Source organism: Antechinus flavipes, chromosome X (genome assembly GCF_016432865.1).
Source record: "Antechinus flavipes isolate AdamAnt ecotype Samford, QLD, Australia chromosome X, AdamAnt_v2, whole genome shotgun sequence".
NCBI classification, from domain to species: domain Eukaryota; kingdom Metazoa; phylum Chordata; class Mammalia; order Dasyuromorphia; family Dasyuridae; genus Antechinus; species Antechinus flavipes.
The window spans coordinates 58,790,320-59,078,677 of record NC_067404.1 but is presented as its reverse complement, the minus strand read 5'-3'; the positions used below and the strand labels follow the sequence as shown (position 1 = coordinate 59,078,677).

The 288,358-nt window shown below is 38.6% G+C and overlaps 6 protein-coding genes and 1 long non-coding RNA gene across 11 annotated transcripts; 2 read left to right on the top strand and 5 right to left on the bottom strand.

The window, feature by feature from the left end:
- Positions 1-30,196: 30,196 nt before the first annotated feature.
- On the top strand, positions 30,197-45,897 carry TAF9B (TATA-box binding protein associated factor 9b). Of its 2 annotated transcripts, XM_051969085.1 has the most exons (8): positions 30,197-30,310; positions 36,569-36,650; positions 37,021-37,157; positions 37,250-37,384; positions 37,976-38,047; positions 41,212-41,293; positions 42,166-42,282; positions 43,126-45,897. In XM_051969085.1, the coding sequence occupies exons 1-8, from the start codon at positions 30,260-30,262 to the stop codon at positions 43,290-43,292; spliced, it is 843 nt and encodes a 280-aa protein (XP_051825045.1). In that variant the 5' UTR covers positions 30,197-30,259; the 3' UTR covers positions 43,293-45,897. The 2 variants fall into 2 exon arrangements, with proteins under 2 accessions (XP_051825045.1, XP_051825046.1); XM_051969086.1 differs by lacking the exon at positions 37,976-38,047 and having other exon boundaries at positions 30,198-30,310.
- Positions 45,898-47,964: 2,067 nt separating this feature from the next.
- On the bottom strand, positions 47,965-72,754 carry PGK1 (phosphoglycerate kinase 1). The gene is made up of 11 exons (XM_051969084.1): positions 72,534-72,754; positions 64,137-64,187; positions 61,538-61,693; positions 61,270-61,414; positions 54,931-55,034; positions 53,183-53,302; positions 51,063-51,177; positions 50,590-50,769; positions 50,000-50,177; positions 49,637-49,735; positions 47,965-48,530 (listed from the first exon to the last, which is right to left on the bottom strand). The coding sequence occupies exons 1-11, from the start codon at positions 72,596-72,598 to the stop codon at positions 48,490-48,492; spliced, it is 1,254 nt and encodes a 417-aa protein (XP_051825044.1). The 5' UTR covers positions 72,599-72,754; the 3' UTR covers positions 47,965-48,489.
- Positions 72,755-85,309: 12,555 nt separating this feature from the next.
- Positions 85,310-123,859, bottom strand: LOC127542428 (uncharacterized). Of its 2 annotated transcripts, XR_007948672.1 has the most exons (4): positions 123,109-123,859; positions 122,265-122,372; positions 89,206-89,314; positions 85,310-86,147 (listed from the first exon to the last, which is right to left on the bottom strand). It is a non-coding gene; the product is annotated as an uncharacterized LOC127542428 (long non-coding RNA). The 2 variants fall into 2 exon arrangements; XR_007948673.1 differs by lacking the exons at positions 85,310-86,147; positions 89,206-89,314 and adding an exon at positions 118,100-120,229 and having other exon boundaries at positions 123,109-123,854.
- LOC127542427 (toll-like receptor 13) lies at positions 99,118-102,452 on the bottom strand. Its single transcript, XM_051968002.1, has one exon. It carries the CDS (start codon positions 102,339-102,341, stop codon positions 99,492-99,494), a length of 2,850 nt encoding a protein of 949 aa, XP_051823962.1. The 5' UTR covers positions 102,342-102,452; the 3' UTR covers positions 99,118-99,491.
- An 803-nt stretch (positions 123,860-124,662) lies between the features above and the next one.
- ATP7A (ATPase copper transporting alpha) lies at positions 124,663-245,566 on the bottom strand. The gene is made up of 23 exons (XM_051969203.1): positions 245,468-245,566; positions 185,761-185,899; positions 170,695-171,187; positions 169,491-170,216; positions 164,995-165,174; positions 150,393-150,556; positions 149,516-149,677; positions 146,512-146,588; positions 146,128-146,353; positions 144,929-145,162; positions 143,542-143,633; positions 143,179-143,306; positions 140,819-140,973; positions 140,356-140,490; positions 138,410-138,604; positions 137,047-137,229; positions 135,860-136,073; positions 135,339-135,476; positions 134,339-134,481; positions 133,037-133,240; positions 130,738-130,855; positions 129,125-129,227; positions 124,663-128,022 (listed from the first exon to the last, which is right to left on the bottom strand). Exons 2-23 carry the CDS (start codon positions 185,878-185,880, stop codon positions 127,746-127,748), a joined length of 4,467 nt encoding a protein of 1,488 aa, XP_051825163.1. The 5' UTR covers positions 185,881-185,899; positions 245,468-245,566; the 3' UTR covers positions 124,663-127,745.
- A 5,965-nt stretch (positions 245,567-251,531) lies between these two features.
- Positions 251,532-257,638, bottom strand: LOC127542331 (cytochrome c oxidase subunit 7B, mitochondrial). 2 transcript variants are annotated; one of them, XM_051967813.1, is made up of 4 exons: positions 257,497-257,638; positions 255,443-255,535; positions 253,911-254,035; positions 251,532-253,488 (listed from the first exon to the last, which is right to left on the bottom strand). In XM_051967813.1, the coding sequence occupies exons 1-4, from the start codon at positions 257,534-257,536 to the stop codon at positions 253,411-253,413; spliced, it is 336 nt and encodes a 111-aa protein (XP_051823773.1). In that variant the 5' UTR covers positions 257,537-257,638; the 3' UTR covers positions 251,532-253,410. The 2 variants fall into 2 exon arrangements, with proteins under 2 accessions (XP_051823773.1, XP_051823774.1); XM_051967814.1 differs by lacking the exon at positions 255,443-255,535 and having other exon boundaries at positions 257,497-257,636.
- A 2,259-nt stretch (positions 257,639-259,897) lies between these two features.
- On the top strand, positions 259,898-284,486 carry MAGT1 (magnesium transporter 1). 2 transcript variants are annotated; one of them, XM_051969343.1, is made up of 10 exons: positions 259,922-260,196; positions 262,063-262,232; positions 263,704-263,821; positions 264,016-264,156; positions 264,632-264,772; positions 265,575-265,664; positions 270,922-270,985; positions 273,068-273,142; positions 277,833-277,923; positions 278,655-284,486. In XM_051969343.1, the coding sequence occupies exons 1-10, from the start codon at positions 260,086-260,088 to the stop codon at positions 278,668-278,670; spliced, it is 1,017 nt and encodes a 338-aa protein (XP_051825303.1). In that variant the 5' UTR covers positions 259,922-260,085; the 3' UTR covers positions 278,671-284,486. The 2 variants fall into 2 exon arrangements, with proteins under 2 accessions (XP_051825304.1, XP_051825303.1); XM_051969344.1 differs by lacking the exons at positions 273,068-273,142; positions 277,833-277,923; positions 278,655-284,486 and adding an exon at positions 273,870-274,113 and having other exon boundaries at positions 259,898-260,196.
- Positions 284,487-288,358: the final 3,872 nt, after the last annotated feature.

The following is a 288,358-nucleotide window of genomic DNA, read 5'->3' as shown; positions in this document are numbered from 1 at the left end:
TGAGAAAACTTTTGAAAAGTTAAACACCAAAGTAGGGGCAGAGATTCCAAACATGGCTACCATGTGAGGACCCTCTGTCCACTGGACCCTCTGTCCAGTGCCCTCCTTATCTCTAGCTTCGCCTATACTTTAACTTTGCTTATCCAATAATAAACCTCTTTTATCAAAAAAAAAAAAAAAAAAAAAACACCAAAGTAGGAATCATAAAAATAAATGGATTAACAAAATTAAATGCAAAAGAACTATTTAATTACTAAATAAAACTAAGAACTGGGTTTTAAAAATCAATGAAATAGATAAACCATTAGGTCATTTGATTTTTTAAAAGAATGAAACCAAATTACTAATATCAAAAATGAAAAGAGTTATTCTAGGAAGATGACAAAGCAAGTCAGAAAACTCTAACTTCTCCAGATTTCCTCCACAAACAAAATTGCACCTCAGGCTTTTTGGAGGGGGGGCCGGGAGGGGGGGAGAAAGATAAAGAAAATAAAGTAAAAAGTGCAGAGCACAGAACAAAAGAAAACCTACAAGGAAGCAAAAACAAGATGGATGGCTATGAATATATTACATATTATATAAATAAATAAAATTATATAAATAAAAATTATATAAATAAAAAAGATATAAAATAAATCTGCATAAATTGTCAGCATTTCTGTACACTACTAATAAAACCCAGCAGGAAGACATAAAGAGAAATTCCATTCATTTTATATAACTACAGAATGTTTAATATACTTGGGAGTCTATCTAGCTAAGACATATACAAAAACTATATTACATGTTAATTACATATTTATATTACATATTAATTACATATTAATTAATTACATATTAATATTACATATTATATAGGCTTTCCTTTAAATGGAAATTTAGTGTCTCATAATTTGAATCCTCTCATGTTCTGCTGTGCACATGGCAATTTTTTTCCTTTTTCTATTTTGTTTTTCTGTTTTGAAACAAAAATACTAAAAAATGAAAAGAGTGAATTCACAATAATTGAAGAAATAAAAGAAAAAGAAATTATATTAATTATGTACCAATAAAACTGATGAGCTAGATGGTGTGGATAAATATTCATAAAAATATGAAATTCCCAGACTAACATAACAAGAAATAGAAGACTTGTTATCCCAGTCCCAGAAAAACAAACTAAACAGATCATGAGATCAGGGATGGATCTAGGATGAATAAGGGGGAAAATGGATGGATTTACTGGTGAATTCTTTCAAATATTCAAAGAACAATTCCAATATCATCTAAATTATTTGAAAAAAAAATTAGAAAGGAAAGGAATCTGACCAAATTCTTTCTATGACATCTTGGTCTTGATATCTAAAGCAGCAAGAGTCAAAAAAGAGGAAGAAAATCACAAATTAACATCCCTAACGAAAATCAATATAAAAATATAAATATATATATATAATACAAAATATAAATATGATTTCAAATTAAATAACAATGAGACAACAGAATCATATCACAAATACTATATATTATAACCAGTTTGAATTTATGTGAGTAGTGAAGGATTGATTCTATATTAGGAAAACTATCAACATAATAGATCACATTAATGAAAAAACAACAAAAATCACATCAGAATATGCAGAAAAAGCTTTTGACAAGATACACTACCAATTTGAAATTTTTGAAACACAAAAATTAAAAATACTAGAAAATAGAGAAATAAGTGGACCTTTTCTCAAGGCAAAAAGGAGCATCTATCTAAACCCAACAGCCAGTCATATGTAATAGTGATAAACTAGAGGACTTTCCAAAAAGATTACAAATAAAGTCAGGATGTCTCTTATTTATTACTATTATTTGATAAAACAGAAATGCTAGCTATAGTTAAATAAGGAAAAAAACAAAGAGTGAATAAATTTAGTCAGAGAGGAAACAATATTATTGTATTGCTTTTTACAGATGATAACCCAGTCAACTAAAAAATTAAGTGAAAGAAGTAGTAATCTCATCAAAGTTTTAAGATATAAAATAAATCTGCATAAATTGTCAGCATTTCTGTACACTACTAATAAAACCCAGCAGGAAGACATAAAGAGAAATTCCATTCATTTTATATAACTACAGAATGTTTAATATACTTGGGAGTCTATCTAGCTAAGACATATACAGAAACTATATGAATATAACTATAAGACACTTTCTACAAATAAAGACAGACATAAATGAATATTAATTGCTCTTGGTTAGATCAAGCCAATATAATGAAGATAATGATATTATCTAAATTAATTTAGTTATTCAGTACTATATCAAGCCATAATATAGAGCTTAAAATGCTATTATTTTTATTATTAAATTAATCAAATTCTAATTAATTCAATTATTAGATTAAATATTATTAAATTAAAATTAGATTATTATTAAATTCACCTAGAGGAACAAAGGGCAATGGGGTAGTACAGAGGATAGGGTGCTAGGGCTGGAATCAGGAAGATGAATCTTCCTGAGTTCCAGTTTGGCCTCAGATACTTCCTAGCTGTGTGATCCTGGGACAAGTCACTTCACCCTGTTTGCTTCAGTTTCCTATCTGTAAAATGAGCTGGAGAAGGAAATGGCAAACTATTCCAGTATCTTTGCCAAGAAAACGTCACATGAGGTCACAAAGAGTTGGGCATTACTGAAAATTACTGATCAACAACAACAAACTCCTAACTGTACAATAATAAATCTATCCTAAATTTATCCCATATCCCAAAGAGCTCAGAGAGGAAAAGAACACACAGAGAGAGAGCTGCTTTTTTTGTGGTAGCAAAGAAGTAGGAACCAAGGTGGTAGCCGTCAATGGAGAATGGCCGAACATTTCACAGAATATGAACGTGATAGAATATTTTTGTGCTGCAGCCTGTTTGTACCTGCTCGGCAATCATTCAGTTTTCAGTGTGAGAATTTACACCTCAGAAATAGGCAGATTCTACAAAATAAATCTTGGTTTATTGCTTTGTGGAGTTTTAGATTTTAAAAAGTGATGGGACCAAGCAATACCACTACTAGATCTGTACTCCAAAGAAATCGGAGAAAAGAGAAAAGCCTTATATGTTTAAAAAAAAATAGTTCCAGGAGCTCTTTTTGTAGTGGCAAAAAATTGGAAATTGAGGGGCTGCCCATCAACTTGAGACTAGCTAAACTTGTAGTATATGATTATGACAGAATACTGTTGTGCTATAAGAAACAAGCAGGTGAGTTTCAGAAAAGCCTGGAAAGATGGGAAGGAGAGAAAAGAGATTTTTGTTCATCGAAGAAAGTTAAATTGAATTTTTTAAAAAGCTATATGGCATATAAATATACCACTGATGGAACTGTGAATTAGACTAAACATTCTGGAAAGCAACTTAAAATTATGCTGAGAAAAGTGATATTTGAATAAGAGAGATGTCATTTTAGAGATCCTCAACTACTTTACTTTATAACAACTTAGTGATTATTCCTTTTAACATCAAAATAAATTTTTTAATGTTTTTAATAAAGGAGAACACTTTTAGAAAGAAATGTTTATGTTAAAAAAAAACTTTTTTTAAAATGTTTGCATGATTTTTAAAAGGTCTACTAAATTTCATTTGTATGTTAATTCACTGTAATAAATAATTTGATATTGATAATGACTATATGTAAACCTACTGTTATTAGTGAGACTTTGGGACCCTGAATATTCTTTTTGGAGCTTCATTCTTAGATTCAGTGTGTCCTTGGACTATCCTTAAATGGGTACATTCAGAGAAACAGAGTTAATAGTCAGCAGCTCAATGGAAGCCACATCTGTGATCTAAGGCTAGTAAATATCTGTCCATGACATTAATAATGTAGAAAAGGCTAAGGTGGCCTCTATTTATGTCATTTCACTAGAGAAGAAATCTGGTCATCTGGCTCCATATGCTAGGCGACTTTTACTGATATAAGCTTGAGGACCCAGTTTTTTTTTAATGCATTCATTCATTTATTTTTAACATACATTGCTTTATGAATCATGTTGAGAGAGAAAAAATCAGAACAAAAGGGAAAAACTATAGGAGAGAGAAAAAAACAGACAAAAGTGAACTTAAGAATGTGTTGATTTACATTCAGTCTCCTTAGTTCTTTTTCTGGATGTGGATGGCACTTTCCATCCAAAGTCTTGGGATTACTTTGGATCACTGAACTAAGAGAACCAAGCTTTTCATAGTTGATCATCGCATTTCTATTATTGTGTATAATGTATTCCTGGTTCTGCTTGTTTTGCTCAGCATCCGTTAGTGTAAATCTTTCCAGGCCTTTCTATAATCAGTTTGTTCATTTTTTATAGAACAATAATATTCCATTACCTTCCTGTACCACAACTTGTTCAGTCATTCACCAATTAAAGGGCATCTACTCATTTTCCAATTCTTTGCTACCACAAAAAGAGCTGTTACAAGCATTTTTGCACGGGGGTCTTTTTCCCTCCTCTATGATTTCCTTGGGATACAGACCCAGTACTGGCATTGCTGGCTCAAAGAGTATGCAAAGTTTTATAGCCCTTTGCCCATAATTCCAAATTGCCCTCCAGAATGGTTGGATCATCTTACTGCTCCATCAACAACACAATAATGTTCCAGTTTTCCCACATCCCCTCCAACATTTATCATTATCTTTTCCTGGAGGACCAATTTTAATACTGCTGTAACCATGTCCCTGCTTATAGCTCTCATGGTCAATTTGTATTATCAGGGCAGACAAAAACTGCAGATTTGTCATTAAAATACCAAAACATTGTTAGTTATTAGAACTATTCTATTATTAGTTATTGGAACTATTAATTGTTAGAATGATTCCAAGGCAGCTAACTTACTGTAACAAGAAAGTGGGAGAGAGTTTGCTGTTTTGATCTGAATTTGTTATCACTCCACAGCCTAAGCAAGAGTTAAATTGGTGCTTAAACTTATCATATATGTATACATATAATATATATGTATATATATATATTTCAATTGCTGAAGCATCTCAATTTTTCAGAATTTTTCAGATAATTAGGCAAACAAATATGTGAAACAAAGACGTTAATCTATTAAATCGTGAGGTTAAAGCTAGGAAGTCTTTTGTTTTTGTCTTAAGGAACAAGATTTCAGTAGAATTATGTTGATGAAGAGTAGTAATTCGAGAGCTATCTTATTTTATACGTATTTCTGATTTGATCTGGAATTTGAATAGGTGTAGAATTGTATGCAGCTACTTAAAAATCATCTTAAAATGTTCCCATTATTTAAAGAGATTCTGGAAACAGTAGTTTATGTTAATAATTGAACATGTTTTGCTACAGACAACATTTAATACACAATTTAGAATTTTTATATTTGTACATTCTAAGTCTCTGGTTGTTAGTAAGCACCTGAAAGCAAAATCATTTGTGTAATGTTGAACTTCAAATCATTGACTGAGTACTGGCTACATCAAGATAATTTGTGAATTTTTGGTCATGAATCTCTTACTGTTGCTAGTGTAAGATTATAGTCGATACTTATTATTTAGGATAGATGATCCTTGAGAGCTGAAGCTCTGATTATTGAAACTTGCTATTTAAGACTCTATGGGACTGTTAACTGATGTTATGCTGAGTTTGACTCTAGATATGATCACCAAGAATTGCTATTGAGCCAATGATCCAAGATTCCAGGAACCACATGGAGTTTTATATCCATAAATGGTAGGTGGAGTTCTCATGGGAAAGACTGGGAGAATGTTCAGATAAAGCTGAGGTAAGGATTCTCCTGACTCAATTTCCCAACATGAATTTCTACATCCCATCTAGCTAACTTAATTCTGGCTCAATGCAATTGGTTATCTATATAACTTCTCCCTGTAGTTGACATCAAAATAAAGGAACAAAACTTTCCCTTATGCCCCTATTCTTTTGTAGCAAATTTCTATAATCGAGAAGCTTTCCAAGCACAACACAATCTATTAAGTAATAGATTGATACTGGAATATCTCTGAGTTATTATAATAGGATGCAAGTATAAACACCTTATGATTTTAACCTATATTTATAATCAAATTTTAGAGATTATATCCCCTAAAGAAGGGAATGATTAGACAAGTGGATGTGAAATTTTTCTAATTAAATAAAATAGTAAAATGTACTGAATTCTATCAAATGTTATAGCAGGTACAGAATTTAGAAAAGGATAGAAACAGCAAATGACATGAAACTTCTGGGACTATTCCTTCTACAACTAACTCAGGCCCTCTAACTTAGGCAGTTCCAACTTCCACACTTGCCCCCTCCCTTGCCACCCCAGGTTAGTGATACTCCTCTCTTAAGATGGGACTTGAGCTGAATGAGTAAGTTGTCTCAGTTACCTTGAGGATTTATAGATCTCCTTTCTCAGAACTAGTCTACTACAAGCCCTCTAAGTGGTCTGATCTGTACCTGACTTAATGTAATGTTCAATTATAGGAATTGTGCCAAAAAAAAGTCACTGTGTTAATTAAACCTAGCCCTGTGTGGCTGGATCATCTCTATGTGTTGTTTAGACACTGTTACCTTCGGACCCACGTATGCTGACCAAAAAGATTCGGACCCACGTATGCTGACTAGATTCAAAGATTGATGCAAGTTGTTTTCTCTAAAAGATCTACCAGATTCTTCTGACGACTCCCATACCTGCCCAACTTGTGGCTGTGGACTCCTGGATCATCTGAAGAAAGCCCCTCCTCCTCCCAAGCAGAACCCTCCAGGGACCTTAAGGTTCAACTAGTATGGACCCAAAAGTAGATGTCATCCAGGTGAGACAACTGTCCAAGAGTCTCCTTTTATGTGCCCAACCAGCAAAAGGATGTTGGCATCTGCTTCCTCCACTGACTGGACAGCAATACCAGTAGTGGACCTGAAGGGTGAAGTGGGTTGAGGGAACAAGCCACTTGGAGCACAGTGGTATGACGTCTTTAGCTCCCTCCTCTTTGGGGTAGGAGGCTCCATTCCGTCTCTCTTTTTTGCTGCTGGAAAGCTTTCTATTCTCCTTGTTATCTCTCTTGGAGTCCCTATAAAAGATGTGCTTATGATGAAGATTTTGGCCAAGTCTTTTTTAGGACTAAATATTCTATGAGATACTCTCTCCTTCTTCATGTCCTGAAGGAGAATAATCAAGGGAGACCAGCTGAACGTACGAGCGAATGGTGGGATGCTGGTGGGCCCCTGAGGCAGACACAGTGATGAGACTGTCAGAGAGGCCATGGGGGGATGGCTTCAAGGGCGGTGGAGATCATCACAGAGATAAGACCAGATGTTACTATATAATCCTAGCTTTGATATTTAACGGAGTAGAGCAGAAGACATCAATATTAATTGTCTCTACCCCTGTGCTGCACAAAGGAGAAAAGCATATTGAGTTCTTCTTTGGGATTGAACAACATGTAGAGAGACTGATATAGATAAGCCCTTGTGGCTCCTGAGAATGCAGGCCCAAGGACATATCACAGACTGTGCTAATCCACGTGATATGAACACAAGCTCATTCAGTTCCTATTATCAGGAATAATCAAACATGCCCCTTTTATCTCCTTAGCACAGAATGATATGAAGCTGAAACTCTTAGTAGTTCATCTAGGCTTTATCTTCTCAGTTGTTAAAAATTCTTGTCTCCAACCTCTGACACTTGTCTTGACTAGCTTATCTTTAGATAACCAAACTCTTTCCTGGTTCCTCCTCTAATTCCCTAGATCCTGTGCCCACCCCACTGCTCCATTTCCCTGAGGCCTTACAGTTCTGTTTCCCCAAAAGCAATTTGCTGGATCATCTGCCTCTAATTGGGCTTTCCAATCTAACTGATGGACACCCACCAACTGAACCAAATGGACACGGAGGGCAATACATCCAGTGAAGGAAACAATGATTACAGAGCAGGAAAAGTGGACCCAGCGACAGCTCCTCTCATCCCCCAAACTGCTACCAAGGTTCATAGGGCACAGATTCAGAGCACAAAATACAGAGAGCCAAGTGGGCACAGCTGCCAGCCTAGATGTAGACACACAAACCCCCAGTGATCCTGATGGTTAGCCCACAGTACAGGAGAACTAGGAGAACTAGGCTCAGTTATGACGTTTTAGAGAACGCTGAAGATGCAATTACACATGTCTTGAGGCAACAATAGACTGCTCATATGAAAAGTGCTTGTTCGTTGCTGTACATGTGAATCACTACATGCTCGAGAAAGCTTGTTTTTATTTTGCTGTTAAGTTCACTCAATTTTGTTTCGTATTATATTCAGGCTACAGTAATACCTGCTAATTGGTTTGTGTCTAAGCTGCTACTCAGAGTTAAGCTGTACCTTATCTCCAGGACTAGTGATATCGATATTGTTGCTACTGGCTGGCTTTGCTTGGTCGGTCAGCCATATTGTATGTGAAGAATACACACACACTTCCAAAATCTGTGTCCTAGATATCCTGTATGTGGTTAGATGTGTTGTCACTGCCGTGTCCTTGCTAGTATGGCTTTTTGTCTTTCAGATACTGGTTCCCTACCTGTCTTGGATATCATACTCTTGTTAGAGAGATTGGATAGAAAGATTGTTTTCCTCAACTGACAACTTTTCTTCTTATCAACTTCGCATTGATTTTATTTCTGCAAAATATTTCATTTTCATCATGAGCTTTCTTACTGAAAAGGGGGAAGTAAAAAAAAGTGAATAATTATCAGCCCAAGTGCCTATTTTCCTAGTTGGACAAAATCTTCATAAGAAGAAAGTATTTGACTTTAATATATTTAACATGTATTGGTCTACCTGCCATCTGGGGGAGGAGGGAAGGGGAAGGAAGGGAAAAATTGGAACAAAAGGTTCTACAATTGTCAATGCTGAAAAAGTACCCATGCATATATCTTGTAAATAAAAAGCTATAAAAAAAAAAAAAGAAATAAACTGATTATTCTTTCTGAGGCCTACTTTAAAACAGTTAACCTTATGCGAATGAATTACCAGTTAATCATCAGAGTAAACAAAAATCTATTAAAAATTGAAAAAAAAAGAAGAAAGTATTTGGGTATCAAATGCATTCTCTATGAAACTATGAGGAGGGAATAGGCAGCCTTTTGCAAATAAGATAAGAGTTCAAACTAAGGGAGATGGAGAAAAGCTTTCTGGAGAAGGGAGTATTTTAGCTGGAACTTGAAAGAAGCCAGGGAAGCTAACAGGTGGAGATGAGGAGGGAAAGTATTCCAGGTGTGGGGGACAGCCAAGAGGAATACCTAGAGTCAGAAAATAGTGTCTTTTGGGAGGAACAGCAAGGAGGCCAGTGATGAGATTCTAAAGAACATGATAGGGTGAAAGAGAGACCAGGTTGTAAAGCGCTTTAAATGACAAATGGAGAATTTTCTATTGGATTCTGGAGTTAATAGGGAACCACTAGAGAGTTCTGAGTAAGGAGGTGACAAGGCTAGACCCATGCTTTGGGAAGATCACTGACAGCTAAGTGGAAGATAGGCTGAAATGGGCAGAAAGACCAACCAACAGGCTATTACAATATTCCAAACGTGAGGTGATGAGGGCCTGTGCCAAGGTGATAATGTCAGAGAGAAGAGGGAGGGATGTTTTGAAACTAAAAAAAGATTTTAAGTCAGTTGTATGAGATTCATGATTTCTTGTGGAACCATGGGGACTTTCCATGTTCTGCTCAGTATATATAAATGGACTTTTTATCATCTAAGTTCAGATTCTAAAACATTTTAAAGAACACTGTTGGTGAAGCTACAAACTGGTCCAATTATTTTGGAAAATAGTTTGAAAAAATTTTTGGAAAATAGTTATGTAAAAAAAAATCACTAACCTCTGTTCACACCCTCTGCCCCAGCGATCCCACTGCTCAGTAAAGACCTCAAGCATATTAAAGAAAAAGTCTCTATTTTGAACTCTAATGCCACATCACCAACTGAGCATCTCCAACTGGACTACCATGGGCATCTAAAATTCACTACATCCAAACTAGAACTTATTATGTTTTCCCTAAAATCCATTTCTCTTCATAATTTCCCCATTGCCCATCCTTTCAGTCACTCAGGTTCACAACCTCAGAGTCACTCTCAGCTCTTTACTATCCCTCACACCCAATTAGTTTCCAAATCTTGTCAATTCTACCTATTCAGCATATTTCTAATTCATCACTTTTTTCTCTACTCACATGGCAAAGGCCACTATTTGGGTTTGAGACCTTATCGCTTCTCACCAATATTGTTAGAAGAGCCTCCTAAGAGAAGGCCCTCAAACCAGACAGAGCAATTTGATCTTCTTAAATCCCAAATCTGACCATGTCTTTCTCATGCTCAAGAAACTCCAGCGGCTCCCTCTGGCCTACATGATCAAATATGACCAAAGTCCTTCAAATCTGATGCCAGTTCAGCTTCCCAGTCTAATTACATGTTTCTCTTTACTTCAGCCAATCTGACCTGGATCTCTGAAGAAGCTCATCTTCCTCACCTCTACTTCAAGAAATCCTTGACTTCCTTCAATGTGTCACCTCCTATAGAAAATCTATACTGATCCCCACAGGAGCACATATTGACCCCACAAATTATTCAGTATCCATTTTGTACATGTTATAAATTATATTTAATTTTCTTTATACAAATTTCCCTTAATAGAAAGTAAGTTCCTTGAGGGCAGAAGCTGTTTCTCTTTTAACCTTGTATCCATGTCTAGCAGAATGCCTGGCACAAAGGAAGCATTTAATTAAGGTTTACTGACTGACTACCAGAACTTTTGTAGTAATAAAAACCTGTAAACAAAATAGGTGCCCATCAATGGGCAAATGGCATAAACAAACTTGGGTATAAGGATGTCTTAGAATATAACTGTGCATAAGAAAAGACAAATGGGAAGAAATGGAAAAACATAAGGACTGGTGGGATCAAGTAGCATCTCAATCCTCTCTTCTCTCACGTATATTCTCCATAGAGATACCAAAGTGATAGCTCTGAGGCACAAGTCTGACCAAGTTCAACAAACTCCAATGGTTCCCCCTTTACTTGTAGGATCGAACATAAACACCTTCTTAGTAATTTAACAACCTGACCCTAGGCTACGTTTCCAGGCTTCTTGTTCATTGATCCCCTTCATACCCTCTGAGATCTAGCCAAGAGGCTTTTTGGTAGTCCTTAAAACATGACTCTCCATCTTTTTTCTCTCTTTATAGGCTATCCCCATGCCCAGAATGCCGTCTGCTTACCTTTTTCTGTTAAAATCCTGGTTTTCCTTCAAAATTCTGCTCAAATGCCGATCCTTCCATGATGATTTTCTTGATCTCTCTCTCAAAACACTCATATTTATTGTTTATTTTGTTGTTGTTGAGTCATTTCAGTTATGTCTGACTCTTCGTGACCCCAATTGGGGCTCTCTTAGCAAAGATAGTAAAATGGTTTGCCATTTCCTTCTCCAGCTCATTTTACAGAGGAGGAAACTAAAACAAACATGGTGACTTGTCCAGGGTCACATAGCTAAAAAGTGTCTGAGGCCAGATTTGTATGTGGGAAAATGAATCTTCCTGACTCCAGACTGGGTACTATATCCACTGTGCCACCTAGCTTTGTGTACTTTGTAAATAATTATGACATCTCCCTTAATAGAATGTAAGTTTCCATCTTTGTCTTTGTATCCCTAAGACCTAAGATACAGCCTGGCACAAAGTAAGTACTTAACAAATGCTGACTGAGTAAAATAAAGCCAGGAAAACAATATAGTCAATTGATTGGCATTTGTTTAAATGCCTATTACATGCAAGGCCACAAGGAAAACAAAACTGACCTCATGCTGAAAGGGAGTGGTGGAAGTAGACAATTCTAGGTGAACTCTGAATGGAGCGCTAGATTCTAAGAGGTTAGAGGCAAAGAAGAGAAAGACGGAAAGTTCAGCATGAAGGAGACAACACCAAGAAAAGAAAGTAAATGATAACATAATGGAGGCTTGTTGCATGCCCAGAACACTTAAAACAGCCTACTGTGGGAGGCATTGGGAATGTAAAGGGACACGCACGCCATTTTGGCATACCACATGATTGGGGGCAGCCTCTATCCATTGACTGCTTCTCCAGGCCTGGATGCACTGAGCAACAAGGACAGTTTCTCTTGTCTTTTTCTTGGGGCATCCAGGAGTAATTCAGCACAGGTGACACAATGTGGTAAGGGGCGGGGGAAATGCCCGAGGGACACTGTTCCCTCTTCAGAGGCTCCTTGACCCAGAGAAACTGGCTTGGAGTTTTTGGTTTGCTTCATTTGCCCTTTTCAATTCTAGGCACAGGGGAGCCAGAAGTTTAAGCCAAGGACAGTTCAGGATTCCAAGAGTTGCTTTATAGGTGGCCCAGCAAGGAAACTGGGAGAAGCCAGGGTCTGGGGCTGTAAGGCCAGAGGAGAATCTGGACTTGAATTCAGTGATTTGGTGAGCTTGATGCTATATAGGAACTGAGTCAACAGTGAAAGTGATCCCTGGCCCCTCCACAAGTGCTACAGGGGGAAACTATGCCTGTGAAGTGTTAGGGGAAGGATTCCTGTTATATCTTTGAAGTAAATATTCCTTTTTAAAACCTGTTCAAAGGGAGTTAGGGCACTTAGACAAAGAAGATTGAGGGGAGAACAATCTGTGGGAACATGAGCCAGGAGCGGAAATGAGAGACCCTTGACCCTATTAGAATACCTGAGAATCATGCTGGAAGGGTGAAGGATAATACACCTGACTTTTCAAACATGGGAGCCACAGTAAATCTATATCACATGTGCCACATTATGCCTCACCCTCAACATACAAACATTTCCCCCACATTATAGATCGACACAGAAGGTCCTCAACAGTCAACTTATCTCCTGGGAGCAGGTCCCCAGAACATCTCACATGGATGATGCCATTTTAGCTGGGCTAGGCACGTAAAAGCCCAGGTACAAAAATATCACTAAAGGCGATTGAATTCAGATTAAACATAATGACCGACATTGATTCTATGATCCAAGATAAAACACATCTCCCTCCTCTTAAAAGATAAAGGGGGAGAGGGAAGGTTAGCATTGCCAGTTACCATAAACACTTAACAAATACAGTCATTGTGTCAGCTTATTATGAAATACAGTTCCTGACAGGACAGGAAGAAAATAAAGAAACATACAAGATATAGTTCTAGATATAATTTGACATGGGTCTAGAAATGCTACTCAAAGCAAGGAAAATAAAAGAAATTAAAGACATGAAAATAAGGCAAAGGAGAGACAAAATTATCTATTTGCCGACCATACGATGGCTTACTTAGAAAATCCTAGAGAATGAAAAAAGAAACTGAAATAATTAATGGCTTCAGTAAAGTAGCAGGAAACAAAATATACTCACAAAAATCAACAGCATCTCTATATGATAACAAAATCAGAGAGACAATATTTGAAATGTAAATCCCATTGAAAAATAACTAAAAATGCAGAAAACACTTAGTGATCAATCTAACAAAGAATACTATTCATCTGAATGGATTTGATTACCAAGTGCTCCTTAATGAAATAACTATTTAAATAGCTTGAAGAATATTCCATGCTCATGGCTGATCCATGCTACTATAATCAAAATGACAATACAAGCAAAGGTAATTTACTCTTTTACTGCTATAAAAATGAATAATACTTTATGGAACTCAATAGAATAATATGAAAATGCATTAGAACAAAAGATCTAGAATATAAAGGGAAATGATAGAGGTAGAAATGGAGGAAAATGGTATTTTGAGACCTTGAAACATATTATAAAATCAATAGCAGTCCTCAAAACTATTTGATATTGGTTGAAAAGTAAAGAGGTAGATAAATGGAACACAGCAGTAAGAGGAGAAACAGAAACAATACAACTAAGTAACTGAGTGTTTGATAAACCAGAAAACAAATAAATGACTTCAGAAAAAAAAATTCTCTCTTTATGGCTATATTAACATTGTTTTAGATACATGTTTAAATATGTGTAAATGCATATGTAAATATGTGTGTATGTATATAGATGTATGTGTGGAGGTGTGTGTATAGGTCTGAATGAATATATATGTGTGTGTATATGTGTAAATATATAGAAATATATGTATGTCTATGTATATATAAATATAACCATGCTTAACTTTAGCTTGCTTGGGGATGTGGGGAGGATGAAAAGGGGAAAAAAAGGATAAAGTAAAAAGTGTGTGGCAGAGAACAAAAGAATAACCTACAAGAAAGCAAAGAAAAAGATTGGCATTCATGAATCTATAATCTCTTCTATTGTTATATATCCTTCCTTAACATGAAAAGCAATCATTACCTATTTTGAATCTTCCCTGATGCTCTCCTGGCACATGACAGTGTTTTGTTTGGTTTGGTTTTTTACATTGTCCTTTTCTGACTTTTTGTATTTTGGGTTTTTCTTATTTTATATTTAGTTTAAAAAAAAACAAATTTAAAAATATAAGTTAGAAAAAAAAATTCCCTCTTGTGAAGTCTGGCAAACATTGGACTTAGACTTTATATTATATTCCACAATACATTTTTAATGGATTTGTAACTTTAATATTAAAGTTCATCTCATTTAAAAATTGGAAGAAAAACAGATCATCTGCTTTTCACGGTTATAGGTAAGTTTGGAATTATGCAAAAAAGTGATTAAAATGTCTATAACTTCTGACCCAGATATTGCACTACTAAGCATGTATCCCATGGAGATCATTAATAAGAAGATAATCCCCCTATATACCTATATCTGTGTGTGTGTGTGTGTGTGTGTGTGTGTGTGTGTGTGTATCACACTACTTTGGGGATAGCAAATAATTAGAAACAAAAATATCCACTGATTTCAGAATAGCCAAATTATGGTACATTCACATGATAGAATATTACTGTGCTGTAAGAAATGACAAATATAAGTGCATAGAAGTCAGTCAAATAAGTATTTGTGCATCTAGTGCCATGCACTGTGCTAAATATGGGGGAATACAAAGATAAAAAACAGTCCCTATTCTCAAGGAGCTCATGCAAATCATTACATTTATAATATATAAATATGCAACATTTATATATTATATATATAAATCTATATAAATAAATAAATGAATATAAATAAATATATAAATATAAAAATATAAAAAACATACAAAGACAATATAAGATAATTGGGGATAGTTCTCAGATCAAAGTACCAGCATGAAGGGGAACTGGGAAATTGGGAAATGTTTCTTGTAGAAGGTAGAATCAAGATCTAACGTGAGGAATCAAGAAAATAATATATGTGATAACTACAACAATGAATATGGTGAGGCGGGGGAGAGGTAGAGAAGCAACTAAAAAACAATTCAAAGTAAATGGTGCAAAATTACAAAAAGAGCAAGTATGACACCTAAAAGGGATTTGAGAACACATCTCCATCCCATTCTTGCAGAAGTAAGAAGTCTGTGATTATGGTATACTACACGCATTTTTAAATGTTTTCAATATATTTATCAATTTTGCTGATTTTATTTCTCTTTTTTTTCTTTTTTTGCACTTAAAAATTATTTGTTGTGGTATATGAATGTTATAGAATATTATTGTTCTGTAAGAAATGACCAGCAGGAGGATTTCAGAAAGGCCTGGAGAGACTTACATGAACAGATGCTCAGTGAAATGAGCAGGACCAGAAGATCATGAGATACTTCAACAACAATACTATATGATGATCAATTCATGGACGTGGCCCTCTTCAACAATGAGATGAACCAAATCAGTTCCAATAGAGCAGTAATGAACAGAACCAGCTACACCCAGCAAAAGAAATTCAATCCCTCTATTTTTGTCCACCTGCATTTTTGATTTCCTTCACAGCCTAATTGTACACTATTTCAAAGTCCAATTCTTTTTGTACAGCAAAATAACTGTATGGACATATATACATATATTGTATTTAACATATACTTTAACATATTTAACATGTATTGGTCTACCTGCCATCGGGGGGAGGGGATGAGAAGAAGGAGGGGAAAAATTGTAACAAAAGGTTTTGCATTTGTCAATGCTGAAAAATTACCCATGCATATATCTTGTAAATAAAAAGCTAAAGTAAAAATAAAATAAAACAATGCATAAAAAATTATTTGTTATATTGGACTACTTGCCATCTAGGGGAGGGGATGAGGGAAAGGGGATGGAAATTAGAACATAAAGATTTACAAAGATTAATGTCAAAGAATTATCCATGCATATATTTTGAAAAATAAAAAGCTTTAATAAAAATATTAGTTGCTATATTGGCTGTTTCTCTAAAGGGAAGAAGGAAGAATATGGGGGAATTCTTGGTGATGTTTTTAAAAAGCTATCAATAATTAATTTTATAATTATTATAATTATTTTTGTTTTCATTCAGTCTAAAAGTATGGCGGCCATTCATGGGCCTGATCTTACTATTGATCAGCTTAGAAGCTTTCAACTGCTCCATCTGCAACCTGAGCCAATTCATCCTTCCTTCATCCATTAGACAGCCTAATGACCCTGTGCTCTTGAGAGCTCATCATCCTGATGTCAGACTTAGTGTGAATATCTAATCCAATACTGCAGCTCACAACTCCCCTAACTCAAGGAATCCCATCACCTTTGGCTTCCTTAGTATGGAGATCACAAGTATGAGCCACTATAGCAAAAACTAAAATTTTCTCTAGACATGAATCATTTCTTCCAGGAGAACAACACTGATGGGCCTGAGACAGTGGAAGGTGCCTGCATTAGACAAAATAATAGCACTGACAGAGTTGGGGAGGGACAGCCTCAGTGGCAATGAATAACCTCCTTGGTGTTACCTGGAGTGAATATATAAAAAACTTTAACCAAGATGTTTGTAAGACTGAATCAGAAAAAGCCTCTGCTAAGATTGTCTCAAATACTGATCGGCACAAAGGAGAAAAGCTTGCTGAACTCCTCTTCAGGATGCAGCAGCACATGTAGATATGGATGCTGATGGGCACAGTGCATCCTGGGAATGCAGGAAAAATTAGAATGCAGTGGCTGAGTATGGACTTTGTTCTTGAGTCTCACACATCACAGATACGCAGCCACAGACACCATTCCCAACAATGTCTAAAGTATGACAGGTACTCTTTAACTTAGGGGGTTAATTTATTATGACAGGCTCAGTCTTGACTGACTCTGGATCATCTTCTCAAATGCTGGCCACAAAGGCTAAGGAAAGAGAAAGTGCAGAACTACAGGCACTGTCCCAGAGACAATCAAGTGGGAGAAATATGCAAAACTTTTCTCCACTGAGATGTAGGGGACAAAGGGAATGAAGGGTGTGAAAGCTTGCCACAAGAATACCTACAGTAATCGATGGAGTAAAAGACTCATTCTGTTATAATTGTAGATTTGAGAGAAATACACACTAATTGTACTAGTGACAGAAAAGCCAAATTGTTTATATTAAAATTATATTGTATTATATTAAAAATTATGCCTTCTCAATTTCAATAAGACTTGTTGTGAAAAGAGCCATTCATATCCAGAGAAGTATGGAGACTGTATCTGGATCAAAGCAGTATTTTCACTTTTTTTTTTTTTTTGGTGGTGGTAGTATTTGTTTGCTTGGGTTTTTTCCCTCGTATTTTTTCCCTATTTGATCCGAATTTTTTTTTTTTTTTGTGCAGCATGACAAATACAGAAATATGTTTAGAAAAATTGCACATGTTTAACTTATAGTAGGTTGCTTGCTGTCTGTGGTGAGGAGGGTGGAAGAGGGGAGGAAGGGAGAAGAATTCAGAACACAAGGTTTTGCAAAGGTGAATGTGGAAAACTATCTTTGGAGGCAGCTAGTTGGTGCAGTGGATAGAACGCCAGCCCTGAAATCATGAGGACTCGAGGAATCTGGTCTCAGACACCTAATACATCCTAGTTGTGTGACCCTGGGCAAGTCACTTAATCCCAACTGCCTTAGCAAAAAAAAAGAAAAAAAACTATCTTTGCATGTGTCTTGAAAAATAAAAAGCTATTATAAAAAATGATGTCTTCTTTTCCAGTTTCAGCAAACTAAATCATGGCTGGAGGAAGTCATGGTAGGTAGGCTCTGAGGTCAGTCACAGTGGCCTCTTCCTCAGTTCCACCTGGATTCATAGGTCTTTGTTAAAGAAGTAAAAACTGTAAAAATTAAGCATGTTGCATATAATCTATACAAATTGATTACTGTTTTGGGGGGAAAGGAAAGAACGAAATAATTTGGAATTCAAAATTTGATTTTAAAAAATGAATGTTAAAAATTGTCTGTATGTGTAATTGGAAAAAGTAGAAGACTATGAGAAAGGCAAAAAACAGGAATGGGTAGAAAACAGAAGAAAGACATTTTGGACAAGGAATATAACATGAATAAAGACATGGATCAGAATGGAAAAAAGAAAAAATAAGGAGCAATAATTTTTGTTTTTACATCCTGATACCTTTCCTGGGTTTGAGGGTATTTTCCCATTTGTCAAGAAGCATGCTACTACTGCTAAGCCACTGAAAGACCTCACTCATGATAGAAAAGACCAAGAACCAAAAAAGCAAAACTTAGGTCTTCAAATCTACAAGGCCTTTTGGAGACAAATGGACAAACAAATGTGCCAAAACCTTCAAGAACATAATCAACCATGTGATATTTGCCAGTATCAGCCTATATAGAAGATTTGGAAGCTATTCTGTGCCAAGAGACAAATGGCCACCAGAAACAATGAATCTTAGTACTCTGCTAAAGTTTGTTTCTTGATTTTGAAGTGAGCTACTGCTGAGAAATTTCAAAATAATAGACAGAGAGACAGAGAGACATGCACAGAGCCACACAGGGAATCACAGAGAGATATACAGAATCACAGAGGTGGGGAGGCATTAGTGGGAAGGAGGGAGGAAGAGAGGAAGTGAGGAAGAAATAGAAGGGAGGGACAGAGAGAGGTGGGGGGAATAACAGAGAGAGAGAAAGAGAGAATATGAACCAGCAAAACTCCAAGTATGGGTTAATTACTGGACTTCACTGATTTCTATTTCTATTTTGGCCAATATTAAGTTAGATGCTGATTGCCAGAGATGGATGGTAGAACTGATTAATTATGAATTGAGAATATCCTACAGGTCTGATAAAATCTGTGGATGTGCATACAGATACATTGTCTAGACTGCTACATTTAGGAGCAGAGGACTTGCAATGAAAACAAATGGCTGATGAAAGACTAAGAAAAGTGATGAAAGCAAAAAAGCAAGACAATAATTTAAACATCTTGGGTTCCAGATAGTAGAAGGTACCTTAGTCAAGACCTTAGTGAAAAGTTGAAACTGGATGATGAAATACTGGATCTGACAGAGACCAAGTCCTAAACAGGAATGGGTCTGGTGCCATTCAAAGCAGACTATCCAATAGTCATAAATGCCTTAACTCATGACTTTTGGCATATGGGTTTAAAAAGAACCCAAGAGTTGGTAAGAATTAAATTTTTACTGGCTCCAAATTACAAGTGTCAACAAGAAGCATGAAATTTCTGTCAGATGTGTACAAAGAGCATTATCAACTCATATTACACATTTGCAGAATATAAGTACTGCCAAGTCATTGGAAGTTGACTACATTGTCTTCCTCTGGCAGGAGATAGAAAAACTATAAATCACATTTTAGTGATGGCTGACCAATTTACTAGGTATGTATAAGTATGCCAAAAACCAGAAAGCATCTATGGTTGCCAAGTATTTGGGGGAAAGTATTTTTCTCTCTATAGATTTCCTGCCAGGATTTACTCTGATCAAGGTAAAGACCTTGAGAGCAAACTATGTAAGAAATGTTGGCCTTGGCATGTTTTTAAAAATTTCAAACTACTCCCTTACCATCTGCAAGAAAATCCATAGGCTAAATGTTTTAACATAAACAGCTGAACACATTGAGAATGTCAAGACCTGAAAAAAAAAAAAAAAACTCAGTACAGTCCACCTGTATCATGTCTCATCCATACATACAATCCCATCAGGAATGATGATAGTCTTTATAACATACTTGCTCATGTTTGAGAAGCCTACTTGTATGATACTTGTATTTTAGTATCTCAGGGGAAGGATATGAAGCTAACTTCTTGCACTCAGTATATCAATTGAGAGAGAAGCCAGCAAAGCTTCAAATCACAAGAACTATGACAGAAATAAAACATTATTGTGCTCAAGTGTGCTGTCAAGACCTTAGATAAGGAGACAGAAACCTCATGAGGGACTCACAAAGTAGCTGAACAATAGAAGGACTAACTCATACTCATCTGTTTACAGAGAATGGAGGGTACCCTCTTAAGATTATTCACTGCAACCACTTGTTACTAGTAGAATTCACTGTACTTTCTAATGAGTGGGTGGGAAGAAAGATGGCGCCTCAAAACAATGAATGCTGACCAAAATATAATGTCCACGAGTGGCACAGAAACTTTCTGATCCAAACACAGGCACTGACAGTGATTTTCCAGTGAAGATGACAACATATACTATTAAAGAACAGGAGCCCATCAGGAACCTAGAAGCAACTCCTTTCTCACCTAGAACTGCTACACAGACTCACACGGCATAGATTCAATCCGTGGGGCAGAAATATACTGGCAGCCAGTCTTCCTCTACTGGCAGCATATGTATGCACAAGTCTATAATGATCCATATGGTCAGCAGCCCATGCCAACTATTAGCTCAGATGTAGAAACAGAGATATGTCAGTGACAAAGACACTAGATCCCTTAGACTTGTCACTAGACCGATTTCACAGGGAACCCGAAGGAATAATTAATTGTACAATCTCTAACAAGGTTAGAGATTGCTCGTATGAAATATGCCTTGGATAGAATTACATGTTTACTATTGCAAATACTAATAATTGCATGTTTGAATATGCTTATTTCTTTTTTTGCTGTTATTTTCACTTGACTGTTTTGTGTTATGTTCATTCTTCTCCTTTGCTCTACTTCTGACTTTACTGGACTTCAAAATTATGCCTCAGCTACTCTCTCATCTTGTATCTTCTCTCAGCACCTGGAATCTCCTCAACCTGGAATATCCAACTACATATACAGCCTTTTCACCCTGGAATACACCTTCCTAGGTTGGCACTTTTCTCCCATTGCTGCATTTCTTCCAGGGGCCTCCATTTTGTCTTCACAAAGGCTTCACAAAGCATGAAGGAAAGATTTCAGCGTCTAGCTGGGGAGCACATGGGGCAGATATTTAGGTCAGTGTACCATGAATTGCTCGGTTTGAGGGGAGGCTGAGGCACTTTGAGATCTAGCCCCAAAGGAAACCACAATCAGAAGGGAGGGTGTCAGAGAGTAAGCAATAAGGGAAAATAAGGCAATAAAGAGTGAAATCACCAAAGATTTTAGGAAGAAAAAACTCACAGACCTTGCATATAAACAGATAAATCAACAAGAAAAGCACTAACAGAAGAATAAAGCCTCCAGATCTAGTAACCAATTTCAGGCATCTGTGAACAAATCCTGCAAGACAAAGGACAATGATCTGACACTTAACAAGACCTAGAATCCTGTGGAAGTTGAGAACACGTAACCATAACACACTTTTCCTGAATGTTTAAAAAAGAAATGAAAATTATGACATCAAAAATTTTTTCCTATACAGTAAAAATAATGAGTAGGATAGAAAAATGGAATCTGAGATGGCCAGTCTCACCAAAGAAACAAAAGAGAGACTTCAATATTGGGAATTCAAAAACATAGAACTGAAAAACAATCTAGAAGTAAAGCAAACCATTAAAAGAAAATATGCTTATTATACAATAAAAACATATTGATCCTAAAGATAGGACACATAGAGACAACCTAAGAAGCATAGATCTTCCAAAAACATGGGACAAAAAAAACCTTAATACCTTAATATAGGAAATAATAGAAGAGAACTGCCCAGAAATTCTTAACATAGAAAATTATTTTCTAAAGAATTCACAAATTACCTCCGAAAGAAAAAAAAAAAAAAACCTCCAAGGCTGACACCTCCAAGGCTAACAACTCCAAAGCACATAGTGACTAAATTTAATAATAATTAAGTTCCGAAACAACAAGTTCCGTACGTTATCAGGAGAAAGACCTTCAAATACAAAGGAAAGGACATTCAAAAAAGAACAAGATCATTCTGTACCCATTAGAAAATGCAGAAAGGAAAGGAATAATTTGTTCTGAAGAGCAACAGAGCTCAGGATGCAGCCCAGGGTGACCTATCATGCAAATCAGAGTTTAACTATAAAGGAGGTTGGGGGGGGGGGGGGGGAATAGATGTTCAATAATTATGAAGAATTTGAAACAATTTTAGCAAGAAAACCACAAGTGAAGAGATAATTTTTAAAATACTCCAAACAGAAATGGAGGGAGGAGTGAATAAATTCTACAGACTATGACAGCAAGAGTAATAGAATAACAAGAGAGACCAATAGAGGCTTCTTTGTAAAAGTATACAAGAAGATAAAGGTGAAGCTGAAATCTGGGGGAGATGACAGTGAAAAGACAGATGGGGGCACCATGAACAGGACCTGGTGACACCCTACCTACAAATGGGTTAATGTTTCTTTTGTGGGACTACATCACAGCATAGGAGAGTACAGAAAAATGGGGGGGGGGGTGGAGCAGAAGGATAGAGAAGCATATGTAATCCACCAGTCAAATCAAGGGCTAACAATGAGGGGACAATGATCTCTGTGATCTCAAAAAGAGAAGAGTCTAGAGGGAAATGGTTAAGGAAGGAGGGAAGACTGAAAAGGGAGGGGAAAGAAAGACTTTACTTTGGAAGTGGGAAAAAGTTACACTGATAAATTCATCTATGGGCAGAGACAGTCACTGAAGAGAAATAAGGACCTTATAGTGCATGAGGCCTAGGGGATTTGGAGCTTGAAAAGTCTACTTATTCTAAAGTGATAGGAGAGGAATTAGAACCCCGGGGGCAACTGGCATCTGAAGGAGTGATAGAGTAAAACTACAAAGATGAGATTTCCAGGTGAATGTGGGGGCGGGGGAGAAGGGTTAACAGAGAAAGGTATAGATCCATGATCCATCAGTAAGGATGTGATGAGGGAAGCAGCCCTACCCATGGGTCACTGGCCTCTCTGACACTTGCAATAATTGCACTGTTCTGGATGTGAAGCATAATGGAAAAGGCAGAGGTATGAATTGCCTGGAGGAGAGAACTTAGAATAGATACCATGTAAGTTTTGACTGCATGAGGAATACAGAGGAAAAAAGAGACCAGATGATAATAGGAGTCATGAATCAGAAAATAAGGGTCTACAGTAGTCAGAGAAAATAGATGGTGAAAAGAGTGAAAGTATTTCAAAAAAGGGGTACAAAATTATATCTTAATAACTAATGAATAAGGACTATTGAAAGGAAGGAGAGGAAGGAAAAAACCACTTAACTAAAAGAGGAACAGGGGAAGAATTATAAAATCAGATATAAAGTAGGAAAGAAAAAGGAACTAATAAACAAAAGCTTAAAGGAAAGGGGGTACCAAACAATGAGAGGGTAACAGGAGCAGAGGAGAGAGAGCCTAGAAACAGGGTCATCTTAAAATGAAAAGATTAAAGTAACTCAAGAAAAGTAATAACACTGTGTTTACAGCAGAAAAGGGGGGATTTTAAGTTGAAAAAATTTAGAAACAGATGGAAGAAAACATAACCCTAATTCTTATGACTTTAAATCGAATGGGTTAAGCAATCCAATAAAATGAAAAAAGAGTGACAGATTGGAGAAGAAAACAAAACCCTACAATCTGTTAGCTTGCAAGAAACACATTTTAAAAACAAAGAAATACATAAAATAAAACTGAGGGGTGGGAACAAATTCACTATGCAGCAAGTGAAGCCAAAAAAGCAAGAGTTGCCATTATACTATCAGACAAAGCAAAAACAAACATTCAAAAGATAAAAAGGGATAAACAAGGAAACTATATTATGCTGAAAGAAACCATAGACAGCAAACCAATATGTATTAAACTTATATGCTCCAAATGCCTTAGCATTCAAGTTCACAAAAGAAACATTATTTGAGCTTCAAGAAGACAGACAGTAATACAGCAGTACCAAGTGAGTGCAATATCCCTCTGTCAGTTTTATATTTTTAAAAAGTCTAACAGGTTAAACAAAAGGGAAAATATGGAACTGAATAAATTCTGAAGAAACAAAAAGACTTATGAAATCTTCTAAGTGGAACAGCAAATGAATTCATATATACATACATATTTTTTTTCTTAGTACCACATGGATCTTTTAGAAAAATTGACATGTACCAGGGTATAAAGATATTGCAAACAACGGTAAAAAGGCAGAAAGAGCTAATACTTTAGACCATATAGACTATACTCTAGACCAAGAGTATGGACCATAACATACACAGAAATATAAAAATTGGCTGAGGAACCACAAACAAAGCATACAAACACAAATTGAGATTTAGTGAAATCATAAACAATAAATAGGTCAAAGAACAAATCACAGAAACAATAACTATGTAAAAGAAAATGATAATGTTGAAACAGCACTCCAAAATTTCTGAGATGAAACTAAAACACTTCACAGGGGGGAATCTTATCTCTACAATGATACATTAACAAAATACAAAAAGAATTAATCAACTCAATATGTACTACTATGTTAAATTTAAAACATACTTTAACAATAAGTTATCTATCACAAAAATTCACATTTCATGTACAATCTTATTTTCTTTTTCCTGTTCCTTTTATATAGAAATGTTCATGTTTGTTAAATTTCTAATAAAAAAATAAAATTTAAAGGGAAAATTTATTCTTTAATGATTAACAGTCTGTACTTTCATAAGGATGTTCAGAATGTTCTTTGGAAAAAAACTATTTGGCACTGATTAAAAAAAAAAAAACTGAGAAAAGCAGATTAGTGGAAAAGATCACCAGATAATGAATAATCAGAAACAAATGAGCTTAGTGGTTCATTAGTCAATAACTCCAAAATGTAAATTCCTTGGGGAAGAACCCCTTGTTTAACAGGAACTGGTAAGAACACTAAAGCAGTTCAAATGAAATTTGTTTGAGACCACTCGCTTATAGCATAGAAACTACAAATGGATATACGACCTGAATATGAAAGGCCATACAATTAAAAAAAAAAAAAAGAAGAAGAAGAAGAAAATAGCATCAGGCACCTTTCACAGCTAGGAATAGGAGGAGAATTCTTGGGATTTTTTGTAATAATTTTTTTTTTTTGAAAATCAGAATATAAAAAGTATAACAAAAAAAGGATTACATATAAACTGCAAATTTCTATATAATAAATTCAATATGTAATTTTCAAGCTGTCCTGCTTGTCTGTGTCACCTCCTGAACTTCCTTCTGTTCTCCGGTGCAATTTTCCAAAATGCTTCAATATCCTCTTATCTCTTTCTTTTTCTTTTTTCCTGGCAACATTAACATTCACTACCACCTTCCACTAAATCCCTCTCTCCGATGAGAAAAATAAGCACACAACAACTAAAAAACAAAACCCAGGTGAGCACAATCCGGCAAAGCAAAAGCCCACATTGGGGTTATTCAAAACTCTGGTTGTTATTCTATGCCATGAGTCCATGACCTCAAGAAGAGGATATAGCCCAACATGCCTCACCACTGGCTCAATGGAATTCTAGTGAATCACTGCACTGACCGGATTTAATAAGTCTTTCAAAGGTTATGTGGTGGGGTTTTTTTTTTTTATTTATAATGATATTGTTACTATATAAACTGTCTTCCTAACTCTGTTCACTTGGCTCCACCTAAGTTCAGACAAGTCTACTCCCTGAATCCATGTCTTTTGTCATTACTTACAACTGAAATAATATTGCAGTCATTCATATACCATAATTTTTGCAGCCATTCTGGAGTGAGAATTTTTGGCCAAACAAGGGATGGAGACAGGGACAAAAGAAAAAGCAAATAATATTGATGACATGAAATTTTTAAAGAATTTTGTAGAAATGAAATTGACTAACAAGCGTGAGAGTGTAAACTAGCAGATTAGGGGGAAAAAACAATAACTTTACATCAAGAAGCTCTGATAAAGGCCTAGTTTCCAAGATACATAGTAAACTCAGGAATATGAGGCCAAAAATCATTCCCTAAAACTAAGCCCAGAATGCTTCAGTGACAAGGCAAAGTAGGGAGTACATAGCAGATCTGGGATTCTAATTCTAATTCCTCCAGCTTCAAATACAGTATTCTATCTATAATCATAATAACTTGCAATTCTCTAGCACTGTAATGGAAATAAAGCAATTTTCTTTACTACAAAAATCCAAACTCTTATGACATAGATGGTACAAATGTTATCCACATTTTCCATATGAGGGAATTAGGGCTACGTGACTTGTGGGCTACATATTTAGTGAATAGCTTTACCAGGATTTGAATTCAAATTTAGCAAGTTTTCCTCCAGAGTACTAAAAAATGTTTGTTTTTACAATATGCTGATCAATCCAAAAGGCACAAAAAAAAAGTCTATTACTTCTCTGTGACTCCAAAGAAGGGCATGGACAATCAGTTAATTGCTGAATCAATTGATTTTGACAACTGTTTGGCGCAAGAATGGGTGGGGGCTTAAATTCCTAGTCTAAGTAAATTAGTTATAATTCACAGCTGGGCTTTGATCTCCTTTTAATATGTCACCTTCCAGCATTCCCAGTTTTCTCTAGTTCAAATGAAGTATGATGTTTTATAGGTTGGCAATTGTGTCTTGAGCTCCCCAGAACAGCTCAGAATCAACTGTGATTTTTTTTTAGCAATGTGTCAGATATAGAAATAACAAGTCAACTAATCTCAGCAAGTAGCCAACTCATGGTTAACTATAGTGCAAATGGCCTCAGACTGGATTATGTTTAAACACTTACCTAAGTTGTTGTTTGACTCATTACTGAGGGTCCTACACCCTCTCAGGTTCTGTCTTCCTTCGTTCTCCCTTTTTGGAGAGTGGCAAGATCTTCCGGTGGTACCACTTGATCATCTGGGTTACAAAAGTCACACAGGACTGTTATTTGTTGATTTTTTTAAAAAATAAATAATATTATTCATATTTTTTCATTATAGGACTACTTGTTGCAAAAGTGCAAGCACATTTTGGGAAGTCTGAACTTGTAATTTCACTAAGGGAGGAAAAGTCCACCAAAACAAGTGGTGTACATTTTCCTTTTAGGGACCTGCCCAAAGCAAAAGGTTAAAAGGTTAAACAATTTATCCGGGTTCTCACAGTTAGCATCACAGGTACTACTCTGTTTTTAAGTACCTAACTAGTATATTTAATTGAATTGAATCATAGGATAAAGAGGGAATAGAGCTTTAGGGATTTTACTTCTAGAATTACACATCTGGAGCTAAGAAATCAGAGTCCATCAAGCCCAATACCTTCATTTTACAGAAGAAAGTATGGCCCACAGAAGAGAACCAAGTTCCCTAAAGTCACACAGTTTAATAAGTATCAGATGGCAAATCTAAATCCAGGGCCTCTCTCCTTCCCAACACAATAGTTTGTGTTGTTTCTTTCCACCACTCTCACCCCGACTGCTTGGTCACCTTAGAAATCTTTTGTTTTCTTTCTTATTTTTCTCCTCTTAAATCTGATTTTTCTTGTGCAGCATGATAAATGTGAAAATATGTATAGAAGAATTGCACATGTTTAACCTATATTGGATTACGTGCTGTCTAGGGGAGGGAGTGAGGGAGAAAAAATTTGAAACATAAGGTTTTGTAAGGGTGAATATTGAAAACTATGCATATGTTTTGAAAATAAAAAGCTTTAAATAAAAAAAGAGAAATCTTGCAGTACAAAACTGAGCAACCCTTTAAGTCATAGAAATGGTTTCAGGGTTCAATTAAGAAAACTAAGTTCAAGTTGGAGGTTGATATATTATTATTTATGTCCCCTGGTAAATAATATAGCAAGAGACTGCTTCTATTAAAACACTATTTCATGCTTCACCCCTAGTACCTCTTCCCTCTGCTCCCACTTCTGAAACCATGATTAAATCGACTCTGCCATTATTCCCAGATGGTGGCTAACAGTCTGCACCCCTATGACCCCACTCACCATTGCTATAAACTTCCACACTAAAGAACCTCTCCCTGGCACCATTGATTTCCCACATGCGGTGTTTTCCCCAATTAGAATATAAACACCTGGAGGGTGGGAACTGCCCTGGCTTTATATCTCCTACTCTTATGTGTTTGGCACATAGCAAGGCTTAATAAATGATTTTTCTTTTGTTCCTTGTTGGCACCCAACTATCGTGGAGGAAACGATGGTACTCAGGATGAGTAAATGACATCCACTTTGGCTAATCTTATTTTGCCTTCATTTCCCTAAGTTTGGGAAATGGGAGCAAAATCAAACTTCTTAGTCTTGCCATTGTCATCCCTACAATTCTTCACCAGCCACCAGCTTTTGCAAATGGAAGGTTGAGAAAAATCAAGGAAAAAGTAGCTAAAGAGGAAAACAAAACTATTCCCTCCAGCTTTTGTGACATCACCCTCTATTGGACATTGCCTCATCTGTGTTAAGGGTATGGGAGGGAATGGCAAATGCCAAATATAGAGGAGAGATGGTGTGGCAGAAAAGCACTTACTCTCTACCCATCATGTGTATCTAATTATTTCTATTTCCTCTATCTCATTAGAATGTGAAATCCTGGGAGACAGGGATTATTTTTGCCTTTCATGGTAACCTTAGTGCTTAGTCTAATGCCTGTTAACATAGAATGTGTTTAATAATGTGTCAGTGGACTGCAACTCATAGACTACTAACCATTTTGACAACTATCTACAAATGTGCTAAGAGATTTTTCCTTAAACAGACTTACAACTGGCAAGAGTAGGACAGTTGAAAGATTGTAAGTTTACTTACTTATATAGGGTGTCTCAAACGGCTTGGTGGACTTTTCAGGTTTTTTTGGGGGGGGAGGGTTCTGCACGAAGACTTTCGGGACACTTTGTATAAAGGCCCATCAGGTGTGTTCATGTTGTCACTATCACATCACTTTAACCCATATGTGATTAAGTAAACAAGTCATATTTACCAATATACCTGTTCTTTTAGAGTTCCTGAGTTGTTTTCTTATCTTCTTCCTCAGCTATGCTTAGCTATAGTGGGTTTCCCCAAAGTCCTAATATAAGGGCACTAAAACTTTTTGGACATTCTGTACTACGTCTCTTTTTCCATAAAGCTACAGATAAAATGGAAGATGGGGATGTAGATCAAACAAGATATAGAGATGTCATTCAAAAACACCTCCCATTCCCACGAGAAAATTACACAAGGAACGAGATTTGAAAGGATGAAGCCTTAATTCAGAATGGCCAAGCAGCTTTACACTAGAAAAGGTGTGGTGGATTTCGCATCAGCCCGCCTCCATTGGGAGTGCAGCTGGTTTAGATCTGAGCTGTGCCACAAGCTCGTTTTGTACAGACATTGCTCCTAAGGATGGCGTTTGTGGAAAGGTGCGCCATGATTTGGGAGCTCCGCAGTCAGTCTGGGTTATGACGCCTTGTCGCATACAAGGTAGCTAGATAGCTGGCTTCACCCCCCACCCCCAAGACACACCCCGCCCGCCCCCTCCACCCTGGGAGCGCGAGCCTGCCGCTGCTTAGGCTGCCCCTTCCCCCCAGCATCCTCCCTGGGCTGAGGGAGAAATGCGACCCCAACCCAAAGACCAGCCGAAGGCCCTGTGGTGCATTAAGAAACAGGCGTGGGGGGCCTGGGGCCGCTGGGCTCGAGGGCCCTAGGTACGCAACCATACTGCCTGACTTGGGGGTGGGGGGCGGGAGGGGGAGGGAGCGAGCTGGGCCCCCAATGACACGTTCACTTCCTCCGTCTCCTCCTCCTCCTCCTCTCCTCCTCCTCCATCACCATCTCCTCCTCCTCCTCCTCCTCCATCTCCATCTCCTCCTCCTCCTCCTCCTCCTCTTTCTCTTCCTCCTCCTCTTTCTCCTCTTCCTCCATCTCCTTCTCTACCTTCATCTCCTCTTCCTCTTCCTCCTCCTCGGTTGACCCCAGTCAGTTTCTGGGGTTCCTCTTTGCTTTCAAAGAAGCCCCGTTAAGCGAACAGAAGCGCCGCCGCCCCTGAGGTAGAACCCCCTCCCTTCCGACGGCCTTCACTGCGCCACCGCGCGGCAAGCACAAAACTGCGGTCCTTCCCTCCTTGGTCCCACCTCCGTCCCGCCCACGCCAGCAAGCCAGGGGCGGGGCCTATATAAAGAGAGAGCTCCCGTTGCCCGGCACCGGAAGTCTAGCTGTCGAGTACCATGGAGCCGGCTAAGATGGCATCTCCCAAGAGCGGGCCAAAGGATGCTCTGGTAGGTGCGAGCGAGGCGCGCAGCTGGTAGGCTCGGCGCCCGCGGGTAAAAGGGAAAAGAGGGCGAGGGGCCTCCGGCTGTCAGGCCCAGCTGTGGCCGTCGCCCCCGGCACTTCGGCTGGGTTTGTCTGCAGCCCCCCATCCCCCCACCTCACCCCCCCTCGCACTGCGGATAGTCCTCCAGCTGTCGGTGTAGCCCTCGGGCTCCTGAGCTTCTGTCGCAGAGGCCTCTCCGCGGCGCCCGCCCCACCCTTCCCCCCCCACTCTCCCGAGGGGCCCGATCTGGACTCCATGCAGTGCCCCCCCCCCATACCCTCCAGTCCCGCCGCCCCCGCACAGGCTCCTCTGGCCGTCCGATTCTCTTTGGCATTGCGGGCTTTTTGGGTTTTTTTTTTTTTTTTTTTTTTTTTGCCATTTGACGTCTTTTTCTTTGCATCACCGCCACTGCTCATCGCCGCACTACCCCCCCCCCCCCCCCCCGCCCAATTCCGCATAGAACCCACCGTAGCACCAAATAATTACAGTCCAGTAAAGCAAATCGACGCATTGGCCGGCCAGAAAATGGATGCCACCAATGCGGGAATTGGTTTTGCTTGACTATACGTGTTGGTTACTGGGGTGGTGGTTGGTATTTTTTTTCTCCTTGCTTTCTCTGAGAGGGGGCGGTGGGGGGGGGGGCGACGCGGGGGAGGAGGTGGTGGTGGGATGGAGAGAAGGCGCATTTTCGTTGATCGGAAACAATTTAAATGTCATGAAAATGAATAAAACATATTGAAACCTATAGAAAGGGGGGGAAAAAGAAAATGAATAATGTGTATCTCCTTTCAGTCAGTCTGTCAACAAGCATTGATTAATGGCTCGCTATGCGCTAAGCGCTGCGGATACAAAGAAATGCAAAAACAAATAAACAAAAACCCCAGCCTGACTCTTGGCTCTCCAAGAGCCCCCATTCTATTTAGGGGAGATGATATGGAAAAGATTTTGTACAGACAGACTGCATAGAGGCTAAAGTGGGAGGTAATGGCCAGAGGCTAGGCGCTAGCACAGAGAATGATCGAGAAAGGCCTCCTGCAGAAGGTGGGATTTTAGCTGAGACTTGAAAGACGCCATCATTGGTTCACTGTACTGATCGGTATTCAATCTTTCAAGGTTGTTTTCGTTTGCATTACTGAGGTCATCCTGTATATTGTTATCCTGGTTTTGCCTACTTTACCATCATTGTGCCTCTTTCCACAGCCCCTGCGACATTTTTTTTTTTTTTTACCATTTAGGTCTTTTAACATCTTTGCCAATCTAATGGGTGGGAAATGAAACCACAGTTGTTTGGATTTGGATTTCTCTTATTAGTAATTTGGAGTATTTCGTCATGGTGGTTGATAATTTGAATTTCTTTTTTTTAAATAAATTTTTATTGCTGTCTTTTTTATATAACCAAAATGTCTCCTAGCAACCTTCCTCTTTCCTCTTCCCTCTCTCCTCCTCCTACTTCCCCCCTCCCAGAGAGCCATCTCATATAACAAATAATATCTTTAAAGGGGAGGGGGGGGAAGAAAAAGAATAGAAAATTACATCAGCAAAAACGATCGATCCATAGGAAAAGTCTGGAAAATATATGCAATGTACCACACCCTTGGACCTCCCACCTCTGCAAAGCAGGGAGGGGGAGGTCTCTTCATGTTGTTGGAGGATAAAATGAGAGAATCTAGGTAACGCATTTTGTAAACCTCAAAGGATTTGTAGATTCTAGCCAATAATTATTATTATTGTATAATAAATATTAACTAGGATCTCTATAGCCCTCTAAGAACAAATCATTTATATTCATATTATGATTAGCACTATTATATTAATTACATTAGTGATTTATTAATAATACTATTGTTATATCTCTTCTTTAGTACCATATTTGTTCCTTATAATTTTGCAACGTTCATTTTTTTTATGATTCTTTAAATTTACATTGTAATGACTGTTTTTTTGGCTCTGCTTTACTGTGCCTTAGATCTGATAAATTTTTCTTTGTTTCTCTGTATTAATCAGATTCCACATTTCTTACAGCACAGTAAGACTCTATTACATTCATGTACCAAAATTCATTTAATCAAGTCACAATCATTGGTCATCTTTATTTTCAATTCTCTGCTACTTCAAAAGTGCTGCTATAAATATATTAATATACATGAGGACTTTTTTCTTATCAGTGGCCTCCTTGGGGTATAAATTTAGTAATGGAATCTCTGAGTCAGAGGGACAATATGGACCTTCCAGTCATTTTATTTCAGTAATTCCAAATTGCTTTTCAAAATGGCTGTACTGATTGACAGCTCCACAGTGCACCACTGTGCTTATTGAACCCTTCAACATTCAAGCTTCCCATCTTTTGTCACCTTTGCCAATGTGCTGAGTGTGAGGTGAAACCTCAAGATTATTTTGATTTACATATCTCCCATTAGTGATTTTGAATATTCTTCCTCCAAATATTTAAAATATGGAGATATTTTGTTGGCTCTGTAAATCAATCTCCAAACCTTTGATGCATTTTGTAATTTTCCATGGAATTTCTTTTTCTATTTGGAATTAATCAAGTAAAATAATTTTAAAAACCATTCCTTTGACCCAGAGATCCTATAACTACATTTATTACACCCTCCTCCCCCAGGAAGCCACTGGCCAAAAAAACGGTTCTCATATACATCAAAATCTTTACAGCAGCAGTTTTTGTTATAACAAAGAATGAAAACAAAGCAGATGCTCATTAATTGGATAGTGGCTAACAAACTGGTCTAAGAATATGATGGAATATTACTGTGCCATTAAAAATGATGAATATGAAAACAAAAAAGCAGGGAAATTTTTACATGAACTGATGTACAGCAAAGTAAGCAGAGCCAAAAAAACAATATACATAATGAATACAATAAACAGAAGTAACAATACAAGTAACAGATATTACAAAATTACACCCTCACCCCCTGGCCAAAATGGGAAGTCGAGGACTGTAGTATATTGTAAATATTTTAGACTTGTGATGTCTTTATCAGTTTTGCTGAGATAGGGAGGAGGGAGGGGTCTCTAAAATATTATTTGTTATACAGCATGGCTTTTAGGAAGGGGAAGGGATACTGGGGGAAATTTTGGTGATGTAAAAAAAGACCAATAAAAAAAAAAACTTATTTAAAAAAAAGAAAAAGGACTCTCAATTTGATAGGAGAAATTTGGGGAGTTGTGACTTTAAGTAAAAGGTGAATCAATGAAAGCCAGGATGCTTGCATATGGGCCACTGAACTCCAACTACTACAGGGAGAGAGCAGCAGGCGAAGGGCCAGAGAAGACAGCAGCAGCAGAGGAAGAGGAGCCTGAGAAGAAGTGAAGACAGCAGGGGTAGGGTAAAAAGCTGCTCAGTCTGGAGCTCAGACAGGTAGAGAAAGTAAACTGAGAGAAGGCTTCAGCTGAGTGATTACTGATTGGTCAGGGAGAACTGATTTCATTGGCCAAGAATACCAAAGAGGGTTTTTGCCCTTCAGTGCCATCTAGAGCTGGAGAAAAGTGCCCCTTTTCTTAAGGACTTGTTACTCTTTGCTGCCCCCTCTGGCTTGAGAAGGAAAAGCAGGGGGCTCGAGTTGTATCTGCAGGTGAGCTGGCTTAAAAGAATGCAATTGAACTAATTTGCTATAAACCCCATTCTGATTGTACAGTGTTGACATCCAATTGTCTGGTCTGTATATCTCAGAGATAGCCAGTTTGAGGATTCTGACGGTTCTCTTGCCTAAAAATTGCTAATATTAAGAGCTAACACTTATTGAAAATCCCTTTAAGGGTGGGTGGTTAATAAAGTTTATTATAAAGGATCTGAGTAGAGAAGATTCAGTTTTTGGTGTAAAAAAATATTCCTGCATGGACCAATGACATTGAAGCCCGAGGTCTATAGTTGAGCCCATTCTTCATCATAGCTATTAAGTATTGTTTTACGTGTGATATGGGTTTATATCTGTGTTGTGAATTTATTTTATTACTTATGTACTTAATAAAACAGTATGTATAATATTTCTCTTGTCTAATTCAGTGATTGTGTTTGAATTCTAAAGGAAAAAAACCTTTTTTTTTTTTATCCATAGCTGCAAAAAAAAAAAAATCTGCTTCTAATAATGATATGATCTTAAACATTAAGGTCTTGTATCCATGTAGAATTTATTGTGGAATATGGCACAAGATGTTCATCTAACCCTAATTTCTGCCAGACTGTTTTCTTAGGTTTCCAATCGGTTTTTATTAAATAGGAAATTCCTTCCTAAGTAATTTATGCTGTCTGCTTTATTGAATACTGGGTTATCGGGTTCTACTTATAAATTCTTTATTTTAAAACAAATGCAAAATGGTTTTGATAATTTCTTTATTATTTTGAGGTATGAATGTGCTCTTACTCCTTTATCCCAATCTCTTATTTCTCTTGATATTCTAATCTTTTATTCCTCCAAATAAATGTCATTATTCAATTGAGTTCTGTAAAGTAGTTCTTTGATAGTTTGATTGGTATAACATTAAAACTGCTAGTATTGTGATTTTTATTATGTCAGCACGGTCTAGCCATGAACATAGTGAATATGCCCTAGCTATTTATGTTGTTGCCATTTGGGTTTTTTTATCATTATATAGAAATCTGTTGACTTTTGTGAGTTCATTTTATAACCTGCAATAATGCAGCTCTTGCCCTAATTAGTATATTTGCTGATTCCCAAGGATTTTCTAAAAAAACCATCATATCATCAGCAAACATAGTTTTATCTCTGTTATATGATCTGCTTCTCTTCTAATTTTAATGGTATTGTCTTTAATATTAAGGTCACATCCATTTAGAATTGCTTGTGGGATATGGCATGATATTGATCTAAGCCTAGTTTCTGCTAGTGTGCTTTACAGTTTTCCCAACAGTTTCTAATCAGTTTTTTCCCAAGTAATTTGTTTTCCGACTAACACTAGATTGTTTGAGTTCCATGGTTTCTTTTCTCCCTTGTCTGGTCTGTTGCATTGATCTACCTCTCTATTTTTCAACCCATATTAAATGGTTTTGATGACTGCTTCTATATAATGTAATTTGAGATTTGGAAGTTCTACTCCCCCTTTTTCTCCCTACCTCTTGTCATTATCTTTCTTGTTATTCTAGATCGTTTATTTCTCCAGTTGAATTTTGTGTTTATTTCATTCACTTCTATAAAATAACATTTTGGTAGTTTGATTGGTATAGCATTAAAAGTATAAATTAACTTTGGTATTGTCATTCTTGTTATATTGGCATGACCCAGTCATGAGCATTGAATATTCCTCTAGCTATTTTTTTATTTCGTTAAGTGGTACCACTTTATAATTGAATCTTTCCAATTATTTAGGGTACTTTGGTAGATTGATTCCTAAGTATTTTATGCATTTTGTAGCTATTTTGAATGGGATTTTTCTTCCTATTATTGCCTTTTGGACTTTGTTATTATTATATAGAAATATTGTTGATTTTTTTGTGTGTGTGGATTTATTTTGAAGTCTGCAACTTTGCCGAAGCTATTGTTTCAATTGGTATCTCTGCTGATTCCCTAGGATTTTCTAAGTAAATCATGTCATCTTTACCTATCTTTATGCCTTAAATTTCTTTCTCCTGTCTTATTGCTATTGTTAGTATTTCTAGAACCATTATCATATAATAGTGGGGAGAGTGGGTGTCCTTGCTTTACTTCTTTATTTATTGAGAAAGCTTCTACTCGCATTTTTTTCTTTTGAAAACTGCCTGTTCATATCCTTTGCTCATTTATTTTGGAAGAATGCCAGCCTCATTCTCCATCCCCAAAATGACAGACTGCTATAGCCACGCCTCCAGAAGCAATCTTCCTGGGGGGAAAAATAATTCACACACAGGCTATGTAAATGTTCTTGAGCTCCTATATCACACCCACCTTTTTTGTTTTGTTTTTTTTTAATTACATATAGAAATTTGGTGAGGCTGTTAACCACCAAAGAAGCAAACTAGTGACTTCTGGAGTTTATACAGGGAAAGAGTGGGAATTCATTTGGAAGTGTTAAGAATGAGACACTAGGTATTCAGAAAAGGCAACATGTGTCTGAAATTTAGACACTAAATAAAAATAAAGGGAACAGTTTGCTCTCCAGGTGACAGTAGTTGTGACCTTGGACTGCTTTTAGCCAAACTTTAGAGTTCAGTTTTTAGGCTGTCTGTTTTGGTGAGGATAGCTTACTACTTTATTTAAACCCACAGGTGATGGCACAAATCCTGAAGGATATGGGAATTACAGATTATGAGCCAAAAGTAATCAATCAGATGCTGGAGTTTGCCTTCCGTGAGTGACCCACAAAACAAAATTTCTCTAATTCAGTCAATTTGATACTAATGTCTTCTATAATTCTAATAGAATTGTATTTTCTACATCAGCCACATAAACCTAATCTTAAAGTACATAAAATGGGCTGAACTCAGAGAGGGCAGTTATTATTTTTATTATGGTAAGTATTTAAATGGATAGTATAAGGCAAACTTTCTCTCTCTCTCTCTCCATATATATATACACATTATATATATATATATATATATATTTAAAAGCCATAACATCTCAAATTAATAATTTTTAAAATAAATATTTCTATAACATAACCCAAATAAGACTAAGCCTTTCTCATCTGTCTAAGAGGAAATTGTCTCCATTCTCAAAGGATATGTAACAACAATTTTGGATGATGCAAAAATTTATTCAAGCCATGCTAAGAAAGCCACTGTTGATGCAGATGATGTGCGATTGGCAATCCAGTGTCGATCTGATCAGTCTTTTACTTCCCCTCCCCCAAGAGATGTGAGTAACTTTTATTTAAGCATCTGTTTTATCTGGGGGGAAGAGGGGGAGAGAGAGAGAACACAGCACTAACTAGGGTTTATTTTTCTCAGTTTCTATTAGATATTGCAAGACAAAAAAATCAAACCCCTTTACCATTGATTAAGCCATATTCAGGACTTAGACTCCCACCCGACAGATACTGTTTAACAGCACCAAACTACAGACTTAAGCCTTTACCAAAAAAGGTGAGTGTTTTGTGATTCTTTTTTAAAAAGAAAATAAGTTTTTCCAGAAAATAGTACCATTTATCCCATAGTTTTTTAAACAAAAAACATTTACTAGCCATTAGCTAAAATCACTTATTAGTACTTAAAAACTATTTTAAAATTCTCTCTAGCCAGCTATTCTTTTGAAAAGAGGCAGTGTGGTATAAGGAGATGGGAAGCTGGCTTCAAAGTTAGGAAGAACTTTGTTCTTGGAGCCCTGGGTTCCAGTCACACCTCTGACCCTGGGCAAGGCACTTATTCTCTCAGGGTTCTAGTCAATTTTCTTAGAACTAAAAGTTGCAGAGAAGGCACCAACCAATGTTGGTAAAAGGGAATTTCCTCACCCAGGAATTCTCGAAAGTAATGACACTATCCCTTATCCCACTGAAGTAGATTGAGATGTTTAACATCAGGAGTTGGGACTACTTTATGCCAGTTATAAGAGCTGCTAGGCTATTTAAATCACGCTACTCATTCAGTCCTAGAAAAATGAGGGCCAGGGAGGGGAAGGAACTCAACCTGAGGTCACAAAGCTAGTGTGGGAGTTGATCCCACCTCTCTTGATTCCAGGAAGGGCCCCACTCATCACATCAAGATATCTTCCCTTCCTGCCTAAAATGCCATCACTGCAGATGTCTTTCAGTAAGTCAAGGAATTCACTGATGAAAATGTAAATACATTTCTGTAACATTCTGAAAAGAGAAGCCTGGCTGAAACTGTACTACAGTATCTAAGTGGAGATTCCAATAAATTCCACAAAAATACATTTGGTGCTTATCCATCATTCAGTAAACATTTAGTAAAGCTCCTACGATGTGCCAGTCACTGTGCTAAGGCTGGGGATACAAAAAGAGACAAAAGACAGCCCCTGCCCTCAAGAAGGTTACAATCTAATGGGAGAGCCAAAATGCAAACAAATATATACCACATGCATGTTAGACATGGAATAAAGACAGAAATCAAACATTCCTTGCCCTCAGGAAACTTACATTCAGCTTAAGTGATAAGACATAAGAAGGAAAATATCACATAATTTAAGAGAGGAATACTAACACCTGAGGGGATCATGAAAATCTTTCATTAGGAGGAGATGTCTACCCTGAGCCTTGAAGTAAGAGTCATCTGGGGAGAGGGAATGGTTTGAACATATTCAGAGAACATTGAAATATTGAATTCAGGGAAACACACTAGTAATTGCTTTTGGCTGGAACACACAGTGCACGAAGAGGGAGTGAAAGTTAGAAAACAGTTCAGAGATTGTAGAGGACCATAAATGCCATAGGAAACCACTGAAGGTTTTTGAAGTGGTCAGGGCTGTTTTTGATAGGATTGTTTTGCCAGCTATATCCAGAACGGATGGGAGATGCGAGAGAAAATGGAGATAGAGAGACCAATTAAGATATTATTGCAATAATCCAAGCAAGTGATGCAGTTTGAGTGGAAAGATGATGTAGAATCAACACGATTTAAATCAACTTTGGTATATGGAGGGAAAGGAAAGAGTAACCATGGCTATCTCTGCAGTTACAAAGCTGAGTGACTGGGAGGATGACAGAGCCTTCAAAATTAATATGGACATTTGAAGGAGTAGGTTTGTGGAGAAAGATGATGAGTTCCATTTTAGATGTATTGAGTTTGAGATACCAAGGATTATGCTAAGTCAACTCTATGGAGTTGACTTGAAGGTCTCTCTATCTAGCCCTTATTTGTCCTCTTCAGTGGACTCCTTCACCATCAAATATTTGCTGTCTATTGGACATAAACTGGATGGCCAAGAGAAATCTCAAACTCAGTGTGTCTAGAATACACTTCATTGTCTTTCTCCTAAACACCATCCTACCAGTGTCTCAGACCTGTCCTCGACACTTTGCTCTCCCCTCACCCTACAGACCCAGTCAGTTGCCAGATCTTGCCATTTCTATCTTCACATCTCTCGCATAGGGTCCTCTTCTCCACTCACACAGCTAGCTGTTTACTTCAGGCCTTCATCATTCCTCACCTAGATTATTAATTGGCCTCTTGCCTCAAGTTTCTGCACACCACTGCCAAAATAATTTTCCTTCAACACAGATCTGACCTTTTGAATCCCCTTTGATTTCCTGTTGCCTCTAGAGTTAGTAAAATAGAAACTCATCTAACTTTTAAAGCCCTACACAACCTGTTCCCAATTTACCTTTGTACCCTCATTGGACATACATACTCCTACCTATAATTCTGCAAGCTAGCTTTCTGTTCATCGCATGTGATGCTTCATATCTCATCTCCATGCCTTTGCATTGGCCATCCCACTTGCCTGGAATGCACTCTCTCCTTAACTTTGCCTCAAAATCTCTCTTTAGATACAGCTCAAGCATCATCTTCATGACGCCTTTCCCGATTCCCCTGCTAGTGTTTTCCCTCCCAATCTACTTCGTATTTAACTACTTTGTATATATTTGTACTTATTCCCTTTATATTTGTGCTGTATAGATTTATATATGTGCTTTTCTCCCCCATTGGAATGTATGTTCCCTATGAATGGGAATTAATTCTTTGTTCTAGTATCCCCAGCACCTACCACAGTGCCTGTCATGGAAGTTACTAGGCTTAACAAAGTTGATTAAGGATGACTGGACAAGCAGGTGTCAGTGTAGAACTGAAGTTCAAGAGAAAGCTTAATTCTAATTCTGGAGATAGATTTGGAGGTCATCTTCACAAGGATGAAAGAATCCTTAGGAACTGATGAGATCATCCAGAGAGAATAGTAGATAGAAAAGAAAGTCTACAGCAGAGCTTTGTAGGCTCCCCACAATTAGGGAGCAGAAAACGATTATGGAACCAGAGATTGAGAAGGAATGATCACACTGGTAGGAGGAACTTCAGAAAGGATTCCACAAGCTGTGAGTGAGTACTGAAGGGCAGGAGAGGTAAATAGTATGTCTCATGCTGGAAGAGGTCAAGTATGACAACTGAGAAAAGCATGTCATATTTAGCAGTTAAGAAATCACTGATAACTTTGAAGACAGCAATTTCAGTAGAATAGTCTTGCTGGAAAGCCACATTCAAGAGTTGGGAAGCCAGTAGGTACTAAGGAAGCAGAAGCAGCGAATATAGACTACTCAGAAACCAGGAGATAGATATATCTATATATATGTAGATATATCTCTATTTATGTGTGTGTGTGTGTGTGTGTGTGTGTGTAAAATCAGCTTAAGGCAAGGATAGTCTCAGAAGAATCTCTAAAGATAGGGGAGACCATGACATGTTTGTAGGCAAGGAGTCAAGCTGGGAAGACAGCAAAGATTCTGAGAGGGAGGAACTCATGTTGATTGCCACAGGTTTTGGTTTTGTGTGATTTATTTTTATTTTTTTCCCAATAAGTAGGACGCAAGGTCATCTGCTGAAAGAGGATGAACTGAGGACATTGTTGGTGATGGGGGCTTGAGAAAATTGGAACAGGCATAGAAAAAAAAAAAGAATTGCTCAACAGCAGTAAGGACTCAGTTGAGATTAGATCAGAGGAATTTGTAATGGATCAAGTGCTAGTTACCAAGTATAACTAGTCATTTAAAAATATTCCGGCATATCTGTGACAGCTTGAATTGAATGTTGGGGGGAGGGGGAGGATTAAAACAGGAACATTAAATAAAGGAAAAGAGAAAGGAACATAATTTTTAATGTAAATCTTTGTCATACCATGCTGGATTTGTGGATTACTTGCAAAGAAAACATTCTTCTTTGTAAATTTTGGGGTTTTAAAACCATCAGCGATCCAGATTTTAAGATGTCAAATCAGAATCAAGAATTGCGGCTTTCCTTCTTTCCAGGGGCCTGCTGCAGCTGGAAGGATAACTGTTCCCCGCCTGAGTGTTGGTGCTGTTAGCAGCAGACCCAGCACTCCTACTTTGGGTAAGAGAGGGGAACTCATAGCTTTTTCTTGATAGCTTTTACTGCAAAGCACTAAAGTTCCAATAAAGCACTTTGGAAGAATATTTTCAATGCTTGGATTTTATTCTTAGGGTGATTCAAGAGCACACACCCCCTTAGTAAAGACAGCAATATACGTCAGTGAATGATTTATGTGACTTTCATAAATCTGGAGGTGAACTCTGTTATTGATAGAGGACCTTAGTAGTCCTTTAATCTCTGAACCCCAAGGCATTCTTGGAGAATCCTAGTGAAACAGGCCCTCTACTTCCCAAGGCAAGCTAACCCCTACTTACACATGCTGTAATTGTTAGAACGTTCTTCCTGATATCAAACCTTAGGGTACCTCTTTACACCAATGTACTTCTTTACAACTTGCCCCATTGCTCCTAGTTCTACCCACTGGGGCAAAGCAGAACCAGACTAATCAAATCTTTTCAGCACATGAAGAGTGCCTGACTCTCTGCCAGATCCCCTGAGCTAGTAGAATTCTCATGCTCCCTTCTAGACATTCTCTTCTTTAAGTTCCACATCTCCAGCACCTTCCTTCAAGCTTTTCCTCCAAAGAGCATGATCACTAAGGCCTTTCCCTGGGCCTCTATAGCCCTCTTGGGAAGTTCTGCAGCTTGCCTGTGTCCTTCCTAAAACTCAGTACTGGTGACAATACTAACTCAGATCTGTTGATTTATATTCTTAACACCAGGGCTTCCTGTAAGTTTACCCTCTAAAAACAAGCTAAGAAACTTTAAAATATATGTTCTTTTGATGCTGCTAATGATCTCATCACATTAAGAGAAACTGCTATGGATACCAGCATTAAGGCACCTAATAGAATATGTTAATATTAATTACAGGTACCCCATCTGCACAGTCAGTTGCCGTTTCAACTAAAGTTGGGGCCCCTGTGTCAGTGCCAGGTCAGAGGTTCACTGTGCAGATACCACCCTCCCAGTCTGCTGCTGCCAAACCAGGTAATGAATCAGTTTGGGTCACTATACCTCAGTCATTCAAGCACTTTGGATTTGTCTAATACATCCTGTACCAATTCTGAAATTCTCACAAATCCCCCAGATGTAAAGAGCTTTGAGAAAATGGCTGTTCCTTTATTTTCCCTATATGTAATCCAAACACAAAACTGTTCAAACACGATTTTGCTAACCTCATAAAAAGATAGTAAAACACTTCACATAGTAAGATACTTTTTACTAAGTTGAATCATTGTGCTAGGAAGTACCTCACTATTCAGAAGAACCGTAGTGTATCCATATATGAACAAAATCATCACACACCCCCAATTGGTGTTTGGTATGTTAAGAGATTTCATATAAAAATATTAGATTTCAGTCCAATCCCAAGCAGGTCCCACAGCAACATTCTATTCCTCGTGGGTCCTCATTTACTATTTCACTCTATACATCATCTAGTCTAAACCTTGGCATTATTCCTTAAGCTTCTCCCAGCACCTCCTCTTTGTTGAGAATCTCACCTTAATACTTCACCAAAAACATTGAGGCTTCTTAGCAGAAGGTCCCTCACTCACCTCTCCAACCATCTCACAGAATTCCAGAATCTGCCCCATTCTCTTCTCCTTCATTAGAGTTTCTAATTAAGAGGTGGCCCTGCAAGCCCCATTCCCTCCCATTATCCTCTGCTCTCATTCTTTCTCAATTCCAGTCTCTCCTTAGCTGCAGACTTTCTCTGCTGCCCAAAACCAAACAACTAGTGAAAAGACAGGTGTTTTTATTTTACCTTGAAATCCTATTCTTCAAAGATTTAACAGTATTTTGTTTGGGGGTCATATTTTTATTTTGCAGCTGTTCCTGCAGCTCCTGCTGTTCAGAATGTTCTGATCAACCCTTCTCTGATTGGGCCAAAGAACATCCTCATCACCACTAACGTGGTATCACAGAACACCCCTGTCGAGTCACCAAATGCATTGAAAAGAAAACATGAAGACGACGACGATTATGACAATTTGTAAACGGCATCACCCGACAGCCTCAATGCATTTGTAAACGGCATCACTTGACAGCCTCGATGCATTTCTAAAGTATAAATAGTTTGAAACGTAACTGTAACCATGATAAATTCATAGAAAACAAATAAGTGTTTAAGTAAAAAGTAATGTAGTTGTAAAACTTTTTCTGCTGTTAAGATTGTTGAACTTTAGTAGGATCATAAATGTTTTTCATTAGAAGTTGCATGCAAACAATAAAATTATAATTCATCAATTTATTCATCATTTCATTATGTTGGGAAGATGAAAGGTCTATTAAATATTGAATCATTTATAAAACTATAGTATGTAGTCAGTCCTAAGCATAATTTCAGTCTTTTGAAATTGTAACCATGTGTCATTTTAGAAAAAAATTTTGTAGTGAATAACCTTAAACTGTGTTAAGGTGGATAAACAGTTGAGTTGCCCACATACAACCCCAACCTAGCAGTTTTTTCCCTGGATTCTTTAGCCTTTTTTTTTAAACCTCTGCTAACTTTTGCATTTTGGGAGCCCAAATTGAACATAGTGCTTAAGAGCCCAATATGAAGAAAGAAGAGTAAAAGGTTTGACTATGATCCAAAACAGATGCCATTAATAAACCTCAAATGTGGTATCACACTGCGGTTTTTTAATTGGGTCCTCAATGTCACTTTTTTACATATCTTTGATGACCCATTCCAAGTATCAGATTATTCTTGCAAGTAATTATTCTACAAGCCTGATATTCAATTGATCACCTTGAAATCTTGGACTTTTCTATCCCTGACTAGTCCATTGTATGAAGTTCATTCAAGTTCTGTCATTTTGCAAAATTTCACCAAACCTTACATAGATTTCAACAGTTTCTACAACTTGTACTGAGTTGGTTTTCTATGTTCCAAGTTGGGATGGTCGCCTAGCTCGGAGGACAAAGCACCTCCAATTTCAAGATGCTCTCAGACATACCAATACTTAAGTCAGAACTGACAAATGTGGGATACCTGTAATCCTTTCAGCCTCCTTCCCCCACACCTGGATCGGTTCTCTTCAAGGTGGATTTGCCCACCTGATCGTTCTACTCCAAACCACATTAGTGATACTATCATGTGGGATGAAATCAAATTCTTAAAAGTACAAGTACATTCTCTTGCCTCTTCATTATCTATAAGGCAAGTCAAAGGAAAAAAAAAATGCACCTAAATCCAAGTTCAATTTATGTCAACTTATCAAAAATGGATGTATTTTGGTTCTCTTCGAAGATATCTGAAAAATCTTTTCAGATTCAAAAAAATTGAAAATTATTTTCAATATGAAAGAATTGATTCAATAGTCTGAGATGCAATTTTTTTTTTTTTTGCTGAGGCAATTGGTTTAAGTGACTTGCCCAGAGTCACACAGCCAGGAAGTATTAAGTGTCTGAGGCCATACTGGAATTCAGGTCCTTCTGACTTCAGGCTGGTACTCTGTTATCCACTGTGCTACCTACCTGTCCCTAAGACCTCAATATTGAAATGAAATCCATTCCAACAATTTTTTAAAGAATTATTTTTTCAGGATGACTAGAAATAGTCATTCAAGTCAATCTTGGAGGACATAGTCAAATCTCCCAAACTTGTACCATGTAGCAGTTAATATTAGTACCCCTGACCTTTTGATTGTCAGCCTAAGGGCCTCATAAAAGGCCTACTAACGTTCTGAAGACTAGAGGGGACAAAGAATGATTAATCTACAGGAATAGCAGTAAACTATGTTAATATGAGGTGTCTGGAGAAGAAATGAGTATATGACAAAGATGAATGCCAGAGGAAGGGGAAGATGGCAGATAAACTGAAATATCAGGTGATAATGTACAAATAGATTCTTACCAGCCTTTGTTAGATAATATTCCATCCCAGGCAAGAAATCGGCATCCCCATATTTAAAGCCATGATTCAAAAGAACAAATCTCATTCTGTTAGCCCATGCTTCACTTCCCAATTCCATTTTTTTCTCTTCTGCATCCCTTGCCTTCAGTGGTAACAGTAAGGAAAATATCAACAACCTGCACTCATATAGTCCAAAATTTAGTGCCCAAGACTTCACAGTACTTTTAGGCCCCTTTTGGCAGCATCACGTCTATCCACATTAATCAACAAATGGATAATTCCATTTCACCAAGTCTTACACACACACACAGAAGACCATAGTTGCCTCTATTGTTATTAGATCAAATAGAAGGAAATGTATTTCTCTTCAAAGTTTTATCAACTAAATAGAGGGCATAATTCAAAAGACTAGATATTTTCAGTGATTACAAAATTAGCACCCGTGAAATAAATAGAAAAACACTGAAAATTTTTAAAATTGTGAAAAGACTACCCAAACTAATGAACCAAAATCACCAAACACCACTGTTTTGCTAGATGACCTCTTCCCCAGTAGTTTCTGTGGTTGTTTTATCTCATTTCTTCCTCCTCACAGTATCCAGTATCCTCCCTGAGCCCTTAAAAACTGCAACTCGTTTCCTAACTTTGTATGTAGCTGTCTTCCTTTTCTCCCCCCTCTGTTAAATGTTTCCTTGTTCTTTCATTTTCTGAGTTCCTAATAAAGGTCTATTGTTTCTCCTGAACCACTTCAGTTTCCCCTACTTGATTCTGTTTCCTTTGGTAACAATTCTATGTCCCTAACTTAAGAGTGTGGAATCTTTATCTCCTTCCAGGAAGATCAGTCTACACTTGGAACACTTGCTCGAGTATAGCAGAAACATTTAAACTCAATACAAAACTGCAAAATAATCCTTGCTCCCTGGGTTTTCGGCTTTATTTTTAACTCCTTGTGGATTTACCATATGCACTTACTTAAAATCTTTCCTACCAATTATTAAATTTGGTTTCATAATTTTGACAGCCACACTCAACACTGTCCTTAAGTCTCAACAACTCATCCTCTGCCACACCTTACACCTCCATTCCCATCTCGCACCAATAGTTTCACCAATTTGCCCCACCCAGCAATCCACTCATCACTGCTTCACTTACCTTTTCTTACCTCGACAACTGCTTGGCCTGATGTAATCTTCCTCTTTAGGTCCTTCATCCTTTCCCTTTGCTGTCAACCATATCACACAGAAGCCAGAAGCAGAATCTGGAGCTGAAACTTATTCTTCATTTTTTCATCAATTTCTCTTTTCCAGATTCAATCTCTGGCCTTCATTAGTCCAAATTCCTCCAAATCTATATAATTTCCTTCTCATTCAACCTGTCCTTTTCCTAAGAAGCTAGAAGTAGAAATGTTTCATCTTCTGCAAAATGAAGTTGAAGATTTCTAAGGTCCTTTCCAATTCTAAAATTCAGTGACTTCATTTTAGCTAGATAAGACAGAAAGGGATCCCACCCTCCTCAAGCTCCATCCCCTTGTTCTTAATTAGAAATACAACCCACAATTTAGAGTATGGGGGGGAGGGGGGAGGAGGGGAAGAATGGTTGGGAGCCAGTAAAACCAGGGTTCAAGGTCTGCCACTGACTTAGCAATTCTTTTTGAAAAGATGAATAATCTATATTGATGGAAATTTCTTTCCACAGAAGTTCCCTATCCCAATGAACCAAAGAGCTAGTGCTTGTCACACATACTTCCCTACCTTATGTATTAGCCATATCATTCCAACCAGTCTGTAAACTCTTTGAAGATATACACGGAAAACATGACCTGTATCCCTATGGTCTAAGACATCACTGTTATATACACATATATTTATATGTGTATGTGTATGTGTGAATATATATATATTCTCATATATGTGTGTATACACATACATACACACACACACACGCACGCACACACACACAAACACAGAAAGAGGGGAAAGAAAAGAGAAAACGACAAATTCCCCCACACACACCCAACAAGGTGCTCAGTGTGATTCCCCTTGACTCTTCTGTTGCAAATGAGCGGTTTCATGTCTGGATCTTCTTCCCCTCTGACATCCAGACTGTTCCCAGCTCTGCTGGTTGGGGGCAAAGGCAGCATGGAAAGAACACTGGATTAGTTATATTATCAACATTAATATTATATCAAATGAAATATTTGTAAAAAGCACAAGCATGGTTCCTGGCACATAAGATGCCATATAAATGCTTCATCTCTTCTCTTTGCCCTTCCCCTAGTTCTGACTGTGCCACTTGAATATATACGTTATATAACTTCTGAGTCTTTTCTCCATCTGTAAAAATTTATAAAATCAACACTGTAACTCAACATGGTTCTCTTCTAGACTGATCTCAAATGGGATTCTATTCATTTATAGCTTAGCCTCCAAGTTCCTTAGTAATACAGCATCAAAAACTCCAATTTTCCAAATTTATTTTGTTTTTATATTCTCTCCTTACGTTTAAATAGCCAAACATCTCCTGTCTGGCCTAACCATCCTTATCTTCCAGCCAGTCCTGTCCCATAACTTGCCAACTCAGACATTGTTCTGCATTCAGCAAAATTCATCCCTCTAACTTACCCATCAGCATCCATCCCTTTGGTGGCCCAGGCCTCAATCTGAGAAAATAAATGTGAAACCACTGGAAGCGCTTTGAAAATGTACCTGAATATACTGAACTGTTCTAGTAGAAAATGGCAAAGGCCAATGAGCCTTTCTCCAGATCCCGCATGACAGAAAAGAAAGAAGAAAGCAGTTTAATTGAGCTGGCACTTTTATGAAATGTTTATTTAACAGGTCAACCTTGCCTCCTGCCCCCAACCCCAAACTGGAGTTTCTTCTTGTTTCCATACTGTGTGTGGGTAATGACAAAAACAGCTGCTGACAAAGCTGAACAGAACAAACTATTTCAAGAGTATGGCTAACAATGGCTTTAGTTATTGTTTTTTTTTCTTTCTAAAGGCAAAATATAAATATATGTTATACATATATATGTATATGTATATATATAATATATATATATATATATATATATACACACACACACACTCTACAGATCACAGCAATGGTTTAGACACACTAAATAAGTTCAAGTGAGATCTGACAACAGGCAACACCCAGGAAACACAAAGTTGAGTTGAGCTGCTTCTGGGGCCCTCATTGCCCCATCTTCTGGCCACTGGTTGAATCTTGAGGGAGAAACTTGCCTAGTGCCAAGGAAAGGGACAGGAAGAACTGCAGTGTCATGTTGGAAGAGTGATGCACAGAAAGCAGCAGGCCGGAAAGTGGCACCCGTTAGACATTGCTCAGGGCAGCCACCCCAGGGAGGACTTTGCCTGGGAGGGAGAAAAAGCACACAGGAAGGTTACTCCAGGCCCACAATCCAACCTGCCCTCTTCAACTCTCCCTGGAATGTATGAACCTGGAACTGCCCTTTAAATCCATGCATTGTGACAGTGGCCAACTGTTTCCCCTCGAAGCTTCCCCACTATTAAGCTGGATTATGATACAGCAGCACTTTCCCTCCACAAAGACTTAGTTGTTTTTCAAAGTCTTTGGAAGCAAGTTCATACAAATCCCATTTTGGGGGGGGGGAGAGGTGTTGGGGGGTAGAAGAGAAGAAGGGAACGCTACACATAATATGCTGAAATGCAAAAAAGCCCTTGAAAGGGTTAGGGAAATTCCACCTTTAGTACAGTCCCAAAAGATTGTGCTTTTTCTTTGGCCACTACAGTTCACCTCTCAATAAAGTCTTGAAAAATCAATACTCCTTAGCCATCCTGACACAACAATGTGAACAAAATTCCTATCAAATTACCTAAAAGGAACATCCATTGCTCATCGTCCAAGTCTTATCAAGTCTCTGTTAGAGCATTCCCAACAGCTGAGGAAACCCTAACAGGGCCTCAGGTCAATGTAAAATGATCCCAGCTCTTTTCAGTTCTGGGACTAAGGGTTATAAGAAAGGTCATCTTACATAGGCCTCTATTTGCAGGAAGATCCACAGATAAATCCCTACAACAGATGTTTTGGGAGGTAAATAACATCTCAGTCCCTCTCAAGTACGGGATCTATTGTTAGCTAAATTGTCTATCAGCCTCATGAAAGGGTTCAGTTCAAGGACCCCTGAAGTAAGCAGACTAATACTAGGGAAAGAGAACATCGTGTCCAGCAAATATTAGGGAATTATGACTTTTTGCCAGGACAAACCAATCGGCATTAGGTAAAAAACTCCTGAGAGTCTAGCCCCAAATTACCATAGTAGGTATTCAAATATTAAAAGAAAGTTAGCACACTGAAGTACATCATCAGGTCCTGAACTTTCCACTAACCAGCTGGCAGCAACAAATTATCCCTAAGCTCTTTTCTGTTTCCTTTCTTTCTACCATCTTCCTTCCCACCCCAAGACGGCAAAAGCAAAGGAACACTCCACAAAACTCACCCTCCAGCAGCTCTAGACTGGCACCACCCCCAGTGCTCACATGGCTGACTTTGTCCTCAGTGTTCCATTTGGCACAACAAGTGGCAGTATCCCCACCACCTGCAAAGTGATGGGCAAAGGAGAAGAAGAAAAACAAAGCTGAAAATTCCTGAGGAGGCAATGTGTTCTTCATACTCAAAAGGAAACCACGGAATCTTTCCCTTGGACTTAGCTGCAGACACTCTTGGCTTTTGTGATTTATCCAGATATAGCTAAGTCCCTGGGGCGGTTCATCACGGCTCCCCTGGATGGCAGCTATGCCATTAGGCCTGTGGAGCTAGTACATCAGTTTACATGACTAGGATTTGGGTAGGTTCCCCTTACCTATGATAGTGATGCAACCCCTCTTGGTGGCCTCCACCACGTTGTTCATGAGCTCTTTGGTTCCTCGAGCAAAGGCTTCCCACTCAAATACTCCAACAGGTCCATTCCACACAATCTGTTTGGCCCGGGCCACGGCTTCCGCGTACTTCTTGCTGCTCTCGGGGCCACAGTCCAAACCCTAAGAGGGAGATATGAAAGTTGAGCCCTGAAGAAAATGCACTTGGACAGATAAGAGCAAAGGCCTTTCACTTGGTCCTAATGAGGCAAAAGATGGGCCCTCTAAAGAACCAGAAGGTGTATACCCCATGTACAAACCGAAACCAAACCAGAAAAACAACTGATTTATTTATTTTATCTCCTTCAGAAAGGCCAGGCAGTTTAATTTCATATATAATTTAATAACTTGCAACAGCACTGGGACCAAAATCAGGAATTGAAGGCCCCAGTTCTTTAGTTGGCTCAATGATGCCTTTCCCACAGAGTCTTCTCGCAAGGGCCGAAAGCTCCACTTCAGCACCAGCTCCTTCTCTCAAGACAGAAGAATGCTCAGTAAAGAATGGCTTATAGTGCTATCTACAAAGGGGTCTCACCATCCATCCAGCAGGGATGCCAGAAGCCACTGTGGCTTGGCCAGTCTTGGCATTCTCATCAAACTTGTCCGCTGTGACGAAGTCAACAGGCAAAGTGATCTTGACACCATTCTTCTCAGCCTTGGCCATCAGGTCTTTGACAATCTTAGCCCCCTCTTCATCAAAAAGAGAAGTTCCAATCTGGGGAGCAGGACAGACAGGAGCAATGAGGAGCTACTTGCTAAGGACATTTACACAGGAAGACTGTCCCATGAGACAAATGAAATCTGATACACAATGCATTCATATCCAAGAACAACACAGCAAGAAATGAGAGGAGCAAGCAGAGGCCATTCACCAAGATAAATGAAAGTTTGGGGGATGTGACAGAAGTTAATTCAGGGCTTACATTGAGAGTTTGGGTTTTTGTTCCTTTTTAGGCATTCATAAGCAGCCACAAGTGCAGTGATTATCCAATTCCATTTGTTTCATACCTCCATGTTGTTGAGCACCTTGAGGAAGGTGAAACCCATCCCACCACCAATGATCATCTCATTGACTTTGTCTAGCATATTGTTGATCAACTGGATTTTATCGGCAACTTTAGCTCTAGGAAGAAAAAAAAAAGCATCAACCAAATGAAGACAGTACCTCACAACTTAGCGAACTTAAATGTCAGAACATCACTAGGGAAAGGCATGCATGTGGACGAAGCAACAACTACCCAGGTATCCAAGCCCTGAACAATTGTGCACATGGTACCCCTCCCCTCAGATTCTTTAGTGTGTATGGAGACCTCCCCTGGCTTTGTGACCAGGGCCCCAGTTGGAAATTCTGGGGGTACTGGGCCAGGACTGACCTAACTGTTGTTTTTCTGCTCCAGTTTACAGGGAGGGGCTGAGGAGATTTTTTGTTTTATAAGCCCAACCAAAGAAAATTGGCACTCATCCTCTTCCTATCTTCTGGATGTATGTATGTGCCACAGCACAGGAAAACAGTGGAGGAGGAGGAGAGCGGAAAGTTAAGAGGAGAGGGGAAAGGAGATGGGCATTTACTATCCCTTTGAAACTTTTTCTTCTTTTTTTGGAAATACTTTGTTTACAAAAGTAAAGTGGCAGATGACATCTCCCCAAACAAGTCTCAGCTAAACAAAGAGATTCAAGTAATAGCCAGGGATTTCCTTATAGCTATGTACATACAGAACTCAGAGCTGTAAGTTACACCTCTTAAAAGGGTCCACAATTTAATTCAGTCAGAAGTCCCCCAAGAGGCTTGGGAAATGTTAGGGTCTTTAATTTCACCAGTAAAGCCCATACTTTATTTTGTTTGGTAGAGAATACACCACAAAATAATTCACCAGAGGAACAATTTTTTTCATTTTTATTTAAGAATGGGAAAAGGGGAGCAGCTGGATGGCACACTAGATAAAGCACTGGCAGTGCAATGAGAAGAACCCAAGTTCAAATTCAGCTTCAGACACTTGACATTTACTGGCTTTGTGATCATGGGCAATTTAAGCCTTGCCAAAAACAAAACAAAACAATACACACGCACCAAAAAAAAAAAAAAAAAATCAACCCCAAAATAAATAAAAAAGAATGGGGAAGGGAAACAATTTAGCAGGAGAGAAAGAAGCTGGATACAGATATGACTCAGACTGTGAGCTCCTTGAAAGCACTCTCCTTTGACTTTCTTTGTATCCCCAGTGCTTGGTACAGGGCATATAGTAGGCACTCAATAAATGCTTATTGATTAGCGACTTGAATCCAAACCAAAACAAACTCTGCTGTTGACTTTGTTTTTAGTTCTTTTGTTTCCAAGAACTTACCAGGCACCATTAGGTAATTTCCATCCCTTATACCTGAATGGAAAGGAAGGTGAAAACCTAGGTACTTTAAATGTCAATTTCAATTTGAGAAAGGCTTCCAGGTAAGACTTCCAGGATATCCTTTCACTACTTATTTTTTGAGGGGACAAGAATGAAAAAGATAATAATCCATCCCCACTAGAAATCTCCAGGACCCTGAAACTCTGGGTTTGGGGGGCTTGGATCCTGTTGAGTAAAGCTTCTAAGTTATCTGCAACTGGTCCACATTCCCAGGGGCAGTTTACACAGGGAAATGCTGAGTGTTTTCTGCCCTGTGGACTCTAACCATTGCCCAGAAAGGTCATGGACTCCCAGCCACGAGTCTTGGGGCTGGCACCCAAATGGCTTTCCTCACTGAACTTTGACCAGAAGCAACCTCTTCTAGTTGGCCATTTCCTATCTCTTTTAAAGTAAAGCAACAACTAAGTAGCAAGCAGAGAAAATGAACCATTTGTACATGTAAAAAAATAAATACATTTTCCAGCTTTTTCCATTGGGTGCAAGATATGAGACTTGTTTTTAATCCAAAAACTCAGAGGTCTTTTCTGCCTGCCCATCTGCCTTTTTTACAGGAGTGGTCAAAGGAAAAGCATGAGAAGTTCTGACAAAACAGAGTTTAAGATGGACATTTCTTCCCCTAAAAACATCTGTAAGGGAAAGGCTCCATTTGTCAAAGGTGAAGACAAAATAAAAGGACTGGCCCCTAACCTCTAAGTCTTCTTCAAGAACTTAGAAAGCAACTCTTACCCGCCCAAGATGGCCAGGAAGGGCCTCTCTGGGCTCTCCAAGGCCTTGGCAAAATAAGTCAGCTCCTTTTTCATGAGGAAACCACATGCCTTCTGGGGCAGGTTCACTCCCACCATGGAACTAGGAGAGAAAAAAAACAAAAAACGTCATTAACGTTTCAAACGATCCTAGGCCTATCAGGAATCTCTTCTGGGATGTCCAGAGAGTTGTAGCTTTCATTCCATAAATTAAAAGGGAAGCATGCTTGGAAACAAGCTGAGGCTCTGGAAGGCTCAGAGGAACTAGTGAGAGAATACAGGTTCACTTTAGTCATGTTTCATAATAAGAGCCTGACAGCATCAAGAAACCTACATACAAATGCCCAGGGACTCAACATTAAACCTAAACCTAAAAAATATGACATTAACTTAGGTAAGAGTAAGGATTTGGTACACAAGTGAGGACAGCTTCTTCTCCACCTAAAGAAAGTAAAATAAAAAGTTTTTATACAAATCTTGCTGGACATCACAAAGAACTCTAAGCATCAAAACCGTTTCCTAAGGTTTAACTCCCTAGGTCAACCAAAAGATACAGCAGGGGAATTTTATTAAAATTGCATGACACATGCACGCATGTCTCCTAGACCACCAGTCGATAACATTTTAAGTCACTTCAGAACTGTGCCTGGAACATAGCAGATACTTAATAGACACTCATTCCCTTCCTGCTCTTCTCTCTTTGATAGGCATTACTATGTGTTTTTGTTATCTGCAAATACCATTATCATATGGATCAAATGCTGGATAATCCAAGTACAAACTGTGAGAATCACCAGCCTTTCTGTGAGCCCAAGTTTCCTTATTTTTAAATGGAAGGCAAGGCTAGGTTTAGTAGGATGATCTCTAAGGTCCTTCCTGTCATTCTTATGCTCGAAACTCTTGACTAGCTTTTAATGGCTAAGTGTTAGAACTCTTCTATTTCATGTTCAGGCCTCTCTACTATGTGGTGTCATTCTGTCTGTCCAGTCCTACTTCCTATCACTCCCCTCCATGAACCCGACACTCCAGTCATCCTGGACAACTTGCTGCTCACAAATATAACTTTACTTTATGACAATCTCTATGCCTGTAATGCCTGTAATGTCTCCCCCCACTTTTTAAACTAAGTGCCTTCTCACTATCCTCTGAAGACCATCACCTCCAGAAAGTCTCCCCTGATCTCCCAATGATAATGACCTTCCCCGCTCTGAATTCAGTACTTTGTTTTGTATATAATATATAATAAAGAGGACAGGCTATCGTTAGTGCTTGTAGCTTTTCTCCCAATCAGACAAGTAGGGACTAGGTGTTATCTCCCTTACACCTGAGAACAACTCTGCAATGATCCCATTCTTTAAAATGTAACTGCTCACCTAGGTGATAGAAGACAAAGGACTGAGAAGAAAGGCCCACCATAGGTGAAAGAGTTCAGCTAAGTTACCCAACCCATGCTGACAAGAGAGCTGGGGTTGATTTTTCAATTTGTTTCCTATTAGGGGAATAAGCTTTGAACTCCGGCTATTTCACGTGGGGAGAACAACCTTTCTCCTCAGGACTAGGATTCTCTATCAGATAACACCATGAACATTAAGCTTTCATTGTCCCCTTTGATTCAGGAAGACCAAATCTGAACCAGAATGCTTCATCCCTATCTCCTTTCAACTTTTCTCTCCTTTCCCATCTTCAAGGTGCTGCCTTGTTGCCAACATTACAACGAAAGGAACTGAGTACCTGTGGGCACGGTGAGCAGTACCAAAAGCATCATTGACATAGACATCCCCCAACTTGGAGAGAGATGCTTGGAAGGCTTCTACTTTAGCTGGATCAGCTTTGATCTGAGGGAAAAAAAAAAACCATAAGGAATAGAAATACCTCAGAAAGCAACTGAAAAAACATTTCTAACCATTATTAAGCATTCCCTAATAAGAGAAAAGAATAGCACAGGTAATCTTAAACTTTAAAACTTAGGAAATGTGGATATACATGTATATTTTTTAAATTGCCAACAGGATCACATGTTCTCTTTCTTCTCCTCTCCCTAAAACTACAAGTCTCTACAAGGTAGTAGAGCAACAGACTTGGAAGAAACTTCACTTTGTCCAGATTGTTCCTCTCCCCATCTGTCACTCATTCCTCTGCACCCTGGGATGCCATGTTATCTCTGTGGGCTCCCATTTCCTGGCCTATCCAAGGAAGGGCCTGGACTTTTCTGTGCACGCTTATAACTTTTCTGAAAAGAGCTGACCCTTGACCCTTCCTAAAAGGTTGTATGGTATTAAATTCAGGAGGCTAAATGAAAACAGTCAAGAACCAAGACGGCCATAGAATAACAGACAAGCACCAATGTGGAAAGGGCAAAGAAGAGGAGGTGGAACCTAGAGTATTTGCACTGAAACCCAGCAGGTTTATTTTCAAAATGCAACTCAAGCACAGCTCTTCCCCAAAGAGCAAAGTAAAGAAGGAATCTGTTTAATAGCTCGTGTACTTGACTTTCCTTAAGTCACTCCAGACAATTGAAAGGTTGTTCAGTCTGCTGCCCCACAGTTCTAAAATGACACATCATCAGGGAGCAAAAGGCAGTCAGGAAAGTCAGGTCAAATCACACCAATGAGCATTTACTACGTGTTCAGCACTGTGCTAAGTACGAAAGACACAAAGAAGGGCAAAATAAACTGTCCCTGTCCTCAAGGAGCTTCAATTCGGAGAGGATTCTGGGCAGATGGCAGATTAAGACAAAAAACTTTGTTTTCTAAATTTCCTCCACAAAAAAGATGGAACATCACCTAAGAGCAATAGAAATAAACACGGGATAAAGCAGTTGTCTTAAGATAATCTGTGAAGAGCCCAAGAAAGGAGGCCAACAAACAAGCTCTGGACAAAGCCAAATTGAGAGGCAACCTCAGCTGTAGAAATTTTCATCTCTGCAGGTGTGGGGGTTTGACTGAAAAGAGAAAAAGAGTGAAAGACTTTCCAATGCTGATAGATGACAATCACAGTTATGCTGACCAAACAAGTCCCAGGCTGTAGCTGCAGGGAGAAGTAGCTAGCACATATTTAGTGAGTGCAGTAATGAAAGGCAGGGATCCTTTTGGCTGTAGCCACTTTTAGAACAGAGCCCCTGGTTTCAGTTCCAGGGAAAAGAAGCCAGATATAGTTTGTAGACACTGGAGGATCCATAGTAAGCAAAATAATTTGCAGTATAATATGGCTGGGGGGGCCTATCCATGGCTTAGGAGTGAAGAGGGAAGCCCATTGTTGAGCCCCAAAACAGATCTCAGAAAATACTAACAGTAAGAAGGACTTGAGGCTTAGCACATTGTTCCCCATACCTCAGGCCTACAACTTGATTATATCAATAGCTGCTATAAACAAAACAAAACAAATAAAAATAAAAATGAGTAAGCAAAGGAGGAAGAACTAACCTTAGAGGAAGTTAATAGAGCTTAAAAAAAAAAAAGCCACTCCTTTTTCAATAAGAAACATCAAGTGGTCCCAAGCAGAGAAAGATTTCTTGAAAGACCTTAAATCAAATAAGACACTGCAGAAAAAATTAAGGGAATAAAAGAGCAATCCAAGAAAATGAAAAGAAAGTCAACCAACTGGGATAGAGAATCAAAAACTTAAGAAAATAATTACTTGAAAATGAGAACTGGGCAAGGGGAAGCTAATGATGTTCTAAGATACCAACAAATCATAAAACAAAATCACAAGAATGAATTAAAAAAAGGAAGAGAAAGTAAAACATCTCATCAAATAAACAACTGATATGGAAAATCATATTGAAGAGAGATTTTAAAAAAAGCAGGGATGGTAGTCATTATCTCAAAGTTAAAATTAAAACAGATTTAATCAAAAGTGGGGAAAAAAAGAGAAACTATACTATGTGATAGCAATATTATTCAATGTTTTAGACCATTTAAAATAGGTACGTGGTATAAAACACCTGAGTATACCTAACAAAGCAGACTTCAACATAAAACACTTTTTATGCAAATAAACTCCTATCTAAATGATTAAAGTAACATGTATTGTTTATGAATAGTCAACATAATTTTTAAAAGTTATTTTACTGAGTTAGAAAAAAAATGATTAATTTCATTTGGAAGAACAAAAGATTAGGAACTTCAGTGGGAAAAGCTGTAAAGGAAGGAGATTCAGCAGTATCAAAACACAAACCATATTATAAGACAAGAATATTGCTGAAGTATAAAAAGGATTGCGATTATTTTAAATTAAAATCATATAAATAAAATCTGTGTAGCCAAGAACAGAAATGCAGAAAATTGGGAGAAAATTCAGTTTTTCACATAGGACTTTCATTTGGGTTGGACTATCACTGTGTTATAGGAAATGATGGTTTAGAAAAACATGGAAAGGATGTGGACTTAGGATGATGCTATCCAACTTCAGAGAAACAGGATAGGAAAAAATAAGCATAGTACGGTCTTACATATATGTATATAGATATATATGTTTAATGTAGGTATGTATCCACGCTAAATGTAGTCTTCTTTTAAGTAGAAGAGGGTAGAGAGAGGGAAAAAAGTGTACAGCAAACAACAACAACAAAAACCAACAAGGAAGCAAAGAGAAGCTAGGCAGTTTTGCAAACAACATGTAGTATTTATTATATAGGTTTTCTTGAAAAGGCAATTTATTGTTTAATACTGAATCCTCTTAATGGTCTGCTGTTTGCTGTGTACATAGCAATGTTCTGTTTTTCTTCCCTCATTTTATATTTAAGTTTAAAATAAAAAAAATTACAAAAAACAAAATGGAGCTTACATTCTAATGGAGGAAGCAAGAAGTGAACAACTAGATAGGAATAAGATAAAAAAATACAGAGTAGACAGAACATACAAGGTGAGAGAAAGCAATTAGCAGCTGGGGAATCGGGAGAAGGCAGAATTTGAACTGAGTCTTGAAAGAAATCTTGAAGGAAACACTAAGAGCCAGGTGAGGAAGGAAATCCTGTAAGATGAAACAGTCAAAGCAAAGGAACAGAGACAGCAGACGAAGGACCATGTTGGTGGAAATTGCAAGTAGGTCAGTGTGTGAGGAATAATAAGATTTAAAAAAACTGAAAACCTAAGAAAGGGACAGGTTATGAAGAACCTTAAAGGGTAAACAAGAGCTTCTATTTGATCCTAGAAGTAACACAGAGCCCCTGGTGCTTAGAAAGATAACCTTGGCAGTTGAAAGAGAGACTGGAGATCCAAGTAAGAGGTGATAAAGAAGGGCCCAAATTTGCAAATAAAGAGAAGGGAGCACGAATGAAGAGAGATTTTTTGAAAGCAGAAGTGCTTAGGTTATGAACAGCCAGAAGGTTTATGGTCAAACTCTTTTTTATAACTATGCTCTGTGACAGGCAGTTCCAAATACAAGCACTATCACCATTTTTCTAGGGCTTCTAGTCCAGAGACATGGGCTGTTTTCTCCTTTATGATATGACCTTAATTAAGTTCTCTCAAGAAAAATACATGAGCATCTCTGCCCACTTGGGACTGTTCAAATAAATGGAGCACCTTTTAGGAGAAAAGTGTTCCAATGAATTGGTGTCAAACTCAATTAGAAGTCTGATTACTGCAGCTCCAAATTGACTTAAAAATGACAAATTAACATCATCAATGTTGTGTTTCATTTTTATTTATTTTGTTAACCGCTTTCCAATTCTATTTTCATCTGGCTCTAGACATCCCCAAGTTTTTTCCAGCAGCCTCTGCTCTACGGAGAACATAAGACATTCTCCAAGCCTCCTTATTCTAAATGAATTTTGATTGATTTTTGGAATGGAAGTCTAAAGCAGAGGTGGAAAGCCCTGGTGTACCATGTAACTAGAAAGTTGGCTTGTTGATCCCCCCCCAAAATGTACTATCCCAAGTTCCACCTCAGGGCTGCAATTTAACTTCTGCCACTTTCAATCTGAGTGTCTTGGGTTTCAGTGAGGGAAGGGCCCAACATTGTAGGTCAGCATTCCAGCGCTACTGTAGCAAGATGATGCCAAAGATAGGAAAGAGCAGGACCAGGACTAATGGTGCTAAGAAAAGAAACTGCTTAAAAGCAGGCACTCCCTTGTTGACCTTAGGCAAATGTCAGCTGTGCAAAATGAGACCAAGACACTTAGCCTGGAATTTCTGCTTGTTCCAAGACCTTAAAAGCAGAAAATGCTAAGATCATCTCTGGCTCCTTCTTCTAGCCATCTGGTTAATAAGAAATGATCCCAAGGGAATCAGCTTTTACCACCAACTTCCTCACCAAAGTTGCACTTTCTGACCATGCTGATCAAATCTGTGTTAAAACAATCTAGGTAGTAGGATCCCAAAGATCCTACTATCCCAAAGAGATCATAAAAGAGAGAAAAGGACCCACATGTGCAAAAATGTTTGTAGCAGCAGAGAATGGAAATCAATCAGCTGGGGAATGGCTGAATAGGTTATGGTATATGAATGTAATGGAATGTTATTTTCATGTAAGAAATGATGAACAGGCTGATTTCAGAAAGGCCTGGAAAGACTTGCATGAATTGAGGCTCAACGAATTAAGCAGAATCAGGCAAACATTGCACATAATAATAGCCAAAGATTGCGTGATGATCATCTCTGAGATTTAGCTCTTCTCAGCAATACAGTGAGATCCAAGGTAATTCCAGTAGAATTGGGATGAAAAATGCCATCTGCATCCAAAGAAAGAACTACGGATTGTGATAGAAGCATAATGTTTTCAACTTTTTTTTGGCTTGTTTGTTGGTTTTTTTCTTGTGGTTTTTCCCTTTTGTGCTTATTTTTCTGTCACAATAAGACTAACATGGAAATATGTTCAAAATGACTGTACATGTATGACCTATACCAGATCGCTTGCTGTACTGAGGAGGGAAGAAAAAATTTGGAATTCAAAACCTTACAAAAATGAATGTTGAAAACTATCTTTACATGTAATTGAAAAAATAAATTGATCCAGTGGGCAAAGAATCAGAAGCCTAAACTACGGTTTTAGTAGCAACAAGTTAGTCAGATTCCTCTACTTTTCAAGAGACTCAATGTTCTCTTTTTGTAAACTGGAGGAAATAGCCACTTCTGCCAACTTCAGAGATTCTGAGAAGGAAAACCAGCACAAGTATGAAGGTACTTTGAGCTCTCCAAATACATATAGAAGAATTGTACATGTTTAACATATATGGGATTATTTGCTGTCTGGCGGGGAAAGAGGGTATGGAGAGAGAAAAATTTAAAACACAAGATTTTGCAAAGGTGAATGTTGAAAATTATCTTTGCATGTATTTTGAGAGAGAAGTGCTACAGAAACCATAGATAATCTGGCCAAGATCACACCATTCACCTGCTTCCTCTACACCCAGGTACACCTATACCAGACTTGGAGAAGTCATAATAACTACTTACCTCAATAGTTTTCTAATAGGAATATTCCTAATTATACTAGATTCAGTTTTTCCAACTGCCAAGCAAGTCCTCCAAATTCCTTCTCTTTTCCAAGGACAATACAAAGTACCTTCTCATTATACCCCAGCTTTTTGTTTTAGTCTTGCCAAAAGAATTCTCAAACTCTGCACTGCGTAAGTGTTGTTCAGTCTAGTCACTTAGGTGGTATGACCCTGTACTTCCTTTCCCTTTGTATTCCCCACATCAGAGTAAGCATTAGAGCATTCAGCATGCCCAAATTCCCACTATCCTTCCAGAGTGATTCCTCCATTTAAATCATAAGCTGGCAGAAAACAACAAGCACAAAAAAATGATAATGCTCCGGGATTAAGCTTAGGCTACTGTGTGTTACAAGGCACTTTCTAATGGGAACACCTTGAGGCAGCTAGGTGGCACAGTGGATAGAGCACCAGTTCTGAAGTCAGGAGGATCTGAATTCATATCTGATCTCAGACATGTACTTAGCCCCAGATTGCATCCCAAAAACAAAAAAAGGGAGCACTTTTACTAACAATAGTGGGACCTGAATGATTTGTATGTATTTAAAGCCACATGAACCTCCATTTTATGCATATCCATCTCTTCACTTTCCACTATTGGATGCTATATTCAATGTCCAAATCTAAGGACTTACCTTGTTCCCAGAAGCATCTTTGCCTTTTCCTTCTTCTTCAACATGGAAGCGAAGATTCTCCAGCAAAATGATAGAACCGTTAGGTGGATTAGCACAGGCTTTCTCCACTTCTGGACCCACACAATCCTTCAGGAACAGAACATCTCTGGGAATTAAGAGAGAGAGATGCAGAGATATGAGTGGACTAAAAAGCTAGCAAACTGGTGAGAAACATGCCTGCTAAAATAGAGCATCCAAGATAGGAGCCCACCTAAACTCAAACACTTACTTGCCCAGCAAGGATTTAAGCTCTGCAGCCACAGGTTCCAAAGAGAATTTGTCAGGCATGGGGACACCATCAGGTCGGCCTAAGTGGCTCATCAGAACAACGGACGTGGCTCCATTATCCAAACAGTAAAGGATGGTAGGAAGAGCAGCCTTGATTCTGTACACCAAAAAGGAAAGATCATTCTTACAAGCTAGTAGAAAACTTTGCTTCATAAGATACAAAGGCCTTTACCCTTCTCAAGTCCTTCCATACTTCCTAAAGGTAGCTCCATGCTACCTCCTAAAATCCCATCTAGGATAAGTTACATTTCATCCTGATCTTATGATTACCAGCAAATTGTCAAAATACCTAAAATGGAGCGATAAAATGGTGGGGAAGGACATCTTCTCTTAAAACAGTTTAATTGTAAAACTAAGTGCAAATCAGAAATATCAAGGAAATAAAAATAAGGCCACTTTATGTCATAGAGTATATTTAAAACCTGGTTTATTTATACAATAATCAAAATGATCCACAGAATTTGCTTTTTAGACATCTGTTACAGATTGAGCTTAAAGAAAATAATGGCTTTAGAAAAAACTGTTTCCTGGATTTTGTCCCCCATAGAATCAAAAGTGGATCCTTCCAAAGCAAGCATTAATGAAGGAGCTGAGGAAAAAAAAAGAGAGACGAAAATTCATTGGAATCCAGGATCAGAAGAACATGGAATTTGAAAGATCTTTGGATACAATACACTGGTGTCCTCAGGCAGAATTCTATGCCAGAGAAAAAGTAAACCATGAACACAAATTAGATTTGAAGATGAAAAGAGAAAGCTGAATGAGAGTTTAAGAAACTACAGATATTAAGCCTGGAAAAAGTTAGAAAAGAGAAGTAACAGCAATAGGGGAGAGCTGCAGAGGCAAATTTCAGTTCAATAAAAGGGAAAAATTCTGGAACAGAACAGTTCCAAAATAGAGTACAGCACTTCCCTCATTAGGAAATGAGTGCCCTACTAGTGGAGTTGTCATAAAGGCATGGAGGTCCACTTATAGAAGATTTCTGCTCAGGTACAGATGGCTTCGCCTTGAACCCATGGAAAGGTCACGATTCTATAAATACAACTGTCAGATTAAAGCTGGTCTTATCAGGGTCACCTGCTAACCTAACTCTAAAATATCAGTCTTCATTTTTTTCTGATTTTCATTTTTATAAATTTCATGGACTACTGAAAATGGAAGGACTGCTCCAACAAAAATAGGTTTTTTTAGCCTTTCACATTGTAGCTTATTCCTAAATTTGGTATTTCCAGAGACTTCTTTCAAATATTCCAGAAGATGGAAAAATCCAAAGCAGGCAAAAAGAAGAGTGACAGAATGGGAAGACATCTCATCACCATGTTATAGCCATGCCTGGACCAAAAGCCTCAAGACTCTATTTCACAGCATCAGAAAGCATCTTTCCAGCAAAAAGTCATCAAAATGTAATAGCATTTATTTTTTTGATCTGAGACTTGGAGCCAAGAGCAAAAATTATTCTTGCTTTGGAACAAAATTTGACCAATTTCTTTAAAATGATGAGATTCTCATAAATAGGTGATTTTTTTCCCCTTGGATCATCCAGGGGAAAAAAGCCTGATTTAAGTGCATTGACTGATTCAGGTACAATGTGTATTGGACTATATAACAATCTTCCTACTGTACTTCTTAGATACTATTTTAGGACAATGAAGGCCAGAAAGCAAGATATCTAAGTATTCATCATTCTAAATTGTAAAACAAATTTCCGAATGGGGAGGTAGAAGAGGGAGGAGGCACCAGCATAAAAACAAGGAGGGAAAGTGTCTTTCCCCCCACCCTGAACCTGTTTTTTAGTTTTTCCCTCTTATTCTATCATAGCTACAGATTATGATACTATAAAGTGAACGGGGAGCAATCAGATGGAAAAGATGAGTTTCTAGTCTAAACAGCTCTCCTAAAGACTTTACAATGCTACTTTTTGGAAATCCCCTGATTCTTTACAATAAGTATTCTGAATCTAGGGTCTGGGGATAGATGGGAGTGGAAGCATGAACCTGGATTGGGCAAAAAAATGCTGGTTTTCAGTCATTTCAGTAGTATTCACCTTTTCATGACCCATTTCAGGTTTCTTAACAAAGATACTGGAATGGTTTGCTATTTTCTTCTCCAGTTCATTTTGCAGGTGAGGAACCAGATGAGGCAAACCAGGTGAAGTGAGTTGGCCAGGATCACATAATTAGGAAGTGTCGGAGGTCAGACTGGAACTCGGGAAGATGAGCCTTCCTAATTCTAAGCCTATAGCTCTACCCACTGGGCTACTAACCCCCTTGTTTCTTTTGTAATTCTATGCATTGAAAATCATTACTCATTCATTTATTAAACATTTATTAAGTACCAACAGAGTGCCAGGCACTGTGCTAAGCACTAAGGCAGGAGCTGTATTACAGTCTAATAATTTTCATTATTCTAAGAACTAAGTACACAGACTCACCAGACTGCCAAAGGGGTCCATGACACCAAAAGGGTGAAGAAGCCCTGCTTTACACATCCCCAACTAGGCCCAAGGGACTTCTCTCTGAAAAGAGACTTAGGGATCTTACCTCTGGTTGTTGGTTATCTCCTTGTTCTTCATGGGAACATTAAAATCTACCCTGCAAAGATTAAAAAGTCAAAGTCAGGCACCATGAATTAACTATATGTTGTTCAGGCCACTTTAGGAAGCCACTTCTATCATTCCAAAGTATGCCTGAACCATCTTAATTCCTGAGATACCAGACTTCCAGGATAAGAAAATTAAATGACGTCCCTAAGTGATCAATCATGATCAAATCAATGCATGGTTAGTCTTATTCTGAAGGCAATCAGATATATAATCAATTCATAGGAGTGATCTAGGGACGATCCAGTCATTTTGCTGCTCTCTCCAATTCCATATAGGTATGATCAGAAAGGTCAAGAATTCAGCAGGGAAATTAAGTTCCCAGTCAGGGAGAAGCCCTGGGATCCAGAAACAAAGGTGAAATAAGAGATTCCAGTACAATGTTCACAAATTATCCCTCTCCAGTCATATCAAAACTAAGACTTCAGGTTGGCCCTTCACCCCAAGGTGAAGATGCCATCAAGTTTACTTTACAGATAAGTGATTTATTCACTTTATGCTAACCCCCCAAAATACACTACCTTCCTGGTGGATGTCCCCCCTTCCCACTAGAGCAGGGCTTGTCTGCCAATTTTAAAGAAATATGAATTCTTTTCATTAACAATAACGACTGATTCTTGTTGTAAAGCTGAATTGAGATGATCTACAGTTTTCTCTGTACTCCTAGGAATCTCAGCTTATTTCACAGGTTAATAGAGCTAGAGCTGGAACTTTTAGAGGTCTACATTTTACAGATGAAGAAACAGACAGATCAAATGAGTTGCCCAAGTCAATTTGAAGAGAGTTGGGTCAAGACCTCTACTATCACTACAGTGGCTTCTCACATTCTCATTTGCCTGAAAACAGCAATATGGGATGGTAACGTTTCTCTAAAAGCCATCTACTGCAACTGGCCTTGAACATGGATCTTCCTCAATTTAAGGCTGGTCCTCTACTATATCATACTGCCTTTTGTGCCTTTAATATGGATTTTATTTACTCCTTTAATGATTTTTGAATACAAAGCTTATGTTAAACTTAGCATTCTTAAAAGCCTAAAAGTATTATTCTAGAATGTTATCCTATTATCCTAGACATGTGAGCCTAGATCAATGTGTGGAAATCTGCACTAATAGTTTCTTGCCACTACAGTAACTTTTACACGTTAATTTTGGGCAAACCATTTCCTCCAGAGAGATAATTACTTTTTGTGGTTTGCATTTGTGAATTTCGGTAGGGATGTGTGTACTTTGCAATGAATCTATGCAGCAAATTGCCTTTACAGAAAAAGATTTCTGAGAGCCATCCTGCTGACACTGAAATTTAGCAAGCTCTTCCTGAAGTTGTACAAAAAGCTTCAGAATCCTTTAACATGGATTTTTTCGTGAATAACATCTCCCATTGCTTGATGGAGACAGTCATTTTTTCAAGAGCATTAACAAAAGTTTTCAGTGATAGTGGGGCATGTTTCTTTAGAAAATGTTTTCTGTTCATTTTTTAATCCGTTCAATGTTTAAGTAGCCCATATGGCAGGTATCAAAATTTTTACAAGGGATGATGTTATTAAAACAGTCACTGATGGTAGTAATGTAACTAAGAGGTTTAGAAACTCTTGTTTTTCTACTTTGTTGCAGGACTGAAAATCTGAACTGAAATCCATATTGCTTCTTTGTAGCAGTTCTGAAGAAACAAAATATAGTCCTTATAACCATACTCTCTGTAGCTTATTTTACCTAGTTTCCACAAAAAGTTAATAAAAATTCAAAACACTTGCTAACCATCTAGATATCTTATAAGATGCTTATCTATTCCCTTTCCCCCTCCCAAAAAAAGCATTTCTTTGGGGAAAAAAAGGCATACACAATAATCATTTGATTTTGCTTGGGTCCTCTCTCCACTGATCCAGACTGTAACACTTTTCCAACTAAGCAGAAAATCCTTGAGAATTCCCAAAACCAAAAAATTCACCTCTGAAGCTAGGCTGGTTATCAGGTGCCAAGCCTTTCCCACCTTAGAGATAGAACTACCAGAACGTAGCATCCACTATCATAATGATAGCTTCTATTTCCAAATATGGCTTTAGAGGTTATGGGGCACCTCGCATAGGTGATCTATCTCCATTGATTCTAAGCCTCCCACAAGGGGAATGTTCTTATTATTTGCATTTTATAGAAGAAACTGAGGCTGAGAGATGTTCAATGGTCACCCAAGGAGTCTGAGGTGGAGATCTGATACAGGCCTCTGGCCTCAGTCCATTTGAGAATTGAGAAATACCTGTTAAAAATCCAAAACCAAGCTTAGGTAAGTCAACTCTAACTAAAAATTGGTTTTGCTTAACTCTCTTTGCTAATGGGGGAAAGGAAAGGTGTGGATATTAGAAAATATTTGGCATCACATTAAGAATTTTTCACAACTATTTGCATTTTTGTTTTTCTTCCCGGGTTATTTTTACCTTCTGAATCCAACTTTCCCTGTGCAACAAGAGAACTGTTCGGTTCTGCAAACATATATTGTATCTAGGATATACTGCAACATATCTAACATATATAGGACTGCTTGCCATCTAGGGGAGGGGGTGGAGGGAAGGAGGGGAAAAATCGGAACAGAAGCGAGTGCAAGGGATAATGTTGTAAAAAAAAAAAAAATTACCCTGGCATGGATTCTGTCAATATAAAGTTATTATAAAATAAAATATATCTAAAAAAAAGAATTTTTCACAAAATCAAGGGAAGAAGGTAGTGGGGGAAAAGAACATAACATCTTTTCTTGAAGGCCTGAGCTCCATTCCACAAGACTAAGAAAAACTCAACAGGAGGATCTAGAGAAATGTTGGATTCTTGTGCTAAACTACACAACAGCAAGAAATTCCAGAATAGTTCAAAGGGAAATAAAATTCAAGAAATTGGGAAGAAATTGCGGTCAGAAAATAATGCTTAATAAAAAAATGCTTAAAAGTAAAATCAACAGAGTAGGAAAAGTCAAGTGCTTTGACTAGGGAAACTTTTTTTAAGACTGTATATTGCTGAGGAAAGAGATCTGTATTGTAGCAGGTGGTTCCAGGCAATCTGATCAGACCCCAAGCATCTCCTTTTAAATATCACAGACATGGCACTTTGCCAGCTCCAGTTCACATTTCAAATAGGATGAAGAGTAGTCTATTTTAATGATTCATTTTCCCTCAAAGTATGCAGAAGACACATGGTGAAAAAGTTAAGGGTAGGGCATTCCCTCTGAAAGAGAGCTAATGATTCACTCTTCTCCAAATAAAGAACTCCATAGAGAAAAGGAAAGAGAAGTTTCTTTCTGAAACACTAGGGGGCCACAGTGTCAGGAAAGAAATTCATTTATTAGATCCCAAACACTCTTCCGGCTCCTAAAATAGGTGGCCTTCCTCTTTCCTCACCAACTCCTTTAATGCTACCTTTCCTGTTTCATTTAATTCACTTGATTCCCGCATCTCAAACCAGACCAAGTGAATACAGAAAGTCTTATTCCATTTCCTTTCAGCCCAAAAAACTGAAATCTCAACCCTTCTCTAACACTGGCCTCATGTATTGCCGAGAAGAGAGGATGGTTTCACTTCTCTAACCTTTGATCTCTTCCCCTGTAAAATGGTGGTACTTTCTCTACTGCCTACATTATGGGGCATCTCTCCAAAAAAAACTGATTTTAAAACTATAAAGCACTATATTAATTCGAGGCAACCCTATCTAATTGGATCATAAGGCTAGCAGAGATTCAAGGGGTAAACATTTTAGAAAGGAAAGCAGTATGAGAAAAAAATACCTGTTTTATCGGACAAGCTAGAAAATACTACATATATATCCTTTGACCAAATACTAGGCATTTCTCCAGTATTCAGAAATAGCTTTTTTGGGAGTGGCAAAATAAAAGAAAAACTGGAAACAAAATGGGTGACCACTGGTTGAGGAACGGCTAAATTATGGCATTTAAATATAGTGGAGTGTCTTACTGTACCCTCAAAAATGACGAATTTTTATTAATTCAGAAAAACCTGGGAAGATATAGAAATTGATAGAATAAGATAAGCTGGCTCAGGACTATTCACAACTATAACAAAATAACATCAAACAATTAGTAATTCTAAATGATATTAATGACTAATCCTGGCCTTGAAAGCATGAGGAAACACATTCCTCTCCTTCCAATAGAAGTGGGGGACTACAAGTGCTAAATGTGGCATGTGCTATCAAATTGCTGCTACTAATTGATTTAGCTTATCAGGCTTTTTTCCTTTTTTTTTTTGGGGGGGGGGGGAGATGTTCATCACGTAAAGGGGCTATAACCAGTAATGGTTGTAATATAAAAAAACAAAATATAGAAATAAAACTCATTTAAAAAAATAATTAAGATTGCTCCAAACCAGGGGTGTGCATACAAACAAAACATACTTTTAAGTTTAACCTGAATTATTAACATTTTCTCCATCACTTTCTTCACTCTAATAGGTCAACAATAAAGCAAACCCTGATTTTGTAGGGTTTGCCATTAACAACTGATATCTTCCTGAGCTGGATCAAGCTGGCTCCAACAAAGCCTTGATCCAAACAATATCCTGTTGCTATTAGTTATCAAGCCAGTTCTGCTGTCATCCTCCCCCTTGCTGACACCCCTGTAAATGTACAAACACGGTCCTCATAACTGGTCAGGGGTCAGAGTTCACCTGTTATAACCAAAATCAATGGACCTAGGGAATGGATTTTTTAGGACAGTCTTTCCCAACCAATAGGATGGGATTAATCAGCATCTCTTTAAAGGATCTACAATGTGTCCAGTTTTCCTGTTGTTTACTATGCACTGGGATGAATTAGAGGAAGAAGAGTACATTGTACTCAAAAGGTAGGCAGATTCATGAAATCTGCCACAAGTCTGCCAGAAACTCAAAACGGAGAATGTAGACTGTTTCCTGATGGTTACCAACTCCTGGATTAAGGTTTCCCTTACATCCAGATAGACCTGAGGTTTATAAAATCTGAGTTCTCTGGTAATATGGTTTATAGGCAAAGCCCTGGAAGGCAGAAGATTCTATTCTTAACTACTTACAAGTCATACTCTTCCATTTCTATAAAATGAAGTTTCTTTAAATGATTTCTAAATTTCCCTTCGGTTCCAATTGCCTAATTGTCTGATTCACATTTCTCCTACCCCACCCAAGCAATAAATTCTCTCACTGGCACAAGCAGCAGAGTCAGAAAACTAACAAATGTACTGCCAAATAAGAAAAGGATGAAAATCCTTTTTTTCTCCTTTCTATTCTCAGCTTCCGCTTTGGCTTCCATTTTCATCTAGAACACATCCTACAGAGAGTCTGTCAGGTTACGGCATGCCAGAGGAAAAAAAGCAAAGAGAATGAGGAGAGGTGTTTACAAGCTGGTAAAGAGTCGTGAGAGGAAATGACATTGCATAAAAGTGGCAGCAGAAAATATACTCATCGGGTTGGGAAGATTGAAGGGCACTGTAGTGACTTGGCCAGTAATTGGCTGTACTTTATTAACCAAATTTTCAACACAAGTGGTCATGCTATATATCTCAAATATTATTTAGATTTAAGTCAGGGTCCCAGAAAAGTTCTATTCATAGTTCTATTTGGTGGAGAGGAAAAGCAGGTGATCAGGAGATCGGGACTCTGGGCTGCTGCCAACAACTACCACAAGCGCAAAAAAGCAGAAGGGAATTGTGCTGGCAGCAAGCACATGGCTGACTGGGCCTACTGAAAAAGTGGGCCCAATCCCACAATCCCAAGTGTGATTCATTGTTCAAAAGACCTACACAAATTGGCAGAAAAAGAAACTTCCAGAGCTCCTAAGCAGCCATGTAAATACAATGTTCTTGATCACAACCTTTGTCATACAGAAGCAAGGTCCGGCTACTTCAATCTGTTTAAGGACTCCAGCAGTCAGGAGACCAGGGCCGTAAAGAATACTCTCTACTACCAACTAAATGGGTGACCTTGGAGAGGTCATTTTCTATTGGGATCTGGTTAATTCCCCTGAAGCCCTGGGCTATAAATTAGGAGAAACTTTGAGCCTTAGGGAAGAAGATGCTAATCATCTCAAGCCCAGGGGGGAAAGATAAGCATGTTTCACTCTCTTCAACTCCAATCTGGTTAGTTCCAGAAATCAAAAGTTCCATTTTCATATACTGATGGGTTAAAGAGCAAATGTCTGGTGCTGCAGATAGAGGCAAGCTACCATCGAGGAACCTCCAGGCCCCATCCTACCTGACCCAGCTGAATGCATGAACCAAGAGAAAGTATAGAGGCGACCTTGAGAATCCTTGAGCCTAGAGATGAGGGGAGTCAGGGAGAAAGAAAATAAGAAAAGTCTCCAAGATGATTACATATAACCCTCTACAGGCAGAAGTCTCTAATACACTACACACGCAATGAAATTCTCCATTATCTAGGAGGGGCCCTTATAAAAAAGCTCCTGACAGATTGATTGCATGTCTCTAAATCAAGAGAAATTTGGACATCAGAAAATGTTTCTCAGAGGTATAGGCTGCTAGATCATTCTGATGATAAATGGCAACATAGGAGAGATCATATGTGGTCCAACTTAGCCAGGCTAAATTAGAAAAAAGGAATTAAGCAAAATGACCTCCTCGGGTCTCAGCCAGGATTAAAATCTATGCCAGTTAGTTCTCTTTATTTACAAATAAATGTTCTGTAATGCTGAAGGACTTTTCCACTGCCTGATATGTCTGTTAATATCCAGAAGGTCAGAAGATCTGCCCAAACTGGGAGAGAACGTGGACCATCAAAAATCACAGTGACCTGTCAAACAAGCATTTCCCTCAAAGAGAAAAATGGTGTGTTGCATTGGAATATAGATCTCTGGCTCTCAACCTGGGTACTCCTTTTAAACCATGAGAAATCAAACTCTTCCACAATTCAATGTCTGGCTGCAGTTTCCTCTTTATCAGCCCATATTGGGGGTAAGATGGGGTGTGTGTTAAGTCACTAGACTCCACCCTCCCATTATACAAAGAAGGAAACTGAGGCTCAGAGAGATGGCTACCCAAGAACACAGAGGTGGTAAGCGGCAGAGGCAGGTTCTCGAACTCTAAGAGAAGCTCTCTTCTAAGCCATCATTCTGATTGTTTTTTTCCACATCTCCCAAAATTTTAAATGGGAGGGGAAGGGAAGAGGGGGAGTTAGAAGATTTGAATTCCAAGTCCTGCTTCCAAGACCCGGAGATAAAAACAAAACAAAAGAAAAGAAAAAAAAAGAAAAGAAAAGAAACTCCAAATCACCAGCTCACTCTTTTGGGCTCCAGTTTTGTTTTGTTTTGTTTTTTTCCAGAATACCAATCTTCCTAGCACACAAGAACGTTTTGAGAATTAATATATGCAAAACACTTTGTGAGCGGTTCCAGGAGAGAAGGGATGCTTGGCAAGAGAGTAAATGGGGCAAAGGAATCTCAATAGAAACAATTCTGAAAAGAGTACAGCATCTGAGGTCAGAGAATCTACCACTTTCGAGCTCTGGGACATTGAGTAAGCTCCCTTCCCGTCTTAGAGCCGGAAGTTTGTTCATCAACTGAAGGGGTTAGCGTGGATGACCTTTAAGATCTACCCTGACTTTAACACCATTAAGCTAAGATGCTGCATCCAGATTCCTATGGACTAAGCAGAGGAGCAGAGTGGACTCGGGAGTTCGAGGATAAAAAACACTTCCCTCAAAATGCCTCTGCATCGGCTTAGAACCCAAGCCAGCAAAGCAGGAGGCTGGTTACACAAGCTTAGCGGAACATCACCGGATAGCACCCGCCCCCCACCCCCCACCCCCCACCCCCACTGCCATCCGTCTTAATTCGCAGGGCTTTGAGGCACTCCTTTCTTCAAGCATCCCCAATTGCGGTACAGCAGCTGAAAAACAAAAGGTGCCTCCTTTTCTCCAGGGGGTGTGGGAAGAGGAAGGGGGGTGAGGGTAGGAGGAGAGGGGGAAGAGGGGCAGGAAGCTGGAGGAAGAGATTCTTTATGTAACATTTGGAGCCACAAGGGCCCCCGCCTGGGGGAGGGGGCAGGGGCTTGAATGGGGTGACCTTCGGAGGACTCTCCCAGGAGCAGGGATCCCACATGGTCCGCAGGGTAAGAGATCCCGACCCCCCATGAGACTGCACGGGGAGGGGGGGGGGGGAGTCGGGGGAGAAGGAGAGGCAAGGAGAACTTAAGCCTCGGGCACCAGGTGAACTTAAGCTTCGGGCACTAGGGATGCTTACACCCTGCCTTGCCCGCGGACTCACTTTAAAAGTAGGGACCCCCGAGGGACCCCGGAAGGGCGTAGAGGAGCCAGAAGAGGAAGCTCCCCAGAGGAGGAGCCGCTGAGAATTATTACCTCATGATGACCCTTTTCCCCTTCAGGTCCACCTTGTCCAAGGTCAGTTTGCTGGAAAGAGACATACTGGCGGCGAGGAGATGGCGGGGTGGCTGCGGCTGTGGCTGCGGCTGTGGCTGTGCTGCGGCGGCGGGCTGCTGCGGCTGGAGCTCGGGCTGCCTGAGTTAGGGACTGCTCTGCTCACCGGGGTCAGCGCCTACTGCCAAGAGCCCAGCGCCGCGCACCTCGAGGAGCACCTCGAGAGCCCGCCTCCCTTCCCGCCGCCCCGCCCAGCCTGCAGAGGCTCCTCAAGCCCCCATTGGTCAGGGCCCGAGGCAAAGGGCCCCGTCATTGGTCCGGCCCGCCCTTCGCCAGGCTGGTGGGGTGAGTGGGAAGGGGGTGACGTACGAGGCAAGGCTGTCACGTCCCGCACGCAGCCCACTCCGAGGGAAAGAGGCCGGGCGGAATAGGGCGGGGCCGAGGAAGAAAGAAAGTGAAAAGCTGCTTTCTGGGGTGCTGGAACTGGCCCTGCGGAAGTAAGGCGACGGGCCTCTGGCTGCCGCCGGAACTGGCTTCTGGGATACCAACCTGCCCAGGAAAAGGTGCGATTTTCAGTCAGTCACCAAATATTGACTAAGCGCTTAATAACGCGCTAGTCACTATGTGTGCAAAGTTCAAAACAAAAAGACCTCTGCCCTCTAAAAGTTGAATCAAAACGGGATGATGGCTATCTGGCCAGAGCCGTGGAATAGACAAAGGGCACAGACACTGGCCTTGGTCTCTACAAACTTACTGGGGATGTTAGACTACCCGAGCTTAAAGCGGGTGAGCTAGGAAATGCGAACTAAGAAGGGAAAATCAAATTTCACTGTTGGCTCGGGGGCTGACTTGGGTTTTTGTCCGTGCCTGGAAGTCCAAGCATAGAAAACCTCCACCTCGGATGCAAATACAGATGACTAGATTTGGTGGATTAAAAACAGGTCAACTCATGGGTAGACTTGTGTTTTGCGAAATTTCATTTTGACAACTAAGTGGAGAATAGACTGGAGTGGGGAGAGACTTAAGCCAGAAAGAACACCCAGAAGGCTCTTAAGATTCTCTCGGAATCAGGTAATAAGGTCCTGGACCAGGGTGGTGGCTATAAAAGGGAAATTTTTAAAAGCTGTTATTATAATCCTCCTCCCCCCAAAAAAATCAACCACCAAATCAATCATGGGTCTAACAGTTATCCTCACCTAGGCAACAGATAATTGTGAGGAAAAAGGGATCTCTCAGGGCATATGGGAGGAAATACAGTTCCTCCACCTCCCTTCTCTGAGACAACTTTAGTCTGAAATCTTCACTAGCAGAACTTAAGGCAGAAGAATGAAGACCTCAGTCATGTCTTCTCACCATTATTTGCTTCTCTCATTCCTAACCCTTTCAGAGATTTTATGAAACGCATCATTCCACCTCACTTCAGCTAGCTAAGTTTTCTGCCAGGTACCTACCTAGTCCACCACTCTAGGCTAGCTTCCTACTCAGGGATTCAGCTGCCCAATTCTCACCATTAACCCAGGTCCCCTAAGAAACTAAATTTATAAGACGCGATATGAAATAGAGACAGATAAAAAAGAACAAAATATACAATGGTTACTAGATATAAATAAAAACAATACTAAAAGGCAACAAAATTCAGGTCGAACACAATGGGTAAAGCTGGTATCAGGCTATGAAAACACACATTCTGTAAATAATGGATAAACGGAAAAAAGAGGGGTTTGTAATAACAGTGAAAATCAGTATTAAGTGGTATTGTGTAATAGGCTGGGGGGGGGTCCTTGTCTGGTTTGGGGGAAAGCATTTGTGGTCTCAAAAAACCTAGAAAAGTACAGGACTTCAATGCTTTGCCCAGGCTCCAGACAGATCCTCCGTGAACCTGGATGTGTGTGTGTGTGTGTGTGTGTGGTGCTGGTCTTGAATAAAATTTAGCTTCCTATTACTACTTAGCCTATACCCTAGGGAGATATATGTATTTTGTACATATATGATATATACAAAAATCTTTATAGTCGTTCCTTTTCTGGTGGCAAAGATCTGGAAACTAAAAGATGCCCATCAATTGGAAGAATGGCAACGAATACAATGAATATGATTTTGCTGCAAGAAATAATAAAGGTGTTTGGTTCCTGGTCATGTGGCCAACAAACAGGAGGACATTTTCTCTAATCTTCACAACCTCTTAAATCTCTCCAAAAAAGGAATTATGTGCAACTTCAGTTGTCTCCATGGTCTAAAACACCAAGAACCCAAACCCAAATGCAGTGAAAATCAATGAACACAATAATAACCCCCAGCTCCCTCAATCAGCGGATAGGGATACCAGGTCATCAGGAAGGAGCCAGGCCTCAGGAGCAAAACTGGCCTTAGCTGGATGCTAGGTTCTTACTTTCAGGCTTAATGCAATTCCACACTGTCCCACACCTGGCATATCCCAATTCTTTCTGTTCTTTAGTTCTCTGATTGAAATGTATTTTGACTATACTGCTGTTGCAGTCCAAGTAAGCTTCTGGTTTTCTGACATACTGGGACAAGGAGGAATGGTGGTATAGAATTAAGTTCTGTTGCAAGGCTGCGGGTCAGCTTGTGTAGTCCTGCTGGTACATCATTGTGGGAGGTCGAGGAGGATTGAAGGAGATGAGAGCAAGAGGTTTATATAAATAACAGCCAGGCATCCAAAATCATTGGGATGGGGAGAGGACAATGGGATGAGAGCACACTACCCACTGAAGAATGAGATTACAAAGACTATCAGTATGTTAACATAACTATCAGTAACTGGAAACCACTGAAGGAAGTTCATAATTAGATTGTTCAGGGGGCACTGTCACTCAGTAACATCTCCTTTTGTAGAGGTAAAGCTTCCAGACTCTCCCTCCACCACCCTCATTGAGCAACCTTTCCTCCTTTGAGGTTCACTCCATCTATATTTATCATCCAATAGAGTCTGGTAGCTGTCATCTACAAATCCCCAGCACTCTTTCTTTCTTCCCTCAATGAATTCAGTGCCTTGCTCATAGCATTTCCCTCCTCCCCAAGTCCTGCCCTCCTACTAGGGACTTCAACATACTCTCTCAAACACCTCGACTTCCCAGTTCTTCAATTTACTCATTTTCCATGACTTCCAAACTTTTCCATCCATACTCAAATCTTCCATGACTTGCCTACCCCCAATCTTCTCAACTGAGAATTTTGATTCTTATTTTACTGGGAAAAAAGGGAGGCTTTTCATAAGAGAGCTCCCTCCTCAATCTCACATTCCTCAAATGCCCCTTACCACCATCTCTTCTTTCACTTTTGTCTCAAAGAAAGACATGGCCCTTCTCCTTGCCATGTCTAGTCTCTTTATAAATACAAGTGATCCCATTCCATCCCTTTTTTCTCTAGCAGATTGTCCCCCTATATCATCCTTTTTCACTAGTCTTCAGTCTCTCCCTCTACATAGGCATTTCTCCTCCATATAAACAAATCCACTTCCACTATCTTCAAAAAATCCTCATTTGCTGTATTCATCCCTGCTAGGTATATCCCATATCTTCCCTCCCTATTTTGGCCAATCTCCTCGAGAAGGTCATCTACAGTTGGTGTCTCAACTTGTCTTTATCTCACTCTCTTAACTCTCTTCAATTTGGCTTCCAACCTTATCATTGGACTGAAACTGCTCTCTCCAAAGTTATTAATGATCTCTTAATTGCCAAATCTAATGGACTTTCCTCAGTCCTCATTCTTCTTGACTTCTGGTGACACAGTTGACCACGTTCTTCTCATTGATACTCTTGCTCTAGGTTTTCATGACACTTCTCTCTTCTGCTTTTCCTCCACCTTGACTGACCACTCCTTTGCAGCCTCCATTCATCCAGGCTATTCATCCAGGTCACATCCACTAATGGTGGGTGTTCTTCGGGGATCTATACTGGGCTCTCTTCTCTTTTCTCTCTACGCCATCTCCTTTGGTGATCTCAGCTCCTAGGACTTCAACTATCATCACTATGCAGAAGATTCTCAGATCTATTTGTCTAGTTCCAACCTCTCGCCCAACCCCCAGCATTGCATCCCCAGCAGTGCCTACTGGACATCTGAACCTGAATATAACCTAGACAGCTTCAAATCAACATATATAAAACTGGGCTACTATTTTCCTCTCTGACAACCTTTAGCTGTTTCTAATTCCTCCATTACTATTGAAGGCATCAATAGCCTTCTGGTCATCCAGGCTCAAAACCTTGGAGTCATTCTCATCTCCTCAATCTCACTCCCATATCCAATGATTTAACAGTCAGTGAATCAATCAGCAAGCACTTATTAAGTGCTTATTATGTGCCAGACACTGTGCTAAGTGCTGGGAATACAAAAACAACAACAAAAAATCCCTACTCTCAAGGAGCTCACAATCTAATAGGAGAGAGAACACGTAAACAACTATGTATGCACAAGATAGATACAGGCTAAATTGAAGTAACAGCAGAGGGAAGACACTGGCATTAAAGGGGATCCTGCAGAACTTCCTGTAAAAAGTAGGATTTCAGTTGGGACTTGAAGGAACCCAGGGAAGCCAGATAACAAAGATGAGGAGAGAGAGTATTCCAAGAATGAGGGACAGTCAGTGAAAATAGGCAGGATTAGTGTAATGCTGGAGAAACTGAGGCAGGAGAGAGATTAGAGAGTTTTTAATATTTTATTAATGGGAGAGTAAGATTGACTGGACAGGATTCTCATCTCAAATTATCCAGTCAGACAGAGATAAAGATATACTGGGACCAAGGAATTCATGTTGGTCCTGGGGCTGGAGGAGACTGTCATCTCAAAGAATCCAGCGTCCAGCATCCACCCAGCAGCCACCATTCTCCAGCAAATAAATGGAGGAACCCCAACTTCTTAAATACCTTTTCTCTGAACAAAGGAAGGGATGAGAAGCGCGGGAAAGTCCCTGTCCAGCTGGAAAAGGCTATAAACCAAAAAAAAAAAAAAAAAAAAAAAAAAAACCCTAGAGACAGGATGTCTGAATACCCAGAGATAAAGATGTCAGTGAAGTATCTTGGAATATTTTAGAGGGATATAATAAATTCTTGAGGACAGAAGATAATCAGGAGGTCTACTCTCTTGTTTATCTTGCTTGGGCTAACAATTTATAACCTTAGCGTAATTGGTCCTCAGTAATGGACCAGAGGGGGCGGTTTACAACTTAGGGGATTGACAAAGAATAGTTAAAGAAACTGAGACAAGGGAAACTAGTGCAGGGAAACTGAGTCAGGACAAAGAGAACTGTGGCATAACATTAGGAAATGAAGTGTCATGCAAAGAATAGTAAAAAGGCCAGTGGCCCTGGATTGTAGAGAACATGCAAAGGAGTGAGATATAAGGAGACAGGAAAAGTAGGGGACAAAGAGCTAGATTTTAAAGGATTTTGAACATCAAGAAAGTATGTATGAAAAATGTGAAAAAAAAAAAAAAGAAAAGAAAAATGTGGCAAAGGTAGAATTAACGAGACCTGGAATAGATTGGATATGAGTGAAGAGTTGAGCATAACAACTAGGTTTCCAGTCTGGGAGATTGGAAGAATGGGTGGTAATACCCCCAGCAGTAAAGTGAAGTTCAGAAGAGGGATGGACTGGAAGGGAGAGATCTTTGACTCCATTCTCACTCTTGCCTATTCCACTGCCAAATCTTGTTGATTCTACCTTCACAACAGTTCACTTCCAGCTCACTGGCCAGTCTGCTCCACCTCCTGAGTGGATTCCTAAAGGATGGACTCCACTCTGAGGCCTGATTGCCTATTAGTGAGTTTCTGCCTTGATCATCACATCTTGAGGAGCCACAAAACTGCTCTCTCTCAAGTATGCAATGATCATTTACTTTCCAAATCCAATGACCTTTTCTCAATCCTTATCCCCCCGGATCATCCTGAAGCCTCAGACATCGTCAATCACCCTCTTCTCCTTAATACTCTCTTCTCTCTCTGTTTTTATACTTCTCTCCTGGCCTTCCAGCTTCTTCTCATATATGTTCAACCTCCACCCCAACTTTCTTGGCCTTTGTAAGTACCCTAACCCCTCCTTCCCAGCTCTCCTTTATGTTTTGTCTTCCCCTGTTAGAAGAGAAGCTCTTCAAGAAGTTGGACTGCTTTATTTTCTTGTCTTTATACCTCCAGCACTTAGCACAGTGCTTGGCAATTTGTAAACATTTAATAAATGCTCTTTCTTTTGTCTCCGTCCCCTTCTCTCCACTTGAACAGCCATCAGTCTAGCTCAGGACTTTGTCACCTCTAGCCCAGATCTTCCTATTGAGCTCCCCAACTCAGGTCTCCTCCCACTCCAGTTCATCCTTCACACAGCTGTCAGTCATTTTTCCTAAAGTGTAGATCTGACCATTAAACCTCATTACTCAATAAACTTCAGTGACTCCCTATTCCCTCTAGACCAAATGTAGACTCTTGCATTTGGCACTGAAAGCTTTACATAGCCTCCCCTCCAAGCACCCTACAATCCAGCTTATAGCTCCTCACCTGGCACTGAACCTCTTCTCTCCATGCTTTGTACTAACCAGCCTGAAATGCTGTCCCCCCACCTATGCCTCTTAGAATCCATAGCTTCTTTCAGTAACTCAAATGCCATCATTTGCAATAGACTTTTCTTTGTCCCTCTAGCTGTCAGAGCCTCGCCCTCTGGGACTAGCTTCCATCTATGTATGTTTGTGTCTTATATGTGGGTGGAGTAGGGAAGGGAAATAAGTACTTATTAAGTACCTACTTTGTGCCAGGCACTGTACTAAGCCCTTTACAGATAGCATTTCATTTGTGCCTATTTGATTATATGTTACCTCCCATTAGAATGTAAATTCCTTTAAGAGAGAAGGGCTGGACTAGATGATGATCTCTCAGGTCCATTTTAGTTCGAAATCTCTGATTTTCTGATCCTTGGAGTCTTCAGAGACACATGTGAGTTTGGTTTTGTTAGTGCAAATATTCTGGTTAATTTGAATTCCACGAATGTACAGCGGCTGGGCAGACAAATAAGGCAGGCAGGAATGCTCTGGAAATTGGAGGAAAGTAGGTCAGGAATTAACAATTCACCAGAGATAATCAACAAGGCAGATAGTTATACTGTGGTCAAAGACTAAACAGTAGCAAACTAACAGCCACATTCATGAATTTTGTATTTAGGTTCTCAGTCCCCAAATAGATTATTTTCTTTGATTTTTATTATGAGTTAATAAATATGAATTTGTATTTCAGAGATTTGTTTGAATTGAACAAATCTTCCATCTCTAAAGCCAATCCTGGCCTTACTAACTCACCTTTATTCAGAGTTTCATCACCTCTTAGATTATTATAGCAGGCGCATTTACCTTTCCCGGTACATCCCTCCAACGTGTACATCCCTGGAAAGCATACTGCCAAAGAAAATGAACTTATCCACAGCATTCTAAATTCTTCCATTTGCTGTAACTGATGGTTCTACCTAAGGATAGTGTGATGCTGGCTGATGGACTAGTACCTGTGTTTTCTTAGTGTTACTTTTTAGGCCAAAAGTAGCATGAGGAGCAGTGAATAGAGCTATACTTTGTTACATCTCAGCTTCAAAGGCTACATTTAGTACACAATCATCTGCAGACAAACAAAAAAACATGCATCAGTACTCCCTTCACTTTTATCTTGGCTTGTAGCCTTTTCAAGTCGAAGAATTTACTATCAGTGCAGTAGTTGACCTTGATGCCATGTTTGTCCTTATTGAAAGCATTTGGCATTATGGCTTCAAATGTTATGCTGTGACTTATGGAAATGTTTTGCATAACTTCATGATGTGGCTTCTCAATTGGAAGTGGGATGGGGAGGAAGGAAAGGAGAGAATCTGAAATTCAAAGTTTTAAAAACAAATGTTTAAAAAAATTGTTTTACATGTAACTGGGGAAAATAAAATATTTTTTTAAAAAACCACATCATGCTAAAAAGCACGGGAGCAAGAATAGACTTGTTTCACTCCATTGGTGACGAGGAAAGCAAGAGAACCTTATCCGTTCTCCAGAACCCGGGCAAGTATGCCATCATAAAATTGACATACAATACAGGGCAACCAAATTTTGACATAATTTTCCATAAACTCTTACAAGTGACAGTATCAAAGGCCTTGGTCAGGTCAGACTTACATTGTGTCTACACCTCTGTTGTACTCCTGGCATTTCTCCTGGAGTTGTCAGGCAGCAAACACCACATCGACTATTAAATTGGCCCTTTCTGAAGCCACACTGGCTTTCAGGTAGATGACCATCTTTCATCAACCTCCCAAGTAGCACTCTGGCAAGAACCTTGCCAGAAATGACTAAGAGAGACCCTTCCTGTGATTGCCTTAGGACAATCTATTCCCTTTACCTTTATAGAAGTGAACAATGGACAATGGACAATTGAATTCCTGGGGAATAACCTCCTCTTGCCATATAATCTAGAAAATTTCAGTCAGCTTTTCGATGAGCAAAGGACACTCTGCCTTCCATCCCCTTGCAATTTTAGCTGAAGTAGAATCAGCACTAGATGCTTCTTCACACAAAAGGAACCTAATGACATTCAAAACCGCTTCTTCAGTTGGAAATTCAGCTAGGGAGGCATTGACTTCAAACGGGTAAACAGCCAATGGCTTCAGCATGTAATTCCGGAGAAACTGAGGCAAGATAGAGATTAAAGAGTTTTTTAATAATTTATTAAATGGGAGAGATATACTGGGATCAAATGGAGCCATGGTTTGGTCCCAGGGCTGAATGAGAGTGATCCTGTTTGAGTGGTCTAGATTCCTGGTGCTCTAGAGGTTAGTGGCTATAAGAGAGTGATTAAGAATCCCCTTTAAATTGGCCGCAGGTTTTAGGAGAGAAAGAATTCATTCCTTCCCAAAATATTAGTTGCAAAATGAAAGTTTATTGTTGGATAGAACTCAGTTTACCCAGAGACTGACTTCTACAGTGGCAGATCTATGGAAAACGGCGTTTTGCACTGAGAATGCTGTTTTCAGTGGACAGAAGGTCCTGGCAGTAAAGGGAGCTACCAAGGTGCAGATGGACTGCAAAAGACCTTCATTGATGGAAGTTTATTATATTGAGTGTCTTAGTCGGGGGTTGAGACAGCCTGATCAGATCAGAACCAGTTGGGGCTGGGGCAGCCCAAGTTGGCTCAGACCCAGTGAGGGCTGGGACAGTCCGGATATCCTGTTGGAGTTCAAAGGGATGCTTTTTGACCAGGATTTGTAATTGAATCAAAGGCCCTGGCATCTAGGAAAGACAACTTGTCTGGGGAGGATATGCCTCAGCCAGGAGGGGCTGGGAATCTGAAAGAAATCACAGATCAATAGGAAATACAGTTTCTTAAAGGGACCACATCAAGACTACTGTCTCCAAGAATCCAGCATCCAGCCAGCATCCAGCTGCCAATTCGCGTTCTCAATGACATATTTATACACAGTAGCTAAACAAAGGCAGGGGGGTGGAGTCCAAACTCTGGTAGGTGGGAATCTCCAGGCAGGAACCATCAACTGGGCTCTGACAGGGGGGTAGGACCATAAATTCTAACAAACTAGGAGTTAAGAAAGTGCCGGACTCCAGACACAATGTCTGGAGTTCCCCTTTTTGAGTTTACATGTTGAGAATTTATAACCTTAGAGCAAATAGTCCTGAGTTATATCAGTCTTCACGAAACCGGAGTGTGTGGGAGGGAGGGGGGAGAAGGGGAGAGAGGAGGTGTTTGCAAGTAAAGAGATTGAGACAGAACAATTAAGGAAACCAAGGCAGGACCAATTAGGGAAACTGAGGCAGAACAATTTAAGGAAACTCAGGACAATTAGGGAAACCGAGTCAGGACAATAAAAGAGAACTGTGGCATAATAAGCATAGATTGATAACACAGTATTGAGAACAGAATGGAAGTGTTTAGCCCATCTCTCTGGAACTATGTTTTTATCACTAATCAATGTGGCTCCATCAGCACTTAGTAGTTGAGATGCATCATAGGTCTTTGCCCCATAAATAATTGCCTTCAGGGCATCATAAAAGTGCTATGGATTGTTACTATTGGCATAAAACTGAATTTCATCTGCCTTCTTACTGAGCCAAGAATCCTGAATCTCTCTAAGCTCCACTTGTACTTTACTTTTGATGGATTTAAAGGCTGCCTTCTTAGAGATGAACTATCTTGCTGATACACCTTGTGGAGTTTTCATTTTTCATTTAGGAAAATCTGAATTTTCCTATCATTTTCATGAAACCAGTCTTGATGTTTGTGAGTGTTCTGATCTACATGAGTAACTGCATTGTTATATACCACATCTCTGAAAGCTGCCCACTCCTTTTCTGCTCCACTGTTGCCAACTGTGTGTTGGCTCAACTTCCCCTCCAAGTTAGCTGTAAACTGTCCCCCTCAGAGAAGTGCTCTAATCTATTAACATTAATTCTTCCAGTTGTCTTTTTGCCTTGGGGCCACCACTTTTGTTGAATGCAATTATTTAGCTGGGAGAGGATAAGTCAAATAGTCCAGCACTCTGGGCCACACATTGCTTCCATCACTCTCACATCCTTGTCTCTTCTCCTTACAATCCCATAGTCTATTAAATGCCAACGTTTGCTTTGAAGGTGCATCCACAAAGTTCTATTTATGTTACTGGAAGACAGTGTTGATGATGGGAAGGTCAAGAGATGCACAGATCTTCAGTAGTGAGTGACCACTGCTATTGCCGTTTCCAACTCCATTCCTCCCAAGGCCTTTCCGCCATGTTGAGTAGTCTGTGTCTACTCTAGCATTAAAGTCACCCAGAATTATAAGCTTGCCCTCTTTTGGTACTTTGACAAGGGTTTCCAGATCTTCATAACACTTTTCTTTGATCTCATCAGGGTTTCATCATGGTGGAATCATCGGCACCAATGTAGATGGCATGGCATTTTCCTATGATCACATTGTCGTGAGCCTGTCATTCACTCCTTTTGGTAGGCAAAGAAGGCTGCCGATTAGTTCAGTTCTGATCGCAAAACCTACACCAGCTTCACAACACTCCTTTTCACTTCAGCCCCTTCAGGAAAATGTATATTTAACTTTAGTAAGCTGGCCTTCATTTGTCAGCCTGTTTTATTCAGGGCTGCTATTTGGATGAGATACCTGCTGAGTTCTCTCACAAGAGTTGTTCATTTTCCAGATCTCCTGGAATTTGTGTTGTTTATGAAGTATACACACATTCCATGTGCTGAGAGTGAGTGGAATCATCTTTGCAGAAGTTTTTGTACATTTTTGTGTGTTTCAACTATAGGGTGGGATCCCCAGCACCATGGTAAGCAGGCCAGGGTTAGGTGAGCAGCAATTTTTAGGACACTTTTTCTAGCTCCATCCTCACACCAGGAGGTGAGCAGTACAATCGTTACAAGGCTGCTCAGACACCATGGGGACTACCGAATCCCACTCATGCTTCCATTGAAAACATGACCCTATGGCTTGGGCTGCCTGTCTACAAGATTGTGACTACAGCTACCAGTGTATGTGCACCTTCTGCTTTGTCACCTGCCTGTCACCACAGGACTTTGAGATAAATAGAAATGGCAAAATGGTATGGGCAATGTCTTTTGATTGGTGCATAAATAGGATTGAAATGAGGCAGAATTTCACGAAGTTGTCAGCCTCATTCTCTCTTCCAAAGTCATCATTGTCCAGTAGCAGGACAGAGTCAAGACAACTGGTGATGGCTCAAGATGCAGTGAATTATCTTGGTAGATTTGATGTCTAAGTTCTAAGTGCACCACCACTTCACATGGCCTTTATGGCCACTGGAACAAATTGTTCTCATCTACCCATTCTGCTAGGGGAAGTCTTCCGAGGCTTGAGGTAGCCACCCTAACTCACCAACAAGGTTGAGACCTCTTACTTAGTCTCAAACCTAGTTTAGCCTGTCTGCCAAAAATGGTTTATGAAGGTGTGGCCACTGTGCACACTACAGCTTCTTGGACCCACAGGTGAGTGAGGTAGATCAGATGGATACCAAAGTGAATGAGATAAGGTGAGATCTTTCAAGACAGTTGTGAAAATCGAGTAAGGCTTCATCTGTTTCAAAGTTTGAGTAGGCCTCCCTGCTATTCTCCTAAGGGCATACTTAAAGTCTCCTCCCTGCTATCCCCCTAAGGGCATACTTAAGTCCCCTTCTTGTTATCCTATTTCAGCCAAATATGGGCAACTATGTACTTATTGGTCAAGTTCAATTTGTTGGATAGTTCCCTCGTTTAGAAAGTAAGATCCTCAGCCAATAAAGATGAGGGTCAGTGGTGGGAGGGGGAATTGGCGTTAGGGATTAAAAGCCTTGACCCTGCCCCCTATGGTGCTTCCTCCCTTCATCTGCTGGATGGGTGGGACACCCTATTCTCTCAAGACTGTATAATAAACTTTGCTTTGCTTCTAGAGATCTATCCAGTTTTTTTTTTGTTTTGTTTTTTTTTATTAATGGTTTCTGACCCGCACAAAAGGTATAGGGTGTGTTCAGTGAAGATCAGTACCTCTGATGTGAGGGTTGCCGAGCCCTTCACAAGGCAGAACACACGCATAGGAGACATGTGTAACTGTTGAGGTCTAGATTTGGGGTACCTAAATGAGATTAGGGTTTAGTTAAGGTCTAGTGGCAGGTTTGGGGTACAGGGAGTCAAGCAAAACTCCCCTGCAACCCCCTTGGATTCAGCGCAAGGATACAGCGGTAAATGGGGTCTAGTAGCAGCGCGAGTTCCCAATAAAAGCATTTATTGGCCCGGAGAGCTAGATTGATAAAAGAGGTTTATTATTAGCTTTGGAAGTAAGGAGATAGGTGAAGATAGAGTTAAGGAGGGCACTGGACAAAGGGTCCAGTGGACAGAGGGTCCTCACATGGCTACCATGTTTGGAATCTCTGCCAAGAGGGGCTCCCAGCGTGGCCTTTTTATAATAGGAGACTTAGCTCGAGGGGCTTTGGGGTGTAGCCCCAAAGTTGGCTCAGATCTGGGTGGGGCTGGGAACAAGTCAGATCTTCTATTGGAATTCAAAGGGACCAGGATTTGTGAATTAAAGGACAATTTACATTATTAACTAGGAGAGGGTAGGAATCTAGAAAGGAATCTTTCCCGGCATCATTCCCCCCTCAAGCAGTTGGAACTTAAATTCATTTAAGGAAAAAGACATGGGGCAAAGTCTCTTATTGAGACAGAGTTGAAGATTTTCTCCTTCCAGGATTTTCCAAGTTCGGGGGTCCCCTCTTTATTCACCCCTCAAGCAGTCACCTCCAAAGGCATGTGGGAAAAGGGGCGCCGATCTCCTCTTAACTGCTTTGAGCTGGCAAGGGTCGTAGAGATTTGGGGTTTCATGCCAGGAGGTGAGGCATGAGGTGTGGGGTTTGAGGATGGCAGCAGGGCATGTGGTCCCAGAGGGGTGTGTGTCCCGGTCAGTCGTTCCCTGTCAGTTGTCCCATGTTCTCCAGGCTGAAGGGCAGTTGAGAGTCCAAAGGTTGAAGCCCAGATCTAGGGAGCAGGTTAAAACCAGGGTGTCATCTAGGGTAGAGATGGCGACAGCAGGATCCATCAGGTCCCTTCTTTGGGCTGCCTGTAAGAATGCTGATGGCCCATCTAACAAGGAGAAGTAGGAGAAAATGCTGGGAGCAAAAGATTATTTGTCTATAGTAAAAAGTGTTAAGTAGCCTCTTTAGCCCTTTGACTCAGCTTTTTCCAGAGAAGCTAATTTCTCCTGGTGTTGGTTCAGGGTGTGGACTAAGAAGTCAGGGGAAACTGGAGGCCTATATATCTAATCAAGATAAGAATGCAATTTAAGCTCTTAGAAATCTTTTAAACTGTGCTGCCTTTCTTTAAAGAGTTGGTTCCTCAATAAGCAAAGATCCTAAAGCCTTCCCCCCACTTTCCCCACTCTTATGGGGGAGAGGTGGAAGGGGTCAGAGGGAGTGCAAAGTATCTCAGCACTGACAACCCAACTTACAGGCCCCTGAGGTGTTGGGACTGTCCTGGGATAAAAAGAGAAATAGGGCCAGACCCCAATTCCCTACCGGGGAGCAGGACGCTGGGAGGCAATTCAGCCCCTGTGGTGTGACGCAGTTTCTCCATTGATCCTCCTGCTTGAACTCAGGACAGAAACTAGGGTCTCCTTGGACAGTTTCCAGGGCACCTATAGGACTAAGTCTGGGAGAGATTTGTATTAAACGGTGCTTCCACTCCAAATGTTTTTTTCAGGAGGCAGAAGTTGCCCTGAGAAGAAAAGAGCTCAGTGTCTCAGGTTAGCGTTAAAGGGAAACCAACAGCTATTAGCAGCAGAGTGGAAGAAACATTGAGGTTTGGACCTGAAAAAGTTGAGATGGTGGGTGGGTCCTAGGTTTCACTAGGCTGAGTCTTTCAGCTTTTAAAGAAACAATCATGCTGGGTGTGTTTTGGCTCCCCGCTTTTGCCTGAGGGCATGTGTTAATTAGTCCCAGGATTAGAAAGAAAAAAGCACTTTAAAGGATGGACTGGTCCAGAGTTCAGGTGTTGAGATTGAGGCATTTTTCTCAAGCCCAGTGTTTGTCTCTGCATTAAGAGACAGCTTAAAATCTCTATAGGGATGGGGAAGAAAGCTAATTCATGGCAAAACCCGGAAAACTTTCCCATTCTATAACGTAACCTTCCTAGACGTCTCTAGAAGGTGTCACAAAGGGCCTCCCAGAGGACCGTTTGCCAAAAGAAAAAACAGGATTTCGTCCTCACAGCGTCCTATGAGAGACAAATTCCCCTCCCCCCCAAGACTCCTGGAGTCTCCCAGCAAGCTCAAATTAGCCCGGCCATTTGAGCCGCCCCCCATTATAGAAGCACGATGTGGTGGGTTTGCCTCAGTGAAAACCTCCTAAGAGGGCCACCAACATTGAGGACAAGGTAGCAAAGGAGAGATGTGGTAGGACTGGATGTGTTCTCCTTTCAATAGCTCCTCTCTTAACTCTAGACAGTATGCATATTCTATTAGCCCTGGGCTCCTTGAGCAGCAAGTCAGGGGCCTAGCCCTGCCTTCCATCAACACACAGTGTAAAGGGCTCTAGGCCTAAGCCTAATCAGGGCCATGAGATTCCCAGCTTTCTCAAAATACAAGGTGGGAGTGGCCCCAAGTACTTGGGCGAAGGAAACCTTTAGATAAAGAAACTCTAGCCCCAGGAAGTAAAAAAGGTTAAAAGATTTAATAGCAGCAACCAAAGTCTGGCCACAAATTAAAATATCTATTTAAGTCAGTTTTACTTCAGGTAACTGTCCTTAAGTTTTAACCATTCCACCTTATGACACCTGAATTCAAAACGCCAGCAAGTATTAGCTGCAGTCCCAAAGGATTTTATCTTCTACAGCAATTATCATTAATCAAGGGCTTCAGATGAATCTAGTTCTCAAGAATCACAGTAAAGGGTTTACAGCTTATACAGCTATCTTTCTCATCTAAGTAGATAGTTTTAAATTTAACATGACACAGATCTTTAAGTCAAAGAAAAAAAATTTTTTTTCATTTTAAACTTCAAGGTTCGCAAGTAACTGAACCAAACTTCATATAACTTATAATTGCCCAACAGAGATGACAAATTTTAAGGCATAACTCAGTTACAAATTACTCAATACCTCTAGAAAACACACATGTAAGTAGGAAGGTAAACTACCAGCATTTTGTTTTAATAACCTATATTTTATATTCCCATCTTAGTCCCTCAATAACTTCTCAAAGGAATGAGGGAGGGAAAACAGGGAACAAGTCTAGAGAACTTGAGAAAAGCACACAGGAAAGAGACTTCTTTCCTAAAGGTATTCACCGAATTCTTAAATGGCTTCAGTTTCTCCCATTAACTCATTTCTTGCTGCAGTCAAGGAATGAGGGGAGAAAAGAAAAAAAAAAAGCCATCTTTTAAAGAATTTAATTTGCCTTGACCTAAAATTTTATTCCCCAGCCATCATTCCAAATGTCTTTCTTGAAGCTGCAACCTGGCCAGGGTTGGAGCCCAAGAAAAAAGCCCTTTGTTGGCAGGGACATAGAACGCCAATCCAGAAAAGAATAGAACCGAGTGTGCTAAGAGCAAAAGGTTTTAGGACTAAGAAAATTAGGAGCAAAAGAGTTCCCACCTGTAGGGTTAGGTAGCAAAGTGAGTGTGAGAGAGAGACAGACCTAGCCTGGTTTACCTAGGTTATCTCTTCACAAGCAGCTAAGAAAAGGTTTTAAGTAGTGCCCTGAGGCTAAGAAAAAAATCTCGTCTTTGTAGACAGCCTTGTGAGCATGCAAAAGCATAATTCTGAGGCTTCCACACAGTTAATGCAGGATGACCAAATCAGGGAAACCAAGTCCCGTTTAAAATGTATGGGACGAGCACACTTCCTAAAGGCTGGAAGCTGCGGCTTTAAGAGCCAGGTAAAGGTCTGGGAGGGGAGCGGCCCACTTGTCCAAATTACTAGCAAAGTTCTGTTTTAAAAGTTGGTGAAAACCTTTCTGGAGATTTAAGATTGAGTCCCCAATCTCCCCACTGTACAGGGAGGACAGGATAGGAGCATTTAAATGGCAGGTTACCAAGCCACATGGGAAAGTTCTGAAACAGGTCTCGAGTTCTACACTCCCCACTCCATGGAAGAAGGGGGAGGAAAGGCCAGAACGAGGGTGGGGGAGGAAGAGATGCCATCTTACCCAGCTCAGTGTGTCTTGAATGGCGAGGGCTCCTCTGGCGGATTCCATGCTGGAACTTGAAGGTGGGGCAGCTCATCTAAGCCCCCAAATCTTGCTGGGAGAGCAAAACCTGAAGGGGAGACCGCTTACCTCTGTCCAGGGAGTAGCAGCCATGGGCAGAGACATTCTCTAAGCTCACCCCAATTCAGTGACGTTTCTCCTCGTGGCTACAGCCTGACCATTAGGAACTCCACTGCATTTAACAGTGGAGTGGGAGAAGGGCTCAAACACAGCTCCTCTTAAGTTTCTCCGACTATCTCCCCAGAACAGATCAAAGAGAGCGCTGACCTGGGACCCCCAGAACAGCCACGTGTCTCCTTGGTCTGGGGGGGAGTGTTAAAGAGACACTGCGTCTCTTGTCTCAACAGTTCCTGCAGGAGAGCAAGACTATCTGGTGATGAAAAAAGATTAGAAATACATTGAGATGCAAAGGAAGAGCCTTTATCTCTCCAAAGGATTTGGACAGAGGAAGTTTCCTCCAGGAAAGATTTAGAGGCAGCGGAGTGTCTACATTGTGGACAGGTAAAAACTTTTATTTTTCCAAATCCTTGCAGCCTCCCTCGTATCTCTTAGAGACAGAGAGCCGACAAAAGAAGGCCTTTTGTCAATCCGCAGCAATTCCTAAAGAATTGTGCCAGAGCTTAGAGCTCCCAACAACGACCCAAGCCCGACCCGAGGGCTTTGGGTGTCCACTGCAAGATAAGGAAAGAAAAAAGTCTTTTACCTTGTCCAAAGTTCCGGATTGCCTGGTCCTGCTATCTAAAAAACAGAAGCCTTTTCACCTGATATGCAAGTAGGGTGAGATGGAACACAGATATATTCTCCCCGTTACCTTTAGAGATAGTGAGACAAAAGAAAGAATGCAGATTCTTCCCGGAAGAATACTGCCTAAACAGCTCAAAGCCCAGATTGGTTCTGAGTGCCCCGAAAACGTTGGGGTTCAGTTTGATCGCCAAATTATCTAGCTTCCGGTGTTCGTTTAGTCAGGGAACCAAATATTGAGGTCTAGATTTGGGGTACCTAAATGAGATTAGGGTTTAGTTAAGGTCTAGTGGCAGGTTTGGGGTACAGGGAGTCAAGCAAAGCTTCCCTGCAACCCCCTTGGATTCGGCGCAAGGATACGGCAGTAAATGGGGTCTAGTAGCGGCACGAGTTCCCAATAAAAGCATTTATTGGCCCGGAGAGCTAGATTGATAAAAGAGGTTTGTTATTAGCTTTGGAAGTAAGGAGATAGGTGAAGAAAGAGATAAGGAGGGCACTGGACAGAGGGTCCAGTGGACAGAGGGTCCTCACATGGCTACCATGTTTGGAATCTCTGCCAAGAGGGGTTCCCAGCGTGGCCTTTTTATAATAGGAGACTTAGCTCGAGGGGCTTTGGGGTGTAGCCCCAAAGTTGGCTCAGATCCGGGTGGGGCTGGGAACAGGTCAGATCTTCTATTGGAATTCAAAGGGACCAGGATTTGTGAGTTAAAGGACAATTTACATTATTAACTAGGAGAGGGTGGGAATCTAGAAAGGAATCTTTCCCGCATCATAACCTGTTTATATAGTAATAGTAACTCACTAGTTACATAGTAATAGTAAGTCATAGGTAAGAGTAACTCATGTTTCTAAGACTACTACTAAGCCCTAATTCAAGTCCTAGCCATAACCCTTCTCTGTTTCTCTTGCCACCTCTTGCTTTCTGCAATTGTCTCTGTTGTGCCACCACTTCCTGGTTTTCTGCCCATCTGCTCTCTCCTGGCTCTCTGCTCCACTGCAACTGTTATGAGACCCATTCCTCACAGGGGAAGGTTTTCTTCTTTAGTTCATAGCCAAAGGGGCTACTTGAGGTTTTTTCAGAGCCAGGACCACAAACCAGACTATCAAAAGACTTGGAATTAGGATAGGTCTCTCTTTTTAATTCCTTTCCTTCTGCCTCAGCTGCCACTCCTTGAACTCAGTCTGCCCTTTGACTTGGGGAAAGTACACTTTCTTCAGCTGTCATCATGCCCCCATGGAATAGTCTGGGTCCATGCAAATCACGTTTGGAACTCACTGAGCAAGATTGAAAGGGTGCTTATGTAGCAGTAAATACCCAGTTAAGACTGCAAACACAAATTTATAGCAAGCACAGTCAGTACAGTTGTGTGACTTCCTCCAACAATGTACACAAGAGGAGAGAGGGCAGGAAGGCAAGAGTAATCCAGGCTGAAAAGGAATGCATGGACAGCAACAGAATAACAGAGCAATGAGTTCCAAAATTTCTTGCTGTTGTTCAGTTGTTTCGGTCACGTCCAACTCTTTGTGACCTTGTTTGGGGTTTTCTTGGCAAAGATACTGAAGTGGTGTGCCATTGTAATGCCGGAGAAACTGAGGCAGGAGAGAGATTAGAGAGGTTTTAATATTTTATTAATGGGAGAGTAAGATTGACTGGACAGGACTCTTGTCTCAGATTATCCAGTCAGACAGAGATAAGTATACTGGGACCAAGGAATCCATATTGGTCCCAGGGCTGGAGGACCCAAAGAATCCAGCGTCCAGCATACAGCTGCCAGACGCCATTCTCCAGCAATGAATGGAGGAACCCCAGCTTCTTAAATACCTTTTTGGAGACAAAGAAGAGAAAGGGAGGGAAAGTTTTTTTTATCAGGGAGGGGAAGCCATAAAACCTAAAAATTCCAGAGACAAAGAAGATATCATGGGTTGGTCTTGGAATATTCTAAAGGAATATTGTAAATCCATAAAAGAATCAGGAGATCTACTCTTTTATCTTGCTAATTTATAACCCGAGAGCGAATAATCCTTAGTTTTACTGGGTCAGAGACAGTAAAGGAAACTGAGTTAAGGAAACTGAGACAGGGAAACTGAGTCAGGAAGGTTAAAGAAAACTGTGGCATAACACCATTTCCTTCACCGGTCCATTTTATAGATGAAGAAACTGAGGCAAACAATGTTAAATAATTTGCCCGGGGTCATACAACTGTTAAATGTCTCAGGTCACATTTGAACTGACTTCAGGACTGGCACTCTCTCTACTGTCAGAAAAATGAATCTCAACTATATCAGAAGCATTTCTGGCCATAAGCTTCCTGTGTAAGGGCACTCCACGAATGTACCATGACCATGCACGTTCCCTGTTTGTTTCCTTTCATGTGCACTCCCTGGGCATGTCCCATCCTACCATTCATGGTGTGTGTAATAACCAGGCAGTAAACATTATTAAGCAGCTAGGTCTCGGGAACTGAACTAAGTGCTAAGGATACAAAGAAAGGCAGGGCAGTCCTGGCTCTCAAGGAGCTCACAGTCTAACAGGAGAGACAATACATATACATACACTTAGGCTAAATTAGAGATAATCAACAAAGGGAAGTGTATAGCATTGAGAAGGATCAGAAAAAAAGCTTCCCTTACAATGGAGGATTTTGCCTGGACCCTGAAGGAAGCAAGAGAAGGCAGAAGTAGAAATGAGGCAGGATAGCGGCCCAGGAATGAAGAACAACTATTAAAAATGCCCAGAATCTGGAGATAAGGTGTCTTGTCTGAGGAACAATAGAGGCCAGTTTTAAAAGATCACAGAATAGGTGGAGATGAGGAAGGTGTAAGAAGACTGGAAAGGTTAGAGGATATAAGATACGAAGGGTTTTGAATACCAAACAGAGGATTTTGAATTTGATCCTGGAAGGGAGAGACAGCTTCTGGAGTTTTTAGAATGGGCAAGTGGGAAGGTGGAGGCGGTTGTAATAGTCAGACTTAGCGATTTAGGAAGATAAATTTGACCCACGAGAAGGATGGTTGAGGCAGGCAGACCTGCTATTGCAGCAGTCCAGGGATGAGGTGATGAGGATCTGCACTAAAATGGTGGCAGTGTCACAGGAGACAAGGGAATATCTTTGAGAGATGTTATGTTACAAAGGTAAAAATCAATAGGCCTTAGCAGCAGTTTGGATAAGGGAATGAGAGACAGTGAGGAGTTGAAGATGAAACCTAGGTTGGGAGCCTACGTGACTAGGTGGTACCCTTGACAATAGGAATAGGACAGTTAGGAAGAGGAAAGAATTTGGGGGGAAATATATTGAATTCAGTTTTAAATGTGTCATTTAAGATGTCTGGTTAATGAGAAAACATTTTTACAGTCAAAGGTTCTGATAAAGGCCTCATTTCCAAAATATCTAGAGAATTTGTTGAGGTCTAGCTTTGGGGTACCTAAATGAAATTAGGGTTAAGGTCTAGTGGCAGGTTTGGGGTACAGATTCGCAAGGGGGTCTACTAGCGGCGCGAGTTCCCAATAAAAGCATTTATTGGCCCGGAGAGCTAGATTGATAAAAGAGGTTTATTATTGGATAAGCAAAGTTAAAGTATAGGCAAAGGTAGAGATAAGGAGGGCACTGGACAGAGGGTCCAGTGGACAGAGGGTCCTCACATGGTAGCCATGTTTGGAATCTCTGCAAAGAGGAGTTCCCAGGGGGGCCTTTTTATAATAGGAGACTTAGCTCGAGGGGCTTTCGGGTGTAGCCCCAAAGTTGGCTCATATCCGGGTGGGGCTGGGAACAGGTCAGATCTTCTACTGGAATTCAAAGGGACCAGGATTTGTGAGTTAAAGGGCAAATTACATTTTAACTAGGAGAGGGTGGGAATCTAGAAAGGAATCTTTCCCGCATCAAATTGACTCTAATTTCTAAGAAATCAAGCCATTCTCCAATTGATAAATGGTCAAAGGATATGAACAGACAATTTTCAGATGAGAAATTTAAACTAGCCATATGAAAAGGTGCTCCAAATCATTATTTATCAGAGAAATACAAATGAAGACAACTCTGAGATACCACTATACACCTGTCAGATTGGCTAGGATGACAGGGAAAGATAATGAGGAATGTTGGAGGGGATGTGGGAAAACTGGGACACTGATACATTGTTGGTAGAATTGTGAATATATCCAGCCATTCTGGAGAGCGACTTGGAACTATGCTCAAAAAGTTATCAAACTGTGCATACCCTTTGATCCAGCAGTGTTACTACTGGGCTTATATCCCCAAGAGATACTAAAGAAGGGAAAGGGACCTGGATGTGCCAAAATGTTTGTGGCAGCCCTGTTTGTAGTGGCCAGAAACTGGAAACTGAGTGGTTGCCCCTCAATTGGAGAATGGCTGAATCAATTGTGGTATATGAATAGTATGGAATATTATTGTTCTGTAAGAAATGACCAGCAGGTCATCAGCAGGATGATTTAAGAAAGCCCTGGAGAACCTTATATGAACTGATGTTGAGGGAAATGAGCAGGACCAGAAGATCATTATTTACTTCAACAACAAGACTATATGATGATCCATTCTGATGGACGTGGCCCTCTTCAACAATGAGATGAACCAAATCAGTTCCAATAGAACAGTAATGAACTGAACCAGCTACATCCAGGGAAAGAACTCTAGGAGATGACTAGGAACCACTACATAGAATTCCCAATCCCTCTATTTTTGTCCGCCTGCATTTTTTATTTTCTTCACAGGTTAATTGTACATTACTTCAAAGTCCAACTCTTTTTATACAGCAAAATAATTGTATGGACATGTATACATATATTGTATTTAACATATACTTTAACATATTTAACATATATGGATCAACCTGCCATCTGGGGGAAGGGGTGGAGGGAAGGAGGGAAAAAGTTGGAACAAAAGGATTTGCAAGGGTCAATGCTGAAGAATTACCCGTGCACATATCTTGTAAAAAAAAAAAAAAAGCTATTAAAAAAAGTTAACCAAGAGGTTAATGTGTAATTTTCCCAGTGTCACACAGCTGCTAAGTGTCATAGCTGGGACCTGAACCCATGTCTTCCTGAATCTGAGATACTATGTGTATTATTGCATACTACCCTTCATATGAAGGATTCAATAACAGTACAGATAGAAATATTTAAATTTTCTTTTAAAACAACTAATAGTAATATTATTAGCACTAATAAATATGGTCCTAATAACTGATTTTAAAAAATGCTTCTTAAATAAATACAAGCTATTACAAGTATGCCTTATAGCGTACTACTCCTCTTCAAAGTTTTCAGATGAGATCAAAAATATGAAAGCATGTGAAACATGTTTAGAAGAACTGCACACATTTAACCTATATTAAATTACTTGCTATCTAGGGGAAGAAGGAAGGGAGAAAAATAGGAACACAAGGTTTTGCAAGAGTGAATGTTGAAAACTACCTTTGCATGCATTTGGAAAAATAAAAAAGCTATTACAAAATGAAAAAATATGAGACAGCATTTTGAAAACTAGGACTCACACAAATACAGTGCATCACCCCTATTTTAAAAGAGGATCACAGGGAGAATCCAAAACAATGAATTTCCAATATGACTCTGATCAGGCATAGTGGCATCTAAGCAAGCTTAATCAAGGATAGCCTTCGGGTACCTTTAAAACTCTACTCATATAGGATAATTTGGCTTGTCTCTAGAGAAAACCAGTTCTTTCTCAGGACAACATAGTAGGAAACAGCATTTGACTTAAGCTCGTAATACTTGGATTTGAATTCTGGCCCTAATGCTTATGTTTTGACTTTTGGCATATCATTTCACTGCTCTTAGTTTGTTTCTTCACATATAAGAAAAATTGGCTAGAAATGTCATCTATCTGTATAATAATGTACGCAATATTATTTGGTTCACCTGTCAAAGAATCACAAAACTCTGTGATAGGAGGGGTAAAAAGAATGTGTAGTTGCAAAGTAATAAATATCCACCAGATGGAGACATTGCTATTCCTCAGCAACAGAGGACTTGGCAGTTGTGACAAGAACCAACCAATGATCTTGAGAAAAGGGATCTTGGGAAATCTGTCGAGTCTAACATCCCGAGCAAGTAACTCCACCAGGTTGCTATCCTTTTCTTAAAACATGTGTAGGGAAAGGGATCTCAGAAGATTCTTCAACACAGCAGTCAGTGATCATTCTTATTGGCCTTCCTCTCCACGTGAAAAAATGCCTTCTGTTACAATTTTAAATCTTAACTTTCTTCTTGTTTGATCCTCAAAGCTTTCTAAGGCTATGCAAATGGAATATAAGTTCTGACAATTGTCCCATCTTGGAGCAGCTTTAAATACGGGCCCTGATGAATGGTCATTTACAGGCTAAGGATGGCCTGTGGAACTGAGAATGTGTCTCCACATTAGGGATGCTTGGAAAATCACTATGTAATCATTCCTAGTGGCTTGCTTTATCCTTAGAAGCCATGATTACCTAAATTAAAAAACAAAACAAAACAGAACCAAAACGTAACATGATGGACAACTTTAGAATTGCAATACATTTGTCTTATGAAAATAAAAGAAATAATCACCATTATGCATACAAACTAAACTATAAATTCAATTCAGTTTCATAAGCATTTATTGTGCACTTACTATATGACAAGTACTGGGGCCAAAAATACAGCAAATGAAGCAATCCCTGCCCTTAAGTTTAGATTTGACATGTGTGTTCCTTCATACATATGCCCCTCCCTTCCATGCATTTTCCCTAGGAATGTCTGATCTTCTCACTTGTGGTGAATAAATGGAAAAAATGTGTCCCAGGTTTATAGGTGAAATGATCTGTTCCCTTGCTCCTATGCCCTGTGGGGGCACACCATCATTATTTTGTAGTACTATTACCACAATCCATATATATATATATTTTGCTGAGGCAATTGGGGTTAAGTGACTTGCCCAGTGTTACATAGCTAGGAAGTGTTAAATATCTGAGGTCCTATTTGAACTCAGGTCCTCCTGACTTCAGGGCTGGTGCTCTTTCCACTGTGCCACCTAGCTGCCCCAATCCATATTTCTTCATAGAAGTGCAGCATTCATCCAAGGAGTAGGCTGCTTGATCAGCTGGATTGACCATAGAAAACTGTACTATTTCCCAAATGGAACTGGAAATTTTGAGTGTGGGTCAAAGAGTTTATTGACCTGGCTGGTATTCCCACAAGTGAATACTAGCTTTGTCTACCTGATTTCATCAAACACATATGTAGATTTTACATGTGTAGCCCCCTTCAGTAGGATTATTGCCATAGAGAAATAAAGTATTCTCTTACTCAATGAGTTCTCTTTATGCATGTAGCTTCTGCCCACGAAAAAAAGTATTTGTTCAACTGACATTGATAAAGAACCTGTTATGTACAGCGTTCAGTGTTAAATACTGAAAACAATACAGAAATTAGATAAGAAAAAGTTCGTGTCCTCAAAGAGCTTACAGCCTAGAAGGGGAATAAGACACAGACAATTCTAAAATAGGTAGTTTTCACTTTATGTAAATGGACCATTTCCCAGACTTCTAGGTAAAGCAATTTTTCTGTAAGGTGAATTTGCTCCTACTCACCCATTTTGCTTAGCCTATATAACAAAGATATACACAAAATAATACCTTTATGCAAATCATCAAGATGCACTAAAATATAGCCACATTTAATACTGTCCCGTGATTATAAACAGAATTATGAAAAGTAAAGTTAATGATAAAGCATGTACAGTAAAGTTAACATAGGTGTGTGGTATGGGGCTCCTTTCCTGCCCATTGCACCTAGCCTTTATCACTGATGGCTGGCTGCACAACTTTTTAATGAAGCTATTGACAGTGCCTCTCTCTCCCCCTCCCCGCATATCTGATGTCAGCAAACAATATTATCTTCGAGTAGTGTTACAAATTTAATTTTTTTTTAATTATTTGGATTTATCTTTTCAATATTTGGAAAAAAATTCACTCAGATGACAAAATGCTTTTGCCAACTGTTTTGTCATGAACCTTTATGGTTTGACCTCAGGTTCTGAAGCTTCCCTTTCTTATTCTGCAATCTTTGTAGCTAACAACTCAATCAGATCCTCATTCCACAGTTCTCCACATCATTCTCATCCACTTCTAGCTCCAATTTCAATGCCAATTTTACAATCTTGTTATTCACTTCTTTGAATATTTCCACTTTGTCAGATCCATGAATTTCAAGTATACTTATGCCTTTCAGAATCATTTTGGGGGGAAGGGTGGGCAAGGGAGTGAGGCAATTAGGATTAAGTGACTTGCCCAGGGTCACACAGTTAGTTTAAATGTCAAGTGCCTGAGGCCAGATTTGATCTTTCAGAATTCATTATATAGCCAAATTTGTGAATTTATGTAAAGTGAGAATTGCCTGTATATATTACAGGATAAGCACAGAGAGACAAGGTGGTACAGGGGGGCAGAGGGCCAGGCATGGAGTCAGGAAAACTTTGGTTCAAGTCCTGTCTCTGATACTTACTGTGTGACTTCGGGCACATCATTTAAGTTTTCTGTCCTCAAGCACCTCTTTAATATGATAAATGACAAAGGAGTTGTTAATCTTCACCTAGTAGAGGAGAGAGGAAGTGTCCACATTGGAAAGCCTCTAGACCAGTGATGTCATAGAGCTTGAATGGATCAAAAGTATGTATTCATCCGTGTGTATACAATAGCACTGTGGGGGGAAAAGTACTACATGAGGCCTGGTGGGGGAATTTAGAAGATTAAGAGAAGTGGCACAAAAGAATCATGAAGGCTGCTTGAAGGAAATGGAAGCTGAGTTACTGCATAAAATGACAGAATTTAGAAGGCACCTTAAAGGTCTACTCCATTCCATTATTCTATAATCAAAGGAAACTAAGATCTGGAGTAGCTTCTTTTAGAATTCTTTTTCACTACTATCACAAGGAAGAACAGAAAGCAGCAGGCTTTCTTTGGGGTCTAAACACCTCATCCACAATCATAGAAACATCAGACTCAGAATGACTTCCTCTCCATAGGTAGATCAATTATGCCACTCCAGAACATCGCCCCCTCCCCCCAACACACACACACATACACACATACACACACACACACACACACACACACACACCTCCATACAATGTACCTTTCTTAGACACATATACATAAACTTATCCTATGAGAACTATATCCATCACCTTCTTTAATGATGATGATAGTATTTATAGAACAGGTTTGCAAATGCTTTACATATGTTATCTCATTTGGTCCTCAAAAATGAGGTAGCTGCTATTATTATCTCCATTTGTAGATACTGAAACTGAAGTTTAAAGATATTAAGTGACTTTCTCAGGGTCACACTGCTAGTAGGTATCATTTAAAGTCAGGTCTGCCTGATTCCAAGTTTAGCACTCTCTCTACTACGCCAGCCGCCTAGTAGCCAAAGGATCAGTAGCTTTAGGAGGTCTCATGCTGGTATTGAACAGTGTCACGGCCCAAGAGTTTCAGTCTTCCAGTGGTTTAGTCAAAATCAGCTGTGCATTTTCCTCCCTAATGTTTCTGTTGCCTAGTGCATTTCTAATGCGGGCCCAGAACAGAGGCCTCTCCTGAGGATTCTCAGGCCAGGTAATAAATGTTTGCCTTTTCACGAGTTTCCGGAGTCGATGGTAGCTGGATAGTCGGTAGTTGGGGATCTCCTCCAGGAAAATCAAGATGATCACATCCTGGTAGTCATAGAACATCCTGAGACTAGCCAGTTGCACTTCCAGCCTGCACCACTCACTTCGGAGATAGTCGTTGCTGACAATACAGAGAGTCTTTCGACTGGTGTTAATGGCATTCTGAATATTCTCAAAGATGTCCATTCCTGGTTCAAAGTCCCGATGGTGCAGGCAGAGCTTAAAAGTAGGCTGGCCACCCATTTCGAGGGCAGGTGCAAGCTGCTTATAAACCCATTGCTCATCAGCGGCATTGAAGGAGACAAAGGCGTCATAGATGAACTCCCTTTCTGTCCGATGCCACTTGGCCAGGTACAAGGATTTAAACATATAGATCCCATATCGCATGGATGAGATCATGTTGGTACCGAACCAAGAGAAGATCATAGTTGCAAGCACCAGGCTGAAAGAGCAGAAGAAGTAAATTTTACCTGTGTCAAAATTGCATATGGCAGTATCAAAACCCACTAGCAGGCTCTGTGTATTTGGCTGTTGACAACGAAAGCTCCCCAGGTAGGGGATGTGGACACTAGGAGTACTGATGGACCAGTTCCTGAACCACTCATTATCACAGGTGCACTCAAGCTTATTCCCATAGACATCAAAGTATGTCAGAGACTTCAGGTTCTGCAATAGATTTTGATGAATAATTTTCAGGTTATTGAACCTCAAGGAAAAGACTTGAAGGTGTTCCAAACCAAAAAACATTTCAGGAACTAATGAATCCAAGTTGTTATTCTCTAGTCGCAATATTTTCAGTTGTTTGAGCTTTTGGAATAAGGAGGTATTTAAATAGAGACCCCGATCTCCAGCTTTTGTCCCCGAGATATCCAACCTGGTGAGATTAAGCAGTTGGTCCAACTGGAGGTGATCTAGAAATACCTTGGAGTTCTTTCCCAGTAGTAGTTCCTGCAAACTACCCAGTCCTTGGAAGAAGTTGATTGGGACAACCTGAATCCCATTTATTTGTCCTTCTAGGTTGAGGTATTTGAGGGATGGGAGATCCTTAAAGGGAGGATACTGGAGGCTCCTGGTAGTTTCATAAGTTATCTTATTAAAACTAAGGTCTAAAATCTCTAGTCCTTCCAGTCCCAGAAACACACCAGGTTGAAAATCAGACAGGATGTTGTATGCCAGATCAAGTTTGTGTAGTTTGGTGAGGCCAGAAAAGACCTTTTTCTCTATAGTGGTCAGGCGATTCTGGGAGAGGGTCAGAACCTGAAGCTTCTTCAGAAATAAAAAAGTGTTCCCTTTCAGAGTTCGAATATTGTTCTCCCGAAGATTTAGGTTCTCAAGACTCAAAAACTGACTAAAAGAGTATTTATCAATTGCCACTATCCAGCACCCAGCCAAGTCAAGCTCTTTCAGTGTATGTAAACTATAGAAGGACAGGTTGTTGAGCTTCGTGATTGGGTTTCTGGAAAGAGAGAGAGACTGCAAACGTTCGAGAGGAGCAAATGCAAAATCTGGAAAGGTTTCGAGCCTATTTCTACTGAGGTCTAAAGCTGTCAAATTCTGGAGGGAAGTCCAAGTCTTGTTGCTGATCAGGGAAAGCATGCAGCTGTTCAGATTCAGCCATTCAAGGCTGGGCATGCCATTGAACTCACCATCACAGAGACGGACCAAATCTTTATTGTTGCTCAGGTCAAGGGACAAAAGCATAGTACAGTTGGCGAGGCGTTTGATGTCCTCTGAGTTAATTCCATTTTTCTTAAAAAATAATGTCTTTATCTCGGGCAAGTTTTGGAGGAGGTGACATACTGTGTTCAAGCTGGGTGGTGGATTAATATCACTGAGGTCCAGCTCCATCAGATTCTGCAGATGTTGGGCCTGAAGCTTTCCCACGTTCATCTGTGTCCCACTCAAATTCAAACTCGTCACCTGGGGTAGAGACTCCAGATGCACATTTTGGATAGCATTCTGGGAGACATCCAAGGTGGTTAGATTAGGAAGTGACAGAGTAGAAAAATCCAAGTCTACCAGATTGTTCTTCATCAAGATCAGCTTAGTGAGGGAAACCAGGGTTATTGGACTACAATTCAGAAAAGCAATAATGTTGTTTGTGAGATCAAGAATTTCTAGGCGTGGGAGATGCTGGACAGCTTCCAGGATGTTGGAAAAATTAGTTATTGCGTTACGAGACAAGCTCAAGTACTGTAAATTGACAAGTGGGACAAAAGCATTTTCATGGATCCAGGTAATTTGATTGTGGCTCAGGAGCAAAGTTTTCAGACTGGATAGGCCCTCAAAAGAAGAGTTAATATTCTTAAGTTTATTTTCTACCAGGTTCAAAAGGGTCAAATTTTTAAGCCCCTGGAAGGCTCCTGGACCAATGTCCCAGATAAAGTTCCACTCCAGTCTAAGATCTATAAGATTAGACAGATTAGCAAAGCTTCCAGAAGGCACAGTTTTGATTTGGTTGTGTGTAAGGTTGAGATGAGTGATATATCTAGGGAGATCATGAATGCCTTCCTTCAAGCTGGTGATGTTCTTCCGGACACAGATCACATGGTGAAAGTCAAACTCATACTGGGTGCAGTGACGGAATCCATACATCTCGACCAGTGATGGCAAAGAAAACTCAGCAAATATGAACCAAAGCCATTTCAATGTCACACCTTTGGTTTCAGGGTTCATCTTGTTGACCGTAGACCCAAGAGGCTCAGTAAGAAAAGGTCCCTTCACATGTATGATGCTTCAGACTTCATCCCAGCTTTGGTTTCTCTGCAAAAAGAAGAGAAGTACTGGAGAGCATTTTCTCCTCCTAATAAACAGTTGGAAGTCACTTGTGGGGAAGTAGAAGCCTTTGTACTTCAATCCTTCTTTCTATTCCAAACCTATTTCTAATGAAACCTCTGTGGATTACTGCCTCAGTGATCATTTTGGGGTTTTTCCCCTAGAATCAAGATTGGTCTTACATATAGGCAAAGTAGGCAGTTAGTTGTCTATTTATGACTCCGGGACAGCTAACCTGCTCTATATCCATTTTTCCCATTGTCTAGGTTAATGTCTAAAATATTTGATCAGAAATTAATTTTGTATGAGGCTTTCATTTTGCCTGCAGCAAAGAAGAGGGAAAGAACACTGGGCTGGGGAGCAAGAGATTTGATGGTTCTGGTCTTGGCTCTGCTACTAATTAGCTTGGTAAAGTTGGATATGTCACTCTCTGACAATCACGTTAAGAGCTAAGGCCCCATCTAGATAAAGGATTCCATGTATTTCTGTTAAATGTCAATGTGATAGTTTCAAAGATGCCTTTTTGCTTTAAATCTAAAATCTGATAAACTCTGTGAGGTAATGAGCCTCAAGAGAAATTGAGAACTCAGTGTGATCAGTTCACTCATAGAATAAATAGTTCTCAGAGCTAGAAAGGACCTCAGAAGTCATCTAAAGCCACCTATACCTGACCAACCTTTCCTTCCATAATCTCTTCAATAAGTAGTAATTCGGCCTTTATATGAACCCCTCTGGGGCAGAGAAACCCACTACCTCCCAACCTACTCCTTTCTACTATGGAAGCATATTAAAAAAACTTTTTTAAAAAATCAATCAAAAGTACTAATAAAGGATCTTTTCTCCAATATAAAACCTTTTCCAGAATTTTCTCTTTAGGAAAAGAGATAGAACAAATGCTAAGGCCTTTCTCAGAGAAACAGATTAAGGATGAGTTTAAGGACACTAAAATCATGTCGACATAAGATCATCACACATACCCCTTCACACATAGTAAGTGAACCGACTTCTATGACTAATTCACCCAAGGGCAATATCTTATCTGATTTTGCATACATAAGTTAAAATACTGATCACTGGGAAGAAACCCTTTCAACCCTTGAGGTAAGTGGTCCAGGAAGGAATTAGATAGTAACTGTTGTGGAATGTTAACCCCAAACTGTATTTCAACACCATGATCACTTCCTTGTTCAAGATGCCTATAAATGTTTTAGCAAATCATCCTGGGGATAGAGACTCATGTCCAAGGGCATGGGGAAGACTATGTCCATTTAGATGTCTATCTTAGGGTTAAAAATCCTTAGGTATTGGATTTATGACAAATTACATTTTTCCTCGACATATCTGTGCCTACAGTATTAATCTTTTTTTTCAACAATTAACTAGTGCCATTTACTCAGATCCTGATCCTAAAACAAGCCAGCATTGGGCCCAGAACCACTTCTCGTTGAAAGACTTCCATAGCCAACTCAATGGGAAGTGTTTTTCAGAGCAGTCAGCCCTGACTCCTGATAAAAGATCGAGTGTGTCAAATATACAGTGAGAGGTATTTGTGCATGACTGTTCATATCTCTGTTTCCACCTTTGATGTTATATGTGACAAGCTTTCTTTTTATCTTCTCCGTAGCATGAGGCAGCAGGTCTGGACAGCAGATCTCCCAGGACTTAGTGGCCTGAGCTTATGAGCAGATAGGAATGCCATGAACCTGACACGAGTGAACTCTGTAATGACTCTGAAACTGTTCCCTTTTGTTCTTGGAGTCTCAGGCCCTTCTGGGAAGGCATATCTCCCCAGACAAGTTAAGTAGTGTCATCCGACTAGGCCATTTCTAGGGCAAGCCGGATCTCTATTCAAACTCAGGCTGAGGAAGCCTTCAAAGCAATTTCATTTGGGAGATCCTAGTCTGATCAGCTCAGGCTGCCACAGCACCCCCACCAAGAGCTGCTCATAAAATAGGTTTTCTTTTACTCATTTCTTTGCAGAAGATTCAAAGCGGCTTGCTCTGCCTCTTTGGCATAGTGGCCAGGACCCTGCCCACTGAGAAGACATTCCCTTCTCAGTGCCAGCCTCCATTTCCCTAATAGGACTCTGCCACTGAGGAAGTTAGTCTCTTAGCAAAACTTGCTTCCTATCCAACAGTAAACTTCCATTTTTTGTTATTAATATTTCAGGTTTGTGAAGTCTTTCATGAAGGACCTGCGGCAACCAAAAGGAAATTTCCACAATTCTCTGTACTGCCACTAACCTCATCAAACTGAGTGCCTTTCTTTCCAGGGGCTTCTAACTGTCTAAAAGTGAAAGTTTGGTGTTTTATTCATTTTACATGGCAGCTTGTTTGGTGTTTCAAGATATAGAAGCCTAAGGAGTGATTGCTTTTAAAATCAGCAGATCCTTCACGATAAAGAGTTACGTGCCACAAGGCTTACCCTTAGGAGTGTTTGACCTCAAAAGATCCTTTTGGTCATTTTGTATTGGAATCTTTACAAACTGCTAACTGGCCAGAACTTGAAACAGATATACATGGTATACATAAATCCATCATTACACATAATGGGAGGCATTACACATCCAACAATTTTGAAGTGATCAAAACTGATCAACGGTCTCGTCTGACCGTGTGGCTAATACAAAGATCAGCAGATGCTGAGGGATGCAGTCTGTGCCCAGGAAAAAAAGACCAGGTTTCCTATTAAAGGAGAGGAAACACCTATTGGTCTCAAGCTCCTTTTGGTCTGTGAACTGGGAGGACAGATCCTCCACTGTGCAGGACAGGTCAGTACTGTTATGTCCAACTTGGAAAAAGTTAGAGGAAGCTGATACAAAAGAATGTCTCTGTCTAGGAAAAGCTGGCATTTCTATCTCCCCCATTAGAGAAATGAAACATATAAAAGCATAGACAAGATGAATTACATAAGGTTTTCAAAAAGGATCCTTGAATCTAAGTGAAGAATATACTCAACACATTTCGGGTGTTATGATGAATATTGCTAGCAACACGTATGTCTGTATCTATTCTTTGTGTTTGTATTGATATATGTTTGGCAAAAAGGTGCTTAGGCCTTAAAAAAGTTTTAAAAGTTTTGTTTTCAGTGATTTCAAAAGCAGGCAAAGGAAAAATAACCATTTTCTGACAAATGCCTGAAGTTTCTTCAGCTAAGCCTTATCTAGTTAGTGCTTAAGAACCATCTTAGAGGTGTTATCTTTTTTTTAACAGTATTTTTCCAATTACATGTGAAAATGGTTTTCAATATTCATTTTTTATAAAATGTGGAATTCCAAATTTTCTCTCTCCCCCTCCTTCTAATTCCCCTTCCCAATATGGCAAGCAATCCAATATGGGTTATCCATCACGTAAACATATTTCTACATTGGTCATGTTATGAAAAAAGAAATAGAACAAAAGGAAAAAGTCATGAAAAACAAAAAACCAAAAAAGTGAAACTAATACGTTTCTTATCTGCATTCAGTCTCCATAGCTCTTTCTCTGGATATGAATAGCATTTTCCATCATGAGTCTTTTGGAATTGTCTTGGATCATCATATTGCTGAGAAGAGCTAAGTCAATCATAGTTGATCATCGCACAAAGTCACTGTTGCTGTGTACAACGTTCTCCTGGTTCTGCTCATTTCACTCAGCATCAGCTCATGTAAGTCTTTCCAGGTTTTTCTGAAATTTGCCTACTCATCATCTCTTATAGCACAATAGTATTCCATTACATTTATATTAAGTACTATTATGTTAAGTCTTCTCTCCAACTTGGAAAGAAGGAAGCTTATTAAAGTCAGACTTTTCTCAGAAAAAGGCCATGTAAAATGTTTTGACGGGGAAAAAATGAAAAATTTCATTTTAAGAATTTAGTTTACCTATCCATTATGAGCTTCTGAATATGATGGAATTTAATTATTTAGCAAATTAGAAGCAAAGTCATCTAAAAGGAATTAAAACAGGTCATACATTTGCAAGTTATTATGAAAGAAAGAAATCAACTGGAAGTTATTTTATGTTGTGAGGGAAAGGAAAGAAATAAAGCATTTATATAGCACCTCCTGTATGCCAGGAATTATGCTAAGCACGTTTTTTAAAATTACAATTATCTTACAGAGTCATTTGACTCCATAAAGTAGGTGTTATTATTATCCTCATTTTATAGTTGAAGAAATTGAGGCAGACAGAGATTAAGTGACTTGCCCAAGGTTACACAATTAGGAAGTATCTAAGGTTAGATTTGAACTCAGATCTTCCCAATACCAGGACCAGAATTCTACCCACCATGCCACCTAGCCGCCCTAAAATTAAAAAATCTAGGATGAAGGGGATTTTCAAAAATAGAGCAGGGGGGTTCCAGAGGACACTGGAATAGGTGAGAGAGGAACTGGGAGAAAGGCTCTTCCCTTCAGCAAATGGCAACTAATTTGGAGGGAGATGGGAAGAGAAGGTAGGAGTTTGCTAGCTTTCATAGCATGGGGGAAAAAAAGTGATTGAGATTCTCATTCTTTAGAGTCCCATGATGATATAACAGGGGGTCACTTGCTAACCTTCTCCAAGCCACGTTGCTCTGTTCCTTCCTTTCCTTATCACCTGTAATTTTTTTTTGGGGGGGGGTTGTGTTTCCTTCCCTTCCTTCTTTTCACCTTTAATTTTTTGGGGTTTTTTGTGTTTCCTTCCCTTACATAATATGGGCTCCGCTACTGGGCTTATATCCCAAAGAGATACTAAAGAAGGGAAAGGGACCTATATGTGCAAAAATGTTTGTGGCAGCCCTGTTTGTAGTGGCCAGAAACTGGAAAATGAATGGATGCCCATCAATTGGAGAATGGTTGGGTATATTGTGGTATATGAATGTTATAGAATATTATTGTTCTGTAAGAAATGACCAGCAGGATGAATACAGAGAGGACTGGAGAGACTTACAGGAACTGATGCTGAGGCAAAAGAGCAGAACCAGGAGATCATTATACACTTCAACAACGATACTGTTTGAGGATGTATTCTGATGGAAGTGGATTTCTTTGACAAAGAGAAGATCTAATTCAGTTCCAATTGATCAAGGATGGACAGAAGCAGCTACACCCAAAGAAAGGACACTGGGAAATGAGTGTAAACTGTTTGCATTTTGGTTTTTCTTCCCGGGTTATTTTTACCTTCTGATCCAATTCTTCCTGTGCAACAAGAGAACTGTTCGGTTCTGCAAACATATATTGTATCTAGGATATACCGTAACCTATTTAACATGTATAGGACTGCTTGCCATCTGGGGGAGGGGGTGGAGAGAGGGAGGGGAAAAGTCGGAACAGAAGTGAGTGCAAGGGATAATGTTGTAAAAAATTATCCATGCATATGTACTGTCAATAAAAAGTTATAATTTAAAAAAATACTATAAGCTCCTTGTAGGCAGTGGGTAACAGCAAGAGTTCTATAAAGGGGTCTAGATCAGTAATAGATGGTATTTGGATGTCCCAGGTTGGACTGAACTCATATTTGAAACCAGACTGTTCCAGCAGAACATTCCTAAGGGCAAAAATCAGACCTACCCACATGATGCCATGTACATAGAACAAGTATTTGGCTCCCCATCTTTGGTACCCTGAGGCTTGGGACTGCTAATGGATTTGTTCAGAATCATAAATGGAGATGGCTTCCTTTCAATGAAGGCCTCTAGTTTATCTAATTCCAAGAAGCTTAAGAATTCTCATGGATGGATTCACTTCAACCCAATCAGTTATTTTCCATCTTAGCCACTGATTACATTTTTGTAGTTTCTCCTGTGTCTCCATATGCTACTAGTCAATACTGTTTGCTCTTATTTCTTGAATTTGAGCCCAGGGCCTTTCTCCTTCTTCAATGGACAAAGATGAATTGGATTGACCCACCTGAATCAGCCTGGTTTGTTGGGGACCAATGTATCAAAATTCTTTGAATGCTGTGAGCCTAAACCTAAAGAACCTCCTTTATTTGTGAGTTAGTGTCCAGGTTGTTTCTACCTCAGAAACCAAAAAGACCATATACTTATAGATCAGGGTTGTAAGGTCATCTATTCTAACTCCCTCATTTTACAGAGGAGCAAACTGGGGACCAAAAGGGAAGTGACTTGCCTAGAGTCATTCAGGTGTAATGGGTTACTGGCCAATAGGAATCTAGTCCTTTGGGAGGGAACAAAAATCTACTCTATCTGGTGCCAAACCATATGAATGTTTGGGGATCCTAATTGAGTGAGCATGTATAATAGATGGCCCTATCCTCTACTTCAGAGCATGCACAGGTATCCTATGAGAGTTTATCATTTACTTGCTGTGTGACCAAGAAAAGTATACTATTTTTTGCTTTCTATATTTTTTCACATTTTTTTCCCCTTTGGGTCTGTGTCTTCTTTCACAACATGTCTAATATGGTAATATGTCTTGCATGATTGAACATGTATAATCTTTTTTTCTTTTTAATTTTTTATTATGGCTTTTTATTTACAAGATATATGCATGGGTAATTTTTCAGCAATGACCTTTGCAAAACCTTTTGTTCCAACTTTTCCCCTCCTATCTCCCAACACCTCTCTTAGATGGCAGGTAGTCCAATACATGTTGAATAGAACATGTATAATCTTTTATCAAATTGCTTATTGCCTCAGGGAAGATGAGAGAGAGAAAATCTGAACTCAAAATTTTTAAATGAATGTTTAAAATTGTCTTTATATGTAATTGGGGAAAAATAAAATATTATTTAAAAAAGAAAAGGAGAAGCCTTTTTATTTTACGAAGTTTTTCCCCTCACTAGGGTGAAAGAAAAGGGTTTTAAAAAAAATTCCTTTAAAATCTCTCTATGTACTTCAGTAAAAAGTGAAAAAGAAAAGCCGAATTTTATGTTTTTCTAAGACCTAAAAAGAACAGGGAAGAAGACTTTGCTAAAGTGTATTTAGAGCATGAGAAATCTTTACTGACTTTAAAAGTGCATATTAAAGGGCAGAACCAAATTGTCAAATTATGTTAAAACAAATTGATGTTGCCACCAAATTAAGCCTACCGTTTGTAGGTTGTAAGTAAAATTGTGAATACATTATTACAACTAGTAAATAGAATTGATCTTAGGCTGACAGCAGGATCACAGTCACAGGACTGTCACAAGTTGTAAACTTCATAGAAGAGACGTTTAAGCCCTTGACTTCTTTTTTTTTTTTTTTTTAATTAAAAAATTTTTTAAGACCTTGACTTCTAAATCTCCTAAAGAAACTTAGAAGAAACTCAGGCCTGATTTAAAGTTGTGTCAGATTTTGTCATATGTTCTCTCTCTCTCTCTCTGTTTTGTGAATGATAGAACTAAATTCAGGATTAGTGGGTTCCTCCCTTCAAATGGGAAAGTACCTCATACAATTAGAAAAACCTTTATGAAATCTAAAAAAGAGCACTGATCAAAAGGCTTTATCCCTGATACATGGGAAATCTGTGTTATCTTATCTGTGCTTTGTGCTAATCCCTGCTGACAGGTGCTTGAAAGCATTTGTTTGGTTCTGTTTTTTCCTGTGAATAATTCAAACAAAGGAGAAAGACTGTAAAAGGTAAAATGTTAAAAATAAAAATCTTCAGAAAGGACAAGACTTTTTTTTTTTCCTCTATATTTCCAATACTGGTCACATTGGAAGTTGTATAGATGACAGAAGATGACAGATTTAAAAAAATAATAAAATAAAATAGAGACTAAATTTATTGATCTCTACTGGAAATTTTAAAATTATGATTTGAAAGTTTTTATGAAGTATTTTGATATGCTTTTGAGGTACCAGCAAACTTTGTAGTTTAATGAAAACAAAAATTGACAAATCAGTCACTCCATAAAAGGAACTTTAAAATGAGTTTGATTTTACGGCTGTAGTTTGAAATGTTAAAATAAAAAAATAAAAACCCTTGGGAAAACAGTATAATTAGAATAAATTAGAAGTTAGAATCAAACTTTTGTGAGTTTAATTCCACAACTCAGAATTTTAAAAAAGAAACATTTGCCAAGCCCAAGAAATTTCAGTCTCTGAGTCTGAAGTTTCTGGGTGTCATTCTGTGAAAGTAATTTTAACTTTAGTCTAGGTTAAAGGCATATTTAAAAACTACCTAAAGTTGAGATTTATTGTAGGAAGGAAGTAAAAGCTTTTTTATTAGAAGGCAGAACAGCAAGGAACATTTTAGACCACCTTCAGATTCCAAAAGAATAGCAGTAAATTGAGCTGAAATTTATTTATCCTTTTGTTGCTTACTATTTTTAAACAACCAACCTGAAGACTCCAAGCAAGTCCTCTTATCTACCCCTACATTGGGACTTCCAGACAAAAGTGCTCCCAAAAAGAGAAAAGCTTGTTTTGAAATCAGAAGCAACTGAAGGTAAGTGAAATTTAATGCTATCATGTAGATTAAATCAACTGTTCAGGTAAATTAGAAACACAGTAAAACATGTATTGACATCAGCGGAAGTTAAAATTGTATTTTGACAACACTATTATAAGTGAGGCTTTAATAAGTTGGGGTATGAATTACTGAAAATAGGAATTATTTCATGGTGCGTCTTGCTTCATTGTTAAACATAAAGCATAAGCACATTGATAATATTGGCTCCTGAAATTTGAAATCTTAATGACCTTCATGAAAGTTTATATCTTTAAATTATTACTATTAGTAATTATATAGCTATATTTCTATTAGGTGAATCCAAAGTTAAATTAGTATGATGATGATTTCTGTTCATTTAAAATCACTGGAGAATTAAATAATCTAATAAACTACAGTATTGGAAAATATCAAAAACTTTGTAAAAAGAAGAGACAAGTAGGAATAAAGATTATTTGCAATCAACAGCACCAAAATGAAAACTGTTTTTACACAATGCTATTAAACTATATATATGAAGAAAGGAAGGCAACTTAAATGTGGAGAAAACTATAATATTTCATTTAAAGTATATAATAAAGTATAATAATAATAACTTACTATAGTGAGAGGAGTAGCTTTAAGATACTTTTAAGATACCAATATTCGTGCCATTCCTGTGCCATCGTTGAGCCCTGGCCATGAAACAGGTGGATGAATATTTTTCCAGCATACAAAAGGTTAATTCTGAGAAGCAGCTGACTTCCCTTCCAAGGTCATTAATGAAGAACTAAGAGGGAATTAAACTTTCTACTTGTGTTCAACAATTTGTATTTGGGTTTAATTGACTGGCACTTATTAAAGACAAACAAAAAGAACTATAGGCCTTAAAGAAATCTGAAGGAACCATGCATTTGTAAGTCCTAAGGGGGAAAAAAGGCAACACTATTGAAATTAATTGGTTTTGTGTAATAAAAACTTGTTCTGAAGTATAAAGAAAAATTCAGTGGAGTAAAGATTACGTCTGTATGACTGGGAAATAAAGACTAGAGGAAATAAGCAAGCAGGAAAAAAAATAAGAAGAGTACTGGATAAGGCAACAATAAAGGTCTAGTTTTGAAGAATTTTTATAAAATGAAAGAAAATTTGACAGTTTAAACAAGCAGGGATGATAGGAGACTGGGTAAAGAGTTTAAGGAAAGTTAAGAGTCTACGCTGACAGTGCAAATGAAGGGCTTGAAAAGCAGATTAGGGGAATTGTTTTGAGAAATGCCTTAAGGTACAATGAAAGGGTTAAGCTAGAAAAATAAAAAAGAATTGATTTAGCTCTCTGGGTGATTGAAAGAAATAAGCAAACAGTTATATAAGGACTGGGGGCATCACCATCAATTTTGTGAATATAAGCCAACTAAAAATGATGGATCCTTGTGAAAAATGAGGCTTAGTTACTGCCACTAGTAATTATAAATAAAAAACTGATTGGGTTGAAAATTTTGTGTTGAAGCTACACTGTAATTGTATATTAGAAAATTTAATCAATCTTTGTATGTACAAGAGGATAAAAAGGATAATAGCACATTTCTCCCAGGGTTATTGGAGGAATTAAATGATTCTAAAGGGCTTAGCATAATGATTATCGTATAAATGTTGACTATTGCTATTGGATTTTGGATTAAGTGACTTGTCAAAGATAATAACATGGATGGTTTTTCTAAGAAAGCTTTATCTAAACTAATAAGATATTCTACTTTTCTTCCACTTTTCTTGTATTGTGGAATTTGGAAGAATGTTACATATGATTAAAAATGTGAGTTCTCTTTTATTAGGAACATATGCTTTTAAACATATACTGCTATGTAAAGTTTTTCTAAAAACAATTGTCAAGTTCTGTTAGATCACTTTCCTATTGAATTATTAAAGTAAATGTTATAACTCTTTGAAAAAATTGTAATAATGAAGTGTCCTTCACTTTACATTCTTATGATTTGATAAGAGGATTGAGGCACTCTCCAACTAGAGTTATGATCTCAATTTCTAACTGCTTGTGTAAAGTTATTTTGAATCGAACTAAACTGATGTCATTTGGCTAAAGTTGAGCATCTTATGAACTGAACTGCTAAATTAAGGTAGCAAGGTTGCTTTTTAAAAAACTAGCAAATATTCAGTGGGCTATATTTTCCTCAAAATTATTCTCCTAAAGGGAAAGCTTTTAGTCTTACTATTTACAACTGCTTTCTTATTTACTTACTTTCTTATTTACTGCTGTAAGTTAACCAGTAATTCAAGTATTAATTGAGAAATCAGAAACTAAGCATTCTAAAGTACTAAGGAAACAGGCCTCTCGAATTCTTTACAGTAATCTTTAAGAACTAGAAAAATCCCTGGCATGTGGTAAACACTACATAAATGAACTAGCGTCACCTCTTTAATTAACTGTAATTCCTCCATACTGGATAACCCCATAACTCTAGATGACATACGCACAGGTGGTAAATTTTGCCTCCAACAAACTATACTGAATATATGGAAACTGTTAATGAATGCCGTACGAATTTGAACCAATACGGTTCACGATTAATTATATCCTGCCCTAAAATATGACTAATGAAGTTTTGCTATTTGAGGCAGAATCTTAGGGAACTTTAATTCGATATACTTCTAAATTTTGATTTCAAGCTTAAGTATCTGAGTTCTCATAAGGCCACTAGCCCATCATTTAGGAAAAATGTCAGGAGTTCAATAAGAGTGGTATCTATGAACTCTAAGCAACCTTAGGAAAACTAAAAATAAGGACCCTTTTGACTCAATTTCCCGTTCAAGATATTTTCCAACTTGGTTTAATTCTGAGGCTGGCTGTGCGTACAGTTGGCTGTGTATGATTAATACCTGAAATCAAACAAGAACGAATAAACAGCATTAACTCTGCTATGTCCCTCTTTTTCTCCTCACAACAAATTCCATTCATAAGGACAAGTGTACAAGGATGTCTCATTTTTTTCGTTGTAATAAACATAAGAGAAATTCCCTATTGGTGACTTTTGACTGAATAATATATGCCAGTATAGTACTATTACAGTGAGGAATCAGCTTAAATTATCATTTGAATTACAAATAATAGAGACCATGAGACCATACAATTTATAGGATATTTAGTTTTTAGGAGATCATACTATACTTTCATTCTGTTAATATGATAATAATATCCTCACAAAGGGGGAATTAGCAAAAGATGTGACTTAGTGAGGGATGTGGCACAATTTTCAAAATTAGATTTAGAATTTTACATGTGAAATTGCATTGATGACTATGAAAAAATTTTCTATTTGTAGCATTGATATGATAATTTTAAGAGACACACTCTTTGTCAATTCAGGTCTTCATGATGTAACAAATTCTCTGAAGTCTCAGATGAGCTGTGTTCTTAATTTGAAGTTCTTCTTAAAACTCTATTTCATACTGAGTTTGTCTTAAACCTTTCTTTATGCCCTTAGAACCTGAGAAACAGATCTGGAAGGAATAGACACTTCCTAAGAACATAGCTTGTTCCAGAAAGATTTGTTAATGAAAATGGGGCAAATTGCTCTGACTCTGAAGTCACTCTCAGACCTCTTAGGGAGACTTGTTGTTAAGAGCAAAGACAACTTGAAGGAGTCTGATTCTCTGCTCAAGTGAACTATAAGGAAATTATTTCCTTAAAGATCAAAGAGACAAGTGAAAAGAAATTTATTTCAAATCAGTTAGTCTGATTACTTTGATTTTCATTTGATTTCTTTAGGAAAAGCTAGCCCTAATAGCTAAGCCAACTAACAAAGATACTCTCTTGGGTCTAGGTTACCTAGATTTAGTGACTAGATAGATGGATAGGACATTATCATTTAGTAGCAGATAACTGAAAGGAATTTTTGTAGGAATTTCTTTTGTAGAAATTCTTTATAGGAATAAAATAATCATAGAATTATGACTCATTTTAAAGGTTAAGTTTTCTTCCTGGAAGCTGAAGAAAGGGGGGGGGGGTTCACTCCTAGCTTACTGATTCTAAGTTCCCTTTTTTCCTTGAACTGTTAAGTATAATTTAAATAATATCTTTTTTCTAAAGTTAAGATTCCCTTTCTGGCAGCTGGAAGATGGAGATTGATTGCTAGTTTAATTAACTACAACTCCCTCTTTCCAGTTTTAGGGAACAAGGTAACAAAAAATGAAGCTCCTCTTTCCCAGACTTAAGTTCTCTTTTTCCTGACAGCTTTAGGGCAGAGATTCCTTGGGCATTTCACTTTGATGAACAAGTTAATAAGACACAGGCTCTAATCCAAAAGAATGTCAGATTTATAAGTGCTTTACCCCTAACAACTCTGCCTTCTTCCCCACCCACGTGCACACTCAAAAGGTTGTCAACAGTATTAATTAGGTTCGGAAAGTAGGGGAGGAATAAAATAGTCAGATGATCTGTCTTGTCCAACTGAATTACGTTCAAAAGAAGTTTCCTAAGATTGCTGTAATTTTTAATTGCTCTTTTCTGTTATAAATATAAATTCTGTAAACCACTCCTTGGTTAGTAATAACTGAGGGATTAGTCAACCTAAAGGTAATCTGTTGACCTCTGTTGCTGTTAAATCATTATTTGGAAGCTCTGTACCTAAGAATTATTTTTTAGGTCAGATAATTAATTTTAACATTCGGAAGAGTAAGTTCACAGTCTTGCTACATAAGTATGTAGCAGAAGACAGATTCAAACCTAGATTCTCAGACTCCAAATTCAACTTTTTTCCCCAAGAGTTCCTGTTAAAAAGAAAGCAGGACTTCAATATGAAAATGCAAAAAGAATCTGAAGAATCAGAGGGAAAATTCTGCCATGTCAGGAGATTGACAGAAGAATATCACAGAGAAATAAAAGGAAGGAGGACCAGGGAACACTAGGATCTAAGAAATTTAGATGAGGGGAACAAGAAAGCAGCTAAACACTTGGAGGAAGAAGTAATTGTTCTCCAAGGAACCCACAGAGCAAAAGCATTGTACAGTACATGGCATTCTACACCCATAGCCCCTCATCTCTCTACCAAGAGAAGTGAAATACATTGCTTCCTAGCTGTGCTCTGGGCTTCACTGGGAAATTAATATTATACTATTATATTAATAACTGATTATTAATTTTTGCTCTCCCTTTTTTTCTTACTTCTGTTAAGGCTTAACTCCCAAAAAGTTCAGTCAGTCTCTGAAGGGCATGGCTGAGTGATGAAGTTACTCCTAACCTCCGAGTCACACGCTCTTTAAGTTGGGTATCCAACTGAGAAACAATTTCTGTTTAAGAGTATAAACTGAATTCCGTTTGGGAGAGCCTTTGCCTGGGGGAGAAACCCCTGTCCTTGATCCCCTGAAGTAGAGTTTCGGGTAACCCAGTTCATGAAGGAGAAAACTAGCCGGAGAGGTCAAGATGGAAATGGCTTTCCCCTGCCCAGGTTGCCGGAGGCTGCGGCATCTCATGATCAAGCTACTTTCTCAGCAGGAGGAGTTGAAGACTTTTAGTCCATCTCCTCATCAAAGTTGAGTTTCACTTGTCAGGGGAGTTCCCTTTCAGAAGATACACATCTAATTTAAGGCATTTCAGAATCTCTCTCCTCATTTTTGGTTACCAAAAGAAACCACTGACTATTAATTTATGATTACAGGCTAGCCTAATTAACAGATTATTAATTTCCTGGAAACCCTGTCTCTTGAAGGTTTTAATTTGTCACAATTGGTTTACCCAGATCTTAACATTTAATAAAGTTTCTCGTGTTATTTTCGTGGGGAAAAAATGGAGAGAGAGAGAGAGAGAGAGAGAGAGAGAGAGAGAGAGAGAGAGAGAGATGAGCTAGACAACAATACAATTAGCTGTGTTTGGAGAGAGTTGAATTGAATGACCCCAGGGATGTGAGCTTAACCAGTGCTATCTGACATTCATCATGGACTTAAATAAAGGTTAGATGGTATACTTATTCGATTTGGAGATGAGGCAAAGCCTGAAGTAATAGCAAAACCAGAATCAGGGTGCAAATAACTCTTGACAGACTAGGATAGTGGGCTAAATCTAGTAAGATGAAATTTAATAAAAGAAAAAGTGGAAAGTCAGACTCTGAAAAATCAGTCTCACTAAATATAATATGGGGGAGACTTAGCTAGATAGATAGCAATTAATCTGAAAAAGAATGGAGGGTTTTAGCTGCCTGAATTCTTCATATGAATTTATAGTATGTCATGCTGGCTAAGAAAGCTAATATAATCTTAGGTGGAATTGAGGGGCACAGTTTCCTAAATGAGGAGTGTAAGAATCTTGTCAGACCAAATCCCACAGGATCGTGGATTTACAAGTGGAAGGACTTTATCTAGTCCAGCTTCCTTATTTTAGGTAAGTGCTTAATTTTTTTGGTGGGGTTGTGGTGGGTATGGACCTATTTGCTAGTCTGATAAAGCTATGGACCCCTTCTCAGAATAAGGCTTTGTTTTTGTTTTTTATAAATTCATAATTGAAGTAAATATTCAGTTTTAGTTTGAAGTTTGTGATAATAAACATGGAATTTGTTCCCATTCAGGTTCACAGATTCCCTGAAATCCTCTCATGGACTCCCAGTTTAAGAATTAATCTTGTAGATGCTACATTTATTGCCTAACCTTGGAACCCAGTCTCCTTGCTGCTATATCCCCTTTAAATTCACTTCTTAGGATCCCTGACCATGTTCAAGGCTTAAGCTCATGTGCTATGTTCTTTTCCCAGCTTTTTCTGGTCTCCTTGGTTGTTAGTGCTTTCTTCCTCCTCAAATACTCAGAAATACTTAACTGTTTCTATGTTGCAGCAATCCAACAGAACTTAAGCTGCTTGAGGGCAGGAACTGTAATCATTTTGTCTTTTTAGCCCCAGACCTAGCACAAAGACTTACTTATCGGAGGCTTAGAAAAGCAAGGAATGAGATGTATTTACTGAACAAACTCAAAGAGTTTCTAATGTACTTGATGCTTATAACATCATCTACTGCTGCCCTGCTTGTTATATTCAAAGATACGGCATAAGCTTCAAGACTGCAAAGGCTTTGATTCAGTTATCTAACATCCAACAGCAGGTCTAGCCAAGAAAAGATAAATAGGAAGAGGAGAAGGACCTCACAGGGTCCCTCTTGTGAGGCTCAAATGAGATCCCTTATGGAAAACGGTTTGCAACCCAGTGTCACTTGTTATTAGTAGTGATATTTTAAAAGCTAACGCAAAAAACCCTTAAGAAGGATAATTACTTGGAATTAGGAAGCATTTGAAAGTTGGTATTTTATAAATATTATTTCATTTATTCCTCACTACAACCCTGAGTCATAGATGCTATTACTATTTCCATTCTGTAGATGGGGGAACTGAAGCAAACTAAGATTAAGTGGCTTACCCAGAATCATACAATTAGTAAGTATCTGAAGTAGAGCTTGAACTCAGTCTTCCTGACTCTATGCCCAGAATTCCCACTGCTGTACCATTTAGCTGCCCTTTAAATTTACGGAATCAATATAGTGACTAAGGTCAGTAAATGTAGATATCAGCACATTTGCTTGCAAAGAAACAGCTATCACAGTGGTAATTAAAATAATCTAGAAACTCAAATTTGGGCTAGCGGTGTGTGTCAGGCTGAATTTCCGGGCATGTTTGTGAAGAACTGGGATTTGAAATCTCTCTAGATACTGACAGGTATGTGTGTGCATGCATGTGTGTGCACACACACACCTACATGCATGAACAAGCGTGGGATTGGACTAAATGAAGGGAAGTAAAATTTACTTTTCCTTACAAGAAGGAAGTATGTTGATAAGTTGAAGAATGGCCACAGGAAGGTAACTAGGGTTGTGAAGGACCTCTAGTTTATGTCACAAGCTTCTTTCCAGTCCCAGCTAAAATCCTACCTTCTATAGGATGTCTTTCCTTATCCCCTTTAATTCTAGTGCCATGTCTGTTGATTTTTACCTATTTATTTTGTCTATGTCTTGATTGTACATGACTGTTTGTTATCTCCCCCATTAGATCGTGAGCTCCTTGAGAACATGGATTGTCTTTTGCCTTTCTTTGTATCCTCAACACTTAAAATATTGTCTGGAATGTAGTATGTGCTTAATAAATGTTTACTGACTGGCTGACTAATTAGAAGTAGACTGAGTTGAGTTTCAAAGATATTGGGTTCCCCAATACTGGGGAGGTCTTCAAGCAAAGTTTAGATGACCATTTATTGGTCAAGAGGTTGAGGGGATTCTTCTTCAGGTATTGGCTAGACTACATAACCTTTGAAGCATTCTGGGATTCGGGGAGATCCTCTTGGCCTTGGCTTGGGGAGTCAATCTTATATCACATTTAATAGTAAAAACAAACAAACAAACAAATAAATAAAAATATGCATTTCTGTAAGGCCAAGAAGGAGAACTGAAAGCAGTAGCGCCAGAACATTTACTGTTATGAAGCAACGAGGAAGTTGTCTTTTAAGTCTACAAGAGACAGGACAAAAATAACCAGTTTAGGCAAGATGTAGTTCCACGAGATTAGTTCTACTATGGAATCCTAGTCACTAAGGAACTACTCAGAGGTATTGGGACATAGTTCTCCCCACTAACATACTGCTGCTGGGCCCAACAGCTGAAGAAGGAACAGATGTTTCCTCTAAGGAGTGTTTCCAAAGGTCATGGGATCTGGCAGAAGGGAGCTAAAACTCCAAACAGACTGTCCCTTCCTTCACCTGAATACTTGGTGGGCCTTCTTGTCCTATGGTTTCATCCAACCTGGGTTTATAGAGACTTGAGGGAGGAATGAGCATTGTCATCAAATGCTTGAAGGATTGTCTTAGAAGAAAAGGATTTCATTTGCTCTACTTGGTCTCAGAACCCAGAACTAAAAATAATAAGGGGAAGTTGCAGAGAAGTAGATTTCTGCTCCATGGAAAGGGGTACAAGTGGGAATGGAAAGATAAAGTTAAAAATAAGTAGACTGCAGCATATTACTAATGATGATTTGCATCCATAAAGTAACATGAAAACATCAGGGGCCCATATGGCCAGAAAAGGAGTTGGAATAGTCATATAATAAGAACAGGGCTAACAAATGGCAAATCGGAGAAGTCAAAAAAGGAGAAAACTAGCCGGAAAGGTCAGGCTGGAAATGGCTTTCCCCTGCCTGGGTTGCTGGAAGCTGCTACATCTCATGATCAAGCCACTTTCTCAGCAGGAGCTGAAGACTTTTTGTCCATCTCCTCATTAAATGTCCCCCAATCAAAGTTGAGTTTCAGTTGTCAGGGGAGTTCCCTTTCAGAAGATACACATCTAATTTAAGGCTGCAGTTCTTCTCCAGAGGATTTATGGGAAGATAGATGAAAACAGCACGGAAGAAGGTCAGGTGTGCTTGGGACCTTCAATGGGAGAGGGAGTACCCACATCAGTGGCATCATGGGGTCACCAAAATACTGAAAGGTAAAGGAAAAAAATTCCTCATGAGTGAAATTGTCCTAATGTGGCACCGGCTGCTTTGGGAACTAGTTCCCCATAGTATCGTCAAGAGAAGGGCATGTGACCTCCAGCCATGTCACAGAGGGAATTCTGCTTAGGTTCAAGTTGGACTAGTCCCTCTCAGGTCCCTTCCAGTTCTGAGCTTTAGTTATCTACCAGCTGGCCCCCTGGAGACTCCTTAATTCCTGCTCTAATCTACCAAATGAAGTCTTGGCAGCCTGACGTTGGTGCGTGTTTATAGGACAATATAGCTGGTAGGGGTTTCAAAGCATCCTCCGGTCCAGGCCTTTACCTCCAAGCAGAGGAACATCTAATCATATGAGAGAAAAAAAAATCTCTACATGGAAGGCCAGTCCACAGTCCTCTTGAGGAGCCTGTCTGAATATTTGGAGACCCTGATCATCTTATTCTCTTGATCTTCCATCCTGCAGATGTGTTAAATTGGATCTTGTTGTGGTTCCCCCGAGCACCCCCTCTCCTTCTAATCAGTAGAATGAGTTTATAAGAGCAGCAAGATGACAAAGGGGAGGAACAAAATTTATAAAGTGTGTCCATAGCTACCCAAAACATCACATCCTGATGCTGGGTGCTGAGTCAGGGGAAGCCCTCTAGACTTTGCAGTCACATGTAAAACTCAGACAAGTTCCAGAAGACCAGCAGAACCCCGAGTGTTCCTGATAACTTTGAGATGATATGAATCTGTTCTCCTAAAATGAGCCCCCCGACCCAGTCATCTTCCATCTCCATCTGGGTCTATGCCACCAAGTACCCCGCCTCTACTCCATGGCTAGGAGTGATTCTCAATGCCTCCTCCTGCCCCACCTCTTCCTCATACCGCCTGACTTCATCTCCTACTCTATCTCCAAACCTACACTGTTTCTGTTCCCCCTTTCACTGCTTGTCCTGTGTACTGTCTGTGCCTGTTTGCCCTACGCTTTCTGTATCCTATTAAAGTGTGATTATAGCCTCACTTTCCACTGCCAGCATTGTCTTTTCTTGAGAGTGCCCAAAGAACTGGGTGTCTGCCCCATTTCATATATTAGATCAAGTCAAGGTGTCATAGTGCTTGGGCTTGGACGTTTACCTGCTTTGTGACCTTGAGGCTAACTCACTTAACTTTTGTCCATTTCAGTTTCTTCATCTGTAAAATGGGGATAATAACATTATCTTCCTCTCAGGGTTGATATGAGAAGCAAATGAGGTGTATATATATAAAGCACTTAGTACAGTGTCTAGCACACAGCAGCTGCTTATTAAATGCTTGTTTCTTCCTTTCCTGCAATTTATGACATTTGATCCTCTGTGGGAGTGCAGAAAAACTGGCTTACACCCTCACATGATTCTCCACATGCCAAGATCTGAGGATTAGGGAAAAAGTGACCAGATGAAAGGCCAAAACTGAAGACTTTGAAGGACAGTAGAAATGAGCTAGAAAAAAGCATTCTAAGAAGAGAGGTACCAAGTAATTCTAAACAGAAGATAAACTATAGGGAAGGTCAGGAGCCATAGGTATATAACCAAAGCACAGAGCATGGTCATAAATAAAGAGAATTCATTGTTACCAAAAGGTAAGAATACATTAAGCATCTTGATCATGTGGCTTGTTAGTACGGGTACTGAAGCAAGTACCCAGATACCCAGATAAGGCAACAGGGTTGCAAAACTGATATTATATAGCAATTGCAATAATAGTTTCCTGAAGTTTGCCTTGAGCACATGAGATACTGTTTATTCAGCAAGGGTTGGGGCATGAGGAATGAGCATAAGGGTATAAGGCAGGGGCAGGCCACCCACCGTAGGACAGCATTGTGGCCGCAGATTTTCCCTAGTGAGTTACAGGAAGAAAAATCTTTTGGACTGTCTAGCCTCTAGGAAATGGCACTTAAAATGATCCCATAGAGATTGGTGAGAGAATTGGGCACAAGGGGATGTGGTTTGTGCCTTTACCACGCAAGGCTGTGAGGCATTCAAAGATCAGGACCAACTACTTACCTGTAAGGCATTTGGGGGCCATATTCTTGATGCTCTTCTTTCTGGGGTGGATAATCCCTTGAAGATGAGGGAGCTCTTCCTTGAGAAGCTCAGTCAGCTCTTTGGACTCTGAGTGAACATGAGTTGAGACAAAAAGAACCAAAAGAAAAGTGGTCCTTCTCCTTTATTACTCCCAGCTTGCCTTTTGTGAGAAGTGAGGAAATTCTCCTCAGTCACAGTGCAAAACACCAGGGATTTATGATAAATTATTTTTGACCTTCTAACTTGAAATCCTGAAACATGAATGGTTCGACCCAGAGTACCCCCAAAACATTCACCAGGATTGTCAAGCCTATCTCTCTCGTCTCCACCAAGAATTTGCCTCGTCAATCCTCCCCACCAATCATCTTCAATTTCGATATCCACTGGCTCCTTCTCTATTGCCTACATAAATATATCCAGATCTCCCCAATCTTGAAAACAAAACAAAACAAAAAACCCAACTCTTTCACTTGATCCTATTATTCCCTCAAGTTATCATCCTATATCTCACCTCGCTTTCACTGCCAAATTCTTACAAAAACCTTTTCAGGGGAGTTGCTTCTATTTCCCTAATCCTACTCACTTCTCAACCTCTTATAATCTGACTTTTGACTCCAATGCTAAATTGAAATTGTTCAAAAGTGGCCAATAATCACTTAATTACTAAATCCAGGGGCTTTTTTTTTTGTCCTTATCTTTACAGTTGTCTTGGATATTGTTTTGATCACTTCTTCCCTCTAACAGACTCTCTTTTCCTTGGTTTTTGTGACACTTCTCTGTTCTAGTTTTTCTTTTGCCCATTTGATTACTCTGTCCTACTCACCTTTGCTGAACTGATGCAGGATCCAGGTCTTGTTTCCTATCCATGGATTTACCAAAGTTCTGTCCTAGTTCCTCTACTCTCTCTCTCTCTGAGTCTTCTCTGTCTTCATGAATTCAATTACCATCATTACGCAGAGAACTCCAAATTTCCATATCGAGCTCTTTTCTCTCCCCAGAGTTCTAGTTACTATCTTCTACCCCCTGTTGGGTATTTCCATCTGTATGTTTCACAAGCAACTATAACTCAAGAGAACTAAAAACAGAACTACCTAAAAAGATCTCATGATCTTCTCCTTGAAACCCAGCCCTATTCCAAATTTCCTTATTTTTTTAAAGGCACCACCACCCTTCTTGTCACTCATATTTTTGATCTTGAAGTCCAACGTCAAATCTTCACTCTCCCTCACATTCCATATCCAATTAAGTGCCGGGTCTTGTCAGCCCTACCACCCCAATAACTATTACTGTTGAGTGTACCGTCTCCTTCCCAGTGCCCCACGTTCACAATCTACGTGCCAACCTCAAGTGCTCACTCTCACTCCCAACACCCAGTCTGTTGATTTTTAACTTTGTGAAGTGTGTCTCTCACACGCACCCCCTTCTCTTCTCTGACAATGGCAACCACCATGGCGCAGGCTCTCATCACCCCAGGCTTACACTACTGCAACAGCCTATTTTTGAAGTTGTACTTCTAGTATGTAGCACAGTTCCCGGTAAAATATACACTTGAAGGATCTTTGGTTTTCTCAAAATGGAGAACTTTTAGTGTGGGAACTCCTTCCACCCAGGTAGCTTGCAACTCTTTTACATTTGAGTAGATAGGTTCTAGGGGTTGCCTGTTACATTGCTAAGTTACTTAACTTGGCCAGGGTCACACAGCTAATCCAAGTCAGAGGAAGGACAGGAATACAGTCCTTCTTTTTCTGAGTCCAGCACCCCTTTCCACAATGCTATACTTCCATGGGCACTGGAAATACTTAATGTTCGCATATGAGAATTCAAGAACCCAAACAGTATTAAAGGTTCATCAGCTTATTCACTGAGTTGAAATCCCACAGGACACTCAAAAGTAACTGGACTTAGTACCAGTAATGGGGTATGTGGACATCCAGCTAGGACAACATGGCCTAATGGAAATTTGATTTGAAGCTGAATGAACAAGATTAGATTTGTAACATGAAGTTACTAGTCATGTAAGCTGTGAAAGACACTTTTCTCTGAATCACTATTTTCTCATGTATAAAATGTTGATAATAATAAGACTTGTATTCTCTATATCAAAGGATTACTGTGAAAGAAAAAAAACTTAAAGATAATACTAGATGTTGTGCAATTTATCTTTAAAAGAAGACCACAGAAATCTGAAAGACCATCTTACAGAGCAACATCTGCCTTTACAGCTGTCAAGAGCAATATTTCACTAATGCCTATAAATGTAACTCCAACCCTAGAGTGATCCCTAGCTTTTAGGAAATAGGGCCCTCCCAATGTTATGTGTACTCACAGCTACAGGTGATGGTGGAAACATTTCACAAAAGAGGCATTGAAAAATATCTCGGGACAACACTGTAATTACAAAGTTGAAGGCACATCCTTGGCAGAAATATGTTCAATTACATGCATATGAAAAAAAATAGAGCAAATGAGCTACACAACAATATGAGAGAGAGGCATTGCACAACACTGTCCAATGAAGGATTGAAGAGTAAACAAATCACGAATATTTTTCACCTATAGAGAATGACAAAATACAGGAAAATAAATATTAAGAAAAATAATCAATCTAATACAAGCTATTAAACGACAAGTAATTAAAATTGATTTCCCATAACAACTTTAAACCCTTTGATTGCAAGCTGTTTCATCACAAAAAGTGTACAGAAAAGTTTATACATGTATACTACTAGAAACGTTTCATCTAGTGCTATTTCAACCATTCTGTACATGTGAACTGAAGAACTTTATGAAATAAAATCATTTATTCACAAACCAGCATGTCTAATTTTCTAAGAGGTTTACACTAAGTCACAATATACATCGTCTGGGATGGGAGGTGAGGAAGACAGTCTTGTTTTCACAACAGATAGCCACACTTCCTTGGTCTGTTCTACAACACGAAACACATTAGGTAGATTGTAGGCCTCTAATTCCAAAGGCCTCCCAAGTCATTTCAGACAAGAAGCACATCATATTCCAGTCTACAAAAGGGCACTTGTTATCCTCAGACTCTAAATGCACAGTCTGGTGAATGGATGCAGGAAATAGAACAAATAAAGAATTTCAAATATCAGAAACAAATAGAAATGCATTTGAATTTTGAATATATATTTGTTCTTACAACTCTTGCTATAAACTGTAAGCAATATTTTTGTTTCCCTCCACAACCCAATCTGAAGCCAATGGACCCCTGACTTGCAGAAGAGACCTATGGAAGAGAACCAAAATGTGGCTGCAGATGTAAAGCAAGACAGTCCTGAACAAAAAGTTTTCTGTTCCCATAATAAAGTCATAATTTTGAAATTATGACAATTGTTCTTTCCCAGGACAGCAAATGTAGCCACCAACCCAGAGTGCAGCCATTGGTGCCAAAAGAATTTCATAAACAAAGATAGCTTTGGAAATAATAATTGGCTATGACCAAATCTCTTCAGGAAAGAGATCGCTTCCTTTGAAAAATTTTGATTCTGGAGTGTGTAAGAAACAATATTTTATATATGCCACCTTTTCTGCTTCTCCCTAGAAGCAATCTCTGGAAATAAAGGATGTCAAAAAAACCTACTGAAATTAGGGAAAGAAACTTTACAACAAAACCTGGATGTATGGAAGACAGCATCAGGAGGAGGCTACAATAAGAGTTGAGACACACAAACTCCTTCATCTTTCCCTAAAATGAATTTGACTTTTTAGACTAACAGAACCTTCATAGAAAGTTTCAGCTGTGTCTGTCTTTTGATCAGAAGATACAAATTAGACTTCCTCTGAATCCAGAAAGATACCATTAAATGACATTTGAGAGATCTTGTTTTGTGTGGGGAAGGGGAGAGGGAGTGAGAAAGAGCAAATGGTATTTCCCCTTTAGGCTGTTCCACTAGGTTGCCTGAGCAATATGATCTCCCTCAAGATATTTAAATAATGAGATCAGAAAACCAAGCATTTCTAACGGGTAGTCTCCACAAAGACGGGATCCTGCAAATAACAGACACATAAGTAGTTATACCAGTGGAAACCTTGGGACCCACTTCCTCTTTCCCAACCATGTAACAGAGGAACTACTAAGTCCACATGGCAGAGGAAAGAAACCTTTAAATCTACTAGTTGCATTAAACAATTGAGTAGAAACATCTCAAACTAGAGGGGAAGAGTATACAGTTTGTTAATATGTATAACTCTAGGTAAAGACTAATTTCTACATTTTAATTCATAGAAAAAATGATTTTTTAAAACAAAACCAATTTTACGCTATTGGCATTCATTTAAAATAACTTGGAAAGGTTACCTAAAGTACTAAAAGATATTTAATAATCTATCAAATGATAAATACTAATATATACTAGGAACTAGAGTACTTTTCCCTAAAAACCTCAAGGTATAGGAATGATATATATATATATTTATATACATATATATGTTTTTAAATAAGGTAATGTTAATCTGTGGGAAAATTCAGTGAAGACGAGGCTAAAACAGATGCTGGTAATAGTGATTTTATTGAGAGTGGCTCCTTGGAACTGATCTCAGTATGATCCATGAATCACATTTGTACAGGGTTAAGTTAAAATTGAAGTTAGAACTAACTGATATCTTTGGAAAAATCGAAGTGTGGGAGTGTGGTGAGACAAAAAAACTTTCAACATCTTTTTGGTTCCTTCACCCCAAAGGGCCAGGAAGCGAGAGCAAGAGTGAACTAGTTAAAAAAAAAAAAAAAAAAAGAAAAGAAAAGGGCTGTCAGTTCTATTAACCCAACCCGAGCACACTTGACCCAATCCAACCTAGTCCAGTTCACTTGAGAAAGAAAAAAGCTCTATCTCACCAAGAGCTAGGTGCTAACAGCTCAGAAGGTAAAGATTCTTGGAGAAAAGTTGCAATAAGGCACAACTAGTGTCACATGAATGGCTTCAAGTGCTTTTCTTCCTCTCTCCTGCCTGATTTCCCAAGCTTTGTATTTAGCTGTGAGTCACTATTTTTGCCATTGCAGGGAGACAAGTTATACGACCAACAAAGCAACTTTCAGCCACATCCCTTCAGTGCCCATTTCCTGAAAGATGTATTCTTCCTAAGCTGTTAACAGGGACTGGGTTGTGTTGTTTTTTATTGGGGGGGGGGGAAGGGAAGGGGGTCTCATCAAATTTCCAAACCATCTGACCAGTGAGTTAACAGCAATACTTGGAGGCTTATGTGAGTCTCCATTGCTGCTCTACTTTCTCAGGTTAAAAAAAAATATACTGAACATCATTGAAACCAGATACAAATAGCTTGAAAGTTGATATGCTAAAAAAAAAAAATACTTCTCTCACAAGACAAACATCCCCTTCCCCAAATGTCTTAGAACACAAGACCAACTCCAAATTCTAGCAACACGAATTTTGACAAAACAGATTACATCCATGAGGTCTGGCCAGAAGCAGTGACTGGGCTTTTTCACAATGAGGTGTCATCATCATCCCGGAAATCTCCAACCAGCAGTGAGTGCTTGTCTGGTTCACTCAGAACAATGCTGTTCAGGGAACGCTTATCTGAGAGTAAGGAGTTAATTGATGCTCTGCTGTAATTGATTAACTGGTCCAGCAAACCTAGCTTGGGAGAGTCTCTGGAGATGTCATCAAGGCCGATGTGAACGCTCACTTCTGAAGGACTCTTCCGGCCTACCTGGTAGTGAGGTCGCAGTTCATACTTCTCATAAGTAGGTTTCTTATAACTAGAAACACAGAAAGGCACAACTTAGTTGAAAATACTGGAATAAATAAAGGTAGAGGGAAGAAATGTCACAGCAATATATAGTTGAGCCACATACAGATTTATACAGTAATAAAAAGTGTATGCTGTGGGTAAGTCACAGGTATCTTCTGATGGTTCATTTTTTATGTTAGAGGAACAGTTCAGAACTTGTTTCTATGGCTTCCATTAAAATGGCAGGGAAAGGAAGGACAAAGCTGTTGCCATATTGCCAGTCACTGACAGAGTCTACCTCCTGAGTACCTGGGGTTGAATATCTGTTACATCTGGCACATGTGGTTAGAAGATTCAGTATCTGCTGCCTTCCAGAGAAAGTGTGGTTGGGCCAGCCTGTTCCAAGTGCCAGCTCTATTAAACTAGCATTCTCACCTTACTTTAAAAAGAAGCTTTTATTGTTTGCACGAGGCACTTCTCTTCTGGATCCTCAGCATCTGGACCCACAATTTGCAAATTTCACGCTACCAAGGTAGATGCTCTGCTCAACTGATGTGGCACTAAAAGTCCCAGCTCTTTTTTCCCCACGTTCCTTATTTTCGGCAAAGTAGATATGATAGAAAGATATTGTGAACGAGACAAAAAAGAAACTGAGATACACTCTTAGAGGAACGTCTCTTAGAAGTCACTGCAAGGGAGGAAGCTTAGAAAATTCAGGTTTCAAAGCTGATGATAGGAAGCTTGCCACCATTACAATGGAAAATTCTATTTCCTGTGAATTTTAGTTGTGAGAAGGAAAAGACTGCCCCCTGCCTCAGTGCCAGTGATTGCTATATATTAGCTACCTGCAAGGACAATTATGGGCTCCCTTTTAATACCAACAATAAGAACTTATGGTTTCAGTTTCAAAACCTAATAAGACAGCCTAGTAATTATGGTTTTAAGGCAGAAGCTCATGCACTTGTTAATAACTGTATTTCAATATAACTTATTTCCTTTGTAATCTTCTATATTATATTATATTTGTTTGAAAATATTACTCTGAGAAGCGGCCCATAGGCTTCATCCGACTTCCAATGACACACAAAATGGTTTAGGGAAAACACGTTTGGTCACACTGCCACACTTACAGTTTGAGAAGCAATGAAGAAAGCACCACCGAAACTGATGAGGCAGCCATGGCAGCTGATCCCATCCAGGGTTGCAAAACCAAACCAATGGGCAGGAAGACACCTAGAAAGAAAACATGGCCTTGAGTCAGGGCTTTTTTCTTTCTTAGAGCTGCTAAGATGTTTCCAACAAGCAAAGTGACTTGTCTCCCTCTACACAGGACAGTTAAGGGTTGTCCCTCAGCTCTCTATATGGGACTACATTAACCTCATCTTCTTCTAGCTGCCTCTAATATACCTCTCTTGTTCCCCAAGAGTATAAGCAGAGACATTTGTCATATGTTTGCCCCCGCAGAACCTAATATAATGCTCTACTTATGGTAGATCATACAGCAAAGAATTGTTGTTGGAAACAGTACAATTTAAAGGAAACACTATGAAGGATAACTTAATGGTTTCCAAGGTATTCAGCCAAATGAGCAGCCAAATGAGTTAAATTCTCCTAAACTGTAGCATCAAGGAAGAGGAGAAATGATATATGCAGTCACCTCCTAATACCTGATTACTATTAGGATTTAGGATCATAGCTTGGTCTTCTACTGGAGGGAGGAGGATATTCTCTGGCATTCCATCACTAATTTGGAATTCCATTCTGTTGAGTGTTTGACTGGAACTAGTAGAACTCCTTAGGCTAAAGTTCAAAGCTTCCTAGGAGATCCCACCTTGGGATGTCTCCAACTTCACATCTTGTTACTACAACAGTCCTCCTGTGCTTAGCTAATCTGCCACAAATTTGCTAGTTTTGACATCCATAACCTTCTTCATGCTATTCCCCTAACTAGATATTTTTGCTTCCTATAGTCCAAGTCCCTTCAATTGGTTAACAAATTTATTGAGTTTCAACTATGTGCTCAACATGTCAAGTGAAGGAGGGAGGTGGTATAATAGAAATGTGAAGGCAGTTTCTGATCTCAGTAAATATTTATTAAGCACCTACCATGTACCGGACACTGAACTAAGCTTTCAAAGAGCTTACAATCTAGTGAGAAAATGAGAAACAAATTCCTCCTCTCTCTCAATCCTTGAATCAAAGCTCACCTTCTCCAGGAAGTTTTTTTTCCTAATTAATCCCATTTAGAGATTACATCCCTAAAACATTCTAGGTATTGTACCTGTTGTGTGAACTGGTCTGTAAGTGATTGCATGTACTTGTTTATTTTTACTTTGTCTTTCAAAATAGAGAACGTGAAGTCACAGACGATATATATGGTCTACCTGCTTCCTCAGACTGTAATAAAAGACCCTACACACAGTAGTAAATAAATGCTTATTAATAAGTTCTATTTCACTGCTCTTGGGTTTTCTTATTTTTGCATCTTACAGCTATCTGGTTATCTTTTTGAAGCAATTTGTCTAAAGGGAAGGAGCCCCACATGTTCTTCGTTCCTAAAATGGTAAAGCAGATCAATTTTTTTTTGCTGGAAATGATTGGTTTTGTCGAATAATTTACCACATCAGAAAGTCAGCCAATAAGCATATCCTGAAAATCATTCTAGAAATCTAAACTCTATTCCCTGAAGAAAACTGGAATGACTTCTGAGGAATAAAAACAGTGGTTGTTGAACGTTTCGTACCAGCAGCTATTGGGATTCCAAGCAGATTATAAATCAGAGCGAAGACAAAATTTATTCGAATTCTTTTGACGGTCTTCCTTGATAAGTCAATACTTGCTACCACATCCAGAAGATCATTCTGAAAATAAAAGCATTTGGTACATGAAGAAGAGCATCAAGCTTTACTTATAACTGTCAAGTTTGGTTTCCACACAAATGGAAAACGATGACTCCTTCATGATAAGATCATTTATTACAAATTTGACAGTCAGCTTTAGAAATGCAAACTAGGTTTTTAGAAAATTGTCTGAAATTTCAGAAAACTTTCCCAAAACTTCCTTGGGTTTATGCCTTGTTATATAGGTCCAATCCCATTACAGCAAGTTTCAGATAATTTTGTTTTGGAATAGTAGATTTTTTTTTTAGAAGTAAATGTTTGCAATTTGTAGGATATGAGGATGAAACAAAATAAAACATTTCACCAAAAATGGGCAAAAGGAGGTTAAAGACAGAAAATTTACCACAAGGTTTTTATGGCAGCAAACCCCCCCCCCAAAAAAATAAAGTAGTTACTTATCAAATGGAGAGTGACTGAACAAATTATAGTATATGAGTATAATATAATATTTTGCTATAAGACACAATGAAGAGCTCAGAGCAATGTAATAAGACTTGGATGAACTGTTCCAGCTCCAAGTATGCGGAATCAGAAGAATAATATATATAGTGATTACCATAATAGACAAGACAACATTAAAAGATAGTTGAACTCTGATGAATTGTAGTAAATAATCTTAGTCTTGGGAAATGTATGATTCAACATACAAGTTCCTCCTCCAAGCAGAAAGTTGGGAGACTACAGATGAGAAATGAGGTATATACATCGTCAGGTGGCCAGCCAATAAACAATTATTTAAGTGAATACTACGTGCCAGGCACTATGCTAGGTACTGGGGATGCTAAAAAAAAAAAACAAAAAAAAACATAGGGCAGTACTTGCTGTCATGGAGCTCCCAGTCTAATGGAGGAATATCATGCAAACAAGTACTGTCAGAATCTATATACACAAGGAAAAAATCTATACACACATATGATAAATTGGAGATAATCAACAAAGGAAGGAGATGAGATGAGGGTTAAGTGGGACCAGTAAAGTGTTCTCACAGAAGGTGGGATTAGAGTTGGGACTTGAAGGAAGCCAGGGAAGCCAGGAGGCAAAGCTGAGGAAGGGGAGTATTTCAGGGGTGTGGAAAATCCCAGAGTTGGAGATGGAACGGCAGGAAGGCAAGTCTCACTGGATTGCAGTATATGGAAGGGAGCAAAGTTGTAAGAAGGCTGGAAATGTAGGAGAAAGCCACGTAGTGAACAGCTTGGAATGTCAAAAAGAGAATCTTAAATCTGACACTGGAGGTGACAGAGCCACTGCAGTTTATTGAATATGAATGTGATATGGTCAGATCTGAACTTGGGAAAAATTAATTTGACAATGGAGTAGAAGACACTGTCACATCTGGTTGCTGTGTCTACCAGTTTTGCTTAAATATTTTTCCTGGTTTCAAAAGAGGGTTTGATAGGGTGGGGTAACAACTATGGTATGAATAAAAAGGCATGAACAAAACTTTAAAAAGATATATTTAAAAGAGAGATGGGCAAGTAACAAGAAATCTCCCTTGTCCATTGTATTTCCCCGACATATCTATCACCCAATATTCTCTACTGAAATTTATGTTGACAATGAACAGGAACAAATGTTGGACTATAGATGTGCTATAACTGCCAAACATGGAAGCTTCCTGAACTTCTGGTATGTTTGTAGGAAGGAGCAAGGTATTTTACCTTCTATCTAATTCATTTTTTTTCATTAAATTAGAGAAATGTAGGAGAATAATTAGTAAGCTCGTCCCAAAACCCTGACCCTTAAATGCTCATGCTCACCATTCCAATGCTAGGCAGCACAAAAGTACAATGATGATATAATAATACCAATAACATTCGTGTAGTGCTTTAAGGTTTGCAAAGCACTTTACAATATGCTATTTCATTTAACAAAATTATTAGGAAGATAGTACTATTTTTATCCCAGTTTTAAAGGTAAGGAAACTGAGACTCAGGGAGGTCCTGTGACTTGATTAGAGTTGCCTAGCTACCTCAGCATCTGTGATGGGATCCAAATTTGGGCTCTCCTGACCCCAAGCCCAGCATGGGATCAAGTACATGAGCTGTCTCAACAGGAAAGTAGCTGGATTTCTCAACATCTTTGTTGAGGCAGCTACTAATTTGATGAGTTGGCTTTCCACAAAGGACCAGCCCCATAACTTACCCTTATTAGAACCACATCAGCAGCTTCAATGGCTACATCTGTTCCGGTGCCAATAGCAATTCCAACATTTGCCATAGCAAGTGCTGGGGAGTCATTGATCCCATCTCCCACCATTGCGACACGCTTCCCTTCCTCTTGCAGCTGCTTCACCTTAGCAACCTTATGGGAAGGAAGGACTTCAGCAAAAACTTTTTTAATGCCCACCTAGAGAAAGAAAGAAAAACCAATTCAATTCAAGATCTGCTTCTTTAATTCAATCAATTTAATGCAATGTCTAGTTCAGGATTCAAGGGTAACTCAAGATAGAGAGGACCAATTAAATGGTTTAGACAATAAATGCCCTCGGAGGTTTAGAAAAAGGAGTGATCCATGTGAGTCACAGTGTTTGTGGGTATGTTCACAGAGGAAGAGGAGCTTTAAAAAGGCACTGCAGAGGGAGGAGAGAATAATCTAGAGAGGTGAAAAACACAGAAAGAGGAGAAGCCAGTCTTGAGAAGAGGGTAAGAGTCCTAGAAAAACCCTAGAGATAGAAATGATTCTAGTACTTTATGGAAGATAGTTAGGATAAGACAGACTTATTTCATCATCACAAAATCCTTGACAAATCAGCACTATTTTTAGCCTCAATTTTTTTTTTTTTTTTTGTGGTTCAGGCACTTTTTAGTTGTGTTCAACTCTCCACATGGGGGTTTCTGGTAAAAGATGGTAGAGTGGTTTATTTCTCCTTCAGCTCATTTTACAGATGAAGAACTGAGGCAAACAGGATTAAGTGACTTGTCCAGAATCACACAGTTAGTAATTGTCTGAGGCCAGATTTGAACTCAGGAAGAAGAGTCTTCCTAACTCCAGGTCTTACAATCTGTTCACTACACCACCTAGCTACCCCATTTTATTTTATTTTATTTATTTCATTTTTTTCCTCCCACCACAAACACTTAAACCTCAAAGAACTCCATCATGGTCTAAACATTGGGGGTTCCACGGGTTATGGTTCCAATCTTATCAAACACCACTACCGTGACCTGCAAAAGTCATGACATTTCTTGATACTCCTTAACATTAATTTCCATTGATTTATGTTGTTCTAAGAGCTGTTCCACAACTGCTAAGATATTAGCCTATTCTGCAGGTTTCTCTCCCTTTGGCTAGGGAGGACACCAGAAGCAGCTCGTGCTGCTTGGTAGCTATGGGACCAATAGCTAGTAGGGGATAAAAAAGAGAGAGATACAGCTGAAGATCCATCTTCTTGTTTGGGGTCCCCTTCCCCTTTCCCTCCCTGAAACAAAATCACATGCAACTCACCTGGGAGGCAATAGACCTAGCAGTTTTACTGTTGTCTCCAGTCATCAAAACGACTTCTAAGCCCATCGATTTCAGCGTGTGGACAGCCAGCTCTGCTTCAGGTTTCACTGTGTCAGCAATGGCTAGCAGCCCACACAACACACCTAATACAGTGACCGAGGACAAAATACACTTGGCTTACTTAAAGCATAACCAACACAAAGCAATGTTCTGCCTACCGTCCACAAACCCACAGAAACCAATGAATTCTAACCAAATGATGCCCCTCTTGATCAGGGCATAATAAGTCAAATGATTCTGGGTCACATATTGAAGTCTAGAATGCAAAGCTAACAACCAACCTCCATTTTTGCTTATGAAAATGTTGCTAAGAATGAAGGCGGGGCTTAGTGAAGAGGGTGGGGAACAGGGAATGAGGAAGGACACAAAGATGGGTAATAAAAGGGCATCTCCTTTCCCTCAAACAGGCATTTGCTAATAGACCTAAACATATCAGTTAATTTAAAGATCCACATAAAGGACATTTCACATTAGACTGTGCAGATGAGCTGCTTAGGGGTCCATTTAAAAAGAGAAGGTGAAGTGGTATAACACAGCTCCATCCCAGATCTAACATGATTATAATAAAATATTGCCTTCCATCTCACTATGAATGGCCAGAATAAATCTAAATATACCAATATCTCGTTTCTATTCTATTAGATATTACCACTAAATGTAGGACACAGAAGTACAGAACTGTCCAGGCAAAAGCAAATGAAAGAGAATTTAATTATGTGAAATGTATTACCTTTTACCAGAACACCTGAATTATCACTAAATTGAAGCATGGCTTTTTTCTTTGCATTCAAAAGTTAGCTGGGACACACTTAATGATGAATACTTTTCCAAAGAAGAGTTCAGAAATATACACAGAGCAACTTAAGTAACCTTTAAATTATTCCTGGTAGTTCTGCATCAGAACACTAAGTTTCAGAGCAAAGCCGTAGAAAACTTTTACCATCAATGGCTACTAGGACAGCTGTCCGGCCTTTCCTCTCATGCTCAATCATTGCACTATCCACGTCATTATTAATTACAAGACCATTTCTGTTCATCCATTCACGGTTCCCAATGAGAACTGTGTACTTCGAAGTACCTGAAGGAAGAAAGCGAATTTTTAAAAATCTAATCTTCTGCTATTATTGCATGGCATTCTGATTATTTTTTGTTTTGTTTTAAGAAAAAGCATATATGGAGCAAAACAATGAATGCTCAATTTTTGGATCATAAGTATTATAAATATAATTTATATGCAAATGAGTCAAAATACTTAAGAGAATTGTTGGTGAGTCTATGCAATATATCAGATAATTTAGGTCTAGCATATGGCTAAGACAAACTTAATTGTATGACAGTACATTGGCAATTTGGGAAAATAAACTACAGTTAATTTGATTTGTGTTTCTAATCTTAAAAAGTTGCATAGTTTGCTTCCTGCCCTCACATGGTCTACAACTGGTACTAAAATCTATAACTTACTGAGTGAATGGGCGTCAATAATCAAGGAAGAATGACCTGGCTGTCCATCATTTGCATCAAGTTCCATCAAGGATGAATTTTTAAGATTATTTTCCTCGACTTGCCAGTCACTTTTATGGAGCAGGGCTTCAATGTTGGTTACTTTACAGCTAATGCCACAGCCTGGGACAACTTGGAAATCGGTGCAGGTACCCAAGGTTTCAGTGTCCAGTTCCTAACCAAAAAAATATAAAAACCGGAAGGATGTTTCCCCTTTGTAATGTCACAAGATCCTCATTTAGCCAGAACCAATATAAATACTTTGGTTTAACTTGTATTTAATTATAAAATATCAGAAACAAATTGCAAAGGATTCAAGAAAGCTCACTGATGTTAATTGCCACTGATGGGACATACAATTTTTTTCCAAGAACACAAGAACTAGGAGTTAAATCTCTCCTCCCATGTCATATGAGGAGTCAATGGAAAAAAATGACAGTGGACTTTGGGATTTTTTCTTCTCAATCTCATTAATAATTAATAATCCTTAATTATTTCGGGTTCCATTTTCAATGAAGGTCAGAGGAGAAGAAACAATAATGCCTCATTTATTTCTCTCCCCTGGTAAGTTCCTCAACAGTAGGGATTTTTCCATTTTTTCTCTTTGTCTCTCCACTACCTAATACACAGTACCCAGCACACAGGAGGTGCTTAATAAATGTTTCTTGATTGATTAAAAACAAATGGAAACAAATCAGAGCACTCTCTATAATATGGCGCTGTGGTCATTAATGACTCCAAGATTTCTTTCATTCATTCATTCAAATATTTCAGTGTTTACTATGTGCATGGGGTTACACTTGGTAGATACATAAGATGGAGTCTTTCCCTCAGAGAGCTCACAGGCTCCTAGGCTCTCAGGATCTCTGTCTCGACTGCGTATTTTGGTTATAAAGAATCTGGCTGGTCACAGTTGAATAGTAAGGGGAAATAAAATGAAAAGAAAACAAATCAAGAAATGTGCACACAAAGAGCAGAAATAAGCCTTAAGTATGACTAGCTACCTCATCTGTTTCTGTCAGCTCATACAAATAATACACATTCAGAATCAACCGCTTCCAAGGTCATTCTATTTCACATATTGGGCTTCCTTTGCAAAGCCACTATATAAAGATCACTATATTAGAAAAACAAGGAAAGTCTCGTACCTGTCTGCAGTATTTGGTCACTGCTGCTCCCAGTGGGTGCTCACTGTTACTTTCAGCAGTTCCCACAATAGCCAGGATCTTACTGCGTGATATTTTGCTACTTTCCACTAAAATTTTCAGCTGGTTCACTACTGGGGTTCCATGGGTTATGGTTCCAGTCTTATCAAACACCACTACCTTTACCTGTAAAAGTCAGATAACATTTCTTACCATCATCAATTTTGTAATGTTGAGAAGGAGAGTTCCTTTTTTGCAAAAACACTGTCTTCTTATGTATTTTTTAAAATGGCCTCCCTTCTATTACTTTTGGGAGAATGGGAAGGTGGGAGGAACTGAGAAAGGAGGAAGAGAGACAGAGATACAGTAAGTCAACTCTACTCCTCCCCCATTATACTGTACATACCAGACTGTATAATTATGCTAATGATTGTACATGTCTGTTAAACTAGAACTAACTTGGCTCCTACAAACCCCAGGGTGTCCACGTGTAGAATTCAGGAACTTCATGAACTTGGGCAAGAAAAAAAGGGATGTCGCTGATTTAACATAACTGAGTTCCTTTGTAACTCTGCACATCTGACTTTATGTATTTAAAAATATGGCTGAGAAGGGACCCAGAGGCTTCTCAAGAAAGCCCAAGGATCTAGGTCATAACAAAGGTAAAAAAAACAAAACAAAACCCTGCTCTAGACCTTGCTATGAAGGGCAGACTGGCATTGAGTAAACAAAATCTTGGTAAATAGAGATGGGGAACCAGGAACCAGCTTCACAGGCAGCCAAGAAGCTCCATGGAAGCTCAAATTAGAAGCTAGAAAAGCAATGGTGCTCAGGCAGCCCAGGGTAGAGGGGGAACAGAAGGCAACCACAACTAGAAAGAAAGCACTCCAATAGCAAAGAGTATGACCGAGTGGCTTGACCACTGTTCCAATTTTGTCCTAAGCAGGGCAAGATCTCCCAAATGTGCTTCGAGCGTCCACCTGTACAGGGTTTATATACAGGTAGAGTTTATTCCCTCAGAATATCCTCACACTGTAGTTTCTCTATAATCAAAAACACAAGTCTGAGATTGTGTGATAGATGGCTTAACTTTAAGGAGAGGAACAACAGGAGATAACAGTCCTTCACACTTAGAAACCACTTCCATGTTATCCGTGCACTATTCCTAAAAGAGCCCCTTGAGGCAAGATGAGCCAATATGATGATCCTCATCTGCTTGTAAGAGGAAATGGAGGCTCACAGAAGGGAGAAGCCCAGGAAAGAAGCTCAAACCAAGCCCCATGTGGCAGTGAGCCTCCTGTGCAGATGATAGTATCATATTCTGGCCCATGCACAAGCCAGCTGGACATGCCTGCTTCTCACTTACCTTGTGGGCCATTTCAAGGGGTTCTCCACCTTTGATCAAGATGCCATTCTGAGCTCCTACCCCAGTGCCCACCATAACAGCAGTGGGAGTGGCTAAGCCCAGAGAACAGGGGCAGGCTATACACAGCACAGTGATAGAGGCTTGGAAAGCAAATCGAATTATCACTTCAGTTCGGGAGATGCTCTTGTTGTAGCCCTGGCAAAGAAAGAAGACCTTTTTTATTATTTCATTGTATAATACTGAATACGACAATGGGAAGGAACACTGCTTGGACACTAGAATTCCACCTATAATTTGGTTTCTACGCTTGACTACAAATACAGACTTTTTTCATTATAAGAGAAAAATCCAGAAAGAAACATTTTTTTTCCATTTTTGATTATAAATAAATCAAATTCAACTATTAGCTTGGCCATGCTCCTATATGTAGAACTGCATTCTTACTATTGCTAAAGATGGAAAATTCCATGCTAAGAGCCAAAGAGAGTTTAATTCAATGTAATTTCATCTGCAACAGAGACAAACAATATTTTTGAGATTTCCATGGGAACCTACAAATGAACTATATCCTATAAGACAACATGCCATAGTCAAATGAACAATGGATTTGAAATTAAAAGGAGAGAGCAGTGTCATGGAAAGCATGGTAGATTTGAATCAGAGGACCCAAGTTCAAATCCTCATTCTGCCACTTAAGCAACAGTGAGACCTTCGGCAAATCACTTCATTTCTGGTGGTCTTGATTGAGAGCAGAGACCACATCTTTGCCTTTTTGTGTGTGTTCCAGCACTTAATACAATGCCTGGCACACAGGAAAAGCTTAGGAAGTACTTGTTGACTGATTCACAGGTCAGACAAAACTACCTTTAATTTCCCTTTCAGCTCCAAATTTCTAATTTCAAGAAATCCCTCCAGACCTAGCAATGGGAGTTGAGTTTCTCTCAGTACTCAGTGATCTCCAGGATGTGGCTAAACAACTGACCTTTGGGGAAAATCCTGCAGAGACACTAACCTTCCCTAAAATGCGACGGAAATTCCCTGATAAGAAAGAGCCTTCAAAATATGCCCCCCCAAATTTTCCAAATATGTACCTGACCAGCTTGAGCCATTTAAAGAAATCTCTCTTCTTTCCAGATTCCACAAAATCTCAGTAGCTTAAGACAAATATATAGCTAGCTCTTTCGATGTAGTCTGTTCAGGGATATGGCAGGATGCACCGAGGCCAATTCTCTCTAAACAGACGTCATAAAGTAAGAGTCTCTTGTTCCTTTATAGCCAGAGGGCTTTCAATAAACACTTGCTGACACTGACTTACTTGTAAGTTACAAGCTATAGAATCACAGAATTTGAGAAATGTAAGGGACCCAACAAACCATCTCCTCAAACTTTTCTTTTACACGGGAGGGGAACTCAAGCACCTAAAGGAAAAGGGATTTTTCCAAGGTCACTTCACGTTAGGAGTACAGCCAGATGCCGAAGTCAATGAGTTTTCTGGTTCACAGGCTACATACGTCCTTTCTTCTACACTGCATTGAAGAAACAGTCATAGAACTAGATATTTTGGCAAGAATGAAGAGCCCTTAAGATTTCATCTAGGAGCTTGTCAAAGAAAAACATTAGAAAGGAAATAAAGATAAAATATTCAAAAATAAATCAATTATGTACATTTTAAAAGTATAATATAGCTTTTGGAGAAGTTAGAAATAAAAATTCCTAGACTAAGATGCCAAAAGAACATTACGTACATAGATGAATGCCTGACATGGCCTCCCTATCCTGGAACTCCTGACTTTCCCCCTCTCCTCATACACATCCAAGACATTCACAAAATATCAGTTTCTGTTAAAGCAATGTCCAACTTAAATTACTTAGAAAAATATAGATAAAAAATGTTAAATTTTCTCCCAATTAAAAAATAAAAAAGAAAGTTCTTACAGAACACTCACAGGAAAATAGGTTTCCACGACTTCAAAATTAATAAATCCAATTACGATCCAGACCAAGAGGGTAACAACAGAGATGATAACAATGAAAGGAACAAAATAGCCACTAAGTTTGTCTGCAAACTGCTGAATGGGAGCCTGAAAAAATGAAAAGATGATTTGATTCTGAGTTTTTTCCTCTTTCCTCTTTTTCTTTTTTACTTTGAAGATAGCACATGATTGGCATTGTGGAGAAACATCTTTTCTTGAGCCCCAAATTAACAATGAAACAAATTAGCAGTAACCAAATGGTCTCTCCCTGCCTCCCTAGGGCCTATTATGATGCTCGGCCCATTTACTACCTTGACTTTTAGCCAGAACACCTACAAAGGCATTTAAAAGTTATTACTCAGACTAGACCAAACCCATACCATGTTTTTAAAGAATTTCTCAAGTAATACTAGCCTCACCATCCCAGCCCAATCACCTTGGATGTCTGCGCTTCCTCCACAAGCTTGACAATTTGAGAGAGGGTTGTGTCTGCTCCAACGTGGGTTGCTCTGATGAGTAGGGACCCATTCTGGTTAATGGAGCCAGCAATCACTGAACTGCCTGGCTTCTTGGTTACAGGCATGGCTTCCCCTGGATAAGGAGGTAAGAACAGTTCTGAAGGAGCAACCAGAAGCGACAGCCTGACAATTCTTACTTAGACGTCATTTCTGTGGTCAGGGTTTGTGACTTCATTGGTATAGAGAGCTTTTAGGGAAGAAACTGTTAGTGCAGGTATTAATACAACTTAGTCTGAGAAAACTGCCTGGGACAGTTAAAGGATCTGCTCAGGGTCACACAGCCAGTAAGTGTTGGGGACTTAAATCCAGAGCTTCCTTATTCTTAAGTCAGTTCTCTATCCACCAACTTTGTTAAGCACTGGAAATACTAATATCTATTTTAAAAAATGACAATTCTTGTCTTCAAAGAATTTCCAAACTAAAGGTGCTAAAAAAAAAAAAAAGTGGTGGAGACAGGTGCAGGTCCAGGAAGGAACTGGGGGAAATTCTAAGAAGTTCCAAAGTAGTAGAATAAGGTTAGAAAAGGAAGTTATTCTAAGCTGGGTTTCCTCTTTATCGGAGATGTGGGAGTTCATGGGTCCACCCTCCAATCAGAGGAACAGAAGGTAAGGATGGTAAATGTTTATTGACTATTGACAGTTTCCCTTGTATACTAATTTAAAAACTACAATCAATTAGTAGACACCTTCCAAATCAATTGTAAATTAAAGAATGAAATACAAGAATCCTAAGAACAAGGGGTAGAAGGGAGCTTCATATATAACTCAGACCTCCTGAATTTGGGTCAAGTTATATAGAATCCCCAAAGCTATTCCACGTATATGCTAATAGAGCCTTGAATGGAGGCATCCTTGCTTCCTGAACCTTGAATATCCTCTTTCTTCCCCTCTGCATTCATTCAATGTTTTCTGATCAAAAGAATGCTATTTCTCTAGGAAGTCTGCCCTGTCTTCTCCTTTTACCCCATTGTCAACAAAAATTTCCCTCCAACCTTGAGTGGCACTTTGTTCTTCACTCAGTATAAAATGAGAGATTATGGTGATACATGTTCATTCATTTTCCCACTACTGGCTATAAGATAATGGCAGCAATCTTATCTTATTTAAATTTCAGACTTTGTCTAGCATCAATGAACTGTACGTAGTAGGTACTTAATAAACTCTGGATGCATAATAGAATGAAACGATCTTTTTTTTATTTTTTTATTAAAACTTTTTATTTACAAGATATATGCATGAGTAACTTTTCAGCACTGACAATTGCAAAACCTTTTGTTCCAATGTTTCCCCTCCTTCCCCCCACCCCTTCTCCCAGATGGCAGGGAGACCAATACATGTTAAATATGATAAAGTCTATGTTAAATATATGTATACATGTCCATACAGTTATTTTGCTGCACAAAAAGAATCGGACTTTGAAATAGTGTACAATTAGCCTGTGAAGGAAATCAAAAATGCAGATGGACAAAAATGGAGGGATTGGGAATTCTATGTCGTGGTTCACACTCATTTCCCTGAGTAGAATGAACTGATCTTAAAGGGATTCTCTGGCCTGGGGATAACCCAGGGCCAGGCCAGGCTAGAACTATTGAGATTGCTGCTTATTAGAAAGAAATCCCATACTACTTTAGTCCCCTACCACCCCTGGAGCACTGCTTAAAACTGCTAAAACACTAGGGATGGGTGACAAGGCGAAATGTACTTGCCCAATAAAATACATCAGAGTCCATTAGGTTCTCTATCAGACTGAGTCTTCACACAGTCTTCTTTGGCCACCTGCTTCAAGATTCACAAGAGCACAGAACCAAAGGGAAATACCAGGGGAGAGAAAAATCCAAGCAAACAAAGGATATTTTTATAACAAACAAGCTTGGTGAAATTAGCTCTGTGAACTATTGTCCTAGCCCCATGCTTCTCAGTGATCATAATGTACTCAATACCCAAAAGCTTCTGGAAAAAGCACACTCAACCAGCTCCCTACCAAACTATCTTCTCTTTTGTAGTTATTCCAGAAAGATTTGTAACTGTGACATGTCTCCTGCAGTAGAACATAAGTCTCTGTAGAGGAGTTTTTTAATTCCTTGTCTTTGGTGAGAACACTTAAGAGTCGGGGCTTGGAATCAGGAAGACCCAATTGGGGTCTGTGTGACTCTAGGCATGTTATATGACCTCTGTGCCTAGCTTATAATATAATTATATAATAATAAAAGCTTATTTAGTCTACCCAAATGGTTGATTTAAAAGAGCCAATAGTTTCCCAAGCCCCTGAAAGGCCTTACCTGTGATGAGGGACTCATCTACCATCGAATGACCTTCAATAACTCGCCCGTCCACTGGGAATTTGCCCCCTGGAACCACTCGAACAATGTCGCCTCGTTGCACAAGTTCCACATCCACTTGTTCTTCACTGGAAAGGAATCAACATGGAAAATTCTCATGATACCATCCTCCTCCCCCTGCATCTCTCGTTTTATATAGGCTGTGTTACACACAGTTTGTTATAACATGGTCAGAGATGGAGCTGCGAAAGACAATTTCATAAGACTCTCTTTTGCAGAAACTTCAAATCTGTTAAAGGAATTTTATAACATTATACATATGAAGACAAAATTGAGAATTCCAGAGAAAGAATTATCAAATACCTTAAGAGGATGTTGTCTGAATCTAGAGTTACAATAGTTGCTTCTGTAGCTTGTAGTGAAATTAGCTTTGCAAGAGCCTCAGATGTTTTCCCCTTAAAAAAAGAAAAATATCATATAGTAACAATGCTAAAAGAATAAAAGTAACATAGCATTAGAGATGGCAAGAGAGTTGCAGCAGCAAGTTAGTTTGGGAAACATAACGATCAAATCATAAATTTTTCATGACAATTTGGATGGTCACCCAGAACATGTTTTTGTCCCATCATTTTTTTTCTGCTTAAAAGAGGAAGCTATAAAGAACAAATTTTAGGGGCAGCTAGATGGTACAGTGAATAGAGCACTGATCCTGAAGATAGGAAGACCTGAATTCAAATTTAGCCTCAGACACTTAACACTTACTAGCTGTGTGATCCTACCCTACGCAAGTCATTTAACTTTATTTTTAATGCATTTAATTTAATAATTAATAATAATTGCTTTATAAATCATTTGGGGAGAGAAAAAAATCAGAACCAAAGGGAAAAACCAGGGGAGAGGAAAAAAAAAACAGGAAAAAAAGAAGTGAAGATTACATGTGTCGATTTACATTCCATCTCCACAGTTCTTTTTCTGGATGAAGATGGCATGTTCTGTCCAAAATCTATTGGGATTCCTTTGGATCATCCCTGAACTACTGAGAAGAACCAAGTCTTTCATAGTTTATCAATTCACATTGTTGCTGTTATTATATACAATGTATTCCTGGTTCTGTTTGTTTCAATCAGCATCAGTTCGTGTAATCTTTCCAGGCCTTCCTAAAATCAGCTTGTTCATCATTTTTATAGAACAATAATATTCCATTATCTTCATATACCACAGCTTATTCAGCCATGGCCCAATTGATGGGCACCTACTAACTTTCCATTCTCTGTTACCACAAAAGTTGCTACAAACATTTTTTGCACTTGTGGATCCTTTCCCCTCTTGTATGATTTCTTTGGCATACAGACTCAGTAATGATACTGCTGGATCAAAGGGTAGGCACAATTTGATAGCCTTCTAGGCATAGTTTCAGATTGCTTTTCAGAATGGTCTCATGATTTCACAAGTCCATCAACAATGCATTAGTGTCCCAGTTTTCCCACAACCTCTTCAACATTTATCATTATCTTTTCCTGTCATCTTAGCCAATCTGAGAGGTGTGAAGTAGTACCTCAGACTCCAAGGCAAATTTACTTAACCCCAACTGCCTCACCAAAAAGCAAAACAAAACCCCAAAAAGAATTTCTAGCCTTTACTCAATCCTCCAATGGGTGTTTAAAATAAACTTCATTAAAAATCCTCATCATCGTCTGATGCTGCTGCTGAACTCCTGAACAACTCTGCTCACTTGTTTTTTTTTTTTTACCTTTGCTATGTGTTCCAGCCAACGTCCCAGAGCAATGAACACAAACAGCATAGGTGGGGTGTCAAAGAAAGTAATGGGATTCACTTTTGCTTTTTCGGCCATTGCAACCAGGAGGATCACCAAAGAGTAAGCAAATGCAATGGTGGTCGCCAGTACGATGAGCACATCCATGTTAGCGGTCTTATGTTTCAGGGCTTTATACGCCTGGATGTAGAAGTGCCAGCCTCCAAAAAACTGCAACAGCAAAGAACCACAGATATTTTTCTCAGTGTGTCACAAATAAGCACACAAAGGAACTTTAAGTTTGGAGTTTCTTCCTTTGACTGGGATTAGTAAACCAAGGGTTGGTAAACTCGACCTGTTTTGGTCCAACTGAAAACTAAGAATTTTTTTTTATTTTCAAAATCAAATTTTGTTATAAAGATGTAAAAACCATTCTTAACTCACTGGCTGTCTAAAAACAAGAAGAAGGAGTAATGATGGGTGGATTTGGCTCTCAGGTCAGAGTTTGCCAACCTTGGCCTTAGAAGCTAAAGAAAAGACTCTGATTAGGAACAGTAATGATATACCTTAAAAGGCCCTTCAAAAACAAGGTTGCATACAAGGATAAACTTTCTATGTATAAAACTTACTTCCCCTTTTTCTAGGGCTTCAACCAGAGGTACTTCACAAGAGCTAGGCTTTAGTAGCTGTTTTCTTTTTTCCCCGTATGGTAGACTTAAGCAGATGTAACTGAGAAATGTATCTGTAATTCTGATAAAGTGAGAGACCCAGACATTTTTCAAAAAAAGCAGGTATAACTGCCCTTTTTAGTTCAAATTTCAAGATGACTTTGTCTAATAGTCTAACAGTAGTGCCTCAGGAAACAATGACCTCCAAAATCTATTGCTTAAATGTTTAGATTGAAGTACCGTGGAGAAATAGAACATATAACATATAATATGTACTGACAGATTTAAATATCAAAGGTAATAATTCCTAATGCCTTGTTTCCTACCTTGAAAACAAACACAATTTTGTTTAGCTTTTAAAAAAAGAATTATCCAATTTAGATTTAGCTGTTCAATATAATCATTTTTGTCCTGTATAAAGATTGGATTTGGGGTTAATTTCCTGCTTGCATTTGAAAATTAGCTTCCATATCAAAAGTTTTAACTGTTTCCATGGTACATAAAAATAATCTACCAAATTTCACTTGCCTGAACAGGTATACATAACAAAAAGGACAGCAAATTCATGACAGATAGTCCCGGCAGGAGCTGGTGCTCCAGAAACATTGAAGAGTGATAGCTTTCCATTTCTTCCTCACTTATGTTGTGATGCTGGTGAATACTAGCAAGATGGTGGTCCATAACCATCATATAAATCATCAGCCCCATCACAGGAATACAGAAAAACAGACTCACGAGGAAGGCTCGTTTCCACCTTGAAATTAAAAAAAAAAAAAAAGGAACATCTTTTTTGTAGGTAACCAACAATTACAGAAAATATTGGCATCTGACATTCAATCTTGGCTGCCAACATTTAATGAGAAGTTCAAAATTGTAATGAATGAGATACTTGGTATGAAATGAGACACTCACTGCTGAATTTCTCGTTTATGGTCAAGGTGGCTTGCTGAGCGATCCTTCTTGACTAAAGATGCTTCAAAACCTAAGTTCTAAGGAAAGACAAGAGAAGATTATTTTAAAATAAAGCCACTAGGGAGATTTTTAGCCAAGCTTTCATGTAAAATACATTTATATTTCTCAAAGGGATGAGAATTTCCCTTTTAGAAAATTAACTGGTGTTTAATAATCATTTAACAAAATTAGGGCATTGTACCTCTTCTTATCTGTCAGTTCTCCGCCCAGTTGGTTTATGCAACTGAAGGATAGTCATTCATTTATTAATGGTGTTCCATATAGCAAAAGATAGTTAAATCTCCTCTTTTCTTGGCATATAAATATCTGTTATGCATAGTTATTGACACCTATCTTCAGTATAAAGAAGGAACACCAAGTCATTTATGGTTTGGGTTTGGTAAACTAAAGTATAGGATAATTATTTCACTATTATAAATGTCTCAGGAAAAGATCATTTATAAAAATTATTCTGTTATAATGAAAAAAAAAAAAAGAAAAAAGGAACCAAACAACCAAGTCTCAACAGTTGATAGCAACAATCATGATGACAGAAACATCACTTCTTTCTCTGGGTATGGATAGCATTTTCCACCATAAATCTTTCAAAGTAGTCTTAGATCACTGTATTCCCTAGAATAGCCAAGTCATTCACAGATGATCATCTCACAACATTGATATTATTTTGTACACAATACATTTCATGTTGCATGATCTTGGAGGACTTTCCAAATTTTTCCAAAAGCATCCTACTCATCATCTCTTATAGAACAATAGTTTTTCAGCATAATCACATACCACATTTTATTCAGCCATTCCCCAATTGATGAGGATCCTCTCAATTTCCAATTTTTACCCTGAGAAAAGAGCTGCTTTAAATAGTTTTGTACATATAGACCCTTTTCCGTTTTTAAAAAAAAATCTCTTTGGGATACATGCCTAGTAGTGATATTGTTAGGTCAAAGAGTATACATGATCTTATAGCTCTGGGCACAGTTTCAAAGTGCTCTACAGAACAGTTGAATCAGTTCACAATTCCACCAACAATGCATTAATTTCTCATTTTTCTCACATTCCCTCCAACATCTGTCATTTTCTTTTTCTGGCCCATTAGTCAGTCTAATAGGTATGAGGTAGTATCTCAGAATTGTTTTAATTTTCATTTCTTCAATCAATAGGAGTTAGAGAGTGTTTTTTCATATGGCTATAAATAGTTTGATTGGTTCCTCTGAAAACTGTTTTGATTATCAATTGGGGTGTAGCACTTAATTTTTAAAATTTTGACTCAGTTCTACATACAGTGGAGAAATGAGGCCTTCATCAGAGAAAGAGTTTTGCCATCCATTACCTGTTCTGATCCAATACCTGGATTGGATACTATTTATATGAATTGTAAACTTGGTTAAAAAATGATTTAAAAAAGCAAATATTTGCCATCATAAAAACTGAAGAATAAATAAGAGTCTTTGACAATGATGTTCAGAGAGTCTTATCAAGTAAAGGAGGAGAGAAGCCTCCTTTGTGGAGTAGCATGGCACCAGTATTGGCAGGGCTCTTCTTTCTTCTTGTGAACAGGGGGCAGCAAGTAGAAATGGGAAGCTTGGCTCCCTCCAATCACACTCCCCTGTAACCATGTTCTGCAAATGTTCAAGTTAAATTCTATGAGGTGAAAAGTCCTAAATCCAGATCGAGTCCTAGTATGACAAGTGTCAATGAAGTTGTCTCTATGGCTGATCTAGAGCCCAAGACAGGAAATGGGTGGGAGAAAGGAGGAAGGGTTGGAAGAAGGAATAGAGAACTATAGGAATGCTAGCTATCAACTGAGAAATATCTGGACAAACTGTGACATGAATGTAATTTCACTATATAATCATAAAAGTCCATAAAAAACAATAAATATGAGGCAATCAGAAAAACCTGACTAGAAGTTCCTTTTACAAACTAAAACAGAATGAATTATAAAGATGTGACTCCAATGGTGTTAATCAAAACAACAGTAAAAAGCAGCTGAACTTTGGTTAATTGCAATGACCAAGTGTAGTCCTAAACAAAAAGATGATGAAACACACTTCCTTCCTCTCAGTAGAGAGGTGGAGGAGTATGGGAGCATAATGTCACAAGTACTGTCAGACTGGCCCATTGATCTGGTGTTTTTGCTTCACTGTTTTTCTTTATTACAAGGGAGAGTTAAGTGACTTCGTTCAGTATGTTGAGAAATCACGACAGTGTAAAAGCCTAAAAACACATCTAAAACCTAAAAAAGAAAGAAAAAAAGAAGCTACTATTAGTGGGGGTGTGGCGATATTTTTGTTACAGGAAAGCGCTCATTTGAATGGTTTTGTTTAAATGAGCTTTTCTGTGTACTGTGAATACTTCTCATTTAGAGACAAACAAAGTAGATTGCTGAAGAATAGAGGAATGATATGGATGGGCACTTGGTCTTTCAGTTCCCTTTTCCAATGCACAAATAACTGTTAGACAGTCATATACTTTCACAAAAAGCTAAAACAAAAACCTCAACCGGTGATGATCATGATTGCCTCATGCCAAATTTTCTTTTATTACCAATTTTTTTAGTCTTCCACAGCCACTTCAAGTCGAACCAGGATGGTAGAGATATCTGCATTTTTACCTGATAATGGCTCTATTTTGACAAGGAGGATCAGCAGGAGGTAGGGAAGCCAGACAGAGGAGGGGGAATCAATTACTCAAAGTCCTTCTGACTAAATCAGAAGAAATATATGAAGTGTCACATAAAGAACCCTAGCCTCCTGTTCTCTGTTGCCTTACCAGAAAAGAATGATTCTAGGGAATTTTCAAGAAACTGTTTAATTTAGTTATAATTGTTCCAGATTACAATTCAATACTAGAGAGAAGTAAGCAATCTTGAGCTGAGTAAATCACTCTGTTAGAAAGCTTAGATTGATAATGAAATAATGGAGAAAAGGAAAATCTTGGCACTTACTTGTATCGTACTGATAACATCTCTAGGGCCAATAATCTCTGGATCATATTTGATATGTGCTTTGTTGGTGGCCAAGGCCACGGAGCAGTAGAAGATTCCTCTTGTTTTCATAAGGGTAGATTCTATTTTATGCACACAGGAGGCACATGTCATTCCTCTCACCTATTAAATACAAACATTTGTCTCTTTCAGAAATAACCTGCTACTGTATATTGCATGATGCTAGTTAAAGTCACAGCTGTACATAAGACAAAATTTTATACAACCAGCAGGTGGCGATCTATTTTCATTTATATGTATGTGTACATGTCTGTGATTGTGCATGTGTGTAATTCTCTGTAATTTAGGCTCCCTTCAACACTGTTGAGATATGATTACTGAAACATGTACTGTGTAGTAACACTGGAGTAGGCTGCTAGTCATCTAGATCACTTTTTTTGGTGGGGAGTGGAGGGTTACATGAAATGATCTGAACCAGTATCTTTGTTTTAGTATACCTTTTACAAAATAGCTTGCAATATGGTGAGAAAATGTGGAACTACATTTTTTCTCTTAAATAAAGAAATGAAAAAAAATTTATATTCATACAAAAAAGGACCCATGTAGAGTTCACCAATATATGAGAATCTCTTCTCTTTTCTTTAAAGACAGAGATTTTATAACCTAGCTATTCTTATTTCTAAGAACTGTGCTGTGACATCTCTCCATGCCCAATTCAAATCCTTCAGTTTAAGCTAATTTCTTATTTTGATTCGTCCTAGAAATATAACCCTTAACCTATATCACTCACAGATTGTCATCTCCTTTGCCCATCTTTGTGGATCTACTCTGAATCATCCCCAAGTACTCCATGGAAGGCTTTTAAGGTCTTACTTACAATAAGTTCCAGGACCCCATCCCCTTCATCAGCATTTTCCATCACCACAGCTCCAAATCCAAGTTCCCTGATAGATTCTGCTATCATTTGGGGCTGTATAATAGTAGCATTGTATCTTACTTCTGCCTTGCCAGCCATCAGGGCCACGAGCACAGAATATATCCCTGGAAACATTAATAAAAGAAATAATTCAGACAATGGAATATCTCTAGGAAAAGAAGAATTTTATAACTGCCTTTTAATCAGTTTTTAATTGAAACTAAGGCCAATGGTAAGGGGGGAAAAGCCCAAAATTAAACTAGAGTATTTAACCTTTAGGCACAGAACAAAGACTAACTAAGGACTGGTGTAAAAAAGAACCTATATGTATTCGGAAATCAAAGGTGGAAAGAAGAAATCAGCACTGGATTTCACTTTCTTCAAGAAAAATGCTCCATTAGACATGGTCTCAAAATGACAGCTCTGCATATGTTGCCTTACCTCCCCAATGTGACTAAGCCTCACAAAGTCAGAGTCTAGGCTTTATCTAAACTTTCCATCTCATCCAGTGACTAGCATGGTTTGGTCTGTATACAGTAAGTGCTTAGTCATATGTGTTCAATTGGATTTATTGAATGTAAGTATTAAAGGTGACTCTAGCAAAATAGCCAAGAAAGGAACAATATAAATATTGTAGTATTATCAAATAAAACTATTTTTCTTCTACTATTCTGCAGTCTGCCAATATGTCAGAATAGACCTTTTTAAAAATTTTTTCTCAATTACATGTAAAATAAGTTTTTAGAATTCATCCAAATTCTCTCTTCCTCCCCTCCCCACCTCAAGAAGGCAAGCAATTTCTTATAGGTTAAGCATGTGCAATCATGCAAAACATATTTCCATATTAGCCATGTAGGCAAAAGAAAACAAAGACAAAAAAAAAAAAACAAGAAAAATAAGTTTTTAAAAGTATGGTACAATTGGCATTCAGATTCCAATCAGTTCTTTCTCTGGAAGTGGACAGCATTTTCCATCATGAATCCTTTGGGATTGTCTTGGATCATTGTATTGCTGAGAATAGCAAAGTCATTCGCAGCTAATCATCATTCAATATTGTTGTTACTGGATACGATGTTCTCATGGTGCTGCTCACTTCACTCTGCATCAGTTCACATAAATCTTAGTATGTTAGATTATCTAAAAGGTATCCCATACTTCAAATTCCTGGATACACACATTGGTAATGAAAGAATTCATTAGCAAAACAACTACCATACACTTAGATATGAGCCTTCTACCATTGTTGTCTCATCTCTCTAATCAATCAACAAGCTTTTATCAAATACTTGCTATGTGTCAGTCCTGGGGACACAAAGATAAAAACCAAACAAGAATCTCTATCCCCAGGAAGTTTATCATCTATTGGAAGGAACAACAGGTTTACAAATGAGTAAAAATAGGCCTTTGTTTGTTCATTCGTTGTGTTTGTACTCCCAATGCTGACATCTGTCAATTACAATCAATATTATAGAATTTATTGCATCATAAACAATTTTGAAAGGGACAGTTTTAGAGAAATCTAGGCAGACTTGTATGAAATAATCCAGAGCGAAGGGAGTAGAACCAAGAAAACAATTTGTACAATGATGACGCTTTAAAGGAAAACAACTAAGACTTTAAGAACTCTGATCAATGTGTGACCAATCATGATCCTAGATGATAAAATACACTATATCTTCCTGACAGAGAGATGAGTAACTCAAGAGGTGAAATAACCCATAGTTTTGGACATACCTAATGTGGGAATTTGTTTTGCTTGACTATGTATACTTGTAGATCACTTTGGCCAGAGTGCAGATGCAGAGTTCATGAAGATGATTAATGCATAATTAGCCTGGAAAGATAGGCTAGAGTCAGACTGTGAAGAGTTTTAAAAGCCAAATAGAAGAGTTTATATTTTATCCTAAATTCAAGAGGGAACCACTGAAGTTTCTGAAGCAGGGCATTGACATGGCAACTTGTGGAGGATCAATTATAGAAAGAAAGAAAGAGCCCAATTAATCCATTGTAACAATCCAAATGAGAAGTGTTGAAGGCCTTCACTAGGGTGGCTGTGGTTTGAGTGGTGATAGCAAGAATGGGATGGATATGAGAGATTTTGAGGAAGTAGAAGTAACAAGACTTGACATCTGATTAGATGTGGCAAGGGCACAGAAGTGAAAAGTCAAAAACAATTTTAGGATTGTAAACTTTGTAATTGGAAGAAGAGGGACATCCTTGACAAAAACTGGGAAATTAGGAGATGAGAATTAAAGGTTTACAATTAAAAAAATGAGTTTTGTTTTAGAAATATTAAGTGCTATATCATTGGATCTTAGATTTAGAGCTAGAAATGACCTTTAAGATCATCTAGGCCAAACCCTTTCTTTTACAGAAGAGGAAACGAAGCCTGGAGGAGTGAAGTAACTTGCTCAATCTGGTTTCCCAGCCCACAGTACTAAGAAGTGAAAGTAAGGAATGAAAGACAAAACTTTAAAAAGCAGACAGGAACTCCCAAAAGTCAGTAGACTGGTACCTTTCAGGGATAGAGCAGAAAATCTCATACTCTTCGTTAACCCAAGGCTATCATTGTTTCAAAGTTCAATTCAGCTACAGATGTCAAAGACAAAAAGAAAGGTCCAATAATATACAAGTATTCAAAAAAAGTCCAAAGAACTTCTTTTTGCAAAGAACTGGAAATAAAAGTAGGTAGTGACTGGGAAATGGCTAAACAAATTGCAATATAAGAATGTGATAGACTAGATACTTAAAGGGACATCCATGTGGAGATGTCAAGCAGACAACTGGATATGTAATCCTAGAATTCAAGAGAGATATATGAGTTTTATTTATAGATCTGGGAACCATTTGCAAGGAGATAATAGTTGAATAGACAGGAGCTGGTGATATCACAGGATGGGAGGAGAGAGACAGAGGCACACACAGAGACAGAGAGACAGAGGCACACACAGAGACAGAGAGACAGACACACATAGACAGAAACAGAGAGAGACAGAGACAGAGAAAGAGAGCGACAGAAACAGAGAGAGAATGTGAACACAGAAAGAGGAAAGAAAAGAAGAGAGTCTAGGACATATCCCTGGGGTACTTCTACAAGGAAGTAAGACATAAATGAAAATTCTACAATGAGACCAAGAAGCATAGGTTAAAAATGTAGGAGTAGAATTTGAAAGAAGTACAGAAAGCTTCGATTGATAAAGAGAAGTTGAAAAGAAGGAAAAGGAGAGATATGATCAATGGGTCAAGCTGCCAGAGATTATGGGAGGTCCTAGGACCCAAAACTGGCCTTGGCAAGGAGAAATGCCACTCCATTCTGGAGCAAAGGAAGAGAGGATGAAGGACAATACTAAAAGGATATGGAGTGTAAAGGAGGGAAGAAGAGGGAGAGCACAATGGATGGCCTTAATTTCTTGAGTGAAATAGGAAGCAAGATCCTATGTTGAAGAATGGGGAGTTAATGTAGTATATATATTAAGAGAAAGTTTGAAACATCTTCTATGGGGAGTTAGGTTTAGGAGAATGAGACAAAAAACCCCAACCTTTATATGAAGTCAATAAGTATTTATTAGTATCTACTATATGCTTGGCACTTCAAAATGAAAAAAGTTAGATTATAGACAAATCCAATTAAAACTGATCTTAATAGGTCAACAGAATGGAATAGACAATTCAAAATTAGAACCAAAAACTTTCAGACGAGTATTTTATAAATCCAATATAATAAAATAACGGGGAAACTGAATTTATTTGGGAGAAAGAAGAGTGACATGAAATTCTGTAGCAACAAGGTTCAGAACAGGATGAAATGAAGTTTAAAGGAATGGAAGGAACTTTTAAAAGAAAGGAGTGATGATGGCAGAAAGAGGGCCTGAAAGTAGCAGTATGGAGCAAAGATCATGTCAATTCTTCCTCTGCTCCAGTATGTCAGAGGATGAGAGAGAAGGAGCAGCCAGCTTTAAAGAGGGTGCCAAGAAATGTGGCATTTTTAGGAGAAAACTAGGTACTAGTGAGGACCAGAAGATGGGAGGAATTTGAGAGGAAGAAATCTAAAACAAAGAATTGCTCAAAAGAGGAATCCATCAGACAAAGTGGAAAGGGAGGTTTGAGAACAGGGATTGGGATTTTGGAGAGCAATTTGGAACTATGCTCAAAAAGTTATCAAACTGTGCCTACCCTTTGATCCAGCAGTGTTACTTCTGGGCTTATACCCCAAAGAGATACTAAAGAAGGGAAAGGGACCTGTATGTGTCAAAATGTTTGTGGCAGCCCTCTTTGTAGTGGCTAGAAGCTGGAAAATGAATGGATGCCCATCCATTGGAGAATGGTTGAGTAAATTGTGGTATATGAACGTTATGGAATATTATTGTTCTGTAAGAAATGATCCAGCAGGATGAATACAGAGAGGCTTGGAGAGACTTACAGGAACTGATGCTAAGTGAAATGAGCAGAACCAGGAGATCATTATATACTTCAACAACGATACTGTACGAGGATGTATTCTGATGGAAGTGAATTTCTTCGACAAAGAGAAGATCTAACTCAGTTTCAATTGATCAAGGATGGACAGAAGCAGTTACACCCAAAGAAAGAACACTGGGAAATGAATGTAAACTGTTTGCATTTTTGTTTTTCTTCCCAGATTATTTTTACTTTCTGAATCCAATTCTTCCTGTGCAACAAGAGAACTGTTCGGTTCTGCAAACATATATTGTATCTAGGATATACTGTGACACATTTAACATGTCTAGGACTGCTTGCCATCTGGGGGAGGGGGTGGAGGGAGGGAGGGGAAAAGTCAGAACAGAAGTGAGTGCAAGGGATAATGTTGTAAAAAATTACCCAGGCATGGGTTCTGTCAATAAAAAGTTGTAATTATGAAAAAATAAAATAAAATACTGAAACTATTAATTGGGAAAAAAAGAGAACAGGGACTGGGGAGGGTACAGGTAGTGGATGCCATCCCCCTTTGCCTTTATTATTGGTACTCTCTCCACCTCCAACCCACTGATACCAATGATTTTTTCAGGCCTTCGGACCAAGCACTGGGGTGACAGCAGTCCATACCATGTGAATATGTCAGGGGTGTGATTTGGCCACAGATTGCAAGGATAGCAACCCTGTGAAGGATCTGCCTACCAATCTGTGGGGACATAAATATGTTTCACCTCCTGAAGCACCCCTTTCTCAAATGTTAGTGCCTGGGTTAAAATCCCAGTCTTTCTATTAGTCTGACTCTGATAATATTACTATTGTGGTTACAAAAATAAGAGGACAATTCTTATTTATTCAATCAATAAAGAAAAATATCAGAGGCAAAATACATGGATATGATTACATTAAAAGTTTCTTTATGACAGAAAGCAATACAAACAGAATAAAAGAAACAATTGACTAGGGAAAAGTTCTTACCATAAATAGTTCTGGTAAAAATCAGGCATCAAAATTTCATGTAGAATTGACCTAAATTAATATAATAAAATCCATTCTCAAAGGATATGAATAGACATTTCTTCAAAAAAGCACAAATGATCAATAACCATTTGAAAAGTTGTCCAAACTCTCTAATAATTAGGGAAAAAAGTTAAAAAAAAAAAAGCTCTAAAGTTCCCACCTTTCACCCACTACTTTGGTAGAGAGAATATCAAAAATGAACAAATTTAATTGATGGCAGAGCTATGGTACATTAGTAAGAAGCACATTATTACACTGTTGGTAGAGCTGTGGATTGGGGCAGGCTTTTACACATTTGGCATTATTCAGTAAGCCACAGAATTGTTCCTATCATTTGGGAAGACATATCAGGTGTTTTGGAAGGAAGAAAGCAACACCGAGTAAGAGCCACACTAGCTGCAGGTAATGTAAAACAAAACAAAAATCACAAAACCCATCAACAGAATTTATAAGAATGCACAGAAATAGAGAGGAGTGCATGTGCAGAGAAGCCATTTTAGTGACACTAAAAAGGGCAGCCAGCAACAATGCACACTTGTGGTTTCACATTGGGTTGTTGTTTTTTAAATGTCTGTATCCATTTGGTTTTGTCCCAATCCATGATTTCCCTGGTCTAGGAGACTCCCGCTGTGGAAGCTTCTTTCACCAAGTCAAATCAGCAACTCATCCGTAATTCCCAGTTTTGGAGTATTGGTGGAATTTAGAAGAGGAAAGGTTGAGATGTTATGTGACTTGATCATGGTCTTGCTTGTGTATTTGAATTCAAATTAGAAAAGAAGCTCCTATCCATCCCACATTGCTAAAATTGATTTTAATGAGGCTACTGTTCTATCTAGGTACTCAATTCAAGACAAGTTTATGAGAGAGTTTATATATTTCTTTACTTAACACAGTGAAACCTTACTACTTCGGAATACTCTGGGGGAAGTCAGGCTGTGAAAAGTCTGAATTATGAGTCCCGATCTATGTTTTCCTCAATAAATGGAACTCCAAGTGTAGAAATTCTCTCCAGTGGAAACCACTGCAGACGGGTAACTCAAGTGTAATTTCTAATCTTACTGTGGGAGTTGCTTGGGGTCACACAGTCGATAAGCTACTGAAGGAAGGATGCAAACCCACATTTTCCCAATTCCACTGCCAGTCCTCCATCCATTAATATCATTTTGCCTCTCTTTGAATCATTAGTTATTTTAAAACAGTACAGCATACTGTTTCTCTAAATCTGGCTGGCACAAAACCTGGGTGTGGCTGGCTGATAAAAGTCAACTGACTGGCTTCCATCTGCTATACGCCTAGTCTCCCAAGGGAAGAGACAAGAGATTGAGGTAGAATTTGAAGTTGGTTCTAACAGAAATTTGAAAGCTGTAAATTTACTGTGAGAACTTCCCAGCCACACCCTGGCACACCTCATTCTGTGGACCTTAGCCCTAAGGACTTAGGGTGAGCACTGGGGCAGCTCCAGAACCATTGGAGATTTCCTCAATCTCCTCTTAAATCATCCAACATTCATAGTAAATATATCTTTAACTTGTTATTTTGTGTAATTCTCTTTTATATATACACACATCTATACCTATGTATCTTTTAAAGAGTTCTCATTTTAAGAGTGTGATCTATATTTTGGTGACATACATTAATTTGGAAAGTTCTATTTGATCACTTTTTGGTATTCACACTATGACTCCAGCTATGGTAAAAAAAAATATATATATATATAACCTAATACAGATGCTTTACTTTTGCCTCTTAGTCCCCCTGGCTTCTTTCAAGGCTCAGCTCAAAGCATACCCTCTAAAGGAGACCTTTTCTAGTCCTTACCAGCTGGGAAAACTCTCTTCTTTCCAATGACCTTCCATTTTGTGGCTATATCAACACACCTTATATGTGCCTAGTTTTTTAAAAATATCTCCCCCATCCATAAAGATAGGGACTATGGCTTGGTTTGGTTTTTTGCCTTTCTTTGTATCCCCAGCACTTAGGACAGTTCCAGGAACATAGTAAGGATTTTTTTTTTTTTAGATATTGTTGTTCATTTATTTTATTTTTTTTCTTTTTCTTAATTTTATTTAATAATAACTTTATATTGACAGAATCCATGCCAGGGTAATTTTTTACAACATTATCCCTTGCACATAGTAAGGATTTAATAAAAGCTCTTTAATTGATTGATTTTAATCAGAGACAGAGCAAAATAATATTTGGCCCAGCACTTGCTCACAGTGGAATTACTAGAGACTGAAATAATGAAGTTTCACTAAATTAATGAAGTGTATATACACAGAAACACTTGATTGAGTAGTACTGACAATTGTTGCATTAGAAATTATGATCATCTCTGATTTTTCTTGTGCAACAAGATAACTGTATAAATATGCATACATATATTGGATCTAACATATATTTCAACATATCGGACTACCTGCCATCTGGGGAAGGGGATGGGGGCAAGTAGGGGAAAATTTGAAACCAAAGGTTTTGCAAGGGTCAATGTTGGAAAAATTACCCATGCATATGTTTGTTTTTTTAAAAATAATAACTTTATATTGACAGAATCCATGCCAAGATAATTTTTTTTACATTATCCCTTGCACTCGCTTCTGTTCCGGTTTTTCCCCTTCCTCCCTCCACCTCCTCCCCTAGACGGCAAGCAGTCCTATATATGTTAGATATGTTGCAGTATATCCTAGATACAATATATGTTTGCAGAACCGAACAGTTCTCTTGTTGCACAGGGAGAATTGGATTCAGAAGGTAAAATTACCCTGGAAGAAAAACAAAAATGCAAATAGTTTACATTCATTTCCCAGTGTTCTTTCTTTGCATGTAGCTGCTTCTGTCCATCATTTATCAATTGAAACTGAGTTAGGTCTCTTTGTCAAAGAAATCCACTTCCATCAGAATACATCCTCATACAATATCGTTGTTGAAGTGTATAATGATCTGGTTCTGCTCATTTCACTTAGCATCAGTTCTTATAAGTCTCTCCAAGCCTCGGTCATTCCTTACAGAACAATAATATTCCATAACATTCATATACCACAATTTACCCAGCCATTCTCCAATTGATGGGCATCCATTCAATTTCCAGTTTCTAGCCACTATAAACAGGGCTGCCACAAACATTTTGGCACATACAGGTCCCTTTCCCTTCTTTAGTATTTCTTTGGGATATAAGCCCAATAGAAACACTGCTGGATCAAAGGGTATGCACAGTTTGATAAGTTTTTGGGCATAATTCCAGATTGCTCTCCAGAATGGTTGGATTCGTTCACAACTCCAGCAACAGTGCATCAGTTTTCCCGCATCCCCTCCAACATTCATCATTATTTTTTCCTGTCATCTTAGCCAATCTGACAGGTGTGTAGTGGTATCTCAGAGTTGTCTTAATTTGCATTTCTCTGATCAATAATGATTTGGAACACTCTTTCATATGAGTGGTAATAGTTTCAATTTCATCATCTGAAAATTATCTGTTCATATCCTTCGACCATTTATCAATTGGAGAATGGCTTGATTTCTTAAAAATTAGTCAATTCTCTATATATTTTGGAAATGAGGCCTTTATCAGAACCTTTAACTGTGAAGATGTTTTCCCAGTTTGTTGCTTCCCTTCTAATCTTGTTTGCATTAGTTTTGTTTGTACAAAGGCTTTTTAATTTGATATAATCAAAATTTTCTATTTTGTGATCAGTAATGGTCTCTAGTTCATCTTTGGTCACAAATTTCTTTCTCCTCCACAAGTCTGAGAGATAAACTATCCTATGTTCCTCTAATTTATTTATAATCTCGTTCTTTATGCCTAGGTCATGGACCCATTTTGATCTTATCTTGGTATATGGTGTTAAGTGTAGGTCCATGCCTAATTTCTGCCATACTAATTTCCAGTTATCCCAGCAGTTTTTATCAAATGATGAATTCTTATCCCAAAAGTTAGGATCTTTGGGTTTGTCAAACACTAGATTGCTATAGTGGACTATTCTGTCTTGTGAACCTAACCTTTTCCACTGATCAACTAATCTATTTCTTAGCCAATACCAAATGGTTTTGGTGACTGCTGCTTTATAATATAATTTTAGATCAGGTACAGCTAGGCCACCTTCATTTGATTTTTTTTTTCAATAATTCCCTTGAGATTCTCAACTTTTTATTGTTCCATATGAATTTTGTTGTTATTTTTTCTAGGTCATTAAAATATTTTCTTGGAAGTCTGATTGGTATAGCACTAAATAAATAGATTAGTTTAGGGAGTATTGTCATCTTTATTATATTCGCTTGGCCTATCCAAAAGCACTTAATATTTTTCCAATTATTTAAGTCTGACTTTATTTGTGTGGAAAGTTTTTTGTAATTTTGCTCATATAATTCCTGACTTTCCTTTGGTAGATAGATTCCCAAATATTTTATGCTATCGACAGTTATTGTGAATGGAATTTCTCTTTGTATCTTTTGCTGTTGGATTTTGTTGGTGATGTATAAAAATGCTGAGGATTTATGGGGATTTATTTTGTATCCTGCTACTTTGCTAAAATTATGAATTATTTCTAATAGCTTTTTAGTAGAATCTCTGGGGTTCTCTAGATATACCATCATATCATCTGCAAAGAGTGATAGTTTGGTTTCCTCATTGCCTACTCTAATTTCTTTAATCTCTTTCTCGACTCTTATTGCAGAGGGTACTGTTTCTAATACGATATTGAATAATAATGGTGATAGTGGGCAACCTTGCTTCACTCCAGATCTTACTGGGAAAGGTTCCAGTTTTTCCCCATTGCATATGATGCTTGCTGACGGTTTTAAATAGATGCTCCTGACTATTTTAAGGAAAAGTCCATTATTCTTATCCTTTCAAGTGTTTTTATTAGGAATGGATGTTGGATTTTATCAAATGCTTTTTCTGCATCTATTGAGATGATCATATGGTTTTTGTTGATTTGGTTATTGATATAGTCAATTATGCTAATAGTTTTCCTAATATTGAACCAGCCCTGCATTCCTGGTATAAATCTTACTTGGTCATAGTGTATTATCCTGGGGATGATTTTCTGTAATCTTTTTGCTAATATTTTATTTAAGATTTTAGCATCAATATTCATTAGGGAGATTGGTCTATAATTTTCTTTCTCTGTTTTCAACCTACCTGGTTTAGGTATCAGTACCATGTCTGTGTCATAAAAGGAGTCTGGTAGGACTCCTTCAATCCTTATTTTTTCAAATAGTTTATTTAGCATTGGAGTTAATTGTTCTTTAAATGTTTGGTAGAATTCACATGTAAATCCATCTGGTCCTGGGGATTTTTTCTTAGGGAATTGGTTGGTAGTTTGTTCCATTTCTTTTTCTGAGATGGGACTGTTTAGGATATTTACTTTTTCCTCTGTTAGTTTGGGCAAGCTGTATTTTTGGAGGTATTCTTCTATTTCATTTAAGTTGTCAAATTTATTGGCATAAAGTTGGGCAAAGTAACTCCTAATTATTGCTCTAATTTCCTCTTCGTTAGTGGCGAGTTCTCCCTTTTCATTTTTAAGACTAACAATTTGATTTTCCTCTTTCCTTTTTTTAATCAGATTTACTAAGGGTTTGTCTATTTTGTTGGTTTTTTCATAGAACCAACTCTTAGTTTTATTAATTAATTCAATAGTTTTTTACTTTTGATTTTATTGATCTCTCCTTTTATTTTTAGAATTTCAAGTTTAGTGTTTGACTGGGGGTTTTTAATTTGTTCCTTTTCTAGCATTTTTAGTTTATGCATATGTTTTGTAAATAAAAAGCTTTAATTAAAAAAAAGAAATTATGATCATCAATACAATAAGGACCTCTCTCCTCACATAAGATGGTGTTAATGGTTCTGGTCAGCAGGACACAAATAATGAAGTTTTTTCCCTCAGGAGTGGGCATGAATTTCTAGTCACCTAGCCACACTTACTTGCTTCTTGTAACTAATACTATGTTCTTGTAAGAAAACTGGCATTAATAGTAGTATAGTAGAAAGAACAGACTTATAACCTTGGTCTCATCAGCAGGGGATTTTTCAATCAATTACATTATTTTTATCCTATGTGATCATTTCTGACAAATATAAAAACTCATTTTACAGGCTAAAAAATCTGAATTAGGCTGAAATATCTCAAAAGTCACATTCTCTATCATTCTCTCTAGTTGGGGGCCACATGGAGGCCTATGGAAAAGATTTGGGCATTTTAATGGTGTGAAAACTAGGGGAGTCAATAAGTCAACAGAGTTAAAAAGTTAGTGTTCCCCTAGGCTGCAGTAACAGCAACATCTAAAACACACTGCCTCACAACTAGACTTCTGCAATAAGCCTTCTGGCAATCTGCTCATCTCTCTCTCCCCACTCCCCTCCATATTCAATAAACTCCAGTGGTTCCCTATCAACTCCAGTGGTTCCCTATCACCTCCAGGATCAAATGCCAATTACTCTGGCCTTTAAGGCACTTTATAACTTTTCATAAGGTTTTTCCAGTCTTCTTGTGCCTTATTCCTATGCTTACACTCTTGGACCCAGTAAGCCCAGCTTCGTGACTGTTCCATGAACAAGATGCTCCATTTCTTGACTCTTGGCATTGTCTCAGGCCATCTTCCCTACCAGGGATGCTTTCCTGCCTCATCTCCACCTGCTGGCTTTCCTGGTTTCCTTTTAAGTCTTAGCTAAAATCCCATTTTCTAAACCTAATTTCTCTTAATTCTAGCGCCTTCTCTCTCTTAATTTCCTATCTATTCTATATATAGCTTGTGCATACATAGTTCTTGGATTGCTATCCATTAGATTGTTAACTCCTTGAGGTCATGGGATGTCTTTTGCTTCTTTTTGCATCCCTACTGTTTAACATGGTGCCTGGCACACAGTAGGTACTTAATAAATTTTTATTGCCTGACTGACAGATCCTGAGAAGAAGTAGAATGCCTCAGGATCTCTGTGTGCAGTTCTGGGAACTTTTTAGGAAAGTTTTTTTAGGAAACATTTTACATTTCAGGAAAGACAGTGTCAAGCTAAAATGTGTCCAGAAGATGGCGATAAGAAGCCAAAAGGGACAAAACAAGTTTACAGGAGGATCAGTTGAAAGTATTAGTGATGGTTAACCTGGACAAGGAAAGATTTTGAGGGGACATGAAAGCTGTATGAGAGGCTGAACTATGGGAGGGAAATGAGACTTGGTCTATTTGACCCCCAGTGGGCAGAATCAAGAGCAGTGGGTAGGGGCTATGCAAACACACAAGATTTAGGCCATATGGAATAGAAAAACATCAGAACAATTATCAGAGCTATCCAAAAATAAAAAGGGCTGGCCTGGAAGTGTTGAGCTAGATGGCTCCTGAGGTTTCTTTGAATACCTTTCTTCTATAACCCCCTCCCCCCCAAATTCACAGAATGTTCCAGTTTGCATATCTCTAACAAATATATCCTACAACAACATGAGCTCTAGTTAGAGGTTTGTTTGTATCCCATCCCCTACGAGACTTGATGTTCCATGTTTCATTTAAATTTCGTTTCTTTTCCTGGTAGTTAGCACTAAACAGGAAGCACTTTAGTAAATTATTGCTGTGGAGCAAATGTTGAATAAGAAATGTCTGGTGTCAATTTTCTAAGACCTTGCAACCTGAAACCATGGTTTTATTATATATCACCTTAAAATACTTTTACTGAAAATAGAGGTGAGGGGCAGCTAGATGGCGTAGTAGATAGATCACCCACCCTGGAGTCAGGAGGACTTGAGTTCAAATATGACCTCAAATACTTAACACTTAATGGCTCTAAGACCCCGGGCAAGTCACTTAATCCCAATAGCCTCGGCAGGGAAAGAAGAAAGATAATTTTAAAAGACTTGTGATGGAAAAATGCCATCCACATCCAGAGGAAGAACTTCAAAGACTGAATGCAGATTGAAGTATACTATTTTCATTTTGTAAATTTTTTTTTCTTTCTCACGGTTTTTCCCTTTTGTTTTGATTCTTCTAACACAATATGACTAATATGGAAATATGTTTAAAATGATTGTACATGTATAACCTATATCAAATTTCTTGTTCTCTGGGAGGAGGAAGAAAGAAAAATTTGGAACTCAAAATCATATAAAAATGAAATTTGAAAACTATCTTTATATGTAATTGGAAAAAATACTATTAAGAAAATAGAGGTGAAAGTGCTAGAGAGATGTAGTGAGATTTTATAGAAACGTAAGATAACTAAAAGATAAAGTTAAAACTATAGGGCCTCTTTGGAAAATGCCATCTGCATCCAGAGAGAGAACTATGGAGACTGAAGGTGCATTGAAGCTTACTATTTTCACTTTTGGTCTGTTTGTTTCTTTCTTTCTCTCTCATGGCCTTTTCCCTTTTAGTCTGATTTTTCTTGCACAACATGACAAATATGGAAATACGTTTAAAAGGATTATACATGAATAGCCTATATCAAATTGCTTGCTGTCTTGAGGAGTTGAGAGGGAAAAGAAGGAGGGAGAAAAATTTGGAACACAAAATCTTACAAAATAGATGTTGAAAACTATCTTTACATGCATTTGGAAGATAAAATACTATTGGAAACTTAAAAAAACCTACAGATCCGCATTTTATTTTTTAAAGCACTTTTACATTGGAAAATTAATAAGTATTTACTGAATACCAACATGATCAGGTCTTACATCATTTTCTAGAAGTCTTAACCACTATTAAAGAAGAACAGGGAATTAAAGCACCTGGGATGAGGACTGGACCTGGAATTCATAAGGCATTCTCAGATGAAGAAATCTCTTAGCCAGTGCAAGTCATAGCTTCTCTGGACCTTTTGTCTTGGAGTTACCTGAAGCACCAAGAAGGCTGAGGGACCTGCCTGTAACTACATAAAACTGTTCAAGTGAAAGAGATGGGACATTTTCTCTATGTAAACAAAGAGAGCAACTAAAAAATGTTGGTGGTCAAGAGACTAATTTAAGGTCTTTCAGTGGCCTAGAATAAGTTCTAGAAATATTTATGCTTAAAAAGATTTTTAAAAGAGCGATACACAAGGGCAGTCTCAGGCATCCAGACACCTAATACCATGAAAATGACAAAGGGTCTCAAAGTTATTAGAAAATACAGTAAACTTTCCTAAATTTCTCACCTTCTTCTCGGCGTAGGTTTCTTTCGATGTTTGCTACACACGAGGCACAAGTCATGCCAGTGACCTGGATGTAACATTTGGCTGGAGTCTTTGATTCCTCTTTATCATGGACCGGAGGTTTTGGCTCTTCTTTACTATAAGTTGGAATCATTGTTTTGCTGCATGTTTCATTATCTGAATCTGAAAGCAACATTTCCGATAAAGACTGTTATAAACAACAAAAGTTCTACTCCTTAGGGTAGAGGGAAGAGGGTTTGCTTATTTGCAGTATTACACCAAATGGTTTACAGCCTATACTAGTGGTCCCAATTTATGGGCTGTTGATCACTGGAAAACCATGGCGCTATTGCAAGGGCTCCATTTCATTAATAACCTACCTTCTACGAATGGAACACTTTACGTGTACATAGTTTTCTAAACAAACATAAATGCTACTGTGATTAATACACCACAAATCCATTTAAAGAGATCCTCAATAAATTCTAACTTTTGTCATTATATATTTTCTAAATCAATAGAAAGTATAAGTTTTACACGAGGGATGAACAGATTGCTGTATGTTAGAAAAAGAGTGTCATAATACAAAAGCTTGGAAACCACACCTACAAAAGATGTTTCCCAGTTAACTGACTATTAGTTATAATATTACTATTAAATAATATTACTATTATTTAGTACCCCCAAGTACTAAATAAGCCAATAAGGCAACCATGAAAATCATTAAATGACTGCTGGGCAAGTCACTTAATTCTAATTGCCTGGAGAGGTGGGGGGAAGGAGGTGAAAGATAATTTTAAAAGACTGGTAATGGAAAAATGCCATCCACATCCATTGGTCTTTCCACAGCTCTGATTCTCCATTTCCTTACTACCCAGCCCTGTCCAAGCAGAATCTTAATTGAATCAAAAGAGCACAGATCTGGTTCTAGTAAGCTGTTCCAAGCACTGCCATTCTCCTATGAGTAGCTGGTAAATAAATTAAGTAGGGATAGACAGATAAGAGGAATTTTTCAAAATTACTTTTAATGGTCAAATTAATATGTATAATACCCCTACAGAAGTAAACGTGATTGTTTTTAGTAAAATGGGTATTAGTCTCATTGATTCTTCTCCACTTATCTGATACTTTTCAGAAGGAGAAATTTGGGTAAAAATCCCTTCTCATTAATAAATGTTTACTGACTAATAGATCCTAAGAAGTAGGAGTTCTGCTCTACTCTGCCCCAATTAGAACATGTTTATCCTCCTCAAATAAGTAACTGATATCACAGTCACAATGGAAAAACACTCTCCATTCACTTAAGGCAAAGCTTCTTAAATTGTGGGTTGTGATACAATATGGGGTTGCAAAATTATGACTTATAATCAGTATATGCTTGATTAGTATCCTTATTTTATATACCTATTTACCCAAGGTCACATAAAAATCTCTCAGGCAAAAAGGGTCACGAGTGGAAAAAGTTTAAGAAGTCCTGCCTCATGGGCTTTTAAAGCAGACAAAAATGAGATCAAATTTACAGAAGGAAACTGAAAAAGATTGTATCAGTAACTAAGGTAAAAAGAAGGTAGAGAAAAAGGTGGCAATTAGTTCATAAATGCTTTTAGATTCTCTTGATAACTTAGTTTTATGAATTCCCTAGGTGGCAAGGATCTGCAGGCTCTTAGACTGGGTTCAAATCCCACCTCTGTTACTTCTTCTAACCTGCACGATCTTGGACTTGCAACATTGAGTTGGGGTGAAGGAAGGTCAAATAAGATGAAGGGATTTCTTACTCTTTACCCGACTCTAACCGATAAGATCATGTTTGTCAGAAACAGCAATTTCCCCTCATTAGCTCTAATAGGCAAAAATAAATATACCTCCTGAAGGTTAAAGATAGTAGGGAAACTAGTATCAACTCTATTTAACTGTGAAAAATTAGATAATGACTTTGGGAGGATGGCATAATAAAGTGTGTACTCCTCTAATGAAACACAGGAAATATTCATTAAGCCACAGCAGGTATCAGAGCCTAGGACATTTAGGAAGAATTCTCCACAGATCAGCATAATGAATGTCCTGCTGCAAGGTAAAATGCAGGGAATTTCCGCTTCAATCTTTTACTCCTTGGGAAGTGAGGGAAGCCTCCACTCTTCCTTGGAGCCTCAGGAAATCCCCATCTAAGGTTACTCCCCTGGCTCCTGGCCTTCCTTTGAAAACTAACCACCACCTGTGAGGTGAGGATTGACCATAGTCTTCCACCTGCAGTGAGGTGATATATGTAAAGAAAACCAAGGGGCTAAATAGCATCGACCACTAATGGCCCTATGTAGTCTTTTTTTCCCCTCATGAACAACTGGTTGGGGGCCTGCCTGGCCTTGACATTCAAGTGACTCCATCTTGTTCATATTTTGACAAAAGTTCAATCATTCCCCCAAGTGTAGGGACTGAAATTCTCCCAGTGTCTTAGCTACTTTCCTGGTCATGGGAAAACAACCTCAAGTGTTGGCTCTATCCTAAGTATTTAGTGCCCAGGAAGACTATCAAGCAATACTAGAGTTGCCAGGGAAAAAATTCCAAGAGGTATTTCATTTTCAAAGGCAATGGTTTACTTTATAACTTAATCTTGCCCTAAGGCTTCCTCATTCCTTCAGAATTACCAATAATTACTGAGAAATCCAGCTGATGCAAAAAAAAAAATCAATTAATAATGGCAATCATTTAAAGTTTTCAGATTAATTGGGTTATTTCAAGTCTTGTAGACAACTTAATCCTTAACCTATTTATTCTTCTACAATTTTGACATAATTTAAATGTAAAGTCAGGTATGATTTCCAAATGCAGGTCTATAACAAGTGATATTTGGCAAATGACTACTCAGGCAGAACAAGAGAAACCTCCACCTAACCAAAGGTGGTCCTAGGGGCATTAAAAAGAATGTCAGAATAAAGGAGTCAAATAAACCAATTTTTTTTCAAGAGCTTTACATTAACATTCCATTCAACAAGCATTTATTAATCTCCTACTAAGTGTGAGACTCTAAGGAAGGCCATGGTTACAAGGAGTCTCACTGTACAGGGGGTTAGGCAAGTACAATGACAGAAAGTCAAAAACATAAGGGTGAGAATGCTAACAAGTGAGAGTTCTGGACCCATAAGGCTGAGAACTTGGATGGGGAAAATCTACAGCTTTCCTTTCACTGAGCTCTAACTGAAATTTGGCATTTCTTTCAATTATTTGAAACCATGACTCGTAGAGAATTAATACATTAATACATCAGCAGAATTTTAAAATGGCATGACAATAATGGCAAATGAAACAGAATCTGGTTCTATCTGAAAGCCCTGGTCCTTCTTCTAGGATCATCATCTTACCGAATGTCGGAAGCAACATCAGTAACTAGGTACTGCTTGCTGGATTGAATTGAATTCTTGGATGGAAGGAAACTTGAAACCTTTTCTAGCCTAATCTCTTCAATCACACATATAAGGAAAAGAAGGCCGAGGGAAGCAATTTGTCCAAAGACAACAGAGTTAATTAAAGGCAGGTAGCAGTAGAACTTGTGTTTCCTGGCTGTTTCCATTATACCACACTTCCCTTTCATTATTTTCCTCTGTAACTGCTGTGAAATCCCTTTAATCTATTAAGATTTCCAGAATTACAGGTATTAAACCTTCTACTCTCTCCATATGATTTTACTAATACAGAGGAATAAATAGGTATCAGAAATTAAGTCTTTTGAAATACGCTATATTAAAATGAATGTAATCAACATCCATGTCTCCAACAGTCACTAAGAGTTGGTTCCATGTTACTACAGAAAAGTTCATTTGCCATCGTCTCAGTTGATATGAGAGTGAAATAGGAAGATATCTGCATGGCAATGTTTGTCTTCATTAAGACAGTGGAAATTAATGAAATGGTGTAGAAATAACTTTGTGCTGACTTTGGAGTAGCTGCCCAATTTTTTCCACACATATTTCAATCAAAGAAGTGTAGCGGAATATTTTCCATTTCACTCTCAGGCCAGGTTCAAATCAAGTTCAAAACAACAGTAGTTTGGCCAAGTTCACCTGTTGCTGGGTAAATACTGGGTAAAAACTGCAGTTCGAAGATGCCAACTAGTTCGGTTCTAGTTAGGAAAGAACAAATAGCTGAGCCCAGTTTAAAAATAAAATTTAATCTTACTATAAGAATCTGATGAAAATGAATACAACAGATCACAGGATGATAGAGAATCAGAACCAGAAAGGACTTTAGAAGCCCAGTCCAATCCCCTTAATTAACAGGGGAGGAAACTGAGGCCCTGAGAGGTTAAATGCCCCCTCTTGGTCACACAACTGGTAAGTAAGCTGATAAGCAGGATTTAAACCTGGGCTCTTCCTGCCTCCAAGTGTGGAATTCTGTTTACTGTAATGCTCTACAATGCATTTCTATTTGATAAATAACCAAGAGAATTGCCAAAATGGAAATGAAACAGCATTATAGCATCGAAGGGAATTGAGGGAATTAATTACCTGTTAAGGTTGCATCAAATCCCATGTCTTCTATCGCTTCCCTTAGGATTTCTGGAGAGGTCAGTAAAGGGTCATATTCAATCATTCCAGTGCTACTGGCAAGTGAGACGCGTATGCATTTTACACCTGGTTTTTTCGATATGACACCTTCTATTGATTGCACACAAGAATTACAAGTCATACCGTCAATATTTATAACAGTTTCTTGAGTCAAAGGCTGGCTAGTGGCACTGCCCCATGGCTTCTGGAGAAAAGCGACTGTTGGAGAGTTCTGGTTGCTGTTACACTCACTTGCAAGCCTCACTTTATACTTCCCTGGTGAGATGGCTTCTATAGCTTTTCTCAGGGCATCTGGAGTGATTAATTTGGCACTATACTTCACCACAGCAGATTTGTTCTCTAAAGAAACTGTCACGCTCTTTACAGCTGGGAGTGTAGCTAAGTGGCTCTCGATATTGGACACGCAGGATTGACAATGCATGCCATCTATGACGAAAGTAGAAGTTGAGCCCTTCGTAGATTTGGAACATTTTTGCTGCGATTCCTCATTGGATTTGACTGATGTGTTCTTCAGGCGTTCTACATCGATGGTTCCCAGCTTGAGGTATTTGGGCTGTTTTTTCATGAATGCTGGAAAACCCAAAGCCTCAATTTGCTTTTTTATTTCTTCTGCTGTAATAAGGTGAGGCTGATACACAACAGATGCTTCTTGATTATCCAAGGAGACTGAGAAACCAAAAAAAAAAATGCATAATTTAGTTGTTGTTAGTCCTCACCTAATAAAACAGGGCATAGGATACCCCGGTAATGCTGTAATACATATTTTTCCTCCCTCATTCTTCTCTTCCTTTCATAAAATATTCTTTTTCTTTCTAGAAAAACATGGGTACTTTTATTTTTTTACTGTGGCAATAAAGTAAAGCAGAGTGGCTACTATAAGAAGCTCCATTAGAGGATGGCTGCTTTAGGAATCCTCAACTCCTTACATCTCTAGGCCCCCAAATCTCCTCCTCCAAATCAGGGTCTGAGAATCATCTCTCCTCTAATTAAAGACATTAACTTAACTGATATTCAGACTGGAATACACTTTTTACCACTCAAAGAATGGAGCTTTGGAAGAAAGAGAAAATCAAAAGCCCAAAGGGAAAAGCACTCCTTTCCTTCAGCTTGAAAAGAAAAAAAAGAAGAAATCAAAGAGCATTACCCTTAATTCGCTGAACACCTTGCAATTTACTAATTTTTCCTTCAATGGTGCTTGTGCATGAATGGCACGTCATGCCCTCCACCTTCATCTTCAGCATGACTCCGTTTGCTTGAACCACACTGTTGTCTTCACCAGAGGCTGGCTTCTTTTCTGGTGCTCCAGTATCTAAGCTGATACCCGGAACCAGCTGGATTATCTGATTGGCATTCACCACAGAAGGGATCATTGTCACAGTTGCTGAGCTTTGCTGAGGAGAAATTTGAATGTCTGTTACACCCTTGGCCTTAAGCAATGTGCTCTGGATTTGATCCCATGATGGGGCCAGTGAAGAAGTAGTAACAGTCAGAGACAGAGTGTCCGTTAAGATAGGCTGAGGGGTGGGATTGGGGAGAGAAGCCTCAAATCCCATATCATCGATCGCTTCCCGCAGTGAGCCTGGATTCTGTAGTTTGGAGTCATAGATAATGGTTGCCGTTTTTTTTGCCAGTGAAACCTATGGGAAAAAAATTGGGAGAGCCAGGGTTAGTTAAGTGATATGACAAATATTTTTAAGCTGCCAGATCATCCTGCCACAAACAAGATCCACAAAACGTGCTCAACACCTTCCCTCTCAGAGAAGTTTCTCCATCACTTTTGACTTTGCATGTTCTCCCTGAAAAAAAAGCAGCATATATTGATAAAACAGATATGGTTGAAGGTAGGCAATCATAACTACAGGACTGGAAAAGCACGTGAAACCTGTACATGGACAAACACACTTAGAATTTCCCAATGGGATACAAACTGCTTTTTCTTAACATGTCTTCACACAAATTACCACAATACTTCAAGTTTGCCCAACAATTCAACATGCTAAATCCCTAGGGAAAAGGATTAACTAAAGGAAATAATTAGGTATGGAGCTTAATCTTCAAATCAGAAATGGGTCAATTAAGATAACTTTAATGGCAGGGCTAGGTATAAGCAAGTCTTGCCAAAGTCAACATATTGCAGGTCTGTGTCTGAGGGAAAAAAACAAACAAACCCAAAAAAACCTCTGCTGTGCCTGTAGAAGTCAAGGCTACATTCACTCATTCCCAATGATCTGGGGGCATACATTCTTGTTCCCCTTCAGTGTCTATTTTTGCTGTCTCCCTGAGGGTCAATGTGTTGTCACACCAAGATTACTGCCATGGCAACTCCTTTTCCCCACATCACAGAGATGTCTGACAAAGGGGAAAGCACCCTAAACTGAGTTTCAAAAGACTTGAATTGTCTCTAGTGCCAGTTCTTGTCAATTCCTAGATGACCTCAGGTGAGGTGCAGAACGTCCCTAAAGCTCAACTTTCTTGTATATAAAATGAGAGTAGCACCTGCCCTGTCCCTCTCCCAGGGTTATGGGAAAACCTGGGATAATGTGAAAGAGCATGGCCAATGGGAGAGCATTAGAAGAGTGACATCACAGGCTCAGGGCATGTAAAATACATACATACTCATATATACACACTCCTCTTCAAACAGCTAAAAATTACATTCACTGAAATGGGAGATATTTACAATTTCCCTACAATGGTTACTAAGTGAATCTTCCTTCTGCTGTCAATGTAACTTATATGTATTTTTTAATCTAGTTTATGCCGCACAAAACGTAACCTTTGACCTTGGCATAGTAGGACCTCAACAATCTCCCCAAACTAACTTTTCTGGATTCTTTCACGCTATCCCCCTTCGGATATTTCTTCATGTTCCTGCAAAATTGGATTACTCTTAAATCCTCATTCCTAGAATGCTCCCTCCCATCTCCACATCTCCTTCCTTCAAGGTTCAACACTAACCCTCCTCCCCAGATTTTTTTTTTTTTGAGAATTTTACCTAAACCAGGCCTTGTTAGACTTTTTCCACTAGTGACCCCCTTTCACCCAAGAAATTTTAATGTGGCTTCAGGCATATGAGTATATAAAATAAGTATACAAATCAAACATTTACTGATAAGAATGATAATTTTGCGATTCCTACATTCAGTGGGAATCCCATATGCAGTTGCAACCCAAAGTTTAAGAAGCTTTGACCTAGACTTCTCCTTTCTAAGGACAGTCAACTCTGCCATAATGCTTGTTTCAAAAATGTGAATCTATTCCAATAGATTGAGTATATAGCACAGCATGAATTTTGACTTGGCTTATGCTCAATTCCTTAGGTGAAAAATAGAAAGAATGCCAAAAAACTGTACCACTTCACAAATTGCCATCCTTCTAACACCTACTTCCAATAAGTAAACTTAAGTTCTTTGTCAAGATATATCATGTATCTTCGGGAGCAATAGGAGCTGTTAGCTGGTCCTTCTCTATAGTTTCTGTCCTTGAGATCTATAGTTGCAGTCTTCCCTGTCAACAGGAGACATGTTAGAATTAAGGTACAGGCTGAGCAGATCGTGGACAGTTGGAAGCTATAGACTCTGCCACTATGGGTTGTAAGATATTTGTACTTTCAACCATTTGACATGTAGAAAACTGTGCTATCATTTTTATTAGGTTCCTATCTGGCTTTTAATGTGTCAGTAGAGAAATTTTTGAAAAAAACAAAAACAAAAAAGAAGTTTTTAAGAACTGTTTCCCAATCACATTTTCCCCATAAGTAACCTGTGGTTTTCATTTTGTGACTTTGCAGAGATTGGTGCTTTAGGGGAATGAATATGTCTCTTTAGAAGGAAATTAACTATATCACATTATATGTATATCAAAAATAAAATCTTCTGTTTGGCATTCAAAGTCCTTCATAACCTAGTTCCTCTCCTGTCTTGCCAGTCATCTTACTCTTGATGTCTGTTCCTATTGACATAGAAACACATAGACACACTCACACTCTTTCTTTCTCTCTCTCTCTCTCTCTCTCTCTCTCGCCTCCTTGCCATTCACAAACCAGGTACTCCATTTCTCACCTCTGGCAATTTTCAATGGCTGGACCTAATGTCTAAAATATTCTCCCTCCTCATCTCAGCCTCCTTCAAGTACCAGCTACAATCCCACCTTCTAAAGAAAGCCTTTCCCAAATCTCCTTAATTCTAGTGCCTTCCCATACTATTTTTACCTTTTTTTGTTTTACTTTTCTTTCTAGTACGTTTTCCTTTTTGTTCTTTTTTTTTTTTTTTTTACAACATGACTAATGTGGCAATATGTTTAAAATGATTGTATATGTCTAACCTATATTGCACTCCTTGCTGTCTTGGGGAGGGAGAAGATAAGGGACAGAGAGAAAAAATGGAATTCAAAATCTCACAAAAATGAATATTGAAAACTATCTTTACATGTAATTAGGAAAAAAATACTACTGAGAAAAAAAATCTAGCGCCTGCCCCATATTGAATATCTCCAACTTAACCCAGGTCCCTAGCCTATTTGTATGTGGTTGTTTGCATACTGTCCCCCCATCAGAGTGAGAGCTGTTACCTTTTGTTGCATCCCCAGTGCTCAGCACATTGCATGGCACATAGCAGGCACCTAACAATGCTTACTTATGGAGTGATTATCCCTTCGATAGATGCCCTCTCCTTAGAAGGCAAGATGCTGCACTGGAAAGAACAGTGGATATGAATAAAGAAGCCCAAATTCAAATTCTGATGCTGTTACTTCACACCCACGTGTCCTTTTGTAGTTAATTTGATCTCTTTAATATAGCTGATTGTCCCTTACAAAAAACAGTGGGGAATTTTTTTGTTTGTTTAAAAAACAACAACTAAAAAAACCAAACCATTAAAAAGTCACTTCCTTAATTTTAAATACAAAAAGTATTTGGTGATGAATTTACCATATTCCTTATTGCTTTACTCTACTTGTAAATAAGTAAATAAGGAAACTATAGCATGCTAATTAAGAAATTCTCCTGTCGTTTTTTTCATGCTTAAGAAAAATACTTCCTTATTTTTTTAACTGTTGAATGTTTTAAACTTCGCCAGCTACATATATTTCCAGGACCAGAGACTTTAGCCGTGAGGACCTCTTCGAACCTATACAGATCACAACCTAAACTCAGAACTTAAGAAAAAGTTGTGAGAATCTTTGTGGGAGAAAAATGCACCACACCATAGTCTGAGCTTCTCGGGCCTCGGACAAGATGGAACTTAGAGAAGAAACATTGGAGCTGGAATGGAGTCTTTCTAGCTGGGCAAAATGTGTCAGAATGTGTATAATATTAGACTGGCGTGTCCTCTGAAAATCTAGGATTGCCTTCATACCACCCCACAATGAGGCCACAATCAGAAAAGGATTTTAGCGAACATAAGTCATCTTGTCCAATTGGCTTTTGGCCCTGCTTTGTTACACTAAGGCCTAAGATGGAACCCAATATGCCTAATGCATCACTGTCCCCAATGAAGAAATGTCCATTTAATCATGACTTTCATGTTACAAAAACTGCCCTTTACGGTTTCAGCTGTTTAAGCAGCTTAGACTTGTTCCTCTGTCCCAAGGTCCTGGGGAGATGACAAATGTTAATGCTAGGCCCAGAATGGAACAGGAAAGTGAGGGCGAGCTCAATAGCTTTTGTGAAATTGTCCAGGGTGTATACATTATGCCTATATATGCACATGCATACATGTATCCACAGTACAAACATGGACTATGTATCAACATGTCAAGGAATCTCCACTCGGGTATTCCACGGATCTGTGTTTGATCTTGGGCTACTGTTTAACTTACCTATCAATAACTTAGATAACGGCATAGATGGGATGTTTACCAAATTGGAAAACACTGAGCTGGAAGGCAGAGCTAACACAGTGGGTGACAGAGTGAAAATCCCAAAAGTTCTTGAGGGACAAATGTAAAATCTTACAGTTGAATACAAAAATCTACCTCAAGTACCACGGGGGTGGGAAGGGTTAGACAACACTTGTTCTGAAAAAGTTTTAGTGGACTGCAAGCCCAATGTGAATCAGCAATGGGATGTGGCGGGGTGGGGAGCCTAGAATGGTCAGACCTTAGCAGTTGAGTGGAGGATCAAGTTGGGAGAGACTAGATCAAAGACAGGGAGGCCAGTTCAAAAGTACAAAAGGATGAGGACCTGAAATAGGGTTATGGCCATAGAAGAAGAGAACAGGAATATGTATGAGTGAGGGTTGTTTTAAAGATAGTAATGGCGAGATTTGTTAACAGATTGGCTCTGCAGAGTGAGATCATGAAGTGAGGCGGGATAGAGGGGGAAGAAAATGCAGCCCAGGACAGAGCCCCTGGGCAGTACTCATGTTTGGTAATTGACACAGAAAAGAATCAGGAGAGAGCACAGCACAAAAAATCCCAAAGATGAGAGAGTATCCAAGATAATGTGACCAGAAGCAGCAAGTCCTGCCAAAGGATTAAGAAGGATGAGGAAGGACAGAGAAGGCCATCAAGTCTGGCGGTGAAGAGATCACTGGAAACACTGCAGAAAGCAGTTTCACTTGAATTTGAAACTTGAAAGCCAGATTGCAGAGGGTTTAAAAGAAAGTGAGGGGAGAATGAAAAGAACTACAGATGCCTTCTCAAGGACTTTAGCCAGGAAGGGGAGGCGAGATAGAGGATAAAAGCTAATGGGGAGAGAAAGGAAAAACAAATGAGGATTATTTTTTAAGAATGAAGGAGACCTGAAAGTGTTGTGGGAAGCAGTCATGAGAAGATGAAGATGATGATAATGATGAAAACTAACATGTATATGACAGTAAGGGAATAAGTAGTTGGGAATGGGAAATACAGCATGTATACCAGCTGCTGGGAGTTCAGAATAACTGGAATGGAGAGAGTATAAAAGTATAGAAGTATGAGAACCATAGAGGAGTAATTCTAGGAAAGCTCAGTAGTTGAACATATGTCTATAAGGGAGAAATGCGATTAGTGTTTGGGATCCTTCCTTCAAATGCAACCTCATGATAAGTGGTAAATGAGGTTGTGCCCTGGAAGTGACGTTCCAGGAAGCCCTGCTGATAGCAGGAACAGGAAGAGATGTGGGAGCTGGAATAGGAGGAGATGGGGGGAAAAAACCATTGTATTCCATCCCATCTGTTCAAATCGGGCCCATTTATTCCCTCTGTAAACCATGAAAGTTCTAAAGCATTAAGTTGTCTTATTCCATGGTGGGGAGGATAGCTGATTTCCTGTCAAGAGTTCGTCCACAATCCTGTCAAGAGCTTTGTGAAAGGGTTAAAGATTTCTCCCAAATCTGATTGTTACATAATAAGTGATGGCACAGTCGATTTGGAGTCAGGAAAACAAATTAAAATCCATCCTGAGACATTTACTGGAGGGGGGGGGGGGTGTGACAATGGGCAAAATCACCCATGGCAGTTTCCTCATTTGAGAAATGGGGATAATGATAGTACCTACCTTACAGGGTTGATGTGAGAACCAAATGAGACAATGCATAGAAGGTACTTTTTAAACCTTAAAGCATTGCATAAATGCTAGCTATTATTATTAATAAACCACATGTTGAATTCTCAAAAATTATAATCTCTAAAGTCCTTTCTAGTAATAAATACTATGATCCTATCAGCTGACTGTAATTAGACTTCAAATTTTCTAAAAAGGGATCAAAATATTTGTGACAGTATTACTATATTGACGTCCTGAAGGTAATCTCATTTATTATGCTGCCTCAAGGACAGGAACCATGATCTGAATAGTACCCAACATCCTATGTCCACAATATATAGTGTAACATCTTGGTCCAGATTTACAACTTCACTTAAAACAGGCAACGCCCAGTAAATGCTAATTCTAATTAGCATATCAATTGCATGGTTTCCTTTATGTCAAAATAGCCCAAAAGTGGACCTAGAGAGATCTGGCAAAAGCCAGAAGGAAGAAAAAGCAGGACAAGCAAGGCAGGAAGTGATTAGAAGTGTTATTTTTCCTTTTCATTATTGACTATCAAGTTGCCAAACTTAGAAAGTGTGCCACTGTGAATCTCTCACTGTTTTAGAATACACACACATGTATATTTGTATGCATGTCATGTGTACATATACCCATATCATACACATCTGCATTGTGTGTGTATGTATGTATGTGTGTACACATATATGATTTGCTATTGAGCAGAAAGTGTTTTCAGGTTACATAGATAATTCCATTTCTTGGCAAAGTAACCTAAACTCAAATGGCACTGATCTGACCTTAAATGGTCCTTTGTACAGCGGTGGTAAATCCTGGGAAGATCTTGAAGAAAACAGTACCACCATCTATGATTGAGTTCAGTTGGCTTTTTTAGATAACCATATAGGAATATACAGGTAAATATCAAAGAAGAATTCAGTCCTATAATTATAAGTATAAATGCTGTCAGAAAAAAAAGATATCTACCAGAAGTAGCTCCCTAGGTAAGATGGCCCTGTTTTCTATAGAATATATATTTCTCAGTAAATGAGACATAAGTTTATTTGGAGAAAACTCCAAGTGTATGGATTTCCAGATAGTAAAATAATTTTACTATAATTATCAAAGATTCTACTGACAGGAGTAAAGCTGTATAGCTACAGAATTAGTGAGATTCAGCTTCCACTCTGGCACATAGTACCAGTTGCTTTTGATCAAAGAAAGCAGGTGTCACACTTAGCACTCACTGAAAAAAAATAAGTACTACAGAATACAATCTATTTTTTGCCAGTCTTTTTCTCAAGCCAACAAATTTTAAAATAGCACTTCTTTTCTTGATGGATGGTTCTGATTAGTCCAAGAATTATAAATATTACAAAGTAAAAACGATTATTCAGAAAATCAATTCAAAATATAAAATGTGCCTAAAAAATAAATAAATGAAATAGGCACCTGTCGATTCTGGTTTTTCCAATTTGGCTTTCTCCGCAAAACAAATCAGAGATGACTACATCTGTGGGGACCAAAAGTGGACGTCTGCTACACTAGAATCCATACCACAGCAGATGGTGAATATAAAGAAACATTAGTTTTAGAAGAATTTGAGAAAGATGAATTAAGAGAGGAAAACTAAGTAAGGGTCCGTGAAATTTACTCAGATGTCAAAAAAGTAAAAAACATTTGGAAACTATCACTGTACTTTTCTTTTTCCCTAAAAACTTCTGGAGCTGTAATCATAAGCACAGAACTGTGACTGGTTGGAGTTTGTGCTTTTCCTCACACAAATTAAGTAAAATCAATGAAAAACTTATTTCCAACCCCAAAGGACATGAGATTGAAAGATGGAACTTTATCAGCAGACTTTTATTTGGAGGAAGGAAAGGAAAGTACATCAACTGTGAACTGCCTACATTTCAATACCACTCCCACATACTTAGTTCTTGGACCCTTTTTTTAATCCCAAGATTCTAGTGCTTTCTCAAACTGAAACACAATGACTGAAGTAACCAGATCTTTTCTACCAACGGGTAAGTAAAATCAGACTATTTGCTCAAGTTCTTGTGAAAAATCACAAGCCAAACGAATGACAAATCCTTCAAGTGTGGATAATTGTGTATTCAACTGCAGAGCCACCTTCGTTGAGACTGTTACTGTGAGAAACAAAATGGCAAGCTAAGTAAAAACCCAAGCAAGAACTTCTTAGAACTGAAAGTATATGACCTGGAAAACACACCAAGGTTACTAAATTCCCAATGAATCCTGTGCATATCTTAAGTAAATGAATGTCAGATGTTAAAAGGGAGTCTTTCAGACTCCTGATCATAAGAGATCATTAGTTTGATCTTCTGTTGACCATAATGCTCTGTAGAAAACAGGAGTATCTCTCCTGTGTGGTTGGGAGGTAGGGGAAAGGATGTTGCATATAGATTTCAAACATAATACACATTAGAATATATTAGGTAGACTAAAGTACAAAGTGCTGCTGGGAAATCCAGTGATGGAGGAGGCACCTTTAATATGGGCGATCAGTTTGAAAATTGCTATGAACCGATTAAATTCATCACCAGCATTCAGACAAAATAGGTTTTACTTTCTTTTCTCTTCCCAAGATAAATGAACTAAAAAAGCCAAATTACAAACAAACAAAAAACACACACCTTTAAGAAAAGCCCACCAACTATAAAGTTCTTCTAATGGTTTTCAAGCCTTCACTTAGGTACTAATAATAAGAACAATAATACTCAGATGTGGCTATCAAACATGTGTCTTTTCCTGGAGCTATTAGGGATATGTTTAGAGAATGACTCATTAATCCCTGGCTGTGAAAAGGCACCTTCAAAGTCACACCAACTCGTAGTAAACATAGATAATAGCACACTTCCATGAGAAGCACATTATACCAGGTCCCCAAACTTTTTTGTGGGAAAGATCTATTTTTAATTTTCCTGATGCTTGAGATTTTTGGGTGAGGAGGCAAGAACCTAGAGAGGCACTGAGGCAGCCAGAGAGACTCTCCCTAAATAGACCAAGGGAGGGGTGCTATTTGATATATTGCCTCCCTGATGGGAGTCTTGGCTAGGACAGTGGGTGTGGGCAAGACTAAGCAAGAGGTGACAACAGTCATGGAAGAATAGGATTCTTTAAATGACTCTACAGCAACATACACGCAAGCTTCAAGCTTGACTGATAGATCCTGCTCTCTCAGCTAGGAACTTGAGAATTCCAGACTATATCATGGGAAGACAGAATCAGGCCCCTTCTCCCAAGTGTCATGTTCTAATTCAACTGATTGACAAATGAAGAATAAGGATGTATGATTTTACCACACATTATCATTCTAAGGCCCAAACCAACCATGAGAAAAGTTAATAGGGGAGGTTATAACACACGGAACTGGCTATTCATTAAGAGTTTGTTATCATTCAATATTAATTGAATGCCCATTAAGGATACTGTAGTATGCAAGCTTGGGGGAGGGAAACATAGTTCAAAGATGACTCAAGCCATTTAGAGCTAGGATGGGCGAGTGCAAAGTGAACCAGAGGATCCAGATTGGAGACCAGCTTTGAGACCTACCCTGTGCTCCTTATTACCTATGTGGCTAAGGACAAATCATTTTTCCTTTCTTGGTCTCAGTTTCCTCATCTGTAAAATGAAGGGACTGGAACAGATTACTGGGATCCAGAGATAGCATGATACAGTGGGAAAGAGTGCTAGCTTTAGAATCAGAGGTCCCAAGTTCAAATTCTGTCTGGCATTTACTAATCAGTATGCCAATGGTCAGGTCACTCAACAATCTCTGGGCTGGGATTCCTCTTAGAGTGCTAGTTGTACTAAATGTCCTTTTATAGCCCTTTCAGCTTTAAGTCGATGATTCCGAATCCTATAAGCTCTGGGGTCCCTTTGAGTTCTGAACCCAAGAAGATAACCTTCTATGAAGACACATCTTGCCATGTAACAGGAAAATCAAACTAGATATATAGGCATAAATACATATGGCATAAATGGGGATTTAAAAATAAGATGTAGACAAGGGTTTCTCAAATATGGAATCTGCAGAGTATTTCAAGGATGTTGTGGCAACCAGAGACACAAAGCTACAAACAGCTATTTGGTAATATGAGACATATTTAAAACAAAACGTGGAGGGCTTTGATGAAGCAGGAGAGGCGCTATTGGGGGAAAAGTCAGGCCTGACAAGTTTGAGAACCACTGACTTACAAAGACACACACAAATTCAAATATCTTTAATCAACACTGAAGATGAATAACATGTGACTGGTACAGTGGAAAGAACTCTGAACTCGGAATCCCAGGGACTGAGTGTTGAATCCCATTTCTTCCATTTACCGCTTGTGTGATCTTGGGCAAATCACTTAATATCAAAGGGTCTCAGTATCCACATCTATACAAAGAGTGGGGCTCTACGAGAGGGCCACTCCAGCCCTATGACATGATGAAACAGTGGATGTTTTTGAAAAATGTAGGGAACACTCAAAAGATATGAAGACAATTTTCAGATTAAAAAAAATTAAAGCCATTTCTAATCAGATGAAAAAGTGCTCTAAATCTCTATTGATTAGAGACATGCAAATTAAGACAACTCTAAAGTACCACTTCGCACTTTTCAGATGGACTAAGATGACAGAAAAAAATGATAATAAATATTGGTGGGGATGCAGGAGAACTGGGACACTGATGCATTGTTGGTGGAGCTGTGAACTGATCTAATCATTCTGGGGAACAATATGAAACTCCGCCCAAAGGACTATCAAATCGTGCATACCCTTTGACCAAGCAGTATCTCTGCTGGGTCTGTATCCCAAAGGATCATAAAGGAGGGAAAGGGATCCACATGTGCAAAACTGCATTACCCAGGAACTGGAAACTGAGTAGATGCCCATCAGTTGGGGAATGGTTGAATAAGTTAGGGTATATGAATGTAATGGAATTACTGTTCTATAAGAAAGGATGAGCAGGCTGATTTCAGAAAAGCCTGGAAAGACTTACATGAACTGATACCAGGTCAAGTAAACAGAAGCAAGAGAACATTGTATACAGTAACAGCAAGATTATATTGATGGCTAACTGTAATGGACTTGGCTCTTTTCAACAATGAGGCAATTCTAATAGACTTGTGATGGAAGGAGCATCCACATCCAGAGAGAGAACTAAGGAGACTGAACGTGGATCAAAGCATAGTATTTTCACCTTTTTGTGGTATTGTTGATTGTTTGCTTGGTTTTTTCTCCTTTCTTATATTTTTTTCCCTTTTGATATAATTATTCTTGTATAACATGATGAATATGGAAATATATTTAAAAGAATTTCACATGTTTAACCTGTTCAAACATAGAATAGATTGCTTGCTATCTTGGAGAGGGGGAAAGAGGTGAGAGAGGGAAAAAAAAATTGGAGCACAAGGTTTTGCAAAAGTGAATGTTGAAAGCTAATTTTGCACATATTTGAAAAAATAAAATACTATTAATTAAAAAAACGATGTAAGGGACACTGCTTTGGAGGTCTTTGGCTTCTCTTAACTTCTGACCTCAGAGACCTTGTCAGGTACTTCAGGGGAAATAAATTCAAACAATCTATTTTAAATGTCTGCTAGGTGTCTGGTACTGTGTTGGAGGCTCAGGATACCAAGGCAGTAAAAACAAAGCAGGCCCCATCCTCAAGGAGCTTATTTTCTTCTGGTGGGAAAGAAAACATCAGAGAAGGAGGATTAGGGATTTAGAGATGGAAAGGACCTCGGAGGTCATTTTATCCAAGTCCTTAATTTTATAAATAAGGAAATGAAAACTCAGAGATGTTCAGTGACTGCCAAGGCTCACTCAGGAATTAAAATTATTGAGATCGAAGATTTAAACTCAGGTCTTTGGAATCCAAATACACAGATCTCTGTTGACTGTGTAGTATTCTGATATCTTCCCATAATAAAATAAATAGGAAATAATTTGATGAGGAAGTGAACATTAACAACTGGAAGACTCAAAAAAGCGAATAACAGACTATGGTGAAAAGGATAAGTGAAATAAGAAGTAGGTAAGACAAAGAAAAGGAAAGAGGGAAAAGATGAAGAAGAAAGGGGAAATGAGAGAGAGGAGAAGAAGACTGAAAAGGCAGCTAGTTACAAAAGCTGGAAAGAAAATGTTAAAGAGAAGTAGCTTGGTGGCACAGTGGATAGAGCACCAGCTCTGGAGTCAGGAGAACCTGAGTTCAAATCTGACCTCAGACACTTAACATTTCTTGGCTGTGTGATCCTGGGCAAGTCATTAACCCCAATTGCCTACGTATAAAAAAAAAGAAAGAAAAGAAAATGTTAAAGAATCAGAGAGGGTCTAGCCCAATTCCTTCTTTTTACAAAAGAAGAAACAGACCTAAGAGATGAAGGGTCTTATCCACAGTCAGAACAGAATTATTATGTTTTTTTTTAATTGTTAAGACAAAGAAAGAATGGGTCAGTATACTACAGGAAATAAAAATCCAACTCACAGGAAGAAGAAAAAGTAGGTAGAAATTACTTATCTCAATTTCCTCCACTATCCATTTTTGGGAGTTTTGTTGTTGTTGTTGTTGTTACTGAAAATGTACAGCAAAAAATTTACTGCAACTTATGCTAAGGGATGAAAATAATAGCTAGCAATTATATAGCACTTTAAGGTTAGCAAAGCATTTTGCAGAGATTATCATCAACACTGGGAGGTACCTCTATTTGACAGATTAGGAAACTGAGGCTGAGAAATGCTAAGTGATTTGCCTAAGGTCACACATATCCTACGTGTCTGAGGCAGGAGTCTTCCTGCCTGACTCCAAGTCCAGCCCTCTTAGCCACTGTCTATGTAATAATAATAGTTCACAGTTAAATACTTCAGGTTTTACAAATCACTTGCATAAAGATGAAAACAAATAATAGCAGATAATCGATTTCCTTCTCTTAAATAAGAGGAATAAACAAAATGACCTCTAAAGTCCCCTTTCATCTATGGCTATGGTGGCTATGATCTCATCAGGCAGTTTTGCAAAATCCATGGCCCTAACAAATTAAGAAAGGAATGTAGCCACAAGGAGACATGTAGTCTAGGAAGTCCCCTGAACCCAATAAGAAAGTTCTTTCACTTCTCTAATTAGTAATGCTGTATAACCTCTCTGAAAGAAGTAGAATTATCAACCCTATTTTACAGATGAGGAAACAGAAATTAGGTTGAAGAAGTTTGCCTAAGATCATGCAGCAAACTGGCAACACATCAGAAACACACCTCTACTGTCTCTGTCCACTGAAGCACAGCAATGAGACTCTCTTTCACAATAACAGACTACACGCTAAAGGATGAGTTGGGGAGAAAACAGCGCCTGTGCTGGCACTCGACAGCCATATAAAAATGAAGACACACTGGCTCCCAACTAGCAGGAGTGTTCTCTGTGCTTGTAAACATACCCCAGTGTGCCACACATACAAAAGGAACCCTAAATGACCACAAGACACCAAAATGAAGTTATCAGAAAGCCACAATAGCAATCCTCCTTGATCAGAAGGTCCATCTAGCATGCTCTCGATCAATAGTGGACACCACATTAATGGTTTTTCCTCCACTGAGAATCAGTCTATGCTTAACATATAAAATAGTATCAGGAATTTTTACACTGATGCTAAGTGAAATGAGCAGAACCAGGAGATCATTGTATACTTCAACAACGATACTGTATGAGGATGTATTCTGATGGAAGTGGATCTCTTTGATAAAGAGAGCTAATTCAGTTTCAATTGATCAAGGATGGACAGAAGCAGCTACACACAAAGAAAGAACACTGGGAAATGAATGTAAACTGCTTGCATTTTTGTTTTTCTTCCCGGATTATTTTTACTTTCTGAATCCAATTCTTCCTGTGCAACAAGAGAACTGTTCGGTTCTGCACACATATACTGTATCTAGGATACACTATAACCTATTTAACATGTAAAGGACTGCTTGCCATCTGGGGGAGGGAGTGGAGGGAAGGAGGGGAAAAATCGGAACAGAAGTGAGTGCAAGGGAGAATGTAAAAAATTACCCTGGCATGGGTTCTGTCAATAAAAAGTTATTTAAAAAAATAAAAAATTAAAAAAAAAGGAATTTCCCCAGATTTTTCCTTGTTCCATTTTTTTCAGCCTGGGATATTTAAGACAACAAAACTTCAAAGCACACACACATGACCCTTCCCTCTTTTCTCTGCTACAGACAAATGATTGTGGATTCTACTTAAAAAAACATAATCCATAATTTATTACTTCAAATATTGGATTTTTTCACAGTTATACTGGCAATGTTAAGAGAAAAAAATCAATTTTGTTGTAGTTTACTGTTCAGATGGAAGGAATGAGAGGCCAGCCAGGTTGGCTGGATATTGAGTAAAGAAAAGCCTCTATCCGTGGGTGCAAATATCTATGAGCCACGTGACCCATGCAGAACAATTACTGGATAGGAATGAAAGTGTCACCATCTTTCATAATCGATGATCTTAATGACACAATGTTTTCCATTTTCAGATACCTTAAATTTGATCACTTTGATTTCTTTTATTGAAGGAGAAATCAAGGTCCAGAGATGACCTACTTAACAGCACATTTAGAACTATGACATTATTTGCTCCCAAGTCTTGAACTCTCAAGTCTATTTCTGTTCCAGGTCTAAAAGTCATTTCATACCAGGTTTCCAATCATCATAATTTGTTCTCACTGAAATCTGGGGCAGTTACTTACTTGAATATGGTGTACACCATTCTTTTTTCCAATCTGTTGCTCAATGGTCTGGACACAGGAATTACATGTCATACCTTCCACTGCAATGGTGATAGAATTCACACCCATAACTGGATCCATTCTGCTTTTCTTCACATTCCTGGGTTAAAAAAAATAGTAAAAGATCACCTTAGCAGTGGAAATGAGCACTTTTCTTTCTCTATGGAACTGTGCTGGTAGTAAAGTAAATAAAAATCACTTTTTTAAAATCTGCCTATAACTTTCCTTCCTCTTGGGAGGAGGTGGTAAAAAGCTATTTCCAAGACAAGACATCACCATACCTGAATAAATACAGCACTAAAAGAAAACCTAGGATATTTCCAAGGAGACAGAGTTATTCCTGCTTATTCTTTCCTTCTTACTGTAATTTCTCATAGCTAATACTATTGCACCAAGTTGTTTTCGTGCTTCAAGTAATTTTCTTTCAACACAAAATCACCTAAATACAGTAACAATTCAATTGAACAAACTTTATCGAGTATTTATGTAGACTAGGCAAAGACAAAATTTCAGGTCATGTACCTATTAGCTTATAATGTTAAAAGACAAGGGCAAAGGAGATAATATATCAGTAGGAGTAGAAAGGAAAGAAGTTACAAAGAAGCATATTTCTATAGAGTTTGTTTACATACCATTGTGCAATTGGTATGATCAGTCACATTGGAAGCAAGCCTAAGAAATGAGTCAGGAAAAATAATGGGCTTTTCCCAATGCATATCTGTAGGCAACTTTGAGAGGAACCTTACATTACTCATGTTTGGGTCCCATGATTTTGTGTAACTTTGAAGGTGCTAATTAAAGCAAATTTTTCTAGTTTATAAGAGAAGTTACATTAGGAAGAACAGGTTAGGTAGATACAGGGAAATTATGCAAGTACTTGGCAAGGACTTCAAGTTATATAGAGAATAATTAGCTTTGCAGAAGAGGGAGGGGAGAATTTTGAGCTAAAAAGGGAGGAAAGGGTAAATGGTGACTCGGGGTAGGGGAGGAGAGGGAAAGCAGGAAATAAAAGAAATGCTACTAAGATATTATCACACCCAGCATGAGACAGCAATAAAAGGAAAAGCCAGAATCCAATCACAAAAGTTCAGTGTTCCCTCTTAGAATCTACTTGATTTGAATTAGAATCTGTATTCACGTGACCATAAGTAACACTTAAAAAATGGAGACTGTCCCAATAAGAGCTAGCATGGACCATTTCAAGTGGGATGAAATCTCCAAGGATGAATTCTGCCTATTTCTGAAGTGATGCTAATTTGATTGATCTTCTACCACCTCATATGATAGATAGGATGTTTAAATATTTCAGAATCCTATTCTCTCAGACGGCACAAGGTAAAAACGATTACAACGATGACTCTCCTTAGACAATCAGATAATCAACTTAAAAGCAAGCAGGCTTTATATACAAGTAAACCCTGACCACTGACATACCTAAAGGCACACTCACCAGACTGCTTTAGGCTCAGCATCTTTGTATTTATGGAGCACCCTTGTTTAAGGCCTCCCCTTACACTACCTTTGAATCTACTCCCTGGTTTTGGAAACAGGACCAGCTTCCATGTTAAAATAGATATGTTACTAGAAAGGCTAGAAGTCCTTTGCTTTCAGACAATGAGTCCAAATGCACATCACAGGAAACTAGAGCAGCCTGCTTAAAAACCTGGATGACTCATTAAGATACTAGGGCTAAAATGATAGTTCTGATTCAATTCACTTCATCAAGCACTTAAACCTAGCAAAGCCTTACACTAGCAATGGGAAAACAAAGACAAAAAATAAACACCCCCCTATCCTTGAGTTTACCAAGTCGAAGAAGATACAACATATACTTTCATTGTTCTGTTGTTTTTCAATCGTGTCCGACTCTTCCTGACCCCATTTTGGGTCCTCTTGGCAAAGATACTGAAATGGTTTGCCATTTCCTTCTCTAGCCCATTTTACATATTTGGAAACTGAGAGTTAAGTGACTTGCCCAGGGCTACACAGCTAGTAACTGTCAAATATAAGGCCACCTTTGAATTCAAGTCTTCCTGACTCTAGGCCCAGTGTCTTGTCACTTTACCACCTAGCTGCTCACAACATATACACAATGAGTAAATCAAAACAATCTGAACTGTAATTTCAAGAGGAAGATAATTTCAAGTGTTAACCAGGGAGAGGATAATCTTAGGCAATCAACTCTAAAATGCTACCTATTATACTCAGAAACTCATTGTTTGTATTGTTTTGATCTCTGTAATCTATTTTCAAGATCATATTCTCTCTCATCTTTGCAGGGGTAAGTTTTGCAATGGCCTTTGGCCAAAAGCAATTTTGTTCTCCACTTGCCCTGCTACATTTTCTACATGGCAATCCAAGACCATAACGTACAAACCACAAGACCCATACAACATCCCTGCCCTGCTTCCCTACACCTTTTTCTATTAGAGCCATGGAAGTCGTGAAAACTCTTCCTAACCTTATTCCTTGTCCTCACCCAATATCTAATGACTTTATCCCTCTCTGTTTTCTCGCTCCATCACCTCTAATTTGACTTCATTTTTCTTTCTTCACAGTCCTGATTCTATAGTTGACCAAATCCATACTCTCTGTCCAACAGCTGCTCGTGTCCTTCCAATCTTCGGAGAGCAGTACTTCTCTATTCTGTAAAGGAAGAAGTCACACAACTGGGCTGACTGGATTGACTACAAATTCCTGTTATGTAATGTCAACTGGGCCCTCACTGACGAGAAGCAATTCTTCCTTGACTGAATCTAGAATACACTCCCTGCCTTTCCCTGTCTCCTTGAGCTCCCTATTCCTTCTTCCTCTTCTCCCAGCAGAAAAATCTTGCCTCCTACTAATATAAAGGCCATACATCACAAGCTCTTTTACCTCTCTGATTCCACATCTCAAAATCCATCTTTTCCCATCCTCCCATTCCCTCTCTGTCTCTGTCTCTCTCATTCTCTCTCTCTCTCTCTCTCTCTCTCTCTCTCTCTCTCTCTCTCGCTCTCTCTCTCTCGCACACATGCTTACAACCATGTGCAGGCATCCCTCATTTGTTCAAAATCTACTCCACTCTGATATCTTTTCAAGCTAAACCCCTCTATTTCTCCTCCTTTTCAGTGACAAGGATATAGTGAATAGTTATCTAATTGTTCTGTCTCTATTTCCTTACCACCTACTCACTTTTTAAATCCTTATAATCAGGCCTCTGATCCCCCCACTCAACAAATGAGGACCTTGGGCAAAATGATCACCAAGGTATATTACAATGCTAAAATTCTATGATTTTGCAAATGTTTGGTTTTTCAACATTTCTAAATCTCAATTTTGGTGCTGCCAATTATCAGTCATGGAATTATAAGACAGTACTAAATTTCAGAATGCAAAAGGAGACAGGATAAATTAGAATATGGTGTGGAAGGATGATGTTTGAGTACCTTAAAGCATCTTAAAAGCTAATGTAAGTGAAATACAGTACTGTTTTTCACTTACCAATATAAAGGGAGGCAGTGGGACAGAGGAAAGAGCACCAACTAGGGAGTCAGATCTGGCTCCAGTTCTAGCTCCTGACCTTACTACTTGTGTAGCGCTGGACAAGAGACACCTGCTCTGGACTAGAGAAGCTTCTTGACAAGCTAGAGCATTAAACTGAATCTATTAAGAAATCCTATAAGTTGTATCCCTTGAGTACCAAAAATCAGCTTGACAAGTATAAATGGGAGGGACACAGCTAGAGGGCAGGTCCTCTGCAAAAGCAGTCGGGACTTTAGGAAGCGATGAGTAGCCCAAAAGAGGGATGCGATAGGAGGGGGCCAAGCATGAAAAGTTGCCTGGTTTCCAGGAGTAGAGAAGGGATTAGCTCACTGTACTTGGTACACATCATACCTCATCTGAAGTGCTGTGTTCAGTTCTGGGTGCCATGTTTTAAATAAACTGAAAAGTTAGAGAGTGTTAAGAGAAGAGCAATTAGCACAGTGAAGTCTTGAGCCCATGACATATGAAGATCAAGCAACTAGGTGTGTTCAACTTGGAGAAAGGATGGAGGAGGAACTTGAGAGGTGCCTTAGAGCATCTGAAGGGCTGTCGGATGATACATAGATCAGATTTGTTCCTGTCTGGCCCCAGGGGGTAGAGCAGGTGGAAACTGACAAGTAAACTTAGGTCTGATAAAAGTAAAAACATCTTAAGCAAGTGCCCTGTCCAAAAGGTGACAATCCTACCTTGAGAGGTGGTAATTTTTCTTTCTTTGGTGGTCTTCACGCAGAGACTGAACGACCATTTCTCAGATATGTTAGAATGAGGGTTTCTTTGAGGCAGCTGGGTAGGATAAAGTACTGGGCTGAAGTCAGGAAGACCTGCATTCAAATGCAACCTCAGACACTTACTAGCTGTGTGACTTTGGGTTAGTCATCTAACTTCCTGTTTACCTCAATTTTCTCATCTGTAAAGTGGAAGTCCTAATAGCACCCATCTCCCAGGGTTGTTGTATCAGAACTATTATATGCTCCTAGCACATAGTAAGCACCAAATAAATGTTAGCTATTGGGTATGGATTGTATTAGATGACTGAGGACCCTTCCAAATTTCCAGCTCGGTGATTCTAAGGTCTCTTCTAGCTCTAAATCTATGATTAAAATTGCTCCCCAGAGTCACCAAGCATTGGCTGCTAAACCCAATAGCCTTTTGTCAGGCCTTGTCTTTCTTGGCCTTTGTGCATCTTCTGATACCACTGACAACTGCCTCCCTGCTGGATTCTCTTTCCTTGACCTTCCTAGCACTGCTCTCTCCTGATTCTCTCCCTGCCTTCTTTTCTTTAGATTGTACACTTCTTGAGGGCAGGGACTGTCTGTGGCCCTTTTTTTGTATTCCCAGTGCTTAGCACAGGGCCTGCTGTATTGTAAGCACTTAATAAATGTAAACTATTGAATGACCTTCCTAAGGCAGGCCTAGGCAAGATGCCACAGCACCTAATTAAGGCAGTGTAAGAACACTGGGAACCTGAAGAAAGGTAAGCTGGGAAATAGAAAAGTAGTACAGAAAGGGAGATGGAAAGAGATCAAAGAAATGGACTGTATCAAACTTCTGTGCCAGGACTATGCAAAGAAAAGAGGGAAGAAACTCATCTTCCTCCTGCTCTGCACAATGGTTCAGCTATCATATAGGCTATATTAGCTTTGTAGACTGGCCTAGCAACTTAAATACCATTTATTAAAGTAATTTTTGTCAGAAAAATGTGCCTGGATCTCAAACTTAAGAAAAAACTTTGGAGATAATTAAGTGCTTTGTTAGGGATGCTTTCTGTTGAGTATACTCCAAATCAAAGCAGGGGGATAGAAACCCCTGTTCAAAACAGGGAAAATATCCAGTAGAAAATGGAACAATTCACATGATGAAAAGCTAAGAGGCCCTTACAAGTCCAAATCATGACTATATCAACTTGTTTTCCTGTTACATATGGCCTGATGCATATGTTCCAAGATACCACTGGCTATCAATTGGACCTTCCTCCTTGCCTGCGTACATGGACATCTGCATCTCACAGGCTTTTACTTCTACGCTATTTGCTCTACTGAAACGCTCTTCCCCATGCAAACATAGGCTTTCTGGGAGGCTTTTGGTTCAGTCTAATCACATGTGGCTCTAGGTGCCCGGGCAGCTCTACCCACCCCACCATTCTTATCAATACTTGTATATAATGTAACATGTAGTTGTCCTATTTATTTCTTAAAATTTAAAATGCCTCAATGGTAGGAGCAACATTAATACAGCTGCTACTACTAATGATAATCAATAGCATTTATATACAAATACATGTTAAGGTTTACAAAGTGCTTTACCTATGGCAGAAATTAGGCAAGGACCCACACTTAACACCACATACCAAGATAAGATCAAAATGGGTCCATGACCTAGGCATAAAGAACGAGATTATAAATAAATTAGAGGAACATAGGATAGTTTATCTCTCAGACTTGTGGAGGAGAAAGAAATTTGTGACCAAAGATGAACTAGAGACCATTACCGATCACAAAATAGAAAATTTTGATTATATCAAATTAAAAAGCCTTTGTACAAACAGAACGAATGCAAACAAGATTAGTAGGGAAGTAACAAACTGGGAAAACATCTTTACAATTAAAGGTTCTGATAAAGGCCTCATTTCCAAAATATATAGAGAACTGACTCAAATTTATAAAAAATCAAGCCATTCTCCAATTGATAAATGGTCAAAGGATATGAATAGACAATTTTCAGATGAAGAAATTGAAACTATTACCATTCACATGAAAGAGTGTTCCAAATCACTATTGATCAGAGAAATGCAAATTAAGACAACTCTGAGATATCACTACACTCCTGTCAGATTGGCTAAGATGACAGGAAAAAACAATGATGAATGTTGGAGGGGATGCGGGAAAACGGGGACATTGATGCATTGTTGGTGGAGTTGTGAACGAATCCAGCCATTCTGGAGAGCGATCTGGAATTATGCCCAAAAAGTTATCAAACTGTGCATACCCTTTGATCCAGCAGTGTTTCTATTGGGCTTATACCCCAAAGAGATACTAAAAAAGGGAAGGGGACCTGTATGTGCCAAAATGTTTGTAGCAGCCCTGTTTGTAGTGGCTAGAAACTGGAAAATGAATGGATGCCCATCAATTGGAGAATGGCTGGGTAAATTGTGGTATATGAATGTTATGGAATATTATTGCTCTGTAAGGAATGACCAGCAGGATGAATACAGAGAGGCTTGGAGAGACCTACATGGACTGATGCTAAGTAAGATGAGCAGAACCAGGAGATCATTATACACTTCGACAACGATATTGTATGAGGATGTATTCTGATGGAAGTGGATTTCTCTGACAAAGAGACTTAACTGAGTTTCATTGGAGAAATGATGGACAGAAACAGCTACACCCAAAGAAGGAATACTGGGAAATGAATGTGAACTATTTGCATTTTTGATTTTCTTCCCGAGTTATTTTTACCTTCTGAATCCAATTCTCCCTGTGCAACAAGAGAACTGTTTGGTTCTGCAAATATGTATTGTATCTAGGATATACTGCAACATGTTTAGCATATATAGGACTGCTTGCCATCCTGGGGGGGGGGGGAGGAGGGAGGGAGGGGAAAAAACGAAACATAAGTGATTGCAAGGGATAATGTCGTGTAGAAATTATCCTGGCATGGATTCTGTCAATGCGAAGTTATTATTAAATAAAATAAAATTTATTATTAAAAAAAAAAAAAAGTGCTTTACCTATGTGGTCTCTTTTCAGAACACAATCAAGAATGTTCTCTGTAGCACCCTGTAGCACCTAGCACAGATGTTTCATGTGAAGTAAGCACTTAAATGGTTCTGATGATAATGAAGATCATGATATTGATATTATAGGATATAATTAAATGTATCAAGAATCCTATTAGGAAGAGCTTTATAGAAAAAACAGTGGCATAACAGGTTGTTATGGTGAAAAGAAAGGAGAACCTCAAAACAAGAAAATCCTATCGATAATGGAAACCAATGGTTAGAACTCAAGTAGTAGAAAAACAATCAAAGATCTTAGATTTAGAGTCACTTTAATAGATCATAAAATCAAACTTATATATTACCAACATGTCAACTAAGTATTACCACCAAAACAAAGAGCTGAGATTTAAGACAAGTCTAAGAAAACTAACAATGTTTTCTTAAAGTTTCTGCCCTATCTTGCTTCTCCTTGCAATCAAAGTAGCAAGATTTGGATTTCTGAACAGCTGCATTTGAATGACTTTTATGACCCACGTGTTCTCCCTTTTCTGCCGAAACCTCAGCCGGCAAAGTTGTGGACTACATGTTGAACACAGGTAGATCTCCATCCCTGGAACTCCAGCAGAGTTGAAGGCTAGTATAGGTTCCTGCAGGCATGCTTGTTGGCAAAAATGGGGTGGGAGTGTTCCAGGGAGCTCCTCAATGGCTCTGCCATGAGAAAGGCTCCCCCGGGACTCAAGAGTTTGAGAGGAAGAAAGACAGCTGGTAGGAAATAAGGCACATACAAATAACAGAAAGAGGAATTTTTGTTTAACTAGACCTGACGAACTCTCTGTTCCAGTAAAAAACACCTGCAACTTCTAGTCTAAGAGCTGACTACAGCACTGAGAGGTTAAGTGGCTTCTCCAGAGTCGCACAGCCAGAATGGGTCAGAGGCCAGTTCTCTGATCATTGTGCAACTTTCTCAAAAGAAAAAAAAGATATATAAATAGCATAAAATAATGAAGTTCTACAACTATTAGTAGTTATAAAGAAATTTAAGACAAAATAGGAAAGGCACAAGGTTCAATGGTAGTTCTGAGGAGAGAGAAAGATTACTTTCTGCTGGGAGACAGGGAGGAAGAAAGGATCAGAAAAGGCTTGCTAAATGTGGCACTTGAGCTGGGTAGAAATTCAGTGGAACTGGGCTGGGGGAAGATCATTCTAAGTAAAAGGAACAGCATGAACAAAGGCACAAATAAGGCTAAAAAATATGTAATCACGTCCCCGTGGCCATAGGCACTGAATCTTTCAGACTGTACAACATTGGACAATTGATGCGGGGGAGAACAGGGAAAGGAAAGGAATAAGCATTTATTAAGTACCTATTGTGTATCAGGTACTGTGCAAAGTGCTTTGCAGTTGTTATCTCACTTGATCCTCACAACCACCCTGAAAAGTATGTGCTGCTATTATCTCCATTTTACAGTTGAGGAAACTGATGCAGTCATAGGTTAAGTGACTTGTCCAGAGTCACACAGGTGGTAAGTGTCTGAGGCCAGCTTTGAATTAGGGCCTTCCTGTGCAGGTCTAGTCCTTTATCCACTGTACTACCAGCTGCCTGTGGTTCTAATCCCAACCCCGATTCTAGCATGAGAATAAGGTGGTATGTTTTTCTCCTCTGGCCTCTAGAACAAATACTGCTCACTATTTGTCTTCTGTGTCCAATTGTGGATGCCCTCCCCATTCATGTTTTTTTATTCATTGTGTATAACATATTCCTGGTTCTGCTCTCGTTACCTTGCATCAGTCCCTACAGTCTTTCCATGCCTTTCTGAATTCCTCATATTTGTCATTTCTCACAAGACAATAATATTCCATTACATTCATATACCACACTTTAGTTCCCCTTCTAAGAGTATCTGATAAAGTTCTCAGCTAGTATTGGAAATGCTAACTTCAGAAAGTGAACCATTTCTTGCTGCCATTCAAAGAAGATCAAAAATGATACTTAAGACATTTCCTTGAAATAAATATAAATATAAAGTAAACTAAAATAAAATAAAGTTTTAACCAGTGTTGAAAAGGTCTTTTATTTTCTACTCAAAACTAAGAATGATTTATTTTAAAAAAACTATAACAAAAGAAAAGACAGGGTGATGAACAAAAACCAGAAGAAAGGCCTCACAATGCAGAGCAATGAATGCTAGATTTAGAATGAAAAGACCTGAGCTTTGAATGCCAGCTCTAACAAGTCACACTCTCTATAAGGCCTTAGTTTTTCTCATCTCCAAAATCAGGGGAACAACCTAGCTCTCAATCTGTGCTCCTGTGAGAATCTGTCAAAAAACAGCCAGCTCTGGAAAGAGTGAGGTAAATAAGACCTAAATTCAAGTGAAACATGTGAATAGCTACATTCATCCAACTCACCAGTACCAGCTGTACAATAGTGCCCCTGTCTTGTTAAACAAACTTGGTGGTTTGCAGCTATGCAAACACTCAACTGGCTAACTTCAGTGTATCTGGCTACTATTCCCCATTTACTATGATTCATGGGAAAAAAAGGAGGACAAAAACTTGTCAAGTGTACAAGGCTTATTCCCAGGCACTTGTACCTACCCTTCTATTCTCATCCATTGAAAATCAGCATCAATACGCTGAATGGAAATAGAGGGGCGAAAGACTCCCTCTGATCTCATTCTCTCTATAGATGTCCTTTCTCCAAGCCTTTAACTAAGATGAACCTTTAAAGATGCAATTCTATTATTCACCCTGCCTGCTCTCAGAATCCTGTGTGGTCCCATCCCTTTTAGTGAAATCACAATCCCTGGACAGAGAAGTGGGAGGCCAGGTGAACCAGCTGTAGCAGCTGAGTGGCTTTAGAAAACTTGTATTTTGACTCAAACATTCTTAAAGCATTAAAAAAAGTGTTTACTATATATTAGCAAGGTCAAAAAAAAGAACATTCAAAATGGAAAAAAGCCACGTAGTTTATTGGCTTCCGCATCTACTGTAGGACCCTGAATAATACATTTTGCCCCCCTCTAAACACAGATAGATAGATAGATTGGTCGATCAGCCTCTTATCTATCTATCTATCAGTCATCTCTCCCTATCTAGTCTTTTTATATTATATATTACACACATATATTTTGCTGAGACAATTGAAGTTCAGTAATTTGCCCAGGGTCACACAGCTAGGAAGTGTTAAGTGTCTGAGGCCAGATATGAACTCAGGTCCTCCTGATTTCATGGCTGGTGCTCTATCCATTGCCCCTACTAGCTGCCTTTCTCCCTATCTTTTCTAAGTTAAATATTAGACAGCATGCAGAATTTACCCCCCCAAGGCCCTGAGAGGGTTAACAGGGGCAGTGTCAATGAATTGACTGGTAAACATTGATGAAGAACCTGTCAGGTGATGTGGTTGGCACAAAATTAAACAATTCCTCTTCTCAAGGAGCTAACATTCCAACAGGAAGACAATAGGTACATATATAAATATAATAGAGGGATGGGGAAAGACTTCATGGAGAAGGTGGGGCCTGAGCTGAGTCTTAAAGGAAGCTAGGGATTGCAAGAAGTGGCAATGAGAAGGAAGAACATGTCAGGCATGGTGGAGTGGGAAGTCAGTACAAAGACTCAAAGACATCTAGGAGATGAGAAAGCTGTGTGTTCATTACAACAAGGAGGCTGGTGGGTGGAAGGGAGTAATGTGTATAAACACTGGAAAGATAGAAAGACAAGCTATAAAGGTTTAATACCAAACACAGGTGTTTATATGTGATCCTATAAGTAATGAAATCGAACTGAGAGCTCACGAAGGCCTGAACTGGAATGATGTGTGTCTGAGTAGAGATAAGGGCATATGTTGAAGTGATATGATAGGGATAGAAAAAGCAAGATATAACAAATGATTGGATGGGTGGGTAGGGTACAGGAGAATGAAGAGTTGAGGACAGCACCAGGTTTTCAAGCCTAGATGACAGGAAAAATGGTGGTGTACTCAACCATAACATGGACATTTGGAATAGAAATATGTGTGGCGGAAAGGCAAAGGATTTCATTAGGAACATGTTAAGTTTAAGATGCGTATGAGACATCTAGTTTGAAATGTTCCCTAGGCAGTTCGTGATATGGATTATGGCATTCGAATTTAATTGCTGGACTTAGGCTAGCTATTATACAGTAGATCTGACTGTTATCTGCATAGAGATGACACTTGAACCCATGGAAGTCAATGAGATTGCCAAAGGAGAAGGTAGAGAGAGAAAAAAGAAAAGAGCCTCAGGGGTCATACCCATACAGCTGAAGATGTAGATGATGAGCCAGATGAGAAGGTAGAATTCGAACTAGAGCAGTGCCACAAAAACCCAGAGAAGAGAGCTCATCTAGGAAGGTGCCTGACAGTGTCAATGCTGCAGAAAGGGCAAGACAGATGAGGATGGAAAAAAGGCCATCAGATTTGTCAATTAAGAAAAGTACTTTGGAGAGAGCAGATTCACATTATAACTTCAAAGTTTAAAAAATTTGGTGCAGAATGTCACATGGTGTTTCACATCAGCCAAAAAGCACAGAGGGGTACCAAGAAGAATCAAATGTTGTTAGTGAGTCGTTCCACTCACATCCGACTCTTTGTTACCTCGTGTGGGGTTTTGCCATTTCCTTCTCCAACTCATTTTACAGATGAGAAAACTGAGGCAAGCAGGGTTAAGTGACTTGCCTAGGGTTACACAGATATTAAATGGATGGGGCTGGATTTGAATTCGGTTCTTCCTGACTCCACATCTGGCATCCTATCTACTGTGCCACTTAGCTGCCCAAAGAATCAACACCAACATCCTAAACTTCAGAGCAGCAGATTCATGAACAACCAATATGCCTAGTAAATGCTACAGCTCAACATGAGTGGGGGAAGTGAAGAGGTGGGGAGAGCAGGACTATCCCAGAAAAAAACAAACAAGTGGACTCTTGTTGAGAGCTCTGGACAAGCTGCTTTTAAGACTGACTAAAAGAGAAGGAACGTTTCTGGTACTCCATGTACAAGGAAGCTAAGAGGAAGGAGAGAATAGCAGTTTTCATTATGTTTCACCTAGGATAAGGATTAAAAGGATTGTTGCAGGCTATCCTGGGAACTTCATCATTGTGTATAGCATGTATAACACGGTTTCTAGAGGAACATGCTTTTTGAATCTCAAACAGTTCTCATCCTATTTAGAACTTGAACTGCTTCATCAAAACCATCTAGTACTGGCTGAGAAATAGAATAGGGGAATTGGTGGAATAGGTGAAGTATAGAAGACATAATAGTCAATGACTATAGTAATCTACTGTTTGATAAAGTCAAAGGCTCTAGCTTCTAGGATAAGAACTCACTATTTGACAAAAACTGCTGGGAAAACTGGAAAATAGCATAGCAGAAAGTAGGCACAGAAAAATATCTCACACCCTATACCAAGATAAGGTCGAATGGGTTCGTAATTTAGACAAAAAGAGTGATACTATAAACAAATTAGAAGAGCAAAGAATAGTTTACCTATCTGATCTTTAGAAAAGAGATGAATTTATGACTAAACAATAGAAAAACTGTGCAATGCAAAATGGATCATTTTGATTACATTAAATTTAAAAGTTTTTCAAGATTAGAAGGGAAGCAACAAACTGGGAAAACATTTTCACAGTTAAAGGTTCTGATAAAGGCCTCATTTCCAAAATATATAGAGAACTGACTCAAATTTATAAGAAATCAAGCCATTCTCCAATTGATAAATGGTCAAAGGATATGAACAGACAATTTTCAGAGGATGAGATTGAAACTATTACCACTCATATGAAAGAGTGTTCCAAATCATTATTGATCAGAGAAATGCAAATTAAGACAACTCTGAGATACCACTACACACCTGTCAGATTGGCTAAGATGACAGGAAAAAATAATGATGAATGTTGGAGGGGATGCGGGAAAACTGGGACACTAATGCATTGTTGGTGGAGTTGTGAACGAATCCAACCATTCTGGAGAGCAATCTGGAATTATGCCCAAAAAATTATCAAAATGTGCATATCCTTTGATCCAGCAGTGTTTCTATTGGGCTTATATCCCAAAGAAATACTAAAGAAGGGAAAGGGACCTGTATGTGCCAAAATGTTTGTAGCAGCCCTGTTTGTAGTGGCTAGAAACTGGAAAAAGAATGGATGCCCATCAATTGGAGAATGGCTGGGTAAATTGTGGTATATGAATGTTATGGAATATTATTGTTCTGTAAGAAATGACCAGCAGGATGAATACAGAGAGGCTTGGAGAGACCTTCATGAACTGATGCTAAGTGAAATGAGCAGAACCAGGAGATCATTATACACTTCGACAACGATATTGTATGAGGACATATTTTGATGGAAGTGGATTTCTTTGACAAAGAGACCTGAGTTTCAATTGATAAATGACGGACAAAAGCAGCTACACCCAAAGAAAGAACACTGGGAAACGAATGTGAACTATCTGCATTTTTGTTTTTCTTCCCGGATTATTTATACCTTCTGAATCCAATTCTCCCTACGCAACAAGAGAACTGTTCGGTTCTGCAAACATATATTGTATCTAGGATATACTGCAACATATCCAACATATAAAGGACTGCTTGCCATCTAGGGGAGGGGGTGGAGGGAGGGAGGGGAAAAAAATCGGAACAGAAATGAGTGTCAATATAATGTAATTATTAAATAAAAAATTTAAAAAAAAAAAATTTAAAAGTTTTTGTACAAATTAAGCTAATGCAGCCAAGATTAAAAGAGAAGCAGAAAGATGGGAAACAATTTTTTAGCCACTATTTTAGATAAAGGTCTCATTTCTAAGCTGTACAGAGAATTGAGTCAAATTTATAAGGATACAAGTCATTCCCCTATTGACAAATGGTCAAAAGATATGAATAGGCAATTTTCAGATGAAGAAATTAAAGCCATCTGTAGTCATATGAAAAAAATGCTCTAAATCACTATTGATCAGAGAAACGCAAAGCAAAGCAATTCAAAGGTACCACCTCACACCTATTAGGTTGACTAAGATGACAAAAATAAAATTATAAATGTTGAAAGAGATGTGGGAAAACTAGGACACTAATAATAAACTTGGTAGAATTGTGTTGAACTGATTCAACCATTCTGGAGAGCAATTTGGAACTATGCCCAAAGAGCTATAAAATTGTGCACATTCTTTAATCCAGTAAAGCAACTACTGGGTGTGTATCCCAAAGAGATCATAAAAAAGGAGGAAAGGACCCACATGTACAAAAATATTCATAGCAGCTCTCTTTGTTGTGTCAAAGAATTAGAAATTATGGGGATGCCCATCAATTGGGAAGCTAAATCATTATTGATTAGAGAAATGCAAATTAAAACAACTCTGAGTTACCACCTCACACCTATCAGATTAGCTAAGATGACAAGAAAAAATTGTCATAAATATTGTAGGAGATGTTGGAAAACTGGGACACTGATGCATTGATAGTGAAGTTGTGAACTGATCCAGCTATTCTAAAGAGCAATTTGGAACACTATGCCCAAAATGCTATAAAACCGTGTATACCCCTTGACTCAGATGTGCCACTACTGGGTCTGTATGTTGAGGAAATCATAAAGGAAAAAAAAGGACATGGGTGCAAAAATGTTTGTAGCAGCTCTTTTTATGGTAGCAAAAAACTAGAAAATGAATAAATGCTCATCAACTGGAGAATGGCTGAACAAGTTGTGGTATATGAAAGTAATGGAATATTATCATTCTATAAAAAATGAAAAAGATGATTTTAGAAAGGCCTGGAAAGATTTACATGAACTGATGCTGAGCAAAACAAACAGAACCAGAAACACATTGTACACAGTAACAACAAAATTGTGCAATGATCAACTATGAAAGACTTGATTCTTCTCAGTAGTTCAGTGACACAAGGCAATCCCAGTAGATTTTGGATAGAAAATGCCATCTGTATCCAGAAAAAGAACTATGGAGATGGAATGTAAATCAATACATGCTATCTTCATTTCTTTTTTCCTGTTTTTTTTCTCTCCCCTGGTTTTTCCCTTTGGTTCTGATTTTTCTCTCCCAACATGATTCATAAAGCAATGTGTGTTGAAAATAAATAAAAAAATAAAACTTAAAAAGAGAGAGAGAGAGAGAGATCATAAAAGAGGGGGGGGGGGAGAATCACATATGGAAAAATGTTTGTAGCAGCTCTTCTTATAGTGGCAAGGAACTGGAAATTGAGTGGATGGATGCCCATCAATTGAGGGAATGGCTGAATAAGTTATGGTACATGAATGTAATGGAATATTATTGTTCTCTAAGAAATAATGAGCAGGCTCATTTCAGAAAAGCCTGGAGAGACTTACATGAACTGATGCTAAGAGAAGTGAGTAGAACTAGAACATCATATACAGCAACAAAAGATTATGTGATGATCAACTGCCATGGACTTAACTGTGTTCAACAATGAGGTGATTCAAAGCAATTATCATAGTCTTGTGATGGAAAGTGTCATCTGCATCCAGAGAGAGGACTATGAGGACTGAATGTAGATCATAACATAGTATTTTCACCTTTTTTAGTGGCAGTTGTGTTTGTTTATTTGCTTTTTTCTCTCCTCATGTTTTTCTCCCCTTTTGATCTGATTTTTCTTGAGCAATGTGATGAATATGGAAATATGTTTAGAGAAATTGCATGTGTTTAACCTACATTGCATTGCTTGTTGTTTAGGGGAGGGAGGTAGGGAAGGAGAAAATTTTGAAACAAAAGGTTTTAGAAGGGTGAATGTTGAAAACTCTCCTTACATGTATATAGAAAAATAAAAAGCTATTATAAAAAAAGAAAATACATAGAAAAAAAGAAAAATGTTTGTAGCAGCTCTTTTTTAAGTGACAAGGAACTGGAAATTGAGTGGATATTCACCAATTGGGAAATGGCTGAATAAATTATGATATATGAATGTAATAGATTATTATTGTTCCATGTGAAATGATGAGCAGGCTAACTTTATTTTTTAAATAACTTTTTATTGACAGAACCCATGACAGGGTAATTTTTTACAGCATTATCCCTTGCACTCACTTCTGTTCCGATTTTTCCCTTCCCTTCCTCCACCCCCTCCCCCAGATGGCAAGCAGTCCTTTACATGTTAAGTAGGTTACAGTATATCCTAGATACAATATATGTGTGCAGAACCAAACAGTTCTCTTGTTGCACAGGGAGAATTGGATTCAGAAGGTAAAGATGCAAACAGTTTATATTCATTTCCCAGTGTCCTTTCTTTGGGTGTAGCTACTTCTGTCCATCCTTGATCAATTGAAAGTGAATTAGCTCTCTTTATCGAAGAGATTCACTTCCATCAGAATACATCCTCAAACAATATTGTTATTGAGGTATATAATGATCTCCTGGTTCAAGCAGGCTAACTTTAGAAAAACCTGGGAAGACTTACATGAATGGATGCTGAGTGAAGTGAACAGAACCAGGAGAACCTCGTACACAGTAACAGCAAGATTATGTGATCAACTACGATAGATTTAGCTCTTGTCAGTAATACAGTGATTTAAGATAATTCCAAAAGACTTGTGATAAAAACGCCATCCCCATCCAGAGAAAGAACTATGGCGACTGAATGTAGATCAAAGCATATTATTTTTATGGTTTTTTTTTGGGGGGGGTTGCTTTTTCTTTCTCATGGTTTTTCCTTTTTTTCCTGATTCTTCTTTCACAATATGACTAATATGAAAATATGTTTAATATGACTGTATACCTGTAGCCTATGCCAGATTTCTTGCTGTCATGGGGGAAGGAAGGAAGGAAGGAAGGAAGGAAGAAAAATTTGGAACTCAAAATCTTACAAAAATGAATGTTAAAAACTATCTTTATATGTAAAAATATGTGAAAAATAAAATATTATTAAGCTGGGGAGAGAGGGAAGAAGTTAGGCTGCTTATAAAATGCTTCACTTTCCTCTATAGAGATAAATTCATATTGCAGTTTTGGTACTCAAATAGAAATAAGCTCTCAAAGTTATTAAATGAAAATGGAACATGTCTTTGAAAGACAAAGAACAATTATCAATATTAACCACTGTAATTGAAAATGAAAGTCGAATAAGCAACCTCAATTTTCATTTCCTGTAAGTGAATATGAGCAAATAAGGCATTTATAAAATAAATGATAAAATTCAAACTCTACAGAGAACAATACCAAATGAGTTTGATCAAATTTTCCACTAGTCTAGCCACTAAAAGGATAGAGAAGATAATTACTTAGAATCAGTATTCTTTATATAACTGCTCCTTATTGTCTCCAGTAAGCCCATGGGCTCAGATTGTGATCTTTCCCCATTGCTGATTTCATATGCGTAAGGGGCAAAAAAGGACAAAATGATGCTAAGTTAATAAAGTCTTTTTGGCAGCTGGGACAGAACAGGTGGAGAACATGGACATTGGCCCCAACTCTTGGCAACAGCCCTGGGAATGAATGTCTTTTGAGCTTAACCAAGAAGCAGATGGGGTGGGGAGAATAATTAATCTCAACAGCTGCTTGTCCCAACCCTTGACCTTCTAGCTAGTTCCTCCATTACTGAGGAATATAGCTATATACTATATAACCAGAAGAAATGAAGATTAATGTTGAAATGAAGCTGCCACTTCTCCCTTTTACACAATGTAACATTATGCTCCAATCTGTGGAGATGAAAACTCTATTCTCCTGTCATCTCTTCCCTTTTCTCCCTATACTCTCTCTCATCCAGCTCAATCTTACCCCTTTTCATCCCTTTATGCTCTCCTCCCATTACCCTTAAACTCATGTTCTATAATTAACCAACTCCTCAATATCCAAGATCCCTTCCTTTTTTACTTTTCCATCTTCAGCACACAGAACTTCTATGGCTTCCTCTAGATCACCATTTCTGGCAATCCTCTCTAGTGCATGTTCTTCTGCCTCTAATCTCAATTTCAACTAGATCAGAGAAGTCGGGAATCTCTTGCTTCTTCCTGCCACAATCGATTGGCAGTTTTTCCTCCACCAATCTCCACTGCTGGGTCTTAGTCAATGCTCACCTCATAGTCTTCCTTCCAACTGCAAACTTTACTCTTACACATTCTCATTCATTCTCTCTCTCTCTCTCTCTCTCTCTCTCTCTCTCTCTCTCTCTCTCTCTCTCTCTCTCTCTCTCTCTCTCTCTCTCTCTCTCTCTCCCTTCCTCCCTCCCTCCCCTTTCAATATACCTAGTAATGTCCCTTCAAATAATTCTAGCTACCCAGGTCATTAGCCTCCTCAACTCCAGAGGCTACTTTTTAAAATACCATTTCAGTCACTCATGAGAAGGCTCAGACCTTCAATCCCATCATCATCTATAACTCCATGATCTGAATTCTGAATTCCCATTGCTGAACAAAATCTCCTGTCCTTTTATCTCTCTCTCTGCTTCATTCTTAAATATTTTCTTTGTTGTCATCACAACCTTCAAGTGCTCCATTCCTCCCTGTTCTCCTAGTCCCTCATCCCCAACTTGTATTTGCTCTCCTACCTTCACAGTCTTGATCTGTTATCCAATTAGATTCCATACATATAATATAGACATATACACACATAAATTCATATACACACTGTCAACAGGTAATCATAGCTTCATGAAACTTATGTGAAAACTAGGGTAATTTCAAGAGAAATGAACACCCATGTAGACCCCAAAGAGTTACAATCCATACAGAAGTTGGTATATTTATGACAGTAGGACTAAGGGATGAAGGGGTACCAGAAATCTCCACCTAAAGGGGCATGGCATGAATGGGGAAAAATGTAGTAAAGATGAGAAAAGGTTAAAACCCCTCTCTAAGGGGAGGAGTAAGGTGAAAGCAAAAGCCACATTCTTTTCCCAGGGGAACTGCTAAACCCTGAAGCTAGGATGGCCTGCTTATCTACAATGTCTACAAGACTTTGTTATCTACTGTCTACAAGACAGTTTCTCAGTCTGATGCAGAATGACTTTTGCTTGTCTTGAGTCCCAAGGACACACAGGGAGTCCAGTAAGAGATATAAATAACAAATTATGTCAGCTCAGGGGTGACTTCGTTTTTGACACATTCAATGTCTCCAGCATACTCCAAGTCCAGACTCAAAAAGACAAGTTAAGGGGACCCCTTAACAGTCCTCAATCTCAAAATCAATCTTTCTCTCTCTCTCTCTCTCTCTCTCTCTCTCTCTCTCTCTCTCTCTCTCTCTCTCTCTCTCTCACACACACACACACACAACACACACACACACCTCTATCCTTGACTTCTTCAAATCCTTTTTGCTTCTGCCATCACTACACTTATTAGATGAAGTAAATTTCAAATCAGTTTTTAAAAACCATGCCTTATATGTCTATTGCACAGAAGGCAGCGTGATAGGTGCCAGGATTAAAGAAAAACAACACAGCCCCTGCTGCAAAGGAGCTTACCTCTACTGGGATGATATGATACATACATGGACAAAGAAGGAAATAAGCATTTACAAGGCAATACACAATCATTTCAAAAGAGAAGCCCACTAACAAGTGAAATGAATAGGAAAGAGGGTCACATGGAAGCAGCAATTGAGCAAGGTGTCCAATGATAGACTAGGGCTGAACCTAGAGTCAGGAAAACCTGAGTTTAAATTTAGTCTCAGATACTTACTAACTGCATGACTCTGGGCAAGTCACTTCACTTTTTGGTCTCAGTTTCCTCATCTGTAAAATGTAGATAATAATAGCATTTACCTTGCAGGGTTATTGTGAGGATCAAATGAGATTACATATGTAAAGTAATTGGGACAGTGCCTGACACACAGTAGGTGCAATATAAATGCTTCTTGTTACACCATCCTATGTTTTGGATATGGCAGTTAAATTATACTTTGAAGGAATCTAAGGATTCTACCAGGTGGAAATGAGGAGGACACAGTGCATTCCAAATATAGGAGAGCTACTCAGCAAAGACAGAGGGAGGAAACTGAATGGTGTTTATGAGAATAATTAACAGGCCTTTTTGAATGGAACAGAAAATGCAGGAAAGGGAACAATATGTTAACTTGGAAAGATGTATAGGATTCATGTTGTGAAGGACTTTAAATGCTAAGTTTAGTATCTTTACCTCGAATTGATCTATTGATAATAGTCAAAGAGTCCAATTAAATATTAAAAGTGAGACTTTACTGTGAGGAAGATTAAGGAGCAAATATTAGAGGGTATTTTAGTTTTAATGTACACTAAGACTTTTGGGCTACCCAATAACCAGTGCGGTATAATAACAAGTACACAGAATCTGGATTTGGGTGCACAGGTATCGGATTCAAATCCAACCTCCAACACCCTTATTTAACACAAAGGGGCAAGTCATTCTTCCTCTCTGGACCTCAGTTTCCTCATCTGTCAAATGAAGGATTTATACTAGTTGATCTCTTAAGGAACTGCTATAAACCTCACTTTGGATAATTTGCACTTAAAATTTAATCAATATTTGTCGACTGTACAGTTACTCAACATGATACTAAAATGTAAAAAGATTTCTCTGAGTTAAAAAATAGGCAGCTTTAGAGAGGAAAAAGTAATTTTAATTTAATTTTAATTTTGCAAGTTAGGGTTTGTTTTGATTGGAAGTATTTGTGATAAATAGCGTGCTGAGAGTCATTTGTAAGCAGAACAAAATCTGATGCTAAAATTTCATCACTATTCTTTCCATCAGAAGAGAAGCAATGCTGAGCAGTGGAATGAGTGCTGTCTAAAGCTAGTCAAAGGATCTCACTTAAAAGTTCTGGCTGGATATGAACCATTCATGCTGGGTTTCCATATGTAACACATGTTCCCTCATGTCTGATGGATGATGTGTACACACAGCACATTAACACTTCAGTTTAGTGCCCCATAAAATGGATCTTCCCATAATTCACGTCCATATTTCAAGTGTTTATAACTTCATCGATATAGGTTCTCCCACGGACATGATTCTATTATGATTTACTAGATGACTTTTCAGAATTATTGTACCTGGGAAAAAATAAGTCATATACTAGGACCAACCTTTACTTTTTTATGTTGTATATAGTTTTTATCTCATTTTCTTTGTATACTTTGTATCCCCCAACAAAACGTAAGCACCTTAAGGGGAAGAACTTTTTATGTCCTTTTATCCTCAAATCCAATAAAGTGTAAAGTATCTTTACCATGTAAAAAAAAAGTTCTGACCGGGCCATAGCACCTGTCTGGAGCCCAATTTTCATCTGTAAAATGATTGAGAAGCCTGCAAGGCCTCTGAAACCCCTGCCAGCTCCAGAACTGTAACCCTGAAGTCTTCTGGTACTCGGCACAACATCTGAAAGAATTGTGGCTACCACAAAAGAGCAACGAGGGGAGAAAGTCTCAATTCCCTTTTTCTCAAAAAATAAAACCCTCCAGTTGTTTATCTTCAACTCTGACCAAAACCTGAAGCAGCTTAGCATTTTACAAAAAGCCCAATTCTACGAAGGAAGGCAGAATATCTATCTGTGCCTAGGACACAGCTGAAACCTCAACACTGAACTGTCTTCTCTCTTGCCATCAGGATCATTTTCCACATTTGCTTGTTGAGGGTATAGACTACAGTAGTCAGTCATCCAAGCCAGGACCAAAATATTATTCCTCTCTTTCAGCTGAAGTCATAACCAGCTGGAATGCCAAAGGGGAACCAGAATGAACATACTGATGTTTTCCCAGCCACAAGGTTTACAAGCCAGTTAGCCTCTCCCTTTAAAAATTTATGGGCTGTAGTAATTTTCTATGTGGCCAGGAACTTTGTATTGTTGAGATCTATATAATTACAAAGGGTATGTTTATTGCATATTGGGAAAACCAGACACTCCTACTTTTTTATCTCACTGTAACTTGAGGGTAGGAGCAGGCAGAGGGAAGAAAAACTAGAAGAAAAATAAAACTGGTAATGGGAAATGAATGAGGTCTGGGCCACACATTATTACAAGTGTCAATACAGTTCATTAACAATGTAGGTTATCCTAAAACTCACCTTGGCCATTCCTTTTCCACACTCTGTTTTCCTGAGAAAGGACTGGTTATAAGAAAAAACTTTTAAAACATGCAGAATGAAAGCTTTTGAGATTGATTTTAGGCAGAAATATAGGCAGAAATTTTACTTGAATTAGCTTCACGGATAAATACAGTACTCGGAATCATTTCAGAGGGATTAGGGTATGTGAAAACTGGTCTGCTGCTAAGGTGCCCATCCTCAGAGCTGGTACAAACAAGGGACATTTGGGATTTTTTTTCTAAACATTCCTGCGAAAAAGAATTGAGACCATAGCACAGGAGCGGAGAGTGTTATAGTGGTCTGAGCACTATATAACTATATCATCTCATGTCAACTGAATTCCAAGCAATATTCAAACTGCTACAACAGTCTAACTAGTCAAGATTTATTACCAGCAATATTGGATACCTAAATGAGACACCTACGGATGTGGTGGAGGACCATGGCCATCTCATTCAGGGGTTGGCATTTTGGCACATGATAGATAGCAGAGGACTTGAATCCTAAACATTCACCTTTCAAAGTACTAATCATTCATATTAACATTCCAAATATATATAGGGCTGGGAGAAGAAAAGCTGTGAAACTTAAGAAAGCCAAGTTTGTTAGGGGTTTTTTAAATTGTGAGCCAGCAGTTATTGCTTAATGTAATCATATACCAGAAAGGAATTATAAATCATACACACGGCTTCAAATCAGGAACAGCTGGCCAAATTCAAAGGCAATCACATGTAATTTGGTTTGGCCTACCTTGGATCCTGTCTCACAACGTTAAAGACCAAGCAAAATTTTCCATATCCCCTCCCCAAGGATCAAAACAACCATTTTCTTTGACTTGCTTTTGGTTCCTCCCATTTGTCCTTCGACAAAGTGTACATTCTTGGCTTAATAACTCACTTCCAAGACTAAAAGGACTTCTTGGTCTTTTTGAAAAAAAAAAAAAAAAGAAACTGTGGTTTTCAGTAAGAAAAGGCCCCCAGTTTCTCAAGCTAGACTGTTCTCAGTTTGGAAGTAACCTCAAATTCCACCAGATGTGAATCCCCAAATCCCCTTCTTCCTTGACACTGCCTTGACTTTCCAAGCACTGCTTTCTTCTCCTAATGGCTTGAACATTCCCTTTCAGAATCTCTTGCTCTCTTGGTTTGGGTGTCCCAGGGATTTGGCTTTTCTTCCTTGGAGGTCTTATGTGCTCCCTGGGATTCCTGTATCAGCTCTACACAGATGACTCTCACATCTGTTTTCCAAAGCTTATTCTCTGAGGTTCAAAACCTCAGAGCCATTTTTGATTCTTCCCTCTCCCTTAATGCCCATAAGCAATGACCTTTTGCTCAGTTATTATCCTTATGGACCTCTCCACAGCATTCAATACTACAGACTCCTTTCAGATTCTCTCTTTCCAAAGTTTCAGTGACTCTGTTCCGATACTATTCTCTTCCTACTGATCGGACAGATTCTTCTCAGGTTCTGTCATGTGATTATCATCAGTGTACCAACCACTATGTGCAAGTGCCCCCTAGAACTGTGGCCTGGGCCCACTCTTCCTCCCTCTATCTCTGTGGCTAGCTGGCTGGCTCTCTGTCTCTTTCACCAATTCCCAAGTTAATGATTTCCTCAGCTCTCCACAGATGACTCCCAAACTACTATCTAATCCTCATCTTGCTACTGAACTAGGTCTGTGTCTTCAACAGCCAGATAGACACCTCCACCTGGATGTCCCAATGATATCTCAAATTCAATATGTCCACCACAGAATTTACTTTTCCCTCTAAACCCACTCCTCCTAATTTCCCTATTTCTCGCAAGAATATCCCTATTCTTCCAGTCACCTGAGCTCAAAACCTAGACCTCTTTAACTCTTCAACCTCATTCACTGCACAGTTATCAGGTTGATCAATTATCAAACCTTATCAGATCTATCTCCTTGAACTCACCATCTCCTTTTCTCAACCAGCAGTATAACTTCCCTAAAAAAGGCCATCCCTGAGCTACCATAATGGCCTCTTCCCTGGTATCCCTGTATCCAGTCTCTTTCCTCTCCCAGCTACCCTCCATATGGCTGCTCCGATCACTCCTTCTGTGGCTCTCTATCGCCTCAAAGTTGAAATCCAAACTCCTATGTCAGGTATTTAAAGTTTTTATCAATCTGGCTCCATTCTATCTTTTCCAGCTAATTATATGCCACAACCCTTCCCGCACTCTGCACAGCAGCCACACTGAATCAATTATTGAACCTTATAAACACGGACAATCCATCTCTTACCTTCCTGCCTTCGTACTTTCTCTCTATCCCCTATAGCTAGAATGTTCTTTCTGCTCATATCTACTGATTGGAACCTTCCTTCATGTTTAGCTCAACAACAACTTCCTTTGGGAGACTTTTCCTGATACACTCAGTTCTTAGCAGCCCTAATTTCCCATTAGTTTGTTTTTATTTTATAAACTGTTTTAAGTTTAAACACCACACTAAAACTTTTGGGACATGCTGTACAGCTTGTATTTGCATGTTTGTAAAAACCTTTTTTTCCTTCCATTAGACTTTTTAAAAACCTTTTTTGATGTCATTGTTTTATTTTTAAATAGTATTTTATTATATTTAGCCATTACCCATAAGACAGCACCGAATATCTTACTGATTTAGAAATAATTAAAGATTTTAGCAGAACTTTAGTCCTGAAGGCTATGGGAGAGGGAGAGAGAGAATGCATTTTCTTCTGAATTATACATTATGTGCCTTTGAATTTAGCCAGAACAAAATAATTATTTTGTTTTAAATCTACTTTTTCTATTTAGCACTTATTTGTATAAATTAAAATGTTTTCAAATCAAACAAAAAATAATATTTTATTTTTCCAAATACATGTGTAGAGATAATTTTCAACATTCATTTCTGTAAAACTTTTGGGTTCCAAATTTTTCTCCCTCTCTCCCTTACAGTTTGATATAGGTTAAATATATGCTAACCTTTTAAACATATTCCCATATTTATCGTACTATGCAAGAAAAATCAGATCAAAATGGAAAAATCCATGAGAGAGAAAAAAAAAAAACAAAAACAAAAAACAAACAAAAATACTATGCTTCAATCCATATTCAGTCTCCATAACTCTCTCTCTAGATGAGGATGGCATTTTCCATCCCAAGTCTTTTGGAATTGCTTTGAATTACCACATTGTTTTAAAAAAAAAAAAGAACCAAGTCCATCACAGTTGGTCATCACATAATCTTGTTACTCTCTATGGTGTTCTCCTGGTTCTGCTCATTTCGTGCAAGTCTTTCCAGGTTTTTCTGAAATCAGCCTACTCATCATTTCTTATAGAACAATAATATTCCATAGCACCGATATGCCATAATTTATTCAGCCATTCCCCAACTGATGGACTTCCATCCACTCAATTTCCAGTTCCTTGCCACTACAAAAATCTCATTTTAGGCTTAGGTTCTTCAAGTTCTCTCCAACTTTAGCACCTAGAACAATATCTGGTATATAACTGACCCATTAGCAACGAGTCACCAATTCTAGTAAATTCTATCCCCAACATTTCTCACATCTGTCCCCTTTGTTCTTCTCATATAGATACCATCCCAACCATCCTAACACTGAGCCTTCCTCTTCTTTGGATTACAGGAATAGCTTGTCTTTCTGATTCTAGTGCTTAGCATGGTAACTAGCACATAACAGGCACTCAATAAATGTTTCTTGAGTGATCCAGATACAGTATCAGGATGAACAAAGGATTTAGTGCCAGAGGCCTACAAACACCTGAAAAGGGCTAAGGCTAATTAAGTGGACCAGGAGGAAAACAATAGCATTGGCATTAAGAAAACAGAGAAAAGAGGCAAGACAGGTAAATTCAGGATCAGTAGGTGCTACAAAAGGAGGAAGTAACATTTACTCTTTTCTTGATTCCCAGAGGGAAAGCTTAGGACAGAGAACTAAACACAGAGAATTTCAGTGCTGAAAGGAACTTCAGAGATAAGATTCCTATGCCAGTGGCATCAATCTTAAATAGAAACAGATTTCAGCAAGCCTGCATATTGCCTTAGAAAACCACAAATTAGCATTATCTATATTGTATTGTATTTTTATTTACTTTGTTAAATATCTCAAAATTACATTTTAACCTGGTTCTTTTTGCAAACACCAAGTTTGACCCCTGAACTCTAGACAATTCTAGAGAAAAATCGGTCCAGAAAGATCAAGTGGTTTGTTCAAGGTCATACAGAACTGGGCCAAACTAGGATGAGAATCCTGGTCTCTCGACTCTTGGGACAACGCACTCACTATTATTTTCACTATCCCTGCTGCCCACTCAGGTTACAAACCTGGTTTTTTCCTCTCCCTGAACGAATACTTAAATATTTCAGGGATCAGTGATTTTGTTGGTACAAGGACTCTAGCTACCAAGTCCACACTAGCATTCGAGTAGTATTCAAGAGTTGCTCAAAAGGCTGCAAAATGTATTTCTCAAGGGCTACCTTAGTGGCTGACCCTCTGCAATTTCAGGGAGGCTGGTGCTTGGATGAGGGAAGCCCAACCTGCAAGCACTTCAACTGCCAGGGCTCTCAGTTCACTGGCACTGCCTTTAAGAGCCCAGAGTCATGCCCTGATGAGGCATTAGAGGAAGACTTTAACAGAGGCCCTAAAAGAAAATGTGCAACTAATTATCTTTAAAACCACAAAGTCCCACCTCAAATTACTAGAAGAGCCAAGTATAAGGAATGTGAAAAGAAGATAAATGAAAGAGGTGGTGTGCAAAGTTTATTGTAGTATCCAAGGAATTCTGCTTCATAGGAATAGCCCAAAGAAATTCAGTCATCTTCCAATACTAAAAAGATCTTTAAATTAGATTGGAATTTTTATTGTATTCACTGTTAAAATAATATTCTTTTTAATTACAGGATATGTAACACAATATCCAAGGCTAAAAAAAAAAATCACAAGCCCACAGCGCCATGTTATAGAAATTAAATCACAGTATTTACTATGTAGGGAAAAAACTGAGACTTTGACCTAAAACCTTGGGTCAAATGTTTAAGAATTATTTAGTTTGATGTCGACAACGCGAGCAGAACCACAAGAAGATTGTACACAGTAACAAGAAGATTATGTGATGATCAAATGTGATGGACTTGGCTCTTCTCAACAATGCGGTGATTCAAAGCAATTCCAATAGACTTGGGACGGAAAGTGCCATCCATATCCAGAGAGAAACCTATGGAGACTTGACTGTCTTGAAGGATAATATTTTTACCTTTTTTTGTTTGTTTTCTTTCTTGGATTATTTTTTCCTTCTGGTCTGATTTTTCTTGCACAGCACAACAAATATGGAAATATGTTTAAAAGGATTGCACATATTTACATTTAACATATCAGATTGCCCACTATCTTGAGGAGGAAGGAAAAGGAGGGAGGGAGAAAAATTGAGAATATAAAGTTTAACCAAAAAAAAACTGTTGAAAACTACGTATCTTCTAAAAGAAGAGAAAGGGACCTGTATGTGCCAAAATGTTAGTGGAAGCCCTGTTTGTAGTGGCTACAAGCTGGAAAATGAATGGATGCCCATCAGTTGGAGAATGGTTGAGTAAACTGTGGTATATGAACATTATGGAATATTATTGTTCTGTAAGAAATGACCAGCGGGATGAATACAGAGAGGATTGGCAAGACTTACATGAACTGATACTGAGTGAAATGAGCAGAACCAGGAGATCATTATATACCTTAACAACGATACTGTTTGAGGATGTATTCTGATAGAAGTGGATCTCTTTGATAAAGAGAACTAATTCAGTTACAGTTGATCAAGGATGGACAGAAGCAGCTACACCCAAAGAAAGAACACTGGGAAATGAATATAAACTGTTTGCATTTTTGTTTTTCTTCCCGGGTTATTTCTACCTTCTGAATCCAATTTTCCCTGTGCAACAAGAGAACTGTTCAGTTCTGCACACAGTTCTGTAACCTATTTAACATGTAAAGGACTGCTTGCCATCTGGGGGAGGGGGTGGAGGGAGGAAGGGGAAAAATCGGAACAGAAGCAAGTGCAAGGGACAATGTTGTAAAAAAAATTACCTGGCATGGGTTCTGTCAATAAAAAGTTATTAAAAAAAAAAGAAAACTATGTATCTTTACATGTACTTGGAAAAATAAAATACTACTGACAAAATAAAGTGAAACCACTTCAAAAAAGAGAATTATTTAGTTACATAAAATTGAAATAGCCTCTACGATTAGATTTTCCTTCCCTGGTTAGAAGACAGACAAGAAGAGTCAGTGATGGACTTGGTATAAAAGAATCCACTATAAGATAGTAGAGCCATAATCAAAAGGCCTCTTTTGATAATAATTTATGTATAAAGGGTTCAGTCTGAGTAGTTGGTCACAAAACATCCAAAAGCCAGAATCAAGCTGATAACTGACCAAAAGCCAAAATAACTTTCTTGCCAGGTTTTGGGAATACAAGGTAATTACTATAGCTGCCTAACTAGCTGGGTAAAAGATTCAAATACAAATTTCCCTGAAGAAGTTAATGCAAGGATGATGACTTGAAGAGATTGAAAAGTTTATGAAGATAAAAAAATCATCATAATCTGAGTCTATCTTGCCTAAAGAGGAAGGTTCCCCATAAATGTATGCAGTATATGTAGATCTTACAAACGTCTGCTAAAAACAAGATATATATATATATATATATATATATATATATATATATATATATATATATATATATATATACATACATATATATATACATATACTTCAGAAAAATCTGAGTCAAAGCCTCAGAAATGCTAGGTAGAATAATGCAGTGCAAAGGTCACTATATTTGGAGTCAAAATCTGGGTTCAAATCTTGACTTTGCTACTTATTGTATAACATTTAAAGAATGCTTGCCTTCTTTGGGTCTCAGGTTCCTCATCTATAAAATGACTGAGATGCCTCTTCAAGTTCCCTCCTACTTTCAATCTCTGATCCTATCCTCAGTAGTTTTGGTTCAGTACTGTTGAAAAGCAGTGGTTTGACCTGGAGGATTTTTCAAACCCCACCCCAAATTAATGAAAAAAAAATCAAATGAAGGTGGCCTAGCTGTACTTGATCTAAAACTATATTATAAAGCAGCAGTCACCAAAACCATTTGGTATTGGCTAAGAAACAGACCAGTTGATCAGTGGAATAGGTTAGGTTCACAAGACAAAATAGTCAATAACTTTAGCAATCTAGTGTTTGACGAACCCAAAGATCCCAACTTTTGGGATGAAAATTCATTATGTGACAAAAACTGCTGGGAAAACTGGAAATTACTATGGCAGAAATTAGGCATGGACCCATACTTAACACCGTACACCAAGATAAGATCAAAATGGGTCCATGATCTAGACATAAAGAACGAGATTATAAATAAATTAGAGGAACATAGGATAGTTTACCTCTCAGACTTGTGGAAGAGGAAGGAATTTGTGACCAAAGATGAACTAGAGATCATTATTGATCACAAAATAGAAAAATTTGATTATATCAAATTAAAAAGCTTCTGTACAAACAAAACTAATGCAAACAAGATTAGAAGGGAAACAATAAACTGGGAAAACATTTTCACAGTTAAATGTTCTGATAAAGGCCTCATTTCCAAAATATATAGAGAATTAACTCTAATTTATAAGAAATCAAGCCATTCTCCAATTGATAAATGGTCAAAGGATATGAACAGACAATTTTCAGATGATGAAAATGAAACTATTTCCACTCATATGAAAGAATGTTCCAAATCACTATTGATCAGAGAAATGCAAATTAAGACAACTCTGAGATATCACTACATACCTGTCAGACTGGCTAAGATGACAGGAAAAAATAATGATGGGCAATGCGGGAAAACTGGGACATTGATGCATTGTTGGTGGAGTTGTGAACAAATCTAACCATTCTGGAGAGCAATCTGGAATTATGCCCCAAGAGTTATCAAACTGTGCATTCCCTTTGATCCAGCAGTGCTATTACTGGGCTTATACCCCAAAGAGATACTAAGGAAGGAAGAGGGACCTGTATGTGCCAAAATGTTTGTGGCGGCCCTGTTTGTAGTGGCTAGAAACTGGAAAATGAATGGATGCCCATCAACTGGAGAATGGTTGGGTAAATTGTGGTATATGAATGTTATGGAATATTATTGTTCTGTAAGAAACGACCAGCAGGATGAATACAGAAAGGCTTGGAGAGACTTACATGAACTGATACTGAGTGAAATGAGCAGAACCAAGAGATCATTATATACTTCAACAACGATATTGTATGAGGATGTATTCTGATGGAAGTGGATTTCTTCAACATAGAGAAGATCTAACTCAGTTCCAATTGATCAATGATGGACAGAAGCAGATACACCCAAAGAAAGAACACTAGGAAATGAGTATAAACTGTTTGCATTTTTGTTTTTCTTCTCAGGTTATTTTTACTTTCTGAATCCAACTCTTCCTGTACAACAAGAGAACTGTTCGGTTCTGCGCACATATATTGTACCTAGGATATACTGTAACCTATTTAATATGTATAGGACTGCTTGCCATCTGGGGGAGGGGGTAGAAGGAGAGAAGGGAAAAGTCAGAACAGAAGTGAGTGCAAGGCATAATGTTGTAAAAATTACCCAGGCATGGGTTCTGTCGATAAAAAGTTATAATTATTAAAAAAAATTTTTTTAATGTCACATAAAAAAAAAGAAAAGCATTCAAATTAGTAGGAGGAAAAAAAATTCCAAAAAAAAAAGAAAACCCACTCTAGCCACAGAAAAAATGAACAGTCAGAGACTGAAGGTAGAAAGGGGCCTTAGGAAGCATTTGGGCTAAGTCCTTCATCATTTTACAAATGAGGAAACTGAGGCATAGTGAGGGTAACAATGCCCTCATCAATATCCAAGTGACTTAGCTCTCCATCTTTGAAGGTAAATTTGGCAGAATTCAAGTTCATCTCCTTTCATTTTGTGAATGTCATGTATCTCTTGTCAACGTAGTATGTATATATGGGTGTATGTATCAAAGCCTTTTGCTAAGTGATACATCCCTCAACAGCTGCTGGGAAGGGTAATAGTAGTGAGGACTATTATTAAAAATAAAGGTGACTCCTTTTATTGCAGAGAGAGACCTAAGAGTTTAGAATATGGCGCCCATACGTGGTCCAGCTATCAGTTAGTATGCTGAGCTTCTTTTTTCTCCATTTAGTTTTTGTTGTGTGGAATGGTTCTCTGAGTAAGGGAGAGAGGAGGAGCACATGTGGAAATGAATTTGATGTAGAAATAAAAGGCATCAACAAACGTATTTTTCAAAAGCATATTTAAAAATTTTAATACAGTAAATCAATGGGGATTTTCCAAGTCAAAGCCGTGAAGCCCACACAAAGTAGTCACATATGCACATATATGCGTGTGCGTGCACACACACACACACACACACACACACACACACACAGAGCCATTCTCATGAAGTAGTATGAGCACAGCCAGTTTGTGGCACACCGATAAAAGGCCTCTTTCTACTGTCTTGCCGCTTGAGGTCCCTTCCTGTTCTAATAGCTAAAAATTATATTTTTCCAAATTGTATCTTCCATTTGACTTATAGAATTCAACTAGTCAAATGAGTTCATGTAAATATTTAAATTACTTCCCATTATGACAGTGTAGCAGAGATTTATAAGCATCTCTTTTCCTCTTAAGTAGAGACTCTCCTCAAATGCTGGAGCTAGCTAGTTCTACCTCTTCCCTTCTCACTCCTCACTTTTGAGGAAATCTGCATAATGTGGTCCAACTGCCCTGAAGGAAAATGGGAGATGAAAAGGCAAATGGAAAGAGAAGAATGACTTTCCCAATCCCTAAAAGACTCAGTAGGAAGCATACTACCTAGGCACTTATGGGAGGTTGGGGAGGAGAGATGATGGGACGGATTCACCATGAATCTGTCCCAGTGTAGAAAACAGAAACTTGCTGGAGTGATTCACCACCTCCTCCAAAAAAAAGAAAGGGTTATCACAGTGGCCTAGAAAAACCCTTTGCGTGGAATGCTAAACTGTTCCATCTTAGTATAAAACTCACGCTGGAAATGCAAGACAGTTGTAGGGGATGGGATGAGAGTTAAGAGTGGTAAATGAGCCATGATGTCCACTAAAAACTGATACCAGTAGAGCTAGAAAGCACTGACCACAAAAGAGTCACTGGGGAAATGGAAATAAATCAATGTGTCCCTTCAGATAAAACCCCTAGTTCTTCCTCCCTGCAGGGGCCCTGTAAATGACAGGGTCCATACAGGCCCCTGGTGGGAAAAGACTGTACCAGCAGAAGCTGTGAGGAGGTGCTTCTTATTCATTCATTCTCTCTCTCTGTCTGTGTCTCTGTATCTCTGTCTCTCTCTCTGTCTCTCTGTCTCTCTCTCCCTTCTTCACTCTTTCCCTTCTTCCCTCCCTCCCTCTTTTTGCTGAGGAAATTGGGGTTAAATGACTTGCCCAGAGTCACACAGCTAGGAAGTGTCACACAGTTAGGAAATGGTAAATATCTGAAGCTAGGTTTGAACTCAGGTCCTCCTGACTTCAGCACTGGTGCCACTGAGCCACCTAGCTGCCCCTCTTATTCTCTTGTTCTGGACTCTATGGGACTAAAGGGGATCTCTTTCTTACAGAGGGTTCCACCCAGGACAGAGCTGTTAAGTCATGTAGTCTGCATATTTTGGGGGAAGACCAACAGTAGAGGGGAATGAAAGGAAATCAGGCCCTTGAAAAACTCTTGGTTCACAGACTAGTCCTTTACTGGGTAAAAAAGGTTCAAATGTTTAGATGTCTTGACGCATGTGTTTTTAAGGGGAAAGTAGTAGTTGCCTTTATTTTTTTTTAATAACAGCTTTTTACTTTTCAAAATACATGCACAGAAAGTTTTTAACTAGTTGCCATAGAGGGGAGCCAGATATGGAAGTTCCCAGGCTCTAACAAGCCAGAGATACCAAAAGTTCTTTTAGTAGTTCCAGGGGCCTTTTGTGACAGGAGGCAGGCTCTGACTTAACTGAGTTACAATTTGCTTTAGAGCTAGAAAGGGCCATTAAGATAAGCTAGTCCATCCTCCCATTCCCTTCATTTTATACAAGAAGATTTCAGAAGGGGAAGGAATGAAGTGATTTAGCCAAAGTCACATGAGCCAGCAACAAGCTATGCAACTAGGAAGTGACCCCAAGATATGCTGATTGACTCAGGGATAGAGCAATGGGCCTGGAGACAGGAATATCTGAGCTCAAATGTAGCCTCAAGCATGGACTAGCTATCACCCTGGACAAGTCATTTCATCTGTATGCCTTAATCTGTTGGACAAGGAAATGGCAAACTGCTTCACTAGCTTTACCAAGGTAACTCCACGGAGGAGTGTGGGTATGAAACAGTCCACAGGATCAGGAAGAGTTGGATCTGACTGATCAACCGAATGACAATAACCCATTCTGATGAAACTGAAGTCTTCTTTCTGCTCAAGGTGCTGCTTCACACTGCTTCTTCAGTACTGGCAATTAATAGATCCATTTAAATTTTTATTATTGACTCATTTTTAAACTACTCTGAGTAAAGAAAAGTCGGTCTTTTTTTTTTTTTTACAACTTCCAATTATTATAGTTTTATAACGCAAATAATTAGAACTAAAGAGAGGGATTAAGTACATACAATGACAAGAAAATTAAAACGATCTTAAAAACTGCAATTCTGGAGGGTGAAGAAAGGACCCTAAAAGACCAGAGCTGCCAAAATTTTTTTCTCCTTTCTTGCAACACAAGAACTTATTTTTTATATCTGGCTTTAAACAAGTCTATAAAAGTCTATTTGAAATAACTCACTTTGGTTCCCCAAAATACAATCTAAATTATAAATAAGAAAATTTAGCAAGTTATTGTACCCACAGTTTTTGGATTAAACAAGAAACATACACTGGCTATTTGCCCACTAAACGTGGCCTTGAGCTAGAAAATGAGCAGTGGGTTTAGGGGAAGCAGAAAAGGGGGAGGATATGAGGAAACAATGAAGAGGAGGAAGAAAGGAGGAATGGAAGAGTAAGAGGAAATAACTATATACAGGACAGAGGAAAAGCAAATTGAGGGACAGGGACTCTGTTAGCATTAGGTATTAAAGTAGCAAGGAAAGGAATAAGGGGGTTTTGATCTTAAGTTCTGAATTTGAAAAAAATAAAATAAAAATGAAAATTCTGAAGGAAATGAGTTCATTTTGGAGTTTTCTCCACCTAAAGCAGAAGCAAAATGTGACCCAAAGCATATATAAAAGCAACAAAAATTCTCACCACGATTAGCTGCTCTGCGGCTTTCAAACTGGCTTTAGTATTATGGATTAAAGATATGACATACAACATTTCATCACCTCTGAATTTAATGTCGGATCAATAGCAAAGATTTTTTTTTTAATTTCCATCAGGGATCCTAGAAATCAAAACCATAAGGTAGCTCATGTTGTTTAATTGGATGGGACTGTTTGTGACCTCATTGAGGGTTTTCTTGGCAAAAATGTAAAAAAGATTGCCATTTTCTTCTTCAGATTGTTTTACAGACCAAGAAAATGAGGCAACCTGGGGTAAGTGATTTGCTTAAGGTCACTCAGCTACAAGTGTCTGAGGTCAGATTTGAACTCAGGAAGCAGAGTCCTCCTGACTCCAAGCCTGGCACTCTATCCACTGAGCCATCCAGATGCCCCAGGAGGTAGCCAAGAAATCATCTCCCTTAACACATCATCTGATAGATAAAGAAACTGAGGCAAAGATAGGTTAAGAAACTAACTCAAGCCTCATAGCTGGTAAACAGCAGGGCTTCTCTGCAGCTCCTCCAAACTGTCATTTCTCTCCCGGAGCCTCACACACACCCGAGATTTTTCTTCCTTCCGAGCAAAGGGCCTCTCCTGAAACCAGAGGAAGAATACAGAGGCTATCTGCTGCTGCTGCTTTATAATTTTTTTTGTACATTTTTCTTTATTGACGAGATGGGGTAGGAAACAGTAAGAGGAGAAAAAAATGCCTTTTTGTCTTTATCCAATTATTTTTGCACTGACAGTCCGTCTGAACCCCATTGCCTAAATGTCTTTTTTTTTTTTTAAAACATTCCTTTTTTTTTGAATTTTGATTTCCAGGTTCTCTCCCGCTGGCTCCTCCCCCATCTATTAAGCAGCTAGCCGTTACACATGTGAAGTCATGCAAAGCTCATTTCCATATTAGAGGCCAGATGGCGGGGGCTAATCCATGGCGGGGGCTAATCCACGCCTGGGAATTGGCAAGGAATGAGCCGGACAAAGGGTCCCGCAGCCAAGGATTCACAGAGAAGAGGGAGCCACGGCAATTTCTAGGAGAAGTGAAGAAAGTAACCGGAGTGGACCTGTGCTTTAGCAATGTCAAATTGGCAGCTACATGAAGGATGGATTGAAGAAGGGGAGCCTGAAAATGGAGGGGGGGGGGAACACGATAGCCCAAGTGGGAGGAGATGAGGGCTAGAATTGGGGTGTTTGTGATATAAGCTGGGGCAGACAGGATAGAGAAAAAACAAGGCTTGACAACTGATTGGCTGGGGGGTGCAGTAAGGGCCCCCAAAGAATTGAATGTGAACCCCAGGTTGTAAACCTGGGCGACTGGAAGAATGCTTCCTGTCTCTTAATTGTCAAATTTAATGACTTTTTCTCAATCCTCAAGCTTCATATATCTTCATATACGCTTCATGAGAGGCAGCTGGGTGGCACAGTAGATAGAGCTCAGTACTGGGCCAGGAGGAAGAATCATGAACCTGAGTTCAAATCCTGCCTTAGACACTTACTTAGCTGTTTGGTGTTGAAAGTTCTTGATGACCTGGCTTCTCCCCACCTTTGCAGCCGTCTTACACCCGAGCGCCCTACTACAGCCCACCCACCAACATTACGCAGCACTCCCTGCTGTTAGATTTCCTGATCCTGGGCATCCACAGAGACTGTTCCTTAAGAATGGCTTCCCTCAAGTCTCAGCTAAAATCCCATCTTCTCCAAGAAGCCTTTCCCAGTTTCCCTTCATTTTAGGGCCCTCTCTTTGTTAATTATCTACAATTAAACTTGCATGTATCTGGTCTGCCCATAATTGTACAGTTGTTTTTGTGTCTTTCCCATTAGACCATGAGCTCCTTGAAAATAGGAATTATCATTTGCCTTTCCTTTTGTCCTCAGCACTTCATATATATAATACCTGGCCCACAATATGGACCCCCCCCAAAATCAGGGAATTTAAGAGGAGGGGTGGGTTTAAACAAAAAGATACTAAGTTCAGATTTAGTGACATTGACATTGAGATGCCATGGGAACATCCAAATGGAAATATCTAGTAGGCAATGGGAGCTGTGGAACAAGGCTTCAGGAGGGAGAGAAGACCTGGACATGTAGATATGGGAATTATCTGCATATATATGATAGTTAAATCTGTGGAACCTGATGTGATCTCTAAGAATATAGAAAGTCAGAGTACAGGGTGGAGTATGAATTTTGAGCCAGCAAAAAATACTAAGGATTGATTAAACCACAGAAAAGAACCACATCGGAGACATGTTGCAAAGACCCAAAAAGGAGAGCTTCCATTGGAGAGGGTAATCAACGGTGTCCAAAACTGCAAAAGGTCAAGAAGGAAGAAGTATGATTTAGCAATTAAGAAACCAAAATCATTGGTGTCATTTCAGTCAAACAGGACAGAAATTTGATTCCAAGAGATTAAGAAGTAAGAGGTGGGTAAGTATAAACATTGAGTGTAGACAACTTTTTTTCTTTTTTTCCTCCTTGGAATTTTTTTTTTGAGGCAAATGGGGCTAAGTAACTTGCCCAGGATCACACAGCTTGTAAGTGTTAAGTGTCTTAGCCTGGATTTGAACTCAGATTCCCCTGGTTTCAGGACCAGAGCTCTATCCACTGTGTCCCTAGAATGCTTTTTTCTAAGAGTTTGGCTGTGAAGGAGAGGAGGAATATTGGGTGACAGATACCTTGAATGGATGGGAGAATCAAAGGTAACTTAAAAGAAGAAAAGGTGAAGCAAAATAGGAACAAATGGGGATGTGAAGTATAGAACTGAGAAGATGAGAGTTTTAGATGGATAAGTTATACATAAAATAGGAAGGCAATACTAGATTACTGTCTTGGGAAGGGGAGATGGAAGGGAGAGAGAAAAGAAAATTTGGAACTCAAAATCTTACAAAAATGAATGTTGATAAATGTTGTAAATGATAATGTTGTAAAGATAATGCAAATTATCTTTACATGTAATGGGAAAAATAAAATGCTATTAAATTAAAAAAACAACTAGACACTCAAAAAAGAAAAAGGCAAAAATAAATAAAATAGAAAGGGGGTTGCAAAGGCAGCTAAGTGGTATAGACCATAAAGCCCTGGACTTGGAGTCTAAATAGACCTGAATTAAAATGCTGCCCCACAAAGCCAGGAAGCCAGAAGATCACAATTCAAGCCTTACCCATCACTGATGAACCACGGTACCCAGAACAAATTGGGTCCTTTCTTCTTGGGGCTCACTTGCTACTTTGACACAGCAGAAAATAACTCAGCTCCTTTTGGGAGCCAGTATTAGTGAACATCTATTTCCAAAGAGCTTTAGAACCTTGGGATGTTCTACCTTTTTTCCTCAACATCTTGGGATCCTTGGCTTTCTTCAAGATCCAAACTCTACCTTCTGCATGCAGACAGACACAGTATATAAATATGATCTCCACTGCTAGAATCCACTCCTTGAGAATAGGGATTATTTCATATCAGCAATCTGTATCCCTAGTGCTTACGTAATGACTATCACATTGTACACACTGAATAAATACTTGGTTGATTTATTAAAAAATAAAAACAAATAAAATGCTGCCCCAATTACTTAGCTATATGGTCCTGACCAAGTAAGTTGAAATTGTGCCTCAGTTTCCTCATCTGCAAGATGGGGTTAATAATAGCACCTTTCTCACAGGACTCCTGTGAGTATCAAATAACACAACCTATATAAAGTATTTTGCAAACCTTAAAGCACTATATAAATGCTACCATTAAAAAGCTTGGACAGAGTCACGTAGGATCTTATTATATTCAGTCCAATTTCCTAGCCTGTCATTTTAAATGTTACAGGGAGGTATGGTATGTACTCCAACCCCAAAGCCCCTTTTAATTTATATTCCAGGTTCCGTGAAAATTAGTCACTCGTGAGTCACTGAATAAAAGAGATTTATTTTGTTCCAATTCAACAGGGATGTAGAAACGCTCAAGCTTTTCTGGATGCAGCCTCCTTGTTTCCATAGAAACACATCTGATTAGTACATGATCAGAGTACAATGATTCCCATAATTCCAGGTAACCATTACGTATGAGAAGAACGGACTACATGAGACTGGGATTTTTAAATGCTCCCTATGAATCAATAAACAATAAGTGCCTACTATGTGTCCAGCAGTGGGCTAAGTACTGGAGATACAAAAAGAGACCAGAGATACTCCCTGCCCTGAAGATTATAAACTGCAGCAGGGAAACTAGAGCCAATCAGGTTGCAGGGGGAAGAAATCCACAAAGTCAGGGAATTCAGAGAACTTAGGGATGATGAGTCAAGAAAATGCTGGTTCTACCAAAGGAGATCAAGAAAAATAAAAAGAGAATAAGTCCTCAAATTTAGGAATATGTCCCACAAGATCTTTTTGGATGCTGACTCTGTCAAATAGCATCTTAATTAGCCTTCCTAATTTTGTGGCATCTCTAAATTTGACAAGGATGCCACATAGGCTATTATCTAAATCAGTAATTAAAAATGTTAAATAGCATAATGCCAAGGACAGATCTATTGAACACTTTACTAGAGACTTTTAAAATTAGCACTGACTCAAAAAATTCAGAATCCATGGAATTACACATTAATCTAACCCACATTTCTCTAACTTTTCCACAAGATCAACATGACATAAATATTTTTCTTTTTTTAAATTGTAAAAAATAAGAGTTGTCTATAATAATTTATTTTTGAGTTCTTTGAAGAATAGTAATGATTTTTTAAAATTATTATTTTTTATTATTATAGCTTTTTATATACAAAGCATATGCATGGGTAATTTTTCAAAATTGACCCTTGTAAAAACTTCTGTTTCAACTTTTTCCCTCCTTTCCTCTACCCCCTCCCCTAGATGGCAGGTGGTCCCATTAATGTTAAATATATTAAAATATATGTTAAATATAATATATGTATACATATTTATATAGCTATCTTGTTGCACAAGAAAGAGCGGGATAAATATTTTTCTTTTAAAAAAAATCTTTACTTAAGTTCTAAATGCAACGAACAATTACATGCATAAAATAGAACAGAAAAAAGAGACTTGTACATGAGACTGCTTATCTCTTATGTATAGCTTACTAGCTCTTTTAAGGAAAGAATCAATTTAAAATAAGTTCACCCTTCCCAAAAAAGAACTAAGGAGACTGAATGTAAATCAATACAAGCTATGTTCACTTCTTTTTTGTTTTTTTCTTTCTCCCACGGCTTTCCCTTTTGCCCTGAATTTTCTCTCCCAACATGATTCATAAAGTAATGAATATTAAAATAAATACATTTACTAGGAAAAAAATAAGTTCATCTTGTGAGTTTGAAAGTTGTCCTATTTGTCTCCTTCTGGCCTTCCTTCTGGTCTCTTTTGAGCATATTTTTTATAAACTGCTTCAGTGACCCTATTTTTTTTAGGAACCTTAACACCATCCTCTTCTCTTCTCCTTTTTCCTATCCCCTTCATCCCAGAAGAATCAGAATTTTAGAATATCTCAAAGGACCAAGCTGTATCAATTGATGTAGTACATTTTTTCTTCACCCATAAGGCTTCATCCATAAAAATAGAAGGTAAAATGAAAAATTTTATTTCAAAAGAAAATTATAATATTTTTGACTCAATGACCTGCCTTATTCTTGTTTTAAAAAAAGAAAAACAAAAACCCATGTGATACATAATGCATATTCAAGCAAAAATAAATGCCCACACTGGCCTTATTCATAAATGTATGCTCCAAGTAGAATCTTGAGTCCATCTCTCTAAGAGTCATATTATCACATACTTTGATTAAGTTTAGATTTTAAAAAACTGATATAATTTTCCTCCTCTATCCTCTCCTAATAATATTCTCTAGGATTTTCCCAGGAAAGAAAGTCTAGCTCACCACCTGACCTTCACAGATACCATCTATTCTCATTTCTGAAAATTAGGAGATTTTCTTTTGCCAGTCCTGAAGTCACCTTACTATTCTTAAAGCTCTTTCATCTACCATTGATAGTAACTCAGCAATTACATCCAATAATATTGTTAATACTGAAAATTGGGATATTGTCTTTTGCCAGTCCTGAAGTCACTTTACTATTCTTAAAGCTCTTTCATCTACCACTGATAGTAACTCAGCAATTACATCCAATATTATTGTTAATACTGAAAATTGGGATATTGTCTTTTGCCAGTCCTGAAGTCACTTTACTATTCTTAAAGCTCTTTCATCTACCACTGATAGTAACTCGGCAATTACATCCAATAATACTGTTAATACTAAGGATGCAGATCCTTAAAACCAAGTGACTTGGATTCATCCTGGGTACCTTTCTTGTTATTCTTTTTCCTATCCTGGCTAGCGACTTTGTGGTGGCCATTTTTTTAAATTTTCTTCTGTCCAAAGGTCATTGAAACAAAATTAGACTCGAGTAGCACTGTCTCTTGTCTGCAGTCACAAGCCTTTGAGAATCCTTTCCATCCTTTCCTCGCTATTCCTTCCCTTTCCATTCAAAGGGATATAAAGACTTCAAGATCTCCTTTTGTTGTCATTAGTTTCGTGGCATAGAGTAGTGCAGAGATGTCAAACTCTCAGGCCCACAAAACTCCCAAAGCCCAAATCTGATTAAAATGTAATTAGAAAATGCTGAACCAAAATAACTGTATGGACATGTATACATATATTGTATTTAACATATACTTTAACATATTTAACTTGTATTGGTCTACCTGCCATCTAGGGGAGGGGGTGGGGGGAAGGAGGGGAAAAATTGGAACAAAAGGTTTTGCAACTGTCAATGCTGAAAAATTACCCATGCATATATCTTGTAAATAAAAAGCTATAAAAAAAAAAAAGAAAATGCTGAGCAAAATAAATAAAAATATAATACAACATAATGTTCATCTGTGGATTTCTAAAGCAACAAGCAACTGGCAGAGATCCATTTCTATTTGTGTTGGAAACCACAAGTACAGTGGCTAAAGAGCTGGCAGCCAACGCCCCTCTCCCCCTGCCTAGCTATGTGACCTTGGCCAAGTCACTTAAGTCCGTGGAGCTCTGGGAAATTGTCTAAAAGCTAGAAATGACATAGAAAGTGCTGGTGGAAGGAATTTCCTCATTTGCAAATTCCTGATTGCAATGAAATCTTTCCATCCCCAGCTTTTCTCCGAGGCCCCAGCTCATTTGGATGTGCTCTCCAGGCACTTTCTTTCTTTCTTTATTAAAGCTTTTTATTTTTTAAAACATGTGCGTGGACAATTCTTCAACATTGGCCTAGAAAAACCCTGTGTTCCAATTTTCTCCCTTTCCCCTATACCCTCCCCTAGATGGCAAGTAGTCCAATATATGTTAAACATAGTAGAAATATACGTTAAATCCAATATATACATGCATACATATTTATATAATTATTGTGCCACACAAAAGAAAAAGAGAAGCAAAACAAAATAGTAACAGAAAGAGTGATAATGCTATGTTGTGAAACATTCAGTTCCCACAGTCCTCTCTCTGGGTGTAGATTGCTCTCTTCATCACTGAACAATCGGAACTGGTTTGACTCCTCTCATTGTTGAAGAGAGCCATGCCATCAGAACTGATCATCGTATAATCTTGTTCTTGTGTATAATGATCTCCTGGTCCTGCTCATTTCACTCAGAATAAGTTCATGTAAGTCTCTCCAGGCCTCTCTGAAATCATCCTACTGGTCGTTTCTTACAGAACAATAATGTTCCATAACATTCATATACCATAATTTATTCAGCCATTCTCCAATTAATGGGCATCCACTCAATTTCCAATTTCTTGTCCAGGCATTATTGTGACAGGTCTAGGCTTTGCTTTTAGTATCTATCCTCTTTTCTTCTATTGATTTGACACGTACGTTTTTTTAAAAAGTAGTTTCATTTTACCTATTTTAACAGTCTTTTTTTTAAGGAACTAAAGACACACGAATACTTCAACATAAAAAGAACAAAAAGAGATTGTTTCTGAAACCAAAAGTGCCTTTTGTAGAGTTAAAAAAAAAAAGCATATCATAAATTTAATGTAGTAGCAACAAAACTGCCCAGCTTTTCTATGTCCTCTTCTAAACTTCTCTCTTCCCTATATAATTGTGATCTTTCTGGATGTTCTTTTTTCTGTACCTCTGTTTACTACCCACTAATTTACCCACTCTTAAAGAGAAGCTCTGCCTTGTCACTAATAAGTATAGTCAATAAAAACAAATCAACATATTAGCCAAATCTCAATATGTAGGTTTCACTCATACTTCAAGTCTACCAACTCTGTGCCAAGAGATAAGATGCATGCTTCTAAAGTACTAACTGGTTATTATTTTTTACCAGAATTCTGAAATCTTTTCAAAATTGTTTTCTTTCACATTATTTAGGTCATTGTGTCAGCTGTTTTTCCTGGTTCTGCTCAATTCACTCTGCATAAATTCAGATCAATCTTCTCAGGTTTCTCCAAATTCATTCTATTTATCATTTTTTACATTGCAACAATATTTGCGCATACTCATATGTGGGCAGCTAAGTGGTTCAGTGGATAGAGTTCCAATGACAGACCTTGATTCACAAAGATTCATCTTCATGACTTCAAATCTAGCGGCATACAAGAAGCAAATGGCAAATCACTCCAGTATCTCTGCCAAGAAAATCCCAAATAAGGTCACAAAGAGTCAGACACGACTGAAAACAAATGAACAAGCCACCACAGATGTATTCGGTCATTCCTCAGTCAACGTGCAGTCACTTTGTTTTTAGCTCTTACTACAACAAAAAATGCTGCTACAAATATTTTTGTACACATGGAATCCTTTCCCTTTCTTTTTACCTTTCCAACTAATGTGCCCAACAGTGATATGTACACCTTAAAAACAAATAATCAGCAAAAAAGAACCCTGACTTATTTGGTAGAAAGTTCTTTGTGGAGCAGTCTATAAATAAAAGGCCTGTTTTTCTTCCTTACTTCTGTGACTTAAGAATTTCATTTCTGAATGTTTCCCATTTCTCCTGATTTCTATCATAGACTTTTTATTCACAGGATCCTATCATCATCTAGGTCCTACCATGCAACTATGGATATCTGCCAAGATTCTGGTGTGTACTCGCTTCTTATTAGCCCATTATTAGACGGTGTCATCAGCTCGTTCCCAATGATTCCCAGAACTGTCTATCCAGTTCTACTGTGTGCTCTGATCACCAACTGTATATTGGAGACCTCCACATCTGGGCATCCTGTATGTATCTCAAACAGAAGTCACTAACCCCCCAAACCTATCCCTCCTCCACACTTTTCTGTTTATGTTCAGGGTAGTACTACATTTCCAGACAAGAAGATTTGCAGCATGTGCATGATCCTCCACTCTTCCCTCTTCCTCACCCTCTCCCCTTTCCTGGGGGTGTGTCAGGCCCTGTACTAAGAACTGCAGGATACCAAGAAAGCTAAAAACAGTCCCTGCCCACAAAAATTCACATTTGAACAAGGAACGCAATGAGCAAACTATTATGAATATGTAAGTTCTACGCAGAGTCAATAGAAGGTAACCTATAATCATAAAAAAGGGAAAAGGACCCACATGTGCAAAAATGTTGTGGCAGCCCTCTTTGTAGTGGCCAGAAACTGGACTGAGTGGATGCCCATAAGTTGGGGAATGGCTGAATAAGTTATGGTATCTGAATGTTATGGAATATTATTGTTATGTAAGAAATGATCAGCAGGCTGATTTCAGAGAGGCCTGGAGAGACTTACAGGAACTGATGCTGAGTGAAGTGAGCAGAACCAAGAGAACATTGTACACAGCAACAAGATGATGTGATGATCAACTTTGATGGACTTGGCGACTTTTTTTTTTTTTTTTTTTTTTTGCTAAGGGGGTGATTCAGGCCAATTCCAATACGCTTGTGATGGAGAGGCATCTGCATCCAAAGTGGGGACTGAAAACGGATCACAACATAGTTTTTCACCTTTTTTATTGTTGTTGGCTTGCTTTTTTTCTTTCTCATTTTTTCTTTTTTGAACTGATTTTTCTTATGCAGCATGATAAATGTGGAAATATGTACAGAAGAATTTCACATATTTGACATATATTGGATTACTTGCTGTCAAGGGGAGAGGAAGAAAGAAAAATTAGGAACATAAGGTTTTGCAAGGATAAATGTTGAAAACTATTTTTGCATACACTTTGAAAATAAAAAGCTATTATTAAAAAAAAATTTAAAAGAAGGTAACCTCTGGCAATCAGTATCCTGGCTTCAATGGCTGTGCCTTTGTACAGGGTAGCTATCATGCCTCCAATATGCTCCCTCATCACCTCTGCTTCTAAGTATCAAGTCCCAGCTTCCTTCAAACCTGAGCACATGTGTTATCTCCCTAGGGAAATCTTTCTTGTTGCTCTCAGTTATTAAGCTTTGCTTTCACCTCACAAGTATCTACGTATTAGATCTTGTCCCATGCCCCAACAAAATATAAACTCCTTGGGGACAAGACCTAACTGTTTGGTTTTTGAAATCCCCTGCACACAACATAAGCATTAGGGCTCATGTTCGACCAAGATTGTTGTGTATTGATATTATTTGTCTGGTGATGAGTGGGATAAGTCAGATTTGTAGAATTTGAATTCAGTTGGGCAATCAACGCTTAGGCATTGTAAAGATCAAGCAAGGAAGTAGTATGATAACAGGTAGGGTTGAGATGCCTATAATAGTAGGGTCTTTGTACAGGGTAGCTACCATGCCTCCAATATGCTCCCTCATCACCTCTGCTTTTAAGTATCAAGATGCTTTCTGGATTGGTTTGTCAAACCAGGTCCTTAGATTACACATTCTATGCTTTTGCCCCGAGGTTAAAACATAGATACAAAGTTTACTTCTTTCTTCTTACTCTGAATGCTTCCCCATCTCTATATAGTCTATGCAAAAAGAAAAACGGATTGCTCTCTATAAAGTGTGCCTTAAGACTTAGCTGTGCTTGGCTTTCCTCTCAAAACTAGCAAGGTCACCCAAGATAAGGAAAAAGTTTTAAACTATATTATGATGATAAGCACATCAGGAAGGCTACGTTTTACTCTCTTAAACTAGGATTACAATATCAGGGGCCTGTACATTCTTAGTCTAAGGATCTCTGTTTTTCAATTCTAACACTAAACAAAAAAGCTTACTCTAAGTCTGTCTAAGACAAGATAGTGACATAACCTATATACCTTTTAAAAAATTAATTTAGTATTTTCCCCTCAGTTACATGAAAAAACAATGTTTAACATTCATTTTTAAAACTTTTGAGTTCCAGATTCTTTCCCTTCCTTCCTTCCTCTCTCCTCTCTGCCTCCCCCCCCCCTTCATTGAGAATGTAGGCAATTCAATATAGGTTACACATGTGTAGTCATGCAAAACATTTCCATATATTCCTTTGGTAAGAGAAATATTCCCTTCATCTCAAGCTGCTAAAGTGGTCAGGCAGGTTAATACCTTCTGACCACTTACCACCTCAAAAGCCTACAAGAGCCTGATCTCATTACCACCTCTCTAAGGTTCCTTGAGATTTATGTCCTGATACTCTTCCCAGAGTAAAAATGGTGTAAATTCTTTTCATCCAAAGAACTAAAATAATACGCAAAAAATATTGTTATGTAGCCTCACATTTATGATTCACTTGTGAGGTTATGACAAGCCAAAATGTATTTGAGTTATAGAAAAATTCAAGAGGAGTCAATAAACATTTATTGAGAAGGCTATTATGTTCAAGACCCGGAGGTAGGAGCTGAGGAGGACAGAAAGGTGAATATTAAGAAACTGGCCCTGCCTTCAAAGGCAAACTGAAAAGAGGGCATAACAGGGTCACAAATAAATAAAATATAGATGACAATGAGATGGAAAGAAAACATTTTAAGAATTCAAAGAAGTGAGAACAGCAAACACTGCCAGCTTTACAGTACAGGAAAGAAGCTGACTGGAGAAGACCTTTAAGGAGACAGCAATTTGAGGGGTGGTCTGTAACCATAAGTAGAATTTCATTCTGTTGAGATGTTGGGGAATGAAAACAAAGGAATAGTACGGACTAAAGTGGTGGAGAGGGCCTTGAAAACTATTGGTTCGAGTTTCTTTTTTGTAGATGAGGAAACTGAGTCCTGGAGAGATTAAATCTATCCTGTTAAATTTCTTTCAACAGAGCTGTGTGCCAGTGTGTTGTCTTTTGAAGGTAAATTAGGTGTAATTATAATCTGGTTTCTAATTAGGGCTGTGATTTTCAGCATAGGGATAAACGTATCTCTATGAATAAACATGCGTCCAGATAAAGAAAGGAGGAGAATGGAATAATAATGTAGGTCAGAGTTAGCCGGGAAGGGCCTTAATTGTTAGGTTAAGCACTTTGGACTTCAGTCAGGTAGTCCCAGAGAACAAGGCTATTTTAGTCAATAAAGTGTAACTAGATTCAACTAAGTGCCTTCTATGTATCAGGTGGTGTTAGGTGCTAGGGATACAAAAGCAAAAAATGAAAGCAGTCTGTCCTCAAAAAGCTTACCTTCTATTGAGGAAAGGAAGAAGGGAGAGATGATAGGTACTCTGAGAAGTAAGCATTAAACAAACACAAAAATAAAAGAAAGTAATTTCAGAGCTAGAGGGTATCACCAACCATTGGGGAGGAAAGGCCTTCAATAGGAGGGAACTGGAAGTTGGGGTAAGGAGCGCTTAAAAAAAAAAACACACACACACAGGGGAAAAAATGTCTATTCTTGAATTTTACCCTGTGGGTGCAGAAGTCTAATTCAAATCGATAAGTTTTTGTCTCAAACAAATAAACCCTGGGGTTCAGTGGATGCAGTTTGGTACCTTTAGGTACTCCATATACCACAAGTTCAAATAGCATTTGGGTTAACAACCTTGCAATTATACCCCGAGATAAAGCCAGTCCTGAGCGATTTCTTCCAAAGAGGTCCTGGAACAATTACTAGTTGTGAAGAATGTGAAGATTTCCTCTCAGAAGAAAGGAAACCTCTGTATGGTCCCCAACTGATAACAATCACACAGAATCTTCAGGGAGGCTGTGCGGTAAAGCTGAATGGAGAGAATGTTAGAGAGGCACCAAGAGAACAGGGTTCTTGTCCGAGCTCTCCAACTCATCAGCTTTTACACAGCTTTGGGTGAGCTTCGAGCCCTTTCAAAGTCCCACTTTTTCTCATCTGTGAAACGAAGGGGTTGGGTTTGATGGCCTGGAAAGACCCTTAGCACTCTGGCAGTCTATGTTTGATGACGTAAAAATGAAAAAAAGATCCTACCTGTTCTCTCTGCATCTACACCCGACAGAGGTATAGACAGATTCATCTTGTACCAGCAACAGCTTGAATCCAAAACTGCCTGGATTTCAGGGTATGTGCTCTGGGGGAACCGTGTTTGCAGAGTTTTGAGTAGAAAGTGTTATACTAACAAAATTTATCATTAACCTGCACAAACACAGCTGTCTTCTGAAAGGAGGAGCAAAAGCTTATCAGGTACGACCAGCCAACTCCAGTAAACAGTGAAACACACTGTAGACTTCTGCCTACTTCTAATCAAATGGGTATTTCTAAAACCTTAACCAAGGGCTTTCCATAGAAGTAAGGAAAAAGTTTGAGTAATATGTAAAGTCCTCTGAGACAAATTATCTTTTCTTTTTGATGATATAATGGTTAACTTAGAAAATCCTAGTGAATCAGCAAAGATACTAGTTGAGATTATCATTTCATTAAAGTAGGATACAAAATAAACCCCCCAAAACATCAACATTTCTACACAGCAAAAACAAAATCCAGTTATTTAAGATCAGGACCTGAGAACCACTCATTTTACAGTGAAAGGGGACCTTTGCAGATCAAATGGATCCCACCCCTCATTTTAGGGATACTGAGACCTTGTCTAAGGTCACGCTGTCAGTCAACCGCAAAGCCAGTACTAAAGCTTAGATAAACCTGACCGGAGAAATTTCAACCTATTTTATCTTTTGTTGTTGCTTAGTCAAGTCCAACTCTTTGTGACCCGATGGACCAACTGTCCATGGGATTTTTTTGGCAAAGAAGGGTTTGCCATTTCCTTCTCCAGTGGATTAAGGCAGAATGAGATGAAGGGGCTTGCCCTGGTCACAAGCTAGTAAGTGTCTTAGGCCAGATTTGCATTCAGGTCCTCCTGACTCCAGGACCAGTTCTCTATCTACTGAGCCAACCAGCTGCCATTTTACCGTTAGTCACACATAATTCTAACAAGTGTGATTTTTGGTTTCCTAGTTCACTAAAGATTAGAAACAGAAAAAATTTTTAAAGGAGAAATGGCTGTTAGGTGTAACACTGAGAATAATTAGAAATGGCATTTCACAATGAGGATAAAGCTGGAAAAACACTAAATCAAAGCTAAAGAATTCAAAAGAATATGCCTTGAGGCTCAGGTGTTAGTAGAGGGACACTGAGCTACATAAGACACCTTTTCCCAAAGTCTCAGCCACCAGCTTTGTGGCCATCTAATCCAGAGCATATCTAACCACAAATCTCTTCTAAGAGACACTTCACACAGGTGCATCCAGCCTTTGAAGATCACTAGTGACCAAGAAGCCACCACCTCCTTAGAAAGACCATTCTACATCCCCATCATTAAGTTCTTTCTTCCTGCTATCTGCCTTAAATCTACCTCCTTGCAACATTCTCATACTGTTCCTAGTTCAATCTTCTGAGGTCAAGCAGAACCAGGCTCTGCTTAAGATCAAATCACCATATGGCATTCCACAGCCTCTCCCCCGTCTCCAAGTCTTTTAAATATTATCTCATTTCTTTCCTCAGTGAAACCCTTCAGCCTTCCAAAGTTAGGAATATCTTTATGTCTTACAAATGGCTCAAAAGGCCCTTTATTTAATCCAAGTCTCTTGCCTCCTAGATAATGGCCTTTCCTTTCTAAGGGGACTATACTTGATCCTTCCAAGAGAAGATACCTGTATTATAACAGAAATTTTTGGAGACATATTTCCTTTCTTAATTATTTTCTCCCTAACTGGCTTTTATGACTCTAGTCAGACTTCTCCCCTCCATTCATTCCTGAACATCGCTACGAGATTCATCTTCCTAAAAGGTGGTTTTCGGCATGCCATTCTCCTGCTTGGAAGTGCACAATGGGCCCTCTGTAGCTTAATGGAGGTGTGGCACAGTGGGTCAAACAGCAGACTTGGATCAGCTCCTGAAAGCATTATTAATATTACAAGCCCAGAATAATTTCTTCATTCATTCAATAAGCATCTCCTGGACACCTATACAGTAGGCCCTCCATGGAAGATGAGGTAGAATACAAAGATGAAAAAGATAAGAGTATCTTCAAAGAGCTTACAGTTGAGTCCAGCCCACCAGGGAGCAGCATGGCCATACTATCGAACAAGTAGAGAAACACAGTCTAGAATCAAGTGTGACATAGGAAAGAGCTGAATGAGAAAGTTAAGTATAGTGCTTTGCAAAACTAAAATAGTTAAATACATGTCGACTATTAAAGAAACTACAAAGGCATAGGTGAGATCAATACCTGGCACAGCCATCCTTCCACATGGTTTTCTTGGTGTGAAGCTGGATCACCCACACAGGGATGGAGACCAGGACCTTAGCTTCAGTGCCTCCAAATACGCAAAACAAAACAATACTAATACTGTCCATTTCTGGAGCAGCATCCAGAGCTCCTATCCAGCTGACGCTCACATTCAGGGGAGCCATCATAGTCAGCAGGTCTGCATTTCAAGGGGGTGCCTTGCCTCTCCTGCAGTAAACCAAGGATTTTCCCAGGAAGAGGGGGAGAGGGCTAGCACATTGTTAGGCTGCCTTGTCTTCATATATCCAGCTAAGCTGTATGTGTGTGTTACACCTGAAAGACAAGAATATCTTAGTCTAGCTTTCAGTTTCCCTTATGCTTCAATCATACAATCCCTTCTGAAGAGGACATGGGTTCAAATTCCAGCTTGTTACTTATTATCTATGCGATACTGGCCACGTGACAATTTCTTTGGGTCTCAGTTTATTCATCTGTTAACTTAGGTGGTTGGTGGCCCTAAGATCTATTCCATTAGTAAGTCTTGGATCTTACCAAGATTAGGACACCTTGAACATGCTGACTTACAGAACAAAGGTACCTTGGATGCCTTTCAGTATTTATCAATGAACACTGCTTCAGAGTATTACTACACTAGAGTCATTTTTCTTTGCACCAAACCTGTCATTTCATTGGTATAGATTCTCCCTATGAAGAAACTCTTGTCAATGCAGTTCAGTACCTACTCTACAATTCATGGCTTTAGACAGTCATGTGGGGCATTCGGAGATAGATGATTTACAATCCCAAAACCCATATGAATCGGAGGCAAGACTTCAACAAAGGTCTTCTTCTGGATGTCAAAATCAGCTTTCTGTCCTCTATAGTAGAGATAATAATATACTGTCTCTCAACACTATTAGTTTCTCCCTAGCCAGACAGTCTATTTTTCTATTTCAGGCTGCATTGGGAACTCCTTTAATACATCGGAAGCACTATCGTGTGCTGGTTTCCTTGACCAGAGTTTGACTGCTGGGGCAAAGGGAGACATTATTCCATCCTGCTCCCTTTGTCCATTTCCTGGCTTGGTCTAGTCTTGTCTGTCCAAGCACCATTTGATCACCCTCCCTCTGGTTTCCTGGTTCGGCCTGCCTAGGGGGAAAGGAGAGGAACATCAATCTGTTGGCCTCTCTCACTGGTCCATTTGGTTGAGCTGCCAAATGCCCTTGGAGAGAAAGGGAAGGACAAAAGCATTTAGGTGCTTGCATTGTGTGCTACATGCTTTACAAATATTATCTAATTTTATCTTCACAACTCTGGGAGTCAGTACTATTATTATTCCCATTTTATAGTTGAGGAAATGAAAGCTGACAGAGGTTAAGTGACTTGAGGACAGTCACAGAGCTAGTGCCTGAAGTTATATTTGCACTCAGGTTTTCCTGATTCAAAGCCCAGCATCCATCCTCTGTGACACTTAGCTACCTTACTAGTCTTAGAGGACTCCACCCTGAAGCCAAATGTTGATATCCTACCTGAACTCATTCTTCAATAACTGACACAAACTCAGAGCTTTCCCATAGCAGTGATTCTGAAACCCTGGCTGTCATAGTCCAAACCCCATTCTCCATCAACCCACCTGCTCTCTTATGCTATCCCCCTTTAACTCATCCTTCCTTACCCACAGGTTCCACTCTAAAGTTACCCATCCTTTTCCAGGGTTCCCTAACAATGTAACAAACTTGCTTTAGTCTCGAATATTTTCCTCTCCTACTTCTCCATCTCACACTTCCCACACAGACCTAGCTCCAGACTAACGATACAGCCTCCTGACCTTTCTCTTTAAGACTAGTTGCATTTTCACTTATTCAGTTGACTCAATGCTCATGGTGGAGGAGTTGGAATACTCCTTGTTCCCCACTGCACTTCCAAGTTCTTCCTCTACCACCATCACGCAGTAGTCTCTTCTCCTTTGAGGTTCACTTGATACACATCTACCATCCAATCAAAATTCTGTTAGCTGTCTAAGACACTACCCTTCTTTTGTGATGGTAAAGAACTGGAAATAGAAGGTATGCCCGCCAATTAGAGGAATGGATGAATAAGTTGTGGTATATGACTGCAATGTAATAGTACTGTATATTTTTTTAAAAAGTGATATATGGAATGGCTCTAGAAAAACCAGAGAAGATTTATATGAACTGATGCAAAGTGAAGTGAACAGGAGAACATTATACACTGTCACGATAATCTATTACAATAGCTCTATGAAAGACTTGGCAACTCTGATCAAGACAATGATCCATGACAATTCTAAAGGACTTGTGATGAAAACTGTTATCCACCTTCAGAAAGTGAACTGATAAATTCTGAGTACAGATTGAATATTTTTTCTATTTTCTTTTTTTTCAGCACAGCTAATATGGGAATATGCCTTGTAAGACGTCACGTGAATAACTGGTATCATATTGCTTGCCTTTTCAAGGAGTGGGGGTAGGGCTGGAGGGAGAGAGATAATTTGGAATTTAAACTAAAAAAAGAATGTCGGGAAATAAAATTTCAAAAATGACTAATAGATGAGGAATGGCCAAACAAATGACAGTACATGAATGTCATGAGATATTTATGTGCTATTAGAAATGATGTGTGGAATGAATAGACGAAAGTACAAAAAGATCCATATAACCTGATGCAGAATGAAGCTAGAAGATTGAAGGAAATAAAACATACTAACTACAACTCCCAACAATGTTTGGGAAGAACAATGACACACCAAAACATCAAAAGTAAATGTAACCAAATAATAAAGATCAAGCAGGACTCGAATGAAGAATTTAGAAGACACCCCCAACTTACCCCCTCCTGAAGGTGGGAGATCTACAACTCTTACATCTTGCATATGTTTTCAGACTTTTCCAAAGTATCAATTAATTGTGCTGATTTTTTTTCCTTCTCTAAAAAAGTTACTATTTGTCATATGGAAGGAGGTGGGGAAGGGATACATGGGATAAATACAGAAATGTAAGAAACACAAAATATCAACAAAAACTCTTTTAAAAAGAAGTAATATATAAAGTAGCAGGATATGGTACCGCCTAATATCATTTTACTTTCACCTGCAATAAAAGGATTTCATAATTTACAAATGACTTAGAACTTTGGTAAGAATTCTAAGAGTAAATAATTTTATTATTAAAGGTATTAAGGACCTATACAGACGTGACTTACCATCCCTGGAATCGCAAGGAACAACATTAGGAAAACCAACAACTAAACTCCAAATAAGCTTCTTTTATCTTAAGGATCATCTCCAAATGCCTAGATGACACTTGAGGTCAGTTACAATTACTTATCTTAATAGTCTTGAGGATTTTCTTTCAAGGGACCTAGGCTATGGAAGGTTGTTGTCCTCATTGACAGCTCTTCAGTGTTAATAGAATGACAGAAGTTTTTCTCTTTCCTTGATTGGCAAATGATAACTAAACTATCAACTCTTCGGACAAAGTCATTTCATTTATAGGCTTAAACTATTACACAAATTTGTATTATTAGTATTGCTAGTAGTATTATTAGCTTCCCAGAATACCATAGTTGAATTGAATGGCCAAATCAGTTAGCAGATATATATATATAAAGTTTCTATTCCTCAATCTAATAATGAAAATTTACTGTACATGCTCAGTACATGACATGTCTAACAGATCTTAATTGGTGAAAGAGAAGATGGTGTCATAGAATTTCAAAGCTAGAAAGAAGCATAAGACATCATCTAAGTCTAAAACTTCCTTTTACATATAAGAAAAGTGACATCTAGAAAGGTGAAATAGACAAAGTCAAAATGAGTTCGGTCATACAAAATCACCAAGACCAAATCAAATCTGGTATGGGATAAGACAACTATAGACAACCAGGACTTGCAGGTGATTTTTACAGTGCTTAACACTTTCAAACAGCAACATTTTATTATAATTGATGCTACTTAAAAATATTAAAATAGGCATTGGCAAATGATCGGGTTCTAGATGATCTCCAGGTCCCTTCCCTAATTCTGTAAAAGCAAGGATTGTAGTTGCAGACCAGGAAAGAAGCTTCCATAACTATGACTTTATGACATGCTTTGATAGCACTGTAAGTCAGTAACACTTCAGAGAAGAGGTTAGTTCCTTCAAGTCTCAGCTAAAGTTGTATCTTCTCTAAGAAGCTATTCTAAATGTCCCTTTATGTCAGTGCCTTCCTCCTGTTGATTATCTAGAATTCAAACTAACTGTGTCTTGTTTGTATATTGTTCTCTCTATTAAGCTCTTTGAAAGCAGATTGTCTTTTATCTTTCTTTGTATCTCCAGCCTTTAATATATAGTGCAGTGCCAGAAACACAGCAGGTACTTAATAAATGCCTTCTGATCCACTGAGACTCAATGATAATAATAGCTGGCATTTATATTAGCACTTTATGGTTTGCAAAGTGTTTTACCTCCATTATTTAATTTTCACAACAACTTTGTGAGATAGGCGCTATCATCTCCAATTAACAAAAAAGGAATGAGAGGCTGAGAGAAATTAAATGTTTTATTCAGGGTAACATAGCTACTGTCTGTGGCACAATTTGAATTCAGGTCTTCCCGATTCCAAGTCCAACACTATCCATGGTGCCCAGCAGGTCCTTACCTTGCCACCTATCTGCTTAATTCTTTCTTTTTCTATTTATATTCTCATGACTCCTGGAGTCTCAGTTTCCTTATCTTTAGTCTGCTTCTGGTTTGGAATCTATGATTTAGAGGGTGAACAAAATAACTTGCCTAATATCCTACAAGTTAGCCACAATTTAGAATTCAGAGTTCTTGAAGCCCCACCTATAAAGGCAGTCTGATGACTCTGTCACCCGAGGTACCACCTGTGGCCTTGCCCAAGTCACTCATCTTCTCAGGGACTAAGTTTCCTCACCCATAAAATGAGGTCAGGCTAAAAGACCTCAAAGGTATCTTCCAGCTCTCTTCTATTGCCACCAACTGAACACACCCCAGGAAGCTACCATGCTACAACTGGCATGCTATATACAGCTGCCACCGCATGCATTTAAAAATAAAGTCATTTAAATCACTACTGATTAAAGAAAAACAAATTAAAGTAACTGCAAGGTACCAATCATTTCATACCTATCAGATTAGCTAATATGACAGAAAAGGAAAATGACAAATGTTGGCGGGGATGTGGAAAGATAGGAACACTAATGCACTATTGGTCAAGCTGTAAACTGATCCAACCATTTTGGAGAGCAATTTGAAATTATGTCCAAAGGGCTATAAAATTATGCGTACCCTATGACCCAGTAATACCACTGTATCCCAAAGCGATCAAAGAAAAAGAAAAAGGGCCTATATTTACACAAATATTTCTAACAGCTCTTTTTGCGGTGGTAAAGTATTAGACTTCGAGAGGATGCCCATCAGTTGGGGGATGACTCTGATATATAATTGTGATGGAAGACTGTTGTGCTCTAAGAAATGATGAGCAATCTAGGGGAGATGGGAGGGAGAAGAGGGGGGAAATTTTGGAACACAAGGTTTTGCAAGGGTCAATGTTGAAAAATTATCCATGTGTTGTTTTGAAAATAAAAAGCTTTAATTGAAAAAAAGAAATGTGCTTGCCATCTGGGGGAGGGGGTGGAAGGAGGGAGGGGAAAAATCAGAACAGAAGTGAATGCAAGGGATAATGTTGTAAAAAAATTACCCTGGCATGGGTTCTGTCAATAAAAAGTTATTAAAAAAAAAAAAAAAGAAATGACGAGCAAGATGCTTTCAGAAAAACATGGAAAGAATTAGATGAATTGACACAAAGTGAGCAGAACCAGAACACTGTATACGATAATAGTAATTCACAATATATAATGTACAATGATCTGAGTTACCTATTCTCAGCAGTATAATGATCCAAGATAATTCCCAAGTATTTATGGTGAAAAAATACTATCCACATCCAAAGAAAGAACTGATGGAGTCTGATGGGAGCATACTTTTAAACTTTATTATTCTTGGAGGGTTTTGGCCTGTGTTTTCCTTTTGCAACATGTCTAATATGGAAGTGTTTTGCATGACTAAACATGTAGATCTATATCAAATTGCTAGCCTTTTAAAGGAAGTGAGAGGGGAAGGAGGGAGGAGGAGAATCTGGAACTCAATATTTAAAACCAACTCAAATCTTAGAAATTTTTGTTTACATGTAATTGAGAGAAATAAAATAAAAACTGTAAAAAATAAAAATAAAAACAAAGCTATACCTGTGGGTAATAATATAAAATACCTTTTTTAAAATGTCATTTTAAAAATAAATCAACTAGCTTTCAAATGTTATCACTATAGTCAGCCAGGCTAAAAGAACCACACTGAGAGACGAAACATCCTTTTCATGCTAACATTTAAAATGTATTGATTGGTAAAAGACCAGTATGTCTAGACTCCCAGCTTCCTCCTACCTTATGGCTAAGGTTTGTTGGAGTTTTGTGTGTGTGTGGTTTTTTTAGTTTAAAAAATGGACATTTCCCTTTGTGAGATGTACTTACATGATGCTAACTAAGCCTAGATGGAAGAAACATATAGCTAGTTAAAGTAGAATGGAAAGAAAATAACTATTTCCTTTAAGAAAGGAAATACTGTATTATAATCCAAACAGGCTTTAACAAGGGCTTTCTCGAGCTCACCTAGATGAAGTTACTTCCATCCAGAAAGTCAATAGAGCAAAATCTAGAAATGTTTTTGCGGACCAAAAAAAACCACTCACTCTGATGAAACATCTAAAGGAACGATATTTGTGCTTCTGTACTATCTCAAGAATTAGGCCAGCAAATGATCACATAACCAGAAGACTCCTGGGTAACATTTAAGAATGTTACCCATGGACTAAAAATTGACCTTGCTCTTGGTTCATATAGACCACAAAAAGATTATGGCAAACTAGTATTACCCCTTCTTAATAAAAGAAATTGGGATAGTGGTTAAGTAAAGAGAATAGTGAGTCAAAACTCAACTCCCATGCCCAAATTCTTCTAAGGACTGTGTAGCTCACCTGCCGCAAACCTTTACCCATCATAACCTGCTTCCCCACTTGCAAATGGAGTCCTTTTCCCCACAGACAGGTTAAGAACCTTAAAGTGTTTGTCAAGTGCTTTAATATTTAGATAAAAGGAGCCAGTCATCAGGGAGGATATAAAATAGTAACATCCAGCCTGGAGCTGTTTCAAAGTATAAGTCACAGTCAGGGTTAATTAACTCTTGCTCTCTACTTGGAATAAATTTCAGTCCTTCTAAACACAATTCTGCAATGAAAAAGAACACTTTAAGCCAAATGCAGAAGGCCAGTGGTACTTTGGGGGTTTCCTTATTTAATGTTAAGCTGCCTAGAAAGTAGAGCTTAGGCTCTGTGCTGTTTCCCATTAAGATGTAAGTAAGTAAAGTTAAGATGAGTAAAATGCATTAGAGGAAGCAGTCGAAACTGAGAGATGTAAGAAAAAGCAGTAATACTGAGAATGGAGAGCAGATGAGAAGGAAATGAAATGTGTATGATTCTGGGACCTACTCAAAGTACTTGAGTGATTTTGGAAAACTTAAATGTCCAGAGCAATTTTTAAATAAAAGCAACTCTTTAGTAAGAAGAAAGAAATAGTATGAGTATGTAATATACTCATAATAAGCAATAGTATGAGTATAATTGTATTTTTCTCCCTTTTTGGTATGAGTTTGCATGGATTTATAATCCAGTAAATAATGGCATTATATAGTTACACTCCGAGAGCCATGATTGCTTATATCTGAAACACTGACAAGGCTGTAATAGTGGGTCATTATATCTTTCTTTCTTTTTTGTATAACAAATATAGCAAATGCTCTACAGAAATTACCTAAGTTTTGTTTAACTCTATTGAGATTCATTGACCACAGTGAATAATCTGTTGTTAGTTCAAGTGTTGTTTCACTGGCATTTTATATAGTTGCCCGAGAACCAAGACTATACAAACTGTTTTGCAAACCTTAAAGAAAAAAAAAAGACATCTAACATGAATGAGTGAAAAAGCATTTATTAAGTACTTACATTGGATCAAAAAAACAAATCACAGAAACAATCACTTTCATCAAAGATAAGGACAACAATGCGATAACATACCAAAAATTTAGGGATGCAGTCAAAGCAGTGCTGAGAGGAAAATGGGATAACACTAAATAGGTTCAATCAATAAATGAAAGAGCAGATCAATGAATTGGACATAAAACTAAAATAACTAGAAAACCAATAAAATAAAAACCTTCGCTTAAACACCAAAATAAAAATCTTGAAAATCAAACAATAGATTAATAAAACCGAAAGCAAGAAAAAAAAATAATAAATAGAACTGGGAACTGTTTAAGAAAAATAAACCATTAGCTAACCTATTTAAAAAGAAGAAAATCAAACTTCCAACGACAAAAATGAAAAAGGTGAATTCACAACCAGTGAAGAAAACATAAAAGAAATTATGAGGAACTATTTTACCCAATTATAAATGTTCCCAAAATGTAGGGGACCACAAAATCCCCGTTTTCGATGGACTCCATTCATGGAGGTTTTTAGGATGAAAGAAAGTGAAACATCAAGAGGTAAGTTTTGCTCAGGTCACAAAATTGGCAAGTGTCAAAGCAGGAATTCGAATTCAAATTTTCTACTTCGGATCCAGTGTTCTACCTACCATCCCACACAGAAAATGATAACACAGATGATGGATATGTTGAAATAAGAAAGCAAAACTCAAAAAGTCCTAAAGGAAGGACAAGATTGGCTGCCCGGTGACTCAATCCCTAGGACTGTGGCAATCCGTGGTTGCTGTCCTAACTAGGACTCAGTTACCAAAAGGCTAACTTCCCTTAGGGCAAGGACCCTGTTTTACTTCTTTTAATTTTCTCAAGTCTCATTATCACCTACGGTACTTGGTGGAGCCGAAAAAAATCTGCCAATGTCCACAGCTGAAGAGGTAACAATCAAGATAAAGATGAGATCGGGGAGGAAAAAATGATTTATGAAATCCTTGTTCCTTGCTCCCAGCTTGGAATGGGCTTCAGTCAATGTCAGTAAAAGAAGATGACAGAGAAAGAAACAGAAAGACAGAAACAGAGCTCGATCCTCGGACTTGGTATCCAGGCAGAGCGATAACTTCGAGATGTCTTATTTCTGTGGGCAAGGATACAAGGAATATACGCTCCCATGCACCCAGTAGCGTGCATGCCCTCCCTCTTTAAACCAGGATCTCCGAACAAGACGAGTGCCCCGCCGCCTCCTCTTTTCGGGATCCTGCCCAAAGTACAAAGGGGTGCCCCTAAAGCTGAGGCGGCAGCGGCAGGCGCCCCGCAAAGTGCCCGGAGGGGGTGGGGCACGGGCAGAACCCTGGCCAGGACAGGGGCTTCAGGGAGTTAGTTCGCCCGGGGCGCGCTCGCGCCGGGGTCCCCCTCCTCCCCATACAGCCCCCCACGTCAATCAGTAGGGCCCCACAGCCAGCCCAGGAGGGCGCACTTGCCCCCGCCCCAAGAGGCACGCCGGGCTTACCTGGCTTCACGTCCGCACCGCACCCTAGCTCCAGCGCTGAGGGGGCGCGGCGACCGGCGGACGCGGTCCTGCCTCACACACCGGGAGAAGGAGGAGGCGGCGGAGGAGGCGGCGGCGGCGGCGGCGGCGGCGGCGGCGGCGGCAGCGGCAGCGGCGGCAGCAGCGGCTGCACCTCCAGCACCAACACCAACTCCCCTCCAGCTCCGGCTCCTCCTTTTCGTCCCACCTCCTCCTCCTCCTTCTCCTCCTTCTCCTCCTTCTCCTCCTCCTCCTCCCCTCCGGGCGCCGCGGCAGCCACTCACTCACCCCTCCCCAGGCTACTCGCACTTCCGGGTGATGCCCTGGCCGGAAGCGGGAAGCCCTGGGAAGAGGGAGATCGGTCACGTGATCGGGGAGCTAGCGGAGTGAGGAAGGCGGTGGATGGCGCGGATCTCTCCCGCTCTCTACCGTTCCCAAGCGGAAACGCAGCCCACGGCTCCGGTAAAGTTTTTTGAATCCCATAACCCATATTAGATAGATTACATAGATGATGAAGACGAAGATAGATACGTACATACACAGATTTATAGATACATAGATAAGATAAAAGATTCGACGCTTCTGGGCGCATGAGAGCTATTCCTTGTACCCTTGCCCACAGATAGACAAAGGGTAGATGGGTAGATGAATGATTAGACAGGTGAATGGGTAACTAACATATAGTAAATACATTGTGCTAAGTACTTTGCATCTGTTCTCATGTGATTCTCATAACCACCTCGGGAGATAGATGTTATCATTATCCTCATTTTACAGATGATTGACTAATATCTCTGAAAACAGTAGGAGCATACACATAACACATACACACAATTTCTTATGGATTTCTCAAGGGTGTCTCTGAGCAAGAAACTCTTGCTAAATCATCATGCTTTAGAGAAAAAGGATGTCTGCAGTGTAACCGGAAGACTTAGCCCAGGAGACTTCCTTACTCACTCCCTACATTTCTGAACAAAATTAGAGGTATCTCAACATAGCCCACATTTAAGAAACAAGAGCCCAGTCTTAGAAAGCTCACAATTTGACAAAAAAAAAATGCTACTGTATATTCTAAAATAGAAAAGTTAAACAACTTGCTGCTATTGTTGTCTTTTATTCTTATAATATTCTATTCCTCCTGTAGGAAAGAAAAGCCGATCTTGCCCCAGAACAGAGCTGGAATCCACGTTCATAGTTCTTCCTCCCTCCCCAAATATAGAACAGAGAAGTTGGTTCTCCAGGATGGAGATTGGTCCTTAACTAGACTTCTGTGTTTCTGTAATGTAGTTGATATTATAGACAGTGGCGTAGTAAACAGACACCTGGCCTATAAGCTAAGAAAATCTGCCTTCAGAGTCTACTTGTGAGACGACACTAAGCAAATCACGTTACTCTTTAGTGTTCTAGTCTACATAACTCTCAGAGTTTTAGAGGATATCTTATCTGCCTTGGTGGGTGACTTTCCTCCTCCAGGAGTTCCCTCTTTCATTGAAATCACAGCTCTACTCCCTATCTTTATAGGCATATGGTGCAAATTCAGCAACAGCTCATAAGTCTTCACATATTTCCCTGAAGTTCTCCTGGTTTTTTTTTTTTTTTTTTTTTTTTTTTTTTTTTTTTTTTTTTTTTTTTCTGAGGCAATTGGATTTAAGTGACTTGCCCAGAGTCACACACAGCTAGGAAGTATTAAGTGTCAAGTCATCATTTTAAAAGCATTAGCATTCCATTATACTCATACAAGACATTTTGTTCAATGATTCCCCAAATGGTGGTCATCCATTATATTTCCTTTTTTCCCCCACAGAAAAATGTGAACATTTTTCATGTCCTTGGAGCAAATCTCCAAGATTGGAATCTCAAGGCTCAAACATATGAAACCATTTCATAATTTTTCCAGGACATAAGTTTGGAACATTGTTTAAAATTCAGGGGTCCTCAAACTACGGCCCGCGGGCCAGATGCAGCAGCTGAGGATGTTTATTCCTCTCACCCAAGGCTATGAAGTTTCTTATTTAAAGGCCCACAAAACAAAGGTTTTATTTTTACTATAGTCTGGCCCTCCAACAGTCTGAGGGACAGTGAACTGACCCCCTATTTATTTCTTTTCTTTTCTTTTTTTTTTTAAATAACTTTTTATTGACAGAACCCATGCCAGGGTAATTTTTTACAGCATTATCCCTTGCATTTGCTTCTGTTCCGATTTTTCCCCTCCCTCCCTCCACCCCCTCCCCTAGATGGCAAGCAGTCCTTTACATGTTGAATAGGTTACAGTATATCCTAGATACATTGTATGTTTGCAGAACCGAACAGTTCTCTTGTTGCACAGGGAGAATTGGATTCAGAAGGTAAAAATAACCCAGGAAGAAAAACAGAAATGCAAGCAGTTTACATTCATTTCCCAGTGTTCTTTCTTTGGGCGTAGCTGCTTCTGTCCATCCTTGATCAATTGAAACTGAATTAGCTCTCTTTATCGAAGAGATCCACTTTCATCAGAATACATCCTCAAACAGTATCATTGTTGAGGTATATAACGATCTCCTGTTTCTGCTCATTTCACCCAGCATCAGTTCATGTAAGTCTCCTGGCCCCCTATTTAAAAAGTTTGAGGACCCCTGGTAAACTTTAAATCCTGAAAATTTTTCAGAAAGCACTCTCACCTCCTTTCAGAGCCAATAGACTTGGCCTCCTTCCTGCCATCATCTCCATCTCCTACCTACGCTGGTTTCCTTTGAGTGTCAGCCAAAGTCCCAGCTTCTGAAAGAATGTCTTCCCTCTGAAATAACTCCTGATTTATCTAGACTATATTTAGTTTATATGTAGCTGTTTCCATATTAAATACCTCATCCCACCCTCCCAATTTGATTATGAGCTTCTTTAAGGAATGTACTGAAATGGATTTATATTCTCTGTAATCTGTGGCACTTAGCACAGTGTCTGGCACATAGTAGGCATTTAATGAATGTATTTTGGGTGCAGTGGGAAGAGCACTAGGTGAGGAATCAGGAAGACATCTTCCTGAGTTCAAATGTAGTCTCAGACACTTAGCTGTGTGACCTTGGTCAAGTCACTTAATGCCATTTGCCTCAGTTTCCCCATCTGTAAAATGAGCTGGAGAAGAACATGGCAAACTGCTTAATATCTTTGCCAAGAAAACCTTCAATAGGGTCACAAAGAGATATGACTGGAAAATAACTGAACAGTGGAACCCTTTTAGCAAGGCATCTATCCATCAGAATGTTTCTTTGACTAAGCTCTCAAAGGAGGGTGATCTGGAAAAATATCTTAGTAGGAAGAGTCCTCAGCCTTCCACTTCAGTGGTCTAAGTATATCATCCCCAGCTTCAAAGCCCTAGCTTCTTATCTAGCAATCAGATACCACCTAGGTCATATCCCCTGTTGCACATCTCATGATTTTGCTTAAGAAGTAAAGTGTCTTACTTCCTGGCCCCTTTATGTCTCTTTTCAGCAACTTGTTTTCAGCTTTCTGACCTGAAAATGTTTTTCAAGTCTCTGTTATAGAAACAAGATGTAAATTCTAAAAATTTCTATAGCATTTGAAGGGTGCCTAAGTATTTGAGACCCAATAACCTTTTGACACCAACAATATTTAGAGATACACCATGCTCATTATTCTTCAGATGATTAAGGACAATAGCCAACCAGTTCCCAGATAATGGATTAATTTCATTTTAGAGTGAAAATATAGAGAAATTCAGTAATACTGCATTGATTCTTAAAATACTTCATATCCCTTGACATCTACAAAGTCTTTTCCAAAGGGTTTATGCCCTTCATATTCGTTTATCTAGCAAATCTCTCTATACCTACTAGAAAAAAAAATTTTTAAATGGAAGATAAAAATTAAAGGGAAAGCATGTTATTTGTATGATATATATGCCAGGAGAGTTCAACTCTTTAAAAAGTGATTGTTCTTGTAGCACAAGGGTCAATGATGGTTTTTGGACAGAAAAACCCTTAAAGAAAGGGTAAACCTGACCTCAGGAACCCTTCAAACTTTAGAATTAGTGACAGTCTCAAGGTGACAAGAAACGATCTTTTTATTCCTTGGGAGATCTGAAGGGTGAAAAAAAAATAAACAAACCCTTGACCCCAAGTATGATCAAGTTCATGAAATAAGGCTTTCTACCATTAAAATAGCATGATGTTTAAGACTCTAGCTAGGGTGGATCTTATTTTTCAGCTCTAATAGTTACATTGCAAGTTCTCACCTTATTTTTTGGTGTATATAACATTTCACATTTCTCTAGTACTTTAAGGTTTAAAAAGTGCTTCTCTCACAATCTTGGGAAACAAGTTGTTCCTATTTTATAGATGAGAAAACAAAGGTCTGAGTGGTTAACTTGCAGGTTCAACCATGGATTCAACTCATACTCAATAAACTCAAATGGTTTCCTTTCACCTGCAAGTTCAAATCCAAAATCCTGTTTAAAGCCCTCTATGACCTATCCTCCTTCCCACCTTTTCCTGTCTTCTTACACTTTACAAATAGCCTTCTGACCACCATGGATTCTTCAGCCCAGCATCGGCCTCCATGCTGTTCCATGAACAAGGTATTCCATAACTTGGCTCTGGGAATTTTCTTTACTGTCCCCCATGCCTAAAATGCTCTCCCTTCTCACCTCTGCCTCCCAATTTCCTTATCTTCCTTCAACTGTCAACTAAAATCCCACCTTTAAAAAAAAATTTTTTTTAAACTTTTATGTTGAGGTCTGAATCCTATGTGTTCTTCCCTCATCCATTGAGAAGGTAAGAAATGTGATTTTTGACTATACATGTGAAATCATACAAAACACAAAAATCCCATCTTCAAGAAAGGACTTCTTAATTTTTTTCTGAGAAATTTGTACTCAACCCTGGGTATATAGACATATAAAATAGGTATATAAATTAAACATTTACTGATAAATCAACCTCTCTCCTCCCACATTCAGTTATGGGGTCACAGCCCCCAGTTAAAGAAACTTCCTAAGTTTCTTAAGAAACCTGTCCTAATCCCTCTAAGCTTCAGTTAGAAAGACTGGAATTCCAATACCACCTCAGACAATTATCAGCTGTGTGAACAGTCATTTAACCTGTCGGACAGTTTGCTCAATTATAAAATGGGTATAAAAATAAGACTTATCTCCAGGGGTGGTTGTGAGGATAAAGTTAACATTTGTAAGGCACTTAGCGTAGTACCTAACACCTAACAGTTCCCTATTATAAATATAGCTTATTATGCTTTGAAGAATGAGAACATGGAACAGTTTCGCTGGAAGATAGATTGCAAAGGTGAATAAAGTGATACAAATGTTAAGGTAGGCTGCATCCAATTTAGCAAGGGGTTTTAAATGAGGCTTGGTTTGCCCTACCTAGAATATCCTAGAATGGTACTTCTGAACTTAGGAACTTTCTCAACTGACTAGAGTGTAAGGTGGAAACCAAGACTTTTCCAGCTAATGAACAAACCTCAAAAATCTATTTCCTCACTTTTCAAAATGAAGAAAACATGCCATTGGTAATTCTTAGAGTTTGGGAAAGACTTAAGAGAATGGATGCACTAAAATAATCTCTTATTAGTTTTTGTTAACTATTTGCATTTCCTCGTGATGTAGTTTCAGTAAATAAGACTAAAAATGAGTTGCTACTTTATACTTTCTTGGCTAAGCTACCACCTTTCTATTCACATTTTAGTTCTCTAGCAATTTTAGCTAATATTAATATTTTAAGTGATATTTCTTCCAAATGATCTCAAAAAATCCTAAATTTTAAAACTAAGTACTTTAGAGAGCATCTCTTCCAATCCTCATTTTACAGGGGAAGACCAAGGCCCATTATGGCCAAGACAACTATTGTACAACTAGTGTCCTGATCAGCAATCGAATCTGCAGGGCCTTTTTATGCCAAATTTTTACTTCCAGATACATACCATTTCTGGAGTGACAGTAAGCAATATTTTCCAGACTGAAAGGAGAAAATGATTTGCTACAGTCAATGTACAGACACTTCAGCCGATATCCTGCCTTAAAAACATACTACTAATCTGCTTTGGTTTCAATGAAATTTTATTTTGCACATCAAGCACATTTTTTAAACACTTAGCAAAGCACATAACATATACCCCCCCTTCCCCAGTGTTGCATTATCTAGCAAAAGCCAATTCATGATGAAATGGACAATTTTGATTACATAAACTCTAAGTTCTGGCACAACCAATACAGAGAAAATCGGAAGGGAACTGGGAAATTTTTGCAGCAAGGTTCTCTAGCAAGATACACAGGTAATTGATTCAGATTAATAAGACCAAGAGCCATTCCCCAATTGATAAATGGTCAAAGGATACAAAAATGCAGTTTTCAAAGAAATCCAAGCTATCAAAACACATATGAAAAAATGTTCCAAATCACTAATTAGAAAATTGTAAATTATACCTCACAACTATCAGGTTACAAAAGTTGACCAAGAAGTTAAGACAAATGCCAGAGGGGCTGTGGGAAAATGGATACAGTAATGTACAATTGGTGGAACTGTGAACTGGCCCAGCCATTATAGAAATTAATTTGGAACAATGTGAAAAGTTAGTAAACTGCACATATCCTTTGGCCTAGCAATATCACTACTAAGACTATATCCTCAAAGAGATCAAAGAAAAAAGGAAAATGACCCATATGAATAAAAATATTCATAACACTTTTTCCTGGTGATAAAGAACTGGAAAGAAAGGAAATACTCATCACTTGAGGAATGGCTTAACAAAGTATGCTAATAACGATGTCATAGAATACTACTGCACTATAGGAAATGGAGATGTTTTCAGAGAAACACGGGAAGACTTATGAGCTAATGCAGAATGAAGTGAGCAGATCAAGAAAAACAAGTTATACAATAACATTATCAAGAATTTTAAAAGACCAAAGAACTCTGATCAATGCAGTGATCAACCAGTTTCAATGGACTCAATGAAACATAATACCCACCTCCTTGACAAAACAGGTAATGGATTCAGGTTACATATCAACACTTTTTTGGACATGGTCAATCCAAAGATTTGTTTTATTTCATTATACATATTTGTTACAAGGGTTTTCTTTTTCTTTTCCAAAGGGGTGGGATAGAAGGCAATTTTCATTATCAAGTGTCAAGGTCACAAATGTTTTCATTTTTAAATGACAATGTAAGACATTTACATGAACACAGCCATAAAAATCTAGATTCAAACTACTAAACAGATCATTTTCATCTAAGTATTTGAAGCGCTTTCTGAAGGAGGGATTAGAGAAATTCTGATTAGCCCGAACGGGCAGAATTAGGGATGGAAGTCATAAAAGAAGCAAACTGCATTCTCCCCTTAATGGAGGTCTGTAAGCAGAGACTAGATGACTATGTCAGATATGGGCTGAACAGGATGGAGACCCTTTCTCACCAATTCTATGAACTCTTGAAGTAGACATCTTTCCCTATAGGCTCCATAGCACCTTGACTTATTAAACAGAAGATAAAGTAGGAAGTGAATGGCAATTGGGTGGCTACCTTGATATCAAATTCTTGGAAGCTCGGGTAACATAGGATTTAGCTTTGTGAACTCACTGCTACTTCTCAATTATTTAAGTTAAAAGTACAGCAAGTCAGCTTTTCTGTGGTTTCCAAATTTTCATTTGGTGGGAAGGGGAAAAGCTAATGTAGAAATGCAACAGTGCTCCTTAATATCAATACTAATACATTCACAAGACCATTAAGCTAATTGGAGCACAGGCTTTTTGTTATATGGGAAATGAACAAGATCTACACAACAAAGATTTCAAATGCATTTTATTACATGAATAATGCCACGTTACAGTAGATGACAGACTACCTTTAACTTCTTATTATAATTCTGGAATAATGAATCCAGAATGATGCCAGCTTTGCTGAAAAGGAATTTCTCCTTTACTGGCTTCTCCAGTCTTTTGGGACGACTCTGCCAACAGGGGACAGGTTCCATTCGATTCCAATCTGTGTTGCCGCCTAGAAGAGTAAAAAGGCTCTCAGTTATACACTGGCAAACATCAGACAGGTCTCCCCAGCCAATTTGCTTTATAATTCCCTTGTAAAGGAAAGGAAAATTCAGGCTTCTTTAATTTAATTAAGAGTGTACATACATGGAAACTGCCCATTCAGTTTCCCAGATCCCACATTTCTTTACTCGATACTTTTTCCCTCAAAATTTTATTTTCCACTGCCACATCATAGCTAATCAATCATGTCCCATATCCAGAAACTTGTGACTCTTTTCTTCATTGGTTAGAACTGCAAATAATCAACTCCTAGTTACTTACAGTCTGGTAAATGTAAGAGATAAGCACTCTCATCTAATAGCAAGTTCCCTTTCATCCCACATTTCCCTTAGCAATAATTCTGTACTAAGAGGGGGATGCAATGGTACTTACGTATGCCCAAATGGCAAGACAGAAAGTGGCTCCACTTAGCAATATTGGGGTGCCATACTTATCATGAAAATTAGGCAGCCTGTCCTGATGGTTCTGCCTTTCAACAGTTTGCTGAAAGCTGCGAACTAAAAACAAAACAAAAAAGCATGTCAGTTTTCAGGAAACCAGGGCAAACTTGATTGTTATCAGTAATAATCATGAAGGACAAGTATATGGCTTTATGGTACTGTATATCTCATGTTTCCTTAAAGTTAAAATATAAAAAAAGCAAAAAACAAAGTAGGAAGGGAGATAAACAGAATCACAGAATGACCACACTATGGAGAAATTCACCCAGACCCAAAATAAAAGACTCACTTTTTCCTCAAATAAGACTGTAGGATCATAGATCTAGAACCTAGAAGGGACTTCAGATCATTTAGTTGAATATCCTCATTTTAAAGATGAGAAAATGAGGCCCAGGTAAGTTAAGTGATCTGCCAAATGTCACACAGGTATTAAGTCCAGAGGAAGAATATGAACCCAGGCCCTGAACTCAATGCTCTTCTCACTAGTGGCACTGCCTCCAAATAGTGTGAAATCAGGTTTAAATTTAGAGGGACATCTAGTAGAACAAAACAGAAGCATGCATAAAATGTTTGTGTTACTGCAAATCCTTATGCAGTGTGAACTAAAATGTTCTCAAAGGCTACATACCAAATCAGGATCCAGACTTGGCATTTGGGTGTCAAAAGTTATTAGGATTTAAGCTACTAATTGGTAGTCAAGGATGAGTAAGCTGTGGAGCGGAATATGGTATTCTGCATATGTGTATACACCAATTAATAGTAACTGAATTGATTTTTCCTCAACTCCAAGACATTGAGGTCTCCCCAGTTCCAAGGCCACTATGATGTATCATCTGAAAAAATATGTTAATATGCTACAATGAGAGATATATCATCAAATTATGAGATGCAAGGGCAAATAAATTCAAAGTCCCACCATGTGTACAACACCTATATAAATTTAAAAAAAAATTTCTTTGAACAGAACCTATTTCCCCATATTTGGAGCATTCTATTCACGAATGTTAAGTGATGGTTTATTGATCCTTTGTCACAGAATTTAAGCAATAGAAACAGCAGCACTATGTAGTGGAATCAGAAGACTTGGACTCAAATTCCTCCCTTTGACCTTGGGCAAGACACTTAACCCAAGAGGCCTCATGTAAAATGAGGGGATTTCTAAATGTATGATCCTGTATAAGCCTGGGGGGAAAGGAGGGGAGAGAGAAAGAGAGAAAGAAAAAAAAACACACACACAAAAAAGGCCTAGCCCTTTCCTACTCTAAAACTAACTCTCATATTGTTACCCCCTCCCAGCTAGGATGTGATGATACTGCACTATTACCACATAATAACATGCATAAATTTCTTTATGCCCTTTCCCAAATTATTTCCCCCCAGCTCTCTATTTCTTGAATTCAGCTAGGCTTTAAAACATGCTCTATGGGTGGCATAAAATTTAAAAGTTAAATTTACTGTACTAACCTCTTGAGGTTAGTGGCAGCGAGGCACTGGCCTGGGAGTTGTGCTGTGTGAGGTCCTTGGGGACCTCCCCTCTCTGGGCCTCTGTTTCCCCATCTGTAAAATGAGGGGTTGGACTAGATCAGGTGTCAAACTCTCCATCAATATAACTCCCGAGTGCGGCCAAACCAGATTCAAATGTAATTGGGAAATGTTTCACAAAATAAAATTTTAATACACTGTAGATAATATTCGGCCAGCAGGGATCCATTTCTAATCGAGTTTGACACCACTGGACTAGATCATCTCCAAGGCCACTTCCAGTTCTAACAAACATATTATTATTCTTAAACAAGTAAAGTGGTCTCTTATGAGATCCAACCATGGTCTCCATATGCTAATGATGAAATAGCACCGGGATGATCACGATATAATTAGTCCAGGTTGTCCACATGACCCCATGAGACCCATCTCCTTCCCTTCCTCCTAGCAAGTAAACAGGAAGAGAATTTTATTTAAAAGATGATTAAACATTAAGATTTCATTTCTTTGAACAGCTTAAATATCCGTCTCTCTTGATATATATCTCCATATATATATATGCGCATATATATCGACATATATATATATATACATCAGACCTTGACCATGAGCCACCCTGCAAAGCGCATATAAATTGGCGGAAAGGGGGGAAAAGGAAACTCATCCTTTTAAACTCCATCCCCCTCAGGCCCCAGAGAGCTAGTCCCCAATTGGCCCCTCTTTTAACTCTAGCTCTTTTATGTGTAGTCTTATCAGAATTGGAAAGCTCCAGGAAGAAAAGGAGTTTCTTGTTTTGTTATATCCCCAGCGCTTAGCACAGTGGTTGGCACACAATGAGTTGAAAAGCTTCATTCATTCATTCATTCATTCAAAATCTTCCTAGAAAGACTAAAAAAATTGGCTACACAAAACTTCGCAATATCATAAAGACTCTTTCTTGATTAGAGATGTAACCTTCCTTAATAGAGATTTAGACCTCTCTAAAGATAGGCATTTCTTCTCAGGCAGGTGGAGGGAGGGGGTGCGGGGAGAGAGGGGCGGTGGTGCTCTGCATAGATCATGTGACTTCCCAGTCTAGCGCATTGCAGGGGTAAGAATTCGGGCTTCCATTGTGACAAAGGTGGGCTGAGCCAGATCTTTAGTAGCCATCTTAGAAGCTGCCTTTAGGTTGCATGACAATCAATAATACAAGCATACTCCCTCAACCCCACCCCACCCAGCCCACAGCTGCAAAGAAAGGAAAAAAAGGTTAGATCGAGTAACATTGAAACAAGATGCTCAAGGTCATACACTATTGGTCAAATTGGGAACAGAAAACAGTTTAACACTCTAAACGTCAATCTCGAACGCAATACACATTTTAACCCACGCTAGTCGAAATGGACCAGGTCTTGGACAATGGCAAGGTGGGGGGGGGGGTAGGGTAGGAGATGGAAGAAAAGTTTTTAGGGGGGCAGCCTTTCACGTACAGAAAAATAAATGCTCCTGGCAAGCGCAATTAATTCCTTGTGCCCCTAGGGGAGAATTGACGGTATCCTTGACAAATAAAGAAAGCAAGAGAATGCTTAGAGAGCGATCATCCTTCCCTTCAAAGTCAGAGACCCTAGCAAAAGCATGGGGAGCAGGGGGGGGGGGGGGAGAGGAAGAATTGGGCTGGGGGAAGGCAAGTGCCCATCCCGGGATTAATTTTAGGAGGGGGCATGCAGCACCCCAATGGTCCTTCTGAGGTCTTTTACCAAGGTCACCAGGTCAGCAGAGAGCTAGCTAGGTTTCCTTTTCCATCAGGGCATGGAATGACAGCTCCTCGGAGAGGCGAGAAACCTAACGGGGTTAACAGGGAAACGCTAGAGATATGAGGAGGACCTCTTCCCCTGCAGGCTTGTTGGACAGCACAGTTCGCAAACTGAGGCGAAGGGTGCTGTCCAAAGAACCAAGAAACCCCGATGAAGGAGAACAAAAGGAGTCAAGGTTATCGGAAGGTTCCGCTTGTCTTTTCGAGAGATAATCGGTCTACGAGAGAAAGGAAATTTGCTTACCCGAGAAGCGGCTCAAGGCCCTCCTAAACAGAGGGAACATCGCCAAAAGAGCAAGAAGAAACCACAAGGGACTCAGGTTGTCGACAGCGCGCCAAGCGCGTTGCTTCGCCCTTGCAAGAAGTCAAGAGAAGCAAAATGGCCGTCTGCGGCGCATACTAAAGGGGAAAAGGAACTCCCGCGATACCTGTGATTTCTCGTCGGAACTGCAGCACTTTTTACTGCAGAGGGAGTGAGAAATGACATATGGGAAATGTAGTTTAGGAAACGAGCAGCGACAACAAAATAGACTGTCAATCGTGAATTCAACCAATGAAGCTCCTCTGAACTTCAGATATAAAGGGGGGGGCGGAAGCAGGGGCAGGGTATCGTTAGGGACGATAAAAAATTCTACTCCTAGTTAAAAAACGTGATCTGCACCCTGAATCTGATCAGGAATTTTTCGTAGAGCCCTTCTCCCTTTTCAATGATGTAATCAAATAGATTTTACCGCAGTGCAGTCAGACTATAGGTGGCGTCTCTGCTTTCCCAAAATAGGGTGCTCTATCTTCCGCATGGGGACGTGGGGTCGAGTCCCATTTCTCACCCTGCAGTTTGTTTTGTTTTGTTCTTCCTTCTAATTCTTTGATAATTCAGGGTTATTTTCGTTCTTTCTTCTGTCTTTCTGTCCCTATCTTGCTCATTACAGTAATGTTATGTATCAATACTCATTTTTTATATGGCTCTGAACCAAAAAAGTGGACAATCCTAACATTATATCTAAATTCTTGTAATGTGAGAGGACGGATGTGAAGAAGATACAGGCATATTCCCCATAAAATCACTAGATACAACTAGATACACAGTGGGTACAAAAGAAACATGTACGTACAAAAGAAAGGAAAGTCTCTGACCTTCAACCCTCAAGGCATGGGCTTCCTAATTTAGATATATTTTTATTTTATTTTATTTTATTAATATTCTATTTTATTTTATTTAATGATAACTTTATATTGACAGAATCCATGCCAGGGTAATTTTTTTTTTTTTACAACATTATCCTTTGCACTCGTTTCTGTTCCGATTTTTCCCCTCCCTCCCTCCACCCCCTCCCCTAGATGGCAAGCAGTTTTATATATGTTAGATATGTTGCAGTATATCCTAGATACAATATATGTTTGCAGAACCGAACAGTTCTCTTGTTGCATAGGGAGAATTGGATTCAGAAGGGAAAAATAACCCGGGAAGAAAAACAAAAATGCAGATAGTTCACATTCGTTTCCCAGTGTTCTTTCTTTGGGTGTAGCTGCTTCTGTCCATCATTTATCAATTGAAACTGAGTTAGGTCTCTTTGTCAAAGAAATCCACTTCCATCAGAATAGCAAAAATTAATGGGCATGCTTTTCTTACTTTGGGGACAGTTGAATTAACTGTTGATAGAACCCTAAACATAATTTTGTGGGAGCGTTGGGATGGAAAGGAAGATCTTGAGCCTCAAATTCATTTTTCCAGCAACCATTTTGAAAAAAGGAGGAGAGAAGCTTTTATTATGTAACCTGCATAATTTAAGGCTTGCAAAGTGCTGCTTTGCAGGGTCTAGAAATTAATTGGCTGCCAAATAAACAAGATGAATAAAAATAAAAGCTTTCTCTTTTTATTTCTTCTCTCTATCCACCTCACCCTATCTCACTTTCCCTTACTGTCTGTCCTTTCCAACCTCTGGCCACCCCCCACACCTTCCTGCCCGCTCCCACTAAAGCTATCAGCTAGTAAAATGCTTGATAGATTCTGGGTTTTATAAAGATAATGATACCTATTGCAATTTTTTCAAAAGACGACGACTGATTAATTACTCATGCTTTTTTGTCACTTTTTGGAATTTATTTTTTATTCAAAACCTCTTGGGATCGGAAAAAGTCACGATCGTGCTATTATTAATCAAATCGTTAGAATTTGGGTAGCTTTTAATTCCTGGAAAGGGGGGGGCAGAGAATCCTATGATTTTAGGAACAGAAACATCCTTTTTGTCCAGCAAAATTATCTTCGGCAGCGTGTGGATCTTTCACGCATGTGCAGTTTAATTCAACAAGTCCTTACGAAGTACCAGGCACCGCGGAGGATTCTGGGAATGTGAGACGCAAAGGAAAGGACAGTCCTTGTCCTTGAGAAATTTACATTTTCCCGAGGGAAACAAAAATCACACAGGAAACGGAATATCAAAGAAATACAAAGTGATTTGCTTGGGAGGGCACATATTACTAGTTTCCAAACTATTCGTATATATAGCCGAATCGATACGTTTTTCTACATTTGGGTGTCTCCGGGTAGGATCTCGGAGAGACTATCAAAAGCACCAATCAGAAAACTCCAGATCATTCGGCTGCAGCCTGCAGCCCACCGGAAACCAACCAATCACAAATAAAAAGCTTTTTGTCCAGAAGCTGGGGTTGAGGGCTCAAACGGAAGGGAGAAGGCGGGGCGTCTTTTGTGATCTACACCAATGAACGAACGCGCCCTGGTGGGCCGTTTCCTACTCCCGCCCCTGCCATCCCCGGCAGAGGAAAGTTTCTCTCCGGCGGGCTAGGGCTGGGAGAGTAGCGGAGCGGAGCAGCCATGGCTGTCGGTTGGCGGGTCTGGTGCGTGCCGGCGGTGGCGGCGCTGGCGCTGGCGCTGCTCTTCGTGGCTTGTCGCTTCCCCTCTGCCTCTGCCTTCCGCAGAAAGGAGGTGAGCAGCGACCGTTGGTTGGCTCGCTTGCCCCTGCGGGGGCGGCTCCGCAACCTGCTGTGTGTGTATGTGGGGGGGCTATCGCTGTCTGCCTGGGGGTGTGCCGCCGGAAGGGGGCTTGGGAGGCCTGAGGGTGCGGCCTCGGGCCCCTCCCCCGGTGCTGTTTGCCTGGACTGGGCTGGGCGGCGGGGGGCGCTCTGTCCTCAGGGTTGGAGGGGAGCCGGTCCGATTCGGGGTAGAAGGGGCTGCTCCCCTTCCCTCGTCTGCCTCCCCCGGCGGAGGCACGCCCACTCCACTAGGTTTTGGGTCCTCTCTTCACGGCTCTTAAGACTGGGTTGGACCCTCTCTTAGGTCTCTAGATTCAATAGGCCTGCCGACCTTAGCCATGGGCCGAGGAAGTATGGCTTCCCCCGACCCCTACCCGGGAACTCCGGCCTAGCGTGGATTGTCATGGCCCGAGGGGCAAGGCCACACCCAATGAGTGCATAGAGAGTGAGCCTGGAATGGCGATCTAGAAAAAGGCTTTGGAGATCTTTGGAGCAGAGGGGCTTCATTTCCCCGGCGCAGACAGGACCTAACTAGTCAGCTGACCCGCCGACCCGTCTCATTCACTGAGCACCCCCTCCCCACTTTATAACTTTGAAAACAAGACGGGCACTAAATCTTACTCTTAGTTATCGGTTCGTTGTCTCCAGTGCTTTTATCTGAACTGAAGTACACCAGCCTCTCCTTGTTTACTGTAATTTACATACAGCTAATTACGGAATTTTCTAATTGAGAACAATAAGAATACACGGTAGTGCTAAAACGGGTTTATTCAGAACAATTCTAACGTAGAAGCAATCATTTACCTAGGAAGGGACCGCTGAAGTCATCTTATCTGTTTTGCTACTCTCATTTCACACAAGGCCCAGACAGGTTAAAGTTAATTGCCCAAAGTCACATGGAAATTCAATAGGTGACTGAACTCAGGACCTCTGCCTCCAAATTTAACAGCCCTTGTACCCATCTGTGTGTCTCCCTCAATGCCATAATTATTGGACAGATTGTGAGACGTCAGGAAATTGCAGTTCCTTCACTTGGTAGGATAACACTTGAATCATTCCTTTCCTAGGCATTTTCTCCGGCTATCCCCTCTTTGGGGAATTCTCTCCCTCTTCATCTCTACCTAAAGGCTTCCTTTAAATCCTAACTAAAATCTAGTCTTCGGGGAACTTTTCCTAACTCCTCTTAATTCTAATGCCTTCTTTCTTAATTATTCCCTATTTAACATCTGGGAGAACAGATTTGTTTGCTTGTAGTCTTCCCCATTACATTGCCAGCTCCTTGAGAACAGGAACTGTCTTTTGGGGGTTTTTTATATCCCCAGTGCTTAGCACAGTCCCTGGCACTTAATAAATGTTTATTGACTCACAGATATACCTTAAGTTTCACAACCCAAGTAAGATTTTTCCAATCTGCATCCTTGCAGTGATAGTCCATCAAAAATATTTAAACTTGGATTTGTTATGTGCTTCCTAGCTTTCCGTCACCCAATTCCTCAAAGAAAAGGAGCCTAGTTTTTGTCTCTTAGTCTTCTGTACGTCCCCCTTCCCACTCTTTTACTATCCTCTTTCTTTCATACAAGGATATCAAAACTCAGAGAGGTGATTATAATTACCATTGACATATATTTTCTCACTAAACCAAAGTGGCAGTTGAGAAAGTAAGTTCTTTTTTTTTATTCTAGGATAAAACTAAGAGCTAAGTCAGTCAAATGAATATTTGCTTCCACTTTCCATTTTACCCCTAATCATCATTTGTTCCACGATTTAAAGCATTGAGATTTTTGAGTATTGTGAAAATTTCTTTCCTTCTGTTTTGTAGATGGTGTTGTCAGAAAAGGTTAGTCAGCTGATGGACTGGGCCAGCAAGAGAGCAGTGATAAGAATGAATGGGGATAAATTCCGTCGTTTTGTCAAGGGATCACCAAAGAACTACTCAGTGATTGTGATGTTCACAGCTCTTGAGCCTCATCGACAGTGTCTGGTGTGCCGGTATGATCTTTCAACTCTAGTCTGCTATCATTTGGGAGTTATTTTTTAAAAAATGGAAACACAAAACATCTATACGTTCCCATCTCTTATTAGAGAACAAATACACATTGCATGGTTACGTTAACATTTCTTGTCTCATGCCTTCACATCAGGTCAACAGACAATGGTAGCACTGGATAGATAGATACTCTTTCTTGGAGGATGATTGAGGAATCAATGAGATTTTTCATCATTTATACCAGAAGATATTATTTATTAAACTTTCCCTCTTTCCCTACTTCTTTGCATAAGAGAAGGAGAGGCATTTGGGGAGAGCAGAACAACTGCTAGATTACAACTTGGAAGATAGATTCAAACTGAGACTTTCTCTTTACTGCTTGTTTAACTTTGAACAGATTATTTGATTTCCCTAAGCCTTAGTTTCATCACATGAAAAATCGGGGGGGGCTGGACCACAAAATCCCTTGCAAGTTTAGATCCTCTGATCCTACCTGTATTTATATTAATAATAATTGCTATTATTTACATAGCACTCTTAAAGTTTGCAAAGCACAATTCAGATCATGTTTCACTTAAGTCATATACTAACCCTGTAAAGTAGGTACTATTAGTATTCCCATTTTGCAGATGAGAAAGCTGAATTTGAGAGAGATTAAAAATTACTTGCCCAAGTCTACACAACTAGGAAGGTAGGGTACAAACTTCCTATTTTCACTCTGACCTTATAACTGCCCAATGATTACATTTCCAAAGTTCTGATTTAGTCAGCATCACAGTACTGCTTAACTTGTAAATAAAATAACTTTTAGTATTGATGTTTGAATTCTCAGAAAAATGAGCACATGAATATTAAAGATGAATATAAATTCCACTTGCCTCCAAGATGGATTCATTTATTTAGTATAGCAATGAATAGGACTTCTTCAAATGTTTTCTGATGCTATCCCTGTGACTGGCCATTGAGATTCTCATTTCCTCAGGATACATCAGGTATATCGCTCAAAATCTAACTTGTGTCATTTTTGTTGAGTTTTATAAGTCACGCCCTACTCTTCATGATTCCATTTAGCATCTTCATGGCAAAGGTACTGGAGTAGTTTGATATTTCCTACTCCTGCTCATTTTATAGATAAGGAAACTGAGGCAGATAGGGTGAAGTGACTTGCCTAGGGTCACACAGCTAAGAAGTGTCTGAGGCCAGATTTGAACTCAGGAAGATGAATCATTCTGACTCCAGTTCCAGTGCTCAATTCACTGCAGTGCTATTTAGCTGTCCATTTTTGTTGTTGTTGTTGTTGTTGTTGTCGTTATTTAGAGACATATTTTCTTCCCCTTCCCTATGTTGGATAATGGGAGCATTCAAAAGCCTTTCTCTGCTCTTGTTTTTATGTGTACGAGTTATTTGTTTTTTTAGCTATTGGAAAATTCAGTCATTCTTTTTTGTTTATTTTTTACATATGTTTATATCTAGGCAAGCTGATGAAGAGTTCCATATTTTGGCCAACTCCTGGAGATATTCCAATGCATTTACCAACAAGATATTTTTTGCTATGGTAGATTTCGATGATGGGTCTGATGTGTTTCAGATGGTAAGATTTTATAATACTGAATCAGGTTGGGTAACATCTGGGAGAACAGCATTATGATGTCATTTTAGGTTTTTTTTTCTTTTCCCTTGCTGTTACTAGTGAATTATTTTCCTGGGGTTTTAATCTCTCCCTTTTCATGATGTTTTTATTTGTTTTGTTTGTTTGTTTGTTTGTTTGCTTTGCTTTCAAATCAGCTAAATATGAATTCGGCTCCAACTTTCATGAACTTCCCTGCCAAAGGAAAGCCAAAACAGAGTGATACATATGAGTTACAAGTTCGGGGTTTTTCAGCTGAACAGATTGCCCGGTGGATAGCTGATCGAACCGATGTCAATGTAAGTTTGCTCAATTTGGAAAAAAAAAAATCTGTTTTTTCAGACATTTCATTAAACAGTCAAGATAATGAAGGTATTTATCATTATCCCCCTCTTTGTCTTACTCAGAGTCACTAATTTTAACTATTCCCCCCTTCCCCAAGCCATAAAATGATGGTACAGTTTCCAGAACAGCAGAGAACTCCCTGTGCTCAGTGTCCCATCCTGGATTTCATTTGTCAGTTGATCAGTGAGGTGACCTTGAGAGATCCTTAAGTTAAAAAACATTGTGGTCTCTAGAATCACTTCCTTGATTAGGTATCCTAAATTACAGTTAAGTATGTGACATTTTTAAATAATAGCTCCATGAAGTGAGACTATCATTCTCTCTAGGAGGTTATCATGCTAACCTTAGGAATATCTTCATTTCTAATTATATTTCCATAGTAAATCATTGAATATATATAATAAACATACTTTTCTTCTTTTGTCTTAGATTCGAATAATAAGGCCTGCAAATTATGCTGGCCCCCTTATGTTAGGATTGCTTTTGGCTGTTATTGGTGGCCTTGTTTATCTTCGAAGAAGTAATCTAGATTTTCTTTTTAACAAAACTGGATGGGCTTTTGCAGCTTTGGTAAGTAATTTACTAAGGTCAGAGTTGTTTCTTGAATGAAGTTCAAAAATGCTATCTCTTCAGCCAAGTTTATACAGTGTATCCCCAAAGCTTTAGTGCACGACATATGGAACGTTGTATTTCAGAAGAATCTTTTGTTTCTTTTGGAAGGAAAAGAGTAATATTGTTTTTTCTAATCTGGACTCAGTCCAGTGTTTTGTTACTATAAAATTAGAATTTTTGAACTGATGTTTCATTTTCTATCTGGAAGTAAATTGTTTGTTATTCTTACATTTCTGACAAGAGATAATATTCCACAATCATTTCAGTTTAGAAAAGGCTTTTTAGTTGGCTAACTTGAAGCCTTTCATAAACACCTTAATTATGGTCATTATTAGCAAAGTGCCTGGTAAATTGTTGGTACTTCATAAATGTTTATTGATTGATCAGAGAAAAGTATTGTCAGTTTTTTTTTTTTTTTTTTTTTTTAGTAAATGTAATTTTATGCTGATATACTTAGGACTGTCAATATAAAACTAAAGTGTTTGGAAGGAGGAATGAAATCTCTTCTTGTATCAAATAGGATGCATGAATTTACTGTACTATACATATATATGTATATATCTATATCTACAAATATAGATGTATGTATGTATGTATGTATATATATAGTGCCTTATATTAAAAAGGATACAGGAGGCTCATCTATCATATATTGTCTAAGTATGCTGAGTAGCATACCATCTGAGTAGATAGGCTTTGCCATTTTACTTCACTATTTTAAGGGTTTTATTTTTAACCATTTTGTATCTTTTTTTTAAAGTGTTTTGTACTTGCAATGACCTCTGGACAGATGTGGAACCATATAAGAGGACCACCGTATGCTCATAAGAATCCCCATACAGGACAGGTGGTAAGGAAAAGCCAGGTTTCCTTTAAATTGCAAGTACAGATTAATACTAATCTGTCTAGTATATGAAGTAGACCCAGTTTCCTTCTTGGCTCCAAGTTTTTAATCTGCTGTGGCTTCATACCTTGAAAATAGAAAGCACTGAGCTCTTACATACCAGGTTGAAGTGCTGTAAATAGCATGGAAATACATCTTCAGTTGCTGAAGAATGAAACTTCATTTTCATGTAGAAAAAGGCATCGTGGTTCTGGGGCCTTTTAAAGAATATAACACATTTCACCATTTGTTGAGTTTTACATGTTAAAAATCTACTATAAACTATTTGTTTGGAAAGCATTTAAATTAAGTCTCAAATGATTACATCCAGTAGCATAATAGAATCCAAATTTCTAAATTATTCTATCTCAAGTAAACAATTCTGTAACCCTGTATGAATTTAATTATGATCTCTATAGAATGAACATTATTTTAATGGTGTCCGTGGTGGAATTTGTAGTGAGAAAACCCAGTCATATAACATATGACCTTCTTTCAAAGCACCTTCGTTGCCTCAGTAAAAAGGGGATAAAAATCCATCCTGTCTATTTCACTGTTCACTCTAGGAATAGTGAGGCAAAAGAGCATTGAGCATAAAGTTACAGGACCTGCATCCTGCCACTTGTTGGATAGTGGAGCTGTTTGGCCAATCTCAGTTTCTTCATTTGCAAAATCAGGGACTGGCCTTAGATCTCTGAGGTCCATTCCAGCTCTGAAATGGGAAGAAATGAGATTCTCTGCATGAAAATACTTTGTGTCCCTGTAAAACACCATGCACAAGGATAGGAAGCCTAGTAGTGGCTGTTCGATAATCCTTCTTTGATTTGTAACCTAAATGGCACTACAGTATAGTGCGGAGGAACAGGGAGGTTGTTGAACCAATTAATTTCATAGGAAAACTCACTTAACAATTGGGAACCTCATTGGATTCAACATGCAGAATAAGACATACATTTTGGGACATCTTTAGTGTGGTGCTTTGTTTTGCTTCAATATGTTTTGTTTTGTTTCATTTGGAATTGGTAGAAGAAAAAGTAGATACTTGTTAATCGGAGAGGAAAAAAATTGAGCACCTGTTGAAAATGAGTTCTTCAGTCACTTTTATTTTTCATCATTTACATTTATTTGGATGAACTCAGTATTTGAAATATATGCTTTTCTTTATCATTATTACTCCTATTGAAGAATGAAATAGTATTCACCAAGTACTTACTCTATGCCTAACCTTAAATGAAGCTAGTAAAAGGAAGACAGATAGTCTTAGTCTTTGCTCTCAGGCATCTCACACACTCATGAGGGCTGACAAAACATAAAAGAAAGCTCAATTACTAGGAGGATAGAGAGATCTGAAAGTCCAAAGGGGTGGGGGTGATGGCAAGGCCCAGGGGTTGGATAACAGTGCCAGGAAATCTGTCTCCTCCATAATTCCTAGATTATTGCAATATAATTCCACAGTAGAGCTTTCTGCTTTACCTCAGTCCCCAATGATCATGGCACTGCCAGAATTATCTTTGGGTCATGTCATTCTTCTGCCTCAGATTCTCCCATGGTTCCCTATGTTGCCTACTAAAAAAATATGGTTTTAAAAAAAATTGTTGTTTACATGTTTGAAAAATCTTGGCCTGGCACATGAAAATCATCAATAATTTGGTACCACTGTGGTTTTTACATCTCACTTTATCCTGTAGCCAGATTGGTTTATTCTCTTTCTCTACCTTCCATGCCCGCCATCTTTTTTTCCTCCTCCTTATCTTTGCTCATGCTGTTTTCTATGTCTGCAAAGTCGTTTATGCTTTTTTGCCTTTGCGAATTCAGTTTTTTCTTTAATACCCAATTCAAATGCCATCCATTCCATGATGTATTTCTCTTGTCCTTCCAACCTGGAACCTCATATAATACTTAACCTTAATACAAAATATTGCACAAGACATCTGTCTTTTCTTCCCTCTCACCCGCTCCCCACTAAGTTCTCTGAGGGCAGGTATTGGTTTTATCTAAGCTTTGTATGTGATGTGCCCAGCTCTTAGCAGTGCTTTGTGTCCAGTAGCCTTTTAATATATATTAACAGATTAAAATCTGAGGATCTGTATTAGAAGGAACCTCAAACCATTTAGTCTGACCTTTAGTTATAAAGGTAACCCCAACAAGTGATCATCTGGCATCTTTTGGATGAAGACCTCTGAGAGGGAACATACTTTAGAGGCAGTTCATTCTAGTTTTGAATAGCTTGAATTGTTAGGAAATTTTTCCTTTAATGGAGCCTAAAGTGGCCTCTTGGCAACTCTGTTGAGTTGATCCTAATTTTTCCCTCTGGGAACAAACAGAAGTCAGATCTTTCTTCTTTATGTCTGCTCTTCCAATAATCCACATGAGCCATAATGTCTGTCTCTTCCCTGCCCTTCTTAAAAAGTGCTCTCTTCTCCAAGCTAAATATCCTTTTTTTTCCCAACTGTTCTTTCTTAAATCATTGAGTTTTCTTTTGAGAATTTATCCATACCCTTTGAGGTGATTTGGAGATAACATGAGTGTCATAAAACCAATATTTCCTGGAAACCATGATTTCTGGAACCCTCCTGCTCTTCATGCAGGATGTTATCCTCTGCCTCCCCCATTAAGAATCCCACTGCCACATAGCCACTCAGTCTTTCATGAACAAAGAGGCAGAATGGGCCAACCACATCTGACAAATATATAGATTTCCTGTTCTCTGGCTTGCCGCCCATAGCTCTAGTATACGTCTTCCCCAATAATCTCCTCAATTCTTCAGGTGCCTGGACTCTTCATTTGGAGAAATATTGTTTTGATTTGTCGCATTCGCTGTTGTGGGAAACAGCGTGGGTAGTAAATACTTGGCAGTTTTCTGACTTTTTCAAAAGCCGTGGGCCAAGTCACTTCCCGGATTTTTTTTTGCATCCGTAGCTAAAGTAGCAACATACAAAGAAACAAAGGAAAATGTATTTTCCTCCCAGTGCTTGGAATATATTCTGCATGTTTTCATGGTGAATAATACTTTCTTTAAAAAAAAAAAAACAAACCTTAAATTCTCCTAAAAATTCAAAATCATGGAAAATTTTCATAGCAAAAACCACTAGGCATAATTAGGATTCAGAACTCTTTAACTATTGGAGGGGTTTCCACCCTTTACATTTAAGACTTGCAATTTTTCCCATCTTCATAATGAAATGTATTTGGTCACTAAAATTCCTGAAGTTAGAAAGTGGTTCTTAAGGTCACCATGAGATTTTTTTTTTTTTAAGTATTTTTTTTTGTTGTTGCTATAAAGTTATTCCAGACTTCCTTATCTTGAATAAGTACCCGCTCATTCTTCCTGTCTGACAGGTTTATAGCTTCATTCATCCCTGATTTGTCACATTGCCTCACCTGACATCCCATCAATGACCAACAATTTCTCTAGCAGTTTTCTTCTATGGCCACCTCCATCTTCATGCCCTTATCAGTTCTGTCTCTTCAACTGGTGCATTAGCTGGCTGGTTAGTATTCCTACATCTAGAGTCCTTTTCCACTAAGCTGCCTAAATAATTGTCCCAATACACAGGACTGACCTTCCTACTCATCCACTGCCTCTGGAATCAAATACAAACTCTTCTGGCATTTAATGTTCCTTACAACCTTGTTCCAGTGTGCCTTTTCAATGTTATTATATGATATTCCCGTTCACACACTCTGCAGTCTAACCAACCTTCCTTGCTGTTCCTTTTGCATGACATTTTGTCTCCTGTGCCTTTTTGCAGGCTTTCCACACACTCTCTCCCCCCCCTTCCCCCCAAACCATGTCTGGATTGCCCTCCCTACTAACCCAAGTCTTTTAGAATTCCTCTTTTCCCTCAGAGCTCAGCTAGGGCACCTTCTTCTCCATGAAGCCTTTCCTGATTGCCTCTAGCTACCAGTCATCCTGGTATTTCTCTTCCCCCATGACCTTGGATTTAGCTTCTATGTGCTTATATACACATGTGTATGTGACATCTCCCATTATTTGAAGTGGACTGTTTTACCTAGTACATGTTGTACCTGGCACGTAAGTGAATGTTTAATAAGTTTTGGTTGGTTGATTGTGCGTTAATTGCTGGCTCTGTGCCAATCCAAACTATTGGCGCAGGTCCAACAGAGGAAAACAGTTAGCTTCCCCTCTGCATGTTTATTCTTGTTAAATGGTCTACTTACGTAACTTTTTCTTGAGCTCTTAGGTGATGCCGTACTAGATAGAGACTGGGTTTGAAATCATAAAGGCTCATCTTCATGAGTTCAAATCTGGCCTCAGACATGGACTAGTTGTGTGACCCTGAGCAAGTTGTTTAACCCAGTTTACCTCAATTCCTTATCTGTAAAATGAGCTAGAGAAGAAAATGGCAAACTTTTTCATTATCTCTACCAAGAAAACCTCAAATGGGGTCACAAAAAGTGGGACAGGATTGAACTACAAAAACCTTTTGTTCCTATAATCCCTCCTACCTCTCTGTGGAAAAGAGGGGAGTGTGTTTTATTATGTATCTTTTGTAACCCAAAGTGATCATTCTATCTAATTGGGAGTAGGCTGACTTTTTTTGGGTCATATTCACTTTACCTGCGTGATTTAGAGCTAGAAGTCATTCTTTACACATGAGGAAATTGAGGGCCAAAAAAAGTTTAAGTGACTTGCCCAGGCAGACTCAGCTTTTCTTGATTCCAAGTTCAGCTCTCTATGGAACAGGCCAGCCTACCTCTCAGTAATAAGAATGATTATTTCTCTAGTACTTTGTAAACTTTCAAAGTGTTTGCTCATGGTGATGGGGGAATCCAATTGTTATCACCATTTTATAATTATCAGGAGAGTAAGACTCAGAACAAGGCATTATGTACTCACGGTCAAATAGGGAGTGATGGGACATTACCTCAGATTTCTAGGTTACCTTGCTTTTCTATTTCTAAAGGTTTGAAGCCAACTTTATTTGGTATGTAGCATCCAAAAAGCAGTCTTTGCTTTAAATAGTCTGTGTTTTTGTTCAATGAGGCCTCTAAATAAAAGTCTGCATTTAGTTCTGATTTGTTTTCTTAAAAAAAAAAAAAAGCAAACACTTCTTCCCGTTTCCAAAGATACAGAAGATATTGAACGATAATACATAATTCCAAATTGAATATAATTTTCCATAATTAAATTAACATATATTGAATGGCATATATATTTTTCAAAATAATTTTGGTGTGATTTGTTGTTTTTTTTTTCCAGAATTACATACATGGAAGCAGCCAGGCCCAGTTTGTAGCTGAAACACACATCGTCCTTCTGTTTAGTATCCTCCTTATAATAATTCACTAGCAGTGACTTAGTTTTTATGTCCCTTCTCCCTCATAGCATTTCCTATGTTTTCTTTGCTATAGTCTCTCTTCAAGGTGATGATAGCCTTTCATTAATCTTCTTTGTAGCAAAAACTTTCCTCATGCTTTTACTTTTACTAGAGCTCTTTCATTTACATTAATTTGACTTTTTGATCAGTATTATGTGTTTTCTCTTGGTGGGGGGGAGGGTTTTTTTTTTAACCTACCTCCAGGAAAAGACCGACCACCTTACCTATAGGCTTGAGACAGTGACTACATCTGGAGTGTCTCTTCCATTTACTGTTTAAAACTTTATTCCCGGGGAATCTATCTCTCTGTATTCATTGTGTTTAAGATGTACAGCCCCACCCTTCTGCCCACCATCTGGAGCTGCTGCTGTTATTTCTCAGCAGTAAATATTCTGATGTATTGCTTGACAGAGTAGGGTATTTTTAGTTTGGCTAGATGATGTCACAAAGAGTGGACATGAAAAGCAGGGGAACTGAGCAAGTTCCATTGAGCTATGTAATATATACCTTCTCCCTACTCCTAACTTGGAAACATAGAGCGTTTTAAGTCAAGTCTGTTTTTCTACTCTAGATTACTCTCATCACGAATATTGCATGCTCCCCTGTTGCCAACCATCTAGTATATGCTTCTTATAATCCTAAAGTTTTTCCTATGTTATAAAGGTTGGTACCTGCTGATGGCCATCATTGATGCCTCACTGTGCTAGGGAGATGATTACAATTTATGCTTGGAGAGGGGAAGCCTTGGCATGTTTACCAAATTAGAAAGGCTTATGTATACCCTGCGACAGACTCTTTGTCATCTAAGGACCAGCCTACTAAGCTTAGAGAAGCTTATCACCAGGCATCGGCTATCAAGTGATTTTTTTCTTTTTCTACCACCATAACAACATAAGAGGAGCTGTCTCCCACAGTGTAGAAAGGGCTATTACTATGTCGATAGAAAAAGCAACAGGCTTGATAAAATGACAGAATATAGGAAGATTTTTAAAAAATCTATAGTCTGTTATTTGTCTGTTTCGTTAAATATCTCCCAATTATATGTAAAAAAATTTTTAGCATTCATTTTTTTAAAAACTGAATTCCTCCCCTTTTCTACCCTTTGAGAAGACAAGCAATACAATATCACTTCCACATGTGAGGTCATACAAAATGTATTTCTATTTTAGCCTTATAAAACAAAACATGTCTTTCCCTCTACTCCAACCCCCCCCCCGAAGAAAAAATCGAGTTTAAAAAAAGGTAATAGTGTTTTAACCAAAAAACACAAACATTTTCCCCAAAAGGATTAAGTAAAATCATACCAATGAGGGATGACAAATATACACCCAAGATTTCTATCATTTATTGCTAAAAGGAAAACTGTGCTTTCTTGGTAGCTACATTTGGCCTTCACCCACAATCCATTCATACTTGATTGATTGATATTTAGATAGATTCTTTTGTTGTTATTTTAAAATTCCTGCCATATGGTGGATTTCTCTTTTGTGCAAAAACAAACCCTCATCTTGGTTCGAATAATAATTGGGGCCTGGAATGGTTCTTTCTATTTCTGATGGAGGACTGAGAAAAATGGAGAGTAGGGAAAGTCATCCTTTAATCTGCAAGTCCCTGTGCTTTCCAGCTGGTTGAGGCATACTTATTGTCTGTATGTACTTTGGGGGAGGGAATATGCAAGATAATAATACTTTTATGCAGAAGTAGTAGGACCAGTTATTTAAAGGTCAAAGTTAAAAAGTAAAAAAGAATAGTTGTATCTGGTTTGGGTTTTTTGTTTGTTTGATTTCATTTGGTTTTTGAGTGGTTTTGTGCAAATCATTCTTAGGCACTGAAATGTTTCATTTAAAATGTTCGGCTCTTGTTTGCCTATTGAATGTCTCTTTCTATGTTTGTGCACTAATTTTTACATTAGATAGACAGAATCCTCTTCACTTACCACACTCGGTTTTTCTGAAAGAAACTAAGCCAATATTATGTGTGTAGCTGATTGTGGATATTTTAAAATTTCTCCTTAAACCACATTCAAAGATGGTGCTGTTACTCTGGGGATAGTGCTTTTGTGTGAAGCCATCACATCTCACATGGATATTGGAAAAAGAAAGCGTAAGTCTCATAAAGTTTTTGTAATAGTCGTATTCAGAAAATTGGCTTGAAATTGAAGAGCTGTACTCTGCCTTGCACATCAGCAGGTGATTAATAAATGCTTGAGATGAATTGAGTTATAAGCCCAAAATACTCGAAGTAACTTTTTGTTCTTTCTGTTTAAAGGCTGGAATTTCCTTTTGCTTAAGAGATTTTTTTTTGCAATCCACAAGTTTTTTTTCCCCAGTCACAATTTAAATTTCACCAACACTGATTTTTCTAACTGACTCAATACAAGTAACTCACATCTTAGCAGTGGGTTGTGTTCCTCTGTCAATTAATACTAATAAATGGTGATTAGGTACTGGGCCTGCCCACAAAGCCTATCTAACTCACAATGTACTTGAAATATGATGTGATATTAACAGTACTATAGAACTCAGTCACCATTTACAACATTCAAATATGTGAGCAAGAGCAATGTTTCTATGGGAAAATGCATTTAAATTTCAGACTTTGGATGCCAGGAACCCAGCTCCCTGCCCTTGAAATGGGAGCAAGGTCTATCCAGCCCACCCACTGGAGACAAAATGAGAACCAGACTTGGATTTAAAGACAGGGTTCCAGATTTGTGGGGTGAGAAGATGAGGGGTAGGAAGCAGGAATCTTTGGGGAGGCAAGGATTGTCAGGGAGAAGGGAGCTATAAAGATTACAGAAGCCTTCTTTCCTTAATGCTATGTATCCCAGCCCCAACCTGCCTTCCATGTCATAACCTTACTTTTTATTTCTCCCACAGCCTGAAGAGATTGGATTGTCTGCTTCTCTTTCTAGTACTGCTCTTTTTTCCCTTTCTGGGAAGGTGAGATAGTAGGAGGAAGACTTGTAGCATTCAGTGCAGTCAGGAGAGGTCTGGATTTGAATCCTGACCCTCATTGCTTGAGAGTTGTATACCCCAAGGCCAGTCACTTCTCCCTCCCCCCCTTTTTTTTTCCTTTTTGATTATTGGTCTACTCAAACTATCCATTTCCTAGGCTTCTGTGCTAAAGAAGAGGTCTTGTTTTCAGAATACAGTCTGAAAGCTTCTCTGTAGGACAATTCTCCAGGATTACTTCCCGCAAGCTGTAAAGAATTTCTGCTGGGAACAGGGTCATGGGAGAAAGCTTGGTACACTGGGTTTGGAGGTAGATAGTCTAGATTCCAATGCCTGCTCTAGCACTTGTGTGATCTGGGGACAAAGAATTTCATCACTGGGCCTCCCTCAGTTTCCTAAACTGTAAAAAGAGTGAGTTGAGTTAGATGACATCTGACATCTCTTCCTGTTCTGAATTTATGACCCTAATTGCACACTGTCACCTCATACCTATTTTCCCATCAACCTGGGATGGGACCAATAGCAGTGAGCTGAAGGAAAGCAAGGGAGAAGGAAGAAAAATTCTGAGGCATAGGAAAGGGAAGAGCTGTTTTTACTGCAGGATAGATATTTTAAAATAATTAGAACTGCCTATAGCTAGATTACTAATAGTTATCTTTTTTTCTGAATAGTATTTTATTCCCAAATATACATAAAGATAGTTTTCGATATTTATTTTTGTAAGTTTTAAGTTCCAAATTTTTTTCTCCCTCCTTTCCCTACCTCACCCCTTCCCAAGAGAGCAAGCAGTCTGATATACATTACACAACACATGTACAATACTTTTAAACATATCTCCATATTTGCTTTGTTGTGCAAGAAAAATCAGGGAAAAAATGGGAAAGAAAAAGCAAACAACCAAGCAAATAAGAAAGTGAAAATACCGTGCTTCAATCTACATTCATTCTCCATACTTCTCTCTCGAGATGTGGATGGCATTCTCCATCCCTAGTCTATTGGAATTATCCTGGATCATCACATTGCTGAGAAGAGCTAAGTCTATCATAGTTGTAATTCATTAATATTTAATTTTTACTTTTTTTCTAACCTTTTCTTCAAATGAAAATGTTATTTCATTTATTAAAATATATAGGGAATGGTTAGAGAGAATCTCAGAAGGCAAAGTTATTGTTCTTTTCATTTTTCACAGATTCTGTTGTGTATTCCATGTTATGGGAGAAATTTGAATATTAGCCGAACTTCTAAAGATGGCTCTGGTCTCAGTATAGAAGTTTGCAACCCAAGATCACACAGCTAACAAGTTTCAGAGGCTGTATCTGTATCCAGAGCCACTGACTCCCAAATCCTAGATCTTCCTGTGTCCTCTTACTGTTTCTAGGTGTCTCTTTTTAAAAAAAAAAATTATTATAGCTTTTTATTTACAAAATATATGATAATTTTTTCACCATTGACCCTTGCAAAACCTTCTGTTTCAAATTTTCCCCTCTTTCTCCCTACCCCATCTAGGGGATGGCAGGTAGTCCAATACATGTTAAATATGTTAAAATAAATGTTAAATCCAATATATGTATACATATTTATACAGTTATCTTGCTGCACAAGAAAAATCGGATCTAGAAAGAAAAAAAAAGCCTGAGAGGGAAAACAAAAATTCAAGCAAACAATAACAGAAAGAGTGAAAATGCTATGTTGTGATCCACACTCAGTAAACCTCTCTCTGGTTTACATGGCTCTCTTCATTACTGAACAATTGGAACTGGTTTGAATCATCTCCTTGTTGAAACGAGCCACATTCTAGATCTCTTCTTAAAAAACCATGTTTGGTTAGTTCTTCACATTTCCAGAGCAAAGTATATTGGTAGATTGCAACTATGAATGCATGAAATAAATACTTCATATATGAGAAATGGTAAAATAACAGTTTGCCTATCTAAAAAGCAGTGTGGTGGCTAATTCTTTTGTTTAAAAAAAGCATCTCTTTGCCTTAGGCATGTTATTTTCAAAGCCACAAATCAAGTCTATGTATCTTTTAAAATACAGAAAATTCTGTGCAATGTTATATTTAGCCCAAGTCTCAGAGTGTTCGTATGTGAAAATGATGTCCTGAAAGAATTAGTTTTCCTTCACCTTTGGCACTGAATCAAATGATTTCTCCAGTGTTTCAAATTACCAGCCCTTATTTCCATAAAAGGGATATTTGGTATCCCTAATAAAATTTTTCTAAAATCAGGTTTCTTTGCTGAGGAAAGTGGTTCTGCCAAATGGAAATCATACCTGCTCTGTCTCTTAGGAGTCTGCGAAAAGTACTTTGTAAACTGTAAAAGATTTGAACGCAGGATAATCGTTCAGATAGATAAAGAGCCTGCTCTATATAATAACAATATAGTTCTGAAGATTTCCTTTAGCTTTCTTATCATTATGTAGATTCTAGTAAAGGCTGTCTCTGTTAAAATGCCTTGTTTCTGACAATGCATTTGGCCCACATCCCTTCCCAATCATATATCTGCTAGAATAGTGGTTCTCCAAAGTCAAATATAGTGTAGGTGAAGTAATAGCAATGTTCTGGGATGACCAGCTGTAAATGGCTGTTACTCTCAGTAGTAGAATCATCTATACCTTCTCTGAAGGACTTATGATAAAAGTCCCATCCATATCCAGAGAAGGAAGTGATTGAGTCTGTATATAGATTGAAGCATTCTGTTACTCTTATCTTTCTCTTTATTTTTTAACTTTATTTTTCTTGAGGGTTTTTATTTTCATTAGGATGAAAGATCTCGGTTTTCTTTCACAACTTGAATTTGATGGGAATGTTTTGCATAAATTTACATGTGATTTCTTAATGATGGGTGGAGATATATATTATGGGGCTTCTCTGACTGCCTTTTCCAACATACTCCTGCATCAGGTACCCTCCTGACCTCCTCTACCCACCCTTTTGTGTTTTGTCTTCTACTGTAGATTGTAAGCATGGTGAAGAAAGGGCCTGCTTTTATTTATTTATTCATTCCTTCATTTATTTATTTAGTATCTGTGTCACCACTGTTCAGCACAATACTTGGCACATAGTAGATGCTTCATAAATACTTCTTGATTACTGACTACTTAATGACTATTTTAATGAACTGTGAGCTAGGCCCCAAACTGAAAAGCTGGAAGTGTCTGAAAAGAAAGAAAACTGCAGAATTTTTAACAACTTTTAACCATGAACCATTTTCTGTTCCCCTTTTTAAAACACCAATATTCTTCAATTGATTCTATATAGCTCTGATTCATTAAATATACTACTTGCTCTGAGGAATCCAAATTGACAGACACCGAAAGAGCAAGGGATGGCAAGGCCTTTGGGGGTCCAACTGGGCAGAGGCATCTTACTTGAAGCTCCCTTATAAAAAGACACATAACCTATATTGTCTGGAACAATGGTTCTCAACCTTTTGGGTCTCAGGACCCCTTTACATGGAGGCTTGGAGTTCATGGTCCCACCCTTCCTGCAGAGAGGAAGAAGATAATAAAAAGAACTAGCCTATTAGGGGTCTGCAACTCAGAAGTATCCGAGGCAGTATTTGAAACCAGTTCTTCCTGACTCCAAGTCCAGCAGGCACTCACCTTGTCCACTTTCTTTCTTTATATCCATTTTTTTTAAATGATTAGGGAACCCTAACATAAGCCCTGTTTGAAGAAAATGGGAGGTTTTCTTCCTGAGCCAGATAATTAGCATTATCACCTGAGCCAAATTCTCTCTTTTGGAAATTAAAATAAGGACTTTGTAACTGGTCTTCCAATTCTTTTGTGGCTGTAGTTCACACCGAACTTACCATGCCCTTTTTTCCTTTTAATAGTAATGTGTGCCGTTGGCATTGTGCTGGTCGTGGTGTTTTTCAGTTGGATGCTCTCTGTCTTCAAGTCTAAATACCATGGCTATCCCTACAGGTAAGAAAGACTTTCTTTGTCAGCCATAGCCTGGTGACAATGATGGGTTCGCGTCTTCTTGTTGCTTGTTTCACTCTTACTTTTTTCTTATAGTTATTCCAGCTTCTTTTAAATTGTCTGCATGCAAATGACTGTATTATGATATTCTCCCCTCCAAAAAAATTATTCTAACGTATGCTCCTTTAAGGATTTCTAAATCAAGAAAAAACTCATACCTGGTGTTTCTGTCTCACCCACTTTGATTTGACCAGTAGTCCAAAGCAAAGGGGAGAGAGCTCCTGATTTTCAAAGCTTAGCCACACAGCCCATAAAGCATGTTTTACCTCTAAAAATCTTTGCCAGCTTCCTTTTCTTGCTTTGACACCTTCCATTTTCCCACTCCAGGCTCTAAAGTCCCAAAGATCTCTTTCTTTTTTGGATAAAAAATTACTGTTCTCTCTTTTCCATATGCATACTTAGGAATAGAGTTAAATAAGCCCTCCAGGACTTTCTTCCTCCCCATTTTCCTGGAATCACCCCATTTCCTCTCATTGACATGTAAAAAAACAAGGGATCATCAAATTAATTAGAAAGTCTCTGCCTCTGGTGAGGTAGAGCTTGGGATGAGGTTGCTGATTAGCTTCAGGCTGTTTTTACCCCTCTGTACCTTAGTCTTTATGCCGGGGGTGGGCAAGTGCTTTAATGCCTTAGAGTCATCCACAATGACTAATGGATCTATGTATATATTTCAGTTTCCTGATGAATTAAAAAGAAGCAAATCAACGCTGGAACATTAAAGCTTAAACACTGTATATATTGTGTTGGAACAGTGCAAAATGTGTATGGTTCATATTACCTCTCTTGAAAAGGATTGAGATTGTGTTAAAAAATTGAACCAAAGAGTGATGTGTAGTGCCTTAATGTTAACAAGCAGTTTGCTTTAAAAGTCCATGCAGTGTTAGGACAAATCTCCCTTCTGTTGTTAACCTCCCTATCCCAGTGAGCTTTACAAAACATTTAACCTCGTGGAATTCAGAGTTTTTTAGACAGAGTATGTTTTGGGAATAAAAGAAAATCTTGTAGTAGCACTACTTCAGTCTAATTTGAGGAATTCCTTTTTGTTAATTTTTAGTCACCTGATAAAATATTTTTCTACTCCAGTGTGAAGAGATATCTTGATCAATCTTTATCTATCCAGCAATTTCAGATAACTGTAATAAACATCCACTACCCATTTTCCCTTTTTCTTCCCATGGAATTGAGGCTTTGCACATCTGTCTTTTAGGTTGAGAAACCAGATGTGCTGTGTTGCCTCCTAAAAACAGAACACACTCCCCATGTGTACAGACCAAGGCTCCCTAATGGATATTTTGCTTAGGTCTTTTCTCCTGAAGCACATTGCTATGTAGCTTTAGATATGAAAATGTCACATTGAAAAGTCGTATCTGTGGGTGCTAATAAGCAGTCTTAAACTTAGAGCTTTCAGGTCAATTTCTTTTCTCCATTTTTCTTTAATTTGAGAAAGCTCATTTAAAACATGTCAGGTTAGTAACAAATTAGTCCCACTTCCTAATTTCCAAAAAATTTATTCTAATTTGAAATTACTTTGGGAATCATGATAGTAGCTCACTCACAGAGTGAACCTAAACATTTTCTGATTAGGAAAATTTCCTTCAGGTTTATCTACTTTAAGACAAAGTGTGTGGAAGATGATTAAATAAAGTGATAATTATGAGGACTTCTGGAAAACCACATGATGGGTAATTTGTATGTGACAGATAGTACATGAATGAATGTTTAATTATATGATGAATTTTTTTCACTTCAGTTACACTTACTAATTGATGCTAAGCATGATGCCTAGTGACTGTCAATTATCCAGTGGTTGGGGTGAACAGGTGGTCAGGCCCTACTATGCTAAGTTGTTTAATGTAGACTAATTGGGTTAAAACAAATTTTTTTTCAGTTTAAAAAAAAAAAGAAAAGTTCCTGTCCATGGGCCACATATTGGACATCTAGTTTACCTTGGTTGCTGCCTCTGAGTATAAATTAAGTCCCTTGAAAACCTGTGATTTTTCTATTTTCTCCCTTCTCCTCCTTCCCCTTGAGGGCCAGCACAGTTGACTTTTTCTGTTCATATCCCCAGTACCTTGCATGGAGTTGGTGCTTAAGAGAAGTTTATTGAACTAAATTGAAATTTGTTCTTCCCAAACTCTTTAAAAAGAGCAAGATAAAAATTTAGTATGTTTTCAACCTTGACATTCTTCAGTGATTGAAAATAATATATAAAAGTTTGCAAATGAATTGTTGTAACTCAAATGATTCTGCTCCCTATTTAAGTTTCCTCTGTGGTCACTAACTTTCTGTGAGAACTTAACTTACTATTTACCATTAGGTCAAAATTCACATTCTCTAAAGCAAATAGAGTGATGGTGAGAGAGAGAGAGGGATACGGATAAATGTGCTAGACTGAAAGTAAAGTCCTGCCTTTTTTTTTTTTTTTAAAGCTGTGACTATTGACATATAGAATATGTAAGTGAGGCCATAAGTGATCACTGTTTAGAAAGGGCCTCCAGACCTCAGAAAAAAGGTAGCTTTTAAAAGCCATTGTTTAAGGGGAGTGAATGGTTGCCTTGGTATTCTTCAATGTAGCTGTAGCTTATTTGTTAGTTTATTGGGAGCCTCATTTTTATGCATCCTCTTGGGTCTTCCTCAGCTATTACTCATGATGGACCCACTAAATTTATGCTATGATTCCTAATAGCGAGATTGGGTGAAGCTGTCTGGCCCCAGAAAATTGTTAGAATATTACTTGTACAGAAAGGTTACATGTCCTGGAGGTTGAACTAGTATGTGGAGAAAAGAGATACTGATGTATTCAAAATTGAGCATTTCTTTTATTTGGATTTTGAAAGTGACTTCTTTCTAAAGTGCCTTAACTGGATTTAACTGTTTTACAATCTTATTTGTAGGCTTTTAATGATTTTTAGTTTTTGAACCAGGAGTAGGCAATTGTAGAAGAGACTTTTAAAACTAATTCCAAATTTGAAATTCTGATGATTTTACAATTTGCAACCCAAATTACAATAAACCTGATAGTTTCAGATATCTTTATTGTCTCTAAGTATATCGTGTGCACATAAGACTGAAAAATCTTTTTAAAATTTTTATAGCCTATTGGATTAAACAGAATATTTGAGAAGGTCAATGAATAGATATTTAAATGTTTTAGGTTTTGTCCTGTTCAAGTAAATATTCTTTGTTGGGTCTATTCTGAAAAAGTCAAGAATTTTAAAAATTACATAGATAGCTTGAGTAAAACAACATTCTCTTATGCTCAATCAGCCCTATATAGGGTCTTTTGCTTCATGACTGCTTCACTCTATTCTACTTTGGAGGTTCCACTTATAGATTATTGGAACTTGCAGTTCTGCCCTCTGCATTCCAAGATCATTGTGGATAGGTGATCTCCCCTTAAAAGGTTATAATTAGCAGATTTTTAAAAGTCAATACTCATAGAAACAGTTCCAATGATAGTTGTCTGTGAATGTGAATCTATATGAATATACAACTACATATTCATTATTATTCTTATTACTATTATTACCATTATAGTAGAGAGATCAATGGACTAGGAGTTGGGACATCTGGTCTCATTTTTGACTCTACCATTAACTAGCTGTGTGACCTTTAATTTCTGGGTGTCAGTTTCTTTATCTATAAAATTAATGCTTTGATTTAAAGAAACCTTTTGTGTAGAGGATAAGGATTTGGGTATAATATATCAGAAGTTTTAAATAGACCAGAGTCATTTGATGCACCACAACTGGGAAAGAGTTGGAGTACTGTCAACTGAAGTTCAGTGTAATCTCTCCACAGGCCAGTTGCTCTAGAGCTAGAAATTGGAGAGCAAATAACTGGCATTTGTGGAGCCAGAAGCAAAGGAGAGGCTAACCAGAGAGTGATGATCAGGGGAGCCTGATTGCCTCACTTGGTGAGGTCCCACTCAAAGTAGTCATTGAATTACAGAGATAATATTGGTCACTAAAGGAAGAATGGCCTAGGGTAGTGCAGGATAGAGCATCCTTTGTATAATTTGTATAACTAAACTTTTATGTTTTATCACAATGAAGGCAGTAGACTAGGGGACCTTAAGGATCCCCATTAGCTCACACATTCTCTGCTTCCAAGTTAGTCAAGTATTAAGGCTAGAGTTCAGCTTTCAGGGAATAGCTCATTTTCTTTATTATTTGCATTTGCTATTTAATGAAAGCTATGTGTAAAACGGACCTTTCTGCAGCTCTTGAATTTCAGAAACAGTATATTGTAAAATGTTATACAAGCATATATATTACTAAAATGTCTAATACTATGCTTTTTTTTGTTTTCCAACATTAACTTCTCAATATACCTCAACCATGTAGAAACCTCCCTTATAAACAATCAAAAACAGTTGAACAAAACGAGTTGACTTGAGGACAGTATGTGGTAGCATATGCAGTATTCTGCCTTCAAAGACTGGAGAACAGGGAAGGGAGTTTTATTATTATTTTGGAACCAAGATTGGTGGATATATTGAATCTGAATTCTGATGTCCCTTAATGTTGTTTGCATTTATATCATTTTCATTGTCTTTATATTTTCCTTCCATTCATAAAAGTGTTCCCATGTTTCTATGAATAATTCCTATTTGTAATTTCCAGTGGTCCAATAATCTGTTATATTGACATAGCCTAATTTCTTTGGGCATTTTCTTAATTATTAGGTACTTTTGTTTCTCAGTTTATTTGGTTTTTTGGTGGGTTTTTTGTTTGTTTTTTGGTTTTTTTTTTACTGATCCTTTAGTCATTTAGAGAAAACTCACTTTGGAGATCTTACCAATGTACTATGTGCAGTTATGATTCATGAATGAAATGATGATGACCCTTTCACAGGGAGATATTCAGTAAGGTTTGTGATGCCTTCCATTTGGCAGATTTTCCTACCTCCAATAAAATTTCCTAGATCAGGTTCTAGGATTAGCTATCTTGTTCTAAGTGAAACAGTAGAAAGTATAAGTTGAAAGGATAGTAGCATTTTTTGAGCTAAAAGTTAGTTATACTATAACTAACATATGTTTTATAACATAAAAGTTATATGGCATAGTTAGTATAACCCCTTCATTTTACAGATGAAGAGACTCATGCTTGGAGTGGCGAAGCTAATTAAGTCCACACAGCAAATTGGTAGTTTTGAGTTCATCAGCTCTTACTTTGATTTTTCATATAAAAAGTGCCAAACAGATTCACTCTGAATCCCCAAAGCATAAAGGACCTTAAATGTTTCTATTTCTCACATGTTATCATAGGTTATCCATACAGTAAGGATGGCATCACACTTAAGACAATAATTACCAGGTGGCACTGGAAGAAGGATGCTTAGGTGGTGTGAAATTGGATACTTTGATGTCTAGGCCAGTGTCTCAGTCCTCAACTCACTTGTTGACACAATTCATGATTATGATAAATCCTGTCAGTTAAGTGGTCCCAGACCAATGAAGGAAGGAGAAAGAGAAGAAATACCTAGGTCGGAGATTCCCTCATTGGCCAAATTGAATATTTCTGTTTTTACAGTCACAACAGCCTGTTATAGGCCATGAGCATTGGGCCTATGAAAGACCCATGTTTTTACATACCTTAATTCATCCCCACCCCTTGTGGGATCATGGTCTATTCCAATTCCTTCCACCTCCCATTATATAAGAAGGTCCAGATTGATAAAGTTCAATTTAATTCAATAACCATTCACTAAGCGCTTACTATGTGCCAGGTACTGTGACTTGTTCAAGGTCACTCAGATAGCAAGGGACATCCTTCCACTCCAAGTCCCAGTGATTTTTCTTTCTTTTTTAAAACTAAATATCCTTTGTTTTTACAAATTCAGTGCTTTATCCTCCACCTCTATACAAACCAAATATTGTACACAATTAAGAACATCATAAAGATGTTGTGGGTGTATTCTATGGTTGAAAAAGAGCCTCAGCTCTGTCACTTATTACCTAAGTGACCTTAGTGAGGTCACTTCACTCTGAGGTGTTTAGGTTTCCCATCTGTGAAAGGAAGAGGTTTTCCTTGGATGACCTCTAGGGTTTCTTCCAGCTCTATGTGTATGGTGCTATCATGTAAGCTCCTTGAGGGCAGGTACTATTTTTCACCTTTTGTCTTTGTATCCTTAAGGCCTAGCATAGTGCCTTGCGTATAGTAGCTACTTTAAAATGTTTTGTTAAATTGTTTGTGAGTTAATACTTGCCAGGATGCACTTAGCAAAGTTGGCATTGTCAGATGGTTCAACAAGAGAAATTGGTTTTATCATCACAAGTGGCATGACAAAGATGGATTCCGCCCTGATTTCCCCGCTCCACCCTAAGGACCATTGGGCCTTTCCTGTACAGCAGAAGCTTCCTGTATGTGTTATCTACTCCTATTTAGAATATGAGCTTAAAAGCAGGAACTGTCTCAACTTTGTGTTTGTATTCCCAGCACTTAGTGCAGTGCATTGCATACAGTAAGAACTTAATAAACGCTTTTTCATTCATTCATAACGCATGTCCGGTGTAAGTGTGGTTGTTCTCGCATCTGGGCTGAAGGCTGCTTAGACTAGTTGTGTAGTCCGGGCCTCCAGTTCTCCCGTCTCTGACTCAGATGTAAGAGTCCATCAGGTTGCCCAGGCCAGTGCCTGCTGGCTGAACAGCTTCTCTGCCCTGTTGAATTCTTAATAGGGTCATGGTGCTTTTACAAACCATTTGTTGACACTATTCCTCAGGTGCTTTTGGAGTATATTTGTCAAGGAATGCCATCAGGTAGGTGGGCCTTAGCCAATGAAAGGGGGCAGGGGAAGAGGTGGGAATTCCTGAATCCAGGCTCTTGCCACTAGTTAAATTGAGTTTTGAAATGTTTTGAGCAGAACAGTAGAATATATCTGAAAAAACGGGTGAAAGTGCCAGAAATCTTAAACAGATATTTCTCTTACCCAGTATAGTGGCAGAGCTTAGCCTAGAAGCTCCTGGAAGCACCTTAATACATTGTTAGGGCCCTGAATGTAGAGGCAGAAAATATGAGTTGGACTTCTGACTTTACTGAGCGACCTTACCTGTTTTACCTGAGATAGAGAAAGACCATCTCTCTGAGTCCAAGTGTCTTCATCTGAAAAATAAGGAGGCTGGATTAGATGATCTCTAAGAATGCTTCCAGCTATAATTCTAATCAGTTACTGCTCTTCCCACCTTAACTGATTCCTTACTCTCATTGCCTCTACTGTTCGTTTGAGCACCAAATTTTCTTTTTTCTTTTTCTTTTTTTACAAGTTATATGTACGGGTAATTTTACAGCATTGACAATTGCCGAACTTTTTGTTCCGATTTTTCCCCTCCTTCCCCCCACCCCCTCTCCTAGATGGCAGGATGACCAGTACATGTTAAATATATTAAAGTGTAAATTAGGTACACAATAAGTATACATGTCCAAACCATTATTTTGCTGTATAAAAAGAATCGGACTCTGAAATATTATACAATTAGCCTGTGAAGGAAATCCATAATGCAGGCAGGCAAAAATAGAGGGATTGGGAATTCAATGTAATGGTTCTTAGTCATCTCCCAGAGTTCTTTTGCTGGGCGTAGCTGGTTCAGTTCATTACTGCTCCATTGGAAATGAGCACCGAATTTTCAATTGAATTACAGTTAGGATGGCAAAATAGCAAATTTAACATGGCAGGAGTTTCATGTCTGTCACCATTTGGAACCCAAGGGAGAAGAGAGATAATGTGTGTACAATCCATAGCAATGACAGTAACTGGGGAATCTTAGGAAGTAGAGGAAAAAAATATATAAAAAATAAGAATCATACAGTACATTGGGATGCTCTGTTTTGTTTTATTTTTTAATGGATGGCAAGAGAAGTCCTGTTCTGTTATCTTCTTGTGAGGCTTAGGTCTTGGGTTCCCAAAGACTGCCAGCAATAAGTCCTGGCAGTTCCCACCCACCAAGTTGGAAAAAGACTTTGAAGATGGAGCCAACAGTTGTCTGTATGTCAAAAGTACCAACCTACCCAAGCCAAAAGAGGCTCATCTCCAGATTGGCAAGAGCCAGTTTAGCTAAATTTAGTGAGGTTCAATACCAGGTTGCCTCAGGGTGAAGGATTTTTTTTAATCATAGAAACTCCCTAGATATTCCCTACCACATCATAGTGGGATTGTAATCTTTGTTAGCAGAACTGTCATGCTGACAAAATCACAGATCCTGGAAATTTTGAGAAAATATCCAAAAGCCCAGTAAACATGAACTTAAATACATTGAATAACTTGTGATAGCTTCTCTTTATGGAAGAAATATCTTCTCTGAGTTCATATGGTGGGTAACTGCTGCCAAATAGATATTTACCAAGTGGCAAAAATTATGGAGATAAAAACCTAAGCTTTATTATTATGCTCAAGCATAAGTTCAGGCCTTGAGAAAAATCTCAAGTCATTAGGATCCTAACCAGGATTCTTTCAGACAGAATTATGTGAGTGACAGAGAAGTAATTTTTTTTCAACATAATACAATCAAAAGTTTAAGAGAAGATAGATCCTTAATCCCAAACTTTTTTTCCAGTGTTACAAAAGGTGAACAAATGTAGTTAAACAGAGTCATAATCTCATACCTCCTCTAAAGAAACAAACTTCCATCAAACAATAGGTAAATTAAATCAGGTTAGAGATTAGACTACCTTTAGAGGATTCACAAGTTGGCTAATTGAGGAGAATTTACATGTTTCCAGGGAGTCAGGGACAGTTGAGAATCTTCCCCTGGCTTCTTATCTAAGGAATAGTTAAGACTTTGAAGTAAATTTTTAGATCTCATGGGACAGGTTTTAGTCAGGTGCGGTTAATATTAACCAAAAGATTCTAGAGAAATAAATGGGAATCCAGAAATCCCATAACAGTCCCTCGTTTTAAACATAAAAATGTCTATCATACTTGTCTTTGATCACTCATGAATTATATCTATCTCTGCCCTGGACATATTTTCTTTTTTTCTTTTAATAAAGCTTCCCTCCCTCCCCCCCAAACACACGTGTATATAATTTTCGACATTCATCATTGCAAAACCTTATGTTCTAAATTTTTTTTCTTTCTCTCTTCTTCCCACCCCTGCCCCCAGATGACAAGTAATATGTGAAACATGTGCAATTCTTCTATAATATTTACACAGTTATGCTCCTGGGCATATTTTCAAGTAGACTTATGCATACATTCCTGTAGGCAGACATTAATGTGGGAAAATATTAGATACAACTGAAAACCAAGAGTAATATAAGTATGATCATCAATATTAAATAACATCAAATCTCTTGGATCCAGCTCGTTCCTGGTGATCCACTCCAAATGTCTATGTAAAAAGTATATTTCATCTTGGGTCTTAGCTGTTCCATGTAGCAATCTAGTCTTTGAAAACAGTTTCCCTTGAAGATTCCCAGGGGGATTCTGGGGAGGTGTTCCTCTTACTAGATCTGTTTCTATGGTTTCAAGTCATTTGCAAAAATTCCCTAGTCTAACTACTAAAGAAAACTAGTTTAAATGTTATGGATATAGCCTTATTAACAATACATTTATAAGATGAACATCAAATATGATTCACTTGACAGTTCAGAGAATTTCAGTATTTATATAGTGCTTGCCTTTCTATCTTGAGACAAATGAAAAACTCTGAGAGGCAGAGTTTCTGGGTAATTAATAATTTATTATTTAGGCTAGCTAGCAATCAATAAATTGATGGTCAGTGGTTTCTCTCCTAATCAAAGATATGATGGAAGACCCTTAGGGTCTTAAGTACCTTCTGAAAGGGATTTCTCCAAAAAGTAAAAGTCAACCTTGATTGGTGGAGCTAAGGCTAAAAGTCTTCAGCTCCAGCTTCTGAGAATGTGGCTTGATCATGAGATTCAGCAGCCTTCTGTAATCTGGGCAGGGGGAAGCCATTTTCATTTAGATCTCTCTGGCTAATTTTCTTCATGAGCTAGGACACTCTAAGTCCTAATGAAGGGGATCAAGGCCAGGGGTTCCTGCCTTCAAGATAAGAGCTCACCCCCAGTGGATATTGTTTATACTTTAAACAAAAAGTAGGTCTTCTAGTTGAGTGAAATCCCATCCCAAATTGACAAGCATGTTTTGTTTTGTTTTGTTTTTTAACATGAAAAGACAATATTTATCTAAACAGAGCTCAGTGGGGTAACCATGGTATCTGAGTGTATCCAGGAAAGGAAGGGGAGTCATCAAATGTGAATCAATCAATGGCATTCCCATACTACACTTCCAATAATTGTGTATGGTGTCATCTTGTAAAAATCCAAGAAGGTAACAAAGTATTCATGCACTCTGAGGGTCTTCATACATCACTTGTTTTTATAATCCCATCAGCACACCTCACAATAAACTTTCCTCC

What these genes read in the sequence shown, in the direction of transcription:
- TAF9B (XM_051969085.1), top strand. Translation starts at nt 30,260, where the DNA reads ATGGAGCCGGCTAAGATGGCATCTCCCAAGAGCGGGCCAAAGGATGCT. An exon ending in CTTCCCCTCCCCCAAGAGAT is followed by an intron (nt 37,158 to 37,249) that starts GTGAGTAACTTT and finishes TATTTTTCTCAG; the next exon opens with TTTCTATTAGATATTGCAAG. An exon ending in ACCCAGCACTCCTACTTTGG is followed by an intron (nt 41,294 to 42,165) that starts GTAAGAGAGGGG and finishes TATTAATTACAG; the next exon opens with GTACCCCATCTGCACAGTCA.
- PGK1 (XM_051969084.1), bottom strand. Translation starts at nt 72,598, where the DNA reads ATGTCTCTTTCCAGCAAACTGACCTTGGACAAGGTGGACCTGAAGGGG. An exon ending in GCATCCCTGCTGGATGGATG is followed by an intron (nt 50,178 to 50,589) that starts GTGAGACCCCTT and finishes TCTCCCTCTTAG; the next exon opens with GGTTTGGACTGTGGCCCCGA. An exon ending in CAGTCTAGAGCTGCTGGAGG is followed by an intron (nt 48,531 to 49,636) that starts GTGAGTTTTGTG and finishes TCTCCCTCCCAG; the next exon opens with GCAAAGTCCTCCCTGGGGTG.
- LOC127542427 (XM_051968002.1), bottom strand. Translation starts at nt 102,341, where the DNA reads ATGAACCCTGAAACCAAAGGTGTGACATTGAAATGGCTTTGGTTCATA.
- ATP7A (XM_051969203.1), bottom strand. Translation starts at nt 185,880, where the DNA reads ATGGATCCAGTTATGGGTGTGAATTCTATCACCATTGCAGTGGAAGGT. An exon ending in AGGTGTTCAGCGAATTAAGG is followed by an intron (nt 170,217 to 170,694) that starts GTAATGCTCTTT and finishes TTGGTTTCTCAG; the next exon opens with TCTCCTTGGATAATCAAGAA. An exon ending in TGACCAAATACTGCAGACAG is followed by an intron (nt 136,074 to 137,046) that starts GTACGAGACTTT and finishes TTTTTTGGTTAG; the next exon opens with GAACTGGACACTGAAACCTT.
- LOC127542331 (XM_051967813.1), bottom strand. Translation starts at nt 257,536, where the DNA reads ATGTTCCCTCTGTTTAGGAGGGCCTTGAGCCGCTTCTCGG. An exon ending in GGCCTTGAGCCGCTTCTCGG is followed by an intron (nt 255,536 to 257,496) that starts GTAAGCAAATTT and finishes CTCATTTTACAG; the next exon opens with ATGGGGAAACAGAGGCCCAG. An exon ending in GTCTTGCCATTTGGGCATAC is followed by an intron (nt 253,489 to 253,910) that starts GTAAGTACCATT and finishes TTACTCTTCTAG; the next exon opens with GCGGCAACACAGATTGGAAT.
- MAGT1 (XM_051969343.1), top strand. Translation starts at nt 260,086, where the DNA reads ATGGCTGTCGGTTGGCGGGTCTGGTGCGTGCCGGCGGTGGCGGCGCTG. An exon ending in GGTCTGATGTGTTTCAGATG is followed by an intron (nt 263,822 to 264,015) that starts GTAAGATTTTAT and finishes CTTTCAAATCAG; the next exon opens with CTAAATATGAATTCGGCTCC. An exon ending in ATCCCCATACAGGACAGGTG is followed by an intron (nt 265,665 to 270,921) that starts GTAAGGAAAAGC and finishes TTTTTTTTCCAG; the next exon opens with AATTACATACATGGAAGCAG.